The 288,358-nt window shown below is 38.0% G+C and overlaps 3 protein-coding genes and 1 long non-coding RNA gene across 11 annotated transcripts; 2 read left to right on the top strand and 2 right to left on the bottom strand.

The window, feature by feature from the left end:
- The first annotated feature begins 37,000 nt into the window (after window positions 1-37,000).
- On the top strand, window positions 37,001-56,205 carry POPDC3 (popeye domain containing 3). 2 transcript variants are annotated; one of them, XM_045499169.1, is made up of 4 exons: window positions 37,514-37,623; window positions 52,220-52,956; window positions 54,031-54,139; window positions 55,389-56,205. In XM_045499169.1, the coding sequence occupies exons 2-4, from the start codon at window positions 52,472-52,474 to the stop codon at window positions 55,674-55,676; spliced, it is 882 nt and encodes a 293-aa protein (XP_045355125.1). In that variant the 5' UTR covers window positions 37,514-37,623; window positions 52,220-52,471; the 3' UTR covers window positions 55,677-56,205. The 2 variants fall into 2 exon arrangements, with proteins under 2 accessions (XP_045355126.1, XP_045355125.1); XM_045499170.1 differs by lacking the exon at window positions 52,220-52,956 and having other exon boundaries at window positions 37,001-37,623.
- LOC123608786 lies at window positions 41,417-72,416 on the bottom strand. 3 transcript variants are annotated; one of them, XR_006717438.1, is made up of 5 exons: window positions 72,308-72,416; window positions 65,591-65,687; window positions 60,048-60,144; window positions 42,654-42,718; window positions 41,417-42,272 (listed from the first exon to the last, which is right to left on the bottom strand). It is a non-coding gene; the product is annotated as an uncharacterized LOC123608786 (long non-coding RNA). The 3 variants fall into 3 exon arrangements; XR_006717437.1 differs by lacking the exon at window positions 42,654-42,718; XR_006717439.1 differs by lacking the exons at window positions 41,417-42,272; window positions 42,654-42,718 and adding an exon at window positions 52,942-53,253.
- On the top strand, window positions 72,364-110,635 carry BVES (blood vessel epicardial substance). 4 transcript variants are annotated; one of them, XM_045499167.1, is made up of 8 exons: window positions 72,364-72,471; window positions 77,298-77,533; window positions 80,556-80,680; window positions 83,752-83,939; window positions 84,690-84,798; window positions 90,572-90,739; window positions 91,633-91,774; window positions 106,726-110,635. In XM_045499167.1, exons 2-8 carry the CDS (start codon window positions 77,308-77,310, stop codon window positions 106,848-106,850), a joined length of 1,083 nt encoding a protein of 360 aa, XP_045355123.1. In that variant the 5' UTR covers window positions 72,364-72,471; window positions 77,298-77,307; the 3' UTR covers window positions 106,851-110,635. The 4 variants fall into 4 exon arrangements, with proteins under 4 accessions (XP_045355123.1, XP_045355121.1, XP_045355124.1 ...); XM_045499165.1 differs by lacking the exon at window positions 72,364-72,471 and adding an exon at window positions 73,062-73,283; XM_045499168.1 differs by lacking the exons at window positions 72,364-72,471; window positions 106,726-110,635 and adding exons at window positions 73,062-73,283; window positions 95,604-96,337.
- A 19,085-nt stretch (window positions 110,636-129,720) lies between these two features.
- On the bottom strand, window positions 129,721-258,730 carry LIN28B (lin-28 homolog B). Of its 2 annotated transcripts, XM_045499162.1 has the most exons (5): window positions 258,509-258,730; window positions 249,713-249,761; window positions 241,987-242,174; window positions 188,239-188,423; window positions 129,721-130,585 (listed from the first exon to the last, which is right to left on the bottom strand). In XM_045499162.1, the coding sequence occupies exons 2-5, from the start codon at window positions 249,744-249,746 to the stop codon at window positions 130,216-130,218; spliced, it is 777 nt and encodes a 258-aa protein (XP_045355118.1). In that variant the 5' UTR covers window positions 249,747-249,761; window positions 258,509-258,730; the 3' UTR covers window positions 129,721-130,215. The 2 variants fall into 2 exon arrangements, with proteins under 2 accessions (XP_045355118.1, XP_045355119.1); XM_045499163.1 differs by lacking the exons at window positions 249,713-249,761; window positions 258,509-258,730 and adding an exon at window positions 243,004-243,299.
- Between the last annotated feature and the right edge of the window lie 29,628 nt (window positions 258,731-288,358).

The raw sequence follows: 288,358 nt of genomic DNA, 5'->3' as shown, positions 1-288,358 counted from the left end.
TCTCAAAAATAAATAAACATTAAAACAATTTAAAAAATTAAAAACCCTAATGGAAGCAGGCAGAGAAGTCTGCAGTCTGCTTTTTGTGGTGGGAGAAAGGGTCTTTCTTCTCCCAAAGACTTGTATGATCTGAAAGGTCTTATCACCTGTGCTCTTCATACTTGAGTGTCACCCCTCCTTTAACCTGACACCATAAACCTGACATATTTCAGCTAAAACATCCTATCCTTTCTACAAATACAACCTAAACTTTTTTTTAATTTTATTAATTTTGAGGGAGAGAGAGAGAGAGCACAATCAAGGGAGGGGTTGAGAAGGAAAGACAGAATCCCAAGCAGGCTCTGTGCCATCGCCATCAGCACAGAGCCCTACGTGGGGCTCAAACCCACGAACTGTGAGATCATGACCTGAACCAAGATCACGAGTTGGATGCTTAACCAACTGAGCCAACCAGGCATCCCCAACCTGCACTTTTTCAACACCACACCTTTCATTATATCCATCCTTTGACCATTGTTGAAAATTCCACACAAACTGCCATCTTGAAATGGATACAGAAGGGCTGGGAAGGGAGAAGCATTGCACAGATCAAGGATATGTCCACAAGGTGATGGCAAAATTCAAAATAAACTTTCTTCCATCAAGTTTTCCTTGAATATTTTCCAAACAGAAGTTTTTATTCCTCCCATGAGTTTCTAAAGCACTTGTTTTGTAATTTTTGCAAGCCAATTAGCACTTCCATCCTTTTCAAACTTAAATACATTGACATTGGACTAGGATTTAGGCAAAACCATAGGGTAAACATGAGACCTTTCCTAAGTTGTCAATTTTACTTAGGTATTTGAGAGATTAAACAAAAATTGAAAAAGTGTTTTGATGTTAAATGTGGCTATATATACATAAAAGTGATTACTTTGCATAATATTTTCAGATAAAATACTTAGCAGACAGCTTTAAATTTGATCCTAAGCTTCCCTAAGTTATACGTCTTGTATGAGGTGAAGAGGATGTAGATGGGCAGGTTTAACATGCCTCTGGTTTAGTAAGGTCTTGGTGAATCTGAAGGCGTTACACACACCTCCACTGCTATTACTATGTAGAGCTTGAAGTTTTTTTTAAATGGGTGTTACTTTTATAAGGAGACAAGAAGCCTACTGGAAGGAAAAGATTTTTCAAGGTCTTATTTTTTTTCAAGTCTCCAGGTTTGGAAAAATGTACTGGTATCCTGGGATGTTCCTAAGAAAGTCTAGGTGTCTAGGTGGCAGGGGAGAGCTACAAGTATCCTGGTGGACAGCTCTATAAAACAGGAGTGGCTTCTGCACTAAGTGTCAGAGGTTCTCCTTGAGATATCAGCTTGGTCTTTAGATCCCAACTAGTAAGACACCTTGGGAAAAAAAATAGCGGGTACACTAAAAGACATCACAAATTCTTCTGCCAGTGTCAACTCCAGACTACAGTCCTTGGTAAAATAAAAAGGGGAACACTGAAGGTCTGAGTGGGTCCTTTGTTACTCTCCTGCTGCAAGTTCTTTCTCTACTCTTGCTGTAGGAGAGTCGCCTATGTCTATTTAAAGTCTGATACATGGTCAAACTAAGGCATTGACTTGAAAAAGAAGAAGTAGAGGACTATGACAATAGTAGCAGAGACTTTTAAAAATTATGTTAACTGCACTTTCCAACCCAGTTCTTCCCCTTTGTCCTAAACACAACCAGCACCCCTGGTTATAATCTCTGTATATAGCTGCAGAAGTTCAATAATGATGACGATGATGATGAAAATAGATAACGTAGATATGTGTGTATGTACACACAAACATTGTGTTCTTATATGTTTCTCATTTAATATTAAGGAAAATTACAATTCTTCGGGGGCAAAACACCTCCTCCAGTATCTTTCTCCTAATGCTCCAGAGCATGTAAAGTAGGCTTCTACACACTGTGGGTGGATACTCAAGGAAATTTATGAACTAATTGATGAAGTTACTGCGGGGAATGTCATCATTTGCTTTGCTCTTCCAGGAAATAAGAACTTGATTTTTATGAATACCAATAAAAAGATGCTTCTCTAGGTTTCAAAACATTATTTTCTTCACTAACACATTCATATTCTCAAAACATAATTCTCTAAATTCAATGAGAAGTAACCAAAGGTAAAAGGTAAAAGGTTTATTGCATGAAACAATTTTTTTATGCAGGAATTCAATTTTGCTGTAAAAGCTATAAAAGACCTCAATCTGTGTCAACACTGAGATGGATACAATTTAGCATTTTTTTTGTGTGTTGATGCAGTCACTATCAGAATTCAAGGCATGCTTTAATTTCCTTGGAGTACAGAGAATGCAGGAATAGGGAGCGAGATGTGCCCTGCTGGAGAAGAAACAAATACATATATGTGCACATTTTACGCTGGGTTTTCAAGGAAAATTGTTGGTTTAGGTAGCAATGGTCTTTCATTGCAGGGCAACTCTATTCAGGCCAGTGTTCACAGAATCACAAGCTTGTGCCAAAACATTTTGTTTCATGAAGCACTTTGGACTTTGGTCATAATGAGGATCTGTGAATCTGACAAGGTCAGTAAAGGTTATCAATAAAGACCCAGAGTCTACAAATCAATCCTAGCCAACTGAGTTACAGGACTGCTATAATAATACAGGACTGAGTATAATAAGAGTACCAGCATCAGCAGAATTACAACCAACAAAGAAAAATAATGACTTTCTCAATCTGAGTTCAGAAAGTGGCCAGCTTATTAACAGGCAGCAACAGAACCAGCCGGCATGGACTGTGATTTCTAAGACTTCTCAGAAATACCCAGTTTGTTTTACTCTTTATTTCTTACTATGAGATTCACAGTATAAATTAATCTCATTTGAGTTTTTTCCTATCAACTTTCCCCCTTATTATTCCTATGCTGTTCATGTAATTCCAATTCCTAGCTGTAATAAGAAAAATAACTTATGTCCAATAAGTTATTATTTGTAATGATAACCAACCAAAGAGATGAAATGGAAATCAGCACTCACCAATATGCTATGCTCCTTTAATGAACATTTAAATATACATTGTAGATTTCATACTACATTGAAATTATTAAACTTGTCACATCTCTCTATTATTTCTTAGCAGATAAGAATAAACCAACGAATATGAAAAATCCATAACTAACATCATCATCAATGGGGAAAAACTGAGAGCCTTTCCCCTAAGGTCAGGAACAAGACAAGGGTGTCTACTCTCACCACTTCTATTCAACATAGTATTAGAAGTCCTAGGCACAGCAAACAGACAACAAAAGGAAATAAAAGGTATCCAAATCAGTAAGGAAGAACTAAAACTTCCACTATTTGCAAATGACATGATACCATGTATACAGAAAACCCAAAAGGCTTCATCAAAAAATGGCTAGAACTGATAAATGAATTCAGTAAAGTATCAGGATACAAAATCAATGCACATAAATCTGCATTGCATTTCTATATACCAATAATGAAACATCTGTATGAGAAATTAAGAAAAGAATCCCATTTACAGTTGTACCAAAAATAATAAGATACCTAGGAATAAACCTAACCAAAGAGATGAAAGACCTGTACTCTGAAAACTCTAAAACACTGATGAAAGAAATTGAAGACAACCCAAAGAAATGGAAAGATACTCCATGTTCATGGATTGGAAGAACAAATTTTGTTTAAATGTCTATACCACCCAAAGCAATCTACCCATGTAATGCAATCCCTATCAAAACAGCAACAGCATATTTCACAGAACTGGAAGAAACAATCCTAAAATTTGCATGGCGGTGCCTGTCTGGCTCAGTTGGGCCTTGATCTTAGGGTTGCGAGTCTGAGCCCCATGTTGGGTATAGAAATTACTTTAAAACAAAGTCTTTTTTAAAATGTTAAAATTTGTATGGAACTACAAAAGACCCTGAATAGCCAAGGCAATCTTGAAAAAGAAAAGCTAAGTTAAGGCATCACAATTCCGGACTTCAAGTTATATTACAAAGTTGTAGCAATCAAAACAGTATGGTACTAGCACAAAATTAGACACATAAATCAATGGAGCAGAGTAGAGGACACAGAAATGGACCCTCAACTCTATGGTCACCTGATCTTCGATGAAGCAGGAAAGAGTATCCAATGGAAATTCCAAAAAGACATTCATTTCAACAAATGAAGTTGGGAAAACTTGAGAGCTACAAGCAAAAGAATGAAACTGGACCACTGTCTTATACACAAAAATAAACTCAAAATGTATTAAAGACCTAAATGTGACATGTGAAACCATAAAAATCCTAACAGAAAGCACAGACGGTAATTTCGCTGACATTGGCCATAGCAACTTTTTTCTAGGCTAGATCCCCTGAGGTAAGGGAAACAAAAGCAAAAATAAACTATTGGAACTACATCAGAATAAAAACCTTCTGCACAGCAAAGGAAACAATCAACAAAACTAAAAGGCAGCCTATGGAATGGGAGAAGATATTTGCAAATGACATATCCAATAAAGGGTTAGTATCCAAAATACCCAAAGTACTTATAAAAACAACACCCAAAAAAACAAATAATCCAATTAAAAAATGAGCAGAAGACATGAACAGACATTTCTCCAAAAAAGACATACAGGTGGCCAAAAGACACATGAAAAGATGCTCAACATCATTCATCGCCAGGGAAATGCAAATCAAAACACCATGAGATATCCCCTCACACCTCTCAGAATGCCTAAAATCAAACCCAGAAAGACAAGTGTTGGTGGAGATGTAGAGAAAAAGGAATCCTCTTACACTGTTGGTAGGAATGTAAACTGGTGCAGCCACTCTGGAAAATAGTACAGGGGTTCTTCAAAAAGTTAAAAATAGAACTACCCCAGGATCCAACGATCACACTACTGGGTATTTACGTAAGGAATATAAAAACAGTAATTAAAAGGGATACATGCACCCCTATGTTTATATGCACCCCTATTATTTACAATAGCCAAGATATAGAAGCAGCCCAAGTGTCCACTGATTGATGAATGGGTCAAGAAGATGTGATATATATGTATATAAAAGAATGAAATCTTGCCATTTGCAACAACATGGATAGAGCTAGAGAATATTAATGCTAAGTGAAATAAGTCAATCAGACAAAGACAGACACCATATGATTTCACACATATGTGGAATTTAAGAAATGAAACAAAGGAGCAAAGAGAAAAAAAAGAGGGAGATGAATCAAGAAAGAGACTCAACTACAGAGAACAAATTGATGGTTACCAGAAGGAAGGTGAGTGGGTGATGGGTGAAATACGTGATGGGGATTAAGGAGTGCACTTGTCATGATGAGTACTGGGTGATTAAAATAAAAACTTTTAAAAAAAGAATAAACCAGTTATTTTAAAAATGTTTAATGTTTGGGGCACCTGGGTGGCTCTGTCGTTAAATGTCTTACTTTGGCTCAGGTCATGATCTCACAATTCATGAGTTCAAGCCGCGCATTGGGCTCTGTGCTGACAGCTCAGAGCCTGGAGCCTGCTTCGGATTCTGTGTTTCCCTCTCTCTCTGCCCCTCTGCCACTCATGCTCTGTCTCTCTCTCAAAAATAAATAAACATTTGAAAAAAATTTTTTTAATTTTAATGTTTATTTTTGAGAGAGAGAGAGGCAGAAACAGAGCATGAGCAGTGGAGCGGCTTGATTTCTACTTTATTAACAGTTAGTTGCTGAATTTTGATTAGATGCATCCAAGTGTCATCACTATGAAAATGTCCAGATGGTGGACTGACCATGATTTTGGTTAAACTAATACAAGAAAATGACATTTAAAATCCTAAAGAATTTGGTAAAGAATGAACATGGTATGATTATCAGGGTCAGTATTACATCTCCACTATTATGGTAGACATGGTTTAAACATGTCTCCTTTTTAGAAAAGTCATTCTTTATTTTCCTCTCAGATAAGATTTCTTTTATATTTAAGCAATTTTCATTCCTTTTTGAATATGGTGAATAAGGCACCATCTTAATATCACCTTCTGGCTTTTTATTCCCTGCCCTTTGCAAGCTGGCTCCTTAGGAACAGTGGGTTTTTTATATAATTACTATAAAGTTAAAACTGAATATTTAATATTTAAAATATTAAAATCGAATATTTTAGATCATGTACAATGTTTGAAGGTCTAAATAAATATTTGAAACATAAAACAAAACAAGAAATAAAACAGGGGCACCTGGCTGGCTCAGTCAGTAGAGCATGTGACTCCTAATCTCAGCATTGTAAATTTGAGTCCCATGTCAGGGGTAGAGATTACTTAAAAATAAAAAATTCTTAAACAAAAAATAGAGAAAAAAACATGAGGAAGAAAACATTCCAAATCCCAATCTCTGAGAAACTCTGATATATGTTTTCTATATTTGTCAATTAGTACAATGTTTAAAATATAGTTAGATAACAGGTGCACCTGTATGTAACTATCTAAACCAAGAGTGGGTTAAGTGTCCAACTCTTGGTTTCTGCTCAGGCCATGATCTCGAGGTTCGTGGGATCAAGCCCCGTGTCTGGCTCTGGGCTGTCACCACAAAGCCTGCTCGGGATTCTCTCTCTCCCTCTCTCTCTGTCCCTTCCTCTCTCTCTCTCTGAATAAATAAACTTTAAAAAATCTTGAAAAGAAAATATACTTAGATACAAAAAGAACTCTCAAACAAAAAAATTAGTACAAAAACATGAGCTAGAATATAGCCTTCTTGAATTTCTTCTCATGAAAATAAAGTTGAAAAGTAGTTTGTGCTACCAAATCACTAGTGCTATATATTGCAAAAATGAAGCAAGGCATTTTAATTGAGTAAGCAGCAGTGACTCAATGATAATGTGGTGAGCAAAGCAGATAGATTCCTGGCTCCCACTGGGCTCATATGTTGTAGCACAGAGGTCAGGGAGGTAGCAGCAGACAATTAAAATTTAAAAAAACATATTTTTATAATGTGATAAATGAATAAATGTTATGAAGAAACCTAAACCAGGGTCGGGCACAGAGGAAAGCAGGGGCCATTTCAGGTCTGGTGATCATGAGAGGGCTCTGTGAGGACAGACCTAAGAGTAAGGCAGGAGCTGTGCGAGGACATGGGAAAGAAAAGCGCAGATACAGGTAAAGGGAAGGGCAGAGGCCATTCATTTCTGCATGCAGCACACCTGATTCTCAGCAACTATGGTGCAATCGGATCTGCACTATGGATTCTCCAAATACAGCAAAACCTTGGTTTGCTAACATAATTCATTACAGAAACAAGCTTGTAATGCAAAGCACTCGTATATCAAAGCGAATTTCCCCATAAGAAATCATAGAAACTCGGATGATTCGTTCCACAACTCAAAAACATTCATATAAAAATGATTAAAATACTGTAATATAACATAAAATAATAAAGAAAATACAAAATATAAAGAAAAATAAACCTGCACTTACCTTTGAAAACCCTTGTGGCTGGTGTGAGGGAGATGAGGGGAGGTTTATTGTGTAGGATGACTTTCGCTATCACTGGCACAATCACTGCTATCTATTGGCTCAACGGAACCTTTTTCTTTTTGTGCAACTTTAACAAGGAACCTATCCAATGACCTAGAATGAAATCATACACCATGATTAAGTGGGATTTATTCCAGTGATGTAAGGATGGTTCACCATTTGCAAATCAATCAACGTGCTACATCACATTAACAAAATGAAAGGTAAAAATCATAAATATAGAAAAAGAATTTCATAAAACTCAACATCCATTTGTGATAAAACCCTCAACAAAATGGGTATAGAGGAAACGTACCTCAACAAAATAAAGGCTATATGTGACAAGCCCATGCCTAACATTATACTCAACAATGAAAAGCTTCTGGCTTAGAAAAGGAACAAGACAAGAATGCCTACTGTTGCCACTTTTATTCAACATACTATTGGAAGCTTTACCGAGAGCAAGTAGGCAAGAGAAAGAAACAAAAGTTACCCTAATCAGAAAGGAAGAAGTAAAACTGTCACTATTTGGGGCATCTGGGTGGCTCAGTCGGTTAAACATCTGACTTTGGCTCAGGTCATGATCTCGTGGTTCGTGAGTTCAAGCCCTGCCTCTGGCTCTGTGCTGATGGCTCAGAACCTGGAGCCTGCTTCGGATTCTGTGTCTCCCTCTCTCTCTCTGCCCCTCCCCCTACTTACACTCTGTCTCTCTCTCTCTCTCAAAAATAAATAAACATTAAAAAAAAAAAACTGTCGGGGCACCTGGGTGACTCAGTCGGTTATGTCTGACTTCAGCTCAGGTCATGATCTCACAGTTCGTGAGTTCGAGCCCCGTGTCAGGCTCTGTGCTGACAGCTTGGAGCCTGGAGCCTGCTTCGGATTCTGTGTCTCCCTCTCTCTCTTGGCCCCTCCCCAACTCATGCTCACACTCTGTCTCTGTCAAAAATAAATAAACTTAAAAATAAGTTTTTTTTTAAATACCTGTCACTATTTGCAGGTCACAGGATATTATATATAAAAAAAACTCTAGGGGCGCCTGGGTGGCGCAGTCGGTTAAGCGTCTGACTTCAGCCAGGTCACGATCTCGTGGTCCGTGAGTTCGAGCCCCGCGTCAGGCTCTGGGCTGATGGCTCAGAGCCTGGAGCCTGTTTCCGATTCTGTGTCTCCCTCTCTCTGCCCCTCCCCCGTTCATGCTCTGTCTCTCTCTGTCCCAAAAATAAATAAACGTTGAAAAAAAAAAACTCTAAAGATTCCACCAAAAAACTATTAGAACTAATAAATGAATTCATTAAAGTTGCAGGATACAAAATCAATATATAAAACTCTGTTGTATTTATACATTAATAACAAAATATTAGAAAGAGAAATTAAGAAAACAATCCCACTTACAACTGAATCAAAATGAATAAAATAACTAGGTACATATTTAACCTAAGAGGTGAAAGACCTCTATACACTGAAAACTATAAGACATTAATGAAAGAAACTGAAAAAGACACAAATAAATAGAAAGAAAATCTATGCTTATGAATTAGAAGAATGAATATGTTAAAATGTCCATACCACCCAAAGCAATGTACAAATATAGTGCAATTTCTATCAAAGTCCCAATGGCATTTTTCACAGAAATAGAATGTATAATCCTAAAATTTGTATGAAACTACAAAAGACCCTGAATATGATCTTGAAAAATCTTGGGAAAAAAAAAAGAACAAAGCTAGAGGCATCATGATTTCAAACTATCTTACAAGGTTATGGTAATAAAAACAGTATGGTATTGACCTAAAACCAGACAAGTGGTTCAGTGAAACAAAATAGAGAGCCCAGAAATAAGCCCACATACCTATGGTCAATTAATTTATAACAAAGGAGCCAAGAATATACTATTGTATTGGGAAAACTGGACTGCCACATACAAAAGAATTAAACTGGACCACTTTTTTATACCATACACAAAAATTAAGACCTGAAACCATAAAACTCCTAGAAGAAAGCAGAGGTAGTAAGCTCCTTGACATTCTTGGCAGTGACTTTTTGGATTTGTAACCAAAAGCAAAGGCAACAAAAGCAAAAATAAAACAGTGGGACTAGATCAAACTAAAAAATCAATAACAGAACTACCATATGATCCAGAAATTTCACTTCTGAGTATTTGTCTGAAGGCAATGAAAACACCAAAATATCTATGTTCCCCCATGTTTACTGCAGCATTATTTACAATAGCCAAGACATAGAAGCTACCTAAGTATGGATGTATACAGAAAATGTGGTGTATGTATACACACACAGGATTGTTTTTCCGTTACTGCTCAAGGTATCTTTCCACACTGCCATATATCATCACTCCAGTTTTATGGATGGAAAAACTCGCTTGTAGGAAGAGTAGACAGACATGAAATGTACATGTATATATACATACATATATACATACATATGCACACACATACACAATGGAATATCAGTCAGCCTTTAAGACAGAAGAAAATCCTGCCATTTGTGACCACAGAGATGGAGGGCATTACGCTAAGTGAAATAAATCAAAGAAAGGCAAATACCATATGATCTCACCCATATGTAGAACCTAAAAAAAAAACAAAAACCAAAACAAAAACGCCAAATTTATAGATATAAGAAGACAGATTGATGGTCACCAGAGGCAGAGGTGGAAAGGGTGGGAGAAATGGGTGAAACTGGTCAAAATGTACATACAAACTTCTGCTTATAAAATAATTGTCATGGGCATGTCTTGTACAGCATAATGACCATGGTTAATGAGACTGTATTGTATATGTGAAAGTTGCTAAAAGAGTAGATCTTAAAAGTTCTCATCACAAGAAAAAAATCTGTATCTATGTGTGTTAATAATATTAACTAGACTTATTATGGCAATCATTTCACAATATATACAAATATCAAATCATTATGCTGTACACCTGAACTTAATATAATCTTATGTGTCAATTATATCTCAATTCTTAAAAAAACTAAGGAAATTTGAATAAAATATATTGGTTTTCATTAATAATAGTATATCACATTGGCTCATTAATTCTGATAAATATACCATACTATCATAAGATGTTAACATTAAGGGAAACTAGGTGTGGGGTATATAGGAACTCTCTATACTATCTTTGCAACTTTTCTATAAACCTCAATCTATTCTAAAATAAGTTTATTTAAAAAGAAGTTGAAGAACGTTTGCTCTTCTGATGAGTTAAACTGGGGCTTGTGATCTCCAGCTTCTGACTGATAGGGATTCCCGCACTGGTCTTTATAAATGGAAAAGCACTGGGTTTTTTTTATTTGATCACTGTTTTTTAACTTTCGACCTTTAATTCTGAGTCTGTGGTCTGCTTTTCCTACAAGTCAGTTTCTCCATCTATAAAACTGGACAGATGATAGACAGCAGTATGGTAAGACACCTTGAGCAACACCAAAAAAGCAATCCTGTGTTTGGGTATGTTAACCTATAAAAATGGGTTCTTACCAACACAGCCAAACATCTCTAACAGTGACAGGCAAGTTGGCTGTCACTTATCTTCACGTGAAAGTCAAAATGGACCTGCTGGTGGATGGTTCCTTCAGAAGGCCTCATTCAACTCACCTTTAAAAAAAGGAACTACCCTACCATACTGGCAATTTCTGAGCCTTCTAGACAATGCTGGTACTTTATAAGACAGGCTAACAAGAAACTCTTGCAGAGCCCTGTCAGGGTTCTGACACTGGCTCATCTCTGAAGCATACAACATTTCATCTCAGATGTTGTCAGAAAAGGTGAGTGGAAATATTCATCAAGTGACAATGAGAAAAAAAAATGTTACACTAAAACTAAGAACTTTTTAAAAGAGTCTCTTTGGTTTTCTGCCCTGATGTAGCTTTACATATGGATTTATCTTTCATAAAAGAGAAAAGCACACAATCAATGACAGAAATGAAAAGTCATGCCGTCTACTTTTATCTCATTAGGAAACTATTTTCAGTGTTGTTTGTTTTGGCACCGCTAACATATGTTGAAATGGATTTGAATAATAAAGGTAAGATCTTTAGGAGACATACCTATTTTTATACTGAGGAATTTGGCTATCACACCAAGGTGTGTGTGTGTGTGTGTGTGTGTGTGTGTGTGTGTAATGAAGAGCAGTTATGACAGGGTCAGAAACCCATGAATTAACCTGAGATGATACATTGGTAAAAATAGAGAGACCTATATACATGTAAGCTTTCACTATTGGAGATGTTCACAACAAAATGGCCGGAAGTGTACACAAATGTCAGGAGGAATTAACACCATTTTCACCTGTAAGTTATCACTGTTTTGCTCTCTAGCGCCTAAACACTTTTCGTGTCTGGGGAACTCCCCTCCTTACAAGTTCAGGTCACAGGTGAAGGCCACCTCCCAGCATCCCAGCTAAAACTGCCAGATCATCACTCTCACGGCGTCATTTGCAGACACCTGCCCCAGACTTTGACAGGGGACACGGAGAAGCAGGAACAGTAGGGTATTTTCTCCAGCAGCGGCAAGAGGAGTATTAGGGGCACCCAGTGTGGAGGGGCTGAGGGGCTGCAGTGGCCTGACACCAGGGTCGCAGGGTTCTGTCCAATCCACACTCTGTGCAAGTCGATGTTCAGGGAGCCAGTGGAAGTGTCCTCACTGGAACGACTTTGTAGTATAATTTTAGGTAGCTAGGATACAGATGAATTGGGCTACCTAATTTCAACGGGGATACCAGAATCCAGCCCCCTTGGTGCTTCTGTGAGTTACCCCATATTCTCCCAATAAATTTCTTTTCTATTTAAGTCAAGGTGAGTTGGTTTATGTTTCTTGCAACAGCATCCTAACCGACAAGGGAACAGCTGCAGGCAATAGATTCCCAGAGAAATAGGGCTGAATCTGAGATTGATTACTTGGCCTGGTCAAGGTAAAAGGCAATAACAATTCAGCCATGATTGAAAGATTGGGGAGGGGGTGCTGGGCAACTGTGATGTCTCAGAAACTGCAGAGGTGAAACAATGCATTTCCCCGGTTCCCCCAGGGTCATGAGGGGGCACTCATGAAGTGCCCATTGAGTGGTACTGCCATAGATCAGTTTCTCAGCTTCAGCACTATTGACATTTGGGGCTGGATCATTCTTTGTTGTGAGGGCTGTCCCGTGTGTGCATTGTAGGGTGTTTGGGAGCATCCTGGCTCTGTCCACAAGATGCCAGTAGTACCCCTTCCCACAGCTGTGACAAATAAAAATGTCTCCTGACATTGCCAAATGTCCCTTCAGGGGCAAAATCGTCCCCAGCTGAAAACCACCATCATAAAAGAGCATGAAAAAGTGGATGAATTAAGGGACGTTGGGGTGGACAGCTTGCTAAAGGAGAGTGACAATCCATAATTCTTAAACTCTTAGTTCAAGGGATGGAGAGAAGACCAGGGATGCCATCTGAGTTTGTCAAAAACTCCTTTACCAGTTACAGCTGCCAGACTATGAGAGCCAAAGGCCAATCTCACACTTGAGCCTTGCTCTGCCATGTGGCTTCCACCCCAGCAAAGCCAGTAATGCCCAGAATGCTGCAAACAGGAAGCCATTTGGAACCCGAGGCAAGCTTCTTTTGAAGGAATTGCCTTCCCCGTTTCTGGGGGTGGGGGGAGCCTACAGACAGCCTTTAGCTGCCAGCCCTCTTTTGGAATTGCCTCAGCTGAAGAGGGTTTGCCTAAGGTCATGTCCCCTTCCAGGGGACGTCCACATCCCATGACTGATGACACAGGGCTATAGATGTCCAGCTCCCTCACATCCCTCACATCAATCCACACTTTGTGGATTTAGCCAAGGAAGCCTTGACTGAGACTGCACTGTAGTCAGAGGTTAGCTGCTAAACTGGGCTCTCTGGAGAAGGGGGAAGCCCTGATTTATAACATTTGCCAATTTCCAAGCACACAAGTTCCAACATACCACTTGTCACAGCCCAACTTCTCTGTCAGCCCCTTTCTGCTTTCTTCCCTTCTAATCTAGAGGTGGTGATGCCAAGACCACACCCTGTGTAAACTCTTGGACTCCAATCTCTGTCTCAGAGTCTACTTCCAAGGAAATTCAACCTGAAACAAATGGCAACTCAGGAAAGTGGTGGACCCCCAGGAGGGAGAATAAGCTCCCATCAGAGAAAAGAGTTCACTGTTCAAACCATCAAGAGCCTTGTTCATCACACTAAGTTTTTTGCACTTATTGGATAGGCAATGGGGAGATAGGGAAAGTTTTAACTAGGGCACTAACAAGATGTGATATATATTTGGGAAGGTTGTTCTGGAAGCAGAACACAGAATTAAGCGGAGTGGCAAAAGACTGTTACAATAATCCACTTGGGACAGTGACAATGGGGATGGAGAGGAAAGCCAACAATAAATTGGGATGATTTAATAACTAATTAGATGTGATGGTGGGAAAGGGAGAAAGGAGTCAGAGTAAGGTTACTACTAGTTTGGGAGACTAGTTGGACTAGATCATGGCAGGTAATTTTAGGAAGGGGATACATTTCCAGCATGTTGAAATAAAGGTATGCCCACATGGATCATCAGGATGGAGATATTCAGAAAGGGTATATATATATGCGATATAAACATATGTGTTATCTACTATAACATATCATATTACTTAATATTCATACACTGACTATCCTGAAACAAAGCTATATAAATACATACATTATAGCAGGATAAAAATAAATAAATGGATGAAAAACTCAGGTGAAAAGAATTAAGAGAGAGGTGAGGTTAATACACAAAAGTCAACAGACAGACCCTAAACAACAACTATAGATAGGCCACCAACTCTGCCCTGAACCTCCCAGTTGCAAAGTAGAGGGAAGTACAATTATGCATATATTTCATTGAGACCCTAGGTTAAAAGCAAGTAAGCGAGTCCAGAGAACCACCCATTCCCAGGTATTGAGATCCAATGGGAAGCATCTTCCAGGACTAACCATCAGTTGGAGGCTTATAAGTAGATATGGCGATGTGGGAGTCAGGGGGTGTGGGTGGTGGTGATAACTGTAGGCACAAGGAGAGTGTATAACAGAAGGAAAAGGTCCAAGGATGGATCCCTAGGAACACTGACATTTAAAAGAAAAGCTGGAGAACCAGGGAAATGGAAAGAACAGAGAAAGTTAAGCTCCCCAAGAAATCCCAGATGTACAAATTGTAGATACAGAGTTTGAGAATACTCACAAGTGTGTCTTATAATGTTACTGTTTATTTCAATGACAATAGAAACCTTAGTCTTGAAACATACCAATAATAGCCTTCAAACGTTTGCCTGGGGTGGGGGTGGGAGAACACAACAATCTCTTATCTTTTAGAAAATACAAATAAAAGCCACTGTCAAAACATAACCCAAAATGCAAAGGAATATTAGATTATATCAATGAGGTCATGGTTATTATGATATGACTAAAGTAATGTAACAGGCAGTAGCAGAATTTCTCTATGACTTTAATAATAGTTTCTAGCTTAATTCTAATTTTAAAGTAAAAATTATAGTTTATGTTCACTTCAGAAATAACTGAGTCTTCAGAAAAGATATACATTTTTGAACAAAAAGTTTCTCCTAACATACTGTTTTAAGACTATACAAGGGTTTTTTGTTTGGTTTGGTTTTTGGTTTTTGGTTGTTTTTTTGTTTTGGTTTGGGGGGGGGGAGGGTTGCCTTGCAAATCAATTTCTGTCTATATCCTACCATAACAAAAGAATCCCTAGATTTACCTGGGGATTAGCTGATAAATGAAATGAGGTAATCTCTGCCCTGAGGAAATTTGAGACCTGCCTGTTCTCAGAGAAGGAAAGTTCCAGAAAGTCAGCTCAAGAGGTCACTGCGGGTGCTGCTTTCCTTGAGGGGTTTGGGAAGAGATAAAATACTGCAACATGCAAAGAAATAATTAAATAGAAATTATGGAGTCCTTCTAATTAAAATAGTTTCTGATGTCTTCAATCAATGGAAATGTTGTGGAGAAAAATACACTATTTTATAACAGATTTTAAAAGGAAATAGAAAATAGGAGTAGACTGTGCATCTTGTATGAGAAAAGAATGAACAGATGTAAAACAGGCAACCAGATGAAGAGCCCATTGAAGAGAACTGGATGATTAATACACTACAAACAGGCTGGGACAGCGTGATTTATCTCCATCTCAGAATGGAAGCCTACGATGCAGAAAATGAGGTTAAGATGAAAAATGTAGGAATCTTGACAAACAACAGGACAAGAGATAATCTATGTTTAAAAGAAGGGCATAAATTAAAATGAAGAACCAAAATTCTTGTAAGGAATCCAGGAATCTACTGACAAGTCTTGGCGAGTAAACGGAGTTGGAATTTTTCTTTAGAGAACTTGGGATTTTTCTCTAGCCTGAGACATACCATAGATCTAGGATGAAATGACCCACTGCCTTTCTTAATAAAATGATGACACTTTATTGGTGGCAAAGATTTTACAGAGAGGGCCAGGGCAGGGCAGGGAAGCCACTTAGATCTTTCTTTGTGCTTCATGCAGAGGAATAATTTAGGGTTCCCAGAGAGATCACTGCACTCGGGTGATGAGTCATTGCAGAAATCAAATAAAAACAACCTAGAACCTCGCTTGAAATTTGACAGTATTCTAATATTATTAATAATCAAAATAAAAGATCAGTTACCACAGCTCTGACCTCTGATGTCCAAATGAGAAGAGTGTTCCAGAATTCAACGGTGTAACTTACTTGGGGAAAGCAGTGTTTTTCTATGCTTAAAAGGAAAAGTATCTCCACTTATCCTATTCCCACTTTCCAAGATCAAGGCCGCACGCTTTCTGGAAGAAGTCATTAAACAACTAAAATTTCATTATGGTAACAGTTTTTTAGCACAGCCCTTTTTTCTTTTTAAACCAGAGCAGTATCAGGTACTGATTCATGGCTTTTTATGTTTCATTTTGGATTTTTTTTTTGTAACGTAAATTTTATTAGGTGTATATATGGAATGTGCACACGTAAAAAGTGGACAGTTCAATTAATTTTCACAAATTGAACACATCTATGTAACAAGTTTATCTTTCAGATAAAGAACTAGAACATGGTCAGACCCACAGAAGTCCCCTTGTGCCCATCCCGGTCACTCACCTTCTCTCAAGGGTCACAATCACTTTGAACTGTAACACAATAAACTTGTTTTGTCTGTTTTTGAACTTCATAGAAAGAGAACCACACAACTTTATATACTATTATGTTGAGCTTCTCTCATTCAACCTTGCTGGATTCATTTCTATAGTTGCCTGTGGTTCCAGTTTGTTCATTTTCATTACTGTGCACAATTTATATATCTATCCTACCACTGATTGATAGGTATTTGTTGGGGTTTTTTCTTCCATTTTTTTTAAATTTTATTTTTTATTTTTTAAAATTTACATCCAAATTAGTTAGCATATAGTGCAACAATGATTTCAGGAGTAGATTCCTTAGTGCCCCTAACCCATTTAGAGCATCCCCCCTCCCACAACCCCTCCAGTAAACCTCAGTTTGTTCTCCATATTTATGAGTCTCTTCTGTTTTGTCCCCCTCCCTGTTTTTATATTATTTTTGTTTCCCTTCCCTTATGTTCATCTGTTTTGTCTCTTAAAGTCCTCATATGAGTGAAGTCATAGGATTTTTGTCTTTCTCTGACTAATTGCACTTAGCATAATACCCTCCAGTTCCATCCATGTAGTTGCAAATGGCAAGATTTCATTCTTTTTGATTGCTGAGTAATACTCCAGTGTGTGTGTGTGTGTGTGTGTGTGTGTGTGTGTGTGTGTGTGTGTATACCACATTTTCTTTATCCATTCATCCATCAATGGACATTTGGGCTGTTTCCATACTTTGGCTATTATTGATAGTGCTTCTATAAACATGGGGGTGCGTGTGTCCCTTCAAAACAGCACACCTGTATACCATGGATAAATGCCTAATAGTGCAATTGCTGGGTCGTAGGGTAGTTCTATTTTTAGGTTTTTGAGGAACCTCCATACTGTTTTCCAGAGTAGCTGCACCAGCTTGCATTCCCATTTTTCTTCCATTTTTGGTAGGAAAAACACTGCTATGAATTCTTCTATGTATCTTTTTGGGAAACATGAGGAGTCATTTTGGATTTATTGGCTATATTTTTTATGATTTTGAATGGAACTTAAAACTATATCCTTTTGGCACACTGGGTGGCTCAGTCAGTTAAGCATCCGACTTCGGCTCAGGTCATGATCTCACTTCTCATGAATTCAAGCCCCAGATCGGGCTCTGTGCTGACAGCTCAGAGCCTGAAGCCTGCTTTGGATTCTGTGTCTCCTTCTGTCCCTGCCCCTCCCCGACTCATGCTCTGTCTCTCTCTGTCTCTCAAAAATAAACAAATGTTAAAAAAAATTTTTTTTAACTATATCTTTCCTCTCTTCTCAGTGTGTATTCCTTTATGAGATGGTGGTTAATACTTGAGAACATCTACTCTATGTATTTTATTTAAAATGTTTCCCTGACAGTGTTTCCAGTGATTGTCTTAGGACATAGCAAAGCCTTCAGCTCCTTGAACATGTTACTTAGTGCATGTTACAGGAATTTGACAGTGATCAAAGAAGATGCTAGTACAGACTTCTATTAATGGACGTATGGCAGATGAGGTTCACGACCAATAAAAAGTACTGAATGACACTGCATTGTAATGCATTGACAAACTGGCTAGAATAGACTGAAAGGAACACTCAGGTCAAAAAACGAAAGGGGAGCATGAAGAGAGGAGGGAACACTGATGTAGCTTTCATCTTGCAGGTTTTTACTGAAGTGGGTAAACAGGAGCCTTGGTATGCACAGCCTTCTGGAGCTGGGGGGTGGGGACAGAGATAAAACCCAGGACCCAAACGGTATACCCTCATTGGAAGGATAAACTAGAAATATCCCCTGCCTCCCAGGAAATTGCAAAGATAACTGGCAATGAGTGGAAGAAGATGAAAAAAAAATGTAATAAAAAATAACTCCATTTAGGGCACCTGGGTGGCTCAGTCGGTTGAGTATCTGACTTTAGCTCAGGTCATGATCTTGCGGCTCATGAGCTTGAGCCCCACATCAGGCTCACTGCTTTCAGTGCAGAGCCCACTGCAGATCCTCTGTCCCCCTCTCTCCACCTCTCCCCTGCTTGCACTCTCTCCAAAAGTAAATAAATACTAAAAAAAAATAACTCCATATAGACCATAAAATAAGTCTCAACAAGTTTCAAAGGAATGGTACCAGACAAACTCATAGCTTAGAAACCAGCAACAAAATAATAACCAGGAATATCCTATATTTGAAAATAAAGAAATACACTTCTAAATAATTGCTCAAGGAAGAAATTATAACAAATTAGGCACCATTTAAAACTAAATAATAATGAAAATTCTATATATCAAAAATTTTGGCATGCAGCTAAAACAATGGAGAGATATATAACCCTTGCTGCATCTATTAGGAATGAAAAAAAGGCCACATATTAGTGAACGAAGAATTCAACTTAAAAATTTAGTGAATGTAGGGTGCCTGGGTGCCTCAGTCAGTTAAGCATCCAACTTCAGCTCAAGTCATGATCTCACAGCTTGTGGGTTTGAGCCCCACGTCAAGCTCTGTGCTGACAGCTCAGAGCCTGGAGCCTGCTTTGGATTCTGTCTCTCTCTCTCTCTCTCTCTCTCTGCTCCTCCCCCTCCTCATGCTCTGTCTCTCTCAAAAGTAAATAAAACATTTTTAAAAATTTTAAGAAATTAGTGAAAGAATAGCAAGATAAATCCAGAAAAAAAATATGGAGGTAAGAAATAATAGTGATAAAAGCAGAAATTAAAAATCAGAAAACAAATTAACAATAGTGAAAATTAACAAATACAGAAGTCGGTTCTTTAGTATGATTAATAAAATTGACAAACTTCTGCTAAGACTGATAAAGAAAAAAAGAGGCACAAATAAACAATAATAGGAATGAAAAAGGAGACATAACTATAGGTACTATAGACATAGACTATAGACATAACAAAAGAGTATCATGAGTGACTGTATACTAACAAATTTTAAAACTTAGGTAAAATATACAGATTCCTAGAAAATGAAAACTTACCAAGACTGACTCAAAATAAATGAAATATCTGAATCCTCCTAAGGAAATTGACTTGATGGTCAAAACCTTCCTATATGAGAGATAACAACAGGTTCTTTTTCAAAGCCTCCATATTTTGGAGCAGTTTGCCACACAGCATTAGGACACCACAACAATATCCATATCTGTGATAAAGGTCTCTAGGCAAATTGGAGCACAAACTAGACACTGATATTAAGGAATTATGATTAATTTTATTTAAAAAAATTTTTTAATGTGTATTTATTTTTGAGACAAAGAGAGAGCATGAGCAGGGGAGGGGCAGAGAGAGAGGGAGACACAGAATCCGAACCTGGCTCCAGGCTCTGAGCCATCAGCACAAAGCCCAACATGGGGCTCGAACTCATCAACCACGAGATCATGACCTGAGTCGAAGTCGGATGCTCAACCGACTGAGCCACCCAGGCTCCCGTTGGAATTATGATTAATTTTAGATCTGATTCTGGTATTATGTTCAAAGACAAGTCTTTATCTTTTAGAGGTACATTTTAAATTATTTATGGGGGAAATGATAGGAAGGAATTTCCTTTAAAGTAATGAAATAGGTGGGGGTCATAAGACTGGCCGTATACTGATAGCTGATGAAGGTAGATGGAGGTACAGGGGTTCATGATATCCTTCTCTTCATTTTTGTATACACTTGACATTTTTCATAGCAGAATTTTTTAAGTTCCCAGGGATGAAACCATAGCTTACATATATTTTTGTAAATATTATTTTGATCCATTGATTAGTTAATTAAAAGCATTTAACGTTTATTTATTTTTGGGACAGAGAGAGACAGAGCATGAACGGGAGGGGGGCAGAGAGACAGGGAGACACAGAATCGGAAACAGGCTCCAGGCTCTGAGCCATCAGCCCAGAGCCATCAGCCCAGAGCCCGACGCGGGGCTCGAACTCCCGGACCTCGAGATCGTGACCTGGCTGAAGTCAGACGCTTAACCGACTGCACCACCCAGGCGCCCAATTAAAAGCATTTAAAAGTGAACTCAGCATTGCCAACATAAATTTGATACAACTTCTTAGATAACTTGGATCCCTCTTATATATATGTTTTAGGGAAAATACATGGTAGTTTTATCTTTGTACACACTTCAAATACTTTTTAAACTAAAACATCTATAACTAATCATTTTCCTTGTGTGAAAAACGCCAAACCCCCCTATCTTCTTGCTCAGTCTGAATCTTTACATCCAAACTCAGCCTCTTTCTAGGAAACCAATACTAATAACAATTTCTGGTCTCAATTTCCCCACTATATACCCCCTAGAATGCATGCCACTCCCTTCAGAACAGGGACCTCTTTATAGCTACTTTGTGTGCATGGTCCTAGCAGAGTACCCAGCTCATGGTTCATGGTCAATAAATAGCAGGGTTCTGTACTCCATTTTGCCAGCTCCCACGTCCCTCACTGGATTATGGTAAGGCTGAAAACAGATTAAAATCAAAGCCTTGGGAACTGAATGTCTAATTGGTCTAGATCCTCTGCTCCAGGTAGAAAGTAGACAGTTCTCACCTTTTAAGAGAGGCTCCTTTGAATGGAGGGGGCAGTTCCTTCCCTCACTCACTCCACAACCACAAGCAAATGGAATGTTTCCTTGTCCCCTCATTCACTGGCTGCCTTCCCCAGCACGGGGTGGAGAGGCTAGAGCCAAAGGAGGGCAAAGCACACCCAGAAACATGGCTGTTCCTGTAGGGACACATACATTACTCGGAGCACATTTTGACATAAACTCTGTCACTTCAGTGAATTCAGATGGGGCATGGTGATCTCCTATGAGGGAGCCCCATCATGTCTAAAGGGCACAAAATAATGGGGGGTTTCCTGTGTGGGCTCACCCAACTTAAGGTATCTCTGTTTGTTTTGTTTTGTTGAGAGAGAGAGAGAGAGAGAGAGAGAGAATATGAGCAGGGATGAAGGGCAGAGGGAGAAAGAGAGAATCTACAGTCAGTGTGGAGCCCAACGCAGGGCTTGATCCCATGACCCTGGGATCATGGCCTGACCCAAAATCAAGAGTCAGATGCTCAACCTACTGAGCCACCCAGGTGCTCCTAAGGTATCTTCTTAGGTAGCTCAAGTACTAACCAGAAATCCTACAAATCTCAATTTCCCTCATTCCTTTGTTCTTGACATGGTAAAAAATTTTGAGAAAAGCTTTTATTTATTTTTTTAAATTTCTGCCTCTTTTGCCCTTCCATATTTAAGACAAAACAACATAATGGATTATTATGCTTCAGGAAGGCACAAAATAGTTTCAGTTAAATTCGAGATTGGTACTTAACATGTCAATTCAATATTTTAAATTGATTTCTGTGCAGATCAAGAAAGAAAAAAAGAGTTTTGGGGATGAATCCCAAAGGAGCTGAATAACCAGCCATTCTGTGTGGATTTTTTTTTTTTAAGCCACAATTGAGAGGTAGTCTACAGAATCCTGTTTTTTAGCTGTTGAGATGAATTCTCCTGACTTTTCCTTTGTCTGATCCAAACTTGTTTTTCTATATGGTATAAGCAGAATTAACTCAAGAGTTTCACACCCAGGACCATGTGAAGGATAATTTTACATTTGAGTATCTTCTTGAGGCCCTACTTCACTTGTTTCCTTCCTGCAGCTGTCACAAACTCTACCTGTCATACCCTCCTGTTGTGACTCTGGCCCAGTTCTCTTGTCCCTCCTAGAACATAACTGTACCTTTTAGTCAACCTTATTCCACAGGAACAAATAATGCACCCTCGTACCTAAGAATTAATATAGCTTCCCCAGAGCAGCTGTCCACTCTAGTCCCGAAGATCAACTGACTATTTATTTATTTGTTTGTTTATTTATTTATTTATTTATTTATTTATTTATTTATTTATTTATTTTTAAGTTTATTTATTGTGTGTGTGTGTGTGTGTGAGCGAGAGAGAGAGAGAGAGAGATAGAAAGAGAGCTTATGAGAGGGGCAGGGGCAAAGAGAGAGAGAGAGAGAAAAACTCAAGCAGGCTCTGCACTGCCAGCACAAAGCTGGATGCGGGACTCAAACCCGTGAACCGTGAGATCACGACCTGAGCAGAATAAGCCATCCAGGTACCTTTATTTTTTGTTTTGTTTTGAGAGAGAGAGAGACAGAGAGAGAGAGAGAGAGAGAGAGCACAGGGCAGGGGCAGAGGGAAAGAGAAGGAATCTCAAGCAAACTCCATGCCCAGCACAGAGCCTGATGCGGGGCTCGATCCCACAACCATGAGATCATGACCTGAGGCGAAATCAAGAGTCGAATGGTCAACCAACTGAGCCACCAGGCGCCCTGCAATGTACTCTTTAAGCCAATAATCCTAATTCATCAGGAGATTAATGCACCATATATATTTGATAAAATTTACCTTGCTGGAAGTCTTCTCTTCTAGGAATGTATCATAGGGCCACACGCATGTTGACAAGTTCTGTTTTCTTTTGCTCCATAAGAAAGTGGGGTTTCCTGAAAGACTGCAAAGAGGAACAACCTTCCTCACCACCCCTCACCACCCATCTTTGCTCTCTAAGTCTCCTGTGTCAGCTCAGTGCTAGCAGAGAAGTGCCACTGCCCGTCTGCACACCTGAAAACCAGATGTGACTCGTGTCTGCGTGCCTCCAAGATGGAGGGGAAATGGGAACAACGTTGAATTGTGGATCGGTTCACTTGTGCTTCCTTCTCTCAAACATCCATTTTGGTTAGTGAACATAATGAAGAAATTCATATGGCCTGAAATGGTGTGTGAATGTGCATATGTCTCTGGGTGTGTTATTTTGGTAATTTAGAAAAAAAAAATGTATGTGAAAGATGAACCAGGAAGAGCCTGGAACTGCTGTCCTCTAACTAGTTTCCCTGTTGCATTAAACGTCTATTACCATCATGTACTTGTTGTGGGCTGCGGGATTGAAAAGCAAAACATGCATAACACAGACTAATACAGCCCTTCCCCAGATTCCAGAGAACAGCTTGTGGCGATGCTCTGTTTCATCAAAGGAAGCCCTGCTTTGCTGCAAGAATGGCTTTTGCTCATTCTTCTAATGAATTAGTTGTATTAATATGCCAGAAAGAACAACAATCTGGGGACGATTTCTATAAAGCTCGATGTTTCATCCAAATGTGATTAACCTCGAGCCAAAAATTTTTGCCCCTGCAACTGTGAAATAACTCCGAGCCAGAGGCTGAGTTGATCAGAGCTAATCTTTTGTCCACATTTGAATAAAGGTGTCACCTGATTTCCCTTTCTGCATAATAGCGTTGGAGAGAACCATAAATAAACCTCTTGGTCTCTTGTTTTTTGTTTTTTGTTTTTTTTTTTCAGTTTGAAGGTATTTTTTAGTGAGAATCACACAATGGAATCTGCCAGATTAGAGATTAATTTAGAGATGCAGGATACTTAGAGGGGGGCATCACCAATTATGCAAACTTTGTAACAAAAGAAGTTTTAGATACATATTAGACACCGACCTTTAAAGTCACAGCTAGCAAGCCAGAAGCTATAAACATAGCCTGGCTTTTATCTATTCTTTGGGAAGCAGCAGAGGATTGCAGTAAAATATACACACATGGGCATCAGAATGATTCAAGGTTTTTACAATGCCGCCATCGCTTTAGGCTACATTGGGAACTGAAGCAATCTGCTGGAGACTCTCTATGCCCCAATTTCCCATCAACGAAGAAGGATCAAGATACCTACCAACCTCATTGAGAACCTGAATGAGATAGTTTAAGTAAAGCTCCTAGCACAAAGTTGAGTACCCACCAAGTGGTCGCTATTCTTACTAGCTGCTTATCTAATTCCATGCACATTGTAACTATGCTGGAAGTGATAATGAAGATTATGCAGCAAATTGGAGGAAACAATAAGAGTTTATCTCATTTGAATTAGCCGTAACTCAAAGTGTTAATATATGAATCTTCTCCATAATTCACACTGCCTTATCCATGTATGCTTAGTACATGATTAAAAAAAAACAAAAAAAAAAACAACCATTTAGTGCATCTGAGACAGCTGATGTCCAGGAAGCTTTCTGAACGCCTGATGATTTGACTACAGCAAGCTGACTCGGAAAGTGGCAAAACAACTCAGTGTTGGGTATGGAACATAGTTTCTATTCTAAATATCTTAATCCTTTAAACCTCAGTTTCTTCACCAGCCACAGTTTCAGATGCAGGGAGCCAGGAAGGCAATTGCTTGCCGCTTCCTGCTTCTCCACTAAGTGGTGGAGCTGGGATTAAAAGATGAATCTTTTTGACACCCAAGTATGTGCATTTAACTACTGTACTATGCTGCTTCCCCAGGTTAGGGATAAAGTCAGGGCTGTGTCAGAAGTTCCCAGCCAGCAACACTAATGTGGTACAGGGGCGAAAAGTGTGGCCTGCTAGAACCCACTGCCCAAGAGGGTTTGAATCCAGCCCTGCCACATGTGCTATAAAACCTTTGGAAAACTACTTAATCTCTGTGCCTGAGCTTCCTTCTCTGGAAAGTGAGGATGGAAACAATACTTGCTCATAAATTCATAGGAGGATTAAATACCCCAATATATGCAATCTGCTTAGAGTAGCACCTGTCCTATAATAGCAGTTGCCACCTGTTATTTATCTTGATGGACATATGGGAAAGATCCTAACTTTTGTTTCCTTCTTCGTTTGTTTGTTATTAGATCTCAGGGACATTGACTCATTTGCAACAAACTTTTTACTTTGTCCTAAAAATCTGGGGATATGCCTTTTATCTCTTATGCATTCACTACTTCAAACACGGCTCATATTTATTTTTTTTCTTCCTATTTCACAGGGATTTCTGGGGATTAAAGGAGATATTTCTAAATCAAGTTATCCCTCCTTGAAGACTGTAAGTGTTATCTTTGGGGCAATGGTTTCAAAATCACTAAGGCTTAAAAAAATGGGTCATCACAACTTTTTGTAAACTGCTGAGAACTGTGCAATTGTAAAGTAAGCTCTTTTCTTTAATGTTTGTTTGTTTGTTTGTTTAGACAGCACAGGCAGGGGAGGGGAGGAGAGAGAGAGAGGGAGAGAAAGAATCCCAAGAAGGCTCTGTGCTGTCAGCACAGAGCGATGTGGGCCTCAAACTCACAAACTGTGAGATCATGACCTGAGCCGAAATCAAGAGTCAGACGCTTAATTGAATGAGCCCCCCAGACACCCCTGTAAGGTAAGCTCTTAGCTGGGGAAGTTGGATCTTAGCATGGAGCTTGACTTTAAAGTCAGCATTTAAGGTGAAAAGATAAAGATAGTTAAAATTATTCTTGAACATATCTCAATATACAGGACAGTTCTGTTTTTGTTTTTGTTTTTCAGTAATTCCACTATAGTTTTTTTTCCCAGGCTCTAGAACAGATCACATTTCTTCTGTTGAAAAGCAGATAAAATAACTGGTTTGTATTTAAGTCAGTTTTGTATAAAAAACATGTACAACATAAACCAAGCACTTTACATATACTGTCTCATTTACTCCTCACAGTTAACCTTAGGAAGTATTAGTAATTCCTTTTTGCCTGTGAAAAACTGAGGCAAAGCAAAGTAAATGACTCGCCGATGGACACCAGCAGGTAAGACTGTGAAACAGAATTTTACTCTCAGTTCCCATGGATCCAGAAGCCCCTATTTTCCCTCTACATGTTCTCTCTGCCTAGAATCACTCTTGCATGGCAGTGAAGGAGACAAATTGTCCTTTACTCTGCTCAAGACTACTTAGCATCTCTTAGAGGAAACACTGCATTTGGATCTCCTCAACTTGAACTGAATACAAAGAAGCTGGAGGAAATCCAAAGACTAAGGAACTGGTTTGAAAAAAGTCCCAGGAGGGCTTCGGTTTAAGAGTGGAAAGATTTAGGAAGGGATAGAAAGGACATTACTGACTCCACTGGGTTTTAGAGACAAATAACTCATGCAGGGAAGCCGAGGAGGAATCAGCCGGGACATCTATGTAGCTTGGTGGCAGCCCTCCTTGAAGACAGGGCTGCATGGGGGCCTCCTGAGCTCTGTTCCATCTCATGGTTCTAGGAATCCACTGGGAGCATGACTAAGAGCTGTAGGAGAGTCTGAGAGGTTTTTGGCAGAGGCTAGCTACAGATATCACTCAGCCGATTCCTGGAATGCTGTTCTGAAGGGGAACCAGACATTACTGTCTTCCTCTCATTTAATGATGGAGAAATGAGACTCAGACACTCATTTCAAGGGAATGACTATTCTACAGGCAGCCCCACGGATACCAGCCTAATGTACTGGTTTCCTGTGCAGGGCTTCCAGAACATCAGTGAGAGTACCCACACCTACCCTCCAGTCCTGGACGAAGTATATAAGGCACACCTCATAAGCCCCTGTCTGAGGGAGGCCGCCAGGGCACAATCAGAGGAATGTTCCCCAGGGCTGGTCCCATCTACCTGAGGCCACCAGAGCAGCCCCTCACCTTTGTATAAATGGGCCTATAAAAGAGACCATTTACTCAAATTGCTGGACCACAATAAAGGCAGGATCCTTTCTTCTTCTTCTTTTTTTTTAAATGTTTATTTATTTTTGAATGAGAGAGAGAGAGAGAGAGAGAGAGAGAGACAGAACATGAGCAGGGGAGGGGCAGAGAGAGAGGGAGACACAGAATCCAAAGCAGGCTCCAGGCTCTGCACCGTCAGCACAGAGCCCGACGCGGGGCTTGAACCCACAAACCACGAGATGATGACCTGACCTGAAGTCAGATGCTTAACTGACTGAGCCACCCAGGCGCCCCAGGATACTTTCTTGTGGTCTTGTTCTTTCTAAAGGGTTCTTTTCCTTTTCATTGCTTTTTTTTTTTCAGATTATACATACAATATACTTAATACAAAAAAGAAAAAAAAGCAGAAAAGTGTACAAAATAAGATAAACACTATAAAGAAGACCATATATTTACTACATATATCTTTCTTTACAAAACTTAGATATATAACAGTTTGTGACATGGATAAGACCGGGAGTGGTAATGATGAACTAGCTGGTGTGCCAGATGCTGTGCTATGGGCTTGAGTTGCATCATCTCACTTAATGAAAGCAATCCTGGACAGAAAATCCTTGACACTTTCTCCAGGTCCAATCCAGTATGGCACTTTAAAGGAGTCAGATTTTTTTCCCCCTTTCTTTAGCAAAACAAAAGAAAAAGAAAAAAGAAAGAAAGGAAAAAAAGCGAAAAAAAAAAAAAAAAACTAATGATACACTACATCGAAATGAGCTAGATCAGTTTATCATCTTAATGACAGCCTCGGAGGTATGGTTAATATTAAAATCTAAGAACAGGGCGCCTGGGTGGCTCAGTTGGTTAAGCATCTGACTCTGGTTCAGGTCATGATCTCATGGTTCATGAGCTTGAGCCCTGCATCAGGTAAGCCCGTGCCCCACTTTGGGCAAGCACTGCTTCTCTCTCTCTCTCTCTCTCTCTCTCTCTCTCCCTCTCTCTCGTTCTGTCTCTCTCTCTGTGCCCCTTGCTCACTTGCACCCCCCCAAAAACAAACAAAACATAACACAACAAAACAAAACCTAAGAAGAAGAAACAAAAATTAACATGAATGATAAGCCCTGGATCTGTAAGGCCCCTCTAGCCTCTGCTAATCTGAAAATTCAACAATGGCCCACCACACCTAATCACCAGGCCAATGGAGAATTTATCAGTCTAATTTCAGAACTGTTTATAGAGTTTGTGCTTCAGTCCCACTTAATTTTGATGACCTTCTGGGAAGGTCTACTGTGCTTTATCATTCTGCAATTGTTAGTCATGTAATTGTGGTTTTTTTTAAGGTTTATTTATTTATTTTGAGAGAGAGAGTGCACACTGGGGAGGGAGTGGGAGAATCCTAAGCAGGCTCTGTGTGTTCCAAGGGGGCTCAATCTCATGAACCGTGAGATTGTGACCTGAGCTGAAATCAAGAGTGGGATGCCCTCGGATGGCCCACCCACGCACCCCATGGTTGTGTCATGATTAAACATGCCAATATAAACATTTTACTAAACTTTATGAAAGTATAATAAGAAAGACCCACACATCTAAACAATAAAGTTTTCATCTATAATTTCTAAACAGAATTGTGTATGGAATGTAGAAAAATACTGAAAAAGAATCCCCTCAAAATCTAAAGTCATTATAGAGGAATCCACATTTCCATCATCTTGTTTTCTCTTCACTCTAGTTGGTGGTGTTTTTATTTGTATTTATATTTTTCAGTGTTTTTCCATTTCTCTACTAACTCTTAACATTAATTCTCTCCTCTGGAACTCAGAGATAATTTGTAATTTAAAAATCCTTTGAGGCTACTGAATTTTAAAATGTGCTTTCTTAATTAAAACCATAGCAAAAAACAAGGCCTACCAGAGGGCTTACTGTGGTGAGACACTTATACATAATAATTTTTTCCCTTTGCATTGTGCCTCCATTCCCACTATCACCTATAAGGCAGAATTAGGCCCCACTCACTATTCCCATACTTTAAAGCAACTATATCAAGTGATTCAAGTCAGGTTTAAAAATATGGGGGGCGCCTGGGTGGCTCAGTTGGTTGGGTGTCCAGCTTTGGCTCAGGTCATAACCTTGTGGTTTGTGGGTTCAAGCCCCGCATCGGGCTTGCTGCTGTCAGCCTGTCAATGTGGAGCCCACTTCCGATCCTCTGTCCTCCTCTCTCTCTGCCTCTCCCCTGCGCTCTCAATCTCTCTCTCTCTCAAAAAAATAAAGAACATTAAAAAAAAAAAACTTTAATTAAAAAAAAAAAAGATGAGATGTAAGCAGAATATGTTTAAAGGCTAATTTACTTGCTTTCCTGAGTATATTTTCCTTGGAATTTGTATTTTGGAATGAGCTGCCAACCTCAAACTGGGGCCGTGCCATGACAGTGGACCAGAGAGCCATAGTGCGGGATTTGGGAGACAGCCCATTTGTGTCCAGAGCGGTGCCACAGTGTGGTACTTTATAAATATTTGTTGAATGAATGAATTTGCAACGGATATAGTGATTTGAGGAGCACAGACAGACGTGGACAACTCTGATCTCTACCCCCTACCATGAACCAAGCCAAGAAAACCTCAGTTCTTCCCAGGTCCCATAAATGGCAGTGCCACCCCAGTCATTTGCTCTTGGCCACAAAGACTGGCTGAGTGTGGGGATTTTGCCATGGAGCAGAATGAGACCTCTTCGCAAATGCTGACCTGGACCTCAACTGCTGACCTCATATTTTTTCTAAGAACCTCTCTGACACAAGGAAGAGAAATAGAGGTTGGACAGCAGCTAGCTATCCAATTTTCTGGGAAAGAACAATTGCTTATATGACCTAGACATTAAGATTTGTGTTCTAACTAGAGCTATTTATCGTCTTTACAGGATGCACAGAAGAACTTTCTTTTAGAATGGTTATAATACTTGAAAAAGTATTTAGTTGGTGGGGCACCTGGGTGGCTCAGTCAGTTAAGTGTCCGACTTAGCTCAGGTCATGATCTCACAGTTTGTGAGTTCGAGCCCCACATCAGGCTCTGTGCTGACAGCTCAGAGCCTGGAGCCTGCTTCCGATTCTGTGTCTCCCTCTCTCTGCCCCTACCCCACTCACACTCTGTCTTTCTCGCTCTCAAAAATAAATAAACATTAGAAAAAGTGTCTAGTTGGCAAATGAATATATCTGAACCAATTCAATTGATAAGGGAACATTTAAATACATTTCTTTATTATTATTTATTCTTCATGTATTGACTATTGTCATTTTCTCCCTTCTTTTCTTTACAATTGTTTTTAAATTTTTTGTTGAGATATAATTGAATACAATTAATTTTTTATTTGGTCAGTTGGAACAGGAATATCTTACAGTTGGTTCTCACCCATGCGTTCATAGATCAGTGTTTATGTTTCTTTAATCAGCTCCATAATGACAGTCTAGATCAAACTGTAACCTTTACAGCAATAAGTTTCACTTACCGTTTAAAAAGTAACTATTGTTCATTTATATCCTTAATTTCTTGATTTTAGGTCTTCTTCAGGAAAAAACTTACATAATGATAATGATGGCATATTCTTTTTTTTTTTTTTTTTCAACGTTTATTTATTTTTGGGACAGAGAGAGACAGAGCATGAACGGGGGAGGGGCAGAGAGAGAGGGAGACACAGAATCAGAAACAGGCTCCAGGCTCTGAGCCATCAGCCCAGAGCCTGACGCGGGGCTCGAACTCCCGGACCGCGAGATCGTGACCTGGCTCAAGTCGGACGCTTAACCGACTGCGCCACCCAGGCGCCCCAATGATGGCATATTCTTAATGAGACATAAGGATATATCCTGAAATGAGGAGTAAAACTTTGAAAATTGCCTGGGCCTCACTGGGACATGCAGAAGTTCACTGTTCATGTCTCAGGAAATATCTCAAGGTGGAAATTCTAAACTAACCAGAGCCTCTCCAGGTATCAGTGTTCAGTAAACTTGTAAGCCTCAAAGATCCCCAATCTCCTCCAAGCAGGTATTCCCACTATGAAACACAGAGCCTAAGGGCTTCTGGGTGGAAAAATGTTCAGACTTCTTTGACAAGATGTGACCTTTGCCTAAAAGCTGGAGTGTTCAAATCTCTCAAGGAACTGACTCCAGCAGCATGTTCAAACAGAGATGACTCACAAAGCTTTGGAAAAACAAAGGGGGAAAAAAGCCAAAAACAAACTAAAGAATAGGCTATACTCACCACACAGCACTTGTTTCAGACAGAAACAGAAAGGATTGAGGTTTCTTCTGGGTGCTGATGGAGATCTACTCAGGATGGCTCACTCTGCAGGAAACTCAAAACGTTTCCTATTCTCCTGACCAAATCCCCAGCCCAGCTCTTTCTGCCCTAGGGCCTCGTGGGCTCCTACTCACTTAAAAACATTTGCTACTTTCAGCTCTGGAAGCAGCTCTGACAGCCTTGACTTGGTCATGTGCACACAGAAGAGAAGCCTCGAGGACTTTCTATAAGAAGAGCACTGGAAGAGTAAGAAGGTGAAGTCTAGACATCTTTAAGAAGTGCTTTGAGCTAGGGGGCGCCTGGGTGGCTCAGTCAGTTACACGTCCCACTTGGGCTCAGGTCACGATCTCACGGTTCTGCACTGACAGCATGGAGCCTGCTTGGAATTCTCTCTGTCACTCCCCTGCTCATGCCCTCTCTCTCTCAAAACAAATAAAGAAACTTTTAAAAAATGAAACTGGACCCCTGCCTCACAATAGACACAAACATTTAGACAGTGGAAAGATTCCACGAAATGGGAAAAATTATTTGAAAATTATATATCTAATAGGCGTCATCTATTATCTGCAATATAGAAACAACTCTTACAACCCAACAACAAAAAGACAAACAACCCATTTAAAAATAAACAAAGGACGTGAATAGACATTTCTCCAAAGAAGGTGTGCAAGTGGCTAAAGACACATGAAAAGATGTTCAAAATCATTAGTCATTGGGGAATACATTTCAAAACAAGACACTACTTCCTACCTGCTAGGATAATTTAAAATTTTTTTTTAATGTTTTATTCATTTTTGAGACAGAGAGAGACAGAGCATGAACGGGGGAGGGGCAGAGAGAGAGGGAGACACAGAATTGGAAGCAGGCTCCAGGCTCTGAGCCATCAGCCCAGAGCCCGACGCGGGGCTCGAACTCACGGACCGCGAGATCGTGACCTGGCTGAAGTCGGACGCTTAACCGACTGCGCCACCCAGGTGCCCCCTTGCTAGGATAATTTAAAAAAAAAACAAAAAACAAAAAACAGGAAATAACCAGTGTTGTCAAGGATGTGGAGATATAAGAATGTTCAGACTTTGCTGGTGGAAATGTAAAATTGTTCAAGTGCTCTAGAAAACAGTTTGGCAATTCCTCAAAAAGTTAGACAAAAAAATTGCCATATGATCTAGCAATTCCTATCCTAGGTATAAATCCAAAAGGATTACAAACAGATATTCACAAACAAAATCTTATACACAAATGTTCGTAGGAACACTATTCTCCAGGGTCGAAAGGTGAAAATAACCTAAATATTCATCAGCTGGTAAGTGGATAAACAAATGGGGGCATATCTGTTCAGTGGGACATTATTCAGCCGTAAAGACGATCGAGTACTGATACGCTTGACAGCAGGGATGCACCCCAAAAGCATTATGCAAAGCGAAAGAAGCACACATACGATGTCCCATATTGTGGACTCCATTTGTAGGAACTATCAAGAATAGGTAAATCCCTAGAGGCAGAAAGCAGATTAGTGTCGCCAGGGGCTGGGAGAAGGGAGAAATGGGGAGTGACTGCTCTGTGGGTATGGGGTCCCCATACCCACTTCTTTGGGGATGATGAAGATATTTAGGAATGTGATAGAGGTGGTGGTTGTATACCATTGTTAAGTGTGCTAAGCGCCACTGAATTGTACACTTTAAAATGGTTAATTTTATGTAATGGGTACTTTACCCCAACTAAAACAGAGTATGGTGGCACAGTGAAACAGAATATGCTGCAGCCTTTGACAATGACTTTGTAAATGAACATTTGCGGACACATCTTTTCATGATCTTCATTAAGTAATAAATGAGATTACAAATTAAATTTATAAAATTTTTAAAAAGAAAGAGGAAACAAAAGAGCAAGAGAGAGAGAGAGAGAACAAGAGCCGGGGAAAATGAGAGAGGGAAAGAAAGAAAAGAAGGAGGAGGAAGAAAAGGATGAGAAAATAGAGGGGAGAAAAGAAATAGGAGAGCCAGAGCAAAAATCTTTAAGTCGGGTAATATCAAGTGTCAGCGGGGCTGTGCAGAAAAGAAAATGGACAAAGGAGCTCTCTCCGACATAGTTGGTAGGAGTGTAAGTTGCCGGGGCCACACTGGAGGATAATTTGCCAGTAGTTAATAAAATTAGAATGGACATAGTAATTTATAGCATGGTGACTGCAGTTAATAATACTTTATTGCATATTTGAAAGTTAAGACCGTAAAGCTTAAAAGTTCTCATCCTAAGAAAAAATTCTGTAACTGTGTATGGTGATGCTGTTAACTATAGTTATTGTGATGATCATTTCACAAAATAAACAAATATCAAATCGTCGTGCTGTACATCTGAAAGTAGCATCATGTTATATGCCAATTATACCTCAATACAAGAAATTGAAACATAAAATGATCGTACCCAGAATTCCACTTCTGGTATCTACCTTGGGCAGATCATCACTCATGTGACCAAGGAATCATGCACACATTATTTGCTTATAATAGCAACAAGGTAAACATTGTTAAAGGGATAGATACATTGTGATGTACTAATAATATGATAAAATCATGCAGTAGTTTTAAAGAATGATTATGTAGGAAAGGAAAAACAAGCTCCAATTACTTTGTCTAAGAAAGAGAGCTGACAAATGTAGTTTGATGCCACACAATATACATTAGTATATGATGTTCTATTAATGTATTACTTGTAAAATGAAAGATTCATAAAATAAAAAGCAAATAAGGGATATAGAGCATATAGAGAAAGAGAACTATGCACAATTATACGGGGATTAAAAAATGAAAGAATCATGGAAGAAAGAAGGCAGGAAAGATGAAAGGAATGAAGGAAGGAGGGAGGGAAGGAGGAAGGAAGGAGCAGGGCTGGTGAACAAGCCAGGCTGGATTCACATCTGGACTCAGGGGCAATTCACAAGCAAATGCACAAATCTCAGGGACTGAGGTTTAGAAGAGGAACAATTTGAGGTCAAGGAGGAGGAAAGAGGAAGACTCTGGAAGCCTCATATTAAAGCTTTCCCAGAGTAAGTAGATTAAATGAATCCTGGTTCAGTACTTAATCTGCTCCTAATTTCTTTATCACAGTATTCCTCACACTGCTGTTGCAACTCTGAGTTGCATGAGCTCAGTTGACTGTGGTTCTGTCCAGCCTCAGAGGCTTAGCCAAGAGAATATCCCAAAGGACCTGAAGGGATGAAACCTATAGATTGTGGACACATAATCTCTGAAGTAGAAATGCAGCTGGAAAGGGGCACCTGGGTGGCTCAGTCAGTTAAGCAACTGACTTCAGCTCAGGTCATGATCTCATGGTTTGTGGGTTCAAGCCCCGCGTCAGGCTCTGTGCTGACAGCTCAGGGCCTGGAGCCTGCTTCGGATTCTGTGTCTCCCTGTCTCTCTGTTCCTCCACTGCTCGTTCTCTGTCTCTCTCTGTTTCTCAAAAATAAATAAACGTTAAATTAAATTTTTTAAAATAAAAAAAAAATGCAGCTGGAAATCCTAGGGAGCCCTAGACCTGTGCTTGATCTATAGGGTATCATTTCATTGGAGTTTTTGTTTCAGAGAGACTCTGCAACGAAGATCCAGGCAGGGATATGTATGTGAAGGAATAATAAAGAGAAAAATCAGGATGCAAAAGAGCAGCAATATTTAACACAAAATTTTCCAAGGAAGGCACAATACCATGTGTACTAACATGCTGAATATCTAAACAACACATATAAGCTGTACTCGTTACCACAAACTGAATGGCTTAAAATAGCACACATTTATTAACTCACAATTTTGGCGGGTCAGGAGTCCAGGCACGACTTAACTGGATCCTCTGCTTAGGGTTTCACACAGCCACGGTTAAGGTATCCTCTGGTCTGCGCTCACATCTGGAGGCTTGACTGGGGAAGATTCTATTTACAAGGTTACTTAGATGGTTGACAGAATTCATTTCTTGGTGTTTGTAGAACTGAAGGCCTTGGCTTCTTGCTGGCTATTGGCTGGAGGCTGCTTTTAGCTCCTAAAGGCCACTTACAGTTCCTGCTACATGGACTTCCCCAACAAGGCCACTTATTTCATCAAGCCAGAGATGGCAGTCTCTACTGAGAGTCTTTTGTAATGTAAATGAGTCACAGGAGTGACATCCATCACCTGTGCTATAGTTATTGTTTACAAGTGAGTCACAGGTCCCAACTGCACTCAAAAGGAGGGGATCCCACAAAGGTGTGAAACCATTAGGTACGGGAATCATGGGGCCACCGTAGCATCTGTCATACAAGCACATCCTTGCTGCTTCTGAGTTTTTAAATCGAACATAATCCTTAAAAAATGTGATGTGCAACATTAAATAAGAAGTGAAGTCTAAGCCCAGCGTACATCTGGTATCAAAACGTGTGACCTTCTCATTTCCCCGGCCATATTTCAAATATATAAACATATTGGAAATCTTGGACTAGACCCAGTTCCAACTATTATTTCAACATTTCTGAGTAAATCTCTAGAATGAAGGTAAGAGCAAAGACATAGCAGTGGACTGCTTTCTAACTGTGTATAGTGTGTAGGAATATGGCTTTTTTTTTTTTTTTACCCTCAGTTTCAGCACAGTTAAAGGAGGTTAATTTTACAGTTTATATTAACTACTTTTGCAGTTATTCTGGGGACAGAAAGAGACATTGATTATTCAGCAAATGTTCGTTTCTGGAATGACTGTCCCCATTGTGGTTATACGAAGGGCAAGTGAGGGTGCCAAGAGAAGGGACCAGAAATCCCTATGCAAGTTATGTGTTTGGCTGGCCCCTCACGGACCACCCTATGGTTTGATCACCGACACAAAACAAAACTTCACTAATTTCATAGGAGGAAAAATACATTTGAGCTTTGCCTTAAACTGCATGCATTTGGTTTAATACTAATTTGAACTTTTTTAAAAAATCATTTGTATTTTTAAATTGTTCCTTCTATGGTTGTCTATGCTTTTCACCCATTTGCTTTTTTTTGAGAAGCCCACTGATTTGAATCAAGAAGCTAACCTTCCCTAGCTCCTGGGTGGCTCAGTCAGATGAGGGTTGGGCTCTGCCCTGACATGTGATAGCATAGAGCCTGCTCAGGATTGTGGCTTGCCCTCTCTCTCTCTGGCCCTCCTCAACTTGCAATCTCTCTCTCAAAATAAACTTAATTTTATTTTTTATTTAAAAAAAATTTTGGGGGGCGCCTGGGTGGCGCAGTCGGTTGGGCGTCCGACTTCAGCCAGGTCACGATCTCGCGGTCCGGGAGTTCGAGCCCCGCGTCAGGCTCTGGGCTGATGGCTCGGAGCCTGGAGCCTGTTTCCGATTCTGGGTCTCCCTCTCTCTCTGCCCCTCCCCCGTTCATGCTCTGTCTCTCTCTGTCCCAAAAAAAAATAAATAAACGTTGAAAAAAAAAATTTTTTTTTTTGATGTTATTTACTTTTGAGAGAGACAGAGAGAGAGAGCTCACAGCAGGGAGGGCGCAGAGAGAGAGAGGGAGACACAGAATCTGAAGCAGGCTCCAGGCTCTGAGCTGTCAGCACAGAGCCTGATGCAGGGCACGAACCCACAAACCCGTGAGATCATCACCTGAGTGCGTGAGATCATGACCTGAGCCCAAGTCCAAAGCTTAACCCAGGCGCCCCAAAATAAACTTAATTCTAAAAAAAGAAATTAACCTTTCTTTGTCTTATACACCCCAAATTTCCATCTCCACTGTGGTCATTTATCTCATCTTGTTTGTGGTGTGGGGGGTGAGGCGTGCGGGGAGGAGAGGGCACACAAAGAGTTGCTTTTCATCCCAGTCATCAATTCCAACGCTCTCTGCCTAGTAGAACAGCGAATGCTAGGCTTATTTTCTAACCGTGATCAGTCTCCACTTCGGGAAACCCGTCTTTGCAAACTTTGGTCCGCAGCGGCCGCCCGGTCTATCGGCAGTCCTACAAGCTGGTGGCCGCGCCGTCTGCTCCCGGGAAGCTCGGGCGCCCCGGCCCCAGCGCGCCGGCCGCCGCCGCCCCCGCCCTCCCCCTGCGCCCCGGGGCGCGCGCCCGTGCCCGGCCCCCGCCCGCGCCGCCGCGCCGCACCGGAATGGGCTGCGGTCACTGTGCGTCCCGGCGCGGGGCGGGCGGCGGCGGCCGGGTGGGCGGCGAGGAGCGCGCCAGCCGGGCGCTCGGGGCTTTGGCGCCGGCCAGCCGGGCCCAGCGTGCTCGGCTGGGAAACTTCTGAGGGCGCAAGGCCGGAGCTCGGCGCAGGGCCGGGGAAGGAAAGGTAAGGAGGGGAGCCACGGGCGCGTCGGCTGCCGCCTCCCGGGAGCTGTCCGCACCATCGCACCTTTCGCGCTTCACTGCAACTTTGCTGGCGCGGCTTCCACCCCGGCCCCGCCCCGGGGTGTGGGCTGTGTGGCCGCCGACCCCCGGGAGCGCTTTTGCTTCGCCGCGCTGTGTTCCGCGCCGCCCCTCCGCTCCCGGCCCCGCTCAAGCCAATTCGAGCCCGGGAGTTCGGGCGGCGCCGCTCGCAGCTCCGCCGGCTGAGGGTCCGCTGCTGCGGGCTCCGCGCGCGCCGGCCGCTGGGAACTCCTGTCGTCTGCCCTGGGGGCGAGTCTCTCCCCCGGATCTTCTGTTGGTCTCACTCTTGCCCCAGGCACCTTGGAGCCCAAGGAAAGAGACCGAATTTCCGAGGGAGAAAAGCTGGTCCAAGGGGATCCCTGACCGTCTTAGGCTTCACCTTGGGGAAGTCGTGCAGCGGTAGGGAGTTCCTGTCCCTCGTCTGCAAAGGGCCCGACTAGGGTCAGTGTTTTCACACTGAATTGGGAACACTGGAAAGCTGCCTCATCAAAGGTCACGCTGACCTGTTTTCTCTATTTGGGGATTCTCCTTGCAAAAAAAAAAAAAAAAAAAAAAAAAAAAAAAAAGGAGGGGGGTAACAAAACCACTAAATTACCCCACCACCAAGGTCGTTTACAGAGGTATAATACATTTTGAGGGTCTGTATTTTAGAAAAAGATTAAAGGCACAGTAATGGGACAATGGCAAAAAAAAAAAAAAAAAAAAAAAAAAATTTTTTTTTTTTTTTTGGTTTTAGCCAGAAGACATTTGCAAAAAGTGAAAAAGTTCTACATGTGAATAATAAATGGAAAAGTAGAATTAGAAGCCCACTTTTGAACATAATTTTATTTAGTCAGCGGCAAGAATGGGAAGTCTCCCTTCCGGACTTTTTATTCTAACTCTTGTAGTTAGGTATTTTGAATTTGTAAGCTTGGACAGAGCAATTGCATCTTATGGCAGCCTTGAAAAATTCTTGGTCTCTGCTTATATTAAGGTTTGGTGGTGGCTGTTTTCTTTTCTGTTACCAGGGACTGGTGCATGCTCATGTCCCTTGTGTGACAGTACACTACAGTAACTTGGCATTGTTCTTTGTGGCAAAAGAAAACCAAACAAGGACTATGTGAAAGAAGACATAAATAAAACAGAAATTGGCTCTCTTTCCACATGTGCAAAATGAAGAGGTCTGGCTGATCCCAGATGATCTTTAAGGCTTCCTTCTCTCAAAACTGGAGAGTTAAGGATACACATACAAATTGCAATCTAGAGTAAGACAGTTTTCTGTCCTAAAATTTTATACACATAAACTGGGAGGCACTGGATACTTGAGTTTCTGCAGTCTCCACAGTGTCTCAAAATAGCTGAATCATTGTGCATCCTGTGCTTCTAAACGGTGACATTCTATGCCATTAAATAAAAATGTGTCATGGAAAACCAAACTCTTATGCTTCTTATGGCAAGACTGACTAATAGCATTGACCCACTGGAGCATTCACATCTGCTTATCTTAAAATAGTCAAGCTCAAGAGTGGTTGGGATGGTTATGAAGTGTTTGCTGTAATGTATGAGTGTAACAACACGTAAGCAACATGGCAGGTAAGAAGTTTCAAAACTGGTTTGGAAATCTCCATGGTAGATCTGCAAGCCTGCAAATTGCAGTTGAAATTGTTTTTCCCAATTGTGGTTGTTGGTCAACAGTGATTATGAGCTATAGAGAGTAAGAGTTTACAAGAGTATATTGAATCATTAATTTGACTTTTTAAAGGAAAAGGGGAAATGTTTCTCTCTTTTATCTAAGTAGTTATAGGAAAATGTCTTAAAGTAAAAGTTTTAACAGGTATTTTTAAAAATTAAATAAAAAAACAAAAGTTGCTGACTTAAAGCCCCTGCATCAATACTGGATCCTCCTCCAACCCAAAGAATACAGGGATTGATTCACACAGACCCAAAGTGAGATATTCTCATTTTGTGTTCTTCAACAGAATCATAATCTCTGGTGACTCTCATACACACTATGAAATGGGTTCTAGAAAGACAATCAACTGGTTGAGCCTATGCAAAAATCTTCATTGCTCTGAGCCTCATTTTTCACTCCCAGCAATGCTGATAAAACTACTAAAGTTGTACAGTTTTTGTGACTCCTTAAAGGGTCAGTAAATGGAAGACCTAGTGCCTGGCACATAGTATGAGCACAATTAATCGTCATTTTCCCTGTCTCCCTTAGTAGGTGTTGTGTTTATGGACTGAGCAAACTATAGTATGAAACAGTAGTTACAGTTTTTGCTTTTAATTTCAAACACTCTGTGTAGCAAAATCTTGATAATTGTTGAATCTGAGTAATGGGTGTATTGAGATTTATTATATAGTATTTTCTCTGTTTTTATATATGTTTAAAATTATTCATCAGAAAAAAAATTTAAGTATGGATCTGGGAAAAAACACATAAAATACATTTCTAATCTTGCATTTCATTTTAAATTGCAATTTTAAAATTATTTTGTATGGACTGGAAGGGTAAACACAATTATATATAAGGAGTGAGTGGGTGGAGAATGGTACCTGAGAATAGTCATGGTGATCTTCAGTTTTTTGTAAAATTTTTTTTATTATAAAAAAGATTTGTTGAAAGACAGTGATGTTTTTTACTTCTGGTTGTTGGGTTCCTGGGTTTTAATTATTCGGGATTTTTGTATTTAAAAATTTTCAAATTAATACAAAATCACCTTATTTTACGAAATTGTTATAAAGAATGAAGACAATCCAGATATATACAAAGACAAAAGTAAAGTAGTATCCCACCATCCAGAAATCATCATCTTTGACATTAAGATGGTTCTATGTCTTTATTTTCATTTATACAAATAGAAGGATATGGATCATGTATTAATTAATATATATGTATTAATGTGTTACGTGCTACTCCAGGGACACATAACAATGTTCTAGGGTTTGTTTGCCTGTTTGTTTGTTTTCAATCTTTGGTGGATATTCTAAAAAACAAGCTTGTTTGCATTTGATTTTTAAGACTTTAGACGATCTCCTAAAATGTAGTACAGTATTTATTTAAAAATTTAGTATGCAACAACTGACTTTAAATGAGTTTTAAGTAGCCTAAGTTTATTTGCATATCAGAGATATTTTTAGCTATTTAAGATAGATCTCATAATTTAGAGTAGGCTTAAATTGTAGCAACATTTGAATTTCACTAAAATGCAAGCTCCGGGAGGGCAGGGATTTATTGAATTATTGCATATTCCTAATATTTTCCTGGCCATTTGAAAGTTGATAACACAATTATGTTTGTTTTGAAAATAAGCATCAATGCCAATGCAATTGAAATCACAGGGAACAATGTGAGTATAGCACACATTTTGTGCTTGCTCATGCATCATTTACTCAGCCAGAATACCAGGTGGACGCATTAAGCTATATATAGCCAGTTGACCTAAGCTAGGTAGGAGTACACAAAACACAAATACACATATACCTGAAACATCTACCAGCTACCTTGGTTCACCACACATTATCCTGTGTTTTGCTATTCCTTTGCACCTGTGAACTTTTCTGTATAAAAACACATTCCTTGGGGCGCCTGGGTGGCTCAGTTGGTTAAGCATCTGACTTCGGCTCAGGTCATGATCTCACAGTTTGTGGGTTTGAGCCCCACGTCGGGCCCTGTGCTGACCGTTCAGAGCCTGGAGCCTGCTTCGGATTCTGTGTCTCCCTCTCTCTCTGCCCCTCCCGCACTCGCACTCTGTCTCTATCTCTCAAAAATGAATAAACGTTAAAAAAAATTAAAACAAAAAAACAAAAAAAAAACCCACTCCTTTAGCATACCAAGCATGTCTAAGCCTCTTGATTCATAATGTCAAATAGTGCATGCAAAAGGAAAGTTTCCATATTGAAGAGAAACTTGAAATAATCAAACATTCTGAAAGAATCAAGAGAATTTGTATATTTCCCGAGCAGCAGAAATAAGGGAATAATCCACATTGCTTATCCACAGGCAGTGCCGCAAAAAGAGAAACCTCTATGGTTGGAATAACTTCAAGTATTACAAAGCCAATAACAAGGCTGAAAGAAAGAGAAGAAATGGAAAGATTGAGGAGCATGTGGATTGAGGACCAAACAGGGAACCGTCTCCCACAGTCAAAGAGAAAGCTCCTGCCTCCATGCAAACACCTTGAAAGGAAATCACCATACCCTGCACACGTGCTCCTTTTCGCACTAGTAGTGGGTGGTTTGGTTTCAAACATCACTGACCCTGGTGTGTGGTCCACCTGCTTATTTAGCCAGAAAAAAATGACCATAGCCATTTAGCTGGGTCACATGAACTTGATAGGCGTGTTTGCCAGGAGGAAACATGAGGACCTGAACTAAATAAACATAAGAAAAGTGAGTTCATTTGTTGCATATAAGTCACTTGGAAGAAAGGGAAGGGGAAGTGTCTACCTTTGATTCATATCAAGGGGAGACTGTTTCATGGATCCATGGGTCCGGCTTGTCTTGTGCTTTCATCAGGAATCTCCGGTGAACTTCTGCCTGACTTGGTAGCAGCTGCTCAGAAAGGGATGGCCTGCTCGTGCCATTTCTAGCCTGTGGAGAAGTCAGAAGAGCTTGAAGCAGAGCATGGAGATTGTTGTTGTTGTTGTTGTTGTTGTTGTTGTTTTAATGTTTATTTTGAGAAACAGAGCATGTGTGTGAGAGTGGGGGGAGGGGCAGAGAGAGAGGGGAGAGAGAATCCCAAGCAGGCTGTGTCCTGTCAGCACGGATCTCGGTGCAGGGCTTGATCTCACAAACCAAGAAATCATGACCTGAGCTGATATCAAGAGTCGGATGCTTAACTGACAGAGCCACCCAGGCGCCCCGGGGATTGTTTATTACAAGCGACCAAATGACATACGTGAGAAGAATCGGTTTACTGTTGTTTCTTCAAATCAACAGTTATAGGACACAGTGATTCAACATAGGACCCACCTTCCCATCCATCTGTGTTGCTCAAAAATTGTAATTTCTTAAGAAGATATGTAAGTTCATTGAATCTAGAACAGAAGGGAGAAACCAAGAATGTTTGATTTGTTCCAGTAAGTCCAGATACTTAGACTCCAAACTGTACATGAAGCAGTGTGTCACAGTAGCTAAAAGGGCAAAATGTTGCATTATTTGCATCTGTCTGCCTGGGAGTGAATCTGGGCTGCATCACTTGTGTATCCTTAGGCAACTTACTTAACTTCCCTGTACCTCAGTTTTCTCATCAGTAAAATGGGAACAATAAAGCTGTACACTTCAAAAAGTCATGGGGATTCATAATATTCATAATATTTTAATATTTTAAATATTTTAATATTTTAAATTATAATATTCATAATATTTTAAAATTCTTAGAAATGTGTCTGGCACATAGTAAGTGTTCAGTTAACTGTTAGATGCTGGTGATAGTAGTAGTAATAGTAGTAAATGAGGTTAAAGAAGATGGCAACTAAATACTGCATTAATTTCCCATTGCTCAACTCCTCTGAACTTGGCGGAGTCACACAATTAGAAGAATTACAGAGCTCTCTGAATGTAGTCTGTCTTTGAGTGTGACTCTCCAGATATGTCTGAGACCTCAAGTATTTGCCCTGTCTGTAGACATCAAGTCCATATGTATGGCTCAAGTTGACCAAGAACTGACGAAGCTGGAAGTCACCCAAGGAAACGTGGTATTCCAGGAATTCTAGAGGTTGTGAACGAATGACATAATGATTCTGGAAATTTATAGTGTTGGGGCTATCTGATTCCATGAAGGGAGAACCTATAATATAGTCCTGGGAACCACAGTGAATAAATGTAATTCCCAGGGCATCTCTCAGTGTCTTGTTTTCCACACCCTATTCTTTAAAAGTATTACTGTTCTTATCTGATTGTCCAGACTTAAATCTAGCCAGGATTGAGTGTCTTCCGCTCCGTTGATCTGTATTCCAACTCCATCATAAAATGTAGATTATTAGATTAATGAAAAGCCTTGTGCATAGTGAGTACTCATAATTGTGTGTGTGTTTTTTTGTTTTCTACTGTTTTGTAACAAAGTACCACAAACTAGCGGCTGAAAACACCACAAATCCATTATCACACAGTTTGGGTTGGGTTTTTTTTAGATTTTATTTTATTGTTTTTTAATTTTTTTAATGTTATTTTTGAGAGAGAGAGAGAGAGAGAGAGAGAGAGACAGTGCGAGTGGGAGAGGGGCAGAGAGAGAGGGAGACAGAATCCGAAGTAGGCTCCAGGCTCTGAGCTGTCAGCACAGAGCCTGATGCAGGGCTCGAACCCACAAACTGCAAGATCATGACCTGAGCCAAAGTCGGATGCTTAACCAGCTGAGCTACCCTGGGCGCTCAATATCACACAGGTTTTGTGGATCAGGAGTCCAGGCATGGCTGAACTGGATCCTCTGCTCAGGGCATTGAAAGCCTACAACCCTGGTTTCAGGCACACTGCACTCCCCTTTAGAGTCTGGGGTCCTCTTCCAAGCTTTTCAGATGGTTGGCAGAATTAAGCCCCTTGCAGTTGTAAGACTGACATACCCATTTTCTTGGTAACTGTTAGTTGGGGACTTCTTTCAGCTTACAGAGCCTGCCAACCATCCCTTGTCTTGTTGCTCCCGTAAGCAGTTCACAACATGGTGTTTGCTTTCTTCCAGGCCAGTAGGAACATGTATCTCTAATTTTCAGTCCCTCTCCAGTTCTACAGTCTTATGTAGCTTAATATAATCACAGGTGACTATTCCAGCATCATTTACTGTATCATGTTATATAATCAAGAAAGCATCTGTCCCATCTCATGTTCTGCCACACTCAAGGATAAAGGATTATAGCATGTGTGCACCAATGAGATAGGAATCTTGAGCGCCATCTTACAATTCTGCCTATGTGATAAAGTGAGAAATCAGACGCAGATGGAGTTAATCAATGGACTTTAGATAAGACGTGAGAAGCCGAGAAGTCCAGCATAGACTGTAGGCATGTTTTCTAATTTTCTCAAGTCTCAAGAGAAGCCAACCTCTCATTGGTATGGAAGGTCAAAGGCATACTCTAGCCTAAGGAGCCTAATGGTGCATGAAGAAACTCATATGTTATATGAAAGCAAAGGCTGGTATGGACCCTATGAAATCCAGAAGGCCACAATTCAGTCTCCACTATGAAACTTAGGAGATTATCTGTCTGAGATTTCCAGTGAAAAATAAAACTGTGATAGAATTGCTTGGCAAGAGGGAAAAGTAGCGACTTCCTTGGTAGGATAAAGAGGCCAAGAGCTATAGTGGGGTTGGCCACCTATGTAGGCAGAAACCAGATGGTGATATCTATGCCATGGATAACATCTGATGACTGTAGCATATGAATATTGTAGCCAATATCATTTACATTTATATCAACTCTGTTCTTAATCTTAGATAATTCTTCCATATTTATGCACTTATATTATACATTATACATATGCACTGTTTGCACGGTGTCATGCCAAATCTTTTTCATTTCCTTTCTCTGTTACGTGAGAGGCTCTAGACCAGCACTGTCCAAGAGAAATATAATGTGAACCACATATGTAATTTAAAATTTTCTTTTTTAAAAAATTTTATTATTTATTTATTTGTTTGTGTGTTTATTTATTTTGAGAGATGGGGATAGAGAATGCATGCACACAAGCAGAAGAGGGGCAGAGAGAGAGAGAGGGAGAGAGAATCCCAAGCAGGCTCCACGCTGTCAGCACAGAGTCCAGTGCGGGTCTCATACCCACAAACCATGAGATCGTGAAATGAGCCAAAATCAATAGTGGGATGCTTAACCAACTGAGCCACATAGGCATCCCACAATATTAAATTTTCTAGTAGCAACATTGAAAAATAAGACAAGGGCGAAATTAACTTTGATGTTTTATTTAACCGAGCATTTCTAAAACATTATCATTTCAGCATATAATCAAGATCAAAGTTATTAATGACACATTCTTTATCTTTGCTCTAAGTCTTTGAAATCCATGTGTATGACACATTTCAATTCAGACCAGCCACGTGTGGCTAACAGCTACCACATTGGACAGCACACCTCTAGAGTTCTAAGCCCTCTGATCATGGGCATTTAATTTCAACTCTCAATTCTCTCTGCACTCACTTTCTAGATAATCTTGCCAACCCCAGTATTTCTTAAGTATTGTTCTGCGTAATAGTAAATGCTAAAGATCCCTCCATCTTCCCCCTTATCTTCTGCTGTGAACTATGTTGCTAGACCAAGAGTATTAGGTTACTTGAGGATAAAACCGTGTTCCCCTTTCCTCTAATTTCTTTCTGAACTTTGGTATCTCTTACAATTCCAAAGGGTCTTCAACCCTTCTTTGTTCCTCTGTCTCAATAGAAACACTTCTTCCTGTCACTTCTTCCTCATAGTATAATATATGCTTTCCTTTCTTTCTAGTCTAACAAATAAATCATTGATTCAGGTATTGGTTAGATCTCACCTGGGCTTCCTGTTTGTTCCAAAACTGTATTCCGAACACGGCTTTTATACCCAAGCATTTTTTGTCCTTATCAGTCCATGAACATTTATTGAGGACTTGCTGTGTTCTAGATAGAGGGAAATTCCATATATATTTCTATATATATATGTATATACACATACATACATACACACACACACATAAAATAACCAAACATTAAAGCTGATATTTTAAAATGTTTGGGGTGTCTGGGTAGCCAGTTAAGTGTCCGTCCAACTCTTGATTTCAGCTTAGGTCACGTTGTCTCAGTTTGTGAGTTCGAGCTGTGCCTTGTCAGCGCACAGCCTGCTTAGGATTCTCTCTCTCTCTTCCTCTGCCCCTCTCCTGCCCGTGTTAGTGTGCACACACTCTCTCTCAAAATAAATAAACTTAAATAAATAAAATAAAATACTATGTTCACTTCTTTTAGAAAATTACTTGACCATGTACCCTGACTAAAAGAATAAACAAATTATTATGCTTTAAAAAGAAAATACAGGGGTGCCTGGGTGGCGCAGTCGGTTAAGCGTCCGACTTCAGCCAGGTCACGATCTCGCGGTCCGTGAGTTCGAGCCCTGCATCGGGCTCTGGGCTGATGGCTCGGAGCCTGGAGCCTGTTTCCGATTCTGTGTCTCCCTCTCTCTCTGCCCCTCCCCCGTTCATGCTCTGTCTCTCTCTGTCCCAAAAATAAATAAACGTTGAAAAAAAAAATTTAAAAAGGAAATACATATCATGGTCAATATAACATGTGATGGAAACCATGCTGACAGGTAATAAAGGCCATAAACATTCAGAGCTAGAAGGTGCACTTCAGGCCACCCTGTTAAGGAAAGGCTACTGCAGAATATCCACCAGCCTGGAGCCCTCTTGGAATGATGAGTGCTGAGGAAGGAAAATGCCTCCTCACCTGAGCAAAGCATGCAAATGAGAACACAGAAGGAGAAAATGTACCTTTACAGCAAATTAAAATTAGATCCTTTGCTCCACAGGATGTTCTGGTGTCTCTCACTCAACCCCCTTGATAGTTCTTCACCCTGGTTGTACATCAGAAAATGCCAGTGCCTGGGCCCCAGCACAGGCTGTAAGTAATTAAGTAAGCAATTTGAGAGTGGGGCCTCTCTCACAACCCTGGTGTTAAGATCTACAGTCTTAATTCAGTTCTACCACTCAGCTCTGTATTTTAACTCATGCTAGAAAGTCTCCCATTCCTTATCATCTAGAGTCATGTTATTTTAGAGCTAAAAGGGACCTCACATTATTTTGTCCAACTCTTTCATTTTACCAACGAGGAAACAGGTCTAGAAAGATTACAGTCACACAGCTATTTAGGGGCACAGCTAAGACTAGAACCTTTCTTTTAAGTAATAATGCTAACTGAACACACTAGACACAGAATGGTGCCCTAACACCAGGACTACCACCCTGGGCAGACAGTGAGGGATCAAAAACACACAAAGTAATCAGCATAGAAGCACAGCCAGGAATGAACAAAGCTGAGGTCCTGCAAACAAGCAAGAATAATTCAGAAATCATTCAGGAACAATGTAGAATAAAGGTAGAATGTAGAATAAACTTTAGTGTGCATAAAAATCAACTGGGAGCTTATTAGAAAGGTGTATTTCCAGGTCCTTCCCAGCTCAGTGATTCTGGCATGGGGCCAGGGAAGGGATAGTCTACCAGGCCACCCAGGTGATTCTGATGTAAGTGGTTTGAGGATATCTGCTGGGAAGCCCGAAACACTAATCGTAGGTAGAAGATTATTGTTGGCTTCCAGAGACTGGCTTCTTGGCCATGGGAGAGTAAAGACTCAAGGGTGGGCTGGTTATGGGACTACATCTACCAGCAGTAGGAGGTCAGGACACAGATAGAGAAGAATAAGAGATCGCCCCTGCAGGAATGAGTAAATTTAGAATTTAAAATGTAAAGTTGGGTAGCAGCCAAAAGTAACATTTGTATGTCTGTCTTCAATTGTAATCCTCTGGGTGAAAGAAAGTTTTTAAAAACTATATTCTGCGAATGGCTCAGCTCTGTAAAATATAAGCAACAAGTACAGTGATTCCATGTCTATATTATTTTAAAATTTGCCACGAAGTTTTAATATAGATTTTCTCATTTGAATCTTCTAGCACCCGTCAGAGTAGACAGAATAGGTGATATTACCTCTGTTTTACTAATGAATAAACATGCCTGGGTTCACCTAGGTGGCAAGGAGGAAACTAATGCCTATGTTTTCTAAATCCTGGTGCTGTGGAAGCAGAATAATAAATGTGGTGTAGACTGTGAGCTTCAGAATCAGGCAGAACTGGGTGGAATTTTAGTACCAATATTAGCAGTGTGACCTTGAACAATTTACTTACCTTCTCTAAGTCTTAATTTCCTCATCTGTAAGATTGAGATATAATACCTTTCTCATGGGCTTGTTGTGAAGATTAAATGAGATAGTTTTTAAGTATATCTGGCACATAAGTCCTGAGTAAATGTACCTCCTTGAGGAGAAGTAGAGAAAACCAGCTTTAAGTAAATTATGATTTTGCATATGAAACACATGCCAAAGTTAGGACCTCTTCCAATTAATTGGTAGAATATTGATGGAATTTTTATCTTCTGAGTTGCCTAGCAACCAACACTAACTCAATACCACTAGCTATGAGAGTTGTTGTTTTTAATCAGATTAAGTATTCAGCTGCTCTAAAGGAACTCAATTTGTAGGAAGACGAAAGGATTCCCCTATGAATCTGGAGCTGTGCCAGACATTTAAATAAGTAGTGTCCCAATTCCTTAGTGATTCTGTACTGAACTGTCTTGGATGTTGAGATATTCCCTGCTTCTTTTCCCCTGGGTGGCAGAAGATGTTACAACATTCATTAAATTGGATAGAGAGTAGGAACGGAGAAGGCAGAGTCCTTGCACCCTGAAACCAGCGTATTCAATCAACATTCATTGCATGCCAGGAGTCAGAAATACAAAACCATTTGTCTTTGCCCCTTAAGAATTTCAGAGTCTAGGAGAGGCGGTCAGTCAATGTTGAATAACAGAGCAAATTATTTCATGAGCGGCTTTCTATGTCTATTTCCCTGGCTCTACCCTAAACATTATGGATTGAGCAGTGCGAGTGGATATGGAAGATCTTAAATATTCACTGTTAGAATTATTATTTTCCTGGCAAACCCGTCCTGACGGAATATCCCACTGTCTCCCAACACATTCATGTCAGGTTCACAGCCTTAAAAGGCTGCACTTCCTGGTGGAGAGCGCAGGGAGCTGAGTGGAGAGGGTCTTCTCCTTTGCTGCTGTGACTTACTGCCTCTTTTGCCTGAAGCCAGTTACTCAGACAATCCTGTGGCCTGCTTTTTCCATTTGTAAGCAGGGCATGATGATTTAGATTCTGCTTCTCTCGTGGCAACAAGTGTGATGCAATGAGATAATAAATGTATGAGTTCTGAACAGATACGTGCAATTTCTGAGCTAGTCTTAATCATTTGGCACCAAGCTTATGTCACATTTCAGGTAGCACCCTTGTACCTTCCATTAAATTTCCTTATTCCTTTATAACTCAGGGCCATACGATTTAAAGAGTAGAAAAGTGGCAGGTTGGAATTGCTGTGTTTATTTGCACTTAATGTTGCCTCCATCATTTTGTATGTCCGTGCGCTAGCTTTTGCAGGGAAGATGGGCTTTTTTTGCCTGAGAAATCCATCTTGCCCCTCTGGCATTTCGGCGTTTATTTACCCAAAAACATGACTTAAGGCCTCCAGGCCTTTCAAGCAGGCAGCTGGTTGATGAATCATGTTCGGCGTTCCTATAGTACTGCTGGCACATGTCAGAGGAACACTCATGCCCGTCACCTGCCCCTGTCAGTTCTTTCTCTTCTAATAAAATACATCTGTGTTGGTGACTGAATAAAAACACCATGTGGAGAAAGGCTGGGTGTGGAGTAATTTAATCAGGGCAAGTCAGCACTCTGAGTTGAGCGATACAGTGTCAAGGATAGGAGGATGGTTTGGTAGCAGCTTTTGGAAACAGGAGCCACTGGAAAGGGCCGGAAGCGTGGTGCTTGTGATCATAATGGGTCACGGTCCTGGAATGCAGGTGGCCCAATCTATCCCCCAAGTCAGGGTCTTCAGGGCACAAGATTCCCATAAGATCCTTTCGGAATTGCCACAAGGGTTTTGCATGGCCTTTTTCTATTAGCATCATTTTAACATTTTTGTTGAGGATTATAAATTTTTAAGGAAGTTCAAACCGAAGTTCAGAGCCCTGCCAGCAGTGCTTTTTAACATTGGCTTTAGTGGCTACGTTTGGTATCCTGAGGAACTGATTAATTTAAAACACCCTCATTTTAAAAGTAAAACAGCAGGGAGACTGACATTTGCAGTCTGGTATTTTGCCGTTATCACTGCTCATTGTGTTTAAAAATTTGTTTTCTTTGTTGTGAATATCCAGTAGTATATATAATTTTGTGTTGTGTTTAAAGAGGAGAAATTAAACATGTTCAGGGTGCTGGTCTGCCCCGAACCTCATCATCTCACAGAGTGACAGGGGGAGGCAGTAATTAGGGGCCACGGGATGTTTAAAGTGCCTTGGAAAGTAGCTTAAGTAAAAATAACAGTGTAAGTTATAGGTTTGTTGTTTTGTTGGTTTTTCTTTTTGTAATGATTCACCTGGCAGTGTTCTTAAAGTCATTATTTGCTGAGAAAAGGATCACTGTCCAAGATGAAAAACCAACAACAGCGGCTCCTTTATTTCTATCTCCAGTCCTGTTGGTGATCATACTTACTGTTCCCTTTTTTACTTCAGCTAAGTCATTTTCACGTCTATGTGTTTTGTTTTGTTTTTTCCTACGAGACAAGATCTGTGCTATCTGATACTTCATTAACAGGTGTTCTGGAGATAATCTAGCCCCAAAATAAAAACACTAAATATAGCACTCAAGTTCAAGCCTTCTGAATGCTATTATGACTTAAAAATTCAATCTGATGAATGCTTCACACCGAAACTATTTATTGTTAAGAAACCTGGTGGTAAATGATGCACATCCTACAGCTCTATCATCCTGGTTAAATCCCTCCTGACTCAGATCACACATTAGCATTCTTACCATATGGCTCAAAGGGTAGAGAATATATGCGCAGAGGAACAAGTCGGTAACATTTTTTGACCATCTGGTAAATAAATGTGTAAGTAGCAGGAATTTTAATATTTATTTAGTTACATGGACTCAACCTTTGACCTGAGACAGGCTCTAACACAGTAAAGTAGAACTGAATTTACATTTCTCAAATATTTTTTATCTAACTCATTAAACATATTCATAGTCTACTATTATGCTCTTAAAATCCAACACCTAATCATGTGTTCCTTATGTTTATTGTTTTATCAGGGCTCCTTACAGTGCCTAACTTAAAATATCTTTCATGAGAGGCCACATGTTTGGATCCAGCATACAGGCTTCTGTGCTGAAGTTCTGCTCTACCCCAACCATTGTGCGACCTGGATAAATTACTTGACCTCTCTGAGCCTTGAATTCTTCATTTGTAAAGAGAAAATACCATTGTCAAACAGTTATCCCTCAAAGGGTGGGCCATGAAATGCCATGGGTTGATATATCAAAATCATGTGGGGGGCATTGTCAAAATACCAACACATAGGCCTCACCCTCAGAGATTCTGACTCAATATGCCTGGAAACAGCCTAGAATCTGTATTTTTAGTCACTGTCATAAGTGATTCTGAGGTACACCGAACTATTATTATGAAGACTGGTTGATTATAGCACCTAGTTTCCTAGGAAAATATGTGGGTAGCTAATTCTAACAAATACTAAAATTCTGTAAATAATTTGTTATTATTATTATTATTATTAAGCATAACCCTAAATATATAAATTTTATATCCTAGAAACTTAACATTTGACAGCATTCATGCTTAAAATATTCCAACTTCACAGAAAATAGGATGTCAGTTTGAATGCTGGTGATTCATTAAATATACCTCTCGATTTTTGTGTAATTAGATCCTTCCTTTTTTCTTGTCCAGGAAACCACAAAACATTTGTGGACTAGATCTAAATCAGGAGCCCAAATGAACTTAAAGAAGCTAGCATGGGATTTTTAGTTTCTCAAGATCCATACACACAAAACCCTTAATCACTACAACTCCATTGCCCAGGCTTTCGCGGGTTTTCTAAACACTTTGCGAAACTCTGATGATGGAAAAGTGAAGGACTTAATTACTTGCTTCGATATCATTCGACGTCCACGGAAAAGTGAACCAGACAGTAGTACCGCCATGGAAAGAAATTCAAGCTTATGGAAGAACCTAATAGATGAGCACCCAGTCTGCAGCACCTGGAAGGAAGAGGCCGAAGGAGCCATTTATCATCTCGCCAGTATTTTATTTGTAGTAGGTTTCATGGGTGGCAGTGGATTCTTTGGGCTCCTTTACGTCTTCAGTTTGCTGGGTTTGGGTTTTCTCTGCTCTGCCGTCTGGGCTTGGGTCGACGTCTGTGCAGCCGACATATTTTCCTGGAATTTTGTACTGTTCGTCATCTGCTTCATGCAGTTTGTCCACATTGCCTATCAAGTTCGCAGCATAACTTTTTCTCGCGAATTCCAGCTATTGTACAGCTCCCTTTTCCAGCCTCTGGGGACCTCTTTGCCTGTCTTCAGAACAATTGCTCTGAGCTCTGAAGTGGTTACTTTGGAAAAGGAACACTGTTACGCCATGCAGGGGAAAACCTCCATTGATAAGCTCTCCCTTCTTGTTTCGGGAAGGTTTGTACTCTTGCTGCTTGCTCTATCTCAGTTATTTCCTCTGTTAGTTACGAGCTGGTGTTTCTTTCTGCTGCACTTTTCCATCTCAACAGAGGATAATATGTGGCACTGGGAGGTACGAGAAACCCCATGACACATACGTAGGCATTTAGAGTGCATGCTGTTATTTACTTGAAGCAGGATATAATCTAGAGCCTTAATATTTCTTCTTAGAAATAAGATGAACAAATGGGTTTGTCTGCATGTGCTGTTTGTTTCCAAGGTAATCACAGAGGGTCAGGAAGAGGATGATGCCAGCTTGAATGAACAGAATACTTACGTTGGCATGCAAAGTACTTTAAATAGTCTCTGATAGGGTGCTTTTTTAGGTAATATAGAACATTTAAGCTTTATAATGATCGATGTTTTTCGGAGAATTCTAGAATTGCCCACTTGTTACAAGCAGGGGGTGCACCATATATATGTATGTGTGTGTGTGTGTGTACATATATATATATATACACACACACACATACATATATATGTATACATACATATATATACACATACATATATATACATACATATATATACATACATATATATACACATATATATTATATTTATATTTGTATGTAAATTTTGAAAACAAAGTTTGGGGGAGGAAACAATAATGTGATGATTCATGTCTTTAAGAAGTGTAAACATTTAGTTTACAGAGTCGTTTATTTACAGTAGTACTCCTTTATGTTCTTCAGTGTTCTACTAAATTTAAAATCTGACTGAGCACATTGAAACTTTTTCTGGAAGTATAACGTATGCACACAGAGGGGCCCATGTCATCAAGGTACACCATGACATAGTTTCTGATGAATTTCACCAATATTCCAGAATCCTAACTGTGTGAGGAATATCAGTCCATGAATCTTACAGATTTTGTCACTTACTAGCATGCATGAGTTTAAGATTCATCCTACGAAATTTTAAAAGCCAAAAAGGTTATGAGAGATTTGAAATACTGCACTCTGCACTTGCCCCCAATCATGTGCTTGCTTTCTCCTTCTCTCATAAGTGATGTTCTTTGTGTTTGGGTAGGATCCGAGTGACCGTTGACGGCGAATTTCTGCATTACATTTTCCCCTTCCAGTTCCTGGATTCTCCCGAGTGGGACTCCCTGAGACCCACAGAGGAAGGCATTTTTCAGGTAAGGGATAACTGGGCCCCACAGTGAACACTGCCTCTCCCAAACAACGTTTGTTTAAAAACAGGCAAACAAACAAAACAGCAGGTGACAGAGCAATAATTTATACCCAACTCTGGAATGTACTTTGCAGGATACACGACTTCCCGGTTCTCTTTGACCCTTGCTGATGACTGTCCCTGTACAGGTCCAGTGACACGAAGAAGAATGGGCATTGTGTATGACAGAAAGGAGTCTATGAAAGATATTCTTAAATTTTCTTCTGCTTAACTGCATATATGGGGATTAAAATATGATTAATTGAGATTTGACTGTAAACACTGCCATTTTGACGGTTGAGAAAAACACCAAGCATTTTAAAGTCTGCCCTTATTACAAAGTAAATGATGCTTAAAATTTTAAATGCTAATAGATTTCAGTTATTCTCCAGCAAAAAAGAAAAGAGAAAAAAAATGGCAACCTTACTGTCACTACTCTGCTACTGTGTCTGGTACTTTTGAAAGGTAATCATTTCAATGGATTCTACCTATTATGGTGTATTGATTAATACATGCAACATACATGTGTGTATACAAATATAAAATCATATACATATGCAGAATAGGTAAACACATTGTGCTTTGTACTGCAGAAACAATTAGAGTTAAATGTCTGCAGTTTGGGGGGCTGACTTGGAAATACTTCTCTAACCATTAGCCAACTTTATTAGTTTTTCACATCAGGTAGCTCTCACTTTAGTAAAAGGCAGGTTTTAAAATAGTTAAATTGGGGGCGCCTGGGTGGCGCAGTCGGTTAAGCGTCCGACTTCAGCCCGGTCACGATCTCGCGGTCCGTGAGTTCGAGCCCAGCGTCAGGCTCTGGGCTGATGGCTCAGAGCCTGGAGCCTGTTTCTGATTCTGTGTCTCCCTCTCTCTCTGCCCCTCCCCCATTCATGCTCTGTCTCTCTCTGTCCCAAAAATAAATAAACGTTGAAAAAAAAAATTTTTTTTAAATAGTTAAATTGGAAACGGGCACAACATTGTGATTGTTTGCATTATAAATTATATGTGCATATATATATATGTACATATATATGTAGTATAAATATATATAGTAGTTTTTCTCTGTTTTTACCATATATTGTGGGTCAGTGAACTTTTTTAACCTAAAAAATCAGCCAGTGAAATTAATTTAAAACTGGGGCAAAAAAGAAGTGGCAGAACTTGTCTTGCTTCCTAATCTTTGTCTTCTCTGTGGCCTTACGTTTTCGTAGGTGACCCTCACAGCAGAGACTGATTGTCGATATGTGTCTTGGAGGAGAAAGAAATTATATTTGCTCTTCGCTCAGCATCGTTACATCTCCCGCCTGTTTTCAGTTTTAATTGGAAGTGACATTGCAGATAAACTCTATGCCTTGAATGACAGAGTATATACAGGGAAAACATACCACTACGATATTCGGTTACCCAACTTCTATCAAATGTCAAGTCCAAAACTACCCAAATCACCCCTGACAGAACATTTCCGGAACTCCAGACCGTATTGTGATAAATTACTTTGAAGTGTGAAGTTTTTTAATTATAAAAAGACTCTCTTCATCATTCCCCAAATGAAATACAGCGAATTGTGCTCACCAGTATTTTTATAACTCAGACTCTGAGGCAAGGTGCCGCTGCCAGCTGCTTTATTCATCTCAACTTTTGCGTTGCGAATAAAGTTTACAAATTTCTCTGTGTTTCTTATTGGAATAAATGGGGGGGGGATGAATAACTATGGGAAGTTTGTCCTTTTCTGTGTCAGAACTGGGAAATGAAATTTTGCGTTCTCGAATATTTCCTCAGATTTATTCAGATCTTATGTCTTGCCCTATTGAGTTAGGCACTGCTTCTCAAGAAGCTGCCAGAACATACTCTCAGCATGAGAGCAGGTTGCCACCGTCCACATCAGTGTTTCCAGAATTCACTTTTTGCTACAGCCTCTGAGGAAAGCAAGATGTAGTCTTGTGGTGGGCAGCAATTATTTATTTTAAATGTAAAGTTATTTAATATGAGTGGAGAGTATAATAAACGCAAGAGATGATAGCATGTCAATCTTGAAGTCTACTTTATTGCTGCAGTAATCTATCAGCTTCGTCTTTACAATAACATATTTTTAAAAAGGCATTTCATGAAAAACAAAGCTCCATGATAATTACTGAGTAAAAAGAATACCCATGAACAAATAGTAAAAGCGTTCTGTGGTATTTCAATTTCACATGCTTAGCTGAACGAGCAGGAGTAAGTGGTTTGGCTGGATAGTGAGGGACTCACAGTGAATGCTCTGTTCACCACACAAACATGGGAGTCTGCCAGGGCACATGAGAGGCTCAGTCGGTTGACCGGCTCTTGATTTTGGCTCAGGTTGTGACAATTCAGGTCATGATTCCAGGATCTTGGGATCAAGCCCTACCTCAAGCTGAGCATGTAGTCTGCTTAAGGTTCTCTCCTCTCTTTGCCTCTGCCCCTCTCCCCTGCTCTCTCTCCCTCTCTCTAAGTAAAAACAACAACAACAACGAAAACTATACGGGAGTCTGCCCTACAGCAGTCCCTTCAGCATTGTAAAGAGAGCTAACAGATCCTCAGTCACAAATCTGATCCTTATCTTTGGAAAACTCATTTTCTGGAGATCATGTGCAGGCCATGTTGTTAGGTAGAAAGATAAATCATCATGCATTTAACAAATACGTATTGAGCACCTACAATGGCTCTAGGTGCTGACCTTGGCACTAGGGATGTATCAAGTAACAGAGATTCCATCCCTCATAGAACTTTCATTCTTGGGGTAAGAGAACCAGATAGTAAAATAAAACAGAAAAGGCTGGAGTCAGAGTGTCCTAAAGATAAATTAGGGAAGGTGGGTGGGAAGGAGCACTGTAATTTTAATAGGATGGTCAAAGAAGGCCTGAATGAGAAGGTAACGTTTGAACAAAGACCTGAAAAAAAGCAGAGGAACAATCCATGCAGACATCTGGGGAATGAGCAATCTGCGGGAAACAGAAGAGCAAACGAGGAGACCCTTACACATGAGCAGGAGCAGCTAGATGGCCAGGATGGCTACAGCGGAATGAGCACTAGGGAGAGAAGGCAAAGAGGTAATTGGGCAAGTCACAGTAAAGACTTTGACTTTTATTCTGAAAGTGACCAGATGTCCCTGGGGAATTTTAACTAGAAGCATGGTGTGATCTGCCCTATTCAATAGAATTGCATTGGCTAGCCTAGTGAGACTAGCCTGGGGGAAAGGGGGACAAGAGCGGACTTGAAAGGGGAGATCAAAGTTAAGCGCAAGATGCCTACTACGAGACACTGATGTAGAATAAATAGTTGGATGAGTCTAGAGTTCTAGAGAAAGGTCTAGGCTAGAGATAAAGATTTGGGGAGTATGTCACCTACAGATGACATTTAAAGCCATGAAAGTAGATGAGATGGCCAAGGGACTAAGTGTAGATTCAGAAGAAAAAATGTTGGAGGACCTTTCCTTGAGTGCTCCATTGTTCAGAGGACAGGGATATGGAGAAGAAACAGCAAAAGACACGAGAAGGAGCAGCTACTGAGGTAGGAAGAAAATCAGGAGCGTTGGGGGCCTGGAAGCCAAGTGAAGACAGTGTTCAAGGAGAAGGGAGCAGTGAACTGTCTCAAATGTGGCTGACAGGTCAGGTGATATGAAGGCTGAGAATAAACCCCGGGGTTGAGCAGCATGGAGGTCACTGGTGAACATGACAGGAACAATTTCAGTGGAGTGATTGGGAACAAACACTCGACTAAAGTAGGTTGAGGGGAAATGAGAGGCAAGAAGTGGGAAGAGCAAGTATAAGTAAGCTTTTCAAGCTGTTTTGATGTGACAGAAAGTAGAAACTTCCTGAGCAGGAAGTGGGGTCAAGAAAGAGGACGTTTTGGGGCGCCTGGGTGGCGCAGTCGGTTAAGCGTCCGACTTCAGCCAGGTCACGATCTCGCAGTCCGTGAGTTCGAGCCCCGCGTCGGGCTCTGGGCTGATGGCTCAGAGCCTGGAGCCTGTTTCCGATTCTGTGTCTCCCTCTCTCTCTGCCCCTCCCCCGTTCATGCTCTGTCTCTCTCTGTCCCAAAAATAAATAAACGTTAAAAAAAATTTTTTTTAAAGAAAGAGGACGTTTTGTTGTTGTTGTTTTGAACATAAGAGAAATAATAGTATATTTGTAAGCTGATGGGCCTGGTCCAGAAAAGAGGGGTAAATTGCTGGAGGGATGACCTTGAACAGGTGAGTGATAATAGGATCCAGTGACCTTAAATAGGAACATGGACAATCAACCATTAGGAAGGAGAGCAGGCAGAAAATAAGTGGGAGCACAGTTGCTGGCAAGTGAGAGATGTACTGGGAGCTTGTGAAAGTTCTCTCATAATTACTTCTACGTTCTCAGTGACCTAGGAGGCAAAGTCAGCAAGGAGGGTGAGGGAAGAAGTATTTGGGGTTATGTAAAGTACATTACTTTTCTGTATATTAGCATCTGCCTTAAGTATGATGATGTGACAAGGTCTGAATCATTAGTCTGGATGAGCTACTGAGCTCATTAAGTTCAGCATGAGCTGAAAGAATAGTCAGGGGGGTTCTGCCTCCCAGACATGCACAGCCATCATGGGCAGCCATCACACAAGCAAACACAATGGCCGCCCTCTGCCAGGTACAACTGAAGGCTCTCAAGTATTAAAGTCCAGAGCTCCCCAAGGAGAATCCACACCTTAAGTTAGTACCAGCTAGATAACTTAGCAGGGGTTAATTATCAGAATGCTATCTAACCATGAAAGTCCACTGGGAACAAAGCCACACAGAAACGGGATGTAAATTTTTGGCTCAAATCGTGTTGGTGAAGGGAGAAGAAGAATTTACAAATGAGTTATCCAGAAATCTAACCATGTTTAGGATGAGGAGAAAGGAATACAAACAGAACAGGATAAAGGGATGTTGAAAGAGGAGGTACAGAGATGAACCTCACCATCTTCACACTTGTGTGTCAGGCTGGAACCAGCCCTCCTCGGTAGGAACAGATAACCTATTATCCAATATCTTGGTTTGCACTCTGTTGTTCTCACTTCAGCAACAACAAAATATCAAAAACTCTACAGTAACCTCTATGTAGATACTCCACATGTTTGGTTTGGAAAGTCTAGCAAGCACATTTTACTATCTCAAAATCCTCTGATCAGCAAAGATGGAAAGAAGAAGCCAGAGATATCAAAAAAAAAAAAAAAAAAAAAAAAAAAAAAAAGTACCCCTGAAGTGCAATATCACAGTGCATTTAAATTTTAATTTCTATTAAAAATTGGGCTCATTGTAATCTCAGCCTAATTGTTTCCAGCCTTAAATTCCTTTGATTCATTTATCACTGGTAAAAGTACAATAAGATGAGGAACTGGTTGTTTTCTTATGTTAAAAATGCTTTATGGCTTTGTACATGAGATTTGTATATGTATAGTATTAAGAATTTTAAGACCGAGAAAGTAGACCAGTGAACCAAGTGCAGGGCTTTTGCAAGTCTGACGCCCTCTGCGTGCCCATGAAGCTTGCCCTAGGCAGGGGTTGTCCCTGTGACCTAAAGGAATTAGGGTGGCTGGGATTTTCTGTCCTAAATTTTGTGGTCAGGAAGGACCCTGAGAAGTAGCCTGAGGGGGTAAAGAAGTGGCTTAAAATGAGCCCACGAACACCTTCATCTCAGTCGCCAAAAAGTTCCCAGTTTGTACAGCCTTCACTTCAACTGGATATTTGGAGGCTTCTCGTTATCCCCGAGAGCTCCTTGTCTGAACTTGATTTGACCTCTGTACAAAAGCACCCATATGATTTGCCCCGGACTCTGCACCCCCTAGGAACTCATGGTGCTGTAATTAATCTACCATAAAGCATAGTATGATGCGCTCTCAGCACTTACTGGTTGAAGAATTTTCTCTCTTCTTCAACAAAGGAGCAGAAGGCAATTCAGTTGCTCTCTGCTCATCTGGATAAGCTCTGGATGTCATTTTGTTACACTGCACAGAAGCAGAAGGACAGAATTGATTTGACAGAATAGTTACGAAGTGGAATCCCCCAGCTAAGCTGGCAAGAGCCATAAGAAAAACATACCAAGCAGACAGTACAAATTATAAGAGAAATACATTATACATCATATACTTGAGACTCCTGGTTTGACCAAGGGCATAAATATACATGTGGTATTGGATTGTACCAACTGGGTTCCACACTGTTATACTACATATGGTTACAGAAGAAATTATGTTTCTGAAATGGTGTTCCCAAATTAATATTTTTTAGGAAATGACAGCTTACTAAACTGTGGGCCATCAGTGGGCCCAATTCCATTATTTTTCTTCATTCCAACAAAATTTCAATATGTATATAACAATAAAAACTACAAATAAACACCAGTATCCTATAGATAATAAAATATAGGTTTAATTTGATAGAACTGCATATTATTTCAGGTTCAAAAAAATCTTACAATAATGAAAACATGTGGCAAGACCAAAATATTACTTTAGCTCCTACAGTCATCTCACTGTGAGTATTACCATCATTCTAATGCTGGATTGTGCATTTGCATATAACATCAGCATGGTTTCGACGTAATTTGAAGCTTTATTATTATGCTAAATTTGACTACTTTTAAAATCTGCTAGCAATTAAAGATTGACAGGGAATTTTTTTCCTCCCTGAAGAACTGATCATTTGTGTCTTGAAGTATAATTTTTCCCATTACTCTATTTCAATTCAGCCATTAGTGATTTTAATAAATGTAACTATATTTATTGGATTCCAAAACTATTTGTTTTTACATAATTTGATGGTAGGATTTTAGCTCCACTTGATATAACACAAGATATTTTGAACCCTCTAACTTGTGATTGCCACTTTCATTAAATATAAAATTATCTCCCAAATTATACAATTACAAAACAATATCTTACATTGGTTTAACACTTCATAGTTTACACAGCATGCCTACATATGATTTCCTTTGCTTGTTTCTTGGGAGAATCCCACTTTACGGATAAAGAGCAGAGAGGCTGAATCACAGTAAATGGTGACACTCAACTTAAGCCAGTTCTTCCAAATCAGTGTCCTTGCATTTGTCATGCTACACTGACCAATGGCGCTGAGTGATTTGAAGATAACTAAAATGCCCCCAATCTGAACTGAAAGAAAAGTCAAAGCCAAAATGCTAGTTACACATCTGCTGTATTTGTTGGTGATAGTCCAGGGAATGTTACCTAAACATGAACCTTTCTTCTTCAGAAACATCAGCAACTAGCTTGAGCTAAATGTGGTTTACAAGTAAAATGTGTAATTAAATATAACTCTATTAAAATGGCTATATGTTTATGTAATGAAAGAGCATGGCCAACATTCTTTGATGCAGTTTAAAATAAATTCTTTGCAATTTTGAATCTGTCCAATATCACTTCAGATATTTCCACATCTCATTTGAGATCTCACCAGAAATTTACTGAGAGGGCTTGATGCACCAGCTCCCCAACTTACAGGTAAATTCCTTTAGTGTCCCCTTGTAGTGCTGTTTCACTCTCTCTTTTCTAAGATGGAATAAAACTTTATGTACAGTGAAACTCTGTAAAATGAAGCATCTTCAAATAGTAGCCAGTATGGTCCCCAAGATACAAAAGATATTTTCTGGTGGACGTATCTGAAGAACAGGGTATAACTATGGGCTATAAATTGGTTCATCTGAGATAAAAGTTTAGCCAATGGATGAGCACAATATCTATTTTTCTGAGAAAAAAGAATTTTCTTTACAAACTCCCCCACTGGTCTAGATCTGTTTAGGAACCATGCCTGCACATGGTGGTTGCTTTGTAAATATTTGTTGAGTAGAGGGAAAGTAATTGCATCTGTCCCTGAATCCATATCTGAATTTTAACACTGACTCCCCGTGCCAACTGGACTTCAACTATGCAATTCCATCAACAGTTTTCTCAAGAAATAAAATTAAAGACCTGTGATATCATTTTTTTCCTACATGTCATTTTTTTCTGCATGATACAGAACTATCATATCTTTACATGATTTCAAAGCCACATTCTTCCTGCTGATATTGTTGAAGGGAGTTTGAGCCATGCACGGTTATTAGTTTTCAGGTTCCAAGATCACTCTATGGGTTGAAAATCTGCAAGCTGATTTAGCTTAGAGACTCTTGGTGTTAGAAACATGCAAAGGATTATTGTGTCCCCTGAGAGTAATTCCATTAAATAAGATAACAGTTTCTGTATTTCACGTTTCTCAAAAATAGAGTTTGTATAGTTTGAGCTCCTCTGACCACACTTGAAGCCAGTTTCCAAACTTTTATTCTAATTATACTTTTCCTGTGCAAAAACCATTAAGTGTTCATTAAATTATTTTTAATGAATAAAATATGCAGCAGATATAAAATGAGAAAACACTGATCAGACATGTGCAAAACATACCTTTATTTTATTTATTTATTTTTTTAATGTTTATATATTTTTGAGAGAGAGACCGAAAGCCAGCAGAGGAAGGGTAGAGAGAAGGAGACACAGAATCCTAAGCAGGCTCCAGTCTCTGACCTGTCAGCACGGAGTCCCATGCAGGGCTTGAACTCATGAATGGTGAGATCATGACCTGAGCCAAAGTCAGACGCTCAACCAAGTGAGCCACCCAAGAGCTCCAACACAGCTTTCTTTTAGCCTATTATTGACTTCATCCTGTTCTCATACCCTCTTCCCCGTGATGGCAGAAAATTCTTGATCCTGACCCTTAAAAGTAGTTTCTTCCCATTTTAAACATTTAAAATACTTCCATCGGCCTTTCTGCTTCTCTCATTGCTCTACGTGCAGAAGCAAGTTTACAAGGCACCCCGGCAGAGCAGGAGCGTGTTTAGCCTCTCTCTGCCTTCTGAGTCCTCTGTGGATGGACTGCAATGTTGCTTCGCCCCTTGGTCTCTAGGACTCTGGGCTGATGGCCCCAAGAGTATGGCTGGTCCTGCCCCTGCCTCTGACATTGATGTCTCTGCCTTCTTCCTCCACTGCACCGACCCCAGGCAATTTTCACCATTAAACCATTCAGTGTTTCTAAATGAATGAATGAATACATCTCAGGGTTAAGCCACCATCTCTTTCCCTCCTTCCAAACCTATCTTTTCCAACTTGTTCCTGTTCCATCATAAAGCAGCTAGACGGGAAGGCGGAGGAGAGAAAGGTGGTGGAGGGGGGAGTATGAGGGTGGGCAGGGGAATGAAGTGTCATTATTATGGCAGAGAGGTCACCATAATTCTAATAAAGTGATCTAGTCTAGTAGAACATTAAGCGTCATTTTGTGGTTATTTATGCCTTTTATTAGAAAAATAATGTGACCATATTATAAATAAATTGGAATGGGAAAAAAAGACAATAATTCCACGACTCCAACACAACACCTATTAACATATTGGTATATATTTCTTCTGTTATTTTCCCCATTCATAATAACTTGTTATAAAACAAAATTAATAAAATTTTAATGTTTATTTTTGAGAGAGAGAAAGAGCACAAGCAGGAGAGGGGCAGAGAAAGGAAAACAGAATCTGAAGCAGGCTCCAGGCTCTGAATTGTCAGCACAGAGCCTGATGTGGGGCTCAAACTCACAAACCACGAGATCATGACCCATGCTGAAGTTGGACGCCTTAACCAACTGAGCCATCCAAGTGCTCCAAATATCAACATTTTTAAATAGTCTTTCCTCTATTGGAGAATAATAGTACTTGAAACAAATGCACTCAATTATTCCATCAACCAATAATTACTGCGTTCCAAGTACATGGAAATCACGTGCTGAGTACAATGGAGATGTGAAAGATTAATCAGACACACTTCGTACCCTCCAGAAATTTACAACTTAGAAGAAGAAATGACTTGTACATAGATAGGCAAAAGATAGCAAGCAACAAAAGCCATAACAGAGATAGAGACTAACTGCTCTGGAGAATAACGTTTCTGTAATTTCACTTTGAAACACATGAGAATCACATACCCACACATTAATCATTAATAATGTAAGTACCAAATTCCAAGGCATTTTTAATGATTTCATCATATGGCATCTTCTAATGGTCATTAATAGCAATATTTTCTACTAGATTTTTTTCCCTATTCAACATAAATTTTCTAGGTACTGAAGTTTTATTTGTTGATTAAAACAGTTATATGAAGTAATCTGCAAGATTTCCTGAGTCACTTTGAGATGCTTTGTTGCTTTTAGATGCCATTTTCTGAGCTTATAATATATTCATTATACTTCTCTTCAGAGAGCTTGAAACAGTGCCGTTGATGTAAAAAAAAATATTAAGAAATCCCTTTGTGGTGGCATGCATTACAACCGCATAAGAATAGTTTTGTACATGGTGTGTAAACCAAATTGGTGTTCTGTCAGAAAATGTGCTTATCCAAAGTATTTCTATCCTTCCCATACTTCAGAGGCACAGTGACTCTAAAATCCTTACCTTGTCAAAGCACGACATTTTCTCCCATGGAAGTGTGTGAGGGTCTCTATAGATTTCAAGTCAAATACCATCATAATCATTTCGTGTGGTTCTAGATTGTACCAAATATCTTTGATCTTGGACTAAACATACATTTCATGTTGTTTGCCATTTTTTATGCCAAATGATAAAAACTGCTGGTAGTGGGCTCACAAATATTTTATTAGGTTTTATATATGCATGAAACTCAGGAAGTGTCTTATTTTCATGAATTGATGACAACAATTTAAGTAGTAGTAATAATAATAATTTGCATTTATATGATTCTTTTCTCCCGAGAACTCTGAGTGCTTTTGCACATCAATTAATGCCGGATGGCAGGGTCATTATTCCCAACTTTATTTTATTATTCCATCTTCATAATGTGTTGCTCTGGGTTTTGTTTCTAGCTGATGTCAATTACCAGGCTGGCTATTATTGGACCTCACATTTGCCTCCAAAACTAGCCCTTTTTGAGGATTAATCACATAACAGAATGATACTGCGCAGTAGAAACTCTATAACTGAAATTCCACTTTCACCAGATATAGATTAAAAGTCAGGCATGGCTTCACTGTCCATCAAAATCTTACCTATACCACGAGTGACATTGTTATCAAGAGTTGCCAGAAGTTATTTTTTTAAGGTTTTTTTTTTTTTTTTAACATTTATTTATTTTTGAGAGACAGAGCGTGAGCAGGGGAGGGACAGAGAGAGAGGGAGACACAGACTCCAAAGCAGGCTCCAGGCTCTGAGGTGTCAGCACAGAGCCGAAGTGGGGCTCGAACTCATGAACCATGAGATCATGACCTGAGCCGAAGTCAGACGCTTAACCGAGTGAGCCGCCCAGGCACCCCCAGAAATTATTTTTCTATCATTAGCAACTTTTCCTTTATAACCACCAAATGCCTCTCATAAAGAAGTTATTTACACACCACAAAAAACAGTACCTTTCAAAGTGTCCTCTTCAGAGTTGTGTTTCTCCTCTCTAAAAGTAGAGGTGCTGAACTGGGAATTCAGAGACAAGGTTCAATGGTCTGTGAATTTCTAGAAAGTCCCAAAAGGGAAAGAACAAAACACAAGAGCGGTCGTCACGGTGGTTGGAACCAGTCTTCTGAAACTGCTCTTCTGGGGTATCTGCCCAGGCCCAAGGCCCAGTTTTGTTTTCAGAAGCCAACCTGGGCCCCGGTTTGAGGCTTCTTTGGGAATCGATTGTGAATTCAGAACTACTTCTCTGATCATTTTTTCACACTTTTTAAAAAACTATGATTCTGTTACACTTAGCTCCTTATAATAAATTCATTCTCTTTGAAATAACTTCCCAAAAGATTAGGAAATCCTATGACATGTTTCATCTAGGGCCTTTATTTGTTGCTGTTAATATTTAAAGCAAATAATTCACAAATGCAACTCTTCTAGTTTAAAAGGAAAGTGACATGAGGAAGAATAGACAGAAGGAATGTAGGCCTCTGGTTTTTGACATTACAGTCACTGTATGCATGTTTCTGCCAACCCCACGATGGTAAATTACTGTAACTTAGCTCTGCCAAGTGCCCGGTGTCTAGAATCTATACTACTGCATATTTCATGAGTTTGCTTTTGAAGCCAATATCTCATTTCTGGCTACTCCAGGGAAACCCCAAACCACTGGCAATTTTAGCATGTGCCAAAGTCTTGCAGTTTACAAATTTTGTTTGAAACATCAGTCTTGTATGTGTGCTATATTCCATCTACTTAAAACAGGCAAAAATATAAAACTACCTCTTAGCTATTTCATGTGTTCATGGGATATTTCAATTATTTCATCAGGCTAGGGAATTTCGATGATTGAAATTCTAATAATTTTTATTGAACCTATTCCATGTGCAGAGCACTATCAGGGGGATAGGAAAAAATGTACAATTAAGCTACCAAAAACTTGACGTCAGACATTTTTCAAAAACATGGTCTCTAAAGGTCAAGATAATCCTGTCAACTAAGAATCATTTTCCTGGGTTTATAGGCAAGTATTGAGGCTCAGAAAAGTTTAATAAATGATTTGAATTCACCCAGCTTATTAAATATAAAACCATGGTTCAAATCCAGCTGCTGGTTCCAAAATTCCAATCCCTGCCCCCACCGCTTTTGACTGCCTTCACAATTCACTGTCTTCTTAAAGTTCTGGGTCACTTTTCATTTAGGAGTTTTACTTTTGGGGTAAAAGCTCATTTTTTGATGAATCGAATGTGATCCAACTTCTTTTTATGGAACTTCTCCATGAATTTAGAAATACTTAGACACTGTTTAAACCATTTCTTAAGACTGTGAGCTTTGGCATGCAACAATGCAACAATAATATGAAAGATCATATCCCTTCGCTTTGACATGTTTTTTGTTTTGTATTTAGCCAGGATATAAAACACCTGTTCAGTGCATAACCAGTTTGGTTATTAATTTTGAACAAATTAATCAACTGAGTCAGTTTAAAAAGTAAAAAAAAAAAAAAAATACCCATTAAAATGACTACAATAAAAAACTGTGACAATACCAAATGCTAGCAAGAATGTGAAACAGCAAGATCTCTCACTCATTGCTGGTGGGAATGGAAAATGGCACAGCCACTTTGGAATGGCAGTTTGGCAATTTCATATAAAGCTAACATAGTCTTACTGTGCAATCTAGCAATTGCACTCCTTGATATCTACCAAAATGAGTTGTAAACTTGTCCACTCAAAAACCTGCACACAAATGTTTATAGCAGACTTATTAATAATTTAAAATGTTTTTAAGTTTATTTATTTATTTAGAGAGAGAGCGAGTGAGCATGAGCAGGGGAAGGTCAGAGACAGAGGGAGAGACAGAGGCTCTGTCAGTGCAGAGCCCAATGCTGGGCTTGGACTCATGAACCATGAGATCATGACCTGAACCGAAATCAAAAGTCAGACACTTGATCCACTGAGCCACCCAGGTGCCCTGATTTTATTCATAATTGCCAAAATCTGAAAGAAACCATATACTCATAAAATGGTAAATGGATAAACTGTGGTACATCCATCCTATGGAATATAATTCAGTGACTTTAAAAATGAGCTATTAAGACTAAAAAAAACCATGGAGGAACCTTAAATGCATATATCTTAGTGAAAGAAGCCAGTCTGAAAAGTCAATATTCTGTATGATGCCAGCTATACGACATTTTGGAAAAAGCAAAACTATAGAGACAGTAAAGAATACCAAAGGTTGCCAGGAGTTAGGGAGGGGAGGAAAGAGAGCAATGAATAGTTAGAGCACAGGAGAGCAGTGAAACTATTTGGTATGATACTGTAATGGTGGGTTCATGACATTACTAAAGGAAAGTCTATTTCTTCTACTCAACACTAGACACCAAGTGTGTGGGGGGGGGTGGGGGATGGGTGTTCCCCACACCAACCATTTCTCCAACTCTCCAGACATCAAAAGTGTGTCCTATAATTCAATTCTGACACTGACTACCCAGAGTTAGTGCAGTTCCCACAGGTTAAGGTCTCAGTTCCACAAGAATATCTCTTTATTCCAGATGCCAATCACAAGCAGTGAGCCCCAGGGTCACAAATCTATTTGGTGTGGCTATAAATTGGGGTTCCCATGACCTTGTCCTCAAGTTTGATAATCTGCTATAATGACTCACAGAATGCAGGGAAACACATTTACTGGTATATTATAAAGGATATAATAAAATATATAAATGAACAACCAGATGAGGACTTATACAGGGTAAGGTCCAGAAGGTTCCTGAGTGCAGGAGCTTTTGTCCCTGTGGGATTATGGTACATCACCCTTCCAGTATGTGGATGTGCTCACCAACCTGGAAGTTCTCCAAACACCTTAGTTTAGGGATTTTTATGGAGGCTTCATCATGTAGGCAAGATCAATCATTCATTCAGTCTCCAGTCCCTCTCCCTTTCCCAGGGGATGGAGGGTGGGGTTGAAGTTCTAAGCTTTTAATCAAGGCTTGGGTCTTGCTGGTGACCAGGTCCCATCCAGAAGCTATGCAGGAGTCTACCCAGAGTCATTTCATTAGAACAAAAGATGCTCCTCTCACCCGGGATATTCCAAGGGATCTAGGAGCTCTGTATAAGATGGTCTTATCATCCCCATCCCTCAGGAAATCACAAAGGTTTCAGAAGTGCTATGTCAGGAATTGAGGGTCAAAGACTAAACATTAGAACAAAAGATGCCCCTAAAACCCCTAGGTCTCAGGATTTTACATATAAAGGTTTTAGAAGCTTTGTATGAGGAACTAGGAAAAAAACCCCAAATACATATTTCTTATTATGTCACAGATGGATACATGATATCATACACTTGGCAAAACCCGCAGGACTATACAACAATCGTAATGTAAAGTTTGTTAATAGTAATGTATCAATATTGGTTCTCTAATTGTGACAAATGTATCACACTAATGCAAGATGTTAATAACAGGAGAAACTGTGAGCAAGGGAGAAAGGGATATATAGAAAATTTCTATACCACCTGCTCAATCACCTGTGTAAAACTAAAACTGCTCTAACAAAACAAAGCCTATTAATTATTAAAAGTTTTTTATTAATTTTTTTAAAGAAATAAATTTTAAAAGTCAATCAGGTTGGTTGTCAAACTGATCAATGAAAAGGTTAATGCAACATTTCATGAGAGGAACTTAGGTATAGAAGGAATACAATTGAGTCTTTGTTTAATAATCCATGTTTGATCAGAACTGTCTGCCTCGAGACCTGACAGAAGGAGCAATGGTCTCCATACAATAAGAAAGTCTACACTGATGTCAACCATGGCAGACATGGATATGAAAGATAAGGCTATGCACTTCTAAAACCAGTGACTCCCTCAGGTCTTGTTTTATTTTCACAAAACTTATTCTGTCTGAATTTTGATATCTCATCGAGGCTTTGTCCAAATAGTAAAAGCAGACTAGGATGCCCACAGAGAAATAAAGGGAGAAACAATTATGTCAATTTAAGCTGTGTTAGCCAGAGTTTTGGCAGAGGAGACAGTATACATATACATATACATATACTTACGCCTTGTGTGCTTTTCCTTCTATACTTCTGTGCAAGTTACTTCCTTGCATCATATCAGTTTTCAAATAGTGCTCAGAATCTTTCAATCTGACCTTTCTCCACAGCATGAAGACACCAGGGAGCCTAAAAGGCATTCGCCAAACCAACTTTTGTGCCTAGAATTCTTATTTTAAATTCTATAGAACTAGTATTCATATGTTAGTGATAAGAAACTTACACGCAGGGGCACCTGGGTGGCTCAGTCGGTTAAGCAGCCGACTTTGGCTGAGGTCATGATCTCACTGTTCATGAGTTCAAGCCCGGCATGGGGCTCTGTGCTGACAGCTGAGAGCCTGGACCCTGCTTCGGATTCTGTGTCTCCCTCTCTGTACCTCCCCTGCTTGTGCTATCTCTCTCAAAAATAAACATTGAAAATTTTTTAAAGAAACTTAAGTATAAAATCATGTTTTAATCCTTAGATGGGTTATAGTGAGGGTCTTAGGTTTCGTTCAGTCTCCTCTTTCTGTGGAACACATACTCAGAAAAAACAGACTCTATCAAATGCCAGCTCTCAAGTCTTATGATTTTGAATCCACCACTCTTTTCATAAAAATATACAATATTTATATGATCTAAATGCCTTACAGGCATTTTATTGTGCAAGGTAAGGAATGAGTGTGCCCTATAGCAGATGACTCCATAACCATACCTGGAGTCTGGCCTTCCCATCTGCAAAAGGCAGAACGTGGGCTCTACTATTTTAATAAATATGTTTTTAAAGTATTATAAAAGTACCATATAATAGTCATTGAGGAAAATTTAGCAGAAGGAGAAGCAGGAGGAGGAGTGGGAGGAGTTGGAAGAAGAAGAAGGAGAGAGGAAGGAAGGGAAGAAAGGAGAAAAACAATGAAAAATCACTTACAACCTCACTACTGTGAGGTAAGGAATGTAAGCATTTTAGGGTTTATCATCATGGATGCCTTGTAATATTCTACATACTCTTGTAACTTAGCCTTTTTCTATCCAACATCTTTCCATGGGAAGCAGTGTAGCTAGATATAGAAGGTGGCAGAAACTTGTAGCTATTGAACAAAAGTGTGATTGCTCTGGAACTAGTCTGCCCGGTTCATATCCTGGCTCAGCTTCTCCTTAGCTGTGTGACTCTGTGCAAACCACTCTGCCTCTCTGTTACCTCAGTTTCCCATCTATAAAATGGAGATCATAATAGCAACTATTTCTTCAGAGGGTCCATTAATGAGGATACAATGGCTTAATATACCTAAACCACTTATAACAGTGCCTGGCACAAAAGTATGCTCTTTATCAAGAGAGAATAGTAAGGTCTTTCAATAAAGAAATAGAAAGTAACTATTTTAGGCTTTGCAGAGTCATATAGTTTCTGTTGCAACTCCTTAATGCTGCCTTAGTAGCACAAAAGCAGCCATAAATGAATGAGGATGGGTGGTTTCCGATTAAACTCCACGGACACTGACTTTGAATTCCACATAATTTTCACACATCATGATATATTTTTCTTTTAATTTTGCCTCGACTGTTAAAAATGTAAAAGTCATCTTATCTCATGGGCTGTCCAAAACTGGACAGTGGGCTGGGCATTTAGACCACAGTTTGCCAACCTCTGTTCTATGTAACTAGCTGACATTATTATATTTCTAATATTTCTACAAAAAATTTTTAAGTAGTCTCCATACCCAACATGGGGCTCAAACTCATGATCTCAAGATCAAGAATTTCAGGCTCTACTGACTGAGCCAGCCAGTCACCCCTCTACAAATTATTATTATTATTATTATTATTATTATTATTATTAGGCTGCTGAGAACAAGATTGTTTGGATGTTCTATAATTTACTTAGTTCCATATGATTAGAGTTTAGGTTATTCCCAGTGTTCTTTGTTATAAGCCATCCTCCAATGCATATCCATGCAGAATCTTTGTGCACAATTATTATTGTATCTACACCTTAAAACGTATTCAGTCGTAGCTATGAAATGGCTGGCAGAGCATCTAGAAAGAAACAGACTCTGAGGAAGTAGCCTTGAAAATTAATCTTGTATAGTTATAACAAATTTCAGACCTGTTAGAGGAGCTTTATCAGTATAACGTATATTCATATAGGTAGAACTCACTGTGTACCACATACCATTCTGAGCTTTCTACATATATTAAGTCATTTAGTCCTCAAAGCCCCCGATGAGATACAGGTGCAATCATCACTGTCATCATCATCATCACCATCCCCATGGTGCAAAAAAAGGAAACTGAAGCACAGAAAAGTTAAGCAACTTTCCAAGATCACACAGCCAGCTGGTGGTAGAGGCGTTTCAAACCCCGCCTGTCCAGCACTGGGCCCCACGTTCTTGGACACTATGTTGCCCTGCCTCGTCACTGGAGAGATTTGGCAAGTGTGAACCTCCAGGTACTTACCTTATAACGTACCTGTGTTCTTTTTCATATTTAGATCATGTCTGGCACGCATGAATGGCCTCCTACTCTAATAATCGGCACAAATTCTGTCCCAACATGGGACACCTGGGGTGGAAACTGAAGGTCCACCTAACGGTCCTCTTTTGTCTTCCACCCCCTCCCCCATGCCAACTCTTCATTAATTTGCCCTGCATTTCTTACCCCAAATGGTTGTCCTCTATGAACAGTAAAGATTGATTGGAGCATACTTTCATATCTTGTTTTCCAGTTTATGGTCCCAAGTCTACCAACTTCTCTTGTCAAATTCGGGTGGAGCTCCGCTTTGAGCGGAGAGCCCTGCACCGCCATGGGAGTGCAAATTTCGGGTAAGTACCCTCTTTTCTTTGAAACCAAACGTGGCTTGTGTCAAAAGTCTCTCCCGCGTGGTCCCCGCAGCAACAAGGCTGGCTTGCTCCGGCCCGGGTCCCGGAGGGCGGTGTCCTGCGTCCATGTGAGCCAACCCGCCAGCCTCCACCGCGAGGCTCAGACGCGGAGTTGCGCGCTCTCCCGGCCCTTCCTGCCGGTGCTGAGATGCGAGCGAGTGTCCCAGAAAGGAGTTATGCGTGTGGGTCGTTCGACCTGGAGGGGAAGGAAATTCTAGTTCTCATTTTTATCCTGATTTCTCTCCCTGCTGGGATCCTACTGCTCGAGTTCACGAGTTATCCCCAAGGAGAAGAGCCACCAACGCCGCTGGTCCTAAGATGCTGACCGCCCCCCGCCCTCCTCTACAGTGATGCCCAAACAAGGACAGAATCGAGAAGTAGAGAGGAAACGGGGAAAGAAATAAGCGGGTGTTTCAAACTGAGCACGGCAGTGCAGACGCGGCGGTGGAACTGGAGCAGCCCGGCGGGGAGTCGCGCCGAGGCCCCGGGCTCCGCCCGCCGGGGGGCGCCGGGGCGGCGGGCGCGTGCGCGGTGCGGCCCCAGCCCGGGCAGCCACCGTCGCGATGCCTATTTTAGTCAAAGCCGCTGCCGGCGCGGGGACCCGGCACCGGCCAAGGAGGCTCCGGACCCGCGATCAGCCGAGGCTGTCGCCTCGGGCGCCCGTCGAGCCGCCGTGTCGCCGTCCCCCGCGCCCTGCCGCTGTCGCCCCAAACTTTGGCCAGCGCCGCCCAGGTTCGGTGCCAGGGACTAGCCAGGTAAGGAGCGGGAGGCGTAGCTGCCGCCGGCTCCCCCCGCGCGCCCGGATATTTGCAGCCTCGGGCTCCCGGGGCTAAATCGGGAAGCGAAAGTTGGATCCCTGCTCCACTGGGAGCAACTTTGTGAGCCCCCGCGGCGCTAGGGTTTTCCAGCCTGGCCGCCGGGAGCCCCGCCCTCTCCCTGGCCGGGCCCTCGTGGGGTTCCCTGGTCTCGGAAACGGCCCTTCTCCCCCGTCTGGGGTTCACGCCACAGACCCTCAGGTGCCAGCTGCTGCAACATGGGTCTGGCAGCGCCAGCGTCCCCTGGCGCACGAGCCCCTTCCGGTGCCGGTTCCCGCGCTCTGGCCCGGGCAAACCCTTGGTGAGCTGGGCATCACCGCTCCCCGCTGGACTTCCGGGGCTCCGGGCCCCTAACCCACTACGACTCGTCCTCGCCCGCTGTAGGGCCGCCGCTCTCACGCGGAGGCTGCGGGCAGCCAGGCGCACCGTGTGGCCTGCCCTGGCCGGGCGCTGGGAGTGCCAGGTGGGGCGCGGTGGTCACTGAACACCCCGCGTGGCCCCGGAGTTCGGGTCAAGGAGAAGAGTGGACACTGAGCGAGGTGAGCGGGTTCCCTGGGGAGAACCGATGGCTGGGGAACCCGTGAATCTCGCCACCCACCAGCGCCCTCGTTTCTGAGGCTTTGGGGAACGTGTTATTGGCCAGACACGTCCCAGAAACTGCTTGCCTTAACCCAAGAATATGTGCGAAAAGACCCTTGGCTGCGTAATGCCCTTTGCCATTCCGAAAATGTGCAAAGGTTCGGTTCGATTTACAGAATGGATTAAATCTGCCAGCACGACTTTTGTTCATTGCTGCTATCTTTTTCATTTTTGTAGTTTGGTGAAGGATTAATGTTAGTTTCACCATTTAGCTGTTTAATACTGCAGACACGTAGCTATTGAAAATCAATAGAACAACAGGACTTTACCAGAGCAGGTAATTAAGAGAATTAGACTCTGAAGAACTAATAGAAGAAAGAAGACTTCTCTTGACTCAGTCAAAATTTATCTGAACGTTTACCAATTTACCAGTCTAGCCTTCCTCCTTAGACTCATCGTCTGTAGAAGGCTAGTTCAGTGTTAACGACTTAAATCCATTAAAAGTGATCAAAAGAAGCTGAAACCAGTAAGGTCTAATCAATATTATTGACAACAGGTAACTGGCATTTCAAAATTGATGTAAAGATAAATGCACAAATAAATAATAAATTATATAATAAATGTATTATACAATGTTATTCTATAAGCTATAATACATACAGAAAATTTAAAAATACACATTTTAAATAAGGTGTGGAGCATCAAAATATGTTGTCGGGTGATCCCACCTTTTAAAAATTCCTGTTCTTTTTCTGATTCTTGCATCAGTGGATCATAGTTTTCCTATTATTGCTCTTGGAGCAGAAGTTGGTACTTTTATTGCCACCTGAAGAACTTTTAAAAGCCTGAAATTGAGCTAGTTGGCATTACAGGTATAATTGGGTGGATATGAGGGGGAATATGTCTTAACTAACTTATTATATAAATGTGTATTAGAGCCTCAGGCTATTAAAACTTGAAAGTGTTTCAAATCCATATAGTCCAGCCGCCTCTGTTCCCAGGAAGAGGCAGACCCAAGCAGCGGAAATGACTTTCCCCTGACTTCTGTGGCTCCCCAGGGCTTTTGGTATAGAACCTGACTCTCTTAGTCCCAGGAACACTGGACACTTTCCTGTCTTTACTTCTAAGGTTTGGGGAGACTGAAAATGATTTCTAAAAGTGTTTGTCATGTTTGTGTCCCTTCTGTATGGCTTTCAGCTCTGGCATTCTCTACAGAATCTAGGCCTTGGGTATACATAGATGAATATGACAACACCCCTGCCTCATAGAGAGCACAGCGTAGTTAGAAAAGCAAATAGGACAATGGAGGTGGAAGCCATAGAAATGTACTTATTAGGGGCGCCTGGGTGGCTTAGTTGGTTGAGCATCTGACTTTGGCTCAGGTCATGATCTCACAGTTTGTGGGTTCCAGCCCCATGTCAGGGTCTGTGCTGACAGCTCAGAGCCTGGAGCCTGCTTTGGATTCTGTGTCTCCCTCTCTCTCTGCCCCTCCCCCGCTTGTGCTCTGTCTCTCAGTCTCTCAAAAATGAAAAAACATTAAAAAAAAAAAAAAGAAATGTGGTTATTAGTTTAGGTAATGCTAATGCATAAGCAGACCTTGACACTAGCTTATGAGTGATAGAGGACCTTTAATTTCATTCTCCCTCCTGCAGAAATTATAGGATTAATTCTGATTTGGTCTTAAAAGCAAACATCATATAAATGGAATTATTCAAATAATCATGCCCCCAATAGGCTTATATTTTTGTTGATTCAAACATTTGGAAAGTAGTTGGATTTTTGTGGTTTCTTTCCTTTTTGCAGAAAGTCAACATCTAAGTCAACTATTTCTCTTATATTTTTGAACTATGTCAGAATTGTATGAAGAGATCTTTAATTGGCTTGATCATTTCATTCATAGTTTGTAATGCATGTATGTTTTTTTATCATCTTAACGAATGTAGAATTCCTTCAGATTTGTCTAGTAACATCCTTTCAGAATGCCCAACCTATACCAATTAATTATTCTACCACCTAAAACCTGTACTTTGGTATGATAAAAAAAAATGATTGGAAATGTATGGCTAATTATATGACCTTATTTTGGAAAGAAATACTTATCATTAGAATGAAAGTTAAAGATATTTTTGGTTCCCATTTGGAATTCTATTTCTTTTTAAAATATTTTTTTTAATTTTTTTTAACGTTTATTTATTTTTGAGACAGAGAGAGACAGAGCATGAACGGGGGAGGGTCAGAGAGAGGGAGACACAGAATCTGAAACAGGCTCCAGGCTCTGAGCAGTCAGCACAGAGCCCGACGCGGGGCTCGAACTCACAGACTGTGAGATCGTGACCTGAGCCGAAGTCGGCCACTCAACCGACTGAGCCACCCAGGCGCCCCTGGAATTCTATTTCTGAAACAGGATAATTAATATAATTTGTAAACCTACATGGTTTTTGTCAGGGACCGATTTGTATAACTAATAATAGATAAAGTTTTTTAAGTACCAGAGAAGGAGGACAGGTAATTTAGTCAGGAAATAGTGCCACTTTGTGTTAAGGTTTATGTAAGCATGTGTAAAATGTATACTCTTTGAAATGTATTTGCTATAGATTTTTACATTAAATAGTTGAAAGAATGTTCATTACCTCTCCTACATAGAAGTAAACCAGAAGTTTACTACTTTTTAATTTGTGATGTGCTATCAAGTAGAGTTTTTATGGGAAAGAAAGTAGAGACTTAAACTGGATGATGAAAGGAGTAAATGTTATATCTGTGTATGTATAAGTGATTAGTAATGTATTTATTATGTGCATATAGGATAATATGGAATGTATATGTGTATGATATAATGACTTAATGACAGTTAAAAATAGAGCCTCCTCAATATCCTAAGCCTTCAAATAAAAGATATGACAGTGTTAATTTTTTGGAAACTATTTAAAAAATCAGTTTTTCCATTTACTTTTTCTGTGTTCAGAATCAGTGTCATAGTGAGAATGTGATAGAAAACTTTGTAATTGCTATGGTTTATGAATATTGGTGATCACCTTTTAGACAAATTAATTCCTCATTCCTCTCTCCCCACCATGTATGTCTATATACAGATATACATATCAGTGAATAGTTGTGCACTCTGCTAAATATTTTATATATTTCATTTCATCTTAGTAGAAAGTTAAATGAGTATTATTATCATCGTTTAACAGATAAAGAAATGGATACAGTTAGTGTGTGACTGGTGGGGTTCAAACCTGGCTTCAATTCATAAGTACCAAAGAAGTCTATTTACAATATTTAGTTCACAGAAATAATTTTGATATAATACCTATAGGGGTAGTAAGATACAGCTGCCATTTTTATGATTGTCCTTTTGTTTCTTTGTTTTCACAGAGTTTTCAAGATGAATTATACCGAGTCAAGCCCATTGACAGAATCAACTGCAATAGGTTTTACACCTGAGTTAGAAAGTGTCATACCCGTGCCTTCCAATGAGACCATATGTGAAAACTGGAGAGAGATACATCATCTAGTTTTTCATGTAGCAAATATTTTTTTCACAATTGGGCTGGTTATTCCAACTAGTCTTCATCTTCATATGATACTTCTTAGGGGGATGTTAACTATAGGTAAGATACCTGACTGAGATGTATTTAAGTTCTCTATAACTGGCATCAGATGGGCTCAGTGTTGGGGACTTCAGACTGTTCCTTGTCAGGTCTGTAGCATACCAGAAATATAAATCTTTGTCAGCAAATAAGCAGTACGTGTATCAGGTAACTTGCAAGGTAGGCCTTTACATGCCATATCTTTCCATATTTATTTTATATAAGACCATGTATGTTTTCTATGTTGTTAGATTTTCCAGGTATCAAAAAACCCATTTGTATATAGAAGTGTGGACTTTGGAACAGACTGTGTAATTCAAATCCTGATTCCACCACTTGCTAATTGTGTAACTAGGGCAGGTGTTTAAACCTTTCTACTCCTCAGTTTCCCATGTGCCAAATAAGGGTAAAAATAATACTACCCCCTAGAGTTGTTGGAAGAATTAAACGAGTGTGTGTGTGTGTTTGTGTGTGTGTGTGTAAGAGTGTGTGTGTGTGTGTGTGTGTGTGTGTGTGCGATATTTGACTTATAACAGGCCTGGGACATAGTAAGTACTATCCAGTCATAAGCACTATTATTTGGATAGGCTTTTACTTATTACCTGTAATGCAACACTGGAAACAAAAGCAGTTTCCTAGACACAATAGTTCAAATAAAACTTTTGAGGGAGCTCCAATAATCCTGGTGAAGTAGGTTAAACAGATTCACATCAAAATACCAGAACAATTGAATTTATTATTTTAGGCAGTGATTTTTGACAAATTACTCTCTATGTGATTATTTCCTTGATGATTCTTTTATTCAGATGCATTTTTGAGCACCTGTAATGTGTCAGGTAAAGACTGAAGAAGGCAGTGTCCATTTTTGAAAAAAGATACTTTTGTGGGGCGGGAGACACAGATGGACAGTCACGTGTGAGGTGTTGGAGGCTGTGATGCACATGTGCACCCAGTGCCAGGGAGAAACGGAGAGGGTGACAGCTTCAGCAGGAAGGTGGACCAAGGTCACGCTGTGGAGATGACATTGGAGCTGGCTTTTGGAAGATGAACAGGATTTCTCTGAGTGTGAGTGTGTGTGGTATCCAGGAAAAGGCACAGAAGAGAGGGAAGTTCATCATATCTAGGGGGAGTGGAGAGTAGCTCATTATGCCTGAAATACGTGAAAAATTACAAGGAATGGTCAAAGTAAAGCCTAGAAGCAAGAGACAGGCTTCCAGTTATGGAATGGATAAGTTATGGGAATAAAAGGCACAGCATAGGGAATATAATCAGTGATACTGTAATAATGCTGTGTGGCAACAGATGGCAGCTACACTTATGGTGAGCACAGCATAACATATATAGGTGTAAACATGTTGAACCACTGTGTTATACGCCTGAAACTAATGTAACATTATGTGTCAGCTACACTCAAAATAGGTAGATGATAGACAGATAGATAGATAGATAGATAGATAGATAAAATAACAGGCTGGAAGGGAAGCCAGAAGGTGGCCTGTGGGCTTCTGTGGCTGTAACCTCTGAGCAAAGCAGGGATTGCAGCAGGCATTGCAGAGTGTTGAATGAAAAACAAAACCAAACCACACCCTGCAAAAAAGGCAAAAGCTAATTATAAATTTTAAGACACAGTTCTAGAGGTGGGACGGGCCAAGGAGATCATCTAGTTCGACACTTAATAAACAAAGAGACCTGGAGAAGTTAACTGACTCATCCAAAATTAAGATGGAGAGAACGTGGCTAACCCAGGACTGTAATTCAGATCCTCATGTTCCCAGTCAGCTGAAGCATTATGCTTCCCTGTCTTCTTTAAGTAATAGTATTTTAAAATTCAACAACATTTGCTATGAAATATTTTTTAAAGAACTTATGAAGTTTTATATTTTGGCCTATTCAGGTGTCCCAAATCATTATGATGAAATAAAAATTGCAAATGATCAACTTTTTAATGCGGGTGTTTAGCTTTTATGTGCGTATATGTTGTTGATATATTTGTACCATATTGATCGTTTTATTTCAAATTATATATTGACTCTCCCACCATCCATCGATCAAAAGAAAATGGGTATTTTTCCTAAATTAAGGGAATTGATAAGAAAAAGCAAGATTTCCACAGGTGAATGGAAAATCATCAAGTGAAAATTTACATGGTTAAATATTTGGTAAAATATTCAGGCTCACCAATAATCACGGAAATGCAAAATCAAATAAAATATGTAATTCCTCACTATCAAATGAAGAGACTTCAAATTTTGTAATATTGTCAACTTAATAGTAGCATTCCTAACGAGTAGGATTGCAAATGTCTATATACCTTTGAGAAGCAATTCTTTAGTCTCATCAAAAGCTGTGAAGTTCATTTCCTTGACTTACTGTTAGGTAATCCACCCTAAGAAAATAGTAAACAAAACAAAACAAAAAAACACATTAATTTTTAATGTATAAAATTGTTTTGTTAATGTATAAAATTATATTTTATGTATAAAATGTATAAAAATGTATAAAATGTATAAAATTATAAAATTATAATTATAGTTATAATTTGGCGATGTATCAAAAATTACACCCCCAAAATCTCATCTATTTACCAGCTGGAAAATGTTTAGATAAATTAGGATTTAGTCAGTTACAGTCGTTGAAAACTATATGTATATGAAGAGTTTTAACAAAATAGGAAAATTACCACAGTAAGCAAAATAAGTTAAAGAGTGGGTTTTAAAATTTTATGGACGGTAGGTTTGCCATCAGGTAAAAATGTATCAACACTGTAAAGAAGTATAAAATATCGACAGTGGTTTTTTTTAAGTAGTAGAATTATGGGGGTTTTCCCCTTTAAAAAATATTTGCTGTATAAATTTTCCACAATAGAGCACATTTTCCTTTTGTGGTAACAAGACAAAAAACAAAATGGAAGTTAATGTGATGTTTGGCTTAGGTAGTTCTAAAATGTGCTTGATTATTTTTGTATACAGAGGATAAAAAATTTATTAAGCTACATACTGATGCTATGCCAATCATCTAACGTGTTAATTTTGTTATTCAACAGGATGTACCCTTTATATTGTCTGGGCCACTCTCTACCGATGTGCCTTGGATATCATGATCTGGAACTCTGTGTTCCTGGGTGTCAACATTTTGCATCTGTCATATCTTTTGTACAAGAAAAGACCGGTAATGACTAAAATTAATTAATTAGGAAGATATTTTATTTTATTTTATTTTTAAAATTGATTTAGTTACTTTGAGAGAGAGAGAAAATGACTACACATGTGATGGAGGGGGGCAGAGAGAGAGAGAGGGAGAGAGAGAATCCCAAGCAGGCTCTACACTGACAGCTGGGCTCAGTCTCTCAAACTTTGGTCTCATAAACTATCAGATCATGACCTGAGCTGAAACCAAAGGCCAGACGCTTAACCAATTGAGCCACCCAGGCACCTCTTAAGGAAGGGATTTTAAAGCCAAAAAGCTTTTAAAATGCTTTGTTCAGACTTAAGAATGTACATCTAACATCTTTGGTCCCTTTAATATCATTTCTCTGATTTTGTTTATATATAAAGTGAAATATTTGAATACCATGAAATTTGTTTTACATAGGAGTTTTTTAAATTCTTTAAATCATTAAGGCAGTTTAGACATCAGAGAACATGTCCATATTCTCCGTCATTTTAGTCCTATAACTTCATTATTTCTTTTGTCTATTGACACTCAAATGTCACCTGGAAATACCTTTGCCTAGTTGTAAAATCAATTATAGGCAACTGCCTTGAAAATACTAATGATTTACAAATAGTTCGTGCTATTTTTTATTTATTTTTTTTTTTAAGTGTATTTATTTATTTTGAGACAGAGGGAGAGTAAGAGAATTCCAGGCAGGCTCCACACTGTCAGCACAGAGCCCAATGTGGGGCTTGACCTCACGGAACTGTGAGATCATGACCTGAGCTGAGATCAGGAGTCAGATGCTTAACTGACTGAGCCACCTAGGCACCCCTCATGCTATTTTTTTTTTTAAATATGGTGACTTTATTTTTTTTCGTTACCCCAAAATACTCATTTAAGGAAATTGCCATTTGGGGAGGGTGATGCCAAAACACTATATTTAGCTTTAGTATTTAACTTTTTTTTCCCCAATTCTGATTTATCTTGTGTTTCCTTGGTCATTCTAAGACAAAGAGATGTAAATAGAATTAAGAAAACATCATGGCTCCTAGAAATCACTCCATACGTGTTTACTAAGTATTCAAATTACACATAATTATCCAGTAAGGTAAAAGATGCAGCACTTGTACATGTTCGAAGCCAGACATGTACACAGAAAACTATTCCAAAACAAGACATTTCACAGGAAATTATAATTTGAATGATACAGATGCTGTATGTAATAGGCATTCTACTAGACTGTAACCTCATCGTCATTGTGACCCAGTCTGTTTTGCTTACCATATTAGGTTTCTCTAAGTTATCCTGTGTAATACACAATCTGAAAATCTCAGTGACAAGTCACAGTGACAGGTGTTTTGTTTTGTTTTGTTTTTTCCTCACGCACCTTATACGTGGACTCTGGCAGTTGTGTATCAGTTGTGATTCTGCTCTGTGGCTTCATCTCAGAGTCTCTGCTGAAGCACCAGATTCCGTTTAGATATACATTCTCATAGCAGAGAGAAAAGTATGAGAGAACAAAAGAGAAACACCCGGTGTCTCTTAAAACCTCTGCTCAGAAGGAGCATATGTCACCTTTGCTCACATTTCATTGGCTAAAGCAAATGACGTGGCCAAGCGTGATAATGTGGGAATAGGTTGGGGTAAGGGGATGGATAATCCTTTTACAGGGGATGGGAGCAGCACATAGTTGGGAACAATAACATCATCTGCCACCTTACTGTTGTATTCCATGTGTCTGTCAACCATGATTGTCGCATAACAAGTGCTCAAAAAAATATTTGATGAGTGAGTGCTTTCACAAGAATTAAGAAGGCTTCATGCAGGAATTGGGACTTGAGCTAACACTTGCAGAATGACCAGATGCTGAATATGAGTCAATAGATTTGTTTCGTTCATATGTTCATTGCTATACCACGTTGGCTACCATGTATCCTGAAAGTGGGACGTATTTGTGACTAAGTTATCTTAAACACTCGTTACTAGATCTCTGAAGTGGAGGAGGTAGATGGTAGTAATAATGAAGGTTGTAATTTCTGAATATCAGAACTTGTTGGAATCCCAAGTTCTGAACATGAGGTAGTAGCATCAAGTAACACATTCACACAGTATCTGTGCTTTTGTGTCTTCTCAGATTATAAACTTATTTTTTTTTAAATGTAAATGCTGTTTCTTTGTTGAAATGGAACACGACAAGAGCATCGCAAAGACTATAGTGACATCTGAGTGGCTCTCATCAGCCAGGTCTATAAGCCCCGTGTTGTGTCTGCCGTAGATTTCTTGGGGATGGATGATCATTTGAACCCCAAAGTTCATTCACATGCTTTACAGTTTTCCCAGACTAATGCTGGGCCCAAATATGGGGTGTGATCTGGGTCTTGACTGACAGCAAGGTGACTGAGCCGTTTTGCTCTTCCCTTTTTTTCTCTAGTAGTCGGAGTTAATTGGCGGGTTCTCCATTCTACAAAGTATTTTAGCTTAGGATGAAATTGCTACACTGAAACCCTTTTACTGTCTTCACTTTGCTTCAGAATAAATAAATCAGAAGCAATGATTGCAGCTGTGAATATTTGTTCTCCTATGCTGATGCATTAAATAATACATATAGATAAAATGCTTACTGTATGTATTTTCATAAATTTTTTTTCTGTGTTGGTTCCTATTTAGTGTGTTTCTCTTTTTTTGCTATAATATTTAAAAGTTCATGTAATTTCTTTCTGTGAAACAGCTGTTATAAAGACAAAAAGGTTTTGTGTTATTTACAGGAAGTGCTAAGATTGGGAAGGTACATGTTGTGATAACATGCAAAACATCCCCAGCCGCTTTCCAGCGCCTAGGAGGAGATGTGATCAATAGTGCAAATCTTTTCCATATGCTCTTGGAGTTGTTTAACTGCAAAAGTGCCCTTTTAGCATCTAAACTTATGTCACCACTTAGTCTCTGTATAAGATTCCATGTGCTGAAATACAGGGCCCTGGTGTTTGTTGAAGACGTGTTTACTCTCAAAACCGTACTGAGACTGCAGAAGCCAATGTTTCAGTGTTGCTGCGTTACTACAGCATGTGGTCATTGCTGCGTTTCAGGTAAAGATTGAAAAGGAACTCAGTGGCATCTACCGCCGATTGTTCGAACCACTCCGTGTGCCTCCAGATTTGTTCAGAAGGTTAACTGGCCAGTTTTGTATGATCCAAACCTTAAAAAAGGGCCAGGCTTATGCTGCAGAGGATAAAACCTCCGTTGATGACCGTCTGAGTATTCTTCTGAAGGGGAAGTAAGTGCTCTATGGAAATTGAAATGTCCAGTTTGCCCTAAGTCTTCTCATGTCCCCTGGGAAGGGAATGACTAGAGAGGAATGATACCAGCTAATGGAGGAAACGGTCACAGAGTTTGTTGGTGCTGAAATTCCATTTTACAACTGCGTTTTAGAATACTACAGAGCAACGTGTTAGAGTTACATAGAATTGACTACTCCAGTTCTTGTTGATGTTAAGATTTTCAGTTGTGAATATTCTGAACCCCGACTGACCCTTTTTTAAAGTTAACGAATCAAAATTGACGTAGGCTTAAGTTGGGCATTAAACTTCCAAAAGCTTGTGCATGTTTCAGAGGTGATTTGATAATTTTTTGAATATCACAAAAATATAACTTCTAGAAATATCAGTCTTCTGGGGAGAGAGCCAGTGTGTATTTTTCTGGCATAATTATTAATACCAATCCTTTCCTTCTCAAAAGTATCTGAGTGTGAGTGATAAATTTATGGCCACTCCAGCTAAACAAGCAGTAGTAACCATTGGAAGGCATGTGTGTGTTCAGTACTGGAACCTGTCCTTTTTTTTTTTTTTTTTTTCTTGTTGATGAAATTTATTTTGAAGTAAATATTTATGCTTTTCAGAAAGTGCTTTTAATTGTGTCTGTCATCTTTGGAGTCTTTAAAACTTTAGTACAAAATACTATAAGATTAAGGATCATTATGTTATTTATGAAATATTATGCATTTATTAACATGAATTTCTGTTATCAGAATGAAGGTTTCCTATCGAGGACATTTTCTGCATAACATTTACCCCTGTGCCTTTATAGATTCACCAGAATTTAGATCAACTCAGATGCACAAAGGCGAAAAATTCCAGGTATGTGTTGGCATGATTTTTAAGAAGATTGGAGCTAGTTCATGTCTCATTCAAAATCCGAAGGATATGAATAGAAAAGTGATTAATTGAAAATAAGAGATTATCATATGGTATATATAGCATGATCCCATTTTTGTAGAACTTAAACAAAATAGTGCCTATACATGCATTAAGAGCTCTAGAAAGATATATCTTACTTTGGGCATAGTGTTAACACTGTTATTTCTGGGTTGTGAGTTTGACTACTTTTTTATTTTCTTCCTTTTTGTTTCTTTGAATTTTTATAACTTTTCATAGAAAACATCGAGTGCTTTGATTATGAGAAAAAAGGAAAATATCAGTTGTGGATAATCAGTGTTTCCAAAACATGTAATTGGTTAAAATTTTATTGGGAAAAAAGAGAAACTGGCTTTGCCCTAGAGATATCCTGTTAATCCTTATGAAATAACCTAGTCGCTTTACAATTTCATATTTAATGAATATTTTAGGGACAAAGGATGAAGTTCTTCATAGTTAAAAATTGTTCCATTATGTGGCAGTTTGTTTTCATCCTTTCTGTAAGCGTCCAGCCCTCCTATTTTATTCCCCTCTTGATTGATAGGAAAGTAACCAGGAAAATGAGTGAGAGTATCCTTTGATCTTAGCCTCTAGATAAATTGCGGAATAGGGATGCTTATGAGCAAGAGGGTGAATCTATATAGGTAGGAAATGGAATAGAAGGGATGTTATCACCTGAGGGAGGAAATGTCAGTGTTTCTTGATGACCAGTATTATTTTTGAGTTTCATTTTGAGACTCCATACAATTTGGGAGGACACATGGAGATAAAAGGGAAAATTTACAGACATACAGTTTACTTTAGTTTATATACAATTGTCTCAGCCCTGCCCCGCTCTCATTCTGCCTGAGTAACAGGTCTGCATAACCACACAACTTGGTACGGTTATGTGTATTTACTGCAAGGTCTCATATAAGTTCATTAAGTGGGTGTAGTACTGTTCCCAAACTAACTGAGCTTAAGATACAGAAGTAGAAAGCTAATGCTATATCGTGGCTTCCCGAATTTACACTCTCACCTTGTGTTTGTGAGGGTCAGCTGTGCACTGAGACTTAAATGTTCTTACTGTATCTTTAATCACCACCATCTACAAATGAATGCAGGGCCACTTATTTCTTCTCTCCTTCTTTCCTCTGCCCTTATTACATTTCTTCTTCCAAAGCCCACTTATCTGTGTATTTATCTGTTTCATCCATTTCTCTGTGTATAGTAGCAAGTGGTATTACACAGTGACTCAGTCTCATTATACCCTGAAGAGACTGGGATTTGGTGAGGGGGTGGAAACTGAAACCCATTTGTTTCTAGAAGCAAATGCTCCCTGAGAATCCAGGGATATGAACGTGTACTATCTTTTCCACTGGACTTCAAGTTATATTTTAATTAAGTTAACAAAAAAAGGAATTCTAATCCCTAGCTACAGTTTCTTCTTGGGGACCAGGGACTAGGATTTGCTAGCTGAGAAATGTTCCTGATAATTGCTGTGAAGGTTCCAAAATATGACCAAAACCGAGGTACTGTAGCTGGTAAAGGATGTTATTCAGCCTCTCCAACACCAGTCATCTCTTGTCTGCATGGAATGTGGTGTGGCATTTTCTGATTGGTCAGTGGAAAGAAATTACTGTAGCATCATGGAAACTGTGCCCTGTACAATTGGAGCAGACTCCATCATAAGAAGCCCTCGGGAGAGATTGTGTTTTGATTGTTTACGAAATGTTCCCTTTGGCAGATACTCAAGAGTAAATATAGCTGCTGCACGTCTGTGTAGGAGTATATAGTGCTTCTTTGTGAAGCAAGTTCCCAGAGGAACTTTGCTGCAACCTCTCACTACCTGTGCCCATAGCAGAGGACATTTGAGAGTGTCAGTGGTCAGCTTCTCCATCTACGTGGTTTTTTTCTGCTAATCTCATTTTTCTTTAAATCTGAACCATTAAAAGTATCCTGACAAAGGTGCTACTTCCCTCAAATTTGTATTTCTTAAAATGCATCGTTGGTAGGGGTACTACCAAAGTACCTTTCACTAAGGTGAAAGGGGAAAAGAAAGGCAAGTGGACCCAATGTCTGTCTCTTGAGATTGCACAGAAAAATGTTATTTGGGTACACGTGTGACTCTTGTGACAGACACAGTGACAGGGATGAGAAACAGGTTCTGAACTCACAGGTACTCAACAGATGCTTACAGCCATTATGTACTTACACACCAAAGTTGCTGCTTAGAACTATTGATATAATCTTGGGTATCTTTCTTGTAAGAGGTAGAGGTCGTCTTTGGTGTTTGGTTTCTTTCTCTTTGTGCAGTTGCTTTATATCAAGTGAGCTTTACCATTTTTACATTTATCTTTTGTGTTCTGTGTCCCACTATTGCTTTGCTGTAGTCGGTTGCACGTCCTGTGCTGGGAAGCCTGAAAATCAAAGCTTTATTGACTTGAAGGGAAGGAGGATGTCTTGGAGATCCAAGCCTTTGTGAAATAAAGGAACACTAAATTTTTACCTGTATTTAAATCAAATCTTACCTTATTGTATTAAGTAAATCTTTTGGTTAAGCTGTGAAGCAATTTGCTCTACGAGCTTTGACTCTACTGTATTTTGGTGCTCATGAGAACTCTGAGCATTGGCTGAACAGACCAGTCCTAGGACATTTTCATGTTCCTGATGTGTGAAATGTGATACAATACATGAAGAATATAACACATTCTCCCCTGAGAATATTCATCCATCATATTGTCTGACTGCGGTTTCCAATTGTGGCACATTCGGCAATTCCCTCAGACACCCCTGTTCTTGTGTAATGTGAGGGTGTACAGTCTAAAGTGAGGGACAGGCCTAGTGCCTTGAAATAATCAGGGCAAACCCAACTGAAAACACTTAGTCCAATTCTCTCCCTGAAAGCAATCCCTTTGTATCTTCCATTGCCCTGTTTGCTTTTATTTCTTCACAAGAACTGAAGCATGGCACTGCTGAGGTGCCCTAATGACTTAAGAAGCAAATTTATTTTACGGAAGCTTTAAAAAATCTTATATTGCTTTATAGAATTCCTCATTAAAATATGTTTTACTTGGCTCTTGTGACAGGAAATCATTAAACACAAATGTCTATTTGGCAGAAATGAAGCATCAGCCATCATGTAAAATGACCTCAGTCAATGTACTAACTACCCACATCCAATTAAATGCCTTTGCTTACAGATCTGTAAGTCACTCATACATTCTCTAGGTATAGTTTATTATTTGAATAGTGTTATTAAGTCTAAATTTAATAACAATGTAAACAGGTTCACAGTATTTTTCAACCATCAGTAAGAAATGTATTTGCTAAGCAAATGATAGTATCAGACGTGTCATTGCCTCAGTGGGAACTTGAGGTTATCGGAATGGTTGAGAAGAAGTTAAATGTATTAAACATCACCTAGGTACAATTCCTTTGTCTTCTCTTGGATGACTTCCAACTCCTCTTTTAACTTCTACCCCCACTGCACATGAATTATGTTTTCCAAAGTCCGGATGACCTCTTTGCCAAACGAAGGCACCTCCAACTCCTAACCCTTTCTCCAGTGCTCAGTTGCAGGGCTGTGCTACAGTGAGTACCATTGTCCACCCTTCTCTAATTACTCCTGTGGAATATTATTTAGTTGCCCTCCATTTATTTACCCATCTCTTAGAGTTTCTGGGAACTCCTCAGTACTGGCTTGACCTTATACTTCTCTTATAACTCTTTTTTTTTTTTTGTCACATATCTTTACATATCATTAGCTTCCTCCACTACAGTGTAGGCTTCATGACATTGTGTTCAACTGTTGTTTGTATGAGGAACTCTTGATGGGCTCTGAGCCGACCCTGTGGCCACTTAACAAAATTACTTTCAATGTGATTGTGTTCATAAATATTGGACACATTGGATAGGGTGTAGTCTGGTGGGAAAATCACGTCAGGTCTGGAAGTCAGAAGTACTCACTTCATCACTAGGTAACGTGCTCGTGAATAAGTTTTTTGGGTCTTCTCATCTGGCATCTGAAAAATGAAGAAGAATGTTACTTGCTTATCCGAAAGACAATTTTGAGGATCCACTTATAGATGTAAAAGCACCTAAATGTTTAAAAGTACAATGCACGTATAAAGTGAGTGGTATTATGTGTGACTGTCATTCCCTGGAGATTCTCTACCACTTTCCCCAGTTGTGTGTTTGTCAAAACACTTAGTGTCACCTGAGGGTATCATATTTCTTTATTTATTTCCCAGGGCAAAGATCTTGTCTTTCTTGTTCACATTGTAATGTCAGTGCCTTTAACAGTGTCTAGCATAAAGTAAGTACGTAATGCACATTGAAAGAAAGTAGAATTTAGTGTCTCACAGAGTCATAGAGTTGGTAATGCATTTCTTCAATCCAAATGTATTGGGTTTTTGGAGATTCCTGCTTTTAATATAATAAATAAATGCAAATTTTTTTTCTAGGAATATTGACCCATTTTTTAAAGTAGCTAAACCCTCCAATTTGCTAAAGGTCAAATTTCAGCTATTAGTATTAGTTGAGAAGCTGGGTTTTCCATTTTCTATCTTAGTAGACATAAATACCACCTCACCACAAAAATATGCTTAATTTTATGACAAACCAAGGGGAAATTGGAAATATTTGCTCTGATGCTCAGGTATGATTTCATGTCAATTCAAAAACCCTTTATTAATTGTCCTGGACAGGCATTGGGTTTAATGTTGAGGATATAAAAATAGTGGTTGCCTTCAACACTATTTGTGTTCATTTGTTAATTTCTTCATATAATAAATGTATACTGAGCACCACTCTGTGTTGGACGCTGAGCATTCAGACATGAAGATGCATAGTCCCTGCCCTCAGAGTGCCTGGCGGAGACAGATGTGTCCACAGATGAGTGTGGGTTCGGTGATATGAGTGCCCCATGAAGCTCAGAGGAGGAGTACTAACTGATGGAAGGGGACTGCCATGGGGGGATGGGCTTCCTGACACTGAGTTGTGAGGGCTTAACCCCTCACTCTGGAGAAAGGATTTATTTAAAGAAACTTGAGCTGTATGTAGTGCAGTTACAGCGTTTCCCACTTTGCTGTGGAACAATGCTCAAGAACAAGGTATGGTTTCCCGATACCCTGGAGCTAGCCCTGAAAGGTCACACTCGAGAATTACCTCTGACAGAAGGACCCAGAGAAGAACCCTCAGTAGCCATATTCTGCAGTAACAACCTGGACCCTAAAACCAATTCACAGGACTCTGTTTTCTCATTCACTAGTATTTGTTTGCAAAGTTGGCTAGGCGGGATATCTTTCATCTGTAACTTGCCTCACGAATCTTAGCTCAGTTCTCTTGCTTGAAGCCGTATTCTTAAACCTCTGTTGTAATCATCGGTATGGAAAGAAATATTTAACCATAAATTATATATCTAGTTGTAACATTAGTCTAGTATGCTCTGTGGCAGTGCTTTTGACACCAGACCTCACAGAACAGCACAACAATGAAATGGAGAATTTGCTTTTCGTCTGCAGAATTCTTGGTTTTTTAACGATTTTAAACGTGATTTTATAGTAGTTATAGAAGCTTGTGTGTATAGATCTTATTTTAATTTAACTAATATGATAAATCATTCCTTTAATAATATCCACTAAATTATTCTACTCTTCCTTTCCCCAAAATTATTATAGTCGTAATTCATATACACAGATGTACTTTTTTCTTTCTGTGTTTGTTTCTTGGGCAGGTCACCATCATTGCAGATGATAACTGCAGATTTTTATGCTGGTCAAGAGAAAGATTAACTTACTTTCTGGAATCAGAACCATTTCTATATGAAATATTTAGGTATCTCATAGGAAAAGACATTACCAATAAGCTCTACTCATTGAATGATCCTACCTTAAATGATAAAGTAAGTGGTTTTCTAAGGTGTACTTCACTTTATGCAGCATATATTTTTTCTGAATTTTCATTAATTAATTATGAGTGAAGTGGGGATGCTTGTAATTTAGAGACCCTTCAGGGGAATCATTTTTCAAGAGCGTGGAAATATTTTGTAATTATTATATTTGCCATTACCTGGTGAGGTGTCTCTAAATGTCAGGGACCTCCATTTGTGGTGATGTGGTGCTGATCTCTCATAAAGGGTCAATCAGTCTCAGGAAGATGGTAAGCGAGTTGGAGGGAGGGATGTGGGGTAGAGTGAGCCAGGGAAGGCAGGGCAGCAGGCAGGTTGCAGACTGAGAAACACTCACAAACTTGGGTGAACAGGAAGTTCACCTTTTAACCCTGGTGTCTTCTGGTCTTATATATCCTCCTGGGCAACCCCCTTTCCAGAAGGCTTAGAAGTGACAAGAGAAGGATGAGAGGGGCGTGTGGCAATCCAGTTAGGAATTTCAGAGCTGAGTGGATCTTCAACAATTTGCAATTTGATCTTCATTTCCCCACAATTGCTTAGAAGGAAATTAAAATGATGACAGAAGAGACATTGCAGAATGTTGTTTCTGTGATAAGTAGTGTTCTCCAGGAACTACGCATATGGGTGTGTGCTCTCTTAAAGTCATCTTGTCTAGGCCCTTTATCAAATTAGGTTGGTGCTTATTGTTTTCCAGTTTAATAAATAAGCTATTAAGTATGTTAAATTTTTGTAATGTATGTAATAGCTTATAAAGGTCATAGCTAACATTTTTTGGCCACTTACTATATACCAGGTAGTTTTATTTCAAGGAAAAATAAATGCTGTTTACAGGGAATGTATGACCTAAGTCCCATAGGTCTCTGAAACCTTAAAACTTTGTTTTGTAGAAGGCCAAAAAGTTGGAACACCAGCTCAGCCTGTGCACACAGATCTCCATGCTAGAAATGAGGAACAGTATAGCCAGCTCCAGTGACAGTGAAGATGGCTTACACCAGTTTCTTCGGGGCACCTCCAGCATGTCCTCTCTCCGTAAGTTACCTCAAACTGATAATACTCCAGGACTCTGCTGGATGTCATTGGAAATAGACAAATGACAACTTTGGTCAGAAAAATAACTTTGCAAGTAACTATTTGGCAATCTGTCAATAAAAACAATAATTTTGTCTTGCTTTTCCTTTTCCATATCGCACATCAGCTAAAATCCAACTTTAGAACTCTTAGTCCTGTTTTCAGAAATTGTTCACTTGTTTTGCCATGCACCCTTCTTAAATACGGGTTCACTGGAATGATGTGAAAGAGTCCATATGGTTTGCTGGATATTCGGCTATTTTGTTTTCATGATTTTCATGTAAGTGAACGCCTAGACCCAGCAATGTGTTACAGATGATAGGAAGTAGCTGTTGGATGTTTTGCTGCTGACTGGTTATCAGTGTGAGCACCAAGAGTTAACAGGTGATCGGGTTATGGAATATTCCTGAGGATGAAGGAGACCATTCATGACCCCTGTGAGTTACCTCATTCACATACCCACCCACCTTGGCAAGTTTTCCAAGACTGGAAACATTAAAAATGTTTTAACACATTTTAAGTAAGTAACATTTTAAGACACAGGTGTTGAAGATTAATAAGTAAAATGAGAGAAACTATTTTAAGAATTAAGTGCTTAAAATTAATGCTTAAAATTATTGTAAGGATTATCCCAAAACTGATAGTATAAGAACTTTGAACAAATTCATTTGTACTTTTTGTTTAAGTTTATTTTTTTTAATTTTTTATTTATTTTTGAAAGAATGCAAGCAGGGGAGGGGCAGAGCGAAGGGGACAAAGGATCCGAAGCGGGCTCTGCACCGAAGGCAGCGAGCCTGATGTGGGGCTTGAACTCACAAACCATGAGATCATGACCTGAGCTGAAGTCCGAGGCTCAACTGACTGAGCCACCCAGACACCCCGAAGTTTACTTTTATTTTGAGAGAGAGTGCACGCATGAGTAGGGGAGGGGCAGAGAGCGAGGGAGAGAGAATCCCAAGCATGCCCTGGGCACTTAGTGCAGAACCCTATGCGGGGCTAGAACTCACAAACTATGAGATCATGACCTAAGCCAAAACCAAGAGCTGGACGCTTAACCGACTGAGCCACCCAGGTGCCTCGTGAACAAATTCATTTCAAGTAGCAACAAGTTAACAGATTCTCCCACTGCATAAACTAAAGAACTATTAATATTTCCAGTTGTGTGTTAATCCAAAGTAACTTTTAAGGAGATACAGGTACACATCCAACAATCCCTAAATGTTTATGTAAACTATCTTGTAACTTTGGATGCTTTAGATAAATTGGGTTAAGGATTTGAAGTATTGCATGGTCAGAAGAGGCTGGAATTGACAAAGCCATGTAGGCCTAAGCTTCCAAAGCAAAGTCTAGGCACAGAAAGGAGATTTCAGGAGTAACACAAGTGGGAAACGGGAGATGGTTTTATCTTATTCTAGTAACTTTTGCAAGTACTGACTGAGGCTGACCAAATTCTGCAATCTGCCAGCATATCAAATGCATTATCTGGCTTGTTGAAACAGTTAGGCGGTCAGTAAGCATTTTCAAATGGACCCGTCTTAATTACGTGTATAGTGATTACTATAGTATGAAATGTCAGCAGAAAGGGAATTAAATAATAATAATTAATAAATTTTTGTTTTTCTGTAGTATTTTATTGTATAATCTAAATCTTTGGGGAGTAAAATAACATTTTATAAAATGTTTATCTAGAGTATGTTGTTTAAATAGAATTAAAACGTGTTTGAGGTTAACATTTGTATTGTTTGTGCCACCAGAAATCTATATTCCAGGTGGATTGATCACTCATGTTGTACGTACAGACCTGGGTTCAAATCTCACTGTAGTAATTATTAGTTGTGAAACTTGGAGTCTCCACGTCACATGACCTTTCCAACCTGACATGAGCCATCATATCTCATCACAGGCTTGGTTCTGGCCACAGCTCCTGGTCTGTTGCCTTCCCTTTTCTCATGATTCTAGTGAATCATGAGTTTAATCCAAACAACCATTCCCTGGGGTGCCTCGGTGGCTCAGTCGGTTAGGTGTCCGACTTCAGCTCAGGTCATGATCTTATACTCCGTGAGTTCAAGCCCCACGTCAGGTTCTGTGCTGACAGCTCGGAGCCTGGAGCCTGCTTCGGATTCTGTGACTCCTTCTCTCTCTGCCCCTCTGCCTCTCACTCTGTCTCTCTTTCAAAAATAAATAAACATCAAAAAAAAAATTAAAAAAACAACAACAACAACAACAACAACCATTCCCTGCATGGATCATTGGTACTTCTGTGTTTGTACAGAAGTGTGCTCTCCTTGATTGCAGCATTGCATTTTACTTCTCAGGCCACTTGTCTAGTTATTTTTCATTGTATTAGAAATAATGTACAACCTGGGGCACCTGGGTGGCTCAGTTGGTTAAGCATCTAACTCTTGATTTTGGCTCAGGTCATGATCTCGTGGTTCCTGGGATTGAGCCCTGTGCCAGCTCTGTGCTGACAGCATGGAGCCTGCTTGAGAGTCTCTCTCTCTCCCTTGCTCTCACTCTCCTGCTTGTGAACACATACACACATACTCTCTCTCTCAAAATAAATAAGCATTAAAAAAAAGAAATATGTACAACCTGCTTAAGTTGCTTATTTATTTTAGCCTCATATTTATTACGCAGAATCTTGCATATTGATACAAATGTATGTAGCTACATTTGTGAGCACATTTTTGAACATGAGTGTATGTGAATTGCACAACAAAGCCACACTCATACCTAATTTCCTTTGACCAACCCTTGTTCTGAGTTTCCTGGCTTCACTTCCCGCACTTTAATGAAAGACATTAGTACTCGACCACATCATTGATACTATGAATTATTTAATTCATCCTAGCATGTAATTCATCAAAAACTAGTTTCTGCTTCTTAGGTTTTAGCTCAGAATTCCTGAAGTGTGAGTGTTTTGTTTTTTGGGTTTTTGTTGTTGTTGTTTTGTTTTGTTTTGGCCTTCTTTTTGCCAGACCCATCAATATGCCATCTACTCTTCCATATTACAGATTACATTTTATGTAAAACAAAGAACACAGTACCAATCTCATAAGACTATTAGGCTGAAATAACAAAATTTTCCACTTTTTGAGCATGTGGTAGATGTTCATGAACGTGAGGCCCCTAAAACAAATGATTACGCTCTTATCCTTCCGGGTTTCTGCCGTGCACAAGGGGCGTTTATGGCAGCTTCTCAGCAGTCCTGGCTGCTTCGTGAATGCTGAGGGGAGAAGGGAGCAAACGTTTGTGGACAAGAGTAGCTATTATTTTTTCAGGTACTCTCTGTACATACTCACATGTAGTCTTCACTGTAATCCTGCATAGAGACGTATACTAGCTTTTGCTAGAAGACACAGCACTAACAATTTCCCAAATCTCTGGCTATAATGAAGGGACTGCTTTCTCCCTCAGGTGCTGCTCCAGACCCGTGTCCTCCTCACTCTGGGACGCCACAGAGCAACTGCTGTTTGGGTCATTGCCACTCAGGGCAGAGGGTTTGTTTTGTCTTGTTTTGATTGTCCTGTAGAACATTGATTCTGAAATGTAAATGTGAATGTGAATCACTTGGAGATTTTATTAGAGGTTCTGATGCAGCAGACTGGGGTGGGGCCTGGCATCCCCATGTTTAACAGGAGCCCCAGCGATGCTGATGTGGCTGGTCTCTGAACTACTCACTACTTCAAGTAGTGAGGAGTAGGACTCCCTCCCCACAGCCTGTAATTTTGCTGATTGCCTTCCTGTGGTGGTGATTAAGATGTTTCTTGTATTTCCCATCTACTGGTAGGTGGATCTGCAGGCCGGCATAGATTCCTGTGAAGGCATGAAACAAAATTGCAGCTGATCCCATTTCTTACGCTGCGCTCTATTTTTACACATGTCACATGATGCTAAGTCCAGAGCAAGATCTCGACTCTGCCACACAGATTCTGCCTTCCACTTCAAATGATCCTTTAAAGACAAGAAAGTGAAGTAATGAGATAGTCTGAGAAAAAATGCTTCTTACCTGTTCATTCAGTAGCCCGTAATCCAATTAACTTGTTTTCACTTTCCTGTTGCTTCATTTACTTGTCTCATGATTGGGGAAAAGAAGGACAGGAAAGAACAAGACGTCCAGGACATGTGGGAAGGATTTCATGCCCTCAGGTGGATAGAAGCTCTCTTCTCTCTGCTCATGGATCAAGTGCTCCTCAGCGTGCCTCGCCATCTTCTCTTCCTTATGAGGCTTAGCTCCCTACGTGGTGTAGAAAACACGTACACACAGATCGATTGTACTGGGCAGGTCCATCGCTGATGAGCGACGCCGAGCACAGGCATCGTCATGGCAACAGGAGAGCATATTATGCTTCCTTAAAAGTTGTAGAACTTTGTTTTTGTTAATTGGGGTTAAATAACCTATTGTTTGGTTTGTGTGTTTGTTTTGTAAATTCTGAGGCAGTATAGACAATGCAGTCTGTTGGAACTTGTCTTTGAAAGGTTTTGTTAGTTTAAACCGTGTATTTTTTTCAGAAGTTATAGTTTTAATAATGTAATATAATTTTATAAATTTAGGAGTTTTAAAGATACTACAACATATTTAGAGAGATATTTCTTACTGAGAACAAGTCTTTTCAGACTGTTTTGTTGTTATCAATAGCAACACGGTGTCCTGGACAATCTACTAATTTCATAAGACCTACTTGCACAAATTTGCTTTGAGTTAGCTTGCATCTGGTTAATGTTCTTATCTGCAAAGACTAGCAGCATATCTGACATGATGAGTTTCTTTCGGCTATCTTACCCATTCATTTACCCGGAAAGTTACAAAAAACTGATACAGAATTCTTAGTTTCAAGGCTGGTCTCATGAAATAACCTGTTCAACTCAATTTGTGTTCCATTCCCCTTGTGAACAGCTCTGCACATATAAACAACAAGCTTTCCATGAATTTTATGGAGAGGTAGAGAGGAGATATGATCAGGCAGTAGGAATACCCAGGGAACAGTTTGCAGATCCACTGAGAGGGCTAGAGAAAAGCAGTGCCCCCACTCTGTACATAAGTAAAGAGCAGCTTAGGAAAGTTAAGTAACCAGCTCAAGGTCACTGGGCTAGCCCCAAAACAAAGACCTGTTGAATTTTTTGTAAGTTCTTGTTTTGCCTTTTACCGTACAAATATCCATATCCATTTGGGAGAGATAATCTGTTTAGGGGTACTCACCCACTGCTGTGGCAGCCGCCACATCCTGACCACGTTCATACATGCTCTCATCTCATCTTCACAACCGCCCAATCAGGTTGGTGTGGTGTTTTCCCCTCTTAGGGTTGAGAAATTGGACACTTCTCTCTGGCTTCTTGGTCCCCCAGCCAGTAGGGACCATGCTCTGTGACTCCTGAACTCCTGTCATCACCAATCCATTCGCTGCCCTCTATCCTCACACAGTGTTTTCTCATCTGTAAAATGACAGCCAAGCGATTTTATACAATTGCACATTTTTCAGCTTTTAGTAAAAAATTAAAAATTGACAAGTTAATATACACACACAGATAACAAATAGTAAAATTTTTTTTTAATTTTTTTAACGTTTATTTATTTTTGAGACAGAGAGACACAGCATGAATGGGGGAGGGTCAGAGAGAGAGGGAGACACAGAATCGGAAACAGGCTCCAGGCTCTGAGTTGTCAGCACAGAGCCCGACACGGGGCTCGAACTCACGGACTGCGAGATCATGACCTGAGCCGAAGTCGGACACCCAACCGACTGAGCCACCCAGACGCCCCAACAAATAGTAAAATTTAAAAAAATGTTGCAAAGAAAAGAACTGCCTCCCTTCAACCTATTTGCTCTCTAGGAGCAATCACATTGGAACAATATTTGTCCAAAATGCTAAATAATGCCCTATTATTTATTGATTTATCCACTTAAACTTTATCTACTAATCTAACTTAGCTTATTTTTTTTAATGTTTTTTAACTTTTTAAAAAAATTTTTTGAGAGACAGAGAGAAACAGAGCACAAGCAGAGGAGGGGCAGAGAGAGACGGAGACACAGAGTCCGAAGCGGGCTCCAGGCTCTGAGCTGTCAGCATAGAGCCCGACAGGGAGCTCTGACTCACAAACTGCGAGATTATGACCCGAGTCCAAGTCGGGCACTCAACCGACTGAGCCACCCAGGCACCCCTAACTGAGCTCACTTTTAACTTCCCTTTGCCCATCTGCCCAATATGGTTATATCACTAGTTTTTATTCTTTTATTATATATACCTTTGTAACAGTAAATGATACACTTAAACCTCCATTTTGTTTTCTCTCTGAAGCATTTTTAGAGGTGAGGACATTAGCATCTCTACCCTTTCTTATTCTTTCCCCTTCTACCTTTACATTGTTGTGAATCTCTTCCTTAACTTCTGAACACTAAAAATTTCTAAAACTTCCTTAACTTCTAAATATAACAAATATATTCTGTTATCTATTTTTTTAAAATATTTTTGTCATAAAATATACATGACATCAAATTTACCATCTTAACCATTCTAAGGTCTTCCTTGCTTTCTCTGTGATTTCTTTTGCAAGGTTTAAGCAAATAAACAGTGTTGACTTTATTATGCTTTATTTAGAACCAAATAGTGGGCTATGACTACATTTCTTTCTTTTTGGTTTCAATCTCATGATTTCTGTTCAAAGGAGACTGTTTCTAATAACAAGTTCAAATGGATTCTCCTTTCCCACACAGCATATAAATCGATCACAGTTTACTTCATACTTTGACCTTCCTTTTTTCCCCCCCCCCCCCGAAGATTTTGTATTGCCTTGCTTTGGGGGCCATTTTATTCACCATATCCCTAGTATCTTCTAGCTTCTTGCTTATTCTGTCTTTGAGTTAAAATCCAATTTACTTCTTAAAGTCTGAGTAGGTGTTTCACATTTGAACCATGCCTTTTCATGCTGCTTTCTGTCTTTATAGATATTTCTAGTTTCCTTTCTTTTTCCTCATTCTTGTATTTTTTTTTCTTATATCTCTATTCTCTCAGTACATCAATTCTGTGTACCTTTTTCTCAGACACCTTCCTCACAGAACCTCCCAATCTCATTTTGGACTGGTTGTTCCCTGGGTCTATGCGCAGGTGCCATCCTGGAACTGCCTTTCCTGTTCTGAGTTTATCCACTATCACCATGATGTTACAGCTTTCTCTTTGTGAGCAAGAAGGGGCTACAGGACTTCCACTGTTCCCTGGCTGCTCACAACGTGCAGCTCAAGGCCCTGACCACCCATGTGAGTAGTTAGAAATTGATCTGGGAATGATCACTTGGGCCAGAGAAAACCTCATGGAAACCTCCTTTGATCTATCTGCCATAATTTGTACACTTCTTTGCTTGAGTTTTCAGTGCTGGTGTTGAGTTTCTGTAAGGGAAATTCGGTATGAAAGCCATACTAACCTTCATCATTATTGTTCAGAAAGTTTCAATCCAAACACAATCCTTCAATTTAAAAAAATACTATGATATACTTAAGCAAGACAAGAAACAGGATGATAATTCTCTCTAGCAAAGAAACCATTAAATCCTTCCCTATCCCCATTCATCAAAAATTGTATAATCTAATTAAAATTCTAAACCCTTTGTAAGGTTTTTAATTACTTACTAAAGCAGTTGGCCAGATGGTTAAACATAATAAAAATAAGAACACTGAAAGGAACGAGGAAAATGTCATGAAAGTTAACAGAAGAAAGGGAAAAAAAGTCGTATAACATTATATTAGATAGTTTACAAAAGTGTTCTCTCTTTTTAAAAACTCTTTCTTTTTTTTTTTTTTTTTAATTTTTTTTTCAACGTTTATTTATTTTTGGGACAGAGAGAGACAGAGCATGAACGGGGGAGGGCAGAGAGAGAGGGAGACACAGAATCGGAAACAGGCTCCAGGCTCTGAGCCATCAGCCCAGAGCCTGACGCGGGGCTCGAACTCACGGACCGCGAGATAGTGACCTGGCTGAAGTCGGACGCCCAACCGACTGCGCCACCCAGGCACCCCTTAAAAACTCTTTCTTAAGCAGAGAGAAAAGTCACTTGACAAATTTCATATCATGATATTATTCTGTTTATTTGAAAAGCAAACTTGAGATTGCTTATTCATTCTCTGAAACAGGTGTGACCTTCACTCTGAATTTAAGAACAACAAATATGTCTGTTTACTTTGACTTGCTAAGAGGTTCCCTCAGGTCCTCATGTAATTAGAAGTACACCGAAGTAGAATAAGCTTAATAAGGACAGAATTCTGTCAAAAGGAATTTCTCTTACCTAAGTTTTCACTTCTCTGGATACCAGAATTTGACTGATTGTTACATAAGATCTCCCTGGTCCTGATGTAAAAAGGCTTCCTGTGTTACTTTGGGAATGTTAGACAGGAAAGGGTCTGGTGGGGCAGGCTAAGCCCCATGACGTGCTTATACTTGCAGGATACACAGTGGACCTCAGTGCAAACTCCTGTCCTCCTCAACTAGGATCTGGCCCTGGCTGCTATCTGAACAGGTCTGCTGAGGAAAGACTGCCTCCCAGATCCAAATCTTCCACAAGTGTTGTCACCCGCCGTGATCTGGCATGAGTGCAAGGGGCCACTCTTTGGTTCAGGGCTCTTCTAAACCTCCATCTTCTACATTTGCTCAAAGCCCCTATTTTTGAGTTTGAGTTTTTCTTTCTTCTGCTCAGGATTGCTGCCTGATGTTGCCGTTCTCTCTCTCAGCTGAACACATTGAAAGTGGTGCACAGCTCAGAGGAAGTTCTGCTCCACAGACTGTGCCTTCTCGGTGCGCTGGGATCTACGGAAGGGGTGTAGAAGTCTTTTTGACAGAAGATTTTTTTTGCCACTGGGTGCAATAGGAAACATCCCCAAGCAACAGCAACTCTTGACATAACTGTTTAACAATTTCACACCAGATAAATCTGGATTGCAACTCAGTCTGAGACTATTTGTTTTACATAGTTTTATAATAAATTGTGTTAACTGGCACCCAGAGCCAAGTAGAAGATGATTATAGCTAATAGCAGAAAATAATGCTAATTATCTCTTCTTAATTATAAAAAAATCCAAAGGATGTAGTTAACCACTTCTGTCTCCCAGCTGTAAAAGTGGTTTTAACGGAAGAAGGATAAAAATCAGTTTTCTGGAAAATTTATGGATATGGAATGATTTGCCTGTCTAGAATTTGAAATAAATTGAAAAGTAAAGCATTGTACAGAGGTCACGTACCTCATAGTAATGTCCTTGAGGGGCAAAAGTAATTTGAAAAAGCACTTAAGTGAAGATAAGCTCCATTTCTTCCTCTCTCCTCTCCCCACATTCTTACCTCTAGGTAAGGTTGGGCCTTCTGGGCAAATTTCTGATGATACATCAGTGCATAAAGTTAATGAAAAACCAAGCAAACTTGTAGAAAGAATTTATTAATGTTCAACTTGTGATATGTTAAGATAGTTCCCTTGAAGCAGAATACCACCCCCCCCCCCTCGTTTTTGTTTTTGTTTTTTTTTTTAATAGTTTTTAGGGGTTTTGTTGTTGTTCACACTCCAGATTGGATTTGAACTTATTAGTGGACAAAGAAATTCTTTCTAGCAGCATAGTAATGGTGACTGAGTCTTTCCACTGAACCAGCAGGTCTCCTGCCAAGGTCAGAGAGCATCAGGTCTAGGGCAGGTGAGCTCCTTGCTCCCTAAAGCCTGCCTTTCTCCTGGCCGTGACAGTGACACATCTGCAGTTAGACCGGGTGAACATCACCCTTGGCCCTCAGTGGTACAGGAGGCTCAGGCTAACTGGGGTTGGGACAAAGCATGGGCACTCTCTCTGCGACCCTGATTCCTATTGAGGGTTCAGGCGTCCGGCTGGCACTTGGTAGCTTGCAGCAGCTACAAGGCAGGCTGAATTCCTGTTGCCTTCCCAGGCACCTGCCGGTGATGGGAGAGCGCCAGGGCACCGTGGTTGGTGCTGGGACCAGAGGGGCTGTGGGCACCAACCCAGCCACCAAGCCTGAAATGAGAGTCTGTGAAAAGAATGTGAGCAGGGCTGTTAGGGCCACCTGGTTTATCCTGCCAGAATCTGATTGTGCCGAGGGGTTCACTTGCTGGTGAGGAAGGTGTTCATCCACAGCAGCCTCCCCACTCTTCTTTCTCGGGCTGTCCGGGTTGTCTTCACTTTCCCTTTTGAGTATAAAGTAGAAAAATAGCATGGATGTGGTGAGCATGAATTGCTCTGAAAAGCGCACTGAGTTCCTGAGAAATAAGATAATATCGAGTCAGAGATCCCAACCGATCCATTTTTATTTCCCTAACATTTAACCCAGCCTCTAGTGCCTTGTCATCACTCAGGGGCTCTTTTTGCTGATTGTATGAAAACTCTGTGGCAGGTGATGATACCACCAAGCCTATTGATGTTTACCTGAGGGGATGGTGCTCTTGCCCGTGCTGTGAGCACTGTTGAATCAAGCTATATACACTGTTGCCCATGCTACAAGCACGTGCTATAACCTGGGCTATAAGCACTGTTGTTGAGTCAATTATATGAAAATGATTTGCCTCAGGGATCCTGACACAGAATATAGTCATTCATAGTGTGGTTTTACTGTAGCAGGAGACCAGTCTGCGCTTGAGGAATGCTGGTGGTTCCCCACTGGTGTAGTGGAAAATTGACCCATCAATCATTAAAGGTGATGGCCGTGTATCTTTCCCTCATCCTCAGGATCAGCCTTCTGAAGGCCCCATGTGGAGTTTCACATCCTAAGTAATTATTCTCCTGTACTAAGTAATCATCAAGGACCTGGCTATGTGTGGGGTACTTCTGCAGGAGGGAAGACGTCTACAGCCCTCAACACGCTTGTTTTCCAGTAAGGGATAGAGGCACGTACTTGTGATCACAAAGAAATACAGAATGTGGAAGGGCTGTGGGTCTCTAGATAATAGACTCTCCCCACACAAGGAATTACAGAAGACTCCAGAGGAAGGAGATGGGGTCTGACCTTGATCGTGAGGGATGGATAGGAATTTGACAGGTAGGGATGGAAGTGAAGAGGCCATTCCAGGTAGGGAGAAGAGCAGGAGGAGAACATGGAAAGGGTGGGTTGGATTTGGGGAGCAGAGAGTTTGCCAGAGCTTGGACTGGAAGGGGAAGGAGGCCCAACTTGGACACATTTCATTGTCACCCCAGGACTGTGGGTGACTCCGGCATTACTGTCTTTTTAATGCTATGTAGTAAGCACCCCAGCTCTTCCTTGGCTGAGGCAAATGTAGTGGGGACCAAATAAAGTCTTTCACAGAGAAGTTGAAAGTTCTCAGAAGGTTTTCACCAGGTCATTTCCAGTTGTGTTGGGTCCCCTCTTTATTCTCTCTCAGTAGGAAAATGTACCGGTTGGTGATGGAGCTGAGAGGGCAGAGAATGTTTTGGCCCACACGTAGATAGCAGCCACAGGATGCTATAGAATGTCACCCCTGGTTTGATAGATGGGCTTAAAAACCAGATCAATTAGTCCTACTTCCCCAGTCAAAACACACGGGGTGTGTTTCTGTTATGTGTGTTATACAGTTACATTCGCATGCTCTACATTATTGATTTGGTTAATACTCTTAGATGTGCCATCTTGCTGTTTGTTCTGAGAGGTTTTTTAAGTTTATTTATTTATTTTGAGAGAGAGAGAAAGAGTGACAAGAATGAGACCGTAGGAAGAAGCTGCCTTATTATGGGAGTAGTACCAGTCAGAATCTTGGTTTCTTGTTAAAAAATTTTTTTTTGTTTTAATTAAATGGGGCACCTGGGCGGCTCAGTCGGTTGAGCATCCGACTTGGGCTCAGGTCATGATGTTGTGTTTTTGAGTTCAAGCCCCGCGTTGGGCTCTGTGCTGACGGCTCAGAGCCTGGAGCCTGCTTCAGATACTGTCTCCCTCTTTCTCTACCCCTACCCCACTCGTGCTCTCTTTCTCTCTGTCTCTCAAAAATGAATAAGTGTTTAAAAAAATTTTTTTTAAAGAGGTATTGGTTTCTATCTTTTTAAAATTTTTCTTAAGTTTATTTATTTGGGAGAGACAGAGACATTGGGAGTGGGGGAGGGGCAGAGAAAGATGGAGAAAGAATCCCAAATAGCTCTGTGCTATCAGCACAGAGCCCATCACAGTGCTGAACTCAAGAATCATGAGATCATGATCTGAGCAGAAATCAGGAGTTAGATGCTTAACCAACTAAACCACCCAGGCACCCCTGCTCTGAGAGTTTTTATCTGATTGTGGAAACTCAGCCTAAGCTAATGTTTTATGAGGCTTGATCATTACTTAAAGCTAGACATATGATGAAGGCCATGGCCAGTTTTTTTAAGACAATTTTACTGCCCTCGGCACAGTTTAGATTGAGAAACACAAACCCCTATTTGAGTACAAGAGCCACTTCTTTTCATTTGCCATTCCTAGAGGCAATAATGAATTTTAGCAAGTTTTCTAATTACCTTAGGCCATTCTCCTCCAAAGACCATATTAATCACTCATTTTATTGACTTACAAATGGACAAAGTGATTATTACATCCCAGGCACTGATGTAAGAACTATACAAGTTGTTATATACAAGTTAAAATACTATATTACTATTACTATTACTTGTATATATACTACACAAGTTAATATACTATATTAAGCCATTTAGTCCTCTTAACAACCATATGAAGTAGATTAATAACATTATTCCTATTGTACAGATGGGGAAATTGAGGGACCGAGAAGTGAAGTAACTTGCCCAAGCTCACACTTGAAGCTCAGACATTCATTGCCATCTGAGTATACATGCCATTTAAAGCTCATGTTTGGTGGTTGTGTTGTCCTCTGCATGAAAAAGGATAAAAAGAGCTTGCCTGGGAGATTCTGCCGGCCTTGCTCTATGACAGAGTTGTGTTCTGGAACATTTTAATAGAGGCTTATTTTCTACAGTGTATGTCAGCAGTTGGCTTTCAAAAGACTCCATATTTTTATTATTTTTAAAGATTTTATTTTTAAATAATCTCTACACCCAACGTGAGGCTCAAATCCACAACCGTGAGATCAAGAGTCGTACACGCTACTGACTGAGCTAGGTGCTCAGAAAACTTAGTATTTTAATTGACTGTAAATGCTTGAAAATGAAGTTTCCATGTATGTCCAACAAACACATTAGCCAAACCAAAGTCCAGCCCAGTGTAATTAATATCTTTTTTATGTTGGATGATGTGGCTGTTGGGAGTGGCATCTCCCCAGTGCATGACTGGGACTATGCAGTTAATAATAAACATCCAGTGGCATTCTCTGTGTGCCCAGCACCGTGCTGAGCACATCACATGATTATTTTGTTTCATCCCCCAACAACGCCATGAGGCAGGTTCTGGGAATATCCCCTTCTACGGATAATGGAAACTGAGGCCTAGAGAGGCTTAGCAATGGAGTGCAGGTCACACGTCTAGGAAGGAGCAGAGCAGAGCTTTGAACCCAGATGTGTTTTCTGATCCTTGGGCCTTGACCACTATGCATGCTGCCTGCCCCTGTGCTGTGTGGCTCTGATGGCCCCGCCCCTCCTCCTCGGCCCTGCTGTCTGCTGCTGACTCTTGCCAGGGATTAACAGCTGATCTTGATAAATTTCTTACAGCAGTTTTTCCTGTTTTAGCAAGTTTCCATTATCCTCCCTTGCTCTATACCAGCTATTTGGAAAGTCAGGTTTCACCCATTGGTCTTCCATTTTCAACCTCACAGCCCGCCAGAGTTCAGCATTGGCTAATTGACAGAATATTGTTCCATCCATTCCATCCCGTTAGAGGACAGCAAGAGGGCCACACGAGTGTGGGTAGGGCCGATGAGACCCTGACGCAACAAATCCTGACATTGAATTTGGAAACTGTGTGGAAGGGAGTTTATGCTGTCCTGGGAGTTGTCCATTAAGCACCTTGATAAGTCTATGTACCTATTTGTAGTAACTTCTACTCTTACTCTGAAACCGTATTTTTTTCTGCATCAATCATGGTGTCTCATATGTGGTAAATGCTCAATGAACATTTGACAAATGCATGGACAAATGAGGGACTGACTATTGTTTTTATATATATATATATATTTATTTTGAGAGAGAGAGAGACAGGTCGTGAGTGGGGGAGGGGCAGACAGAGAGAGAAAGAATCTGAAACAGACTTCAGGCTTTGAGTTGTCAGCACAGAACTGGGCGCAGGGCTCGAACTCATGGACCTCGAGATCACCACCGGAGCTGAAGTCGGATGCTTAACTGACTGAGCCACCTAGGCACTCCTGAGTTGTTTGTTACTTAGCTCCTTTGATGTAAGGGCATCCTACAAGGCTTTAGGGATGCCCCTGCCCCATCTGCTACTTGAGATTGTATTTTCTTCTATCCGCTTCCCCTGTCCCTGTCACCCTCTCCTCTCATCTACTTTCCTCCTCTCCCTCTCCCATATCAGTCCAGGAAGTGACTGGGAAGGTGGTAGCAAGAACTATTGTTTTAGGTGGTGCTCTAGATGGTGTTAGCTTCCATAGCTTCAGGATGGAACTATTCTTTATGGAAATTAGGAGTTATATCAGCTTTTGAGGAACTCAAGTCACCATGTATGATATTAATGCAGAAACATGCATTCTGAGTCCTAATCAGACATTAGGGCAGCCCACTGGAAACTGTGTGTGTTTGAGAAGCTCATATCATCCAAGCATGTGTAGTGGAATCCATTCCACGCGTGTTCTCATGACTGAGAATCATTTCTTGACCTCGTTGTTGTATTGAAATATTGAATCGCAAATACAGTCTGTAGAGAAGTTGCATTCCCGGTGCCAACTATAGATTCCCAGAAATTTTACTTTCCATTTGGAGATAATAACTGACACATCACACCAACATCAGGGCAGGCTGTCCATTAAGTGGTTTTTCTCTCTGTGTCTTTGACAGATGTGCCGTCCCCACACCAGCGGGGCTCTGCCAAGATGAAACCAATAGAAGAAGGGGTGGAAGATGACGATGAGGTCTTTGAGCCCGCGTCTCCAAATACATTCAAAATCCATCAGTTGCCTTGATCAGACAGCGGGGCCAAGTTACCAAGATGGAAACTGTCTTGAAGAGATCCTGAAAAATACCAGCACTTCTTCATGACTCATTGATCACTCTGCTTGAGCACTGGTGGTCTGTGGGTAGGAAAGTAAGGAAAGGTCAAAACCTGCAAAGGTTATTTTCGCTCTCCTTTTTATTGATCAGCTTTTTAAGCAGTTGTTTTACTGAGCCTTCTGACTAAACCTAGTTCTATTTTGAGATATATATTTTCACAGTATTTTCTAGATATATTGTTGTTCTGACTTAGCACTCTGTCAATGCAAATGCCTTTTCACTTACTTTCTCCAAGTTGTGGTTCATTTTCCTCACGTTTTTTTCTCCACTGTGGCAATGGGGTTGTCTATTTGATAGTTTTAACGAAAGTATAAGTTTGAAACCGAGGTTGAGATGGCATTAGAAAGCAGGGATTCTCAGGCCTTGTTCAATTGATTTTTTAGCTGGAAATTTTTAAAGAAAGATGTGATTTGACTGGCGTTTTTTATGTGTTTCGTTTTTGTTTTTCCCCCTCCCAAGTCAGACACATCACTCCACTAGATCCCCTTACTTATTTGAGCATTGTGTAGATAGCTTCATAATGAACAAAACTCTTCAGACTTTGCACATTACCCTTATATCATGCTATTTATAATCGGGTCTGAAACCAAAAGCTGGAAAGATAGCAGATGGAAGGATTCTGAGCTCAGTTTGACCTAGGGCCAAACTCGACTTACCTGTGATTTGGGGCCATCTTGTCCCACACACCCTGGTGTGGGGAATGCTTTTCTCGGGGTAGGGAGTCAAGTGGCCAAGCAAATGTTAAAGAGTGAGGTGATTGAAGGAGCAATTTTTATTCTTTGGTCAGTATTCTGAGGTTTCAGACTGTTCCTCCAGAGCAATCGATGTCTTTTTAAAATGTTTGCCAGATACCCAGTGCCAGGGTTCCAAATGTGAACACAGCTTTGGGGGCAGACAGTTCCCCATCAGCCAGGCGACGGGCACCCAACCTAGATGTTGCAGTGAGGGCTTTGATTCCAGATCTCTCTTTTCTACTAGAATCATGTTTCAGGAAACAGTGGCATTTATGGTGGGAGATGAGAAGTTTGCTGAAATCATCGGTCAAACAGGGCAATGTGAGTGTGGCACTCAGTTGGGTGAAGCCCATTGATTGGCTATGCTATGTCATACATCATGTTGATTTTATTTTATCCACCAGAACCAACTTGAGTCAGTCCCCTGTTATATTAAATAGCTAAGAAAAATTGCAAATGAAATTATTTTCAAGTGAGCTGAGCCAAAAACAACATCTCTTGCCAAGAGGTGATTTCTGTTAGAGAAGGTAGATAAGCTAGTCTGGGGTCACCTCATTTTCCTAAATCCATTTTTTTGAGGCTAATTGTTTTAGTAATTTCACTGGAGTTAAATTTACATGCTCGGCTACTCACTAAGAAGATTTCCACAGACTGGGAATTTGGCTCCTAACGTCTTTATCAAATGTTGATTTATTAACATCACAGTAGAAAGGCTGATTTCACTTTCCTATTAGAGTGGCCTCGTCAGTTTTCTACATTATGAATTTATTTTGGGGAACAGAAGCACAGATGAACGACTTAGCCTTGGCTTTAAGATTGTAAAGATTCATTCGGGTGAAGTCTTTTTACGGTGCCCGAGATCACATGTGTGGATAACTATAGTGTAATGGCGTTAGAACTGCTTTCCTCTAACTGTTAGAGTAAGGTCATGTAGACCATTTAGTTTATACACGCCTAAGACTCATTTACAAAATCACTCTATAGAGTAATTAGAAATTACATCCTTCCCTGAATAGAAAGTAATTTTAGATTCTGCTGAGGCCGTGTTTTTAATGTTCTTGTGGATTCACAGAACCTGGGGTTTCCCTAGCCTGACCCATCTTCAGGTATATCTCACTTGGTCAAGCTCAGACATTGGAAAGGGTCATCTCTCATGATCAACCTGCATGTGTTTAGAGGTTTTTTTTTTTTCCTGTGAAGCTGGGAACAAACATTTTTAAAGGCACACTGAAAAAATTAGATGATGTGAATTCATTTGCTGTTTTTATTAAAATCCATGTGGGAGCGTGCACATACATCCGTGTTATTGAAAACAAAGATTGTAATCTCAAGCTTAGGAATCTGAAAAGGCCACTTAGCCTGAATGGGAAACATGAAACTGTTTTTAAATACACACCTCTCGAGACAGTGAGACTTGGGGAAAAGGAGACGCAAGCCACTGAGGAGCCCTCCCACATAGACTTGATAGCAAAGAAGCAAGATAAGAAAACAGAACAGTTTTAAGTGTAAGATCTCCTATGGATGACTTTGAATTCATTTGTACAAGTGAACAAGCGTATCTTTGTATAAGGCATAAATACATAGACAAAAAAACATGTTTGCTGCCAAAAACACCACTAAGATGCTTCCTGTGTTTTTTGGTGTCCGCTTAGCTGTGTGACCAAGGTTCAGAAAATGATCTGCAAAAATTGTTCTATATATAACCCCAAATCTACTATGTTTAATTGTAGCATCGAGTCCACTGTATGAATCAGGAGTGTAACATTTATACCAGAACATATGTGTCATTTGTAATGTTTTGAAAGCCCTCATATTTCTATTTATAAAATAATAGCAGAGATACTAGATAGAAACTCAATGATGTTTATGTATCTTAAATTAGTAATAATGGGTGCTATATAATGGTCAGTTACCAACTGTTGCTTTCTGAGATCTTTTCCACTTCTCCCTCTATCTAGTTCAGTTGTCCTTTTGTCATTGGACACCTTTGTGCTTTGCTGCTAATATCGCACGCACTGGCAGATGCCACCTTCTTCATGTTTGGCTCTCCTTCCACACGTCTGAAGCTTTTCTGATTTTATAACTCGGAACTGCTAATTCCTGCCTTCTGGGTCCTGTCATGGCCCCAAAGACGGGGCTTCTTGGATGCCAGAAAAAGTCTTCGGGGAGAGTTGTAACCTACACATTCTGCCTTGTCCCTGGTGCACCCAGGCAATGACTTCAGCCTCCAGGGAAGCCTGTGATGCCGGTGCATGTGTGGTAGTGCCCAGCAAGCACTCGGCACGCAGGTCAGTCCCTGCATGCCCGCGTCCTGCCCGGTGCCCTCCTCCCTGCAGACCCCACAGTGCAGCCTCAAGGGGTCGCAGTTATTTATTTCTTTTATCCATTTCTTTGGACATTTCTAAAGCCTCTCTGCAGAAACCTCTGACCTTGCCATGCCTCGGTTTCCCCTCCCTTCCTTTTTTCCAACCCTGGTCTCCCAATTTCTGTTTCTCATGATTCCCAACCAGAGTGATTAGAAATTCTCACCTGTTCGATTCAAATTCCCGAGGACTTGAAAGGATAGAATACTGTGTAGGGAACTCAAGGTTGCAGTGTGGTCACGGCTTCAGTTTTGCTCCAGTTATGATACGTTTTCTCACTGACAGCCTTCCTTCGATTCTCATAGAAGCCCCAAATACCTTGTGTGTGACGATATATTGTATCCTTTTAAAAACCTGCTTTTAAGTACTATTTACAGGTTATTCTGTTATACTTGCAACCTAGTTTTAAAGTACACGAGAATTTTATTAATACTTTATACAGACACGTTTATAGGAAACTCGCTCTTTCTGTTTTTAGGTGCCATTTACATTGATGCCATTTACTTTATAATCTATTTACATTTTGTCCGAATAGAGCCTTCTGGTTTGAAATATCTTCATATACTGTCATTTGATCAAATAAATTTCTTACTTAGAAAATATGCATGTTTTTTATTTCATTCCTCTTACATATAGCTGGTTTGCTCTGACTCCATGCCTACGGGCGAGGATTGGTTCAGTTACCTTCAGGTCGTGGGATTTGCTCTGGTTTAGGAATCTGAGCAGATGTACAAAGGGGATGGTCTTGGGTCAATTCCACTTCAAAGCTTTGCCATCTTGGCTCCCTTTGGCCACAAAAAGAGGCGGCATGACAGTGTTGACTAGATGCAGCAATTGAGAAGCCTTCAGAGTTTCGCTATAGGGATATACAGATTTCAACATTTTCCTCCCCTTTATTTGAACATTCTCTTCTAGTTTCATAAGGTTTAACAACAGGAGTCAGATGAAGAAGGCAGAAAATCACCCCTGGATCTATTGTGTGGTGGGCAAGAGAGACCAGTCTTCTTATTCTGTTTTTTTACTGTTATTACTTTAATATTTATTTATTTTTGAGAGAGAGAGAGAGAGAGAGAGAAAGAGCATGATTGGGGGAGGGACAGAGAGAGAGGGAGACACATATTCCAAAGCAGGCTCCAGGCTCCCAGCTGTCAGCACAGAGCCCGACAAAGGGCTCAAACTCATGAACTGTGAGATCATGATCTGAGGAGAAGTTGGACGCTTAACTGACTGAACCACCCACGTGCCCCACCAGTTTTCCTATTCTTGAAGGAACCTACATTTTCTTCCCTCGTCTGTCCTAGGAATTGGAATGGGAATTTGAGAGCCCATCTCTTGGCCCTTCGTAGTAGGTCCTTGGCACCCAAAAACTTGTCCTGATCAGCCCCAAGACCAGATCCAAATGGAAGGGGCATCTTATACTGCCATAAAAGGAATGAATTCTGCTGCTCAATAAGCCATGTCACCTAAACCTAAAGTCAGGTGCCGAGCCCCGAACTTCTGCTGAGCTAAGTTTGGGGCAACTTTCCCTTTCCTAAGTCTGTGATGTGGCACCTAAGAGTTTCCATCTGTGTCCACTTAGGGGTTTCCTGTGGACAAATGTGGCTATAGCGCATTATGAGGTAAACTTGACAGGACTTGGGTATGGATTTGTGGGAGCAGATGTGGTGAGGGAGAGGGCTTCTCAAAGATCTATGCCTCCAGTTGCTACTGCGATTCCCTGTCTAGGGACATAGCATGGCACTGGGTTTGAGAGAAGGACTAAGTATACTTTTGTCATGCTGAGTTTGAGGGGCCTCAGCAAGTAGGTAGTTGGTTAAGTCAGTCTGGAACTCAGTGGAGGGCTCTGGGCTGGAGACACAAATTTCTGAATCAAAGATAGCACGGTGAGCTTGACAGCTTCCCAATACATAAAGATTTTTCTGATAAGGTGTGTGTGTGTGTGTGTGTGTGTGTGATGAATGGGACTTTTTGATCTTCTATTTTGAAAAGATGTATTAATATTTAGAAATCTGTGTAATTCACTAAGCCAGTATTTTCTTTTTCTTCTTAATGTTTATTTTTGAGAAAGAGAGCGAGAGAAAGGGGGCGGCGCAGAGAAAGAGAGAGGGAGACAGATAATGCAAGGCAGGCTCCATGCTGACTGCAGAGAGCCTGATGCAGGGCTCAAACTCACAAACCGTGATCTCACGACCTGAGCCAAAGTGAAGCGCTTAACCAACTCAGCCACCCAGGTGCCCTTAAACCCAATATTTTCTAAGTGACCATGCAGGATGTTGCAAAATGTGTAGAGATAAGATCCATTCCAAGTGCAATCTCAACCACTGTAACAGCAGAAAGGGGTCGTTGGTACGGTTTCAGATTCTGTATTACAACTAACCTTTAAGAAACTGTCACTTTTTGGGGTGCTTAGGTGGCTCAGTTGGTTGAACATCTGACCTGGGCTCAGGTCGTGATGTCACAGTTCACAAGTTCGAGCCCTCCAGTGGGCTTGCTGCCATCAGCACTGAAGCTGTTGGTGCAAAGCCCACTTCAGATCCTCTGTCCCTCCCCCTTCTCTGTCCCTCCCTCCCTTGTGCTCTCCCTTTCTCTCAAAAATACATAAATATTTTTTAAAAAAGATCACTTGTTGAGTATCAAGAATATCCACAAGTATCTCTAAAGGATATTAAAATACTCCTCCATGAGGCCAGACTGTCTTCATGTAATGAAGCAAAATGATGCAAAAGCAGGTGTGAAAATCCAGCTCTGTGTTCCAGTAAGTCAGACTTTTAAGAGATTTGCAAAAGTGTAAAACAATGCTCTTCTTGGTTTTTTTTTTTGTTTTGCTTTGTTGTGTAAAATAGCTGTTTTTCAAGAAAAATGTTTATAATAACATGTAATGAGGTTTTTGTTATTTTTATTTTTTAAATTTTTTAATGTTTATTTTTGAGACAGACAGAGTGTGAGGGGGGAAGGGGCAGAGAGAAAGGGAGACACAGAATCCCAAGCAGGCTCCAGGCTCTGAGCTGTCAGCACAGGGCCTGACATGGGGCTCAAACTCACAGACCGCGAGATCATGACCTGAGCCGAAGAAGTCGGATGCTCAACCGACTGAGCCACCCAGGCGCCCCTATTATTATGTTTAAATACAACAACAAGCATCACCATCCTCTGAGTGCCTCCACACCTGGCCTCTGTGGCTGTCCCCTAGCTCCTGCATTAGAGCCCCAATGTCTTTCTCTGGGGCCTCGCTTTTGCCAGTCAATCTTTGTGTTAACCACCAGAGTAACTTGAAAATTTGCAAACAGAAACGAGCACTTTCTTATGGAGCCTCCTTGTGTGCAGAGAAAAGCCTGCATTCCTGGTGGGGCCACCAAGCCCTTCCAGGTCCAATCCCTCCTCCCCTGCACACTAGCCAGGCTGGTGACTCTGCACCCTTCTTCGAGCTCAGCACACACTGGCTCGTCCGCCCAAAATGACCACCATTCCTGCGTGGGCAGTGCCCTGGGGATAAACTGTCACTCTCCATAGAAAGGCTCCACAGCTGACATGGGAGCAGGCAGGATCCAAGGACATGTGCTTGCCCCGGGCACGTTCCTAGTTCCACCTAACAACTAGGAAAAGTAATGTCTTTCCAAGGCCTCTACTCCTAGGCCTTGTTCTCATTCCACTTTGGGGCCATTTTCACAGTGCCGACATTGCCTCGATCAGTGTCCTCCTGGTCACTGCCCCCCTGGATCTTGGAGATTAGACACTACATTAATCTTTCCTTGCTGTTTACTAGGGACGAAGGTATCCCTACTGACTTGAAAGCTGTCCTGGCCTCCTCCTTCCTCTTGTCATGAGAAAATTCCCCTCCTTCGACTTTTAGCTAAGGCTTTCTATGCTTCTTCCCCTATTTGCTTGTCTTGGCTGCATGAGACACTGTAGGACTTGCATCACTGGGCTAGCTCCAGGGCCTTCTCCGGAGAAGAAACACTGTGGCTTGGGATTTTATGCTGACTCCTTGCGTGACAGGCCAACAGAACAAAATGTGATTTGAACCAAGCTATGCTACCTCACATCTGATAAATGGAAGTCCCACAACTATAAAACGGTTCTTATAAGGAAGGCAGCCTTGAGGCGAAAATGATTATAGCCATTTACTTCCTGCTATCCACCCACAGATGATGAAAACTTATAGACCGACTCGCGTCTGTTAGTAGTTACATATAAATATGTCATTTTTGCAGAGGCTGACTGGGGGGAACACAGTGCCTTTGAAGGAGCTCAGGCAGGGGACAAACCTCAGGCTCAAATCTCCAAAGGGCCAGCCACACTGCACATAAAACAGAATTACCAGATACTCATCTGCTCTGAATTCATTTCTCTTAAAATGGCTTCTGTTACCTTGGGCCCCTAGCTAAACTTTTTCAATGTGCTTCTCACTGTTTTTGTTATTCTCATCTGATCTCTCTTAATGCTTCTCCTTATTAGTACTGATATGTTTTGTTGGTAAGAATAATTATAATACTTTACATTTTTTTGTACATTATACAGGAAACATATTTTTTTAAGAAAAATTATAAACCGGGGGCACCTGTGTGGCTCATTCGGTTAAGCACAGACTTCGGCTTAGGTCATGATCTCACGGTTCATGGGCTTGAGCCCGTGTCAGGCTCTGTGCTGACAGCTCAGAGCCTGGAGCCTGCTTCGGATTCTGGGTCTTCTTCTGTCTCTGCCCCTCCCCCACTTGTGTTCTCTCTCTCTCTCATCAAAAATAAATACATGTAAAAAAATTAAAAATAAAATTAATTTAAAAAACCGATATTGACCTTCAAAATAATCTATCCTAAGGAAAAAATCTATCCTTTATGTGAAAATGTGGGTCTTAGTTACATGTTATGCCAAACAGATTTCTTATCTCTGTTGTCACCTCAACCTCCCTTTTAGCTCAAAGGAGCTCGAAAGCACTGGCCCGAGTCATGCGCTTTCTCCTTGGACGTGGATTTGAAGTCAGACAGAAGCAGTTCTGAACATTGTCTCTGACCATGTGATCTTAGGCAAGTTGTCAAGCTTTTTAAGTCTGCCCTGTCTTCACATGTACACTAGACCTTTCCCCAGCAGGTAGTTGGTGCTCAGTAAATGTTCTCCTCCCTTTTCCTTCTTTCCTTTGGTTGTCAAGTCTAATCCTTAAGGTTTCTGGAATCTTAGCAACCACAGAGCCAGGGGTCAGTGCCAGCAGGACCTGAGGGACAAGCAGGGCAGAGAACAGTTACCACGGCCCCTTCTGCTTACAGCAGAAATAATGAACGCCCGAGAGCCCAGCATTTACAGGCTGCAGTCTCCCTGGACACATTTGGCTGGGGCAAGAGAAGAGTCCATCCGGACTTGAGAAAGTAGCCCTAGAAAGCAGTAGGCAGGGGAAGAAGGTTGTAGGCACCTCTCTAGGGTGGCTTGTATGTGGAAGACACCAGTGTGAGGTTAAATGGTGCTCTCCATGAGGTTCTACTCCAAGAGAAGGAAGAATATGTTGAGCTGCGTCCACGCTTACCATGTTAGTTTTTTAAGTTTATTTTATTACTTGAGAGAGAGAGAGAGAGAGTAGAGCATGAGCAGGGGAGGGGCAAAGACAGAAGGAGAGAGAATCCCACACAAGCTCATGTGCTGTCAGCACGGAACCCAATGTGGGGCTCAAACTCACGAACCATGAGATCATGACCTGAGCTGAATGAGATGCTTAACTGACTGAGTCACCCAGACACCCCCACTTAACACATTATTTTGAAATAATGATCTTGTTTGTCTCTCCATGGTGACCATCGAAGAACTGTGAGCAGGTGGGATGGATATGCGTGAAACACAGTATGGCCAAGTTTTGACAATAGGAAGAGTGGAAAGAAGTTTATCTAGACCCCAGAGAGAGAGAAGGAAGAGTACTCAAATGCTCAGGAGACTTCTATTCTTGTTGCCGTTTGATTGCTAGGACATTGGGCAGGTCACGTCACCTATTTGGATCTCAGTTTCATCTGTAAAATGAGGTTAAACCAGGTGAGGACTCTTCTAGCTCTGTTGTCCATAATTTCAAGTGTGTGTCCTCCTTCAAGGCTGACGTGGTATCTCCTTGCTACATGTGTCCTGCATCATCCAGCTGAGTTAGGACTCTTTTTCTGGTTGGGATGATTTGGGGGGTTAGGCAACATCTCAGCAGCAGCCTGACCGTCTGGGTGTCCTTCCTATCCAGGGCAGTCCCATCCCTGCCCTGTCATTCACAAATGCTGTGTTGGTTTGAAATCATGGTAGCATTATCCGTGCCCACAACTGTGTTGGGCCCTTTCATCAGCAAGCATTTAATGTTTTCTTTTATACTATTGAAAGGGGTTCTTGAAAGTTCTCATCAAAGCTGGCAGCTTGCTGAAAAACCCCTTCTTAGCCCTTCTCGGATGGTGGTGATCGAGATTTTCCTCCAAAGGGGACAGAACTGTAGAATTTCAGAGCAGATAGAGTATGTACATTTCAACTAGACCAGAAGTTCTCACACTTCAGCGGGCACCAGAGCCATCCGGAGTCTCCTTAAAGTCCCCACCAATCAAACCAGTGTTTGGCTCCCATCTAGGGAAGGGCCCAGAAGGCTACAATTCTAGCAAGTTCCCCGATGGTGTGGATGCTGCCATTATGACAACCACGCTTAGATGTCCCCTTAACTAGTACAAATCTTTTATTAGCAGATAAGGAGACTATGCCTAGGAAAATTGAGCCCAAGAAAAACTAAAATCCAAGTATTCTCATTCACGACCCAGTGGCTTCCAGTAAAACACAACCTGTTTTTTCCCCCCTCTAGGCCAATAGTTTTCAAGCTTTTATTTAAAAAATCACTTAGGGAACCAGTTTGAATACTCCAGGAGCTCTTCGGGACTCAGTATACCCAGAATAGTGGTTCTTAACTCTGCTGCACATTGGCATCGGAGATTCTGACGTAATTCCTCTGGGTGTTCTCAAAAGCTCTGCAGATGACTCGGTGGGTAGTAAATGGGAGAATCTCCAGTTTGGAGGAAGGTCCAGGCGTCGCAGGTGATTTGGGTACAGCCACAGGCTGGTCCAGATATTGTAGGCAAACGCTTTCCTGGTCTGGCTTTCTGCTTTGGCAAACATAAAGGAGTAGCAGTGGCTAGTTTGTGGTTTCAGGAATGAATGGTAGATGTGGGTGGCATAGATGGAGACATTCAGACCAAAGCAAATGTAGGCAGTCTGGATGGTGGGTCGTTTTATTTTTTCCGTGTATATCAACCTTCATTTTTAAAACACTCATTCTTTTTTTGCCACACACAGCTACACATTTATTTTCTTATAATGAGACCTTTTAAGACTGACCCTCTTAAGAGTACCTGGGTGGCTCAGTCAGTTAAGGGGCCGACTTTGGTTCAGGTCATGATCTCATGGTTCATGGGTTTCAGCCCCGCATCAGGGTATAAAATGACAGTGCAGGCTTGCTTGGGATTCTCTCCCTCTCTCTCTGCCCCTGACCCCTCTCCCTCTCTCTCAAAATAAATAAATACACTTAAAAAAAAAAAAGATTGACCCTATTAGCAACTTACAAATATACAGCACATATCAACTACACTCACCATGTTGTACATTACACCTTCAGGACTTATTTATTTTATAACTGGCACTTTGTACCCTTTGAATACTGTTGTTGTGTGATTTTGATCCTTTAAACTCCCTTGGTCACTTTCTTTGGTTCCCTGTAGCTTCCTGAATAACAGAGTCACAAGGAAGCTTCCTGCCTGGTTCTGATGTGCAGGATGAGAGAACGCTTTGAATTCTGAGGTGTTTCTTCTAGCTCCAAGCCTGATCATGTGATCTGAGCATTTACTCCTTTGCAATGTAGGAATATTAATATCTGCACTCTTTACCTTAGAATGGCTTTGTCAGAACCCAATACTTAAAGCACTGTGGAAACTATAAAGCACTATAAAAATGAAAGCGATTATTATATTAACCAGTGACACATACGTGGAAGCTTAAGAGGAAATATCTCTTCACTAAAATATACCTGGAAATTCTCTTGGAACTTGTATCTAATTTGTCCTTGCTTCTAGGTGCAAATATTCAAATCCAAAACCCAGAACACCTGAGTGTGATCATGTGAGCATTTTAACAAGATAAGTTTCTTCTCAGATAATGGGGGAACAGACCTGTTAAAATGTCTCAGAAGGACAACATCCAAGTTTTAAGGAATAAAATCCTAACTAAAAATTTTAGAAGTCTTGTATTTCTTATAGCTTGGAAGGTGGGTGAGGAACTTATGGGTTAGTAATATAGTGTGTATTTTTAATGCAGTATGGGTGCTTACAGTTTTGGAATTTCTTATGACAAAAGGGCCTAGAAATGCTTAAAAGATTTTGTCCTAGACAAGTTACCAGTATCAATATACCTTCATCATCATGAACTCTACATTGGCAGGCTTTGTCTTCTGCATAAAAGCCCATAAGTTCATCGCTTATAACTGCATATTTTTTCTGGGAGAAATTTTCCTAGGTAAGTTTATCAAGCATATGAAATATTGAGAAATCCAGTAATTGCTATGAAGCAATGTAAAACTGTTTCAGAAAGCTAGTTAAGAGTGCCCTCTGGTGGTAGTGTGAAGCAACTGACATGCATCATGGTTGGTCTTTAATCACAGAATCATTGAACTACATACAGTTCAGTGGTTTCTTAAAGTTCGACTTTCATCCTTTACACTTCCACAGACCCATTGTACCATGGACTACATTAGGACATGCTGTTTAGATTGTGCTGAGTTATGTGGGTTATCTTTTACACCCTAGTGAAAATTTTAGTTGGCATAGTGCTTCATTAAAAAATAATTTTTAATTAAGAAGAAGCACTGTATGGGGCATCTGGGTAGCTCAGTCACTTGAGCATCAGACTCTTGATTTTGGCTCAGGTCATGATCCCACAGTTGTGAGATTGAGAGCCTCGAGTCCACTTCAACACTGAGCCTGCTTGAGATTCTCTCTCTCTCCTTCTGCCCTTCTCTCCAGCTCACATTTTCTCTGTCTCTAAAAAAGAAGGAGGAGGAGAAGAAGAAGAAGAAGAAGAAGAAGCACTATAGGTTTTTTTTTAATGTTTATTATTATTTATTTTGAGAAAGAGTGAGCGACTGAAGGAGGGGCAGAGAGAGAGCGAGAGAGAGAATCCCAAGCAGGTTCCATGCTGTCAACGCAGAGCCTGATGCATTGACATGGATCTCATGAACGGTGAGATCATGACATGAGTGGAAATCAAGAGTCAAACGCTTAATTGACCGAGCCACCTAGGTGCCCCACACTGTAGGTTGTTAACATTGCACTTTCTTTTTTTTTTTTTTTTTTAAATTTTTTTTTTTTCAACGTTTATTTATTTTTGGGACAGAGAGAGACAGAGCATGAACGGGGGAGGGGCAGAGAGAGAGGGAGACACAGAATCGGAAACAGGCTCCAGGCTCTGAGCCATCAGCCCAGAGCCCGACGCGGGGCTCAAACTCACAGACAGCGAGATCGTGACCTGGCTGAAGTCGGACGCTTAACCGACTGCGCCACCCAGGCGCCCCAGCATTGCACTTTCAAATGAGATTTCTTAAATAATTAGATCTTGGCCCACAGTTTATTATTGCTTGTTTTGTTTTGGTTTTGGGTAGGGTTGGGTTTGTGTGGGAACATTAGACACTGTGATGGGATCTAATGGAGTACGTGGAATCTTAGGCAGATTTTGGGACTAAACTACTTGGGATAATCTGTAGTAATTTTAGATGAGGACAGAATATGGGGCCAAATGATATTCTGGGGTGTCTTCCAACCACTTGGTTCTATGTTAAATTTTCCCCAGCAATCTGATATGTTTCATCAGTTTATAAATGTTGTACAGTATTTATAAACAAAAAGAAAATGCCAACATAGGGGAACAGAGAGGCCCGTGGGACACCTCCAGAATGCTTCAACAGTTCCTCATATTTCAGCCCCTCCTTTGTATTTTCCAAATATTCTACCTTGAGAAAGTATATTATGATCACAATTAGATTATGTTGTTTTTTTTTTTTTTTTTTAATTTTTTTTTCAACATTTATTCACTTTTGGGACAGAGAGAGACAGAGCATGAACGGGGGAGGGGCAGAGAGAGAGGGAGACACAGAACCGGAAACAGGCTCCAGGCTCTGAGCCATCAGCCCAGAGCCCGACGCGGGGCTCGAACTCACGGACCGCGAGATCGTGACCTGGCTGAAGTCGGACGCTCAACCGACTGCGCCACCCAGGCGCCCCTAGATTATGTTGTTTTAAATGGATTGCTTTGGGTGAGTGGCAAAAGCAACTTTACCACAGGAGTAGCTAAATTTGTATCTGGGCTAGCTGATGTAAATTATTTGTACAGAATTACTTTCACAAAGAAATAAGAGAATTTGAAGAGCCAATGTAGAGATCACTGCAATGACCTGAATATGGGACATGGTTATCTAAGTGAAACAAGTGATAAATAGAACTTGAACTATCTGACATGCTAATAGTGAGGGCACACTTCTAGAAGAAAACATGATTAGGGGCGCCTGGGTGGCGCAGTCGGTTAAGCGTCCGACTTCAGCCAGGTCGCGATCTCGCGGTCCGTGAGTTCGAGCCCCGCGTCGGGCTCTGGGCTGATGGCTCAGAGCCTGGAGCCTGTTTCCGATTCTGTGTCTCCCTCTCTCTCTGCCCCTCCCCCGTTCATGCTCTGTCTCTCTCTGTCCCAAAAATAAATAAACGTTGGAAAAAATTAAAAAAAAAAAAAAAAAAAAAAAAAAAGAAGAAGAAAACATGATTAGAAAGACCACATATCAATAATACATCTATTTGAACCAATTCAAATGTAAACATGGTTTGATTCTTAAGCTGTCTTTGCTTTTACTGGCTTTGCAGCATTGCGGCTGCCATCATACTTAGGTGGGAGTCCAGTTTTCTTGACAAAAGAGCAAAATTAACTATGTCATTTAGGGTCTTAGCAAAACCCCCAAGGCTGGAGTTGGTACAACCCTGGGATCATGTCCAGAGCTGAAATCAAGGCACTCAACCAAATGAGCCATCCAGGTGCCCCCAAAAACGTTGATTAATTTTAGAAGCAAAGTACACACATGTATCCCAGATAAGAAACTTTGAAAGTGGATATTTTAAGAAACACACAACCTCATGGGGCGCCTGGGTGGCGCAGTCGGTTGGGCGACCGACTTCAGCCAGGTCACGATCTCGCGGTCCGTGAGTTCGAGCCCCGCATCGGGCTCTGGGCTGATGGCTCAGAGCCTGGAGCCTGTTTCCGATTCTGTGTCTCCCTCTCTCTCTGCCCCTCCCCCGTTCATGCTCTGTCTCTGTCTCAAAAATAAATAAAACATTAAAAAAAATAAAAAAAAATAAAAAAAGAAACACACAACCTCAGAAATATTCACTATTTTCCAGAGACTTGAAACAACTTCAGAAAGTGTGTGTGTGTGTGTGTGTGTGTGTGTGTGTGTGTGTGTTGGGTGTGGGGGGGGATTATAAAGGGCAACATATGCTAATTTCTAAATTGAAGATGACAGAAATTGTATGAATAGCAGGAAAAGGTTTTCGTTTAAATTTCAGTTGTTTCTAGTAAGTAAAGCAGACAAGAGAACCCATAGTTTTTGAGAGGAAAAAACATCAATTTCATGAAAATAACAAGAAAACAGGACCAGAATCTATCACAAAATGATAGACTGTAATAGGAACAGCTTGTATAAGATGCAAAAACGGGTAGGTAGTACAAGTGTAGAATTCTGTGTATACATAAGGAAAGCCTACGATTGATTCTGGGACCTTCTATTGTTCTGAATGGACCTTACATTGGTTCTTTATTACAAAAAAGAAAAGGAAGCATACTGGACTCCCTATATTTTGTCAGTCTCCTATCTATCAGTGAAGCACTATATTCTTTTCCCCAGTAACTTCCTGGAGAGGACAAATGTAGTGAACCAGGCTTCTCCAAACCAGCACGTGGGTGCTCCAGCATGAAGTGCTCGTGTGTTTCTAAGCATTTATAAATATTCAGATCACCTGAAGCCCAAGCTTCTCAACAATGGTCTAGGGAGCTCTATTGTCATACCAAAATTATCTTTGTGCTCCCCCCTCCCTAAAATCTAGAGCCCTCCAAAATGGCAACCAAAAGAAATGGTGAGAGCTCCTGTCCCCCATGTTCCTTCATGGAAGTAGTTCCATTCTTAGGCTATCTTCTAGAAGCTTCCATCTCTCTCCTCATGGGATTCCCTCTGCCTTCAAATGTGCACTTGGTATCCTTAAGGGTAAATGACAGATCATGAGAAGATGCTATTAAGGTATGAAGGCAAAGAGCTGCTTTTCCCTGGTATTAGAATCAGTCTATCTTGTCTTTCCGCCTCTCTGTTTTATTATCAGATTCACTACGTTTCAAACCCACAATGAGGTGTGAAAGACATCCACCTTCAAGGATAAAAACAAAGAGCAGAAGTCCAACAGGGCTTCTAGCTACCATTTTAGCGAGAAAGTTGGGAGGCAAGGCTGTGTAACGTTGTAATAATTTTGTTAAGGAAACAACTTTGTAATAATTTTGTCAACACCTGTAGATTTTCCACATTCATTATTTCTGCTATATTGTCAATTTCCCCATTATAAAATAAGACAGTAAACAAAAAAGCCTATTTTTATCTTGAAAAATTCTTTGTTAGATATTTGTTTTTATTTTTGAGAAAGAGAGCACAGGCAGGGGAGGGGCAGAGAGAGAGGGGGGACAGAGGATCTGAAGCGGGCTCCATACTGACAGCAGAGAGCCCAATGTGGGGCTCCAACTCATGAACCACGAGATCATGACGTTAGCCAAAGTGGGACACTCAACCAACCAAGCCACCCAGGCAGGCGCCCCTATCTTGAAAAATTCTTAATTTTTACCTTTCCTAGTTGCTGCATTGCATTTATTGTCCTCTTCATTTCCATTTAAAAGAAATGGTATCAACTGTGTTGCTATTTTTTTTAAAGAGCACTGTAATTGGGTTTCACCTATATTGCCCCGTTACAATTTCTCTGTTCATAAATCTGGATACTTTCTATTGACTTGTCTTCAATCGTTTGTCCTGTTGCTTTCAACTTGTTGTTACACCCATCTGTTGAATTCTTATTTTCAGTTACTATAATTTTTGGTTCTAAAATCTGTTTGACTTTTTATCTTCTCTATTTATTTACCAGTTATTTTTAAAGTCCCTGTATACTTGCAGTCGCCGAATTACCTGTGTGTTTTGATGTCTGTTGTTTTCCTGTTTCTAGCCAAATGGTCCTGTTTATTTGCATGCTTCATACTTTTTAATTGAAAGTTAGACTTTCTAGATGAAAATCTGTAGAGGCTCTGGATGCTATATTCTTCCAAGGAGGGTTGTTTTCTTTTGGTAGGTAGGTAATGTACCAACTGTCACCTTGGTCCATGCAGGGTTAATTTTAGGCTTTGTTAGGGCTGGTCTACTTCAATTTTGCCCTTTCCCTAGTGTAGGAACTGTACTCTTAGGACATGACCATTATTCCTAGGGGTTAGCCCTTCTGAAATCCGGACACCAAGCCTAGGTGTTACCAAAGCCCATTTAACTCCGAGGCTTGAAATTCAATCTCTCTTTCTCTAGCACTAGTTGGTGAGAACACCTTTAACTTCATTAGCTTCCCAGCCAGGGGCTGGACTAGGGTGAGACAAGGGAGGTGCTTAGGGCTAGGTACCACTCTATCATAAGCACCTCTTTAAATTTTACTCTGGGCGCCTCTTGCCTCCTCCTAGTTGTGGCCTTGATCTCAGCTGTGGTTTTCTGTGGAGTCTTTTTTACTCAATGACTTGAAAAGACTCTATAGAAAGATCACTTCTTTGTGATCCCTCCTCTCTGGGATTTGTCTCTCAATTTTCTGTTTTGACAGTCCTGAATTTGTTTCCTCAGCTCAGAAAGACGGCCACTTCCTTTTGGGTTTTTATCATTCTGTGGCACCTCAGGTAGCTGGAGGTGCCCTGTGGGGAAAAGCTGAGGGTAAAAGGGGTACTCACCTCCTGTGCTTTTCCTTTCTTTCAAAGTTGGATGTCTGAAAGGTTCCTGGATGCTTTGGTTGACCTCTAATGCATTCATACAATTGTTTTGGTTTTTTTGTTTGTTTCTTTTTTTAATAATTTGTCCCACCACATTCATCTCTTTACTGGTTGATTGAACATGAACTGCTCGTCTTGACTCCAGTCTTCTGTTTATGCTGTTTCTTCTGTGTTGGACTCTCTTCCTTCACCACCCAAACCAGGCCCCTCCTTCTTGCTCCCCCTGGATCTCACTCCCTCCAACTACACATGCAATTTATGATCAGAAGAAACATTGTTTTAGAACAGTTTTTGATATAACACATTTAACGATGTTCATGTGTAAAGTTACACATTAATGATGTAAACGTGTAAAGTTCCTCATCATTTATTTCCTAACTTTATTTTAAAAACCTCTGTATTTTTTATTGGAAAGAAATCAGAAGAAAATTAAGAAAAAATATTAATGGTTATTTCCAGGTGATGAGATTATGTACTATTTTAATTATCTTTCAAGGAGGCTCTCCATATTCTTTATGGTAAAGTACAACTCTACTTTTGTAGCAAAGATTCACTTGTAAATAAGAATTACCCATGAAAGTAAATAATTACCAACGACACATTTATACAATCACTCTCTCATGAACATTCATGATAGAAACCCTCACATCCTGAAATCACTGCTGCACCAACAAGGTGAAATAACACTGCTGAACTGGATATTTAAAAATGGTTAAGATGGGGGGCGCCTGGGTGGCTCAGTCGGTTTAGCATCTGACTTTGGCTCTGGGCAATGATCTCATGGTTTGTGGGTTCAAACCCCGCATCGGGCTCTGTGCTGACAGCTCAGAGTCTGGAGCCTGCTTCGGATTCTGTGTCTCCCCCTCTCTCTGCCCCTCTCATGCTCCTGCTCTGTCTCTCTCTGTCTCTTGATAATAAATGTTAAAAAAAAATGATTAAGATGGTAAATTATGTATTTTATTACCATAGGGGGGAAAAAAGAGTCATAGTAGGACCCCCCGCCCACTCGCCCCCCACACACACAAAGAAAAAGTGAAGCATCCAGGTGTAGAACGGAAATGAAAATGAGTTTAATTGTCAGACGGGGTCAATTTATAGAACACAATAGTTTTATCAAATTGTTTTCATAATGTGCCAATACTATATACATAGTTTGATAATCTGCATTCACATTTTAGATACTTGGTCCTGGTATAACCTGGCTTTGATTGTCTTCTTTAAATACTTTAAACTTATTGAGGAAAAATTCTAAGATGGTTTCTACAAGGGTTTGAGCATTTTTGTTTTTTAGACCACTTTTCACAACCACATGAAGTATGTATCTTGACTCACAAGCCTGCATCACCCATGTTCGCTAACACAGGAGGATTCCTTATGATGACAGGACCTACCTCTCTTCATTCAGATTGAATTTATTCACCACCTGTATTGTCATAAGTTCCATTTCTATAATCACCGATATCTGAAGATAAGTTAAAGCTATGTATGTTCAGGTTGGTGTAAACACTAGTTAACTGGCCTTTTATCCATTCTTTTAATTGAATGATCATAGAAATCATGAAAAATCTCCCAAACTCATCATAAATGCCAATGTTATATGTTTTATTTTTTAATCAAGTAATTTTTAAACCTTAAAATATCCATAATTGACAGAGTAAGACATCAGGCATGAAATGAGAATATAAAGTCCGTGGTCTGCAGAAAGGCAAACAGTATTCTAGTCCATCAAGATGATTACATGAGTGAAATGCCATTCCAAACATCTACTCCTTTTTTGTCCTTTAAACACACATAGTTCAAGTGTTTGTTATTTTCACTTGTAAACAACATGAGCCAAAATGGACAATGAGGTAATCTAAATACTACACATGATAAGTTAAAAACACTAGGTAAAACACCATATTAAAGACATACAGAAATCAGTGTTCACTTTGGTCTCTAGGATGGTTAGAGTTGTTAATACCAAAAAGCAACACATACTAATTAAAGCCAGCTTGGTGGTGGGTGCCAGTGGTTGACAGACACTAAGTAATTCAAGAGGTAGTCAACACCATCATTTTCAAGCTGGTGACACTCACAAGTGTTAAGCCACAGATGTATTAAATAGCGCAATAGTTTCTCACAGTACAGTACTTTACCATAACTTCGCAGCTTTGTTCCAAATATAAAATTTAAAAACGATTCATAGGTCAACCTCTCACACTCTAACTGGACATCTATGACACAGATCACACAACCACCACATCTTAAAAGAGGCTGCTGACAGCTAGGTTAAGACAGAACTTGACGCTCTTCACGAGTTGTTCTTTTCTAAAACAAATAAATCTCATTAGGACATCTAGGAAATTAAAAGTCAGTTGCACTTGTACACACTTTCCCAAACTGTATAACCAAAGGGGAAATACACATATATATTTTATGATAAACATTTCTTAGAGAAAACAGATAAATTAATTTAAATTAACTTTAAGACTTAATGAGATTTCCCATGTCCTGTATAATTCATCTTACAGTGAATGTTACAAAGTCTATTAACACTTATGGGCTTCTATTCACAAACTAAATACAACTAGCAGTAACTTGGGGCCACACTGGTGCAAAACAAAACTGAGCCAGAATATTTCAAAATATTGGCATTAAAAATCCTACGTTTGTAGATGGAACGATGTTAAATACTTTGATGTTTCTTGATCTTTTTCCCTACATTGCACGCCAGACTTCCAAGTTATAAGCAGGTAAAAATCTTTTAAAATTTTTCCGTTGTAAAAATACATCCAAAGTCTTCCAGTAAAGACTAGAAATGCAAGTATAAAAAGGTTTCTACTATAATCTGCCATGTAGCAATGAATAGCTCCCAGGGCTAAGAGACTGGTAAGTGCATCTTTCTTAGGAATTACAATTGTGTTGACATGGGGGTGAGGTCAAGGGGCAACTAAATTACAGTCCTCCTGCTCAACCTATTAGTAACTCCTGTAAACTGATGCTTCACACAGACCCTTCTCCTCAGTAGCTAGAAATGGCATTGCACGTTTACTCTATGTTCACTCCTTGGCAAGCCAGTGCTAGTTTGTTATGTGCCTAGGGCAGTAATGCTGAAATAAGCTTGGCCTTAGGGCAGCACAGACACAGAAATGGAGATTGGCATCCTTTACACTTTTGCCCAGCATGAATACACTCATACACCAACCTCTCCTCCTGCTACCCCTTCCCACCCCGACCTCTGGGCAAAGCAGCTATGTCCAAGATTGCTTCTGTGTTTTCTGTATTTTTGCTTAAGTGGAAGGGTGCCCATAAGTCTTTAAATTAAATACATGATAACTTCAAGGAAATGCCCGGAGACGTTGCTAATAACTAAATGAGATGCTTCATTATTCACAAGTGTTTGTCAGAAACATGTAGTTGTGAATAATATCTATAACACAGATTAAAAGGTTCTGTACCAGAGAATTATCAGCCACTGTAAGGCTGGAGCAGCATAAAGGTGTGCTATGCATCAACTATGAGGTAGCCTTTTGCTGTAAACAGAGTATTTCACCCATGTGAATGGACACTGTGCTCACATCAGTGATATTCACATATGCAAGGAGTTTGGAATTCTGCTTTAGAGCATGGGAAATAAAAATAGGAAAGCTGATATCTGATATTTGAAAATTTTGATCTATGTCAAACTCAGAGGTAGTTATTACTAGCATCAGTACATAATACTTATATAAAGGTCTAAGTTATTTGGTTTGTTTTGAGTAAGCAGGACTGTAGACCATTCTGTAAAGAAACAACAACAACATTATATGGTATGTTCCCTGAGCAAAGTTCTTTGTCCTGAGTATGTTATGTAATAGTGATAATATTTTTATATAAAAAATAAACCCCAGCTTTTAACCATAACATAGGTTTGGTATGTGCTCTTAGTTCAGTCTGGTAAGATGCTTAAAATGACTTTAAATTGCACCCATAAGGTCCAGTTATAAAATGCTTTTTTTTTAAATCTTGATCTCAGCTCTGAACTTTTTATATGTAAACAGGGAATGTCCAATTCTCAAGTCCATAATTTCCTATTTCTATAAGGTCAAGGAACTTTGGTTTGAATTTTCAAAGTGACTTATCATGTTTTGCATTCTTCCTGTTAACCTGCTTATTATGCCTGCTAAAAATTAAGCAATGCCACTTTGATTTGTCTACATAATTTAAATAAGCTTACAATCCTCACATAAGGCAAGGAAGTACTTCTCTACAGCTATATACCACATTCAATATCGTCAAAGGTAAGCTTTGCATCACAGCACACGGACATATAAACCACGGAGAATCTCACAAACACTGTCACGGAATTCAAGCTGAGCTATAAAGGACCGTCAACCCAGCCTGTGGCATTTTCTCCTGATGCTGGCTTGCTGAAGCAGCAGGAAATGCCTACGTCCCCCCAGGCCAGGATAGGTTGGGGAGGGGGCAGAGCTGCTCAGCAGAACAGGTCTCAATGGACTCATGCTATTCTCTTTTTTTGATTATCTGAGCTTACACCAACAGGCTCACACAAAACGTTGTTTATTGCCCATGTTAAAGCATTATAATGAATTGGTACCTTCTTGGAGATGTTTCAGAAAGTTAGCCATAACATATAGAACCAGGAGGACACCAACATTTTTTTTTTTAATGACTGAAACCTAAAGGGACTGATACTAGGACTGGTCCCCAGCCAGTTTATTAATTACCTAACTGGGGACCAACCTGAGAAGCGTCTCTATCCCCATTCCTGAACGTCCGCCCTGAACCCGCCGTGCAGGTGACTCCAGCATGAGCAATGGAGGGAACCTCCGTAAAATCAATGCCACCGTGTGAAAATCCTTGCAGCTCTCCCTAGGAGAGGCTCCGCACTCCGCCCCAGGAACGCCACTCTAGTTGCCTGCCACCCCACGCTGCTGTAGGGCAACCGTAGTGGGCAATTGTGAACATCCACTTACTTTTCGTTCTCAACCCCAGGATTATATTCTTACCTGTGCTGTCTGGTTTTAGAGACAAGTTAGATAATTCTCTAGGGGGAATAAAAAAAGCCACCAAAAAAAAAAAAAAAAAAAAAACAAAAAACAAAAAAAAAACAACACCGCACGACTGGAGTTTTCCTCCAAGGTCTTCAGTAGTAAACGAGGAGGCCCCCCTGTTCGACGCGATGGTTCGGACTGACTCCGTCAAGGGAAGCTGCTGTTGCCACAATCCCTTAAAAACTTCACGACATGTGAAAGATGATAATGAGCTGGTATCAAAACATCATGGAAAACAATCAAGTCACTACATTTGTACATTGCCCTCCCCCTTCATTTTTCTTAGTAGGCATCTAATTTACAGTCAAAACACGTGAATTTAAAACATCGAAATATCGGCACAGTAATTACACATTCATTGTCTTTTCTGGAGTTATGGATCCCAGATTCAAAAGAGCTTATGGCAGTCGGAGGCATATGGAGTTAAGGTACTGCCTTCAAAGGGCGTTGGGGTAGGGGAGACCCTCTATAGACATCAGGAAAGAGAGGCAATCCCATACTTGGGAGAACTGATGACTTAAAACCTTTAGTACCATATGATTGGCAGCTCTGAGATCTGAAGTAGCCTTTGGTTCACACAAAAGGTAACAGTCATGTGTTTATTTTCATGTAATATAAAGGGAGTGGTATTTGAAGAAAAATCTCCAGGGATTATCTCTGAAACCATCTAAAATGCTTCATATGGGTTTGTAATTCTTGGGGATGTCCAATTCTGTGAGGGAGGGTGTGTGCTTGTATCTCTATACACACATATATAAAGACGAACCCGCTTTATATATATGTCTACATTCCTACAGAAAATCCTCCTACACACACACACATACGGACTCAGGCTCTCTCCCTCTCACACATGCACATATAGATATACATAGTATTTCATTCTCTGAGTCACATAAAACATGACACCCTGCTCAAATGTAATTTGCTTAGAGTGATTTGTCTGTTTAAAAAAATTCACAGTTCCTCAACAGTAGTTAAAAATCCCAAATCAGCTGCTGCTGTGAAATACTGTTCCCCTGTACTTGCATGAGGTAGACTTCCCAACTGGGGAAAGAAATCGGTAACATTTCAGAAGGAGGGTTATGTCTTTTTTCTTTTTTGAACGGAAGGCCCCTTTTTGCTTGGTTCTTCCGGCACTGCAGAGGACTTCGCCAGGGAAGTTTCTTGAGATGACCTGCCTGGCCATTCTGCTATCTCGAACCTCGCCTCCTGAGGAAACGGCGGTGACACGCAGCCATGCCCTCCCCCCAGCTCTCGAGGAAAAGTCGAAGTGCATGGCTGTGATTCTGCTTCCTGTCTTCCCTGAGAACTGGCAGGCGGCTGCGCAACAGTTTTATGTGGGCAGTTGGCCACCATGTGCGCGATGCTCTGACAGTAATGGCACTTCTTTGGCTGAGGAGGTAGACTACATTCCTTAGCATGATGATCAAGGCCGCCACAGTTGTAGCATCTGCAACAAGAACAAGGAAAACGTCTTAGAAGCAGGGAGCACGGGTCATAAAACACATTGTACAATTTTTAAAAATGCCAAAATACACTATCAATGAGATCAGCCTCTTTTAACATGTCCTTATTAATGAGTATGGAATGGCTATTTTTAATGCCAGTTGCTTTCAAGACTGTCTTTGGCAAAATGCTCTAACAGAGTTATAAAGCTAATTGTGCTACACATAATAGTCAATGAAAAACAAGAGTACTAAAACATGAAAGACTAGTCACACTTCCATACAGAAATGACTTTTTTTTTTTTTTAGGTTTGAGAGGTCATTTTAAAAGAACAGTTGTAGTCCACTAGAGGGCAGCCAATGGTCAACAAAAAATGACCAGCTAGCTTTAAAAAGAAGTCCATTAAAAAATAAAGCTGTTAACATAATAATATGCACTGCAATGCACTCAGCAATTGAGAAAATTATAGACCAAATTAAATTTTGTTAGTTTAACATTTCTTTGGGTGTTAATTATGTTGACTGTGGAAATCAGCTGAACTGGAAGAATTTTTTCCTTTGTACATATTAAGTAATGTGGTGAAATCTGATATGTAAGAAGTCAGATGTCTATAGTGAGTGATATCTAGCAAATTATGAAGTGATATTAGAGCAATATAGTAAGTATCTGAATCAGAAGAAGCTATAGAAGAAAGCTTCTAAACACTTAGATTGTCTCCCTCTCAAAAATAAATAAACATTAAAAAAAATTAAAAGCTGAACAAGTCAATTATTTGAGAGATATATATTTGCTCAGCTTTCGTCAGATTTTCTTTGAATATTTTACATTCAAAAAATATAAAGAACATAATATTGTACATTTATAAAGGTTTTTAATCCACTTGTTGAGTATAGAATTTGCTTGTTTTGTCTCCAAATGAAATGTTTTAAGAGCTTTCTATTTTAAATTTATTTTTAAATACATTTATGACCCCATAATTCTTAATATGAAGCACAAACAATAGGTCACAAAATTTTTTAAAAAGATAGCAAATAAGTGGTAACTGTGAGCATCAACTTAAGACTATACTGACAATAAAATAATTATAATTGATTACGTTGTGTGGGGGGGGAACAAAAGGAGAGCAAGCTTAACAACTTATACTACCATATATTTCAAAGACAAACTAAGCTACTACTAACCTACTGAGCACTAGTATTCTATTTTCTGAGACAAGTCACAGAGGGTGTTTTTTATTTGGTTAGTTTTTTACCTGGCAAATACTAGGATAACTATGGCCTGTTTCTTCAGTTACCAATATTACCTTTCAGATTTTAGAATAATGGATTCACAAGATGGGCTTTTATTCTTTGCAATAATTAACAAGTATTTATCCCAAGGAAAAGGAGTGCATCATATTTTCAAAAATTTAAGGGAAGAACCAAGAAACCACTTTTTCTGATTATTTCTTGTGCAATTATACACCTTAATATAATAAATTAATAAAACAAATATTATGATCCAGATGCAAATTGTTTTAGCCATGTGCTCTAAGAGATAATGGAAAAATTAAAGAATAATAATAATATTACTAATGAATGACTGAAGTTCAGGTCCCCCAAATAACACACTAAAAATGGTATCTTTGAAATATATAACCATATCACTTATAATAATGTTTTCCCACAGAGTTCTCTTTTCTACGGATAAGTGAATTCTTAAATTAAATTAAATCTGCCCTTCTATTAAATATCTTCTTTTGAATTAAATGCACTTCCTTGAGAATAACATCCACTCAGGAACTCATTGCAGAAGAGGAGAAAATAGGTTAAAGCCTTCAGTAATAGAACATGCTTTCCTGCGGACACATCAATTTCATCAGTCACTGTGGTATGCACTGTGTTATCCAATGCAGGGAACCATTCTGCCCATGCATTTACCAAGAGCTAATGTCAGGATTCCACTTTTACAAATGGGGTCTTCCATCATATTCTGTATGTGTATTTACCATTACCTTCAGGTTTTAGAAGTTATTTTTAAGGATACTATATAATTTGGGTTTCCTTGCATTTTGATCTGCTCAGTTAATTCACTCTCCTAGCTTTTCAGTATGTGCTATCATTAGGCCAGACTGTCTTCTACACTGAAAAGATTTGCATTCAGTGTATATGTGCTTAGTCTTAAAAGGGGAGGAGTGGTATTTATTCTCCTCTTCTATTTAATCATTCAATGTCAATCACTCTTACTAAGAGGGCAGATCACACCCCATTATGAAACCCCGTCCTTCCCTAGGGACTGACACCAAAATGGAAATGTTCAGCTACCTTTTAGCACACAAATGATACCACACCACACTCTCCACACAAGCTCTACATGGTACTTGTGTCCTTTGTTCACTGTCCACACCTCTCCAAATCAGCTTGCTTTTGTTAGTTTGAATGAATTTTACATTTGATGTGAGAATGAAAATGGCATGTGTGCCCTTGTATGGCTACATGCTTAATATAAAGACCTAGATCCACAAGCAAAAGACTATATATGAAGAAAACTATAATCACACTTCATTATACATTCTGATAGCCAACCATAAAAAGTAAAATCATTCATGGTTAAGTATTTTATAAAACTATGAACCAATGGCACATTGGGCATTTTCTCACATATTGAACATAAAGTAAAATAAAAATGTTCAGATTAGCCTTAAAACTTTATCAAGTTCTTATAAAATTATAAATACTTTAATTCTACTGAGCTAGCACATTCTACAAATATTACCTCTTACTTAAGATGCTTTTTAAGATGGAAAATAACAATCAAATTGAAGCCAATTTTTTAAAAGACTATCAAAATAAGATTAAAATTTTTAAATGAAACGAGAATGCCAACAATAGACATAGCAGGATAGAAGCACCTACAATGGCAAAATAAATAAAAGGAAATCCTTTAGGGCTTTACAAATATTTTATTACATTATGGAATAAGTAATTAGGTGGATCTTAATAAATTAAGCTCAAAAAACTACATTAGTTAATAAGTTAATCGAAACATATGCAAAGTATTGAGGATTTCAAAATAAAAATTAGAACTCGGAAATCAGAATTGATTTATTTTTTTAAAATGTTTTAGGGGCGCCTGGGTGGCGCAGTCGGTTAAGCGTCCGACTTCAGCCAGGTCACGATCTCGCGGTCCGTGAGTTCGAGCCCCGCGTCGGGCTCTGGGCTGATGGCTCAGAGCCTGGAGCCTGTTTCCGATTCTGTGTCTCCCTCTCTCTCTGCCCCTCCCCCGTTCATGCTCTGTCTCTCTCTGTCCCAAAAATAAATAAAAAAACGTTGAAAAAAAAATTTTAAATGTTTTGCTTATTTTTGAGAGAGTATAAGCGGGGAAGGGGCAGAGAGAGAGGAAGACACAGAATCTGAAGCAGGCTCCAGGCTCTGAGCCGTCAGCACAGAGCCCGATGTGGGGCTTGAACTCGTGAACCGCAAGATCATGACCTGAGCTGAAGTCAGACATTTAACCAACTGAGCCACCCAGGCGCCCCTGAAATCAGAATTTAGATCTGCTATGACCCTTAGAAAAATTCTCATTTTTGGGATCTAACCACAGAATAACTTGATTATATTTTCAAATGATAATGGTTAACAATGGTTATAGAACTGAACCCGACTGAAAACTAGATTAGAATATAGACATTAATTTTTAAATGATACCTCAATGACTTAGATGAAATAATTCACCAATCGTATGTTCCCCCTGGATCCCAAAAGTGATAAAAAGTTGGGCAGAGGGGTGACACCACACACAGAGAGCCAGCTTTGCCTAAAAGTGTAATTTGAAAAATATAACTTAGGCACTTCTAAGTATTTCAAAACGCTAATTTAATAAGACTTTATATGGAGGGGTGCCTGGGTGGTTCAGTCGGTTAAGTGTCTGACTCTTGATTCTGGTGCAGGTCATGATCTCAGGGTTTGAGATCAAGACCCACATCAGGCTCTGTGCTGACAGTGCAAAGCCTGCTTGGGATTCTCGCTCTCCCTCTCTCTCTGCCCCTTCCCTGCTCTCTCCTCCTAAATAAACTAACTAACTAACTAACTAACTAACTAACTAACTAACTAACAGAATTTATATGGAAAAATAAATCTACATTTTGGGGGGTTGGAAGGGGCAATAAAGATAAGGATACAGTGATCTGTAAGCTTCTCAGAAACAAATACTGAAAAACAGTAAGTACAGTGGTATCAAGGAGAGAGAACAGAGTGGAAAAAAAAGTGCAAGGTATAGGGCAGGAAGAAGGGGTGAACGCAGAAAAGAGGACATACAAATCCCTGGAAAAGAATTATGCGGAAAACGATCAATACAATTTCCAAATGGGAGACCAGAGAAGTCACAGATTAGAAAGAATTCCAGAAACTAACTTGCAGAAAGGATAACTGACTCTTTGAAGAGATTGCTTGTCACTGTTTATCCTGATACAGTCCAACTAAAATCCGAAAATGATACCAATGACATTCAAGTCTACAGTTTTCTCTATTAATACGACTGAATACTTGATACCTAATCCAACTGTGTGCTGACCAACCCAAACACCTGGGATTACTCAATACCAGTCTGACAGTAGGAGGGAGGTGGATAGGAGAAATGCCATCAAAGAACTCAAGAGAGCTAAAGAAAAGGCATGTAGTTTTGTTGGAAGCAATCTGCCCACCCTGTATCTCCTGAGGGTAAGAGACACAGATTTCTTCCAGAAGGCCCAATTTGTTTTGATACAGGCGTCCACACGTTCTTAACTTATACTGGGTATAGTTTAATCACTTCACAGGATCTGCCCCAACATACCAAGAGGAGAGTTAGAAAACTTTGATGAATCACAGAGTCAGAAAGGCCTTTCTATAGAGCACACATTTTCTGACCTCTATTAAAGCATCTGTTCTTTACATGAATCTGTTTCTTTGTATTTCATTCTTATATCTAGACTGTTAAGACTATAAGCCAATTAAGCAGTAAAACATTTTAGTAAGGTTAATTTTTATATATTTTTCTTAAGTACAGTGGGTAAAAACATTGAGATTATAAAAAGTAGTGGTTAGTGGTGATTTGTGATTTTTAAAAAGATTCTTCTGGAACAAATACATATTGAACACCAGAAAAAAAAAATTATTTGTATCTTCTGAAATACAGAAGCCAGTATCCCCCTAAATTACCTTAATTCATGCTAAAAATAAGCATTTGTTTTTTAAAAATTTTTTAAATGTTTATTTATTTTTGAGAAAGAGAGACAGAGTGTAAGTAAGGGAGGGGCAGAGAGAGAGACACACACACACAGAATCCGAAGCAGGCTTCAGGCTCCGAGCTGTCAGCACAGAGCCGGATGCGGAGCCCGAACTCACAAACTGTGAGATCATGATCTGAGCTGAAGTCTGGCACTTAACCGACTGAGCCACCCAGGTACCTCTAACTCGTGCTAAAAATAAAATGATCTATACAGAGTAGGATTGAACATACTGTTAACAGAATTAAAATAACAATAGAAATAAGAATGAGGTTCAATTCACTAAAATCTTACTATGTTCCCGAGACACTGTGCAACAGGTTTCAAATGTATTATATAATTCAATCCTCCCCCAAACCCTATGAGGTACTACAACATCTACATCGTATAGATGTGTGTGTGTGCGCGCGCACGCGCACACACACACACACACACACACACACAGATTTGAAGTAGATTATTTCTTGAGATTTAGGTTACTGCTCTATCTCTATGATTGGGGGGGGGGGGGGATATGAACATCCTTCTTTGAATGGTCCCATCTATACAATGAAGATTGGAACTAATCCAGTCCAGACTCTTCAATGCCAATGCCCAGTTTTATTTCTATGCCTCTTGTACTGCATAGGTTGAAAAGTTTTATCTAACACATTAATAAATAATTTTTCCATTTTCTTTAACCATAGGTTTAAGGCTGTGAAGTCAGAACTTCAGGATGACCTGTTATAATCAGAGCTATCAAACCAACTCACTAAAATTCCAGTCAAAATAAAGACCCTGACATTTTAGTTATCCCATGAAGTCATATTACAACGTGAATGATTTGTTTAGGCCTTGAAATAAATACTGGAATGAGATTCTATTGGTTGCAGTGAATGTAAATTGAGAGGGCCTCTTTTGTAGAGCAATTTGACTGACAGTACATTTCAAATGTTAATGCACATACCCTCTCACCCAACAGTGCTAACTCTTTAAAAATTTGCTCACAGAAATATTTTACTATATTGGAAATATACTGTAGGGTCATCTGGGGGGCTCAGTCTGTTGAGTGTCCAACTTCGGCTCAGGTCATGATCTTGCAGTTCGTGAGTTCGAGTCCCACATTGGGTTTGCTGCTGTCAGCCTGCCAGTGCACAGCCTGCTTTGGATACTCTGTCCTCCTTTCTTGGCCCCTCCCCCACTTGTGCTGTCTCAAAAATAAATAAACATTGCAGAAAAAGAAATGTATTCTAATATAGTGCTGCCCATATAGGTAAAAAATAGAAAAATTAAATGATAAGAATACTAACAATAATAATAAATGCTTATAAGTCAAAACCAGGTAGTCTGCTATGGTCAATGCTCTCTACCACTGAGCTGTAAATATGTGAAAATAAAAAGAAATTAGAAGCCACATACACTGAGAAACACCACAGTTATTAAAAGAAATGAAGTAAAACAATATTATTTTTAACTGAGGTAGATCTGTATGTATTCACATGGAAATATCTCAAGATAAATTAAGTAAAAATAGCACCGCAAGATAACACACAAATATAGTATAATACTACTTATGCTTCAAAAACACTGTACATGGTTATAAGTAATTGTATGCATTTTTTTAAATGCATGGAAAAACTACTAGAAGGATAAACCATAAATTAACAGGGGTTACATCTGAGGAGAAGACAGGTAATGTGAAGGGGGACTTTCATTTCTATATTAATTTTCATACAGTTTCCTTTCTTTTTTTAATTTTTTTTAAACGTTTATTTATTTTTGAGACAGAGAGAGACAGAGCATGAACAGGGGAGGGGCAGAGAGAGAGGGAGACACAGAATCTGAAGCAGGCTCCAGGCTCTGAGCTGTCAGCACAGAGCCCGACGCGGGGCTAGAACTCACGGACCGTGAGATCATGACCTGAGCCAAAGTCAGACGCTTAACCAACCAAGCCACCCAGGTGCCCCATACAGTTTCTTTTTTAAACAATAATAAAGAATTTATATATTATTTGTGTAATTAGAAAAAGAGCAATTATAAACTTCCATCTCCATTTTGTAATTTGACCTTCATTATTAGTGCTCATCATCCAACAGTGAACTTGTATACCAGCAGTCCTAGAACCATCTCAGAAGCTTTTAAAAAATATCTATGCCCAGGCACTACTCCAGACCAATTAAATTATAATATCTGAGGGTGGAGGCCCTGGCCTTGGTACTTTTTGAAATCTTCTCAGGTGATAGACAGCTGAAAGAAAACTGGCTACTTACACCACCCTAAGGGTCGGTTTTCAGTATTATTTTTAAAAAGCAAAATTTAGTCAGTGTAATTGCCATTCAGTTCTTTCTGGTGCACAGTAAATGGCAGGTGTCTGGATGGCTCTATGTTGCCTGCTTCTAGTGAGAGTAAGAGTGCGTCTGCTGTGGCACAGAACTAATGGGAATTCAAAACTCTAAAACTTCTGCCAGTGGAGGGGTGCCAGGCTGGCTCAGTTGGAAGAGCAGGTCTCCTGATCTCAGGGTTGAGTTTGAGCCCACGTTGGGTGTACAGATTACTACAAAAAATAAACTAAAATAAAAAAACCGCTGGCAGTAGAAATAAATACTCTAGGCATCCTCGGAACCTCAGTTTCCAGAACATTTAACTAAACTGATCTGGGGTTTGCACTGAGTTTAGAGGGCAGTTTTTACTTACCAACTACTGTTCTATCCTCTTTTATCACCTGGTTCTATGATGGGAAGTTATCTAGATACCTTGCCTATTTAGTGAGTTCAACTGTTTGTGATACCTATGTAATCATTTTCATAAATTGAAATGAAAAACAAAGAAAGCACTTAAGACTATCTGTTATGTGCAGGAGAAAAATATCAGAAAAATAATATTAAAAAGGAAATCCAGACCAAAGAATATAAGTTTCCAGAATGAAAAGGAGACAAATTTCCCAGGGCAACAAATTTTTAAAAAATTTCAATTATATCTCAGAGAACTAGGGATAAGATTATGACAATGTTTTATTAAAGAAAATTTCATCAACAGTAATGAAAATTGGATGATCTTTAGTCTCAAAGACTAACACTGGAAACAAGAAGAAAATAAAAACTTACCTTCATCATTTGGGAGGAAATCACTTCCAACATAGAAAAAAAAGCAGCACAACACTGTACTAGATAGTAGTGAAGTGTATGTAAATAGCTGAATGGTAAGATTTATATATTTACATATTTTATGCTGTTTGATGTCTTCCGACTGCTTTTCAGACTGGCTGCCATGTTTGTTAGTTTTGGGACACTCACTCTGATTAATGCCATGGTCTGTTGTCTATATCATAATGCCTGCCAAAAATGCACCAAAGTACCTTGAAAACCAGCTAAAATACAGTAATAGCTCTATTTGCCAACCTTTCATCATCTTATGAAAATGACAAGATGGAAAATGTGGGGGGCAGGTATGTGATGAATGTCAAGCAAAGTAGGGACAGAACACGTAGCAGTTTTAAGAGAGAGAAGGACATGGAAGGGGAAGGAAATCATAGGAGAAATAGGCACAAAGGAAGCCTTTTTCATGTAAGGGCACTTCAATCAGGTATAATTATAAGCCAGACACTTTGGTATTTCATTCCATTATGTGCAGAAGTACTTGGTAGATTTTGTGGCAATCCCACAGAACAATAATCATTTGTTCAGAGTCTGCTACTTTGTACCATAGCTTGAGAAGGAGCATAATAATGAATTCCAGGTCATATGTTAAATCTGTATTTGAAATACAAACGCTATCTCTCTTGTGGGTAACAAACAACATTCCAGACAGGTAATCTGTTCTGGCTAATGGAAAAGTTGAAAAAACAAGGAGAAAGATGTACTTAAACACAGAGAACTTAATGCTTTCCAATTTCTTGGGAGTAAAAGCGTCTGTTATGAAATAGGACCCAATCCTCACATGCAGTGGACATTCTGCCAACACTGCTTTTATGATCCAACCCAAGTAAGGAAAGTGTCCTGCTCAGGACCTCTCTCTCTCTCTGTCTCTCACAATCTTTCTCTCTCTCGCTCTCTCACACACACACTCACACACTCACACACGTGCACATGCCACAAGCAGTTCTATAGTGGCAGCGTTGCTAACTCTCCAAACGGCAGATTAAATTCATCCTTGTTAGAACCAAGGTCAGTTTATCTACCATATTTGATCACAGTAACCTTTAGGTATGGAGTATGTTTAGGTTACTGCTGGTATCATATATAAAGGAAAAGAAAGACATTCAATATTTAACCAGAAATGGTCAAAATTGGGTGTCTGCTTAGATGGGAGAATCAGGTTATAATATGCAATCTGAAAATGCTGGTTCATTTATCTATTAAAGCAGTCTTCCTGAAAAGTTAAAACCCCAGGGCTGCTTGCTTTTCACTAGACCATTTCACATCACTAGCATCAGAGGTGTGACAGCTGCTGTAAATAAGCATGGGTTCGGCCTGGACGAATACGATTCCACTACTGTTTTTGTGTCAACTTTTATAAATGTTTTTTTCTTGCACATAGCATGATTTCTTTCTTTGGCTCTGTAAACCAGCCTTATTTTTATGCTGATGTTATTTTACAAGTCATTCTGAAGTGATACCTTTCTCTTTATGTGTATGTTGAATTTTTTTTTTTTTTTTACTATTAAACATGTTGCCAGAAGCACAAGCAATTCTAAGAGTAGTTTCATCATGATTACTTGATATGGGAAGCAGTAATTTGTTATCTAGAGAAATGGATGTAAACATCAAAACAATACACAAAAGAATTCAAATACACAATAAAAATACCTTAAGGTATATAAACAAAGACTACAAAATAAAAGTGACTAGCTCATGTTTTGTCAAAGTTCTCTCTGTTAAAATATAGAAGGAAGAGACAGCATGAGAAATTTCAAAGGAAAGAGAGATGTACAGAGGTCAAGAATCAATTTCAGTGACATGAGTGATGAACTACACAGGACAAGGTTAGATAACAGTTTCAGATTTATGCTGGGGGTTTGCAAGCTGGAGGCAATAAGAGGGCTAGATTAGAAAATGCTTAGTTTTAGTCAAGTGAGTTTTTATTATGTAGCCAAATGGGTTATTGAAAGCTTTGAAGTTTCTGAGACTGAGTTACCTTTGGTGCAAGTATCGATGTTTATTTGTTTGTTTGTTTGTTTGTTTTGGTGCAAGTATCTATGTATTTGAGTTTCTAGGAAGATAAGAGAGTTTAAACACTTTCCAATTGTTGTGTTAATAAATTAACATTAACAATGAGTTACTGCTATATTACTGAATTAGTAAGAACTACATGTAAACTTCCCATTTTGACAATGTTTATATGGGTAGCATTAAACGTATTTATAGAGGGCCTGTTGTTCTAGAGCACGTTGCTTGGTGTGATCTGACCGAAATGTATCCTCAAGATTAATTCATGTGCAGGAGGCAAAAGTAGACTGTGCTAAACCATGTCCATCTCTATAACTACTTGGGAATCAAGAGTTAAAACTATTCTGCTGAAATCACCAATGAAAGGCTTCTAATGATCAATAAGTTTGATCTCCTGTTCCAGCACCAGCTACTGCTGAGGAAAATGATGAGGTACAGATGCGAAGTAGATGCTCTCTGTCCACTTCCCCTCCAGCCCAATTGGTTTTCCTGTGACTATCTACCTTTTATTTCCTTTTGCAAAGAACCAGCAGTTCTTCAAGTGTTCACCATGTAGGTAGGTAGGTGAAAACTGAATAAGGAAAATTGCTACTGTTTAGATAACCTCTAAAAATGGTGATATTACATCCTCTCTGTAGAAGTCTCATCCTGAAAATTAAAACTTAATGTAAAGCCATGTAAGGTATCCTTGGCCTCATGGCGACTTCTTTTTTCCTCCTTACTGGTTGCAGCATTCTTCATGTTACCCAGCGGTTTACATGACTAAAGCTTGATGGTCAAGCTGTTAGGGCATCTATAAGATCTTTTCTCTGGTCACTGATCCCTTAAGGAATCTTGTTTCCCTATGGAACATTTAAAGTCTGTGACCCTGTGAACACATAGCCATGGTTATAAAAGAAATGGCTGTCGGGGTGCCTGGGTGGCTCATTGGGTTAAGCATCTGACTTTGGCTCAGGTCATGATCTCTCAGGTCATGATCTCGAGTCCCGAGCAAAGGGTGAGCTTGAGCCTCACATCGCTGTTCTGTTCTTTAGATTCTCCTTTGAAGAGGTTATTACAATTGCCTGCTTTCCTCATTTAATTGTATTAAACAAAATCTTTAACCCTTGTTCATTTCATATCTGTATCAGAGTCGTGATATTACCATTTTTGAAAATTATCCTTTAATTCTTATACAGTAAACATACAACCACAGAAGCCACTGGTTGAGATGCAAAGATCATTACGACATCATTTTGACTTTATTCATTAAGCACCTAAGACCTAGAAAAAAGAGAAAATAAATGCACAACTAACTTTAGTCCTCAGGGTTACTGAGTCCAATATTAGTTGTTGTGTTTATTTTCAGTGATCTTATTTTTCCTATACCTTGAAGCATTTTGCTCTTTCATAATTCCGGGAATTTCAACTTCGCTAAAAAGAAGCTTAAAGTAATACAAAAATTTAAATTTTCGGGGCGCCTGGGTGGCGCAGTCGGTTAAGCGTCCGACTTCAGCCAGGTCACGATCTCGCGGTCTGTGAGTTCGAACCCCGCGTCGGGCTCTGGGCTGATGGCTCAGAGCCTGGAGCCTGTTTCCGATTCTGTGTCTCCCTCTCTCTCTGCCCCTCCCCCATTCATGCTCTGTCTCTCTCTGTCCCAAAAATAAATAAACGTTGAAAAAAAAAATTAAAAAAAAAAAATTTAAATTTTCCCAAAGAATACATATAAATGGGAAACAGGTACCTGAAAAGGTGCTCCACATTGCTAATTATCAGGGAAATCCAAATCAAAACAACAATGAGTTATCACCTCACACCTGTTAGAATGGCTGTACCAAAAAGATAAAGGATAAAGCAAGTATTAGCAAGAATGTGGAGGAAAGGAAATCCTTGTGCACTGCTGGGGGGCGGGGATGTAAACTGGTGCAGCCACTGTGGAACACGGCATGGAGATTCCTCAAAAAAATAAAAACAGAACTACCGTATGATCCAGTAATTCCACTTCTGGGTATATACCCAATGGAAATGAAATCACTATCTCAAAGAGACATCTGCACCCCCATGTTCACTGAAGATTATTCACAATAGCCAAGACATAGGAATGAACTAAACGTTCACTGGTGGATGGATAAACAAAATGTGGTGTGTGTGTATACACACACACACACACACACACACACACACACACACACACAGAAAGACAAATATTGTATCATCTCACTTATGTGGAATTAAAAAAAAAAAGTCAAACTCCTAGAAACAGAGAATAGGAAAGTGGTTGCTGAGGCTGGGGGCAGGGAGAAGTGGGGAAAATGTGGTAAAAGTGTACAAACTTTCAGCTATAAGATGAATAGGGTCCGAGGACCTCATGGATAATATGGTGACTATAGTTGATAACACTGTATTGTATAACTGAAATTTCCTAAGAGAGTAGGACTTAAATGTCCTTGCCAAAAAAAGAAAAAGCAAGATAAATATGTGAGGTGATGAATGTGGTAGTTAACTGAACAGGTAGAACCTTCCACAATGCATACGTATATCAAATCATCATGATGTACTGTAAATATTTTATAATTTTATCTGTTAATTAGACCACAGTAAAGCTGGCAGGTGGGGAGAAAAAATATTTCCCATACAGGCCTTCATGCCACCTTAATGCTTTTTCTCTTATCTTATATTTTATATAATTTCCCCCTCAGCTTGCTGACTTTTCAACTCACTATGGTGGAAAACACTGAAACAAAGGTCAGGAATCTTTTGCTCTTCTTCTTAGCTCCAATACTAACTAACTTTCTATCTCCCTTGCAAGATGATGTTAGTATTTGAATTCTCTTGATTCTCTCCCAATTTGAACAAAGATCTTGAAATCTCTCTACCCTATAATGAGCAACTCAGCCTGGTTTTATAACTTTCACCAAGGAATATTCACCAGCCCGGTAGTGAGCAGGCAAATGGGAGTCTGAAGAGACCCAAATTTATCTAGAGTTGCTATTGGTAAGGTGGATGCTGGTAAAAGATAGAAGGAGGATGGGGTAACTTAGTTTGCTCGTAAAAACATCATTGAAATGAGCTGGTCCAAGCTGGGAGGAGAGGCAACTGAGACCAGAAGGAACTCAGATAATGGGGGGAAAAAAAGGGGGGGACAGAGGACTTCTGAAATCCAGACTCAATAGCCCCAATCTTCTCTAATTTCATAAACCTAGTATCAATTAAGCGACATGTTCATCTGGAATCAAGATTATATATATCATCACTTCACTGCCTCAAAACTGTTTGCACAGAACTTAATCAGTTTAACTGATTCTGCACTGCCTCCATAATATTCTATTAATTATGCAACTTAACAATTATCTGATAACTGGGAAATAACCATTTTGAATGTAAGGCTTTCACTGAAAAAATTCTTTAAATAATGTATATAATACATCCAGAAGGATGATAAAATATTGAAATAAATCATCAGTATTTCATCATCTTTCAGCTTTCTTACCGCATTGCCCAAACTCAGAAGACAGAATTTTTGTAGTCTTTTTCTTTTTAACCTTTCACTGAACACCATTGAGAATTCAGAATTTTTCATCTTCTGTCCATAATAGCAAAGAGAAGAAAATGACAAAAGATGTTTTACAACTGTTAGACGAGTAAGAACACAAATACAAAAAAAAAAAAAAAAAAAAAACCCAAAAACCAGACAGCAGTACTCCAGATGAATAATGAAGGTGAAATTAACTATATAAACTAAATCTCAGATTATGAGCTATTATACAAGCTAATACCCTACGTATATTTTCTCAAATTGAAGAAGAGCTGAGTGAACAGTATATTTCCATGGACAACAATAAAATTTGTTGTTCAGTTAGTCATTCTACAGGGAGGAGGGCGTCATCCTGCAAAATTTTTTTGACCAGAAATTTCTGTTAAAAGTATTCTTTCACCTCTTATCAAGTCTGTACTAGGAAATTTACTTGCTATGGTTCATAAGTGGGCAAATGCTGAAGGCACTGACTGAAAGGAGATAAATAGCATAGAAATGAAAAAAGATTGATCATTCTAATCAATATCTAAAATGAAGATGTTTTGCTATTACAGTCTGAAAAAAACGACCATCCTCTCTTCAACAAAACTAGGAGCCAGGAAAGTTTTCAAAGCATTGCATTTTGAGGATATAAGTGCAAGAACCAGAGGTAATATAAAGCTGGAATCTCTTAGAAATACATTTGAAGTCTGAATCAATATTTATAAGATGAGTGTGTTCCAGGCTTATCCATTAGCAATTACTTGTATTAAAAGGAAATTGCCTATTTTGGATACGTATATCTTCACACCAAAAAAAATATGAAATAAAGGGTTTTCCTGTAATTTTTAATACTGCTGTTTTTCACAACATCCCTTTACTTTTGTATCTGTAAATTATTTGTAAAATGACTTCAAAATGTGTTTTTAAAAGGGCTTCTTGGACTCAGATGGTAAATGGTAATGACTATTCTTCCTGGTGTGCTGATGTCTAATAACATGTAGAATTTGATAAATGGTGTAAGAGAAAGTGTTATGTCTTTTCAAGAGAAGATATAATCACAGTCTTTGAGAATAGGAATGGTTTCATAAAGAAGTTGGCCTGGCTAAACAAGCTAGGTAAAATTTATTGAAAATGAGTAAGGTTTATACAGATGAAAGAAAAACACGCCAGAATGTATGTGGCATGAGTAAGAAGACAGAAGTGGGTAACTAGAAGATACGTTTAGGAAAGCAAGTTGGGTAACTTGGAAAATAAAATGGAAACCAAGATTATTGAGAATATTAAATATATTTTATAATTTACCATTTTAAAACCCTGTCATCTTATAGGTGAAAAAATTGAGTTTTGAAGTTGATACATACATTGCTCATGACCGCAAACCTAATAATGGAGAGCCCAAGATTTCAGCCTACAACTGCAGTGATCCATGATAAATCACTTAATCTCTCTGAGTTTCCTCATCCGTAAATAAGTTTCATCATCCAGGAATCCTTTTTAAAGATGATAATAATTCCCACTTACTTCATGTGATTGCCTCTGGTCTTGAATGAGATAAATATTTTAAGATACTCTGCAAACTACAAAGCTGTATATAAATAGTAGGTACAATCTCTTTCCCTAATCTTGGATATTCTATATCCAAAGCACTTCCACCCCACTCATGGTAAGATAATTAATGGTAAAAGAGCTGAAGTTCTCATGAATTAGGGGGCGGAGGAGGAAGAGCAAAAATAAGTAACAGGAAAAGCTTAAAGTACTTTCTGCTTTCCAAAACGGTAAAGAGAATAAAGTAAACAGCCTAGTAATGGTATTTTGCATATTTATACAATCTCTATAATTAAGTTATATTTAACACTCCTTGTTTCGCTGGGATTTTCTTTACCATCTCCTACTCTTGCATTTTGATGAAATACTCGTAAATTCATTTACTTTGTTGCAGATGCCACACGTTTTCTGTATGTAGGTCACTTAAAAATGTTCAGTGTTTTTCTGCATTATATTTTGGAGTCCTTAAAAATCATATCTCAGAATAACTTTGTTTTAATAATCTCTTATCAGAAAACTTTATAAAAAAAGAAAATTATATAAATATGTTAATCTGTGTATCATACAGTTTCATGTATGGAGAATTTGCTCACTATTCCTGTATTCTATAAACTATTCTTTCATCTGGCTTTCAGGATACTCTATTTTGTTGTTTTACCCCCTAGTTTTTTGACATTATTTTCCTATCTTATTCTCAGTAACTTCCTGGATTCACCAAGCTTGTCTACCCTCTCCCCTTTGAAAATCTGATCCATTTCTCTTAACAAATTATTTTCTGAATGCTGATCACCCACAAATTATTCCCACTTGTTGTCTTCCTGTAATCTAAAACTCAACTCATCTCTTCAAGGCCATTTCGACCCTACTTTCTGGTCTCTTCCAATATTGATGGATTTTCCTATAAGTTCGATCATTCATCACTGCATTTATAGTGATTACTATTACATTATTTCACTGGTTCAAAAAAGGGAAAAGGTAGCTCAGTCGGCTCAGTCAGTTAAGCATCAGACTTCGGCTCAGGTCATGATCTCATGGTTTGTGGGTTCGAGCCCCACATCAGGCTCTGTGCTGACTGCCTGAAGCCTGCTTAGGATTCTCTGTCGCCCCCTCTCTGCCCCTCGCCGGGGTGTGTGCACGAATGCTCTTTCTCAAAAATAAATAAATAAACAAACATTTTTTAAGGGAAATTATTAAAATCTTCAATGTCTTGGAGTGCCTGGGTGGCTCAGTCAGTTTAGTGGTCAACTCTTGATTTCAGCTCAGGTCATGTTCTCACGGTTGATGGGATGGAGCGCCCACATCAGGCTCTGCCCCGACAGCACGGAGCCTGCTTGGGATCCTTTCTCTCCCTCTCGCTCAGCCCCTTCCCTGCTCACACGCGCTCATGCATACTCTCTCAAAATAAATAAATAAACAAATAAAAATAAACAAAATCTTCACTGTCTTTTTGTCCTTTAAAAGTAAAATGGAAACATAAAGCTTACTCTCTTAAGCCCTATGAACAGTGTCCTCAACTTCTTATCCATTTGGAGATAGGCCCCAGGTCTCCGTCTTTATGCCACAACAAACACTGGTCATGCTGATACCTCAGGTATATCCATCAGTGCACGTGGCCTACTCAATCACCAACCAGTGATAACCATATTAGTGTTACCTCAATTAATATAAATGAAAAAAAAATTTATAAAATCAGTCACCCTGTATAATTTTTTTAATTATTATTTTTAGAGAGAGGGTGTGCCAGCAGGGGAAAGGGGCAGAGAGAGAGAGGGAGAAAGAATCTTAAGCAGGCTCCACATTCAGGGCAGAGACCGACACAGGGCTCAAACCCACGGCTCTGTGATCATGACCCGAGCCGAAATCAAGAGTCAGATGCTCAACTGACTGAGCCACCCAGGTGCCCCACGCTGTATTATTATTTTTTTTAAATGTGTAATAGAAGAATTGGGGCGCCTGGGTGGCGCAGTCGGTTAAGCGTCCGACTTCAGCCAGGTCACGATCTCGCGGTCCGTGAGTTCGAGCCCCGCATCGGGCTCTGGGCTGATGGCTCAGAGCCTGGAGCCTGTTTCCGATTCTGTGTCTCCCTCTCTCTCTCTGACCCTCCCCGTTCATGCTCTGTCTCTCTCTGTCCCAAAAATAAATAAACGTTGAAAAAAAAAAAAATTTAAAAAAAAAAAAAAATGTGTAATAGAAGAATAAAAGCAGTGAAAAGGGAAACTGTTGGAGCCCAAGGGTGAAAAGTAGAGTATTTAGTACCAAAAGGCCAGTATCATTAAAGTGAGAGAGGTGTTTTGTGATTAGAAATAAAAGCATGAATTCTCATGTAACATATTTTTTGTACTGAATATTATTGTCATGGACTCTAGGCAATATTACAGAGTAACAGGCACTCACTGAGCTATCACATAACCCTATGGCAGAAGCCACATCTACTGGGCAAAAATCACCAAAATCAACTCAATTTCCCTTTATCTAGTCATCTTCTGAAAGGTCTTTTTTACTTTCTGGCTAAGTGTGAGTAATCACTATTTAGGGAGTTTTCAAAGAAGTAGTTAATGGAGAAAACTAAAAGTTAACTATACTCTGATGCGCATCTTTGGAGACACTAGTCTGGAACTTGGAAGGCACAGATCTGAAAGGCATGACTGAAAGGACAGTTGTTAAAGCCAGGGGGTGAAGGTCAGCCAACACACTGTGAAGAGTGAGAGAGGAATGCAGACAAAGTTTTCAGAAATACTTCTATTTAATAACGTTCAGGTGGAAGAAACAGTTAGGCATCTAAGAAGGAATGGTCAGAGAGGTAGTAGGAAAGCAAGAAAAGAGGCATTGCCCTAGTTAAAAAAGAAGATGCGGGGCACCTGGGTGGCTCAGTTGGTTGAGCTTCCAGCTCTTGATTTTGTCTCAGATCATGATCTCACAGTTGTGACTTTGAGCCCTGTGTTGGCTCTGTACTGACAGTGTGGAGCCTGCTTGGGATTTTCTCTCCCTTTCTCTGCCCCTCCCATGTTCATGTGCTCGCTCGCTCGCTCTCTCTCTCTCTCTCAAGAATACATTTTTTTAAAAAACTTAAAAAAAAAAAAGATGATGCATTTTGCAGTTTGGTATTGGAGAAAGTGTCTGACAGTGATTAAATAAGATGTATTAAAATAGGTTGATGGATTAAGCAAGCCGGAGGTATGAAGAAGCCTCAGGTAAAACATACATTGCATACAAAAGAATTAAGGAATGTAACTGAACTGCAGTGTCAGTATCAAACTTAACTTCCTCAAAGTCCAACATGCATATCTTAGGAAATAGGTCTTCTGAGGAGTTTCACTTCCTCAGAAAGCCCTTTCCAAAGCTGTACATGTCATATTCTTTTGAAAATCACCAGAGTCCAATAGAAAAGCACTCAAAAGTCACAAACAGGAAATTCACAAATATAGAAAGAAAACTGACAAACATTTTCCAATACTCAAAATTAGCAAAAACAAAAAATAAAAATTCAGTCATACAAAAGAACAAAATCAATGAGTTATATGCCTTTCAAAGTAGCATATAAAAATACTCTGACCATACCACTGAAAACAACTAAAAATACTAGATAAAGTATTTTTAAAACATCTTTTGAAATGCATTACTGATCAGGCAACAAAGTAAGGAATGCTTAGAAATAAAAAATGAAGTGAAAGCAGGAAACTAGGGCAGTAAGTGGAGCACTGAAACAGCCTCTCACCCTGGAGGCACCAGAGAACACTGTCAACCTTAAGCTTTGACCCTGTAAGGAGGTGGTCAGAGGGAGCACAGGGGTCAGGAAACAAAGTCCAGGACCTGTCTGGACACTGGGAGTCTTATTGGAGGATCCTGTCCCACAGAGCTGGTAACCCCTCAAATTGCACTCACAGTGTAAAGATAAATGAAAATAAACTTGCCCAGAAGACGGGGATGGCATGGAAACTTTTCTACCCCCAACATGGTGCTGAGAGGAAGAGAAAACAAATCTCCCTTGAGAACTGATAACTATAACCCAGACTGTATATAGTGTCACAGTTCAAGTGGGCATATAGCATACACTGAGAATTTATTATAAAATGGTTCCCAGTTGTAACAGTGCCTCCAGGAACATGAGAAAGCAAACAAAAAAATCTCTAGAAAAAATGCAACTTTTAAGCCAGGAGCAAAAGAATTCTTACATATAAAAGTCCATGAGGGGCGCCTGGGTGGCTCAGTTAGTTGAACGACCGACTTCAGCTCAGGTCATGATTTCAGTTTGTGAGTTCGAGCCCCACGTCGGGCTCTGTGCTGACGTCTCGGAGCCTGGAGCCTGCTTCGGATTCTGTGTCTCCCCCTCTCTCTGCCCCTCCCCTGCTCATGCTCTGTCTCTCTCTCTCTGTCTGTCTCTCTGTCTCTCTCTCTCCATAACAAATAAACATTAAAAAAATTAAAAAAAGAAGTCCATGAAATATGACTGGTTAAAAAAATTGTAGAAGACAAAAGAGGGGCGCCTGGGTGGCTCAGTCAGTTGAGCATCCAGCTTTGGCACAGGTCATGATCTTGCAGTTTGTGTCTTTGAACCCAGTGTCAGGCTCTGTGCTGACAGCTTGGACTCTGGAGCCTGCTTCAGATTCTGTGTCTCCCTCGCTCTCTGCCCCTCTCCTGCTTGCGCTCTGTCTCTCAAAAATAAGTAAACGTTAAAGAAAAAAATTAAGAAAAAAAAAAAGACAAAAGAAAATAGGGCACCATGAACTACAGACAGTAGAGTCAGACCCAAAGACTTCAGAAATTGGGTTGATCAGATTCAGACTGTAAAATAAATAAGTTTTGATATGTTTAAAGCAATGGTTCTTAACATTCAGGCCACGTCTACATTTTATAATAAATATTTTTAATGTCCTACTTGTAGGCTGAAAGAAATTTAAAATAATATAATCTACATATACACACATGAATGCATATATAATATATATCCTTTATAATATATAAAAAAGTAATTTATAGTAAAATAATATTTTATCATATTAATAAATATTTATTATAATATTTATCACTACCATCTACTTGTAATAATATAATACATATTATAATGTATATAATACATAATATAATAAATATTAATAACATTAATATTTTATATCTATTAAAATAACATATTTTAACAAAAAATGCAGAAACCAAACCACACTGGAAGACACTGCTTGCAATTGTCTATAGTAAATAAATTTGGATATAAGAAAAGCCATTCCATACAAATCCATGAAAATAAAAAAGAAGAGGTACAAGGAAATAATAGAATAAAAATTAGTGTGAGTATACCAATATACACTAAGAAAAAGGAAAGGCACCTTAATTAAAGTAGCATAACACGTCAAAACATAAACACTGACCATCTAAAAATGAGAAAATACAACATTCTTCAAATGATCTAGACCTCACTTATAAGTGTAGTGTCTTATTAATTCCCCATGTTGTAACATAGTAGATGGTAGTGATGAAGTGCAGTAGAAAACATACCATGTACCTTTTATTTTTACCACAGGCTGAGATATAAATGGAATTATCAAGCATATAAAAAAAGACCATGGAGGGGCACCTGGGTGGCTCAGTCAGTTGACCGTCGACTCTTGGTTTCAGCTCAGGTCATGATTTCACAGCTCATGAGATTGAGCCCCTGTATGCACTGACAGCATGGAACCTGCTTGGGATTCTCTCTCTGTCCCTCAGTTGCTCATACTCTCTCTCAAAATAAATAAATAAATACATACATACATACATACATACATACAAAAAAACTTTGGAGACCATATCTTTTAATAGGTGATGAGAAAAATAGCTGATGAGATTGGAAAACAAAATATAAAAAAGACATTATGAAGCAATCGTTTCTGGAAACAGTATCACAGTAAGGCTGAAAAAACAACTTGTAACCCACAAATAAATAATTTCTACCTGCAATTTTTGTTTTTTAACAATATTTATTCATTTATTTTCAGAGAGAGCATGAGTGAGGGAGGGGCGGGAGGGGGGCAATCCTAAGCAGGCTCCATGCTCAGCACGGAGCCTCACATGGGGCTCAATCTCATGACTGTGAGAACATGACCTGAGCCAAAATCAAGAGTCAGATGCTTAACTGACTGAGCTACCCAGGTGCCCCTGTGATTTTTCAATATAGATATTTCACCTCCATATTATATAAAAAAATTAAGAATACATAGGTTTAGTATGCTTCTGACCATGACAGACTTATCGTTACTAGACTTGCTCTTCAGTAAGCAACGATTAAACTGGAAAAGATTCATGAGGCAATAGGCAGTGGATGGGACAACAGTCAGTGGAAAACTGTGATGTTTTACAGAAGGAAAACATTTAAAGTAAGTGCCATGTCTGACCCACTTTCGGCCTGTGTAGGCTTTCAGGACAAAGGGTCAAGGAGATGGAACCTAAGCACAGCATGGTGGTGTCGGTGAGCCCAAGAGATATAGATCTGAGCTCATGGTTTATGAAGCAGTTGGAATTCATGGCACAGACTTCTAGGCAGAAGAGGGCTATGTAAAAAAGCACCTCCTACTGCCATACACAGAGTGAGACCACAAAGCATAGCAGACAGAGGCTGTTGTTTGTTGTCTACCCAAGGTCACATGGTACTGACAGTTACAGAGTTCTACCCACACTCTAGAGTGGAGAGGCCATGCTGGACTCTAAACCCAGCACCTTGGGCATTCAGTTGAGAACCCAATAAGCTCATGCCCTAGAAATTAAGGACCATGCCCTAGAGGAAGGGCTGAACCTTAAATCAAAATGGATTTACACTAACCTAGAATAAAAACAAGGCTGGAAGAATAAATATCTACCAGTAATTCAACTGCCTGCCAGATAACACTCAACGCATTGTAAAGTAGATAATAACCCAGACTCCCTACAACTTATCAGCCCCAATACTCTGCATACAGTACAAAAACTTATTACACATGTAAAAAAACAGGAAAACACAACCCACGTTCAAGGAAAAAAGTAATCTTCAACAGAAAAAACCCTGAAAAGATCCAAATGTTAGAAATAGAAGAGTTCAAAACAGCTATGATAAATATGTTCAACTACATAAAAGAGAAGGACATGATGAATGAAAAATGGGGAATCTTGGCAGGAAAAACTAAACACTATAAAAATAAGCCAACTGAAAATTCTAGAACAGAAAGCTATATCTAAAATGAAAATTGCACTGATTAGATAACAGCATCATGGAAACTGCAGAACAAGAGTCCATAAATTTAAAGACAGATTACAAAAAACATAATTCAAACTGATTACAGACAAAATAAAGGAAAAAATATGAACAGAGCCTCTGTGACGGTGGGGTGATAGGAAATGGTGTGTTAAAAATGAATTAGAGTCTCAGAAGGAGAAGAGACGATGGGGTAAAAATATACAACATGGAACAAAGAAATTAATGACATTTAATGTCTTCTCAGAAATAATGGAAGCCAGGTGATAAATGACCAACATCTTCAAAGTAGTAAAAACAAACAAACAAACAAACAAAAGGTAAACAAAAAAAAAAACCCTTTCAATTGAAAATTCTGAACCTATCAAAAATATCCATCAAAAATGTGGGTAAGATAGCACACTGGTGCTATGTGGTGATCTCACAGCTGCCTTCCAAAAATGAGGGTGAAATAAAGATATCTGAGAGAACCCGTGGCCAGCAGCCTTCCACAAGAAGAAATGCTATAAAAACAAAATTTCTTCAGGCTCAAGGAAATGTTACCACACAGAAACTTCCATCTACAAAAAGAAGTAAAGAGGACTAGAGATGGGTGATATGTACGTCAACATAAAATGCTATTTTCCACTCTTAAGTACTTCTAAGATACATATCAAGGTGAAGCAAAATTAATAACACTAACTCATGGGATCTATAAGTTATGTTGAAGTAAATGTAGAATGCAATAGTGACAAAAGATGACCCTGGGGTAAATGAAATTATACTTTTGTTAGGTTCTTACATTTTATAGCACATGAAACATCATTAACCAATAAGGCAGAAAACAAAGAATAGAGGGGGGGAAATGAGAAAAACAGAAAACAAATAGCAAAGTGGTAGGCTCTGTATCTAAATGTATCAATAATTAAATACAAATAGACTCAGTTCTCCAATTAAAAAGTAGAGATTGTCAGGTTTGATTAAAAAAAAAAAAGATCTAATTATATCCTGACTATAGGAGACACACTATATACAGAGTCATAAATATGTTGGAATTACAAGGAAACATAAAGTACTCCCTGCGCACGATAATCATAAGAAAGTTTGTGCTGCTATATTAGTATCAGACAAAAGATACTTCAAGATGAAATATATTTAGAAGAAGCGGGAAATTTTGTAAACATGGAGGGTCAATCCATCAGGAAGCATAATATTCCCACTGTGAATGCAACTTATCTGCTAAGCAACAGAGTTTCAGAACAGGAAGCAAATACTGTCAGAACTCAAAGGAAAGAAAGAAACTCACAATTACAGTTGGATTTTAACATCCCTTTCTCAGTAATTGATACAACATGTAGACACACATATCAGTAAACCTATAGAAGGTTTCAGCAACACTATTACTAAAAGACATTATAGATGAGTGCACTCAATAGATACAGAATATGCATTGTTTTCAAGTGCACAGTGAACGCTGTCCACAATAGCATAATGGACATAAAAGAAGTCTCCATGAATTTCAAATACTGAAATTCTATAAAATATGTTTTCTGGTTTCAGTGTAATTAAATTTAGAAATAAATAAGACATACAGAAAATCCAAAATATTGTAGATATTATATGACACATTTTTAAATAACACAGATCAAAGAAGAAATCATAACAGGAATGAAATTGAAAACAAAATACGTTGAAATTTCTGCAATGCAGTTAAAGCAGCACCCAGAGGGAAGTTTAAGGCTTTAAATGTTTAAATTAGAAAAGTTTAAAAAGTCAATAATCTAAATTTTTACCTTAAGAAGCTTTCTAGAAAAAGAGCAAAATAAACCTAAAGTAAGTCATATGAATTAAATAACTGAGTAGATATCAATGACATAGAAAACAAACAATACAGAAACAACAAAGCCAAAAGTTAATTTAAAAAGATAAATAAAATTAATGAACTCCTAATAAGACTGATCAAGAAACAAATTATCAATATCAGGGATGAAAGAAGGAAAATTACTACGTGTCTTACAGATATTAAAAGGATATAAACTAATATTATAAATAAATAATTTTATGCAAAAAACATTTCACAACTTAGATAAAAAAGGACGATTCTTTGAAAAAACACAACATAAGAAAACAAAACCTGAATTGCCTTTTTATTTTTTTAAATGTTTATTTATTTTGAGAGCGAGAGATAGAGAGCAAGTGAGGGAGGGGCAGAGAGAGAGAGAGAGAGGAAGAGAGAGAATCCCAAGCAGGCTCCTCACTGTCAGCACAGAGACTCATGCAGGGCTTGAACCCACGAACTGTTAGATCATGACCTAAGCCAAAATCAAGAGTGGGATGTTTAACCGAGTGAGCTACCTAAGCACCCTTGAATTGCCTTCTAAGACGGTTAATGTTATGTGTCAACCTGGCTAGGACATGGTATCCAGTTCTTAGTCAAACAGCAGTCTAGATGTTTCTGTGAAGGCCATTTTTAGATGTGACTAACATTTAGTTCAAGAGACTTTGTGTAAAGCAGATTGCCTTCATAATGTGGATGGGACTGATCCAATCAGTTGAAGGTCTTAAGGGAAAAAGACTGAGGTTCCTGAGGAAAAGAATTCTGCCTGCAGACTGCCTTTGGATTTAAGCTACAACATCAACTCTTCCCCAAGTGTCCAGCCTCCTGGCCTGTCCTGCAAATCTGAACTTGCCATCTCCACAACAGCAGAAGCCAATTACATAATAATATATATAGCACATATGTAGTGTATACACTATAACATAATATACTATACTGTATACAATATGTGCTAGGGTGAGTAGGGGAGGGGCACAGAGAGAGAAAGAATTCTAGGCATGTTCCTTGATGTCTGTGCAGAGCCAGACTCGGGGCTCAATCTCACAAACCATGACATCATGACCTGAGCCAAAATAAAAAACATAACTGATGAAGCCACCCACGCACCCTTAAATTTTAGTATAGATTACACTGGTTCTGTTTCCCTGGAGATGTCTATAATACCTTTCATCTATTAAAGAAACTGAATTTGTAAAAAAAAAAAAAAAAAAAAAAAAAAAATCACAAAGAAAGCTTCAAGCCCAGTGCTTTCACTGGTAAATTCTATCTAACATCTAAAGAAAAAAAAAAGTTAAACAAATGATACAATCTTACAAAACCTTTGTCAGTATGAAGACAGAAATTATTAATAAGATCTAAATAATCTAATACCAAAACTTGACAAATATAAGAAAATAAAACTATGCACCAGTATCCTGCATGAACACGAACATGCAAATCATTAGTAAAATATTTGCAAAAAGATTCCAGCAATATAAAAAAAGAATTGTGTATTATTACCAACTGGTGTTTATCCCAGAAATACATAATGGTTGGTATTACCACCAGAAAAGTCAATTAATTCACCATATTAATAGAATAAAAGGAGATAAAATCATCTGGTCCTTTCAGTATCTCCAGACAAAAGCATTTGACAAAATCCAACACTCATTCATGATTATAAACTCTCAGAAATTAGAAATAGAAGAAAACTTCCTTAACCTGACAAAGGACTACCATCATGAAAAAAGTGAAATACTGATTACCTTCCCCTAAAGACTGTGGAGGCAAGGATATCCACTCTTACCATTTCTAAATAATATGTTACTGAGGTCCCTAGCCAGTGCAGCAGGCCAAAACAATAAAGAAAGGAAAGAAATAAAAGGCATAAAGATGGAAAAGGAGAAGGAAAACTATCTTTATTTTCAAACATGATTGTTAATACGTAAAGTCATAAAGGATCTACAGAAGATAATAGAATTAACAGGTAAATATAGTAGTCAAGCAATCAACTATATTTTATATACTAGCAGCAAACAATCAACAAAATTTTAAAAGATTATATACAGGGGCACCTGGGTGGCTCAGTGGGTTAAGCATCCAACTCTTGATTTCAGTTCAGGTCATGCGTGAGATCGAGCCCTGCAGCCCTGAGATGGGCTTCATGTGAGCCTGCTTAAGATTCTCTCTCTCCCTCTCCATCTGCCCCTCTCCTTCTGCCCCCTTCCCTTGGCCCCTCTCCCACTGTCACATCCTCGGTGCATACTCTCTCTCAAGATTAAGAAAAAAAAAGATTATATATTATAGCATCTAAATAAATACTCAAGAATACATTTTTAAAAGGTACGGAAGACTTTTTATACTAAAAACGACAAAATATTGCTGAGAAAAAGAAAAAACCTAAATAAATAGTTACATATCAGGTTAACAAATATGAAGACTCAAAATCGTTAAGAAGGAAATTCTCACCAAATTATTCTATAGGTTAAATGCAACCCCAATCAAATTTCCAGTTGACAAGTTCATTTATAATTTATATAAAAATGCAAAGGAACTTGAATATCCAAGGCAATTTTGAATCAGCTGGAGGACTGATATTACACGATTTCAAGACTTAATGTAAAGTTACAGTAGGGTTTTTCAATCTCTGCACTATGACATTTTAGGCTGGATAATTCTTGTAGAGGCTGCCACCTGCATTATAAGATTTTTAGCAATATCTCTAGTCTCTACTTGCTAGATGCTGGTAGCAATAACCCTCCGTCAGTTGTAACAACCAAAGATGTCTCCAGACATTGCCAAATACCCCTATAGTGCAATATCACCCCCAGCTGAGACACAATAAATAAGACAGTGTGGTACTGGTATTATGAGAGACAAGGTATTTAAATATAAGAGAAAGAATCCATAAACATGCCACCTTATATGGCCAACTGACTTTCAACAAAGATGCCAAGGCAAATGAATGAAACAAAGAAAGACTTCATCAAAAAGGCATTGGAAAAATTAGATAAACTTATGGAGGAAAAATAAACCTCATCCTCTACTTAATACCACATACCAAAATAAATTAATTTATAAGCACAGTTGTAAACATAAAAAGTAAAACTACAGAACTTTTTTTTTTTTCAACGTTTATTTATTTTTGGGACAGAGAGAGACAGAGCATGAACGGGGGAGGGGCAGAGAGAGAGGGAGACACAGAATCGGAAACAGGCTCCAGGCTCTGAGCCATCAGCCCAGAGCCTGACGCGGGGCTCGAACTCACGGACCGCAAGATCGTGACCTGGCTGAAGTCGGACGCTTAACTGATTGCGCCACCCAGGCGCCCCAAAACTACAGAACTTTTAAAAGATGATACGAGAATCTTCATAACCTTGAAGTAGGCAAACATTTCTTAGAATATACTAAGCACCATCAAAAAATTGATAAATTAGACTACACTAAAATTAAAAAGCTTTTGCTCATCAAAAGACTGGTATGAAGAGGAAAAAGATAAAGCTCAGAGAAAATATTCTCAGTATGTTATCTGTCAATGAAATTGTATCTACAATAAAGAATTCTCATAATTCAGTTATAAAACAGCTACTCAATGGAAAAAAAAAAAGATGAAGTAGAAATTAAGACAGTCACAGATAAAAACTGAAAAAAAAAGTACATGCATAAATACATATTGTTTGAACTGATTTTACCCAGTCCCTTTATTTCTGTCTGTATTATTTCTCTCTACTAAAGCCCTAATTTGAAAGTTGCCAAAAATAAATAAATAAAATTAAATTAAATTAAAATTAAATAAAATAAAAAATAAAACAGCTACTCAATTTAAAAAACAAACAGGCAAAAGAAGAAATACAAATGGCTTAAAGTGCATGAAAAAATGTTCATTCATTATTATGGGAATGAAAATTAAAACCAAAACGAGATACTACTTGCTATAAAAATAAGTAGGAAGACTAAAAGCACTGAAATTTTAAATACTGAAAAGGATGTGGAACAATCTGTACTCATAAACATTTGTTTTAAAACAACTGGTTGTTTCTTACAAAATTTCAAAAACTACTCTAACATTCAGCAATTCCATTTTTATGTAATTACTCAAGAGAAATAAAAATACATGTCCATAAAGACTTTTATAAGAATGTTAATGGCCCCTTAACTCATAACAATACACAGTTAATGAGCCAAATGTCTATCAACAGGTAAAGGAATATATAAATTGTGGTAAATTCATATAAAAACTACATTCTAACTAAAATTAATATGACTTAATAATATACACTACATTAATCTCATAATCAAATGTTTTATAAAACAAGACATAAAACTATATTGCATTATTAAATCAATGTAGGTTGGGTTCAGGCAAAAGTAATCAATGGGGACAGAAATCAAGAGTAGTTACATATAGGGGCCCCTGGGTGGCGCAGTCGGTTAAGCGTCCGACTTCAGCCAGGTCACGATCTCGCGGTCCGTGAGTTCGAGCCCCGCGTCAGGCTCTGGGCTGATGGCTCAGAGCCTGGAGCCTGTTTCCGATTCTGTGTGTCTCCCTCTCTCTCTGACCCTCCCCTGTTCATGCTCTGTCTCTCTCTGTCCCAAAAATAAATAAACGTTGAAAAAAAAAGTTTAAAAAAAAAAAAAAAAAGAGTAGTTACATATAGAAAGCATAGACTTACTGGAAAGAGGAACACAGTACTTCATGGAATGATAAAAATATTCTATATATTGATGGTTGTATTTGTTATATGGATGTATAATTTATCAAAACTCATAAAATTATACATTTCTGATGTGCATTTCATTATGTAAAAATTACTTCAATTATAAAATAAAAACATGTAAAATGGCAATAATATGCAGTATTTTTAGTAATATGGAGTATTTTAAAACAGGTCTTGCTCATGGTATATGCTAACTTGACAATATTTGCATGTAAATCTGTAAAAGAAGTCTCAAATCTGCTCTGCAACATATTTACATATGCCAACTACAAATGCACACTGCTACTGATGTGCTACATTGGTCACTTAAATACTAACAGTGGCATAGCTATTAGTGACATGATTTTCTGAATGGTAAACAATTTTGGGGAAAAAATTTAGTATGTATATTAGAACAGACCAAAAAGTATTTGTACTTAAATGTAAAATAGAATGTAGTTTGATGCTCAGATATTTCTAAACAAGTTTTTCACCAATATGAGTGCTGCCATGAATATTCAAAAGTTAAAATGTAGACAGGACAATGTGTGAGTTTTGTGATACTGTGTCATACACTGAAATTATCTAGCATTCCTACACAACAGTAACTATCCTTTCCTAACACTGATCATCATTTGTAGGGGAAATGACCAAAATCTCCCCCCAAAATTTCCAAACACCTTCTTTGTGATGGTACCATGATGGTTGAGAAACATTGATTTAAAGAAATAGCAACAAGGGCTTGAAAATATGGTCAGGAGACAAAGACTAAGACATCACCAAGCAGATTTTTTTTAAAAAAATTAATAAAATACCTAGAATTAGAAGAAATAAGTAATTGAAACTAAAAACTCAATAACTTAAAAAGCAGGCCAGAAGTAGCTGAAGAGAACATTAGGTAGGAACTTCTGCTTACAACAGTATGACCAATCAGGCACCTAAAGAACATCAGGTACCTAAAACATACATTTTCACGCATTGCTGGGTTGCAAAAAATAAGGGCATTAGCCCCTCAAATAAACCTAGAGGCAAAATTAGAGGAAGGAGCAGTGAACAAGAAGAAACAGGAGAGGCAGGGGTGTCCCAACGGTGAATGACAATATTAGTACTGTAACAAGTGACTAGACTGCATCATGGTGGCAGCAGCATCTAAACTCACTTCCACATCAAGTCAGAATTCCTTCATATTAGTTACAGGGATCCTTGATATTAGTGCTATGGAAACCCCCAGTTCCAGGCAATTCCTTCAAAAGGAAAGTTTTCTCAATTTAGAACAGCACTATTTCCATAGCTTATAATCAAATATGTATAAGCTCATAATCAAAGATCACAAGACACTAAGAAATAAACTACCATGAGGTAAGGATCAGCAGAAACAACAAACTATGGATTCAGACTTCCAAAACCTTTATTTGATATTCAAAAACAAACCATAAAACAGAGACAAAGGTTTTACAGAAATAAAAGATGAAGAAAAAAATGAATAACCAACAAGAGACCAGCAAAATACTGAGGCACATTTGAAAATATGAAATTCCATATAACTATTAGATATTAAAATGATATTGTTGGGATTTAAAACTCAGTGGAATTACTAAATAGCAACTTAGATACAGCTAAAGGTAGGATTAGTAAACTGGAAAATAAATCTAAAGAAATTACATGAAATAGAATAGACTGATAAGATTAAAAACATGAAAGGTTAAAAAGGTTGCTGTATTACTATTCAGCAAGAATGTCCAACATACATCATATATATATATATATATATATATATATATATATATATATATATATATATGTGTGTGTGTGTGTGTGTGTGTGTGTGTGGCTGTGAGAGAGAGAGAGAGAGAGAGAGAACCAAAGACAGAGAAAGAGAGAAACAGAGAGAAAGAGACTAGAGAAAATAAAAGAGAGACATTATTTGAAGAGATGATAGCTGAAAATTTTCCAGAAGGGATAAAAAAAACTTGAACATACATATAGAGAGGGGTTATTACATATACCAAGAAGGATAAATAAAAATGGACAAAAAGATTTTACAAGGAGCTAGATAGAAAAAATCACTTGAAAAGAAAAAAATTAAACTGATGGCAGACATATTAAACTGCAAACAAGGATCTTAAACTGGAAGCCAAGGATCATAATAATATCTTGAAATACTTAAGAGAAAATATCTGTTAACTAGAAATGCATATCCTGTGAAACTAGCTTTTTGGAACAAGAGTAGAGTCAAGAGTTATTCAGATAAAAACAATAGAATTTGCCACAAACACATGTTTTTACAGAAAATTTGAGAAGATATATATTGGGGAAAAAGAAAATGATTGCAGAATGAAGATCAGAGATGGAAGAGTAGTGAATATACAGTCTGGTAAGCATGTAAGCAACAATGATGGATACTACTACTACTACTAATTTATAAAGTTAAGAATCAAAACTTTTTGAAGCATAGCCTACACATTTGCATGAGGTTCCTAGGCCTTCCAGTATTCTATGTATTATGGTTTGATGGAAAAGAATCAAAGGCAGAAGTAATACTAAAAATATTTAAGTTATTACACCAAATAAAAAAAAAGGTTTTTTTTTTTTATAAAAGAACTGTACATTTTGGCAAACACATACTTATGCAAACACACACACAGATAGAAAACTACATATGAAAGTTTTCATGTTGGTACTCTGATAAAAGTATGATCTTTTCCCTTTTTCACCTTGTGTATATCTCTAGGTTTTATATAATGTTATGTATTGCCTGGAAAAGTTTGTTTAAAAAACAAACTGAAAAAGAAGCAAGGGCATAAGAGTATGTTATAGAATGCCATCCTTCATGTAAAAAGAATATACATTTGTAATCAGCTAGCTGCATACAAACTGGGGGTTAGAGAAAGGAATGTGTTTATAAATAGGAATACACGCTAAATAGGAATAAATGCTAACTTAAGATGTCTGGGTATTGTGAGCATACAAAACAGAGCTACTATTTTTTATTTTTTTTAATTTTTTAATGTTTGTTTATTTTTGAGGGGGGGGGGGGAGGAGAGGCAGAGAGAGAGGGAGACATAGAATCCAAAGCAGGCTTCAGGCTCTGAGATGTCAACAAAGAGCCTAATACAGGGCTTGAACTCATGAACCGTGAGATCATGACCTCAGCTGAAGTCAGTAGCCCAACTGACTGAACCATCCAGGTGCCCTGAGCTACTATTTTTTAAATGAAGTATTATGTATACTACATACATGATTTGAGAAAATTTAAATATTAACACCAAAAATCTGAAAGATGAAGGATTTGGAAAAGTCATCTAATCCAGTGACCTTTTAAATGATAATATTTTGTTTTGATTTCAATCTCTCCTTTTCCCCTCAAATTAAGAATAAAAGACTGCATAGAATATAAATAAAAATGAATATTAAAGTGACTTTTCTTGCTAAATAAAGAAGTAGTCATTTAATCTTACTCTCTCGCCTATAAGCACTAGAAACACCCCTTTATTAAAGTCACCACTCCATCCTGCCAAACCAAATGGCTGCTTTTTTTTATCTGGTCTTCTCAGCAGTGTAGTGAACACAGTTAATCACTCTATCTTTCAGACAAGGCTTTCAAGGAATCACTCTCCTCATTTTCCTCCCTTCTACCCACTCTTTCCTTGCTGTACCTTTTAATCTTCTAAATTTTTCTGTCCTCAAAGTGCTCTCATCTATCCCCATGGCTTTTAATATTGTCAATACATTGATAGCTCCCAAATTTAGATTTCTAGTTCCTACCATTACTTTGAACTTCAAATACCCATTTGGGTACCCCAAAACAAATACGCATTTGACATCTCTGCTCTAGAGACAGCTCAAAAGTAGTATGTCCGAAACAGTGCTCCTGACTCTCCGACTTTGCCTACCCCCAACCTCACCTCAGTAAACTGTACCCAACTGCTCACACCAGAAATTGGGAGTCACCCTAATCCTTTTCTTTCCCTCGGGCTAGAAAGCCAGTCAAACAGAAGTTCTTGTTGGCCCATTCAAATTATGTCTGGAATCAACAACTTCTTCCCAAGTCCACCTCCCTGTCCCAGCCATTACCACCTCGCACCTGTCTGCATTATTTTAACAGCCTCTGAACTGGTCTTTCTGCTTCTGCTCTTTCCTCACCAAGGTGTGTTTTTCAAACTTCATAAAGAACATGGCCTCTATGGCTACATATAATCCAGCCCCTGACAATTTGTCAACCCTCATCTTGCACTTCTCCCATTAGTTGCTTAATTCCATACCTACCAGCCTACAGCCCCTCCAAACAAGCTAAATTCATTACTGCCTTATTATGCATACATAGGTCCATCCTTTTGAATAGAAATCACTTTCTCCAGAACTATACAAGGCTTGCTCTATCTCTTTATTCAGGTCTCTGCTCAGATGGCAACTCCACAGGCATTTCCTGACCACTTGACCTAAGTGGTCCTATAGTTAACCTCTGGCACCTCACCCTGCTATATTTTTCTTCACGGCAGTTACTACTACCTGACTTTACATTATGCATTTATTCGTGTTATGTTTGTCTTTCTGCCTCACGCTCTAAAATGTTTGCTCCAGAATGGCAAAATCCTTATAGGTCTCATTTTCTGCTATATGCTCATTGCCTGGAACAGTGTTTGGCACACAATGGGTAAGCAACAAAAGTTGGTGGAATTAATGATTGTACAGATGAGAAAACTGAGGCACAGGGAAAGATAATTGCCCAAGGTCACAGCTACTTCATTCAAGAAAAATTTACTGAGGACTTATTATGTACCACACTAGGTGTTTGGAGCTAGATATACGATGATAAATAAGGAAGACCAGATCCTGTCCTCATGGATTTCACATGTCAAGAAAAACCTCAGATCATAGGTCTCATGGCCTACTGTTTTGTTTTGTTTTGTTTTTTAATACAAATACTTCTTTGAAACTTTAAAAAAACTCCTTTGGGAGAACGGAACAGAGCTAGAACACAACATTCCTTAACAATTCAATTACCACTTGGTGTCCTCTGGATACCTATTTCTTTTGTTAATAAATGCACTTTTCCTTTTTTTTAATTGAGGTATAATTGACATACATAATATTAGCTTCAAGCATACAAAATAATGATTCAATATTTGTGTATATATTGCAAAATGATCACTACAAGTCTAGTTAACATGTGTCACCATACATAGTTACAGAGCTTTTTTCTTGTGCTAAGAACTTTTAAGATTTACTCTCTCAGCAACTTTCCAATACAACTACGCTTGATTTTCTCTTAGGTATATTTACTTAGCCTCAGTGAGCCTCATATACCTTTTACAGCATCATTTGTAAAATAGTCTTAAATATTTTATAGCATGCCTTTAATTTCCTAATAAAATAAAGTGCCAAAATCAACATTTCTTAGGTATTTTGGTGATGTGACTTAAACAAGAAAAAAATTAAAAAAATTAATGAGGTCTATAACTGGCCTGACAATATAAAATATAAAGTAATTTTAAAACACTTCAGTTAATATCAATTAAAATTACTAACTATAAAAATGCCATTTCAGAAAACAGAAAAATATACATGTATACACACACATACACATATATATTTTAAAAGTGGCATTAGATTGTACATCATATATTGCTCATTTGACAAAAAAGACATGATCAGGTTTATAGTTCTGAGTTCTGGCCAGCTTTTTTGCTCAGCACTCCACCAACTGGACTTTCAAAAGCAGCCTGGCCATGCACTACAGAACATCAGACACTTCCTTCCTGAGCCCAAAAATGGGTAGTTTTTTAGCCTTGTCCAAGTGCATGCAGACATAACAGTTTTTTTTAATTTTTAAAGAAAATATAATTTTTAAAAACCACATTTAGAGTTTTTGAGAATTAAATAGGCCCACTGATATAAAATATACACAGAATAGACAAACAGTTCCTTCAGGTATTCCTATAATTCTCAGTCTGTGATGAAATTATTTATTTGCTTTTTCTATTACTACTCTTACGAGTCTAACTTTTAGACTATTCAAAATACATATACCTGTAGCATTATTTTTCCCTTCCTTGACAATACTTTTCTAATATATCATAGATCTAAATTTTGCTTATTACCTACTTATAAGATATTAAATACCAGAGATAAATTCTTTAATAAATAAGGATAGAAACTAAAAACTGTTGTTGTTAAAATAATTTGCAATGACTACATTAATTCACCTCTTAACAGCATGAAAAAATAGATCACACTATATGAAGTAACAGCTTACAAATATGATTAGATTTATGGCTTCATAAATTTCTACCTATAGTACTGTACTCAGATTTATGAACTATAAAACTGGGATTACTGTACCATAGGAATTCCATGAATAAAATAACTTGAATTTCTATCAAAATACCAATGGAATTCTTTTGATATTTATGAGAAGACCTGACAAAGTGATTTTTAAATTCATCCAGAAAAATAAGTGAGAGTAGCTACAAGAATATTTTAAAATGGTAGTAAAGGGAGATTTGCTTTCTAGGTACAAAAATGTATTACAAACATATAAAAATTAAAACAACTGGTGGAAGAAGAGGCAGGACAAACTATGCAAAATTAGAGAGTCCTGAAACATACATACTAGAATTATTATATAGAAGAAATCACTATATAAGAAAAGAGACTTCACAAATCATTGGAAAGAGCTCAAATAGACAGCATATGAGAAAATTCAGAATAAAGCTTCATGTTATAAAAAGTTATAAATTAAATTTCAGACGGATTTAGGAGTTAAAAGAAATAAGCCAGAAAAAAAAACCCATATAGATCAATATTTATAAGATCACCAGAAGTGTAAGAAACAAAGGCAGAAACAAAATGAAAGAACTCACCAAATGAAAATAACAATAAAATTGGATATGCCTAAAATTATCATACATGAAGTAAAATTATTTGTAGGTGAAAATATTTTACACCTTGGAAACCATAAATGCATTAAAAATTAAAATTAACAAAAGAAGTTAGTAAGGTGGCTACTTAAAAAACTATATAAAATCAATCCTATTTAAAATAAGATTATAAAAGTAACAGAAATCCCATTTTCAAACACACACACAGATAACATACCTCAGAACAGACTTCATACATGTATTTAGATTTACTTAACTTTTCTTTTATATCAACAATGTATAGTTTTCATTTTCTCCATTTAGGTAATGTATATCTCTTATTAAGCTTTATCCTTAAGTCCTTTCATTTTTTTTGTTCCTTTGGTAAATGAAATATATTCTTCAGTGAACAGAGGAAGATACAGAGAGATTCTTTCCTTGGCCATCCATCCCTCCATCCTCCTATCTCCCTTAGCAGAAGGGTCATGGTTTGGTAAGTTCGTTTACTGCCAGCTCAGAAGAGCAGAAACTATACCTTCCACAGTTCAGAGATTTGCCTCCGCCCAAGAAACACTAAAATCCAGGTCTGTATTCTTGCTAAGTGAAGAAAAACTATGATGGGAGAGAAACACACACACACCAGTAACTCATAAGGACAATGTAACTTAAGGAAGAAAGATGCACTTTTGGAAAATGTGGCTCCCACTGATATTCTCTGAAGAGAATTTTAACATAAACCAATTAGATTAGAACAGGAAACAAAAAAGCTCTCTGGAACTAAAAACAGGATTTCAAATTTTAAACCTGAATAGAAAAAACAGTGACGGGAGATAGTCACACCTGAGAACTCAATATTCTGGAAGTTCAAGAAGAACAATCTTACGGGGGAGATGGGAGCTGTTGATAGAGGAAACAAAGATCAATTTTGAAGCACACTTGAATAACAGGAGTTCCAGAAGGAGAAAAGGAGGCAAGTAAAGAAGAAACACATAGGGGCACCAGGGTGGCTCAGTCAGTTAAGCATCTGACTTCGGTTCTGGTCCTGATCTCACGGTTTGTGGATTTGAGCCCCATATTGGGCCCTCTGCTGTCAGCACAAAGTCTGTTTTGGATTCTCACTCTCTGTCCCTCCCCCATTCGTGCTCTCTCTCATTCTCTCAAAATAAATAAACTTAAAAAAAAAGAAGAAACATGTAAACAAGTAATGGAAGATAACGAAATGACTATTTAGTACAGGTGACATTGTTTTTGTAGCAAGACTTTCTCAGTGAAGGAACAAGTTGATTTACATTATGTCACAAGTTCCTTATGTTGCTGGAAAACAGAGTTTGCATACTGGCTCTTTTGGTGTAGCACTGTTTTATGAACAAAAATGGTCTTTGCCTGACCTCATCCAATCTCTCTTTTTCATAATAACACCTCGATTTTCTTTCAAAAGTATTCTTTCACATATTTTTAACCTTTGTCATTTGGATAGGGTTCACCTCACCCCTCAGCTCAAGGGGTGGGCAAATGACTCAAGCCTAGCAAATCAGAGAGTTCTATTCTAGTTTACATCAATAAAATCAATCCTAAACCTTTGTTAGAATTGCTCGCAATTCTATCCCCCTTGGCACTTGGATTGAGCACTAAAATCTAGATATATCTGTAACTATTCTAATTCCTGGAATTATAAATTAGTGAGTCAGTAAATTTCCTTTTCTCCTCCTTAAGCCAGTGGTTCTCAAACTTCAGAGTCCAACAAAATTATCTGGTGGGTTTGTACAAAACAAAACAAAAAAACAAAATTGCTGGGATCCCTATCCTGGGATAAGTCTGGATGAGGCCTAAGAATTTGCATTCTGAACAAGATTCCCTGTGATGCTGACACTGCTCCAGGGACCACGCTGGAGAATAATTGCCTTAAGCCATTATGAGTTGGTTCATATTACTTACACCTGAAAGATTAGTAACCACTATTATCTCCAGTCAGATGAAAAACAATAACCCTTGAAGCAAAGTGAAAATTTAAACTGGAAGTTTAAATTATCTAGAAAATAATGAAAATAATTAGAAATTTATACCAAAACCTGTGCAACAACATGGTTAAGTTTTTCTTAAAGGAAAGGGTCTAAAACCATTATTTATAAGAACAAAGACTGAAAATAGGCTAAATACTCAACTTTAGAAAATAGAAGCAAATTAACAAAGATAGAAGATTTTATACAGTAAGATCTGAAAGTATAAAAATAGAACAACAAAAGCAGCAGAAAACACAGATATAATAAAAGCTAATTATTTGAAAAGGCTAACCTATGAGAAACGTAAATAGGAAGAAAGAGGAAATAAAAATGTAAAATGCTAGAGATTATTAAGGTTCACTTGCATATATGGAAGAAACTAAAAGAATATGAGAATCTTATTGCAACTTTATGGCAATAAATGAGAAACCTAATGAAGTAAGTAATTTCCCAGAAAAATATATCAAATATGACTCAACAGAAAGCAGAAAAACCTAATAGATAAGATAAGGCTCTGGAAATGTACAAAACGACAAGGGCTTAAATGGTCTGTAGCCTAGTTCCATTATCACTTTGCAAAGCTGTGGGTTCCAAATTATTCTGACCATGCATACTTACCAGTAAAATATTTTTAAACCCTCATCCTAATATATTTATTTGCATTTATAAATTTGATGTGCACTAGTGTACATTATAAGACAAAAAGTATAAAGTAAATAAATATAAAAACAAGTTGTGATATTTTTTCCATGTATGAAGAAACTGATCTACTGTCTTATCTACTTTGGAGTCTACACTTTCCACTTTGGAGCTCATTATTTTAATTGTTGTCTTTATTAAATTACTCCACATAGAGACAGAAAACTCCCTAATACATAAAGCCAGAATAACCATGCTAATAAAACACGAAGAAGAAAACACATTAAAGAGTCTGGCCAATAAAGTTATGAAACTAGATACATTAGAGCATACCATGACTAAGAAGGGTTTTGCCCACCCCCAAGCATATGAGAATGGCTCAACTTCATAACATCTACAGATGTAATTCATTTTATCAATAAAATAAAGTCAAAAATACAAGTTATGTCAATAGATGCTGAAAACTTTTGACACAGTCCAGCAGCCATTTGCAAGAAGCAATTAAACATGATGATTATTCACTGAAAAGCAATAGCAAACACATTAAATTTGAAATGTTAAAGTCATTTTCATTAAATTAGAAGACAGGATGCTTTCTGACACCAGCGCTATTCAACGTTGTCTAGGAAATTCTAGTCCAATGTCTAAGAGAAGAAAATGAAATAATAGGTATAAATATTTTAGAAGAGTCAAAGCAGTCTATCCCCAATACCCATAACTTTTCTCTATACTAGAAAGAATTAAAACTAGAGGAAAAAAATTCATTAGCACCAAAAATTATAATACTAAAGAATAAACATCAAAAGGAAGGTATGGAATCTTGCTGAAGGACAGAAAATAGCTTGAAAAAAAAAAAAAGGTTCAACACAGCTTACACGCTCCTCCAATCCTATTCTCTTCTCTGCTTCCCCAGAGTAAGCACTATTGTGAACAAGGGTTTATCATGTTTTTATATTTTTATCATACATAAAGATCCTTAGATAATATATAATATCACTTGATAGTTTTTAAAATTTTCTTTAACATTTATTCATTTTTGAGAGAAAGAGAGAGAGAGAGAGAGAGAGAGAGAGAGAAAATGAGCTGGGGTGGGGGGGCGAGGGGCAGAGAGAGAGGGAGACACAGAATCCAAAGCAGGCTCCAGGCTTCGAGCTGTCAGCACAGAGCCTGACGCGGGACTCTAACTGATGAACGGTGAGATCATGATTAGACCCTGAAGTTGGACACTCAGCCAACTGAGCCACCTAGGTGCCCCTCACCTGATACTTTTTAAAAATCAGTAAAGATGAAATATTGCATAAATCACTCTGCAACTTGCTTTATTATTCAACAGTATAGTAGGCCTTTTAAAAAGAAAGTTATCCAGATTGATAAAGGTAATTCAAATTTGTTTAACTCAGTACCACCTAATATGCTATAATTTAAACATTCTCTTGTTAATAGACATTTAGATTGTTTCCAGTTTTTTAGCTATTACAAATGATGCTCCAATAAACATTTTTGTAAAATTCTTTGTGTGCATGTGACCATGACTCACACTGAGAAAACATTCTGCATTATGATTCAATACTCACACACAAACGTGCACAGTAGGACCCAAAAGTTTATGAAACAACAATTACCTTTACTACATGCAATGCACTCTGATTTTTATTCTATAATATTTCATTAAAAATAATAATGCTGGTATAACCCACCAAATTAATATCAAAAACTACTAGTGGGCCCCAACCCACTAGTAAAAACTATTATAGTAATAGTAAAAAACACTATGCTCGGAAATCCACCTAGAAGTGGAATCAAAGGATATAAACAATTTTGATTCTACCAGATATTGCCAGTTTGCTCTCTAAACTGTTGTTATCAATTGGGGCACCTGGGTGGCTTAGTCAATTAAGTGTCTAACTTTGATTCGGGTCATGATCTCACAGTTTGCAGGTTCAATCTTCACGTCGGGCTCTGTGCTGACAGCTCAGAGCCTGGAGCCTGCTTTGGATTCTGTGTCTCCCTCTCTCTCTGCTCCTACCCTGCTCACACTCTTTCTCTAAAAAATAAACAAACATGGGACGCGTGGGTGGCTCAGTCGGTTAAGTGTCCGACTTTGGCTCAGGTCATGATCTCATGGTTTGTGAGTTGGAGCCCTGCGTCAGGCCCTGTGCTGACAGCTCAGAGCCTGGAGCCTGCTTCGGATTCTGTGTCTCCTTCTCTCTTAACCCCTCCCCAACTTGTGCTCTATCTCTCAAAAATAAATGTAATAAAATAAGAATAAAATAAATAAATAAATATTTAAAAAATTTAACATGTTGTATCAAGTAAGAGTCCTGACCAGTACCGTATAACATTCTTCATAATAATGTCAGACTTTGAAATTTCTGCTAATTTAGCGGAAGCGAAGAGGTGTCCCATTTAAATTAGTAATGCTAAGCATCTTATTGGTCTACTGAATATTTTAGTTTCATAAATTATTGTTTATTTGCTCATTTCCTATTGAGTTTTTACTTCTTTTTTATTTGTAGTCTTTTATATATTTTGGATATTAATTCTTTATCAACTACAGGCATTGCAAATATCTTTCCCCACTCTATATCTATTTTCTAACTTTGTTTATATTGTGGTGCTGGACGGACTATTGTATGTCAATTTGGTCATGGCTCTTTCTCTAGATGGTTCTGGGTTAGAGTTAACCAAAAAGAGAAACTTGTACAAAATGTGGAAGGCTGAAATGAAACAGAAGCCATTATTCTTGGAGGGTCACTGTGGTTAGACACAGTTAACAGACAGACATAGATCTGCCCAGTGGGTCCCAGCTCATTCTCTCTGGTGTTCTATGCCCAGCTTCTTTTCCTGATGTTGGCCCTGTAGGGGCAAGCTGCCTGCCACCATCATCTGTAAACCCAGAGAGGTTCTAACTACAGAGGCAGCAGTTTCCATAGATCTCCTCAGAGGCTCCCTCTTCTCAGGTCCCCTGCAATACCAGATGTGCTTGGCTTTTTGGAATTCCCTACAAGGTCTGATTTGTCGGTCTACTCCGGGGTTTGTGAAGAGTGGTTAGTGACTATGACTATTTCTCTAATCGACGGACTCACTCTTCCCTTCCCTAGCAACTCCCATATTTAAGATCTAAATCCCCAATTTCCATAAGACTTAGAGTTCTATCTTCCTGAATGAAACCTTTGCCAGGTTTAAGTTTTAAATTCTGAAATAGTTAATTTAATCTTCTCTTATGGTCTGTGCTTTCTGTACATTTTTTTTTTCCAAACCCAAGGTCACAATGATATTCTCCTATATTTCCTTCTAATAAAGTTGTAAAGTTTTGTTTTATACTCTTAGGTCTTTAAACATGGTATGAGGTAGGGGTCCATTTTTACTTTTTCTCTATGGACTGATACAATCCCAGCACCATTTCTAATACTTTTATTATTTTCTAAGATCTGAAATGCCATCTCTGCCATATATCAAAGGTCTCTTTGTCTTTCACTGGGCCATTGCTTCACTTAATTACCATACACTTACCTGGTTGTTATATAACAAACATTGATATCTGGTAGAAAGAGCCCTAACACTTTGGTTCTCATCTACAAAACTATGTGGTTATATTGGCCCTATCAACTTCCAAATCAGTTTTGGAATCAAGGTTATTGGAATTCTGAATGGAATTACATTGAATTTGTAGATTACTTCATGGTGAATTCCTTCTTTAAAATGTTGAGCCTTTCCATTCATTAACAAAATACCTTTCTCCACTTATTTGGGTCTGCTTTTACATCTCTCAGTATAAGTTTATCATTTTCTTCATAGAAGTCTGCCATATTGTGTTAGATTTATTCCTTAGTATAGTATAATATGGTTAATGTTCCAGTTGTAAAATAAACCTTTTTTGGAATTATAGTAAGTTTCTGGGGTACAGAATTGTTTTTGCATTCTTGATATTCAGTTGTTCTTAGTTCAGTTTTCTTGTACTGAACTTGTAACTAGCAATATTGTCAAATTTGTTTATTCCAACTATTCATTTATTCCAACTATTCCACTAACTTATCTGTAGATAATTATGGATATAAAACCCTACTGTTATATATAACAAAGCATTTCATTTCTTCTTTTTCAATCCTTAGATTTTCAGTTTTGTTTCCTTTTCTTATTGCATTGGTAGTACCTCCAGTACTTTCAATAATAAACCCAAGAGGGGACTCTAAATGGGCTACTAAAACTGAGGGGACTAAAAGCAAATGCTCAAATCAGGGAATATAGTCCTGAGTCAGCCAAATAGGAAAAAGCAGGAAGTGACTTAATAGCAGTTTCATACAATGGTCCTGTTAAAAAACTGCTATCATATAAGTTTTTATTTGTGACCATGTAGAATGGCTAATGAGGAGGCAGGCCCAGGTTCAAATTTAAAGAGACCAGGTTCAAATTTGGCATTCAGCAATTAGGCTCCTCTGTGACCATATCCTGCTTTCCCAATTCATGAGTAGAGCTAGGAAACAGTTGTCCTTAATATGTGATCCTTGAAAAACTGAGAGTTTTAAAAGTAATTATAAAAATTATAAATAATATCTGTAGCCTTCATGGATGGGCTAAATAAACTTTTTAGCATTTCTAGGGATTCTGAACATTTTCTATCACCTCTAAGAGTCAACAAATAACTCTTTCTTTCCCTAAAGGAAGGAAAACACTTGATTTTGTTCCTTATTAATTCATATGTAAAATAATCATACAATAGACAAGACTAAATTTAAAGAAAAATTTTAGAGGCCAAAATTCTGGGTTATTTGAATTGAGATTTTCTTTTAAGAGAAGATGATCACAAGAGCTTTTTACCTTTACAAAGCATTTTCTAAATTTAATATTTATTCTCTGCTTATATCCAAAGGCCTTACACTTTAAAAATGGTCCTTCATCATGTGAAAATGTATCTATTAAAAGTATTACTTTAAATAAAACCAATTATGAATCTGATTTTTCTAAATTAGAACCTGACTTACTAAATTACTACTTTTTACTGATAAGTGCAAGCAGATTAAAATGTACATATTATAAATTATTATGTAAATAAGGTAATCTTATTTACACCAACAAAAGAAAATCTCATTGGAGTATGAATACAATTCAAGTTATAACTCTTGATCTGTTTATCTCAACCAAATTTCAAACAATTAAAATTCCAGTATAAATTTGAAAGAACCTTGCTCTTCAAACTTAGCAGAACGAAATTTGACTTATACTTCCTTATTAATGGAGAATAAAGAAAGGCTAGCTCAAGGCTGCTAACAATTTTGTAATTACCTGGATTGTTACTTAGGCTTGAGGCTTAACACTAGTATTTCAAGTAGAGGGATTTAGCAAGTGTAAAGGATGGAAATTTTTTTGTTGATTAGTCTTCATCTTAATTAGTCCTTATTGGGTTCACACAGAAACAGAGTGTGGACACCATAGCAGATATAAACATGAGGACTTATGTTTTAAGTTTAAAAGTGTTATTCTGAACAATGTCATATGTTCATTAAAAATATACAGTTAGTAGTAAAGGCTAAATTAATTTCCTTTTTTGAAAGGATCTCCAAATTTTGAAATATTAGGCAATTCTTGCAACTCTCTGTATTGAAACCATACTATGAATATTTGATCTCACTTCACCAAGACCACAGTCTAAAGGAGCAAAGTTACATAAAGTTACTTTTAAACCCACAATTCCTACTTGAAATATTGTTTAAGTTGCTTCTGGAATGAATACCCTTTTCTGCATCATTTACTGTTCATTTTGCTGAAAATAAAACAGCAATCGGAAAATCGACCTAAAATTGTGATTATCTGCCACTTAGATTCTGACCATTCTCATCAGACATCTTGGGAGACCTATGCAGCACCAAATGAAGCTCAGCCCCACACAATGTCTTGTGCAGGGTGATGAGAATGGCATATTGTCTGCCCAGTCTGAACAGAGGTCACAGCAGGGAGAGCATCTGCTAAGATAATGTGAATGAAGGAAACAACTACAATTGCCTCATTAAGAGATCTCTGGCAAAATGATCACAAGAAGAAAGGACTTGAGAAACCAACCTAAAATTAAGTCTACAATAAGAAAATTTGGGGTGGAATAAAAAATGCTAAAGAATTAAGGAAACTCAGGTATTCCATTGGTTTTACCAATGGCAACTTCAATGCAACAGTTCAGTTATTCAGCTCCAGCCCTTGCCAGTCATTAGTAGGAAGCAGAAGATACAAATCCACAGCTGTCCAGGGTACAAAAAAATGTGAAATAAAGGGTGATGGAGAATTTCTTACAAGGGACCAAAACATAGGAACTAAAATTTAAAGTCTACATTTTGAAATTACAGTGAAACACATACAATTAAAGAAACATTTAAGAGGGAAAAGTGAAATATAAAAGAGCAAAGTCTAAGAAAGACAAAGGAGAAACTGTTTCTGTGTAATCAATTTACTTTCTTCTATTTTCTACCTTTACCTTTTAAAAATAGATTTTTCTTAAAAGTCAATAGTATAAATCACAATCTCAGTCACTTTGAAATTATCAGCCAACATAGGTGCACATGTATTTTATTCAACATTGGTGATAAACTAAAATTATTTCAGAGTAAAAACTAAAGTAAACGTTATTACAATTTGAATTTAATTAAGTATCCAAACTGGACAGACACAAGACTAAAATGTATTGAAACTGACAAATTGTTTTTGTATTTTTGGATATTTTGAGGTAGGTAAAGCATGAACTTAATTTGTACTATACAGTTAATTTTATTGTATAAATAGAATCTTCAATTATGGCTATTAAAATTTTCTGATTCCAACAAAAAACAGTAAAATTAGCTTGTTACACCCATAAGCCAGGTTTAAAATAAGCAAACTATTTGATGACTTTGATGTTTTGCACCCAAAATGTGCTGGCTAATTTTTCCATTCCATTTACCATTCCAGTCTTTAAACTGCCTTAATCTCCTGCCCTCAGATGTTGACCTTGTAAGAATAGGGGTCATAGGTCAGAATAGACAGACCTCAAAGGATCTGGACTATCAATTCATGCCTGAGAGATTTCTCTTCCACAATAGGAACCTACTAAACAGCAAATTCCTAAATCTAATCACACAAGTATCAGGGTGAAACAGTTATTTATTGGAATTTGTTGATTTATAGTTTTCAAACATCTCTAGCATCTAAAAGGCATTTTCCTTTTTCTTTTGGGAGCAAATTCTGGGATATAATAAGTATGAAAAAAATCACTGAAGAACTTTTAATGCAAAACAGATACCCTTAATAAAATGGCATCATAAACTTAAGCAGATTTATTATTTTCAGGGATGCTAGGTATGTAGATTTCCAAATGAATAAAAACACAGCACTATAATTCCTAACTATAAAGTACCTGAAAAACTTTAAGTTATACCACAAAGATAATGAGAGGAAGACATCATACTGCTGAGGTGGATGGGGGGTAGAAGAGGGTTAGTTTTGAGCTCACTTGCTCTAAAGGTGAATGAGGGCATTAAATATTTTTTCTTTTTAATAAACAAATGAAAATATACAGTCCTTCAATGAGAAAAGCCTTAGTAGAGTAAAAAAAAAAAAAATCTTATGGTTTCCAAAACCTTTTTGCAAATTTAAGGAATTTAAAACCAAAAAATTCTGGCCCTGTAAAAATAACTTTACTATCATACATTTTCACTTTTATTATTTTTTTAAAGCAAGTTAGCTCTTCCAAGCTGAGAATAAATTAGACATATATAATGAGTTTCTGTTTATATTCACTTGGCCTTTCTGACCATAAATGGTAAATGCATCATAATGTGCCATTCTAATACTGGACTATAAAGAATGTCAAATTTCATAATCAGTTTTTAAGTCTACATGAAGAGCATCTTAAAAATGATAAGTTAACAAGTCTTTTTAATATGATCAAATGAAAGGAATTTCCCACACTTCCGTGCCAAAAGCAGTAATACTGAACATCATAACAATTAACCTTCTTTCTAAACAAAATATATTAAAACTTCAACTCATGTAGAAAATAAAAAAGCTTAATCAAGTGTCAATGCAGTGATGCATATAAAATATTGCTTGAAGTGGAATGAAAACAATAGAACATTGGCATTATTTTCTGTTATTTTAAAAATTTCAGGTCAACATTTTTGAAAAGAACTGCATTATTATGAACAGCACTTCTTGGACTGTGTGGCTGGGTCAAAGATGTGGAAGGTTAAGGAGAACAAAGAAAATAGTCACTACCCTAGAAAAAACTTAGAATGAAAAAGGAGGTAAAAACAGAAACCATAAACAATAAAAAAATGAAGCTATATGTATACATCCAATATATATATCTACCATGTATGTATATGCACTTCAAATGTTTTTAAAACTTAAATGTATTTTTATTCCTTAATTATATAAGTGACTAAGATCATTTCAACTTTATAAAAAGATTTCCAGACCATCTGTTTCAGTCCACATCATTTTTACTAATATTTGTAATTTACTAATACACTAATCATTTGTTAATATAAACTAAAATTTTATCACATGAAATATTTAATTGTATATTATAGTTTGACATGATTATTCCATATAAATACTAAAAACAAACAGTGGTAAATAAAATAATCCTTCTATTATCTTCCCCCAAAATTTCATTCTGTTAGAAGTTACTTCTTTTACTTCAAAGTAAATTGTGGTCTTATAAAAAATAAAGAGTTACCAGATTTTGAGAAGAAAAATGGAGTTTTAAAATTTTATATTAACCACCTTCATTTCATTCTAAAGAGAGCTTTTTAGGGGTCATTAAATCTCTCCTCTTTTGATAATATACACTAAAAAATAAACAGCAAAAATAAATCAGAAATTATTTCATGTGAATTTTTTAAAAAACATTTAAATGTGGAGGACTTAAAATAAGACAAGATAACACACTGCTACTGAACTGAACACTGGTAACTGTATGCTAAATTCAGCAGAATTTTAAGACAGAATGAAAAAAAAAAATCCCACTTTCTTTTATAAATAGTTTATGTAAAATCAAGACAAAATCCTTAGAATTATTTTATATTTCTTGCCACAAAGACATAAATCCTCACAAATATGGTTCTATTATATATATATATATATATATATATATATATATATATATATATATATTAAAATTGAACAAATACTTTCTTTTGAGTGATGGAACCCAATTTTGAATTTGTTACATATATTAAATCCATGTAATAAAAACTTTATAGAGTTGTAATTTTTCAACCTGAAAGGACAGAAATTAGATTAAACTTTGTAATTTAATTTAAAAACATTCCAAGAGAAAAAAGATATTTTTCTGAACAGATGGTGTTTGAGCAATTCATATTATTCATACACAAAAAATGAGCCTGGGTCTAAACCTCTACCCCATACAAAAATTAATTCTACATAGATTGATATGTAAATATAAAACACTAAACTATATAAAACTATAAGAAAAAAACATGGAGAAAAAAATCTTTGTGACCTAGGATTATGCAATAATTTCTTAAACATAACATCAAATAAACATGACATAAAATAAAAGATTATAACTGTTATTATCAAAATGTAAAACTTTAGCTCTGTGACAGATATTTAAGACATTGGAAAAATAAGCCAAAAACTCAGAAAAAAAAAATCTGTGAGTTATATATCTGACAAAGGACTAGTATCCACAATTTATACAAAGAGCTCTCAAAATGCAACAAGAAAACAATCCAGTAAAAATGGGCAAAAGGTATGAACAGTCACTTCACCAAAGAAGATATAAAGAGACACAAAAATATTTAAAAATGTCAGTATCAGTAGTATTTAGGGAAATGAAAGTTAAAACCATGCTAAGATGTTGCTATGCATCTTTTAGAATGGTTAAATTTTTAAAATTCTGACAATACTAAATGCTGACAAAGATGTAGAGTAGTTGGAATTCCTATTATTCATATTATCTTTGGTGGGAATTCCAAAGAGTTCAACCACTCTGAAAAAAAAAAAAAATTGGGCAGTTTCTTAGATCAGAGTGTAAATAAATGAAATAGAAACCAAAAAGACAACAGAAAGATCAGTGAAACCAAGAGCCAGTTCTTTGGAAAGATAAAACAGAAAAACCTTTAGCTAGACTTACTATGGAAAAAAGAGAGGGCTCAAATAAACGAAATTACAAATTAAAGAGGAGACATTATAACTGATACCGCAGAAATACAAAGTCTCAAAAAAGACTACTATGAACAATTATACATCAACATATTGGACAACCTAGAAGAAATGGATGAATTCCTAGAAACACACAACCTACCAAGACTGAATTATGAAGAAACAGAAAATCTGAGTACACGAATTACTACTAAAGAGTAATACAAAATCTCCTAACAAAGAAAAGTTGAGGACTACATAGTTTCACTGGTAATTGTACCAAACAATTAAAGAAGACTTAATACCAATCCATCTCGAACACTTAAAATACAGAAGAGAAGGAAATACTTCTAAACTCATTTTATCAGGCCAGCATTACCCTGATACTGAAACTAGACAAGAATCCTGTAAGAAAATTATAGGTCAATATCCTTGAGGAACATAAATGCAAAGTCCTCAACAAAATATTAAAAAACTGAATTCAACAATACATTAAAAGGATCATATTCACTTCAACTGGGATTTATTCCAGAATTACAAGGATGTTCAAATCCACAAATCAATAAATATATCACAGTAACAAAATGGAGGACAAACATCATATGACCATCTGAATAGATGCAGAAGAAACATGTGACACAATTCAACATCCATTCATAATGTGAACTTTCAATAAAGTGGGTATAGAGGAAACACACTAATATAATAAGGGCCACAAATGACAAGCCCACAGCTTAGAACTAATTATAGAATGGTGAAAAGCTGGAAGTTTTTCCTCTGAGATCAGAAATAATACAAGGATGCCCACTCTTGCCACTTTTATTCAACATAGTAATAGAAGCCCTGACCAAAGCAATTACACAAGAAAAAAAAATAACTAAAAGGCTTTCAAATTGGAAAGAAAGAAGTATCTCCATTTGTAGATGGCATGATACACACACACACACACACACACAATTCAGCCTAAAAAGATCCTACCAAAACATAGTTACCACTAATAAATGAATTCAGTAGAGTTGCAAAATACAAAATCAATATACAAATATCAGTTGGGTTCTTATACACTAACAGTAAACTATCAGAAAGAGAAATTAAGAAAACAGTCTCATTTACATTGCATCAAAAAGAATAAAATATTTAGGAGGTGATAATGAAATACGTTAACCAGGAAGGTGAAGGATCTATACACTGAAACTACAAGAAATTAATGGAAAAATGTGAGGAAACACAAATAAATGAAAAGCTTTCTGTGCTCACAGACCGGAAGAATTAATATTGTTAAAACGTTCATACCACTCAAAGTGATCTACAGATTCAGTGGAATCCCTATCAAATTCCAATGGCATTTTTCACTGGCATAGTACATACTAACCTAAAATTTGAATGGAACCACAAAAGACACTGAATAGCCAAAGCAACCTGAAGGAATAACAAAGCTGATGGCATCACACTCTCTGATTTCAAACTGTATTAACAAAGAGTAGTAATCAAACAATATGGTACTGGCATCAAAACAGACCCATAGGTCAATGAAACAGAACAGAAAGATCAGAAATCAACCCACATGTATATGGAAAATTATGACAAAGGAGCCAAGAATATATACAATGAGAAAGGACAGTCTCTTCAGTAAATGGTGTTGGGAAAACTGGGCAGTTACATGCAAAAAAAAACCAAAACTGGACCACTATCTTACACCATATGTAAAAACTAACTCAAAATAGATTCAACACTTGAATGGGAGACCTGAAAGCACAGAACTCTTCAAAGAAAACATAAGGTGTGAGCTTCCTGACATCAGTCTTGGCAATGATTTTTTGGGTTTGACCGAAAGAGCAAAACAAACAAATGAAACTAAATCAAAATAAAACACTTCTACACAGCAAAAGAAACCATTAACAAAATGAAAAGGCAACCTATAGAATGGGAGAAAATATTTGCAAATCATGTATCTGATGAAGGGTTAATATTCAAAGTATATAAACAACTCATACAACTCATTAGCAAACAAACAGTCTGATTAAAAATAGGCAGAGGAACTGAATAGATATTTTTCCAAAGAAAACTATATGATGGACAACAGGTACATGAAAAGGTGCTCAACATCACTAAACATCAGGGAAATTCAAATCAAAAGCACAGTAAGATATCACTTCACATCTGTTAGAATGGCTATTATAAAAAGACGAGAAATAACACGCATTGGTGAAGATGTGGAGAAAAGGGAATGCTTGTGCACTGTTGACAGAAGGGAAGGGAGACCACATCTACAGCAGACCCTTATCACTGCTGCTCCTTATTTTCACTTGCATTGTGTTGTCCTATATTTATCACAGTTCCTTTTGAACAGCTTTTTAAGTATTTGGGAAGTTTACATTGCTATCTTCTTCCTCCTGGTTCTCTGCACCCAACTGTCCCACTGTTGGTGGGAATGTAAATCATTTCAGGCAAAATGGAAAACAATATGGAGATTTCTCAAAAATTTAAAAATAGAATTACCATATGATCCAGCAATTCCACATCTGGGTATATATCCAAAGGAAATTAAATCATTATCTTGAAGAGATATCTACCCCCCACCATGTACTCTGCAGCATTATTTACAATAAATAGCTGAGACACAGAAACAACCTAAGAATCTACTGACGAATAGATAATGAAACTGTGAGATACACACACACAAATATTAATCAGCCATAAAAAGATGGAAATCCAGTCATTTGGGACAACTTGAATGGATCCTGAAAGCATTTGCTAGGTGAAATAAATCAGCTAGAGAAAGATAAATACCATATCATCTTACTTATCTTAGAATCTAAAGAAACCAAACATACAGAAACAGAGAGATTGGTGGTTGCCAGAGGTGGGGGTTGGGAGCTGGGGGGAATAAGTTAAAGTGATCAAAAGGTACAGACTTCTAGTTGTAAGACAAATAAGTTCTAAGGTTTCATGTACAGCACATGGTCTAAAGTTAATAACACGTATCATGTATTTGAAAGTTGCTAAGAGTAATGTTGAAAATCTTATCACAAGAAAAAAATTCTAATTATGTGAAGTGATGGGTATTAATTTAAACTTAGTGTGGTAATCATTTACATATATGAAATCATTATATTGAACACCTTAAGCTAATACAATGTTGTATGTCAATTATATCTCAATCGAACTGGGGGAGGGGAGGTACAATTCCACTTCTATTCATGAAAAGGAAAAACTATAGTGACAGAGAATAGGTCAGTGGTTGCCAAGAGTTTTAGGTGGAGGAGTGACTACAAAAGACAGAGTTAAAAAAGACAAAGGGAAATTCTGAGGATGAGGAAATGTTGTGAATCCAGACTATGATGGTAGCTACATGAACACGTGTGAAAATTCACAGAAGTATACATCAAAAGAAAAAAGTTAATTTTACTATATCACAATCTTAAAAATAAAATAAAAACAACTCTTCAACCAAACAAAAAACCCAGAAATATACCAATGCTTACTTCTTAAAATAGAAATTTACTGGGGACACCTGGGTGGCTCTTTCGGTTAGGCGACCGACTTCAGCTCAGGTCATGATCTCATGGTTCATGAGTTTGAGCCCCACATCAGGCTCTGCACTCACAGTGTGGTGACTGCTTGGGATTCTCTCTCTCTCCCTCTCTCTCTGTCCCTCCGGAACTCACGATTTCTCTCTCTCTCAAAATACTTAAAAAAAATAGAAATTAACTGGAATTCTGGCTGTCTAGTACTTTAGCAAACCAAAGCAATTATTTAATACCATTATTTTAAATACTCTGTAGGCTAGGAGTTGAAAGTATTTTATGCCAATAAGTAAGAAATACTCAAAAAATGATAGGATGTGTCAAAAGGACACAGAAACCAGCTGGAAGGGGCTCCTAGTGAGAGAATCTGGGAAATTTGAGCATTAAAATATATAACACAATTTATTGAAAAAAAAACCCCAGAAATTCATGATCCATATTGAAATAATAAATGAAAATGGAAAGTTTGATAAAGAATGGGATATTTACATGGCCTAAAAGTATCTCACCACAAATTGCTGATTAATCACAAAAGAAAAAGTCTGGGTGGACATCTTAATCATTTCATGTCAGCACCATTTCACACACTGGATTTTTTTAAATACCTCTTTCCCTGACTTCTGAGATAAAACCCTCTCTTGGTTTTCTTCCTATTTCTCTCCTTCTAACTTAGTGCCCTTTGCTATTCCTCCTATAATTCCTGATCCCTAAATGCTGGAGTGCCCTAGGGCTCACTCTGATGGTGATCTCATTCAGTCTTAAGGCTGCAAATATTGTCGATTTGCTGAATATTGCCAAGTTTTTATCTCTAGCCCTGGAACTCCAAACTCATGCATCTACCTGCTTAATGTATGATTTCCACTTGGATGTCTACAATAAATCTCTAACTAAATATATCTGAGATCATACTTCTGATTTCGTGCTCCTTCCCTAGTCTTCTCCCTCTTGGTAAATAAATGGTCCCTCCATCCTTCTGGTTGCTTAGGTCAAACAGATCTTGGAGTCATCCCGAATGTTTTACTTTGTCTCACGGTCCACCTCTGAACCACAGTGAATCCTGTTGTCTGTCTGTACGTTCACAATGTCAGGGTTTTTGTCCCCACCTCTACTACTACCATCCCAATCTGAACCACCATTATGTCTTTTCTGCATAAATGGAACTGCCTCCTTAGTGATCTCACAGCTTCCATCCTTGCCCCTCCACTTTGTGCTGTCATCACAACTGCCAGAATGACACTTTTAAGGAGATAAATCAGCTCATGTTACTTTTCAACTTGAAGTTTTCCAATGACTTCCCATTTTCCTTCGAATCAAAGTCCTTACAATGGTTGACAGTCTTACAGGAATCTCCTGCTATCTTCCTTCTCTAGTCTTGACCTCTACTACTCTCCCTCTCTTCCTGAGTCCAATCTAGCACATGTGTAAAACGTTCCAGAACTATAGTTAAACTTTTTATCTAAAAGACATGATAAGGGGTGCCTGGGTGGCTCAGTTGGTTAAGCATTCGACTTTGGCTTAGGTCATCATCTCACGGTTCATGGGTTCGAGCCCTGTGTCAGGCTCTGTGCTGACAGCTCAGGGTATGGAGCCTGCTTGGGGTTCTGTGTCTCCCTCTCTCTCTGCTCACGCTCTCTCTCTCTCTCACTCTCAAAAATAAACATTTAAAAAATAAAAAATAAATGCAAAGAAGACATGGAAAAATAAAGGACTTTGTTTTATTTTTCTTTACTTGACTTGTATGTGTGTATATATATATATACTATCTCTCTCTTCAGGGGCAGAAAAACTACTTTAACAGGTAAGTGTACCAGTATACACATTTTCATGGACTTTTTTTTATATATATAAAAAATAAGCTCCTAAAAATGCAGATGAAAACTGAATTTATTCTCTTACTGATGGCTTTTCAAACCAGGGTAAAATATGGACACGCAATAATAAGTGCTATTGAGATAACTAGCTATGAACTTGGAGAAAAGGAAAGCTAGATCCTAATAGTCCTCTTCAAAAACAAATTATACACAAAGAGAAGAAATAGTTAAATGTAAAAGATAAATTAATAAAAATTATATAAGAAAATATAGATAGAAAAAAGAAAATACAGATAGATATAGTATATTATTAATTTTGTAATTTGTAAAGGCAAATAGCAATCAAGTTGGACAGCATCAAGGGCACAGTGACAGACTTGTCTGTATACAAATCCAAAACTTTAAAACTGTTTTTAAAAGTTACTATAATTAAATCTAAATTATATTTCACAAGCTGAAAAGATATTTATCTGTTTGCAAAAATGGTTAACATCAGAAATATACAAAGAGAATGTGAGAAAATTGAAAATACATATTGGTCTCTGCTGCTGGTTCCTAGCAGGATCTCTTAAAATGTTTATCATTTCCTAAGTGAGAAGACCACTAGAATCATCTCTTGTTCTAACATCTCCTTTGTTCTAACATAGGACCATCTCTTATTTTAACAGGAGTCTTTGACCCCTCTTCCTGACACGGGACTCCTAAAACTCTTATAATTTCCTTGGGTGACTGGGGTGTATTTCATTCTAATGAGGCAACTCTGGGTGGCTTCTGGATGAGAGCTGGTCACCAGAAAGACCAAACCATGATTGGAAGCTTGGATTTTTCAGCCCTGCTCTCCATTCTCTTAAGAAGGGAGAAAGGCTGAAAATGAAGTTAATGATTAATCATGCCTATGTGAGGAATTCTCCATAAAATCCCAGTAGTGAGGAGTTCAGAGAGCTTCCAGATGGACCAACACATTCACAACGGAAGGGTGACGCACCCCAACTCCACCTAGACAGAAGCTCCTGTACTCAGGACCTCCCAGACCTCAATCTATGTTTCCTTCATCTGGCTGTTATTCTGTATCCTTTATCATATCCTTTAATAAACTGGTAAATGTAAGTGTTTCCCTCAGATCTGTGAGCCACTCTAGCAAATTAATCAAACCTGAGGAGGGAGTTGTGAGAACCTCTGATTTACAGCCAAACAGAAGTTGTGGGTAACCTCCAGACCCACTTCTTGGAATGACATCTTGTGGGACTTAGCCCTTAACCTGGGATCTGACTCTATCTCCTGGTAGATGTGTCAGAATTGAGTTAAACTGTAGGACACCCAGCTGGTGTTGTGGAGAACTGTTTGGTGTGGGGTAAAATCGCCACACACTTGGTGTCAGAAATGGAATGCCGTGTGAAAGTAAAGGAGACACACGAGAGAAAAACATAGTAGGGAAGAACTGGGTTTTTCATAGTAGGAAAGAAGAAAATTGAGTTCTTTCCTAAAAAGTGAACTTACAAATCAATAAGAGCAAATAAACACCTCAATAGGAACATGAGAAAAGGACACGAAACATATAATTCATAGAAGTAAAAACTGAAAAAATAAAAATATATTTAACCTCTAATATAATCAAAGGATGCAAAGAAAAAAAATGAGCTGTTACCTCTTAACCTAAACCATTGGAAAATATTTTTTAAATGACATCATTCAGGGGCACCTGGCTGGCTCAATTGGTAAGGCATGTGACTCTTTATCTCAGGGTTGGGAGTTTGAGCCCACATTGTGTGTAGAGTTTACTTCAAAAATAATAAAATCTTAACATAAAATAAAATGACATCATTCAATGAGTAGTCTCATTTTTTTTAATGTTTATTTATTTATTTTGAGAGAGAGAGAGAGCACAAGCGTGGGCAAGTGGTAGAGAAAGGGTGAAAGAGAGAATCCCAAGCAGGCTCTACACTGTCAGTGCAGAGCCTGACACAGGGCTCCATCCCATGAACCATGACCATGACCTGAGCTGATATCAAGAGTCAGACGCATAACTGACTGAGCCACCCAGGCACCCCGGGCAGTCTCATTTTTGAAGGGGTTGTATGTTGGCCCTAATCATTTCTGGAGAGCAACCTGGAAATAGATAATAAAAAAAATCTTTAATGTTTATTTATTTATTTTGAGAGAGAGAGCACACACGAGTGGGGGAGGGAAGAGAGAGAGTACAAGCAAGAGAGGGAAAGAGAGAATCCCAAACAGGTTCCCTGCTATCAGCACAGAGCCAACTTGGGACAAATTCTCACAAACCATGAGGTCACGACCTGAGCCGAAATCAAGAGACACTCAACCAACTAAGCCACCCAGGCACCCCTAGATATCAAAAATTTTCAAATGCACTGTTTTTGATCCAATTTTTTCACTATTAGGTATTTATCCTAAGGATATAATCAGACAATTTTTCAAAAATGTACACATAAGGATTCCCACTGTAATGCTACTGATGAGGTCAAAGCATTCAAAACAGCTTAAATTTAACAAATTAGTTTATTAGCCTTGTTTAAACTCTGGTACATTCATTTCTTTTAATTTTTTTTTAATGTATATTTATTTTTGAGAGACAGAGACAGAGTGCAAGCAGGAGAGGGGCAGACAGAGGAGACACGGAATTGGAAACAGGCTCCAGGCTCTGATCTGTCAGCACAGAGTCCAACATGGGGCTCGAACTCACCTGCTGTGAGATCATGACCTAAGCTGAAGTCAGATGCTTATAAATTCTGGTACATTCAAAAAATAAATAAATTATGGGGCGCCTGGGTGGCTCACTTGGTTAAGCATCTGACTTCGGCTAAGGTCATGATCTCACAGTTTGTGGGTTCGAGCCCCGCGTCAGGCTCTGTGCTAACAGCAAGGAGCCTGGAGCCTGCTTCGAATTCTGTGTCCCCCTTTCTCTTTGCCCCTCCCCCACTCACACACTCTCTCTCTCTCTCTCTCTCTCTCTCTCTCTCTCTCAAAAATAAACCAACATTAAAAATAAATACATAAATAATAATAAATAAATAAATTCTGGTACATTCACACAGTGGGAATTTATGCAGGTATTTATGACTGATAGGAAATGCTACATGATATACTGTTAAGTGATTTAAAAAATGCAAGTTTCAAAAATACTGCATATATATTATGATTCCCACCTCTGGTTAGGATTTCAAATGACTTTTTTCCTGATTTCTTTACAATTTTTTTATATTTTTTATATATGAGTTATCTCTTAAAAACAGATGAAACAATAAATGTATTTTCCTTTGAGAAAACAGGTGAGGTGTTACGATGTACCGAGGCACAACACTATCTGTTGGGAACCTTGACTCCTCCTTTGTGATCTCAGAACAGTCTGGTGGAAATAGTGCACACAGAGAGTTCAAATTGCAAGGTAGCCTATATTCCTGATAAAGTTTATTCAACTACACAATAATAGCATTTTATTTACTTTGGTTAGAATATATAAAGCCCAATAACATAGAAAATACAAATAAATTTTCAGAATTTTTTTCCAAATACAATAAACTCATAAACTAACAAAGTAAAATGATTACCTATCTCCCTTTGGTTTTCTTTTTTGTAGTGTCTTCCCTTTGGGTCTTCTTTCGCTTCCTAAACAAGGGCTCCCACCAGGTCCAGTTACCCGTATTGATTCAAGGCCTTTGGAAGATTTTTTAAATGTGAATTCCACTGGTTCTCCTTCTTTTAGGCTTCTAAATCCTTCCATGAATAATTTGCTCTGTAAAGAGCAGGGGAGGGAGACAGAGAGAAAGAGAGATCATGATTATCAATGTTTTATAAATTTTCTCTATGATTTTCAAATTCACAGAGCAAGATATTCACTATTAGCCATTACAAAGTATGAAATCTTTTTTTAAGTTCAATAAAAGTTACACCATTTTAAGGTTTCCTGTTGCAATGCTGGCAATGGGAGATAAACTAAGACCATTTTTTAAGGCAATTTGGTGATACTTACAAAAATTTTAATGTGCATATTCTTTGACCCAGCAATTCCACTTCAAGGACTCTCCTACAGACATACTCACACACAAAGGTTCAAAAACAAAAGAAGAAGACCTATATCAAAATTCACTGCAGCACTGTCCGTTAAAAAAAAATTACAACTACCCTAATGTCCACCAATGGGAAACCAATTTTACAGATTAGAGTGTAGCTATATAATATTATTGAGCCATGAAAAGATCTAAATGTCTCGCCATCTGCAACACGGATGGACCTAGAGGGTATTATCCTAAGTGAAGTAAGTCAGACAGAAAAGACAAAACTGTATAATTTCACTTATATGTGCAGTCTAAAAAACCAAACAAATAAAGCAGAAACAGATTCATAAATACATAGAACTGATGGCTGGGGGGAAATGGGTGAAGGGCAGTGGGAGGAACAGTCTTCCAGTTACAAAAGAATACCATAATACCACCTACGTAAATAAGTTTTTAAAACATGCATGTTTACTTATATAGAGAGGAGGTTCTTTTCTTCAGTTCTTTTTTTTCGGAAAGTGGGAAAGCTTGTTGGTATACACATTATTGTACGTTTTTGTTTTTTATAATTTGAAAGGAGATAGATTTTTATAGTTTGAAATATAGTGGATTTTTGTGGAGGGGAAAAAGTTTCCCTATTGCAAAAGTGTAACCTTGGTTACAAATATTAATTGGCTTTTTCGATCTCTTTTCATCAAAGTCAATGTGCCAATTCAAAATAACCAAAAATAATTAAATCATTAGTTTTATGTTTTCAAACGCTTTTGTGTGTATTTTATGGGTCTAATTTGGAATATCATGTAGTTTTCAAAGACTTTTATGAATTTGGGGGCAAAAGGAAGCAAAACTAAATATGATGGGAGCCCTTGGGTCAAGTCCATTTCTTTAAGTAAACAGCTACACAGCTTTGAAAGAGCCATTTCATCTCTTTTCTTTTTATCCGTAAATTTAAGCGATTTGAGTTTCCCCACGTGTATTCTAAGGAACAATGAATGGTTCCAAGAAAGACTCCATGAAAACAGGATTTTGTGGTCAAATAAGTTTGTAAAATGCTCTACCTTGTTTCTCCTTAGATGAATCACATTAGCATATATTAAAGTCTCCGAGATTCCATACCCCTCCTCTCCACTCCCTAAATAAAAATTTTGTTTGACTGTGTTTATTTAACCCAGCAATTTCCTGACTGAATTGATCTCAGAGCCGTTTCTTTATGACTACAGTTGACAAGCACACTTAGGGAAATACCGGACCAGAAAGTCTTTACCCCTCCTGAGTCCATGACTCTAAAGGCAGCTAAATAATTACATACAACCAAACAATTACATGGAACAAATAAAAACAACACTTCAAAATTCAAGGCAAAGGGAGACTATTCATGGTGAAAGTGATAGGACACATGAAAACACGGTTTTTAACCAGTCATCTGATGCTTCAAATTCCTTCATGTGGAAGTCTGCAATTTGGCATCACCTTTATTGCTGTCTGATGTCATGCAGAAGTTAAGGGGGAAAACTCACAACTGCCTACACTCCTTAAAATAACAAAAAAAAAAATTTACTGTTTTTAAAGCTTTATTTAGTATTTTCAAATCTTCCCTTCCCCCCCCCCAAGCTTTCTCCTCACTAATCATAAATAGTTCTTTTGATTTCATTTCCTTTTTCACTCCCCAGTCAAGAAAGTCCAGATTATCAAATCAGATGAAGTGGAGCATACACAGGTCAACTATAGCAATTAAGAGAATAAAAGAACAGCAGTTTTAACTAGAGCTATCATATGCTCATGTTTTGTTGATGTAATATAAATTCTATCGCTTATTTCCTCACAGTTCTTAGTATGTGGGTGTATTTCACCTTCTATTATTACAATTTTTGATAGGTATCATTTATAAGTGAATTGTTTCTCCAAATTTACGGTAAAATTCTACTCTAGTAGACCACTAAGTTCTGGCTATTCTTCATGGTATTCTTAAAGAATAACTTTTTTAACTCTATCTTACATTACTCCTTCCCAAAATTAGTATATAAGGCAATTTAGACTCATAATAATAGACAAATAATTGACTATCTCCTACCTGGGTAATTGTAATTGTTTCTTCATTGGCATTTCAGCATCAAGTCTCCTCCTTACTCCATAACATCTTCCATATCTACATATTCTCTCAGAATAAATCTTAGCCTATTAGTCTCCTGTCTCAAAATCCTACAATACCTCTCCCAGACTGTAGACTGAGACCATCCATAATCTTACCTCTAGTTATACTATATATTGTATGATTCCAATTATATGACTTTGTATAAAGTTAAAACTATGGAGATAGTAAAGAGATCAGTGGTTTCCAGGGATTGGGTGGAGCAGAGGGTGAAGAGAGAGAAATAGGTAGAACACATAGGAATTTTAGGGCAGTGAAAATAGTCCACATGATACCATAACAATGGATAGAGGTCATTACACATTTGACCAAACCCACAGAACACCAAGAGTGAACCATAATATAAACAAAGGACTTTGGGGTAATTATGATGGATTATCGATTCATCGATTGCAACAAATATACCACTCTACCAGAGGATGTTGATAATGGGTCTCAAACCCCACCCCAACCCCAGCTCCAAGAGGAGGGAGACAGAATCCAAAGTAGGCTCCAGGCCCTGAGCTGTCAGCACAGAGGCCGACGCGGGGCTCAAACTCATGAACTGCGAGATCACAACCTGAGCCAGAGTCAGACACTTAACCGACTGAACCACTGACGCACCCCTAGAGATTGAGTTTAATTGCCAATCTTCAATGTAAGTTTTGTAAGTCAATGTAGGTTTTGTAATGAAACTTCCATAAAAACCAAAAAGGTGAGGTTTGGAGAGCTTCTAAGTTGGTAAACATGTGGAGATACTGCAGAATCATGTGCCTAGAAGGGCATGGGAGCTCTGTGCCCTTCCCACATATCTTGCCTTATGCATCTCTTCCACCTAGCTGTTCCTAGGTTATATCCTTTTATAATAAAGCAGTGACCTAGTAAACAAAATGTTTCTCTGTGTTCTGTGTGTAGCTCTAGCAAATTACTCAAACCCATGGAGAAGGTTGTTGGAACCTCGAATCTATAGCCATTAGGTCAGAAGCACATGGGACAAGGTGGGACTTACAAGTAATGTCTGAAGCGGGGTGATGGGGAGCAGTCTTGTACTAAGTCTGTGGGATCTGTATTTAACCTGTGGGATCTGATAATAATTCCAGGCAGATAGTGTCAGAAATGAGTGCAATTGTAGAATACTTAGATGGTATTGGAGAATTGTTTGGTGGTATGAGAAAAAAATCCACAAATTTGCATTGGAGTCAGTATCCTCTGGACTTTGGTAGAAAGCACAGTACTACAAACTCAGAGACAAAGGATGTTTATTATTCAGAGCAGTAGTAGAAACAGGTAATCAGCATTTTTTGTGCTGGTTCCACAAGCCCTTATTCCCACAGGGTGATAGGAATAAGGTCAAATGAAACCTACACACAGTGTGTTGCATTACAAGAGAGGAACACTGACCTTAGGGAAGCTGAATTTTTCATAATGGGCAGTAAGTATGCTTGCCCTTTACTCTGCAAGGAAACACTATCTCTGTGTTCCAGGGTTGTTTGCTATACAAACATCCTTGAAAAGGTATCCCAGAACAAAGGAGAGCCATTGCCTCACTCACAAGACATGCAGCAATCTGAGAAAATTAGGGAAAATTGTCTTCCAACAATACTGAGTGAAAGCAGCTTTATACAAAAAGAGTACAGACCGTGTATTCCATTTGTTTGAATTTCTAGAACACACGAATCTAACCTATGGTAGGAAAACATTAGAATAGTTGTTGCGTGGGGGTAGGTGTGTAGACTGAGGCGAGACATGCAGGAATCTTACTGGAATGATAATATTCAAGGTCTTGAGAGTGGTTCCGATAAAAAAGTGGAGACATTGTTAAAGTTACTGAAAGGTGCACTTACAATTTGTGCATTTCATCATCTATCAATTTTACCTCAAAAAAAGATATTGAATTCTAGTTAATGATATGCATGCTGAAGGATTTAAGGAGGGAGTGTATTGATATCTGTAACTTCTTTTGAAATGCATCAAAAAAAAATGGATTAATGGATCCACAGAGAGAGAATCGGGCAAAGTAATGTGAAAAAACAAGCACAGGAAAATTATTATACAATCTAGATATTGAATATAATGGTGTTCACGGCTAAAATTCTATCAACTTCTTTGCATGTTTCAAATTTTTCATTTAAAAATATTGTAAAAATATATCTTTGACAGAGAGACACTATGGGTAAGAGATATCTTGGCATACTTACATTTTTTAAAAAAGTAATAAACTGAAATTGAAGTTATCATTATTTATAAAAGTATCTATCTAGTAAAGACCAATGTGTATATGGCACTATATTGGACATTACCAACAAATCTCAAAAAATTAAATGTGCTAGTGACTTACAATCAGACATTTTATATTACTTATATAATTGGAAAGGAGGGAAAAGGTGAATGGTGGCGGAGCAGACAGAAAGACAGAGAGAGTTGAATAAGAAGTAATAAATGAACATGAATGGAATTAAGAAAAATGAATAAAGTTCTTATATTCATCTACAAAGAGAATCTGCAGAATTAATTTCAGACTGTATACTCTGGACTGCTGGGACGATGCTTGAATTAGGCAGCAGGCAGGGGATTTAGAGAACAACATATGGGAGCAGAGATCATGAAACTAAAGCAACAATTGATATTCAGATCCTGCTCTCCTTTTAAGAGTATTTTCTGAAGAGTTATACTTGATCCTTTCCTCCCAGGCAATTTCTACCTTCTGCTTGGGGCTGATTTAGCTTTGAGAACAGAATGATATTCACCTTTGTTGTAATGATTGGTGATGGGGATAAGTCCAGGGAACATGAACTAATGGGAAGTGTGCCCACTTTCCCTTTTAGAAATGAGCAAAAAATTAGGAACCTCTCATACCGCACATATAATAAAGATTCCAAGCTTATCTTTTTGACTTTATCCAATGAAAAAAAAAATCACCAAAAACTCAGCTTTCCACAACTAAAGCTGCTTGCCCCCATCTGAAGCCTGACAAAAGAGTGATGTTTAAACTAGATTTTTTTTTTTACGAATTTAAAGAACTCTGGAGTTCAGAGAAATGCTTCAAGGATTCTGAAATTTATACAAATTTCTATTTTAAGAATATTTTTAAAGTACCTTAAAATCTGTAATATAAAACACGTATATTATACTGCAAAGTCAGTCAGCAGAAACCCTAACATGTTACCCTACATGTGGACGTGCAGGTTTCAGAAATTTCTACAGGTATCTTTCACTGTATTAAAATCTGTGCTTTTGAATTACAGTACAATACTACAGTTCTGTATTGCTCTTTCATTAAAGATTCAGGCTTGCTCATGGCCACTTACAAAAAAAAAATCAAACAAGGGCAATTACTACTAGGGCACATGTGACATACACAAATGTGGCAAGACCCAGGCACATAATATAATTATCAGTTCTTTAATAACAAGTGAACACATAATATGCTTTATTATAATACTTTGAGAATCATTCACTGAATTATCAGTAGATGTATGAAATGAAAACAACTACCTCTAAAGCTAGAGTTTTCCATTCACTTATTTCATTTTTTTAAATTTTTTTCAATGTTTATTTATTTTTGAGAGAGAGAGACAGAGAGACAGAGCATGAGCAGGTGAGGGGCAGAGACAGAGAGGGAGATACAGAATTCAAAGCAGGCTCCAGACTCTGAGCTGTCAGCAAAGAGCCCGACATGGGGCTTGAACTCACAGACCACAAGATGATGACCTGAGCCGAAGTCAGTCGCTTAACTGACTGAGCCACCCAGGCGCCCCTAGACTTTTCCATTTCTTGACTAAAAGCAGGACAGTTTAGACAATGTGCTGAGTCATTAAATTCAGGGTAAAACAAGTTCCATTATACTAACAATAATGAATTCTTCACTTGTTTCTACTATGTAGCCCAAAACTTCTGCATAAAATCATCATACAAGAGCAAGCAAATACTATGGCATTACTTCCTGTTGTGGTTCTTTTTGAAAATAAAAATGTTTCAGGGGCTCGTGGGTGGCTAGGTTGGCTAAGCGCCTGACTCCTGGTTTTGGCTCAGGTCATGATCCCACAGTTCTGTGAGTTCAAGCCCCCCAGTGGGTTCTGCACTGACAGCATGGAGCTTGTTTGGGATTTTCTCTCTCTCCTTCTCTTTCTGCCCCTCCCCCCAAAACAAATAAATAAATTTTAAAAAAATGTTTCAAACATTCATGTATTTCAAATAATGAAATTAAGCAAGGTATCTGCATGATTGCTGACATGAGTCAATGTCACTTTCAAATACAAAGAATTAAAATTAAAATTTACTTAGTGGGTAGGAATATAAAATTATATCATTTAAAATTAACCTACTAGGGTTGCCTGGGTGGCTCAGTCAGTGAAGGTCTGAGTTCGACTAAGGTCATGGATCTCGTGGTTCATCAATTCTAGCCCTGCATCCAGCTCTGTGCTCACAGCACAGAGCCTGCTTGGGATTCTCTCTCTCCCTCTCTCCCTGCCACTCCCCCACTTGCTTGTTCTCTCAAAATAAATAAACTCTAAAAAGTTAAATTAAATTAACCTACTAAATTGAATATGAAGGAAAAGAGGTATGGATAGAGAAAAAGTTTAGATTTAGCAACACAGTTTTTATAGTGTTATTAGGCTTACAAAATTAATGTCAACAATAAAACTAAAACTAATGAACATAAAGCACAAAATAAAATAAATGAAACTGAATTATTTTATTTTTTTTGAGAGACAGAGCACGTGAACGGGAGAGGGAGAGAGAGAGAGACAGACACACAGACAGAAAGAGAGAGAGAGAGAGAGAGAGAGAGAGAGAGAGAAAATCCCAAGCTGGCTCCATGCCAAGTGTGGAACCCAACATGTGGCCCCATCTCACAACTGTGAAATCAAGACCTGAGCCCGAATCAAGAGTTGGCCACTTAACCAACTGAGCCACCCAGGCACCTGTAAGTGTAACTGAAATTTTATCTGACAAAAGGGTACTGACATTTTGAAGTATTTTTTTAATGACAACATAGAATAACTTAAAAAAACTTTTAAGATATATTTAAAAATATGCATGTTCATTTTCAACCAAGAATACCATTTAAGAGAGCTGAGGTATCTGGCCATCTAAAACCTCCCAATTAGACATTTATAAATTCAGGTATGCAAGTACTTTTTAAATATTGCCAGTGATTCAACACAGAAACAAAAATGTCTTAGAATTCTGTCAAGCTATTGAGCCTTTTTGTAAAAAAGAAACTGCTATGGATAAAACCAGCTCCCATCTTTTATGGAATATTGTTTTTATTTTCACTATGTTTATCGAACATAGTAATTTTCAACAACTTGTGAGGGGTGAGTGGCAGTGTTTAGGTCATAGAGCCATAGGTGTTGAAGCTGAAGGGCACTTGGACATCTCATTCTTGGAAGATACAAATATTATAAAATAGCAAGAGGATAAAGGAATTATAGAACATGCATAAGTGGAATGCCACTGTGGTCACCATTACAGATGCTACGAATATTCTGGTTTCCCTCTCCTCCAAGGCAAATGGTAGGCCTGCACTTTACTCTGCATTTTAAATTAGACATGGCCACGTGACTTGCTTTGGCAAACGAAAATGTGAGTATCAATGGCATGGACACTTTTTTGTAGAAGCTTTTAGAGATAGTACACAATCTGCCCTATTCTCTTTTCCTGCCTCAACAATTCTACAAGCAAGTTTCATAAGGGAGCCTCCATTTGTCTGAGTCCTGATATGAGGATCATGAGCAGAAGGCACTGTGGACCACATTGTACATGTAGTCTGAGAGAGAGAAAACTTCCCCTGTGTATGCTGCTGAAAATTTTAGATTGTTTTTGCCAAAACAGAACCTAAAATGTCCTGGGTGGAACAGACAAAAAAAATCTAGAAGTGAGTTGTGGCCATACCCAACACTTAAAATATCTGGCATTTTCTTACAGGTTGGTATGTGGAAGGAAAATTATGCTGGATGGCAAACCCTAGTTAGTAAAACTGTCACATAACAAAACATCTCAGTCTCTCTTAAAAATGTGCAGCCAAAAATCACCAGAAACTTCCACACTGAAGAAAAGAGCCAAAACAAGCAAACAAAAAAGAGCCTTGAGGAAATAAGATGATGTAGAGAGAAGAAATCATTAGAAACTGCAATTAACATCCTCTGATACATAAAAGATTATACTGCATCCATAAAACCATTTTGGATTCTCCTGAAAACAAGAAAGAGCTCTTCAAAATTGAATACAGTATTAGAAAAAATTCAATAGGAGTGTTAGAAAATTGATTGCAAATTCCAAAAAGAGCACAAAGGCAAAAATGGTAATAATAAAAGTGGAAGGCTTAAAATAAAATACAGCATCCACTAGTAGGAGTTAAAGAAAGAAAGAATTAAGAAAGGAAAAGACTATCTTTATTGAGAACAGTTCCAAGAAGAGGACACAAATTTTCACATTGAAAAGATCAACTCATTTAAAAAATTACTTTAAAAACCATCACACATCACTGTAAAGCCTCAGAACAACTGAAGTTTGGTGGGGGAAAGGGACCTACCTAAAAGCTTCTGAGGAGAAAGAAAAACAGGCAGACTCTTATAAAAAGAAGTAAGAATCAAGACAGAATCTGACTTTTCAACAGGAACAATGAACACTGGAAGATAATAGAAAAAAAATATTTTCAAATCTGATGAAAAAGCATTTCTTTTTTTTTTCAGTTTTTTTTTTTTAATATTTATTTTTGAGAGAGAGACAGAGTGTGAGCAGGGCAGGCACAGAGAAAGAGGCAGACACAGAACCCAAAGCAGGCTCCAGGCTCCAAGCTGTGAGCACAGAGCCCAACGCGGGGCTCAAACCCACGAACTGGAGATCATGACCTGAGCCGAAGTCGGACACCTAACTGACTGAGCCACCCAGGCGCCCCTGAAAAAGCATTTCTATATGAATTCTATATCTAGCCAAACTATCCCAGAGTCTTGAAAACTTTACCTCCTTAGTACCTCTTTTCTTAAGAAGCATCTATAGGAAGCATTTAAGAAGGTACTCCATCAAAACAGGGAGAACCAAGAAAGATGAAGATATGAGATCCAGAAATAGTAAAGAAGCAAAGAAAATTCCCAAGATGAGAGTAAAGGAATGCATGGGTACAACAGTTCTCCAGCAGGCCTGTACAGAACAACAGAAGTTTACACTAGACCAAGACCATGGTAAGCTCTAGGAGAGATCCATCAAGGGGAAAAAAAAAAAAAAAGAATTTGGCAGATGTTCTGGGATGTTTGAAGCTACTGAGGAACCTTCCAGTTCTGCTGAAATTCTGAAGACATGTTAATAATATGTACATAGAATATTAAGCAAAAAATAAAGAAATAAAAGGCAATTATCAACTATAAAAGCTGTTTTAAAAAAAATTAAAGAAATCACAATATACTGTCATTCCTCTGTAAACATATATGTAGCTACAATAAAGTACCAAATATTAATTTAACCAAAAATTGTGAACTTTCTTTTTAAGAATAAGAAAAGAGAGAGGGGGAAACAAACCACAAGAGACTCTTGATAGAAAGCAAACTAGAGGTGCCTGGGTGGCTCAGTCGGTTGAGCATCTGACGTAAACTCAGATCATCATCTCACAGCTCGAAAGTTCGAGCCCCATGTCAGGCTCTGTGCTGACAGCCAGAGCCTGGAGCCTGCTTCAGATTCTGTGTCTCCCTCTTTGTCTGCCCCTAACCTGTCTCTGTCTCTCTCAAAAATAAACAAACATTAAAAAAAATTAAGTAATAATAAAAAAAAGAAAGCAAACTATGGATTGATGGAGGGAGGTGGGTGGGAGATGGGCTAGATGGGTGATGGGTACTAAGGAGGGCACTTGTAAGAGCACTGGGTGTTGTATGTAAGTGATTGAATCACTGAATTCTACTCCTGAAACCAATATTGTACTGTATGTCAACTAAAATTGAAATTTAAAAAAGGAAGAAAAAAGGAAAGAAGTGATGTAAAAGATACAAATTTTTACCTTATTTTTAGTTTTTAAAGTTTTTTAAATTTTATTTTGAGAGAGAGAGAGCGGGAATGAGTAAGGGAGGGTCAGAAAGGGAAGGAGAGAGAGAAACCCAAGCAGCCCGACTCAGGGCTTGATTCCAGGAACTGTGAGATCATGATCTGAGCCAAAATCAAGAGTTAGACACCTAACTGACTGAGCCACCCAGGTGCCCTTAAAGTTTTTTATTTTAATTCCGGTTAGTTAACATACAGTGTTATATTGGTTTCAGGGGAATACTATAGTAATTGAAGACTTCCATACATCACCCTGTGCTCATCACAATAGATATACTCCTTAATCCCCATCACCTATTTAACTCCCCCCCCTACCAGCCTCCCCCCTGATAATCATCCATTTGTTCTCTATTAGTTAAGAATCTGTTTCTTGGTTTGCCTCTTTCTCTCTTTTTTCCCCTTTCCCATTTGCTTTGTTTAAATTCTACACATGAATGAAATCATACAGTATCTGTCTTTCTGACTGACTTTTTTCACTTATCATAATACTCTTGCTCCATCCATGTTGTTGCAAATGGCAAGATTTCATTCTTTTTTACAGCTCAGTAATATTACACTGTATATATAAACCATATCCTCTTTACACATTCATTAGTCGATGGACACTTGGGTTGTTTCCATTGTTTGGCTGTTGTAGATAATATTACTATAAACATCAGGGTACGTGTATGCCTTTGAATTAGTATATTTGTATTCTTTGGGAAAATACCTAGTAGTTTTATTTTGGCTTCCAAATATAAAAAAGAAAGAGATAGGAAGAAAGGGGCACAGGTTTGCTTTTCTTTTTTTCCTTCTAAGCCTTATGGAACTATTTGGGTTTTTTAAACTATTACTTTAATAAAACTAAACTTAAAAAACAGAATCAAAGAAAGAGAAAGAGAGAGAGAGAGAGAGAGAGAGAGAGAGAGAAAGAGATCTAAACTCACTATTTCTATTGCCTCCTGATCCATTTATTCCTTAGTCCTTGGTAAAGTGACCTTCGTACCAAATTTTAAAGAAGTGTTCTAAGGTCACCCTTTGACCTTCTTTGGTGCAAATCCAGTGGACTCTTCAATCTTATCATATTTATCAGCTTTATAACACTTGACATTAAACACTCCCACACTGTTCTTGGCAGCTGGGACCCTAAGCCTAATATTCTTCTTTATGCCTCTATTCACTCCCCACTCAGTTACATCCATAAGCTCGTCTTCCTTATTTTTTAAATTACTGATGTTCCGTAATGTCCCATTTTGGCCTTTTCACTGCACCTGTTTTCCCTGGGATATTTTCTACATTCCCTTAGTTTCAACTACTACTTATATAACTTCCCTTATGTTATCTCCAGCCCAGACTTCTCTACTGGGCTCTAGTCTCATATATCTAACTGCATCCTACATATTTTCATATACAACTCTTCTTCATTATGTCTAAAAGCGAACTAAGCCATATCTTCTCCTACTAACAGTAAACACATACAGTGCTTACATGCCAGAAGTTATTCTAAGCATTTTACACCCATTAACTCATGTGTAAGTGAAACTAATGAAGTAGGTGAAGGGGGTTAAAGATACCAACTTCTAGTTATTCAATAAATAAGTCACAGAGATGAAAAGTACAGCACAGAGAATATAGTCAATAATATTATAATAATGTTGTATGGTGACTATATTTACCGTGGTGAGCACTGAATTATGTATGGAATTGTGAAAACACAGGGCACCTGGGTGGCTCATTTGGTTAAGTGTCGGACTCTTGATTTTGGCTCAGGTCATGATCCCAGGGTTCTGAGATAGAGCGTTGTGCCGGGCTCTGCACAGAATGTGCAGTCTGCTTGGGATTCTCTCTTTCTCCCTCTCTCTCTGCCCCTCCCCCACTTGTACTTTTTCTCTCTCTCAAAATAAGTAAACATTAAAAAAATTGTTGAGGGGCGCCTGGGTGGCTCAGTCGGTTGAGCGTCCGACTTCGGCTCAGGTCATGATCTCTCTCGGTCTGTGAGTTTGAGCCCCGCGTCAGGCTCTGTGCTGACAGCTCGGAGCCTAGAGCCCGCTTCAGATTCTATGTCTCCCTCTCTCTCTGCCCCTCCCCTGCTCATGCTCTGTCTCTGTCAAAAATAAATAAACATGAAAAAAATTAAAAAAAAATTGTTGAATCACTATGTTGTACACTTGAAATACAACAATGCATGTCAGCTATACTTCAATAGCAATTTTTTAATGAAGCTAATAAAAGAAAACACAAGAGACTAAGTAACACACCCATGGCCACAAAGCTAGTAAATGGGAAAGCCTGGACTTAAAACCAGACAGTTTGGCTTAGGGGTGTAGCCCCTTAAATACAGTATATTATCTCACTGGTCAGTTCTTCCTAATGTATTCCTTACCCAATGAAAAGTCACCATCATCCATTCTGTTACGTAAGACAGAAACCTCCATCTTCCTCAAACCCACATCAACCAGCAACCAATTAATACTGACTTTACTTCCTTAACACGTATAGAATCTGTTCCCTTCCTTCCATTTTCCTAATACAATTCTTCATCATTTCTCACCTAAACTGGAAAAAAATAGCTTCCTATGGGTCTCTTTGCTTTTAATCAATTCTCCACATTCCCACTAGAGTGAACATCTGAAAGTAGATTTGCTCCTTCTCTCCCCATATGTTCATATTACCCTTCTCGTAAATACAGGCTTCAAAGTTTCAATGTGATCCCACAGTGCTCAGCATGAAGTTTAAACTCTGAATCCTTCATTTGCTGGCCTTGCCTATATTCCCAGGCTTAATTCTTACCATCCTCTTCTACTCCTTCTCTGTGCTTTAGCTGTACACCTCAAATACTAGGGGGTCTCTGCGCATACTACTCCCCCTAGAACACCCTTCTCTACTCTCTTCTCTACCTTCTCTACCATGGCCAGGTCTCAGTTAAATAATGTCCTCTTCTGTTTTTATGATATGTGGTATATGTCTATGATAAACTTTACCACCCATGACTGTAATAAGGTGTCTATCCCTCTGAATTGGCTGCAAGCTCTTAAAAGATCATGGTAACACATCAATTCATCCATCCAATAGGAAACTGTGGCAGACAGGTTACATAACTCACTCAATGCCACCCAACTAGTGATTGGAGAAATGTTATCTAAATTCAGATCTGTGTGACTCCAAAGCTAATCATGGTTTTTATGCAGAAGGAATGAACATGATGAAAGCAATATTTATGATAGGCTATTACAACTTAAGACCAACAGAATCTTTCTCATATTCCTGGGTAGCAGATTAGTGATATCTACAGCTAAATGCTCTGTCTTAAAGTAATTCTGAATAAGGGCAGGACTCTCTTAGCAGCTTCATGACACTTTTTTTTTTCCTTTTCTTTATCTCTTCCATTCAAAACCATAGGTCTTTTATAAAAGTTGTATCTGAGAAAACAAAGTACTCATAATTAACTATTACAAGAGACTTTTAAAAATATTTTATTTAAATCTGCAACTTAGAGATGAAGAAACTGAATCCCAAATAAACTTTGGATAATTAAATGCCCAAAGTCTTAAGACCACCAAAGTAAAAATAAACAAATGAGACTACATCAAACTAAAAAGCTTCTGCACAGCAAAAAAAAACCACAAGCAAACAAACAACAAACAAAAAGCCATTTCAACAAAATGAAATGGCAATCTACTGAATGGGAGGAAACATTTAAAAATCATGTATCTGATAAGGGGCTAATATCCAAAGTATACAGAGAATTCACACAACTCAACTGCAAAAAACAATCTGATTAAAAAATGGACAGAGGACCTGAATAGACATTTTTCCAAGAAGACCTACAGATGGCCAACAGATACATGAAAACATGCTCAACATCACCTATCATCAGGGAAATGCAAATCAATACAACAATGAGGTATCACCTCACATCTGTCAGAATGGCTGTATCAAAAAGATAAGAGATAACAAGTTTTGGTGAGGATGTGGAAAAAAGGGAACCCGTACACACTGTTAGGGAGAATGTAAATAGGTACAACCACTATGGAAAATAGTATGGAGGTTCCTCAAAAATTTTAAAATACATCTACCATATGATCCAGAAATTCTACTTCTGGGTATTTATCAGAAAAAATGAAAACACTAATCTGAAAATATATACGCACCCTCATGTTTACTGCAACATTATTTACAGCAGCCAAGATATGGAAACAAACTAAGAGTTCACTGACAAATGAACGTTTAAAGAAAATGTGTACACACACAATGGAGTATTACTGAACTATAAAAAAAGAATGAAATTTTGCCATTTGCAACAGCATGGATGGACCCTGAGGGCATTATGCTAAGTAAAAGAAGTCAGATAATAAAAGACAAATATAATCTCACTTATCTATGGAATCTGAAAAACAAACAAAACTCTAAGCTCACAGATACAGAGAACAGACTAATAGTTCCTAAAGGCAGGGGTAGGGATGGGTGAAATGAATGAAGGGGATCAAAAGGTATTTCCAGGGGCATCTGGATGGCTCAGTCGGTAGAACACGCAACTCTTGATTTCGGGGTCATGAGTTCAAGCCCCACACTGGGCACAGACCTCACTTAATTAAAAAAAAAAAAAGTATTTCCAGTTATAAATAACCAGTTATAAAATTTGCAGTTGTAAAATATATTTCCAGTTATAAAATAAATAAGTCTGGGAGGGAAAATAGTCTTACAACTAGTTAGTGGCAAAGCTGGGACAAGATCATGTTTCTTATATTGAAAGTGAATGTTCTTGGGGCGCCTGGGTGGCGCAGTCGGTTAAGCGTCCGACTTCAGCCAGGTCACGATCTCGCGGTCTGTGAGTTCGAGCCCCGCGTCGGGCTCTGGGCTGATGGCTCAGAGCCTGGAGCCTGTTTCCGATTCTGTGTCTCCCTCTCTCTGACCCTCCCCTGTTCATGCTCTGTCTCTCTCTGTCCCAAAAAAATAAATAAACGTTGAAAAAAAAAAAAATTAAAAAAAAAAAAAAAAGAAAGTGAATGTTCTTTTTCACTACATAATGCTATTTCCCAGAAGCCCAACTTAAAAGTATTTTACAGATTAAGACAGTAAATCTCTATTACTGATTAACCTGAATGAAGCTTTCCTCATAGTAAAGTTAGCTAACCTGCAAATCTATTGTCATTGTAACATATTGTCAAAGTTGTAAGAACAACCTCTGACCAACTTGAAAAAAACACAGTTCTTTCTCTTCAATAAACTTACACTTTAAAAGACATGGATAAAACATCAATGACCTCCTCAAAAGACATATACATCTCCTCTAGAGGAGTACAGAACAATAGAATTTTATGCAATGATAGAAATGTTCTACATTTGAACTGTCTACAATGGTAGCTACTAAGTAGCCACATGCAAATAATGAGCACTTACATTATTGTTAGTGCAACTGAGGAACCAAATATTTTATTTAATTTTTATTAATTTAAATTTCAATAGCCACACAGGCTAGTGACTACCATCTTGGATACACAGTCTTAGAGTTATATCATAAACATCTGAGAAGTACTTTGCAAAGAAGGTGTGGAAATAGATTACATCTCTCTACTGTTCAGTCATATTAATGTAAAATAACTAGCATAGAGTAATGACTCCGACATATCACATTATTTTGAAATGTTTTTTTTTTAACTCCATGACCACCTTCATCTTCCAATCTATGTATCAGAGAGCAGGATATTATATGCCAGGGGAGAAAACCTTCATGGCTAGTGCAAGGTTGGGCAAAGAATGAACAAACCCTTGTCCTCTAAAAAAAAAAATCAGAGAATCTCTTCAAGTGCCCAGCCCGCTCCAATGATCACAGAAGGGTCACAAAGCCCCAGGGGATCTTTCCAGGCATGAAACAAGTTCCACAACTCAGCTCTAATTCTTTCACTGGATAAATCACTGGATACATGTAAGGCAAAGTCCCACCTACACCTATTATTATAAAAAATAGTAATTTTTACATTACTACAAATTGTACCAAATAACCAAAAAGAAAAGAAACACATGTACTTTTAGGAAAGGGTTTCATTAATTTATGACAACATATGGATTTATGTGCTATATATAGATATTCTAATATTTAAATACTTGTCTAAAAAACTGTCTTCCAGTTAGGGATATGGATTATTTTAATATCAAAAATGTGGAAAGGGGATAATTTTACTCATAGGGATATTATAGTATTTCCCTAATTAGGTCATTAGGCCATCATCTTTCAGTAATGCTGTTTTAATTTCTATATTTTCATTAGTATACTTCCTTATACTTATTTTCTCCTGTATTCTCCATCCATTTGTTCAGCATATTTCATTGCCCTTGTTAATAATTCTTCCTTTCTCTTTCACATGTCCCTTTTCTCTTAGAATCCTGAAAAATTTTTTTCTGACACTGATCAAACCTAACCAATATTTTTTGTAAATGAACTATCTGCTGTTGAAAAAAAGCACATATATAGGGATTATTGGTTTCTAAATGCACTCAGTTTCCTCCCAGCTTTTCCACCTACCTCTGTGAAGGCCCACAGGGTCACAGATAAGAGAATATGTGGATAGCTCAACACATCAGTTACTACCATAAATAAGTCAAGCATAAATCTTGCTGACAGTGGGAAGTCTGGACCAGGAAATAATACCAAAAGAAACACCATCCTCAAGTATAAAAACCTGTGATTTGTGTAGGTTCCAAGGGCAAATGACTTATATGTTTTCCAGAGGCAGAGCACGTAGATACTATACATAATCTTATGTGCGTGGGGCTCAGCTTGCTTAAAAACAAACACAGTAACTCAGGACCAGGGCTACCACAGACAGGTTTCTAAAATGTTTTAATAAGGATGAGCATCTGATCAACTTAGAAGATCCTCTTGTTTCCTGTCTGCATATGATGGTGGCAATGAGTGAAGTAACAGCAAGTCAAAGGCTACTAATAAGATGAGATAAAAAAAAAAACTGGAAATACCAACAAAATGCAAAATATATACAAACATGTCAATATACCTATGTATGTTGTTACATCTACCACTTATAAACTATTTCTGAAATCTATGGGAATTAGTAATATGAGCTGGGGTTTAATAAGATGGAATTCTTTGAAAACAAGAGGTGATACATACATCAAGGTAGACTGAATCAGCAACATGACTTTGGTCACATTATTTAAGCTCTCCGTATATATTAATAATACCTAAATAGGGTTGTTATAATAATCAGATGAGTTAATGTACGTCAACTGCTTAGAACGGCAGTTGGCATGTAGTAAATCTTAGACCACACCAACATTAAAAGGGGACTTTGCATGTAAATGTGATAGCATTTTAAAAGTATTTATGGGGCGCCTGGGTGGCTCAGTTGGTTAAGCGTCTGACTTCAACTCAGGTCATGATCTCACGGTTTGGAGTCTGAGTCCCACATGGGGCTCTGTGCTGGTAGCATGGAGCCTGCTTGGGATTCTCTCTCTCTCTCTCTCTCTCTCTCTCTCTCTCTCTCTCTCTATCCCTTTCCCACTCACGCTTTTTCTCTCTCAAAGTAAACTTTAAAAAATAAAATAAAAATATTTATAAGTAGTGACTATTGCTTTTCTCCTACCTCATCACACACAGCACCTGTACATTTTATGAAATACAAATAAGCAAAACAGAGGGTAGATATTGAGCTGTGAGCTGTTTCAGTGGTGTCTCCAGGAGTCAGCACCATGGCAGAAGACATCAAGAAGTACTGGACTGACCCTTTTAGACACGTGCCTCCCCAACCAGAACCAGACCAGGAACTGCTGGCAGAACTTTGTGGACTTCCACCACTGTGAAAATACAATGGTTGCTAAAGGGGGTGATGTCTCCATGTGTGAATGGTACCACCATGTATGCAAGTCCCTCTGCCCCATATTCTAGGTGTCAGCCTAGGATGACCTCTCAGCAGAAGGCACACTTGCTAGGAAGGTGTGAACTGGCTCTACCCCACCTCTCCTTGTCCTCCACCCTTCTCCCAGGGTACCTGATGATCCCCACCCTGGGATCCTGAATCACAATTTAACTTATAATAACAACTACTTGTTGCAAATATGTTTTAAAAAGAAAATGAGGGGCGCTGGGGTGGTCCAGCTGCTTAAGGGTCTGACTCTTGGTTTCGGCTCAGGTTATGATCTCATTGTTTGTGAGACGGAGCCCTGTGTCAAGCTCTGTGCTGACAGTGCAGAGCCTGTTTGGTATTCTCTCTTTCTCCTTCTCTCTCTTTGCCTCTCCCTTGCTCACGTACACTTGCACACACTCTCTCTTTCTCAAAATAAACATTAAAAAAAAAAAAAAAGAAACACAGGAAGTTAAAAAACAAAACAAAGCAGAGGCGCCTGGCTGGCTCAATCTTTTTGAGCGGTCGACTCTTGATTTTGGCTCAGGTCAAGATCCCAGGGTTGTGGAATTGAGCCCCAAGTCGGGCTCCACCTTGAGTGGGGGGCCTGCTTAGGAGGAGAACCTGCTTAGGATTCTCTCTCTCTCTTTCTCTCTCTCCCTCTGTCCCTTTCCCCTGCTCCTCATAATCTTGTTCTAAAATAAAAATAAAGAAAAAACAAAACAAAACCGAGGGTAAAAATCACCTGAAAACTATCACTGTTGCTATTTTTTTTTACAATTTTGTTGCAATTATTATCATAAACTTCCATTTTTCTCATATGCATAGATGATGGAGATAAAATTTTTCTTAAACATTGGGACCCAACTATACCCATTATTTTATACTCTACTATTTTTCACTTGGCAAGATAACTGCCATTGCACTGTTTGCCATTGTACTGAACACGTTAAGGCTATGTTTTTAGCAGCCAACTATACCACCTCCTACCCTTTTCTCCAGGCAAACTCTCATTTGAAACTTCTATATTAAAAAAACGACACGGGGCGCCTGGGTGGCGCAGTCGGTTAAGCGTCCGACTTCAGCCAGGTCACGATCTCGCGGTCCGTGAGTTCGAGCCCCACGTCGGGCTCTGGGCTGATGGCTCGGAGCCTGGAGCCTGTTTCCGATTCTGTGTCTCCCTCTCTCTCTGCCCCTCCCCTGTTCATGCTCTGTCTCTCTCTGTCCAAAAAATAAATAAACGCTGAAAAAAAAAAATTTTTTTTTAAATAAAAAATAAAAAAAAAAAAAAAAAAAAAAAAAACGACACAAAGCTGCTCTGGTTGAGCAGAATGGAGCTATGCTCAGCCTCCTCCTCTCCCAGTGGTCCTCAAAGAAATTCCAAGGAAATCAAGGATACTTCTGAATACAGTTTAACAATCTGAGTTTAAAAACATCACTTAAAAAAAATTGGCAACACTACATGGATGTTTATAATTTAATCACTTAATGATAAACATTTAGTTGTTTCCAATTGTTTGGTTTTACAAAAAGTGCTATGATAAAACTCTTTGTGTGTATCCATCTCTATTTACAGGCTTTTGACGTGTATTGCCAAATTATACTGTAGAAACTTGTATCAGTATATACCTCTGCCAGCGGAGACTATTTCTCTGCAACTTCCACAACATCAGGTATTATTATTAAAATAATATTAATAATAACTTGCTTTAAACTGCTTTAAAGTTCTATTTCTTTAATTTCTGTATTTATACTTTTGTGAATTTCTATGTTCCTGTCCTTTGCCCATTTTCAACAAAGATGCTTGTTTTTCTTACTAATTCACAAGACTTCTTTATGCTGCAAGGACATTAACCTTTTGTCTATGCATTTTAAATAATTTTCTTACTTTGCACTATGCCTTCCAATTTCCTAACAAGTTTTTATAAGTGATCTAAGCCTGATTAATGATACAAATAGTTAATATGAAAAGATCTGTACATATTTAATTTATACATACTATACTCACTTTAAATATCTGAAACTCTGATGTGTAGTAAATAAACTGTACTTCATAAAATTAAAATATATTTGGAATAAAAGATTTCACTCATTAAATAACCATCATTACTTTTATAAGTAATAGGTAATCTATATATAAAATTGACTTTAAGTGTCAACATCAGTAATGATTAATGATATTGGATTCTAAGAGGAAATGAACAAGCAAGAACAAATTAATTTTTTATACACGTAGTTGATACATGACACAGCTGGTGTAAGTCTGGAGAGAAAAAAGCAGTTAAATGTAAATGGTGAAGGTCAAAAATTTTTAAGTCACAAATAACTACTTTATTATTATCTATATTTTAAGTTAATTAAGCTATTATGCTCACAATAAATTTAGAAAAAGTAAAGCATCTTAAGATAAATTATTTGGGTTTATGTTCATTATTAATTATGTCCCCGGTTAAAATTTAACATCGAAAAATCTAAATAAAATGATAGAATGTTGATGAATTTCACATCTCTTTTTTAGCTGCACTTTATGCTTTAAGACTGAAAAGTACTCTTAGGATTTCAATTATATGCTAAAGTCCACTGCAATGAACTTCAAGCATTTCTAGGTTTGTTTTTTTTTTATGGAGTTTTATAACATGAAACATTTCTTAAAATCACAGGCTATGAATTAGTTATATTAATTTTAATATTCTGCTATAGTATGATTTGACTTATATTATAAATTATACCTAAAACTATTCTATATGTGGTTAAACAAATTCAGTGGATAATAAAGATACTTAAATTTTACAGTATAAAAGGTTTAAAAAATCTTTCAACCATCAGGCTTCTCCAATAATAGAACCTTTCTCTTCTTAGTTTATTATGGTGTATAAATAAGACAGTATTTTCAAAAGCATTTAAAGAAGACAACCTTATCAAATAGGCACAAGGGAATAAATTAAGGATGAAAGGCTAGTGGTCCTTCTGATGCAACACCAGCACTAATGGGGATGCCAGGCATCTTAAACCCAGAAGTATCAGCCTTCTCTAATTCAGACTAATTTTTACAGGATGTGAAGCCAGCCGTATCCAGATTATAAATTCTGATTTCCGTATGAGCATGAACATCTTACCACTAGCAAATTCTACCCTCATTCTCTTCTTTTTTTTTTTTTAACTCTTCTAAGATTTTCTTTTTAAGTAATCTCTACACCCAACATGGGGCTCAAAATTACAACCCCAAGATCAAGAGTTGCATGCTCTAGTGACTGAGCCAGGCAGGCATGCCTCATTTTCTAGCACTGTCAACACATGTCAAAACTTTCAACCTAAAAATACCTTATCATTTTAACAATCAGGTATATTTTGCAACTTTCAGGATATCTTGTAGAAATAGTGTTGGTGGGCGTTACAAACTTTTGTTATTTTATTATAATACATCATCCAACTGAAAACCTATGCATATAGATATAGTTTGATTTTGTCAGTTTCAGGGATTCAAAATTTGTTATTCTTCTCTTCCTTTACTCCATTTCATCAGTAACAGATGCTTGTTAACTTTTTCTCCCAAATGTCTGTTATTTCCTATATATATTACTGCTTTTCCCTTTCTGAGAAAATGGATGGCCTCAAAGACAACTATTGAAATGATCCTCTTCAAACAAGGTAAAAACACAGAGTAAAGTGTCTGATGGTATATTAAGAAAATATTTTTTTAAGTTCAGAATATAAAAAAAAGTAATTATAACAATGTAAAAAGTATATGGACAAGTACTTTTAAGGAAAATAGTTACTCTGGGTTATAGGCAAGTTAAAATGTTCATTAAAATTATTTTTCGGGGTGCCTGAGTGGCTCAGTCAGTTAAGCATCTGACTCTTGGTTTCGGCTCAGGTCATGATCTCATGGTTTGTGGGTTCCAGCCCTGCATTAGGCTCTCTGCTGACAGTGCAGAGCCTACTTGGGATTCTCTCTCTCCCTCTCCCTCTCCCCCTCCCCTGCTTGAGCTCTTTCTCTCTCTCAAAATAAATAAATAATCATTAAAAATAAAATACAATAAAATCATTTTTAGAGAGGTGGCTGGATGGTTCAGGTGGTAGAACACATGAATTTTAATCTTATGGTCAGGAGTTTGAGACCCATGTTAGGTGCTGAGCTTAATTAAAATTTTAAAAAAATTTAAGAATTAAAAAAAATCATTTTTAGATATTTAATAATTTTAAAAGGAGATTGTATTGTCTACAAACACTAATTTCATCATACCATAATCTGGGTCAGGAATCTACCTAAACTATATGCAAAGTTGATCATGTAGAGACCATTCACCAGGTTTGTCTCTCCTTACATTTCCACCCTTCCCAAGCTCCCTTAATTACCATCCTTATTGTATCCCAACTACAAACTTACTAGGTCACTTCCTAACAACACCCAACAGTTGTCTCTGCCACGAAGGCTTCGCTGAATTCTCTTACTGCTGTTACAGACTACGAAAAGCGAAAAGTAGCTCCTGACAACCAGGGGTTGGTCCCTCACTATCAGTCAGGTATTGTGTTGCTGGGAGTTGACTTGGCACTCAGAGCTATGCCAGGGTGTTCATAACATAACTTATATTTGGAACATAAACAATTTCGGAGAACCCAACATCATACAAGGCCACTCTGACTTTATCTGAACAGAGACAAAAACAGCACTGCCCAAACCAAGAAATGGTCAAACACTCCCCTTTTCTGGCTAATACGTCTACTTCCTTACCAATTCTAGTTTTAGCCCCACTATGTTCTTCCTGCCTTCTAGATAAGAATTATTAAGACACGCAATCACAGAATTACTCCTGCTTTTTGATAGCGCAAATCCCTGCTTTTGTGACCTTCCCCAAATCATTTAACATAAACCCAAGTCCTGGAAGTCCTAACACCTTCTCACTGAGATGCTTCAAGGTTCCACATGTGCCATGTCCCCAGTGCCAAAAGTTAATAAACCCAATTTTGTTTGGTTCAGGTATGTTCCTGATGCCATTTTGTACATATGTTTATTATTAATAATACTATTAGCTCTTACGTGGTTTCATTTTTATTTCAATCTTATTCAAAACACATATCTTTTTTTAAAGGTATATTTATTTATTTTGCGAAAGAGAGAGAGAGACAAAATCCCAAGCAGGCTTGGTGCTACCAGCCCAGAGCCCAACATGGGGCTCAAACCAACAAACCTCGAGATCATGACCTGAGCTGAGATCAAGAGTTAGATGCTGAACCGACCGAGCTACCCAGGCGCCCCTCAAAACACGTATCTAAAAAGTCTCTTTTTATGATCCAACACCAAGCTATTTTTAGCTTCAGCATATACTCCTACAGTTCATATTACATTTCGTGCATTTAACTTATGTTAATTAACTTAATAACTTAATGTTAGTAGGTTAATTTTTCCATCACAAGTATATATACATTTACTCCTTAATTTCATAAAAAAGGTAAGTTCCTTAAGAGTACAGTCATTGTGATGAGCATTGAATAATGTATAAGATTTTTGAATCATTTTATTGTACAACTGAAACTAATAAAACACTTTTGTCAAAACTACTTCAATAATAAAAAAATGGTAAGTTCCTTGTGGATCCAAATATTTATATCTTTTTATCACTATAAAGAAGGCTGCAGATTGTCACTAATTCCTTTTATTTACTAGTATTTTCCAAATTCTGTCCCTGGATCCTTTTCAACACTTATTTCCTTCTTTTTTTAACTTTTTTTTTAATGTTTTATTTTTATTTTTGAGACAGAGGGTGAGACAAGAGTGTGAGCAGGGGAGGGGCAGAGACAGAGAGTGAGAGAGACAGAGAATCTGAAGCAGGCTCCAGGCTCTGAGCTGTCAGCACAGAGCCCAACGCGGGGCTCAAACTCACAAACTGTGAGATAATTACCTGAGCCGAAGTCAGAATCGTAACCAACTGAGCCACCCAGGCACCCTGATATTTTTTTAATGTTTATTTATTTTGAAAGACAGAGTGCGAGCAGGGGAGGGGCAGAGAAAGAGGGAAACAGAATCTGAAGCAGGCTCCAGGCTCTAAGCTGTCAGCACAGAGCCCGATGTGGGGCTTGAACCCACGAATCATGAGATCATGACCTGAGCTGAAGTAGGACACTTAACTGACTGAGCCACCCAGGTGCCCCCTTATTTCCTTCTTTATGATGCTCTCCAACCTCCCTTTCACAACCACATACATCTGGTGACTTCTATCTAAGTCTATAACTATAATCCAGACTTCTCTTCTAAAACTCACATGAGTATCAAACTGGATGGTCACAGGGCCCTCACGTTCCCCCTTTCTAAAACAAAGCTCAGTATCTTGTCCCCCAAAACTCAGCAGTCCTTCTCTTGCTATAACTTCCACCCTTGTGTCTCTCCCAACCACTCAAGCACCCAGGTTAGAAATCTAGTAGCAATTCACATACTTCCTCCTCTCACCTTCCACAACTAGCAGTTTACCAAGTTTTGAACATTTCTGATGTTTTTCTTGACATCTCTCATCTTCCAGTTTATATCTAGTATTATTATCTTAGTGAAGACCCTCCTCACCCCTCCAGAACTGCTGTTCTTTTATCTGTGTCAAATCCATCCTCAATATAACACTGCAGCAGAAACCATCTAGAGTAAAAATCTGCTCAAGTTAGTTCCCTGCTTTAAACCCTTCAATGACTTAAAATCCATTAAAATTCTTCAGTGGCTCCCCATCATCACTAAGTTCAAGGCCAAACCTTCGGCCTCTCCCCCACCTCACCCTTCAGTCATACTCAATGATCTGAAGTGTCTTAAAAAATGCCAGGCTTTGGGTATAATGCTCCCTCTGTTGAGAATCACTTCCTCTAGATGTCTGACAAACACTCTTCTCTCATTAGGCTCAGCTTAATATTCACCTCATATAAAATATTTCTAACACTTTGACAAGTCAAGCATATTCTCCTGATTCCAATGTACAAGCTTTCCTGACAGCATCTACATCATTTTAATATACTTCTGTATTTAATTTTTTTCTCCTATTCTGAGCTGCAAGGTCCTTGAAGACACAGCCCATGACTTCATACAACTCTGTATCCAAAGTAACTAACACTATGCCTGGCACAAAACAGAACTAAGTAAACAAGTTAAATAACTGATTTGCTAATTCACAGCAAAAGAAAATTTTTATTTTGCCACCAATCTTCACCTAAAAGTAAGGTTAAAAACAAAAAGTGTTCTATTAAGCACTGGTATAGTTTTTAATGACAAAAACTTCTTTGTAAAATCCTACAAGAAAGAGTAACTTTTCAAACTAATCAGTTTATTGCTTTCAGAATTGCTATTTATGCTAATGCTCACAAGAAATAAGATTTAAGATCCTACCTTTTAAATCCTGATATAAACAACTTAAACAATGACTACTTACTCAATAGTAAAAGTAGTCTTCATAATGCTAATGTAAACACATAAAATCAGGGACTTAAACTGGAAGAAAATATGTTAAAGCTTTAAAAACAAAACAAAAAAACATGGCTTTATAATCTCAGAGTACATACAAACTGATATAACCAGTGTAGAAAATAACTTAGCATTTCTTAAAGTTGAAAGTACATGTCTTCTGACTCAAAAATTCTATTTCTAGCTTATGTCCTCTAGGAAAACTCTTGCATATGTGTACTTTAAAGTCTTGTAAGAGAAATCAGTGCAACATTGTTTACAATAGCAAACACATTGAAAAATCACTTGACTGGGGCACCTGGGTGGCTCAGTTCACTCAACATCCAACTTCGGCTCAGTCATGATCTCTCGGTTTATGAGTTTGAGCCCCACATCAGGCTCTTTGCTGTCAGCCCAGAGTGCACTTCAGATCCTGTTTCCTCTCTCTTTGCCCCTCCCCCGCTCATGCTCTCTCTCAAAAATAAACATTTGAAAAAAAAAGAAAGAAACAGAAATTAATTAATAATAGAATACAGCATATTCAGGGGTGCCTGGGTGGCTCAGTCGGTTAAGCGTCTGGCTTCGGCTCAGGTCGTTATCTTAGGGTTCGTGGGTTAGTGCCCCACGCTGGGCTCTGTGCTGACAGCTCGGAGCCTGGAGCCTCCTTCAGATTCTGTGTCTCTGTCTCTCTCTGCCCCTCCCTGGCTCACACTGTGTCTCTCTCTCTCTCAAAAATAAATAAACATAAAAAAAAAAAAAGAACACAGCATACTCATATAATGGAATGTCACACGACATCACTATGGATACATGAATATCCATATATGAATATGGAAATTGCACCTATATACAATAACATAATCTTAAAATATTAACTGCAAAAATCAAGTTTGAAGTAGTAAAAATGATAATAAACAATGTTTTAATTAATTCTTAACTTACTTTTAATCCATATAAATGGGGAAACTATAGTGTGACTACACTCATTAGAAAGGTAAAATTTTATATTTTTTAAAGTTTATTTTTTTTTTAGTAATTTCTACACAATGTATGGTTCAAACTCATGATCCTGAGATCAAGAGTTGTACACTCTTCTGACTGAGCCAGCCAGGTGACCTCAGGTAAAAATTTCTTAAAGTAAAAATTAACCTCACAACTACCAAACTGAAATTATTTCTTATAAAATAAAAATGAAGAAACTAAGTTAGCACTGTCCAACAGACCTTCCATGATAATGGAAATGTTCTATATCTATACTGCTCAATTAAGATAGCTTCCAACCACATGTAGCTACTGAGCATTTGCAATATGTCTATTGTAGTAGAGAAACTACATTTTCAATTTTAATTAATTTAAAGAGCTATACTTTATGAGTAGTTACCATACTGGACAGCATAGCACTAAATATTTCTTTGTAGAAACACAACACAATGCATACTCTAAAATATCTAGTTTTAGCACCTTAATGAGTTGTTGATCTTCTTTGAGTATAAGTCTGTGTTATTTTGTAAAGTTCTTTTCCTTTTCTACTCCCACCATTATATCAACCTCAGATGTTGGGTGGGCAGGTACTTTGGTTATAAAAAAGACCTTTTAAGTACTACATTGAAACTATACAACTATTAAAAGCATACAATTAAACTTCCCTTCACCCACTAAAAATTCAATTGGAGGGGCGCCTGGGTGGCGCAGTCGGTTAAGCGTCTGACTTCAGCCAGGTCACGATCTCGCGGTCTGTGAGTTCGAGCCCCACGTCGGGCTCTGGGCTGATGGCTCAGAGCCTGGAGCCTGTTTCCGATTCTGTGTCTCCCTCTCTCTCTGCCCCTCCCCCGTTCATGCTCTGTCTCTCTCTGTCCCAAAAATAAATAAACGTTGAAAAAAAAAAAGTTAAAAAAAAAAAATTCAATTGGAAAGGCTCTGCTATCACAGATGAGAATACGAACTCTGGCAATTACTAGTTCTGACTTCAGTCAAATTTATTTAACCTTCTGAGCTTCAATCTTCTCATTTTAATTTTTTAAAAATATTTATTTATTTTTGAGAGAGAGTGTGAGAAGGGGAGGCACAGAGATAGAGGGAGATGCACAATCCGAAGCAGGCTCCAGGCTCGGAGCTGTCAGCACAGAGCCTGACGTGGGGCTCAAACTCATGAACTGTTAGATGATGACCTGAGCCGAAGTTGGATGCCCAACGACTGAGCCATCCAGATGCCCCCAATCTTGTCATTTTAAAATGAAATAATATCTAATCCAGATAAACATAAAGATGAAGTGAAACAGAATAACAAACTTGTGTTATACAGTATCTGACCCTTATTAGACACTTGCTAAGTGTGACGTGCCTTTCCTGTGCCCTCCCCTTCTTCCACCTAAATAACAGGCCTTTACTTTCTCCAAAACAACCACACTATGTAATTTTGCTCTCACTTCTGAATAAAAGGACATCTTCCTCTTTTCATTTTTTTTTCAAAGAGTTGTTCTCTGAATAATTTAGAAAAAACATAGCATCATGTAACCTGAGCATCAGAAAAATACTCTATGCTATAGATTACACCATTATAACCTACAGCAGTTTAACATATTAAAAATATTGTCAATATAATTTATAAATACATGTCAAGTCATCACATACATGTAACACTGTGAAATTAACTCAGCAATGTTTTATAGATCACTACAGTGTAAATATTGGGAGTAGCTAAGAAAGGAAGGCGTTCAGCTTTTTTCTAATCATGATTAAGAAAAAAACAGAAAAAATTAAAACTTACCGTATCAGTAACAAAACTAGTATCATATTTAATAAATTAAGTTTTATAGCACTTAACATCCCATAATGATGTCATTAGTTATGCTTCAAAGGACTTTTTATGGCTATTATTCTATTTAGCGCTAAGCAAAATGTCTGGCACATAGATGTCCAGTAAGTATTAGATGAATGGTTCCATTGAATGGCCATACCATAATTCAACCATAGGCCGACTTTCATACATTTTTGTTCATATTTGCATTATCAAGGACACAGTCAATTTTGCCATAAATTTTTGTTTAACTGTTTCCTTCATAAGCCAGGTTTTTCAATAAAGAATTTTTATTTACTATGAGCTTCAACCTTTTCCCTCTACCTTGATGAAACTCCCTCTTCTTGAGTAAACATTAGTTGGACTGTTCTGGCACAAGGCTTTACATTTGTACATTTGTATTAGGTATTTCATTTTAGTAATGTTTAGGTATCTTTGCACTTATCTTCTTAACCAACATTTAGGTAATGTTCAAAATAAGTTGTCTCTTTAGTTTATTTTACTAATTACTACTTGGATTTAAGAATTAAATACAGGGGCGCCTGGGTGGCTCTGAAGTCGGTTGAGTGACCAACTTCAGCTCAGGTCATGATCCTGTAGTTTGTGGGTTGAAACCCTGCATTGGGCTTGGTGCTGACAGCTCAGAGCCTGGAGCCTGCTTCTGATTCTGTGTCTCCCTCTCTCTCTGTCCCTCTTCTCATGCTCTGTCTCTTTCTCTCAAAAATAAATGAACGTTAAAAAATTTAAAACTAAAAATAAAGTCCTCAAGACTAACGCTAACCTACTATTTCTACAAAACACAAAAGTATCCTAGTGATCACTGGTACTTATTCACTAAATGAAAATTAGTTTCATTTGCATGTTACTACACTACTCAGAGGACAGTGGTGTCCAAACCGATGTGTAGGAACTCAAATGACATTTTATAAAACACTACTTTACAGAAATGTAAAAAATAAGAACAATGGTATTGCTTGTAAGTTGTCTTCCTTAGGGGTTTTTTTATTCAGAGATAGATGGCATCCCATTGGGGCACCTGAATGGGTCAGTTGGTTAAGTGTCTGACCCTTGATTTCAGCTCGGGTCATGATCTCATGGTTCACAAGATGGAGCCTCACTTTGGGTTCTGCGCTGACAGCAAGAAGCCTGCTTGGGATTCCTTCTCTACGTCCTTCTCTACCCCTCCCCTGTTTGTGCTCTCGCAATCCTCTTCCTCTCTCTCTCTCTCACAAAATAAATAAACTTAAAAAAAGAGTCTGTTCTTTAAATAGATAACACAGATGATTAGTAATTACAAATAAATATCCTTCTGTGGCAAAACGGGCAACACAGCAGTGTGCTGAGGCTGGCTTGCACCAGCCCAAGAGAACAGACTGTTAAATCTGTTAAGAATTCCAGGAGATAGCTGTTAAAAACAGCCATTATTAAATATTAAGTTGTAGGGGCACCTGGGTGGCTCCGTTGGTTGAGTATCTGACTTTGGCTCAGGTGGTGCTCTCACTGTGAGTTCAAGCCTGGTGTTGGGCTTGCTGTTGTCTGTGCAGTGCCCACTTGAGATCCTCCCTCCCCCTCTCTCTCTGCCCCTCCCTGCTTGCACTCTCTCAAAAATAAACATTAAAAAATTTAAATTGTAAAAATATACAATTATATGAAAATAATAACAAACTGAAAACTCATTACTTCCTAAATATTTTGCCACATTTTATATTACCCTGAGGTTATTTACATTTATTCAATCTGCACAGTGGAATTACTCCATAATGGTGTGTCAGTGTACATTTCTTCCTAACTTCACACTCACTGACATCACACTGATAGCTTGAAACTAGCCACGGTGTAAGTAATTACACCACGGAAATCGGCAAACGCTACAAACCAGAGATTTATTTTTTATTTCATTGACTGTCTAGATACTTAGGAAAGTGATGAAGAAACTGTTAATAAATGCAGATAAAATGTAACAGTGTATTAGGTCTATAGCTGTTTCATTGTAAATATCATAAAAACTGAGGAGATCTCTTACAGTGTTCAAAAACTGTAATACAATTCAGCAAAGAAGTTGCTTATAATAGTTCTGACATACATCTTTGTCGTTTAACTTGTGTGTTGTTATAGCTTTAACATTCATATAAAAACTACACTTGTTCATCAATTGCAATCAGAGTTTGGCTACACACATAAGAGTTCTGGAAAAATAATCAATAAAAGCATTCTGTGAGAAACAAGTGACTGCATGGAATTTATAATAAAGAACATTGTATATGTGTTATCATTCATAAATTGTTATCTAAATCTTTTATGTCAGTAAAATGCGTAACACACACAGGATGATTTTTAGAAAGCTAGTCACTAAACATTTACCAAATCATCCACATTTTTTGAAATGTTTGCTGGTCCACAAATTACCAAAATTACAATCACTGATACAGAAACAGCATTTATACTTTTAAATAATTTTTTTTCTCTACTTGTAGAATAAAAGACTACGTCCTCAGTAGGAAGAATTTTAGGTAGTTGTAAGCAGTGAGACATTTTCAAGTTGAGAGCAGGGTAAAAGTGGTGATAATCTAATAACGGTGTTGGTGTGGTCAAAAGAGCAGTACTGTCTGTAAGCTATTCGTTACTGGACCACAACAAGTATGTAACCTGAGGAAAATATCTGCAGCAGATCAGAAATTTTAAAAATTAAAAAAAAAAAAAAAAAAAGCTTGGAACCACCACTCTAGGCCTCCAACATTTGCAAGGAAATTACACTTGACATTGTCCTGCTGGGTAACTGGGATAAGCTACCTTCAAGCAAACTTGGCTGCTACTCAAAAACAACAAAAACAAAAAACAAGAAAAAACAAGAAAACAAAAACAAACAAACAACAAAAAAACCCCAGCCACATACCAGAGGCCAGAGGCTATTCCCAGAAGCTGCCCCCTAAAAGGCTACTGTGTATCACTAATTTTTTTCTTTTCCATCTGACACAGAATCTACCCTGGCCAAATTTCAGCTTCCCAATACCACCACAACCACCATTTACCAATTTTGAGCTATCTTCTGCTTCCTCTAAATTGCCCAGATGCGTGGTTGATGTTTTCTAAATACTTCCCTGATTAGAACTCATCTGTTATTTTTTATTTTTTTCTTTTTCTTTTTTTAATTTTTTTTAACGTTTTTATTTATTTTTGAGACAGGGAGAGACAGAGCATGAACAGGGGAGGGTCAGAGAGAGGGAGACACAGAATCTGAAACAGGCTCCAGGCTCTGAGCTGTCAGCACAGAGCCCGACGCGGGGCTCGAACTCACGGACCGCGAGATCATGACCTGAGCCGAAGTCGGCCACTTAACCGACTGAGCCACCCAGGCGCCCCTCATCTGTTATTTTTTATATGATGATGAACCACAACCACCCACCTCATGCTTTACTAGATGTCTTGAATATTATTTGTCTTTGGTTTTATAAAATAAAAATATATTACTAAAAATGTTTAGCAGATGTTTAAAAGATCTTTAATCTCTTTTAACATAATGATAAATTATGAGCTAAAGAGTAAAGATGTTAATATTGATCAATACACAGATTGCTGGCCATCAGCCAAGAGTTTCTCAGCGCTTGTCCGCATGGAACCACGTCCCATGAGACTGATGGCATACTACTGTATAATAAGGCATTGAAAATAATACCTTAAATGAAGAAACAGGCTGTATTCGTATAACCAAGAATGTTTCAAACTTACTGAAGGACTTTTTTTTTCTGTTCAAGGAACACTTACTAATACACCATCGAACAACTTATTTGCAAAATGTGCTTTGGGGCATTAGCCATCATTCAACCTCACCACTGAACCTAAGGCCATTCAAATTAACTCCTTCCTATGATAATCCTATTATCTAGTATCACTATGTGCAAACACCTTCACATAATTCCTAAGGGATATTCCAAATACATGTTGTCCACTTTGTTAATTTTCTCTTTAGATCTTATAACCTTATTTTCAAGCTAACTTGGCTGCTCAAACTTGTCCATGACTTGAAGACACATTCTTTTAATTCTGTTTCTTAATATAATAGTACTTGACATGCTTAAAGAAATATCCCTATTAAAGAGCATTATAGTCACTCTCCCTGTTTTTTCTGGATTTCACTGTATTTCATTCTATGATAGCATGATTTCCTTTTAAGCATTTTGGAATTGCTTGGCATTGGTTTTTGTAGGAAAGTCAACAAGAGCTAGGAAAGAAATGCACTCATAAGATTTGTAGTTATTGTCTTTTGAATAGGAACCAGCTTTATAAATTAAATTGTGCACATATTGGAATTAGTAGGGATTATTGAGGATATATGAACTATGTGAAATTAGCTCTTCATTGTCCATTACAAATGAGGTAACTGAAAGCCAAGAATTAAGAGTTTATAACAAAAATAAAGTGACAGAGAAAGACGAGCATATGTAAGCTAGGCAGCAATGGGCAAACGATTGAAATTTCAAGCTCTTTTTCTTTTGTTAAAAGCAGCTTCTCCGGTAAAGAAAAATGGATTAATCAGAAAAACGGACAAGGATCACAGGAACCTGGTCAATTTCTCTTAACAGCCAGCTCCACTTGTTAAAGACTCTGAAGCAGAAAGACACTGATTGTCAATTTCCTACAGAAGCTCTTTACACTGGGAAGAGAGAGTGGGGGTGGAAGTTGAAAAAGAGAAGAAAAAAAATACACACACATACAGTGGAAAGAGGAGCAAAATGAGTGCAAGATCTTAAAAATAGCAGTGTTTTAGAAAAGATAAAAAATAACACAAAGGAAACAGGCAGAGGTGAGTTTATAGTGTGGAAGGATATGTCTGCATCCTTTGTGATGCTGTATTTTTGCTAGCTAAAATAAGATGTTTCAGAACCTCTTGTGGTGTCCAACCTCAATTCTAATTAGCATTATCTTAAGAATGGGCTAAGCACCCAGGAGACAAGAGAAAATCTGTAACATGGAATATGTAACAGAAAATGATAGCAACAGGTATACCTTTTAATATATGGCAGGACTACAATGAATATCAGATTAGGGATGTCTGTTCATTGTGGTTGTGTTGAGAAAATGAGTAGGATGGTCAACAGTTTAAGTGGACATGATACAAAAGGTCAGTGCAGCCTTGAGTACAGAGAGGAAATTTCTGTGTAGAGAGAACACACATGGGTGACAACTGGTAAGTACGTGGATGACCAGATAATGAGTCAATCACTCTTGAGAAAACATTTAAAGGGGGTATAAAGGCTGTTTCCTTTCGTATTAAATGAAAATTTTTCCTTTAAGAAAGGTTTTTTATTTTCTATAATGAAAGACACCACCTAAAGCACACTTGCCACTTAAATTTAGGTCAGCATATGACCTGTGCATAAAAAGGAATATATACATTTGTGCATCTCTGAAACCAATTTGGGAATTTAAGGTTGAGGGGGGCTCCTGGGAACTCCCTGCCATATGAAATTTTTAAACTCAAAGGGCTGTTTCTCCCATTTAACACCTGCATTTTCCCTGCCCAGAATGCTTTTCCTCCTTGCTGTGTGGCCAAACATCTTCCTTTTTGAAAGAAATAAAACTTCACCTTCTCTCAACTGCAAATGGCACAGACAAGACAGTTGATATGCTCTGCTTATACATACAGATTCATCAAAACTTGCATAAATCTATAAATTATAGTAACAATTATTTCATGGCATTTTATTTTTATTTTTTTTTTCCAACGTTTATTTATTTTTGGGACAGAGAGAGACAGAGCATGAACAGGGGAGGGGCAGAGAGAGAGGGAGACACAGAATCGGAAACAGGCTCCAGGCTCTGAGCCATCAGCCCAGAGCCTGACACGGGGCTCGAACTCACGGACCGCGAGATCGTGACCTGGCTGAAGTCGGACGCTTAACCGACTGCGCCACCCAGGCGCCCCTCATGGCATTTTATTAAATTTAAGACAACTATAAGTAATTTTAAGTAACATATTTTAGAAGTAAAGATCATCTCTAAATATAGTTAGCAGAACTAAATTCCGTATCAGGTAAAAAAAAAATATTAATTTGCCTATAAAGCTGAAAAACTAGCTGAAGATTTAATGATGACCTAAAATGTTAAACAAAATAAAAACACCTACCAATCCTTTCTATATTTTGCACAAGAAAATAAAAACAAGGGTGCCTGGGTGGCTCAGTCAGTTAAGCATCCAATTTCAGCTCAGGTCATGATCTCATGGTTCATGAGTTCAAGCCCCAGGTCGGGCTCTGTGCTGACAGCTCAGAGCCTGGAGCCTGTTTCAGATTATGTATCTCCCTCTCTCTCTGCCTGTCCCCTGCTTGTGCTCTGCCTCTCTCGCTCGCTCATAAATAAATCTTTTTTTTAATGAAGAAAAAAAAGAAAAACATATTAATGTAATTGTTATTGTTTTCCCTAACTTTTCCCAAATGACAAAACTTTCCAAAGGATTTAAATTTAAAAAAATTTTTTTAAATCACATATTCAGATTTGTAAAATTATGAGTGCATTAAAGTAAGAAATAATGTAAGTTGTTAGGTTTACTCTTATTTCCAAAAATTTACACTTCATCAATAAATATTATTTAGAATCTGTCACTCAAATGCATAGTGTTATAGGTTTATACTTTCTTTTCTCAATTTCCAAATTAATTTGTAAATCCCTATTTTTCCTATTATTAGTTTTAAACTCCTCTAATTTATAACTGGCAATAATTTGACAAAGGGAATTGAAAATTATTTTCCCTTTTTTAAAAAAAACTTTTAGACAAAGAGCATAAAAAAGTAAATGATTCAAAACTAGAATTTAGGGTACAAAAAGGAGAAAAAAGTAAAAAAGAATTAAAGTTAAAAAACTAAAAGTCAAGCAGAAATAAGTGACTTTTATTACTGTCTTTATATTCTTCTTTTTCTAAATTTCCTATACTCAATATGTACTATATCTATAATCAGAACAATGCAATACATTAACATTCTAAAACTTAAAAGGTTAAAATGTTTCAAAATTAGCTTTTAGTCCATTATGTTACTTAAATATGAACTTGGTGGTAATTTCTCATCCCAAACGTCCAGGCTTTCTAAAATAATTTTGGACTATATTTCTGTTTAAGAAAAGATGGTCTAAGATATTAATTATGAAGCACTATATATTTGATAAAGCACTTATCAAAGTTGTTAAATTAGAGGTCGTTAAATGGGGTAATTTTGCCCTCCAGGGGCCATGCAGCAATGTTGTACACATTTCTGGTTGTCGCTACTGGGGAAGTGTGCTGCTGGCATCTAGTGGGTTGAGGTCAAAGATATTGCTACCTGTCCTACAGAGCATAGGATAGCCCCTCACAGCAAAGAATTATCTGGCCCAAAAGGTCCAACCTGACCCAATGTGCCGAGGTTGAGAAATTCTGCTATGGATCATTAACCTCTGTATCTCCTCAACATATAGTACCACTATATGTACCCCAGAGTATAATTTTTAGAATGTTCTAGAATTGAGACTTAGATTTATCTCATTGATTTTCTTTTCTCTTTCCCCCCCAAACAAAACACATTCTTTTACTTTTTTCCTTATGTTCCAGTTTTCCTGAAATTGATTTCCAGAGTCTAAATATTACCGTGAGATTTTTTAAAAGTTGAAGATGCTGGATTTTGTACCTGACGTGGTTAGTCTGTGTTCCTATTTTTTACAGTGAGATAGAAGATAGAAAAGAGAGGGGGGAGTGGAAGCTGGTGTGAGGGCAGGTATTTTCATTTTGGTTTGCTCACTGCTGTAGCTCACATATGAGGTATTCAATAATTTTGTTGAATAAACTGATGGAGCTAAGTCTTGATTAGACTGCCTACCACTAGATTCCCTTTGAGGACTGATCTACCTGCAGAAGCTCACCAGTGGAAGATCCTAACATCAAGTCATTTCAGATGCCTGCCTTTAATGCCAACGCTTCTTTATCTGATTTGCCTAACGTTCAGGTCCATGTTCTTCTAGGTAGGAACACAAGAGCAGCCTTATCAAGACTCTGATCGAGATCTCCAATATGGATGACAGGAAGTTGTGTGGCATTTTAAGATTATTTTAAAAACTACTGATTGGACATGAAGGATAAAGAAGAATCATGAGTTAGAAATGACACCAAATTCTCATATCTGAGTAACCCAATTTGGTGGAAAGTGGGAGATGGGAAAGGGTGAGAGGCATGTCCTCCACATCAGAACTCAGTACCTATAAAAGGAAATGTAACCGGTGCAAGTTCCACACAAGGGAAAAGAACAGAGGCAGAGAGAAGGTAGAGTCATAGAAATAAAAGAACAGTCAGTCTTTTAATTGTAAAATGGAAGTAACTGCTCCTCTCCTGACTGAAGAAGCCAAGTTAGGTCTCATCTCTGCTCCTGGACTTGAAACAGTTCAGAGGAGAATGCCAAGTGCTTAGACTGATAAGAGCTACCTTAGAGATGGAGTCGTCTTTCCCAGGGACACAGAAAGATCGAGGTGAATACGTGAACAAAAGATTCAGGGTTCTGATCAGAAGAAAGGAAGGAACTGCTGCTGGCTATGCAACCAACCGTTTCCACAACAAAAACCATAGATCTTTTTCACACAAGCAGATAGCAAGAGAGATTAGCCCCATCCTGCACTTGAGGAACTGACTTGCATTCATTATACTTTTTACTTCTGTTATTAACTAAGATATAGATAACTATACTTTTCTCCATTAAGTTTCATAGTGTATGGTTAGTCTCATTTATTTGCTAAGTTTGGGCTCTGCCATCCCTTTATACCAGATATCCTTTTCTGCATTATATCAGAATATATATATACATATATGTGTGTGTGTATATATATATATATATACACACATATATATATACACACATATATATACACATATATGTACATATATATGTACATATATACATATATATGTATATGTATATATACATATATATACACACACATATATATACATACACACACAATTTTATAAGTTAAGAAAACACACCAACAACACACATATATATATACACACATATATATATACATATATACATATATATGTACATATATATGTACATATATACATATATATGTACATACATACATATATATATATATATACACATACACACAATTTTATAAGTTAAAAAAACACACCAACAAACAAAAAGTTAAGAAACAAAGACAAAAAGAGAACAGTCAGGATACCCATTATTCTCCTTTCAGGCATGAGACTAGACACTCAGAATACATTAACTCAGAGCCTTGCAACGCTATAAAATTAGTATTGCTACCTGATTTTTATAGATAGAAAATCTGAGGTAAGGTAATGTGACAAAATTCAAACAGCTGGCCAGAACGGGAGCTGGGATTCAAACCCAGGTCTATGTCACTCCAAGGTCTCCACGATTTGCATTTCGTATCATTTCATCTCTCTAATGATATTGCCACTTAAAACATTTATTGAATATCCAAGTCAGTGTTCTCTGGACTTAAGAAGAGAATTAGGTCAGTCCTTCCCCTCCAATAAACTGCACGCACTTTATAGACTTAGCAATAAACTATGGTAATAAATATAGCACAGAAGCCACCATCTTTTCTGCTAAAGGCTGGAATGGAGAAACCCAAAAGTGTTCTGCATTTACCATATATAACTCAGCGTAGAACCAACATGTAAGTGACATAAAAAGCAAACTGACAATAAATTGAACACTAGGTTTTCTTTCAAATGAGGTGAGCTTGCATATCTCTTTCGGACAATATGAATTCAGCTAGCTCCCTATAAGCCGAACCACTTTTTTTTTTTTTTTTTCAAATAAACCATATCTTCTTATCCAATGGAAGACGGGAGGAAGATGTCCCTAATATAATGTGTTTTCATTACTCAAGAAATTTTTTTGAGTAATAATTATATGAAAAGCATGCACCTATGTATTGTAGGGAATACAAAATTTGGTAAAACAATTCCACTTAGAACACTTAGAACTTACAATTTAGTAGGACAATATATAACAGACGATCATCAGTGCAAGTGACCCCATTATTTATAAAGAGTTTTGGAGTTTATAAGGAACTCAGCAATACTAGCTAGAATAAGGAAAGGCCTCAGGACAGAAGGACCTGAATCTGGGGCTGGAATCTGAAAGATGGTCAGGCTTTCCGAAAGCAAATGCAGGAGGAATTTAGGGAAAAGACAGTATTATCTGCGCAAAGGGGAAAAGATAAAGAAATGCAGGGTATGTTTACAGTGACAGATTCTAACTGGCAAATCAGACAATTTAAATAAGAAGTATGATAAGAAAAATTTGTAAGTAGAATCAATCAGATCATGAAGACCTTGGAGGCTAAAAAGCCTAAAGTTTATTCGGAAAACTAACAGCCAATGAAGCTTCAGAGAATAAGTACTTTAAAGAAATTCACAAACAGCTCTGACCGGGGAAGGATAACTGCCTGATCACACAGTGGCTGAGGTCATGATCTCACAGTTCATGAGTTTGAGCTCCACATTGGGCTCTGTGCTGATGGCGTGGAGCCTGCTTGGGATTTTCTGTGTCTCTCTCTCTCTCTCTCTCTCTCTCTCTGCCCTCTCCTGCTTGCTCTCTCTCTTTCAAAAAATGAATAAACTTAAAAAAAAAAAAAGCACATTAATATAAAATTTAAGCAGACACAAAATGTTGTTGGAACCCAGAGATTTAAGAGCACTGCTCTAGGAATCATACTGCTGGTTCAACTGCATGACATTAGGCTATCTGCCATTCTAAAATCATTTCTTCATCTGTAAAAATGAGACAATTAATAGTAACTCTTTTTTCAGAGTCAAAATTTAATGGATACAAAATGCTTAGTACAGTACTTGGCACATGCAAGCACTCTATAAAAGTTACATGATAACTACTGTTACCATTCTGTGCCATTGTTACTGAGGTATGATTACCAGCATTGCTACAGTATTCTTGTGTTGACAGAACAGAAGCCTGGGTTGAGGGGAGCACTGGTGCATACCAGTGGTTTTGGATGACTGGGACATAGGATCAAATGGTGGCAAATGGTGTAGTGTATCCCCCTAGGCATACGGTAGTGGGAATTTATCAGTAATATCAAGCAACTAAAAAACAAAACAAAACAAACATAAATGTCTGTTTATCTGGAGAAGGGTTGGACCAATAGAAAGAAATATGTAAGTGCATTCTAACTGTATTTTTAAAGTTATTCTATCCAAAAGATTGCTTAAAGTTACCATTTTTATATTACCTTAAATAACTTGCTATTATATTTTTGTATTTGCACTTTAAGTACATAATATTTAAAATTTTCAAATTATCTTTGGTTCATTCCTTAAAAACTATGTATTATTTACTTTTATTGTCTATTGATACAAATTATGAGTTGGTTTTTTTTTAAGTACTTATTTATTTCAGCAATGTCTACACCCAATGTGGGGCTCGAACTCATGGCCCCGAGATTCAGAGTTGCAGACTCCTCTGATTGAGTAAGCCAGGCGTCCCTAAATTATGACTTCTAAAATCCTCATTAGGCTAATTGTGAGATTCCATTACCATTCTGCCTAAGTTTTTCAAACCAGGGTCAACAAGGAGAAGAGACTTAAATGCATATGGAGCTAAGTAAGGGATTACCCTGTAAGATGGAAACGTGCTAGCAGAAATACCTACAGTACAATGGAAGAAACTTGGGCCCTTCAGCAATCTTACAGTTTATAGTGTTTACCCCACTGACTGCATTTTTTACTCCCCTTGGGAAAAAAAGAGTTTTGTGAACAACCTAATGAAATAAATAATTACAACACTTCTAGATCTATCAGTATCAATTTATTTTCACTGTTAGCCTATTATATGATTCAGTTTGTGGATTCAAAAGTCTTCCTCTAGGCAAAAGTATGTTACACACAAAAAATATTATCTTCAGGTGACAAGTGAGGTAGAGTAAAACATTTCATGTACACTTTCTTTGGAAATTTAGGAAAATACTACAAATATCATTAACTGTTTAGAAATGTTAATATTGCCTAACCATCCATTGCTTTTGTTTATAACTCATCCTCCTCAGTGTTAGGAAAATTACTGGCAATAGCCATTGGGTAAAGTATAAAGGATTTAACCAAGGCTAAGTAAAGACAGAAAAGTGAAGGACTAGGTTAGACTTTGCTAATGCCTAAACAGACAAAGTAGACTTCCTTTTGAGTAACTACAGTAATATCCATCTGTACCAAAACCAAATTTTAAATTGACTTGGAATAAATTCGAAAAACCTCTTATTATCTATAATTAACCTTTTCTCAACCATTCTCCTCTCCAAGGGATGATACTTCTGCTAAAGACAGACACTTTGTGCTGAGTGATTGCTTTTTCCTGGTATCTCTAAGAGCTAGGGCCTCAGGCTTCCTTCCCGAATAGGCGAGAGGAGGGGGAGGGGGGGAAAAACAAGGGAAGAAGGAGACTAAAGAGAGTCCACTTAGGGCCTTCATAATTCCTAGTGGCAGATCAAATGATGTGTTAGGGCAGAGAATAATTTGGGAACAACATAGTGCTTTAATAATTTCAGTAATTTCTTTTCTCAATTTACAGCTAAAATTTTTAAAAATAAGTCAAAATAATGAACTCTATAGTACTAAAATCTCACTCTGAAAACATTTTCCTATGTTTTATGAGATTTTCCAAAAATCATTTGGATTCTGTAAATTTGGGTAATTGAATATATATCAAACACTAAATATCACGAGAAATTCTGAATTACTTTTATACAGATTAATGGTTTAATAGTGACCAGATACTTTTAAAAGTGAAGGCAGAAAGGATGGAAAAGTGGTCAATACCTAACAAGACAATTTCCCAAACATTATTTGTTAACATTAAAAAAAATCAAAATGTCTTTCCAAAAATAAATACCTAACACTAAGATAAAGAATATGTACTGAAACAAATGCCCATATTTACTTGGCCCTATGAAGTTTATTTTCAGAGAAAGAAAATCCAGAATCATATAGTCACAGTAACCCACATGAAAACAAGTAACAATACCCCAAATGGCATTAATCCCACAAATGAGCTTTATTTTGAACAAACATGAAGTCACTTAATGCCACATAAAATCATTTTAAAAGTTACTTTTCTCTGCACAAGTTAAAAAAAAATTATTGCAGAAAAAAACCCAGAAAGTTATAAAAGGAAAATGCTCGACTTTTTGCCTTCTAATACCAAATTTTGTTTGGGGAGGGGGGAAGCATGTAGTACACACACAAAAAAACCCAGTAGCAATTTTTTAAACATAGGTTTTGTTTATTTTTTATTTTAAACTTACAGTGTCACTAAGACACTAAATGGATTATTTCAACAATAAATATCAATACTAGATTTAAATACTTAATAATAGCCTTGGTGTTTTATGAATAGCTTGCTACCCAAATGTAAATGAGGGAAGATCACAGATAGAAAGGCACCCTAAACTTTTCCCCAAAGCAAAATTGTAGTGACAGTTGAAACATTAAATAAATGTCAATAAATATTTACATGAATTAATTAGACAGAAACTGAAATATTCAATTGCAAAGCACATGCAAAATAAATCACTTGCTATAAATTTTAATGTCACTAAAGCATGGACCAACACATTAATTACAGACTTCATACCAGATCCCTGTTATTGAAAAGCTGATAACCTACCATTATTAATAGAAACTTAAGAGGATTTTCTATATCTCTACAAATTTTTCATATTTTCACATCTAATTAAACAAGTCATCCTGGATTGATAACAGAATCATTGGATTAAATATCACTGTCCTTTAAGATCTATGACACTATAAAAATGTAAGAAACAATGCTTTTTTTATGGAAGGACAGCCTGGAACATTTTATTGAAATAAAATATTTTAAATAAAAACGCATCCTAGATTTTAAAATAGTATTCTTCTCAAAAGTCTTTTAAAAGTATTAACGTGCTTAGAAATATGTGCCAAAGAACACTATATTTTAAAAATCTTTGAGATGATACTCTTTTAAAACTACCATTGCCTCCAACATTTTACTTATTATTTGGTGGCAGCTATACTATTTACTAAAAGATAATTTAAATATCTAAAAAGTTTAAGGACAAACAAAAATAACTTTAAAGATTAACTATTTAATGTTTCATACTAAATCATAACATCATGACTAAATCACCAAATTAGAACTAAATATCAACATTTATCCTCATATTATCTAACTTCATAGTAAAACATTTGTCTATTGATATTAATAGCCTAAGAGCTCGATAGCATTTTCTCCCAAACAGCCAGCTATACTGCTTATTATTAGCAAGAGATTAAATGGAAGAGGAACAAGAGAAAATATATCCAATTCATTTCTTCTTACATTTACATGCAGTCCTATAACACATTTCTTTCTTCTTTTCCTACCAGCAATTTTTCCTTGATAAATCATCTCAAACACCACCCCTGTTTTCTTTACACTGTGAGTTCTGAGGATAAGCTACAATTCAGAAACCCCAAATGATGCCAAAAGATAACAGAAAAATAAGTACACTAAGGAACTACCACAATGTAGATAAAAAGATGAGTATTATTTTAAAAATCTATTTAATATCTTTTTTTGGCTTCCTAAAAAAAACAGCAGCATGAATGTCAAATGAAGTATAGCTGTTCAAAAACAAATATTTTAATGCATAAAACACATGAATTCAATAATATTTCAACAAATATTTCATACAAACATAAAACTTTTGATATCTTACTCATTTTGAGATTCACTTCCATCCTATCTGTAACTAACCAAAAGGGAAGTCACATGACTTACACAATGAAAGAGAAAGAACAGTTTTCTTTCCTTTCCTTTCTACAGGAAGAAACAAAAGCTTGGTATTAGCTATCCAAGGCCAATGGGTGGGGCCTGCAAGCCAAAAAGCTGTAATGGATTGAGGTTAATCTTAATGGGGGCCCACTTTAACCTTCTGAAAGCATCAAAAATGTGAAAATTGCAACCAAAGCTTACAGAAAATAACAGGCACTTAATGTAACTTAGTTTCCACAACTAGAAAATTCTACAGGGACATAATTCAGTTTATAAACAATGTTGCTGCTTTTGTTGGGGTAAAATCACCTAACTGTGATTCCCTACACAGATACACACACCATCCCCCCACTGGCACACAGATACTTCGCAAGCTTCTTGAATAAATAGGAGTATCCAATGTCCAGGGTGATGGGTGGTCCTGAGGTCCTGAACTAGAGCTGTATACTTTTAAGGGATGCTGAGATAAGAACAAAGTGTTTTGTGTTTGTTTAAACCTGACTCTATATTTAAAGTCTTCACACCATTATTGATAAAGTTAACAAACTTGTACTATAGTTGATTCGAGCAAATTTTAAATGTCAGTATAAATGCTAGAAATTAGGCACATGAAAACAAAATAAATATTTTGGGATTTTTTTTTATAGATCTGATTGAAATTAACTAATCAATTTACTTAAAGATAATCACTACATTTCAAAGGCATAAAATCCCAACCTGATGGAATATCATATCATCACACTCGTTCCTGACGGCGTGCTTTTACAATATCTTATGAAAGAATATATATTTAAATAACATTATACACACCAAATAAGCTGCAATGCAGTGAAAAACTTCTAAATTAGTGAAATCAACCCACGTAGAGTCACAATCAAGCATCAACTATTATGCCCATTTTTATACTCCAGGCTTTATTATAAGTCTGATAGAAAGAGATTTTTTACAGAGCAGAAAGGCAGGATTTACAAGTGGCCCAAGGAAAAGATAAGCAATGAATAGTTCTGACCCCAGCTTCTCTGGCTTGATCAAGTGGGTCTGCAACCTGAGCCAAAGGGCGCAAATTCCTCACCATTCAAAATCCTTCAATGGCATGGGGGAGGAAACAGTGAAAGGGACAAACGTGCAAGTCCAACTGTCCTTAGATTTAGTATTCAACTAAAAATTTTAATTAGAGAGTTAAATAAATGAACTCAATACTCTGATTAAATTTCTGACTCATAGTTTAACCAGTCCCAAAAAGAGAAGGTTTTTTTTTTCACTTGTTAAAGTTGAAAAAAATTTATTCATTTATCTTTGTAAATGTATGGCTTACATAGAACTGTGTTAGGTATGTGTTTCTAATATCATTTAATCTATTTAAGGACGTTGTTGAAGGTGGAATTAGTCTCCAAGTATAAGCGTTTCCATACTATAAGCAAATCGATGTATTATTAAAATCCTACTTTGGAAAAACACTTGATAGAATTCATTCCAAGCTCCACAATATATCACTGATTCACTAAGTATTTAAAGCAATAGATAAACCTGTGTTGCCAGACTTCTGTTACAGACTGAACTAAGGATAAAGAATTCAACTGAATGAAGAAAATGTTAGGATAACAGAATTTAAGCGTATAGTATCTGGGAACATTCTAGCTACTATCATTAATGGCCTACGCAACTGTTTACAAAGCTTAAGGAAATAAACAGTCATGAAGAAATCGTGGCCAGAGTAAAATTAATTTGAATTTTACATACATAGCACAATAAAACTTAACAAAAATCTTAAGGTTATTAGCAAATTACACTTAAAAGACTTTGAAATAAATGACAACTTTGAGATTAACAAAGTAAATGAAAGTGGGCTTTTTTTTAAAAAAAAGTACACTGTTATAACAAAAGGGTAAAGCAGCTGGTAAAAGTTAAGTGTATTATTAAAAGCACAATAAAATGATTCTAAGCATTGGTAAAGATAGTTTTTACATATGAAATCTGAAAACTATGTATTTTAAGACTGATGAAAAATCGCTGTATTTAGCTCAAAATCTGAAAAGTAACATTTATTGTTTTATCAGAGTTTTCCCCCCAAATTAAATGGACAGACATTGTGTAACTAGATTTATAAAAAGAAAGTGAATAGTCAATGGAAAAAAATGATCCACTGCTTTTGTACCTCATATAAAAAGAATGAGAATTGGAAAGATCACATTAAAGATTCTGCGAAGAAGAAAATAAAAAGAATATATAGCAAACTGGAGAGCAGAACTCTTTTTTTTTTTTTTAAGTTTATTTATTTATTTTGAGAGACAGAGACAGTGTGAGCATGGGAAGGGCAGAGAGAGAGAGTCAGAGTCCCAAGGAAGATCCACACTGTCAGTGCAGAGCCCCAGCGTGGGGCTCCAACTCTGGAAACTGTGAGGTCATGACCTGAACCAAAATCAAGAGTTGGAAGCTTAACTGACTGAGCCACCCAGGTGCCCTGGAGAGCAGAACTCTCAAATCTATCATCCAAAAGTGCTTTTACACCTACTATGTGATCAATAACAAAACAGTTGAATAGATATCGAGCCAGGAACTTTCTAGAGTAACCATTTTCTTACAAGTCCGTACTTTTATACAATAAACCATCTTGTCAATTTACACCTCTAAGAATGTTTACTCAGTTGAGATATAAATTCATTAAATTTCTGAAAAGAAATATGAGTATCAATAAACCTAATTATGCTCTTTAGGTAAACAATGAGTTTATGCTGCATAAAAAAGTACCATAAGGATAAATGAAATTAAGACTGAAGATCATTGAAATGCATACTAATTAATCTCACTTTCACAAACACAGAAACTACTAGTAAAAAGGTAATTTGCATAATTAAGATAAGTTCAGGCTGTATTTGATAACTGAATTGTAGCTTAGGTCTAAGGTAACAAAAAGAGCCAGGTGACTTAACCAGTTACTATGACCTATCAATAATCATACAGAATAACTGAACCTCTTGTCTTCCAGGGTGACTACAAATGGACAAAAGGTAACTTTTTGGGGGTGATGAAATGACTGTGATGGTGGTTACATAATTTGTCAAAACTCATCTCACTGTATACTTAAATTTGGTGAATTTTATTCTATATATTATACTTCAATAAGCAGACAAGACAAAAAAATAAAATAAATGACATGAGCTTATTACCTTTCAAAAATTCAGATAATTTTTATGATGAGGGTATAAATAAAAATGCAGTGCTCAAAATAAAGATTAAAACGAAAACCCGGTATTGTTACAATTTTTAAATTATTTTCATGTGTACTACCTCAATGAACCCTTACCCTAACCCACAAAAATAGGGAGAAAAAATATTATTGAACACATTTCACCCATGGGAACACTGAAGCTCAGAGGAAGTGACTAGTCAGAAGTAAGAAAACCACCAAGTGGCAGAGCCAGATCTAAACCTTCGTTTCTGATGCTTTATCCCTTACTCTACCACACTACCTCTTCTTAGTAATGCTAACTATGTACAACAAACATCACTGAGCCTTTACTCTCTGCCAGGCTCAGTGTTAAATGCTCTACATGTGTAATAACATTTAATCCTCATAATAACCCTATACTAAAGTGGTCACCGTTTTGTCCCCTCCCTTTACAGGACCCTGAGACACTGACAAGGTTACTCACTTTCCCTACAAACAATAAACTGGGATTTCAACAGTGATCTTTTTGACTAGAAGCTCTGCCACTGTATAGTACCTCACAAGAACTAAATAATTAGTATTAGAGCAAAAAGTATTAAATTATTGCAGCAGGTCTACTTAAAACAGTATTTTTTCCCTCAGCTTACACTGAAGAATACACAACTGGATATATACAACTAAATACTCAGGTAAAATCTCATGATAAAACTATTAAAACAATCTATGTAACAAAGTCATTCCCACATCTCAATTTATATCCTGGTATTTTCAACAATATTACACAATATTTTATGCCATAAAATTATAATAAAATGCTTTGTAGTTCACTGCAATGGAGATTAAGCTACTAACATTATACAACACATTTTGCCCAATTTTAAAGAGAGCACATAAAAGAAAGTACCAATTTAATTTTCTACTATGAATATATGCCACTGAAAATAACCTATCTGTGATTTTGTTGTGACAAGGACTTGTTTACATTTTAGTTCGTTAAACACACTTGCCAGGCAAATTATATGACAGTATCTCTATGCTTCACAACATCCTGAAAAGTCAGGTATTAATTACTCCAATTTGCCACTGATTGTGGAAAGAAAGATAAGACTAAATCTATGAGTCTTATGTTAGACAGCATCTCCAAACAGTCAAATATTTAGATACTGGGCAGGAGGCTGTAATCTTCAGATAATTTTCCAATTTGTTGCTAGATGGAAAGTAAGATTAATCTTGATGTATCAAAATGCAATATAACAAATATTTTTGTTACTCTTTTAATAGAAGCACTCATTAAAAGACAATTTTTAAATGTACCTTACTGATCCGCAATGTATTTTCTTAAATATATTACTGTGAACTTTTCAGTATCAGAAGATGTTATAATCAAATTATTTTAGAGAAAAATGTAAACCATTTATGTTTCTATGGACTGTTTATGTTACAATGCCATAACCTATAATAACTATATACTAAACTATATACTGAATTTCTTGTTACTTAAAATTCAGGGAGAAATATCTCAAGATATAAAGAACTGATAATAAGAAAGTATTTTATTTCACATGTAGTTCCAAATCAAGTCCAAAGAATATCATACCTTAAAGTAATACATTTCCAGTTTAATTAATCAGAAATATCCTCACTTTATTTGCTTAGGTTATACTTGGATTAGAAATAAAAACACAGCACACCATATTTTTAACTCCAAACTTTTAGGTTAATCACAATACCAAAAGAACTACTCAGTTAAGATAAACAAAAAAACCATCTGCAATATCTATGTAATTTCTGAACAGAAAGAATTCTGGCAAATTTAAATAATAAGGGTTCCTTGCTGCCCCAAAACAACAAAATTTACAACAATAAACTCACTTTTTATCTACCATGTTGAATGCAGGCAAAAAAGAAGTTGTTAACTTTTTATGAAAACCAAGCATTCTAAGATCAGTTAAAGGTAGGTTAAAGTTGTCATGCCACATACTTATAAGTTGTTTCTCTCTTACGTATTTGTTTAAGAAACAATCCTTTGATTTATTGCCTTCATTTTTTGTGAAGTCTTTTAAAAAAGAAGAATCAAAAATGAGGAAAATATCTAAGACTTACAACAATGATCTTTATTCATTTTTATTGAAGTATAGTTGATATTCATCAATACTATTTAACATGAAGACTGTCTTAAATGTGCCCAATTCATACTTCATGTTTAAACTGAATTAGAATAAAAGTATCTTTTTAGAAGTAAACAAAAAAAGGTCTTGAAAATGGACCAGTATTTGAAAATCAGAAGTATCCAATATCTGTAAAGACAATAAAAGTCATAAAATTTGGATTTAAATGCCTTCAAATATGATTTTATGATTAAATAGCTTTATTTCATTTGGGATTCTTCCAAATTGGTCAACTGGGCAAATCATCTTGAAAACCTGGTAGCATTAGGAACCATTTTCAAATATGAAATTATACATAACTCGCTAACAAATGAGCTCTGTTATATGATATTTTTTTAATTTCCAAGATTTTACTTTGTCTAAATAATTTTTGAAACTGACATTTTCAAGAGTCCCGAGAATAATAATAATCACATCTATCCTACATGTGAAAAATGTTTTCATGCCAAACTACGATAAAAACAAAGATGACTAATAAGTTGGTGATGAAATACTACGAAAAATCCTTAAACATGAACACACTGGAGTAAATGTTTTCATAAATTGTATAATTAATTAATCACTGAGACATGAACTCTATTCTACATCAACTGAACTGCATATATTTCAAATGTTCATATATTTAAAAACGATTAATCTCCAAACATTTTTATACCCTATACTATTAATAAAAATGCTTTAAATTTATCTGTTACAGTAATTATTCTTATTTCTTCTGTTTCCATTACTTTGAGATGTTTTCTGAACAAAGTAATAAAAGGAACATAAAATACATAAAATCGCCGTAATATGGACAAGTGTGTTTTCCATTAAGATCAAACTACAAACCAGAAATAAAGAGCATAAGATGAAAATATCAACATATTTGAAAGGTAAATTAAGAATTCCAACCAAATTATTAATAAGTATTTAAGCCTATCAAGTAATGGTAGGTGAATTAGTCATTTTGAAATTACTCCCTTTGAGAAGAAATTCTTACATAAGTAGTGAAATAGATGAAATACATTTATGTTAAAAATTCTGTATACCATAACTGATGGCAAAGAATTCCAAATATATAACTAACAAACAAAGAAAATGTTATGCAAGTGAGCTGAAGAGAGGGCAGTAAGGAGAACGGATTCTATCCCTCCCCTGAACAAAATAAAGTTTATCTCATTGAGAGAGAGAATATTTATTTGGAAATAAGTATCAAAATTTATGTAAAGAAAACGTAAATTATAATAAACATCAACAGGGAGTTACTGGGTAACACTGCCCCTCTCCAAAAGGATCTCATTTTAATTACCACGTGACTTATCTAAAATATTATCACATATTTAAGTCCTATCAAAGTTTATAACATTTCAAAAAGTTACAAGAGAACTTTCCAAGTAATTTAAACATGTTATCCCACAATCTAACTGTGGATGCAATTTTTTTAACTGTTAATAATAAACTAATAGAAGTTATTAATTATTAACACTTACACACTAACTGTACATTGATGACATCACCTTACTAGTAACCTAGACTTACAATCTGTATTAACCATGTATGCATATTCTTACTTCAACTGAAAGACTAATCTCTGTGTTTTGCACTGGATTCTAAAGTAAGAAATTCCTACAAATATACCCTAGTTACAAATAAGTCATCATGAAAACTGTCAAATTTTAAATATTAAATATTTTAAGGAACAACTCGAAAGCAATAAGCTCTAAGGAAATTCACAAAATATTTACACATTCTTGTAAGTTTTTACAAATATTATTAAACACTATCAGGTTTCCATATTAATGTGTCAGAATACATATAATTATTACCAATCCATAATCATATGACCATTTAAATCACAATATTAGGAAGTCAAATAAGACTGACATTTTAAACCACCAATGGTCACACACCATCCTCAAACAGCAGAGTCCTCACTGCATTTATCAACAATTAAGGACAGGGAAGGTACATTAGCTAAGTCATATGTTTATTTTTGAGAAGTTGGTGACATTACAGAGACTAGAAGAAAGTTTGACTGTATTCTTGCAAACATACTTTAAGTAGAATTATGTAACTAAGAATGTACAGCTCTATTTTAAAAGTACACATGCATATCTTCATTTCATAGCAACTGAACAATATATACGCATATCTTCTCTTCATTTCATAGCAACTAAATTGTTTTTGATGTGCAGTTCTTTGCAGTCAGGATTTTTTTGCTATTCCTATTTAATTATATGTTTTTTATATATTTATTTATTATTGAAGTATCTGTAGTTAATATCTTTTCAAGAGAAAAAAATCCTGGGAGCCTTGGCATAAATTTTTAAATATTATATTAAACTAAAATTATTTTTTTATTTCCCCAAATATATACTATTAAAAATGTTTTATAATACTTAAAAAAATCCAATGACACGTGTACTTCTGAATACTCAAAAAGAAATTGCATGTATTTAAAATAATGATATTGTACAGTTAAACATTTAAAATTCCTAATTATCTACAATGCTTATTCTTTCATAACAAACTAGCACATAGACATAACAGGGAAAAAATTAATTTGAATGATACATTAATGTGGTATGCTTTCAAAAATTCTCATACAGTAAAAATGGCAATAAAAGAATGATTTTAAAAGTATTTTTAAAACTGTTGTAAAATGGTCCTGAATTGCAACCTGATTGTGTAAGTGATGCTGACAAGATACCTGCACAGATCATTTATGACCATCTAATTGTTACTTGAAATTGCCTGGCTACAATCTGTAGGATTCTGCCTTTTTCAGAACAATTATTCATATGATTTATATGCAATTTGTTTAAGTCCCAATAGAAGACAGAAATTCCTCCCAAAGCCTAAAATCAAGAAGAAAAAAATAAAGCAATAATTTTCCCTAGTAAAAAAGTGAAACATATTTCAAAAAACGAATACTGTAGCCATCAAAAAAACTCCCTAAAGTATCACTTTCTAATTTCAAATTTAAAGAATATCACTGCTCTTTTTTTACATCACAAAAATGCTAATACTTAAGTTTTATCAACTTTTTTACATACTTCTTCCCAAGAATGTATCTAGATATATCCTTCTGAAAAATACATTTTATCTCCCCATTTTAATACGTTTTTGAGTAAATACATGACTTGTAACAGAGGATTAAAGCAATTGAATGTTAATAATCTATAGTTGTACTCTAGAAACTGTTTACAATCTATAAATAAAACTTTTCCCACAATAGGGTATTTCATAATTCAGTGGACATACATATGTTTACCAACATATAATCATTAAATACCTTAAATTTGGATGTCTTGTGGTTCTCAACATTAATATTGGTTAATAAAATGTCTAGCATTTGAAAGTATTAAAAGGAAAACATAGAAAACCAAATTATAACAAGGTGTGATCAAAGAAGAAAAGGGCTATTTTTTTTCATTCATCTATAAAACAAATTTATGAGATCGTAAAGAACAATTTAACAACCTAAAGAAGGTTCAAAGTGGGGAAAGCCAGAGCCTGAGAGAAAATGAATTTGTCAATGATTTCAAGTCATTCAGTCTAGGGAGGGAAAAAGCTGAAAATGTAGGTTCATTTTACAATATAAAGTAGGAGGCATAAAATCCAGTAGCCTGTCTATGGACTACTATTTACATATTTAAACCCTGTTTCAATTCACAGATTATGCTGATCCTTCCACATGTAAACAGCCAATAATGATGGCCAGGCCTTTAGGAAAGGAAAACATACACCACACAGCAAGGTCAGGAAGCTACCAACCACCACAGGACAACAGATCAAAACAGAATGGTTTCATATGTTCCTATTGTTTATATACTTAATTTTAAGATGATATTCCTTGGGGATAAAGGAGGTTGTAAACATTACCAGGAAAGGGCAATACAGTATCAAATAAAATATATAATTTTCATGCAAGTATACTATTTTCTCCATGTATCTGTCAGGCAACCTGTGGTACTGAATGCCATTCATTCAATTTTTAATACTTAAATGTCAAGCCAAAACAAACCTCTTTGGTCTTAAATCCCTTTACTCCTAAGGATTCATTACAGAGAATTAACGTCTTTCAATGCAATAATCAAACCTGCAAATTATAAATGTATTTTTTTTTTACTATGATGAGATTAAGCAATAGAGAGGAGTAAAAATGGAAGAGGTATTAATTTACTTGTTTCTGGGTAAATTTTTGAAAATGATAAGCAATGACATTCTGTTTGGTATTTAAGCATCTTAAAAAAATTACAACACAATATAAGCAATGGTGGAAATTTACCCAAAGTGGCAGACTAGCACATTTTAGACACACAAGCTAGAGCCACAGCTGGCCACATGCTTTTTTGAGTTCAGTTTCTTAAAGAGACAGTCTCCTTGGACCTATGCCCTAAAAGGGAGCACATTTCTAAATGTCTGACTACCAACCAACCTATCCTTGGGCATTTCATCAAATCCATGGTAGACCAATAGTGTTCTATCTTATTTTACTGTGAAATCAAATTATTTTTATTTAAACCTACAAATGACTACCAGGGAGGCAGAAATATAATAGGGGAAGCTGGTGTGACTAAAGGTGTCTAAAAGGTGTTCTACAATAGCAAAAGTTTGTTTGTTTGCTTTTTTAAACTTAAGTGATCCCTGCTTCTTCATTAATTTCCCCATTCATTCACTAGGCACAGACGACGAAGTATACTGTAACCGATAACACCGGAAGCTACACTACAGCAATTTCGCTGTCGAATGAAGAGGAGAACTTGCTAATAAAGTCAACCAGCAGCCAAGCGGTGAAATTTCAAAGATTTCATTTTCTGTTTAGGAAAAGATACCCAGTAAGGGGACCATACACATACCGGATTAACTCCTGACTGCAAGGAAGATTTTGTCTTTCAGCGTATGACCACTGACAAAACTACTGACCAAATCCTGCACATGGTAAAAGGAGAAGAGGGGGAAAAAGTTTGGCTTACTTGGTGCACAAACACATCGACTGGAATATCCAAGGGGCTTCCCTCTCGGTTTATCATGGAGATGAATCCAAATCCCATTCGCACATTGAACCACTTACAGTGGCCAGTTCCGTGCAAAACCTGGGATTCCTCCTCTGCCTGCTCCGGCAGCTTCCCGGGCCCTTCACCACCACCTTTGCCTGCCCCGCCTGAGTAGAACAGGACAAAAAAAAGTCAGTTAGTCTGTATTCCCAAACTGTTCGCTGAAAGAGAAAAAAACTGCTTGGGGGTGGGGGGTGGGGGAAGGAAACAGAAAGAAACTCCAATAAAGGTTGATTCTTTTCTTCTACAGAAAATATTTAAAATGAAAGGGTTAAAAGGGGAAGCGGGGGAGGAGGGAGCCACACTGCTCTATCGATCACATCAACTTCCACTTTTCTGTACATACGTGTACTTTTTCATTTAACTCCATTTTTTTTCGGCCACATATTACGATTACAGCATGCGATACTTTACTTGCATATTGCTGATTTAACACTCGTCCCATTTACAAAAAGAAAATTTCGGCGTAACTATTCTCTCCGGCGGGCACGAGGAGAAAAGAGAAATCGTGAAGATGGTTAGAGCTAGTTAATACACATGCAGCGGCAGTGAATCCAGGGTTATTTGCAATGTGCATTCCCCTCCCCCCAATAACTTTCAATTAAAGTTGGGGTGGAATGGGGGAGGGGGCAGGTGTATAAAAGTTTTCTCGGGCTCACTAACTGAAACTGCGCTTAATCACACTCAAACAATTCAAACAATAGCCCCCTGAAAGCTTTTCAAGTTGTGAATCAGTGTGGGCGGTACAAAACATTTTTGGAGATCTATAACAATAGGTTGCAGAAAGCCCCATTGCGCGATGGGGAGTGGGGGTAATGCCCAGTATTGGGGTAAAAGGGGAAGGGAGGACGGGCAAAGAAGGGTGGGAAAGGGGGAGGGGGGGGGAGAGAAAGGAAGAGAGAAAATCACAGTAAAACAATAGAAAAGAAAATTAACCTTCGGCCATGTTGCCCCACGGGCCCTCTGCTCCAAACTCGTGAGATGAAAACTTTCCCTTTGGAACGGAGTGATCTTCTGAATCAATCTAACATCTTGATTTTGTGCGATCACAAATTTAGCTCGCATGGTCTAATGTGCTTTCCCTCTTTTGATTTTTTTCTCTTCTCTCTCCAGTTTCTGGCCCCCTGAGCCACGTGACTTTGTCAATTACATGCTTTCTTGCTACTAATTTCACCTCGGATCCTTAAGGGGCTGGCAAGAGGAAGAGATAACCAATCGCCATTTCATCTATGCTGACATCAAAATAATTTATGAATGAACATGAAAAACTCAAACATGTTATCTTAAAGACAATTTGGGACGCTTCTTTGCGATAAATCAGAATGCTGATTTCGTGCTTTTACTTAGACACAATGGAGGGTCCTTGTGAATCGTCGATTTAGAAAAAACGGCACGGTCATATATGTGCACACGCGTGCCTTACATACAAGCCTGTCTAAATAATCTCATTTAGGGGGAAAAAGCCCTCTAAATAAAGCAACCAATGTTAACGCTTTTTCTCCCCTAAGAAGTCAGCTGTTCCGTAACAGTCAACCTGCTTGGGCCAAAGAAATTCGTATTTAACTCAATTCTGAGAGGAAAATGTGTAATTTACAAAGGACCTAATTAAACCTAATTACATCTCCATGAAACTTGAGATAATAGTAACATACACCTACAACAAGACCAAAGCACACATTTCCCTGATCGTGCCCCGAAATTTTTTTAGATTTAAAATTAGATCTTCCTGGAAAAATCGCTAGCACTTTCATGTACTCAATTTATGTTTTGGTTCATCATTTCGGAACATTTTGAACGGGGAATTGTACTTCACAGGTTTCTCCGCCATCTCTTTCCGGGGGAGGAGATGTGATTAATGACTTCCTAAATAACAGCCCAGTTTTCCAGCCTAACATAGAGTGAACCTCAATCAGTGGCGATTGTTCCCCAAGAGCAAGACGACGTAGGGCAGGGAGGGGGAGGGGAGCGCCAGCACAGGCTGCAGCAGAGCCAGAGAAGGGGGGGGAGAGAAAAAAAGCGGGCACGGGCGGGGGGAGGGGAGAAGAAAGGGGACAAGTGGAGTAGAAAAGGTAAATTCGTATCATACTGATTGGACCCTGACATTTAAAAAGTCCACCGCCAATGGACAGAAGAGTCGAAGAAGCGAAAATTTAATAACGGATTAGGCTCCTTCCATCCTTTCTCTGGCTGGCCCCAGTTTCAAAACGCTTACCCTTTACCTTTCAAATTGATTCAAACGATTGTTGATGACTGGACGCTGACGCCAATATCACCGCCCTCATCGAATACTACAGTAAATATTATAGATCCACTAGAAATGCCTTACTTCCTTTAAAATACAAAACATACCCCGTCTCTGAAACATTAAAATGCACCACCACTCTTTCCCCCACCCCACCCCCCATTTTCTTAAACAAGCAGTTTACGGAGAAACTGTACAGATACCACTTCCCTTCGGCAAAGCTACCGGGTTGACCCTCCCCCACCTTACCCGCAATCCCCCTCCCCGATCTCCGAACATGCCCACACTCCTCTAACTCTAATACTGTTTCACACAAACTAAAATGTGGGGATTCTGAATCTAAAAGCTTTGAAAATCCACAGAATGCACCTATTTTTATACCTCCTCCCCACAGTAAACAACTAAATATAAATTCTAATTAGTGCAGAACAAATAAACGGGTGTGTGTAAATATGTTCTTTTCAGCTGTTTGTGGTAAAAGGCATCAATCAAGATTGATCAATTTGGAAAGATTTTTCGTGTTTATTTCTTTTGTTTCTCAGGAAAGGAGGCAAAGCTTTCTCATTTTATTTACTTTGGGGAGAATAACCACCTTCCAGTTGGTTGGGGAAGAAAGCAAAAGTGTAAAAATCCAAATGATTTTGCAAGAGTAACAAAAGCTCCAAGCTCTCAAAAAAAATTATTTGCTAACAAAACATTTTTAGGCACTATTTTAATAGTAGAAATCAACTGATTACACTGACCTATAATGAAGTAACTTTAATGATGGCATTTCAGGGGAAACATTTCACATAATAGGAAATAGAAAAAATTTAAAATAAGTTTTATATATTTTGAACAAAATAAGTTTTGTTATATTTTGAACAAAAGAATTACTTTTAAAATTCAACATCTAGTAACAGAAAAATAATCTAAAAAAGTACTCATGTAAATTGAAGGGAGGTGTTATTATTTATATGAAAGTAATTATAAAATTCACAGAGTAGTATAGTTTGGTTTTGCCACCAACACACATTTATGGTAAACAATATTTTATCTGTTGTTTATTTTTAATTAGAAAATAGTTTAATTAGAAAATCAGAAACAACATATAGGTGGATTCTGAGTTCTTGTTTATGCTTAAATTTGATGTAACTCAAAACTATCAATATATAAATATATACAAAAAGTGTGAAATACCATAACTGAACTACACTGAATGGTATGGTTATGAGATTCACAGTCTTGCCTGATTGGCGGCCTCCAGTATTAGTGGAATTAAGGTAGGGTTCACTGGACTGGTCACTGGTGTCAGAGGTTATCGACTCATTCATTTCCTGAGAGGGACATCAGCCTTTCAAGTTGTGTAGAAGGCTTTTTCCAACTGGGAACTCAGAGAAATCCTCTAACATTCATTCACAAGGAATTTAAGTCAAATACATTTACATACCTGGGGGAGGGAGGTGGGTAGAAAAGACAAGAGGAAGAGAAGGGAGAGGAGGGGAGGAAATTGACAAGGGAGACAGTCACACACAGAAAAATACTACTATTTTGGGGATATGGCACTGTCATTTCAATAGATTCGTCTTTTCTGCCCACCCCCCCCCCATCTTTTGAGCCTAAGATCCTTTTTATAAAACTGACCATAATCTCTTTAAGCTCTTAGAGTGCTTCTTTCACATAAAATAGTCCTATGAATCTCCTAGAATGCTTTCCAACTTGTCACCTTCCTGAAGTCTTCTGGTTTTAATTTTTTTCTCATTTCCTACTTGTTTTTAGTGCCAGAAAGACCTGTGCTTGACTCAAAACGCATGCTTTATATTTGTGAAAGCCAAATGTTTAGTAGTTTGATTTACCATAGTTCTTTCAAAATGTTTTAAGAATGAGTTCAGGTACCTACAAAGAATCATCAACGCACTGGGGAGAAAAATTAAGGAATTAACCTATCACATGCCCGTTGGTCATGACAAAGATTTCTTCGTTTAAAAAACGAAGTACACATTTCATCGACCGCTTTCTTTTCCTTTCTTTTTTCTTTTACCTCTAAGAGTACAATGCAAGGAGCCCAAAGAGGTGCCTGAGCCAACGTCGTTGTCAACTATAAGCAATGAGTGACTTCAGTGACTTCTAGTACAGCAGAAACAATGCTTTGGTTCTTCTTAAAACTAGGAGGAGGGGCAGTGGCACTGCGGTGAGCGACTCCACCCGCGCTCTCCTCCAGGCAAATGGGGCTGGGGTCTGCAGCCCCTGCGCCGCCTTCGCCTTCGCAGCCGAGCGCCTTCCCGCCCAGCTAGCCTCCCAGGGTCGCCAAGACCCCCAGGCCAGCGGATCCGCCCTTTCCCTCCACCTCCCGCCCCAGCAACTTCCTCTCCCCTTACCCTCCCTTCCCCAGTCACCTTTCCCTTATTCATCACATCACCATCCCCCCTCTAGAAGTCAAACCTTCCAAAGAAGGCTGGTGATTTCTCATTAGTGAAGGGCGTTTAGATTTGTCCTTTCGCCCCAAGAACACCAAACAAAAGAAGCCCTTGCCTTCACTATTTTGAAGGCAACACCTGGCACAATCCACTACTTTTACTGCATTTCCAGATGTATAAAATTTATAACTTGGTCCCTTATCTGTGACAGGTCAGAGTCTCCCCTAAGAGAAGTGAGGTCAAGGGGGAGAGGGAACCAGGCCCCCAGGGACTGACCACCACCGCCACCCTCACTCCCCCAACAGGCCAAACCTAAAATGGAGCTGTCTTCAGACAGACCCCTGGCGCCGTCCTTTCGGGAAGCCAGGAAAACGTGGCAATGCGCCTTTAGAGGATCGGGAAAAGAATTCCGCGGGGAAGGAGGTGGAGCGGCGACCGCGGAGGATTTTAGGGAAGCGGCTCTCTGGCCCCGGGGTGAGGTTTCCTGCTCAAAAACTGCGGACCCACACGTCGGGCAAAGTGTTGCCCATCCCTCCCACCCGCTGCGTTTCAGCAAACCACTGGCATTGCTGGCAAATAACTTTTCCTCAAATTCTTATAATACGGAGTCAAATGAAAGAGTACTCGCCTGGGTGCGCTGGTCTTATAGTAGAGGCACTTCAGAATTGGGGGGGTATTTTGTTTTTGTTTCCAAAAAGCAAAATTCCGTTCTCATTTAATTTCCTTATCTGGAAGCAAAATGCTCTGGCTTAAACACAATTGTTCCAATTTGAGAACTTTTATACAGCTGTAAAACTCTCTTAAACTTTTGCCTTAAATATCTTAACACATTTCCCCAGGTATAATTAAATTATGGAAAAACAGGAACCGATTAGCATAAATTTTAAGTTTTCCAGACAAATTACCTTCATGTTTCAAAAACAAGCAACTTTCTTTCTTTTTGGTCAGTTATGTTTCAGCAAAGTATTCAAAGCAATACAATTAAATTCAGAAAGGGGCATTATTGTAAGACCACCATTTTGTAGAAAGTTTCGTTTAAAAAAAAAAAAAACGAATAGAAAAAAAAAGCCCTACTCGTTAACATACTTCTCTCCCAACGAAAAGGAGAAATTTAATTTTTTTGTTACTCCTAACAAATATTTTCTGAAACGTGCTCAATATTTCCTTATATGATTTCAAATGGAACAGCAACTGGGTTAGAAAAACCATTCAGTAATAAGCATTACATTATTTTGCCCAAAACAGCACAAAAAGAAGTTTCATGTTTTATTTTAAAAATAAGTTCATATTTTTCACCTGTACAACTTAAACATGTAGTCTCCATAATATAAAGATACTTTTGCAGTGAATATTCTGTCTGTAGAAATGATACTAAATAACATAAACATACAATTCCTTCCCTGTCTCCCAAAGCAATGAATCAAAGTTTATTCTTTAAAACTTAATCTCATTAAAACAAATAATCAGCTGAAATAAGAGTGTGGACTGTTTCCAAGTTATTTCTCTTAATATCATCACTTTGGGCTTATCTAAGAGAAGAGCACAGGGAGATGGAAAATGAGAAGGAAAAGAAGACCAGGAGTAAAAGATTAGGCAAGTGAGAAGACATCTTCAGGTTTAAAGATGCCTGTGTGGGAAGTAAATCTGTGGAGAAGAAAACATCTAACTGGAGGCCACAGGCACCTGGCTGGCTCGGTCGGTTAGAACAGTTACAGCATGCAACTCTTGATCTTAAGGTTGTGAGTTTGAGCCCCACATTGGGTGTAGAGAGAATACTTGAAATAAATACAATTTTTAAAAAAAGAGGAGGGAAAAAAAAAAAAACTGAGGCAAGTTCTGGTCCCATATTAATGACTTTATGACCTTAGGCCAGTCATTGAGCTTCTCTGAGTCTCAGCTTCCTCATCTGCAAAGTGAGACCAACCAGTCAATGTTCAAATCTTTCAGTTTCCATGTAATATCTGGAAATAACCTTTCTTTTGGTCAAAGTGGAATCTCTCCCTGGCCAGCCCTTTTTTAATCACAAGGAAACACAGACATGAAACTTTACTGCAGTCACTTAACACATTGGTGTTAACATTATTTCCCAACAGAAAAGAAAAAGGTCTCTGGACTGCCTCCCATCTGCCCCTGGAGAAAAAAACATAATCAATAGTCAGGGGCAACTGGGTGGTAAAATAAAGTATTGTAGTAACTTTCCAGAATCTTCTTTTTCATGATACTCATTAAGAGCATCATCTCCATGTCAAAGGATTCACTCTAGAAAAAAGCAAAGTGTTTGTCAAATGGCAAAGCCTCTCAGTGGCTTCCTCATTAAAAATTTGATCCCTACTAATTCCTCTTGCTACCTACAGTCCTATATTTAATAAGCTTAATAACAGAATAACATCTTTTCATTTGTACTTATTAATGCTCACAAACTTTGTCATATTATAGCTCTTAAATGTGTTTTCAAAACAGTATTAATCAAGACTAGATCCAAGACACTAAATTCATCAGAGCAGAAGCTAAAATACTAGATTATCAAATAGAATTGTTACTGAAAAGTATTGTAAATTTCCAGTTAATTTCAGTAGTACAAGAAAATATATACCAAAAGTATAGGTTTTACAGTACACCTAAGTAAACAAAAGGATATATGTTTTTTACAGTGTAGGTTTAAATTACTGAAAGTTCAAGTGATTTATTTTTGCAGTATAATGAGGAACAAATTTGGTACATGCTCATGAGAAGCAAAATACATGGAGCTTCCTAAATTAAGAAAATTCCCTGAAAAATGTTTAACAATCAGAAGGAAAAGGAGTTAGACTACTTCATCCATGCCATTCTGGTGGGAATATCAGTTTATAGATGAAATCATCTGAAGTACAGTAGGATATGCTACCCATCTTGCCAAAGTGGAGAATTGATGCGGGCTGTCAAGTTTTCTTATATGTCTCCAGTAATCTTTTTAAAACATTAGTCAAGTTAAATATTTAATTGGGGGGAAAAAAAAGTACAGACTAACCTGGGGCTGATGAAACCTGGTTGAATGACCTCATCGTCTTCTGAAGAACCTAAAATCAGAGAGCTCAAGTAAGTACTATATCAATTGCCTATTTAATTGCCTCTTCTTCAGTTTAACGGCTTATTAGAAAGCAATAAAATGCCTAGGTGTTTGGCTCTGTGAAGTGACCTGTAAACTTTTTTTTTTTTTTTTAACAATTTAAGACTCACCTAGCAAAATCATATAACCAATTGGCATAAACTCGACTTTCATTCCTATTAAAGGACATTTGTTTAAAAAAACATTTTACACAAGACCATTAAGATTACTCTTAATTGTTCATGAGCCAATTTCATGAACAATACAGTTTAAAAAAATTTTAAAGCTTAATCTTACACTGTAATTCCAAAATCCCATTTTTTAAAACCACAGTTAAAAATCAACCTAACACACAATATTTTATTGATGAACTTAACTGACATTTCTCTTCAGATAGATTTTAGAAGATAAATTGTGTGATTCTAATTGTGGTTCTATACCACTCATATTGGGTCCATTACATTCAAATGCTTTGTGAGAAAAAAATTAATAGTAGTACACTTAATTAAGTATATTTAATTAACAGTATCTAACATGTATGAACCTACATTTTAAAAAGCAAAAACAGTTCTTGTTTCAAAACTATGAATAAGTACTGATGTTTCTAATATATCTGTGGGCAGATGTCATGACACAATAAAACTTGCAATAAAGAGGTTGCCCAGTAATGAAGTATAGCAATTAGAAGAGAAACTCCTGCTGGCAACTGAATTATTTTTATCCTGGGTTCAGAATTATTGAGGTTTGGAAAAATAGATTAGTTTGAACATGCATCCACTCACCTGCTACCACCCAGGGTTGTCTTTCTTCCCTTAACTAAGTTTTACACGCTCAATCTACTGTATCAACTCACGAAAAATAAAACATAATGTGTAAATTCTTTGAGGTGCAATCTAATTGTCTTCTCAAAATGAAATGGAGACTTTTCCAAGTGTAAAGTTCTACTGAATGGTGACCCAAGATTCTTCCTACAAAGGATGACAATCCCACTGAGTACGATTTGAAAAGAATAGAGGAATATTGTCAACAAAAGGCACGTGAACCTCTATACATTAAATCCTTCATTTATCCTGTGTTTACAACTAGAAGACAATGACAGACCCTAAAGTTAACAAAATTCATTAAAACTTATTGAAATAGAGCTGTCCTTTATATTGAGTCTATATTGTTTTATTTTGTACATTTGGTTGATGTGGACATGCATTTAAACATTAGATATAAACTTCAGCAAAACCCTAGCTCATGTTTTCCTATTCTAGTAGCCCCAGCCTATGCTTAATCCTCTCTATCTGCTTATAGTTATGGAGAAGTTCAAACCAACACAAAAACGGTCAATAGGGATCTGCCAAAAATTTTTTTCAAATAATTCATATAAATTATTATAAGCAGTAGACTCAAAAAAGTGAAAATCAAATGGTGTAAGAAAGTTAGCTACTAAATGACACTATAAATTTGAGTGATAAAGATGTTCAGATTTTTCACTATCCAAACTTACCATATGATGTTTTTTGGTTACTGACAATTTTAATATTATCATCCCTTTCAAATAAAAAGATAGAATTATTTGATAGACATTAATGTATTTCATTGATGCTAAGTAACGGTTTAAAACTTTCCAAAAGCAAGACTAAGTAAAGAAAGTAGAACTAAGTTTAAATATGGTTATTAAAATCTATCTACCCAATGATTACTGAATAACTATTTTAGGAATGAGATAGGTAAATATTATATGTTCATATCTTTACTATAGGTGACTGTATTTTGACATGAAGTAATGATAAAGAATAAAAAATAAGCCTTTAAATGCATGGATACTCCAAAAACAGCTTTTTGTAATTTTATACATGGGTATTTTCATTTGATACCATAATTTTTAGTAAATTTTAGAAAACAAAAATCTAATTAAAACTGTGATATCGTAAAGTAAGGTTTTCTGCCCCTTCACTAGAACAATCCCTATTCATCATTTAAATCTCCGCTTAGATATCCTTTTCTTATTGTTCCATACCGAGTATAATGCCTCTCCATATAAAACCATACCAAAATTATGACTGTAATAACCCATGAAAATGGTCCCTATCCCAACTTGATGCTCTATGGTGGTGGGGGGTGGAGGGGATTGCATATATTTATCTCATCATTGTGATCTTAGCATTCTTTAGTGCTCAATACATAGTTTTTAATGAACCAATGACTTAATGAATTTCTGAACACTGGTTGACTATTCCTAGGATGCCTTTTATGAATTAAGTGGACTTGTATACAAAATTTTCTTAAAACCGTATTTTTATAAAAGAGAATGTGATAGGCAATTAATTATTTGACTGCTGCAAGTGTAAATGTACATGTAAAGTGATTTCAATGATTTTATTTTCAATGTACACGATTATAAAATTACTTAACTTATAAACTCTATTCACTACACTCTTAGATTTCATATTTCCTCCTGTTAAAATATGTAACCATATTCTTCTCAACTACTTTCCATATTGCTGTTAGTCCACTATTGTAACTATTCAATGTAAAATAAAGTGTTTACTATTCTGCATTATACGCTGTCATTTCTTTAAAAATTGCCAAGTTCTTAAGCCCATAGAATTGAGTAGTAATAAATAAAAATAAAATGCTACTACATGTTACTCAGAACTTTATTTCAATTCAATTTACATGTTAGCTTTATCTCTAAAAAACAAGTTACTTTAAGGTGGCAAAAAGTAATTTAGCAATAAAAAACATTCACTATCATAAAAGGAAAATTATGTCATTATTCTCATTACTACAATTTCTCAACATTTAAAAAGATATTTAAATAACAAATTGTTTCTCCTATTAGTATTTTCTAAAATAATGTAAATGTAGAGTACATTATAGTTTACTAAATTAAATACTCACTTTATAGTTTACAACACAAATTAGTCTATTTACAATATGTCTCAATTATCATTGAACTAAATACATCTTTTGGAAAGCAAAATAGGCAACAATATGACTTTTCTTTCTTAGAATATATGAGAGAAAAGGTTTCAAATGACTACTTAAGATCATATAGCAAACACAGTACACAAATATCAGAGTAAAATCTAAAGCAAGATACTTATTACATTTGCTATAACTTAAATACAATATATACACATATGAAATAAAATATTAGATGTAGAAGTTCAACATTGAAGTGAATGTGTGTGCTTTATGAAAATGTTTTCTTACTCTGTCCTCTAAAGGAACATTAATATATATTAAAACCCTTCATTATAATTATTTTTTGCAAATTAAGTCAATAGACTAAATTCAAATGCTGCCTAAGCAAAATCAGAAGAAATCATTTTGTAATTTAACTGAAAATCCTACTCTAATGATAGATAAAACCGAAAATGCTATATTCTTAACTACATGTAGAGACAGAGAAGTTAAAGAAAACAATCTACTTTAAAGTAAAACAAATATTTACATGTGACTTTATACAGTTGAAAAACCATAGGTATTGGAATGTTAACACAGGAAACTTTGCATTTACTAGAATATTTAGAACGTTATCTTGAGAGAATGAAAAAATTTATATTACTTTAGGAAAAACATTTTATATTGTATTTTTATATTTATGAAGTAATTTATAATACATCATTTTTTTATTTATAATACATTATGTGAACCCTTAACATGAGAGGTTAATATTTATAATACAGCTGAAACACAGAGATGAATTTAACTTTCTCAACCACTTTACAAATTACAATTTTATTGGTTTCACATAAGATATGAGAAATTCTAACATTCTCTTCAAATACAATACAGTAAAAAAATTCTATTCCAGAAAATTAAAAAATTTCAATGAATAATAATTTAAGTCAACTGGCAAACTGTCAAGATTGTTTAAAGGCACTGATGTAGGCACAAATGTTATTTGGTAAACAATTCTTTAACTTGAACATGAATGTAGTAACACAATTAAGGCACAGCAGTTAGTTTTGCAATTGCAAACTGTATTTTTCACCATAAGAAACAACAGTTTTACATAATAAAGCTCATAGGTGAGTCCCTGTTGAGGTTGCACTGAATAAAAGAAAATGAAAACAACAGTGGTTTGAAGAAGTCAAAATAATGGCAAAATTCCTGTCTTCTCGAAGCTAATCACATACACTTTGAAGGCCCACCAAAACTGTAAGATGAAAACTTCAGAGTAGCTTCTTGATATGATAAACAAAAATGACTCTAAATAAAGCTGAATACCACTAGTTAATTACAGTGTTAACAAGACAATTTTATTTGATAATACATTCTGAGTTTTAATATACAACATTAATATGTTAAAAATTTATATCACAAGAGATTAACAACTAAATGAGAACTTTTGGTGCATTTGAAATACTTTCAATAAACATTTTAATGTAATAAAGATTGAGAAATGTTTTAGAGGCTGCTCACCCTTACATCACTGCCAGTGATCTAATAGTGTAATAAATGTAATACTAAATAAAAATAATAGGATTGAAATTAGCAGAGGAGATTTACCAAGAGACTAATGAAAAAAGATAAAATTTATAATTTTTTCAAAATTTTAAAATTGTAAAAAAAAGTGTGTTTTCAGCCTATACAGTATACTAAATATTTTTGTTGAAACACAGAGTGTGAAAAAATGTTACATAAAAGAATTGTTCAAAAAATATAAAAGTAGCCTTTTGGCTCTTGCATTCACAAATAAGAAATAGTGATTTGAAATATGTAACAAATTTAAAACATGTTTTTCCGCCATTAGAACTGGTCACTCAACACTAAGTCCTTTTTTCTATATAATTAAGCTTTTGTTCGGCCATGAAAAAACTAGAAACTGATTACTTGAAAATGAGCTGCATGCCCTTTGTCCTGGTTTGTCACCTTTGACCCTTAATTTGATGATCCTGCATATTGACCCATTCTATTTTTAGGAAAATAATGTCAAAGTTCTATGCCTAAAATAGTACTTTTCACTGAAATATTAAATGTATTACAACATTTTCCTTTCCAGGTAATTTCTACAATGGTTTCACACCAGTGTTCATTTCATATAATGTAGAATACAGTAATATTATAAGCAATCACACCCTGGTGCTCATTCTGCTTCAAACAATAGAAAATTTCTTCAAAGTGCTAAATCAAGATCATTATCATTTCAAATTTTATATTTTCTCTTTACCTAGAAATTGCTTATATTATTATTGTTTCCAAGAATATATTTTATGAGTGATTTCTACCTTTATTAATTCCAATAACATGTTTTGATGTTGATTTTGATAGTGCCAGAATATAAACCTGAATAAAAATGGTAAATATCAAGTTCCTACTCAAAGTTACAGTGGTATCAACTATAAGTGTAGTTTTGGAGAGAAATCATTGGCTGCTTAAATTGGTTTTAAAATCTTGCCTTCATCTGCAAGTGGCAGCTTTCAAAGAAAGGGAAAACCTCTAGCATTGATCCCATTGATTTTACTGACATTATTCAAAATCAATTTTATACAGTAAATTAATATGCTTTAGAAATAACACTTCTCTATCACAATTTCTGGCTCATTTCAATTGCAGCTGAGTAAAGAGAATACATAAAAAAGTATATGTGAAATATAATATATATATTTCCTACAGTGATGATGCTACTTAAACCTTTACATAATTTCTGTGTACAGGTTTCAGTCAGATTTAGCAGTGACCAATATGGCTGTCTTGGTTCAGCACTATGGTCAGCGACTTTATAGAGAGTCATTGTGTCCAAGAACTACAACACAGTATACACGTACACAGCAGGCAAGTTTCTCAAACCAACGTGATTCTACATTTCATATATTCCTAGATATGTTCAAATGAATCAATCCTAAGTTTTTTAATGCAAAGAATTTTCATTGTTCTCAGTGGCAAGCTAAAAATTATTTTTTCTCTTGTGGTTCATCAACAACAGTACTTATTTGTAAAGAAAATACAGTTCTTTTTAAAAGGCAAGAAAATTAAGTACAGGTTCTAAGCATTTAAACATTAAAACTTTGGGCATTTGTGGACTTACAGAATTTTAAGAGGAAATAAGATTCCATTACAAATTATCAAATAAGAAAACTCCTTCGGTGACCCAAATTTTGCAGTGTCTCTTCCATAATCAATAGCTTGAAATACTTCTAAATTGTTCCATGTGTGAATCTCCACTTCCCATTTTTTTAAAAATCAACTCAACTATGGATCAAGATAAATGTTTATAGATCATTTTCTGACTGGGGCTTTCTAATATAGTCACCAAATTTGGTAGTTATGAACAGCACTTTAATCATTTTAAAGAGACATCAATCTTAAACCTGAGGACTGTTATGCATATATGTTTAATGTAGTAACAAATTTTTTTCCCTTTAATCATGGTTTGTAAATTTCGATAGCAGTGTGTTATAAATACCAAAAAGAGTTACATGATCAGATAGTAGACTATCAGACAGGTGAGATCTGTTTAATCTTCTCTTTCTTCAGAGTGAATAGGGGGAAAAACACTTTAAATAAATCCACTGCGTTTACTAAAATCCTGGTGTTTTCTGGAATTTACATGTGCAACACACTTTAAAATAAGGCATTCTGAAGACTGACTTTGAATACTGCCACATTAACACTCAATCTGTTTCACTTACAAAGTATAGTTAACTGTATTTTCCCTCATAACAGGTTTTTTAATTTAAATCCTGATTAATTTCACAATAAATTTTTCATTGTTTCTGAAAGATGTTTGGCACAGACATACAATAAGATACAACAACTGGACAAGGATTAATAAGAACTGATCCTTGAATCATTAGGTTTCAGATCTGTTAATAGAGAAGCACCTGTACACAGTTCTTATAACCAACATTCATTACAAGCTGATCCAGATACTTAAGTGCTTGACATTTTCCTATCAAGCAATGATTAGCTGATCCTATTTATAAAATAGAAAAGTCCAATAAAGCATTTTGTTCATTTGTAGTATCCCTCCCAAGTACTAGAAAGAGGCCTGTGTGATTTTAATTCCTGAAGGTGTTTAGTAAATCTAGGCATGCTGTATTGTCCTATTTCATACTTTCAGAGATAAAGAATTTGGGAAGCAAGACTTCTCCCCAAATGGACAAGGGTCTAATTATTAATCTACATGGAATATTATTATATGTTCTGTTTTTAACTTATAGTATGACTCCTCTATCAAATACGTGCAAGTCCACTGCAGAAAAAAAAGGGCATAAATTTCATCACAAATATTTTGAAAATTACATAAACTGGCATACATTTCCAAGAATTTAATTTTAAATTGTAATGTTTCCCTGAAATCTTTTATAAAATTGTGATGTACCATAATTTATGGTTGGACTTAAAAATTTGTTTTAACAACAAATGAATTTCAAAAAGCATTTTTGCGTCATCACCTAGGTAAAACTCTGGTAATAATGTGGACAAAGAAGGCAAAGAGGAGGATTTTTTTTTCTTTGATCAGAGTAAAATTTCCTAAAAGTCACATTTTCCAACAACATTGTAAAGTGTTTTAAATTCATTGTAATATTAGTTTCCACGTATAATTTTAACTTCCACAATGTTTGTGACTAAGAAATAAAAAAAACAATAAAACAAATATAATTCATTTTTCCCTTGCGTTAACAACTGTAGATGTAAAAATCTTCAATGGAGAACTGTAATAATACCTGGTAACCTTAAAAACCTATGGATGAAAACAAATCCACAGAAAGAACAGAAAGGAACTCAAGGAAACACAGGAACCTAAGATTTCAGTCTGTGTTACATGAAACAATTCAAAATGGCGGACTATTACTTACATTTAAGAAATTTCCGCAATGAGGACACTAAATACATACTGTAAGATGTTACTCGAAAACATTCAATGTTTACTAACGTGCAATTAAAAAAAAAAAAGTTTTGGAGTACAAATCCTCGTAATGCACCCGCTTCCGATGTTCCAGTCAGCAGTCGGTTAATGCTCCTGCGAATGCATCGCTTCGTTTTTTTCTTTTCAAAAGCAACCTAAATCCAAGTGCGTTTTTCTCCGTTCTCCTCAAACTCTTAGTTTTAATTCATGAATTTACACCACCGATACCGAAGCAAAAAGGATCCCCGACGCCTGCCCGCTACAAAGCAGCTCCGCTGGCGGAGTGCGGGAAGGGCAGGTGCGGACGCCCTCTGCTGGTGCGGCCCCGCGTGTCCGAGGCGCCAGCTCCGGCCGCGCGAACCGACCGCCGGGACCGCAGCCGGCGCCGTACCATTGCGACCCCGAGTCGCCCGCTCCCCCTCCCCGCCCGGCCCTCCCGCTTCCAGCCGGCTCCGACCGCCGGGCGGCGACCGCGGCGGAGAGGCCGGGCGACAACGCTGGCTACGCAGCGCCCGCACCGAGCGCCGACCCAGCGGCACCGAGCGGGGAGAGAAAGGTGTGAACCCGGAAGTACATCGACCGCCCGCATCTCAGTGGTAACACTGGGGCAATAAATCAGGGCCGGCGAAGGAAGGACGCGGCTTCTGCTCCCGCACGACAACTTGCTGCGAGACCTGTCACTTCCCCACCTTGCCCTGTCCTTTCCCCTCCCTGGCGCTCGCGCCTCCTCCTTTCTTCCTGCTCCTCGGCACCTAGCTCCCCTCGACGTTGCTCACGTGCCAGACCCGGGGCCGCGAGCGGCGTCCGCACCCGCGCGCAACCCCGGCCACACTCGCGCTCGCCCGGCCGCGGGGCGCGCTGCTTACCTCCGGGGCCTCATGGTCGCGTCGCTAGCCCGGGTGTGAGCGGGGTAGAGGGTGTGAGTACGTGTGTGGCGTTCAGTCCGGGGGGACGGGGCGGAGGAAGGGGCCTGGAGTCTGTCACTTCCTGAGGGAGCGCGGCGACCGGAGACCCGGGACGCGCGCGGCGGGGCCGGGAGGGGTCAGCACATTGTGAGCCGGAGGCGGGGCGGGGGGGGTGGGGGGGCGCAGGGGGGACGCGGCGCGGAGGGGCCGGAGAGCAAAGGCGGCGCTCGGCTGCCGGGCGCGGAATCTGCTGTCGCCGCCGCTCCGCCGCCGCAGCCCGGCGGGTGGCGGGGCTTGGGAAGGAGGGGGCCGGGCTGGGGGTGGAGGGGGGCCGCGGGGCGCGGCGGCGGCGGCAGGCTGCTCGGCTCGAGCTCTGCGTCAGGCGGCGGCACGCGCACACCTGCCCGCCGCCTCTCCCGGCCGCGTCATTGGCTGCCCGCGCCGAGCGCGCGAGATTGAACTTTCCATTCATTCTCGGGCCCGGCGTGCGTGCACCACGGTGGTGGAGCTTTCCTCGCGGGCCTCGGGGGACGCGCGCCACCTCCTACCGTCTCGAGGGCGCGTCCCCGCTCGGGGTGTGGGCGCGCCGGTCGCCGCCGCCTGCTGCTCCCATGAAGGCTTCCAGTGACTGGGCCTGTCACTCTGATCCCACAGCGCGCAGCGTCTGATCCTGGAAGAGCCTTAGCTGGCGGTCCCTGGGGTGCGCCTGGTGGGAGGCGGGAGCGAAACCGTAAGAAGGTATCAAATCGTGTCCTCAGCCGGGGTTGTTTTCCGCTTTATTAACAAACGCTCTGGAGGTTCCACATAATAGCAAATTACTAACTGTGCAGTTCCAAGTGGTCATTGTATGTATCTGAGGATCCACTGAGTGTCCTACATAGTGTCAGAAGTTTGGGGAACCTATTGTCAACTACTCCGTATTGTACTTTACGGAAAGAGTAATTACTCAACCTCAAATTGAATGCAAACATTAATTATCTCACAAAGTACCAAAAGATCTGTGGTCCTAAATACTGACATATGCATTTTGTTGTATCTTCCCAAAACGTCACTGCCTTCTCTCCTACTGTTTTCTACTTCATGACTTCACAGTGCTTTCTTGGCAAAGTTTCTCTTCATACTCTCAGAACCAAATAGTCCTGGTCGACCACTGTCTGACACGTAGCCTCTGATCTGTGATCTGGTCTGATCCTATATAGACTACAGACAGTCCCTGACTTACATGATTTAACTTAACCATTTTTTTTTTTTTTTTTTTTTTTACTTTAAAATGATGCGAAAGCAATAGGGGTTCAGTAGAAACCTTTCTTCAAAACTTTGAATTTTGATCTTTTCCAGTGCTAGGGTTATGTTACAGGTTCTCTCTCCTGATGCTGGGCAGCAGCAAGCCGGTTCATCAGTCAGGGATAACCAAGGTCTAGAAAAAATGTTTCTGGCTTGGAGATGATGTAAGTGCAGACAAATTGAGCAGAAGCAAAAGCCCATTGTGACACCCCCCCCCCCCAAGAATTTTGCAGAATGACTACTTTTGGCAAATTCCCTAAATGGCTGCCTGACTTTCCATTGAGTCTGTGTAGAATGTGACTGACTTTAAAGATGCTTTTTCATTAGCAAGTACAGAAAGTATTTCTTACATTACTGACTAGTACAGAGGATTCTTTTAGATACAATTCTTAGTTATAACCATTGTATCAATCAATTGCAATGGATTTGTTATAATGCTGTATACTTTACACTATATTCCAAATATAACTTAGTGGAAAAGGATGTAGACATTGATCACTAGAAATGCAAAACACTGTTTAATTGTATATCACCATCTGAAATATGATATACTTTGACTTAACAGCATTATGGCAATTTTTAATTTATAAATAGAGCTTCCAAATGATGCATTTGTAGAATGGGCTTTATTTTCTTTTAATAACTGTGTTTTTTAGGTGCTTTATTAGACTTTAGGTATATTTATGTAATACCTGTGTGAAGTCCTGAGAAGAATTGTAAATAAAATAAAAATTAAAACTTTAAAACAAGGGTACATAGGTGGCTCAGTGGGTTAAGCTTCCGACTCCTGATTTCAGCTCAGGTCATGATCTCATGGTTTGTGAATTTTAGGGCTTTGTGCTGACGTGAGGAGCCTACTTGGGATTCTCTTTCTCTCTGCCCCTGTCCCCAGTTCGTGCACACACACACACACACACTCTCAAATAAATAAACATTTAAAAAATAAACTTGTTATGGAAAAAACACATTAAAACATAACCTAGAGTTGGTATCCCAGACAAATCCAGAGGTAATTTTTTTTTGGATTTCAAATTATTTATCATCATGGCATCATGCTGCTGTCACAAAAATGAAAAATGGGACATTATATTATTTAATGTATAATTTCATATCAGGTGCCAGGAAGGGGAGATAATTAACTTTGATAAACTAAGCACTTGCTAAAGAATATCTTAGTATGATTAAGAAAGGATAAAAAGCTACAAGAGAAAGGTAAAGGCAAATGAATGCATTAGTTTTGTATCACCCTTGACGATATCTTTCTGAAAATATGTTTTTCGGCGCACCTGGGTGGTTCAGTCAACTTTGACTCAGGTCATGATCTTACGGTTCGTAGGTTCAAGCCCAACATCAGGCTCTGTGCTAACAGCTTGGAGCCTGGAGCCTGCTTCAGATTCTGTGTCTCCTTCTCTCTCTGCCCCTACCCCACTCATGCTGTGTCTCTGTCTCTCTCAACAGTGAATAAAAATTTAAAAAAATAAAAATGAACAAATAAATAAATAAATAAAAATAAAAATATATTTTTCTACCTGAGGCCATGTTGATAAGTTGCTTTACTCTTACAATTATATCTGATAATTACTCCCTGAGAGAACAGGCTCTTACTATTCTATCTCCAATGCTTGCAATAGTGCCTGGCACATAGCGGGTGTGAAAAGAAATGTTTTTATTTTTATTGTTTTATTGAAGTATAATTAACATACAGCATTATATTAGTTTCAGAAAAAAAATTAATTTTTAGTGTTTATTTTTAAGTAACGTCTATATCTATTGGGCTCAAACTCACAACCCTGAGATCAAGAGTAGCACACTCTACCAACTGAACTGGCCAAGTGCTCCAGAAAAAAATGTTGGTTTTTAATTAGTGCATAAGAATGCACCCCTTTACATTTTCAAGCAAATAATTAGCAAGACGTTTAGAAAATAACAGAATGCTGGGGCGCTTGGGTGGCGCAGTCGGTTAAGCGTCCGACTTCAGCCAGGTCACGATTTCGCGGTCCGTGAGTTCGAGCCCCGCGTCAGGCTCTGGGCTGATGGCTCAGAGCCTGGAGCCTGTTTCCCATTCTGTGTTTCCTCTCTCTCTGCCCCTCCCCCGTTCATGCTCTGTCTCTCTCTGTCCCAAAAATAAAAAAATAAACGTTGAAAGAAAATAACAGAATGCAGTTTGAGTGTGTTATGTCTCATCCCCGCCTCTTTAAATGACTGGATGTTGGATGTGGAGATTGCTTTAAATAATCTTTAAAAAATAAAATAAATGACTGGAGTATATGAAAGTAAATCCCAGGTATCATGTCCTTTTGCTTATGAATTACAAGTGCTGAATGTTGTAATACTGAAAACTAGGTTCTTTACATGTTTGTTCTCTTGTTCTAAAACAATTTTTAAAATAGTTTAAGAATATTAAACTATAGGAAAGGGGCTCCTGGGTGGCCCTGAAAGGATAAGCTTCAGACTTCAGCTTAGATCATGATCTGGCAGTTGTTGAGTTCAAGCCCCCCACATCAGGCTCTGTGCTGACAGCTCAGAGCCTGGAACCTGCCTTGGATTCTGTGTCTCCCTCTCTCTTTCTGCCCCTCCCCCACTTGTTCTCTCTCTCTCTCTCAAAAATAATAAATTCATAAACTTTATTTTAAAAAAGTTTGAAAAACATTTTTAATAAAAACAGTGAAGTATGCCAAATTATTGATGCTACTTCTATGGAAAGCACTCTTAAATTTTTTCCAATTTTTTGAAAACTCATTGTTAAAAAAATGACAGCCTGCCCACCCAAATGAAAGAGTGTGGATCAGTGAAGGAAATTTGGCAAAATCTTGGTAACTGTTGATCTTGGTAATAGGTATAAGGTAGTTCATCATACTAGTCTAATTTTATCTATTTGAACATTTTCTCTTTTTTTTTAGAATTAAAAAAAATTTTTTTTAATTTATTTTAAGAGAGAGATAGCAAGCAGGGCAGAGGCAGAGAGAGAGGGAGACAGAGAATCCTAAGCAGGCTCCATGCTGTCAGCACAGAGCCCGATGCAGGGCTTGAACTCACAAACTGTGAGATCATGACCTAAGAGCTGAAACCAAGGGTTGGATGCTTAACCTACTGAGCCATCCAGGCGCCCCTGAACATTTTCATATTTTTAATGTTCTTTTAATCATTAGCATTTATTAAATTGTATGAGTTACCTAAAAAATTAGATAAATATCTAAAATTTTTTGAAAAATTACATATCACTAAAAAATTGTTGATGTCTAATATACCTGGCTTTGAGCGACTCTACATAATTCTAGGCTTTAAGGCAGTTGGCTAGAAATAATCAGTAAACTGTCCTTTGAATTGGTAGTCTTGTCAAGTAAACCAACCAGGAAAAAAGGAATGCTTGGCAGAAAGGCTATTTATTATTACAATTCTCGGGCGTACCCAACATTTAATTTTATTATTTATTTATTTATTTATTTATTTATTTATTTATTTATTTTAGAGCATGAGCAGGGGAGAGAAGTGGGGGCCAGGGGGAGAGAATATCTCAGGCAGGCTCCATGCTCAGCTCCAAGCCCTACATGGGGCTTGATCCCACACCCTGGGACCTTGACCTGAGATGAAATCAAGAGTTGGGAGTTGAACCACCTAGGCGCCTGGACCCCAACTTTTTAAAATCAAACTTCCTCATCTGTTTCCAACTTCTGAGAGAATCATTGCTCATTTTTAAAGTTTAATTACGGGGCGCCTGGGTGGTGCAGTCGGTTAAGCGTCCGACTTCAGCCAGGTCACGATCTCGCGGTCCGGGAGTTCGAGCCCCACGTCGGGCTCTGGGCTGATGGCTCAGAGCCTGGAGCCTGTTACCGATTCTGTGTCTCCCTCTCTCTCTGCCCCTCCCCCGTTGATGCTCTCTCTCTGTCCCAAAAATAAATAAACGTTAAAAAAAAAATTAAAGTTTAATTATATTTTAAATTGTTAGAGCCATGGTTTTTGTATTGCACCACTTTAGTAAAAAACAATTTGGACCACATACCTCCAATATGTTTATTTATTTATAGATTGTATGCATATACATTTGTAAATAATATGGCGTGTACATTATTAAACATATATAGAGTAGAAATTTAAACCAATGGGATAAAAACCAATTGTAATTATGTATCTCCCATTCCCTATTGGATTATCTTGTGTGCTCATCCCACTTGGAGACCATTGGATTTGGTGGTCTGGATGCCAGGTAGGCTGGATGCCAGGACAGTGCACAACTGTAATCCTACCCCACTATCGCTTAAGGGCACAATGAAAACCAAAAAAGGGCAGATTAATAGGAAATTCATCCCTATTCTGGAAAAATAAAATCCAAGACTTGATGGTATATCAGTAGTGTCATTTCCCTCTATTATAATTTAATTGTGATTTAGCCCCGTGAGGATAGGTGTTTTTGCTTGCTTTTATACATTGGAGTATAAAATAAATAATAACAATAAATTTATATAAATGTATAACAATAAATAGCTATAGAATAGACTGAAAAAATGAATATTTGTGCTACTTTCATCCAGTTCTCTCCAATTCTGCCTTGAGGCAGAAAAGAATTTATTAGATCTAGCCACAATAAAGTCAGAAATCTAGGGTCTTGTAATATTTAGAATGGCATCTGCATTTTCACCTTATATGGTAAAACATATGAGTTTGTAAATGTTTGGCTGATTAAATATTGGTCTTGGAGTGAACCTAAATGAAACAAAATCCTCTAAATGGATTAAATTATCTCAGAACAAAGATTAATCAAGGATACGGCATTCATACATTTATACTGGGACATATTTAGAATATATCTGAAGGGCGCCTGGGTGGCTCAGTCGGTTAAGCATCTGACTTCTGTTCAGGTCATCATCTCCTGGTTTGTGAGTTCGAGCCCCGTGTCAGCTCTTGCTGTTAGCTCAGTCGGAGCCTGGAGCCTGCTTTGGATTCTGTGTCTCCCTCTCTGCCGTTCTCTCTCTCTCTCTCTCTCTGTCAAAAATAAATAAACATTAAAAAATTATATATATATGTATATATATGTGTATATATATATATATATATATATATATATGAATATATGTAAAAGCAACTCTTTATACAAAATTGGAACCTAAGTAAAAGTCCACTTCTGGGTGACTGGGTGGCTCAGTGGGTTAAGCATCTGACTTTGGCTCAGATCAGGATCTCACAGTTTGTGGATTTGAGCCCCCCGAGGGTCTCTGTGCTGACAGCTCAGAGCCTGGAGCCTGTTTCAGATTCTGTGTCTCCCAATCTCTCTGCCCCTACCATGCTTCTGTTTGCTCCTTCAAAAATAAATAAACATTAAAAAAATTTTTAAAAATACTTAGTCCACTTCAGTTCCAGGGGCTGGATGCTAGGCCTCATAGAATAAGTGTGGGAGAAGCATTTACCTCTGACTGCTGCCTTTAGTTTACGCTCTTTCTCCCAATAAGAATCACCTACCCAACCCAAAGAGATACAAGAAATGGTAAGTGTTTGAAATTTTAAGCCACTACATTTTGGGGTGGCTTATTACACAGCAAAACTGGTATCAAATTCTTATCCTCGGATCCTTTGCTAGCTTCTGTCATATGATGTCTCCAGGTTGTGGAAACCCACTCATCCACACCTTCTAGAGAAGTGCAGCAGAGCATTTTTGCATGGCCTCTTTCTTATTCTTCCATTTTCATCCAGACCCACCCGCTCACTGATGAGAACTAATGTGGTGAATAAACTTTGTGTGCATATAATCATAGGCTAGTATTTTTATGTGGCTTCTCACACAAGTTTTCCTATCTTGATTTCTAACCAGGACTTTTGGGGAAGAATTTCCAGGGCAGGCAAATTTGTTCTGAGTCACTTGGAGGAGTAGGGAGTGGTATTTGGGGAGCGTAGATGGAGAATACTTTGCTAGTCTTCAAATCATGCCCATCTTCTTTACCTAAAATTATTACTGACTCACTGACCATTTAATAAAAAGGTTGAAGAATGACATACACATAAGGATAAATTCAGGGTCCTCCATCTTTTTACATTGTTCCCTTCAGTAGTGCTACTCAGAACTTGGTCTACATATAAATTATAAGAGATACTGAGGCAATATGATTCAAGGTTCTGTTGTATGATCATTGTTTAATCTGCAAAAGGATTACCTGGAATCATCTGCTTTTAGTTTTGTCAGAAACGCAATATACAAGACAATACATTTAAAACGTTTTTTGGTGTTTTTTTTAAGTTTATTTGTTTATTTTGAGAGAGACAGAGAAAGTGTGAGTGGGGGAGGGGCAGAGAAAGGGGGAGAAAGAGAGAATCCTGAGCAGGCTGGGCACTGTCAACACACAGCCCGTGCAGGGCTCAAACTCACGAAACTGTGAGATCCTGGCCTGAACTGAAATCAAGAGTCAGATGCTTAACTGACAGAGCCACCTAGGTGACTGCGTTTAAAATAATTTTTGTAGGGGTGCCTGGGTGGCTCAGTCTGTTAAGCATCTGATTTCAGCTCAGGTCATGATCTCACGGTTCAAGAGTTCAAGCCCCACATTGAGCTCTGCAGTATGTGCAGAGTCTGCTTGGAATCCCTCCCCTCTATCTCTGCCTACCCTTGCCAATGCCTTCTCTCTCGCTCTCCAAATAAATAAATAAATAAATAAAATAATTTTTGTAGTGCTTTTCTTTTTTTTTAAACTAGAGAGCCCTCCCCCCACATCAGGTTTGTAGGTGGTGATAGCCATGAAGAAGATGTCTCTGCTACCTTTTAGAGCACACTTTCAAATTTTAGATACTGGGTTTCTCTCCCAACAAAAATTCCCAAAGAGTTTAAGGATTGCCCATTAAAAATAGATTTATTGAGAAAAGAAAGACATTGGTTTTATTTCATTGCAACATATTTTAAAATGTCAAAAAAGAAAAATGGAGGATGCCTCAAAACTTTACAGATTCACAAATACCTTTTCTTGTTACTTAGCTTTAACATAGATTGTATTAAATGGTTGATTAACAAAAAAAAATCATTATAGTTGGAGCACCTGGCTGACTTAGTCAGTAGAGCATGTGACTGGATCTCTGGGGTACTGAGTTTAAGCCCCATGTTGGGGGTAGAGTTTACTTAAAAAAAATCATTATAGAGTTGATGGGTAAAGAACTCCCAACTGGTGGTCTTCCCAGGGTCACTTTCTCTATTAGTTTTACTTTAATAACTGAAATTGCTGTACTTTTAGCCCTACAGATCAAGTCATGGGAAGATAGTGTTAAAGTCCAAGTGATATTTCAGGTTTAAAATAGGGACAAACAAGTTAGCTCACATTATGGGACAATATTAAAATATTGTGACAGCCATCTTGATTTTCATTTATTAGAGCATAGTGTAATGGATGTTAACCTGGGGCAGGTGGTAGACCAGTTTTAAACAGTCAGTAAAGCTATCCAGAAATAAATCTAGCTGAACACCAGAATGCATTTATTGTGGTCATATTGAGTAGGGGGAAATTATAGTCAACATTTTTCCTTCTTGTATAGTGGAAAACAATTTCTAAAACAGAAAGGAAGGGATTTGGGGTGAAGAATTAACATGTGTCAAATCCTTACTAAGTTCCAGACTTTGTTGTAAGCATTTATGTACATTACCTCACTTGTATCTCATAAGAAACCCATGAAGTGAGCATAATCATTTCCATTTATAGAGGAGGATTCTAAAGCTATTTACTTCATGTTTCTCAAAGAGTGTTCCACAGGTCACTCACATCAAAATTGCCTGAAGAGCTTAGTAGAGGTTTAAATTCCTGGACCTCAATTCAAATTCCACTGAATCATAATTTCTGGGATACTTTCACAAGAACCAATGAACAAAAACGACAACTAAAACAAAACAAACAATATCAAAACACCAATGAACTAAATAAATTATACTAACTTTGAAAAATGCTTGAAAGTTTTCTTTTTTGATAGGTGGGTGTTAAAATCATCAGTTAATCTACCTTTGTTCATGATAAAGTTCTTTAGTGACCAATATCTGTATATTTATAGTTATGTTTCTGTGTTATCAATGGTCAAATACTAATTTTTTGTCTGTGAATAAAGGCAGCATTATAAAGAGGAAAGAGATCAACATTCTAGACTTTAGTCTACTCAGTCTCTTCAATTGACTGTCAGGAATACCACCAAAAGCAATTACTAGTACCATTCTTATCACTTACAGTTATTTTAAAAATATATTCTTCTTTGTTTTTATTTTGCTTTTCTTATTTCAGTTTCTCTTTTTAAAATAAAGTTATATAATTTTATTTTTTATTTTTAGAATTTTTAAAAATTTTAATTCCAGTTAGTTAATATAATCTTTTCTACTTTCTTATTGATGTGCCTTGAGTTTATCGCTATTTTATGGTGGCTTGGTAAGGCATTTAGCAATACTCCATTCTCCTTTTCCCAGTTCTGAACCAGTTATGATATGTACAGAGAAAGAAGACAGATGGAGATTAAAACAAAAAAGCTAGATTGAAAACTAAGGCTTAGGTCAACGACCAAGCAGACTTCCTAATACTTCTCACCAAATCTAGACCTTGGAATCACCCACTGACTTGGAATCACTACTTCAAATGTCAAGCCCAGGGAGCCATAACAAAGACAAGTAGTAGCCTTGAGCCATGTTTTAAGTCAGGTATGGGTGTTAGTACTTTTGTATTGGGACATATTTAGAATACACACAAATATATATGAAGGCAAGTTTCTCTACAAAATGGGGACCTAATAAAATTTAGTCAACTTTAGCTCCAGAAACTAGATGCTAGGCCTGGTAGAATAAGTGTGGGAGAAACATTTACTTCTGACTACTGCCTTTAGTCTATGCCTTCTCTCCCTGTGAAAATATGCAGAAATAAAATGTTGCCATACAGATTTCCTACTAGGTTCACCTAGCTTGAAAGTTCACCTTGGTTGAAGAGATTCAAAAAATCATATAGAATCATGATTAAGTGAATTGATTATGCTAAATCATCCAATAGGAATTAATATATGGTTCAAGAAGTCACATAGTGACTATTAGAATGCAGATGTCCAGACTCAATGCGCATCCTCCGGGACTCTTTGAATTGGGGTTTTGAGAAATACAGACTCAGGATATCTCTGCTGCCTCCTGGTATATTTGATGGTATCATATTAAGCAAGTATGGGGTTTCCCACCAAATTAGAAGGCTGTTGTGACTTTTTTTTTTTTTTGAAGCCATGTAGCAGAGTTTTGGTTAGAGAAGCATGACACAGTCTATGGCAAAGATAATGTGGGTGGTTGCAATAGAAACCATGAAAAGGGTCAATCACTTTCAGACAGAGCCTCCCAAAATGGTATACAGAGATGAATACGACCATCCCAACCTCACAAAGTTTGTAACTTGGTAGATAAAGGAGATGGGAACAACTTACTTCAATGCTAGAAATAAGAAGAGAGACAATAGCCAACACTTATTGAGTGCTTACTGTATTCCAGGCACTGTTGATCAACACCGTTGATCTTTTCCACAGAATCGTGATGTCGGTACTAATATAATGCTCATTTTATAAGTGCATAAATTGAGATTTGGTTGGGGGGATATTAAATACTTTACTCATGGACATACAGAAATTAGGTCCTTAAACTAGGATATAAACTCGGGAAAAATAATAGGCAAAGTAATATGAACATAAAACCCAGTAGATCAGATGGAAAGAGAGGCTTACATGGGGAGATGCTTATGTGTGGTTACTACCAGTTCCCTTTTCTCAATAGACATTACCTTGCCGTGAATACCATAAGCCCACTCATTGAATTTTTTTTTTAATAACCATAGTGAGCTTATCACGAATTTGGGGGAAGGAAGTGGCAGGAGTCACATTTTGTGATTTGTCGTTTGAGTCCATATTTTTCCTGTTAATCTTCTGGTCTGAAGACAGACAGGAAGGAGAGGGTTTGCGGGCAAGCTTCAGAACAGAATGAAGCCAAATCTGACAAGTGAGAGAAGTACCAAGTATTCAGGTCTCAGAGATTATGGTGGATTCAGGGATAGATAGCTAGGGCAATTAGAATATGCAAGTAATTAGCCAGAGCTAATTAGTTAACAACAGACTTCCCCTAAGCTCTGAAAACCTAGTTACAAAGCAGTTGAAACAGCTAAAGTAAGGCTTTAGATGTTGAAACTGTTCCCAAAGTAGAACACACAAATCGAAACAGCAGGCATAACTGAGCAGTTTCAAAATACCGTAAGTAGAAGATTTACATTTTTCTTAAAGGTAGCAAAGAAAACCAAAGATTAAGGAGTCGTTGATAGAAGTTCAGATTTACTCTGAAAGGGATGTGACTTGTATCTTAAAAAATGTTTCTTTTATACCACTTTTTATGTATTTCATCACTTTATATAATGAATAGCTAACTCATTTATAATATCTCAATAAAAGTTTATATGTTTATATATAAGCATTTACTTTTCAAATTTACAGAGCTAACTTCTGGAGCTCAAAGGATTGTCATAATTTTTTTTTTTTTTTTTTTTTTTTTTTTTGAGAGAGAAACAGCACAAGTGGGGGAGGGGCAGAGAAAGGGAGACACAGAATCCAAAGCAGGCTCCAGGCTCCAAGTTGTCAGCACAGAGCCCAATGCAGGGCTCAAATCCAGGAACTGTGGAATCATGACCTGAACCCAAGTCGCCTTTCAACTGACTGAGCCACGCAGGTGCCCCAGGACTGTCATAAATAGATTACAGCTAGGAGACTGTGCTTCTGAGTCCTGATGGGACAGCCCAATGCTATCTTATCTGAGGAACCATTAGAAATACCTGTTGGATGGGAGATGGAAGGATATGGAAAGTGACATTGGTTGTTAATCTACCCAATGTGAACTTTGAAGCAGGTTACAAAATTGCCATTTTGCTTAGAATCCCAAAAGCCCTTGAAGAAAGTTTTGGGACTGAAAGCTAGGGCGCTGTGCTAATGAAATTAGGACAAAGAAGGGAGATGAAATCCATCCAGCTGGATGGAAATAGGGTTTAATGCATTGGGAGGGGAAACAATTCACTGCAGAGCAAAAGATCTTCTTGTTGATCATCAAGGAAAGGGTATTCTTTTCAGTCTATTTTTTTTCTGTTATTCAGATTTGGTGAATTTATCTGTTCTCAAGTTTACTGCTTCTATCCTATCATCTGCATTATTACAACTAAGTCCATCTCGTGATTTATTGATTTTGGTTTCTGTATTTTTCAGTTTTCTCTTTTCCGTTTTTTTTTTTTAATTTTTTTTTCAACGTTTATTTATTTTTGGGACAGAGAGAGACAGAGCATGAACGGGGGAGGGGCAGAGAGAGAGGGAGACACAGAATCGGAAACAGGCTCCAGGCTCTGAGCCATCAGCCCAGAGCCCGACGCGGGGCTCGAACTCCCGGACCGCGAGATCGTGACCTGGCTGAAGTCGGACGCTTAACCGACTGCGCCACCCAGGTGCCCCCTCTTTTCCGTTTTTTAAACATCTGTTTCTTTACTGAGATTTTCTACATTTTCATTTGTTTCAAGAGAATTCATATTTGCTTGTTGAAACATTTTTATGATGGCTACTCTACAATCCATGTCGGATAACTTCAACATGTGATTCATCTCAGCGTTGGTGTCATTTCATTGTCTTTTCTCATTCAAGGTGTGGTTTTCCTGGCTGTAAGTATGGCAGGTGATTTTCTATTGTATACTAGACACTTGGGCTGTTGTGTTAGGAAATTCTAGGTCCTATATACATTTTCTATTTTAGCAGGCAGTCATTCTGTTTAGGTTTAACATGCAGGTCATGGTCTACTTGTAGACTGTGGTTCCAATGACAGTTTAATTTTTGGAGCCTTTGCTGTGTTATTTTGGTCTGCTTGCTTCCTTTGGTGCCACTTGGGTCTCCCCTGGTCTCTGCTGTTGCCACCTATGGGGATAAAAGGCACTTACCCAGTCCAAGCCACCCATGCCTCTAGGTGGGAAAAGGAAGCCTTCAGCCCACAGTGATGAAGAGTAGTTCCCCAGGGCCACTTGTCAGAAGAACTTCCCCTCTGTCCCCTTTGTCAGTGCCACTTGGCCTGCCTGGTGTTATTTGCAGGACTTCTGTTTGATCCAGGGGAGAAATAAGCCTACCTGGGCCATGTTCTGCTACTAGGTTAGGCACAAGGTCTGGGTTGCTTTCTTTTGCTGGGTGAGGAGGGTAATTAAGATACTTAGCCACTGTGTTCCTCTAGTCTTGGCTCCCTAGCCAGTCTGCCTTTCCCTTCTCATCTTTCAAAGTCCTCCTATGATTGCCTCTTTTGTTATTTCCGGGGTTTATAGCTGTACTTAGCAGGAACAAGAAGAGAAGTCTATGCCATCTTGTCTGAAAAACAGGCCCACCAGAAAGGATATTTTTTTTTTATTTTTTTAACGTTTATTTATTTTTGAGACAGAGAGAGACAGAGCATGAATGGGGGAGGGCCAGAGAGAGAGGGAGACACAGAATCTGAAACAGGCTCCAGGCTCTGAGTTGTCAGCACAGAGCCCGACGCGGGGCTTGAACTCACGGACTGTGAGATCATGACCTGAGCCGAAGTCGGACACCCAACCGACTGAGCCACCCAGGCGCCCCCAGAAAGGATATTTTTAAAGGCAATGTTTTCATTTATGTACTCTCTAGCGAATCCTTGAGGGACTTGGACCATTCAATGAACAACTATTATTGACTTACTATGTGCCAGGAACGATCCTAGAAATACGGATAAGATTTGGTGCCTGCCCTCGTGAAGGGGACATTTCAGTAGGATGAGGAATCATTTCATAGTAAGAGTTGTATTTGGAGACCAAAAGAGTATCATTAAAAGAACAAAACACTTTATCACCTCTCTCTCTTCCACTGTGGGACGAAAACAACAAAGACCAGGAGAATATTGTGGCTGGAGATGCAAAGACATGTGCCAACATCAGGATGATAGGAAAAACAGTCCAGAAAGCATTTCTAAGTAACGGTATCCTGCGGTGTTTACCAAAGAAGAGCATGAGCCACATGGGCTAGTCAAAGGAATAGACTCTACCCAGTCCTGATAGTGGGTAGAGGCTCAGGCAAATTCTCATTGCCATGCCAAACCACATTGGGTAGAGATGTAGAGGATGGTATGATTATCCCAAGGGTTGTTCGGACAAAGATAAAACACACGAACATGAGACAACTGGGGCAGTGTTTCACACAAATAATAAGCAGGATTGGGACTAAAATATTATCTATGATATTAACTCATAAAACATTGTTTTTATGTAACCACCCACCTTGCTATAGTGATGCTTTATCTTCAAAACAGTGTGGGGCAGTTAGCTGCAAAATAAACAGCTGATACAGAGTGGTATGGAAGTGCTCAAATTCCTTAGTCTCCTAGGTTCCTGCAGGGTTCCCCAAGGGCTTGGAACATAGACACCCCTATTTAGCTGAATAGGTGACGTGGAAGGGTTTTAAATAACAATCAGTGCATTGTGAGGCAATTGTCTGGTTCAAATTATAATATCTGTGTGTGAGAGAACATCTATGATATAATCACTGTTTCATAAAAACACTTGGGAAGTTGTTTCAAGGGCTTATGGTTGATGCCTATGGCCTACTGAACTGAAACAGTTTTCGTGATAATTGGGAAAATCAGAGCACTTCTATATGCAAAAGCATTTCTAGCATCTTCAAATGTTTTAACATTTCTGAAGTAAGTCAGTTAATTCAATAAGAAGCTCTGGACCCCTTTTCCTTCAGTATTTTCTTCAAATTGATATTTAGATTATACTGAATACAATTTTCATTGCATTTCAATAAAATTAGTTCCCTTCCTCAGTCCATGTACTTGCTCTAGTATGTTTATTTTCATTTAGAAAAAAAAAAATCAATACTGCTATTTCTTTAATCATAATTTTATCTACTTTTTCTACGGAGTGTTTTCTTATTATTTACATGTAGCCATTCCATATTTAAATTTCCAGTGTTCTAAATTTTATTTGCTGCAATGTTAAAGCTGACTAATTTTTTAAACCTTTAATCTTAAAATTATGGAAACGAAATAAGTTTATTGAAAAAATTAGAACGTGATAGGGTACATAACGTAACATGTAGAATTCTCAGAGTTAAGAGTTTGGCATATTCTTTTCCATGGCATCAATAAAGCATTCCCGTACTTGAGGTCATACAATGTCATCAAAAGTAAGTTACGGTTGGGGCGCCTGGGTGGCTCGGTCGATTGAGCGGCCGACTTCGGCTCGGGTCATGATTTTGTGGTCCGTTGAGTTTGAGCCCCGCGTCAGGCTCTGTGCTGACAGTTCAGAGCCTGGAGCCTGTTTCGGATTCTGTGTCTCCCTCTCTCTGACCCAACCCCGTTCATGCTCTGTCTCTCTCTGTCTCAAGGATAAATAAACGTTAAAAAAAAAAAAAAGTTACGGTAATAAGGTACCCACTGTACCCCCGTTTTGAAGATGCAAAGCTAAAAGCATAGGAGGCAATAAGGCAAGGACCAGGTCTCCTGAAGCAATTTCTCCAATGCAGGGGTTCACTTGTAAAAGACCCTGTGGCCACGAGCATTTAAAAATTTATCTAATCTGGCTCCTTAATCAGGATAAGAGGGGATTCTATATTGGGAACCAAATTTGCAGCAGAGAAACAGAAACAATTGGATGGAGAAAAGGATAAGTTTACCTGCAAAAGAAAGAATGGGGAGAAAGAAAGAAAGAAAGAAGAAAGAAAGAAAGAAAGAAAGAAAGAAAGAAAGAAAGAAAGAAAGAAAGAAAGAAAGAAAAGAAAGAAAAGAGAAGGAAGGAAGGAAAGAAGAGCCAGGAGAAGCGGAGGGAGAAAGGAGGGAGCGAGGAAGGAAATGGGTAACAAACCATGAGGTGTCATGCTAACCTAATTTCATACCAAGTTCTGTAACTCACCCTTAAATTACAGAACAAACCAGTATCCAAGGACATCCCAGTGAATAAGGAAAATATTGTTCATAATTCGGCATAAATGTACACATGTGGCGTGGTTAACATAAACCGCTAACTGTGTCTACCTACTGCCACAGGTTTTTACACCCGCTCTGCCTTAGGCAGCTAGGGAACTGATGATAGGAAAATAGCATCAAAGTGAAACTTCACCTCACATTCTAAGGTAAGGATTCAAACGATCGCCAAATGAATAAGGAAAGGCATTAAGATAATTCTACCACACTTTATGACAAATAATAAGAAACACTCCCATGGGGGATGCCTGGGTGGCTCAGCCAGTTGAGTGTCCAGCTTCAGCTTAGGTCATGATCTCACGGTTCGGTTCGTGGGTTCGAACCCTGTGTCGGGCTCTGTGCTGACAGCTCAGAGTCTGGAGCCTGCTTTGGATTCTGTGTCTCCCTCTCTCTCTCTCTCTCTGCTCCTCCGCTGCTCCTATTCTCTTTGTCTCTCAAAAATACACATTAGAAAAAAAAAGGTACAAATAAATAAATAAATAAGAAATACATGGTACCTGTAGAGAAATGTTGGAACAGAAACAGAATGGAGCAGAAGATGTATATTACAGATGAAAAGCACACTTCAGAAGAACAAAATTTTTCATAATTGCTTTGATTCCCAAAGATTTTAAAGAAAATAATGAGCTCTGCAAAATAAGAAAAGACCATGTCAGATAACCCCAGCTCTATGTCTGACCCACCACATAATCTTGACTGAAACAAATAAACAAAATCACTTGTGTGTGTTTAAAAAAAATTTTATGTTCATTTTATTACTTATTTTTGAGAGAGAGTGTATGAGTGGCGGGGAGGAGCAGAGGGAGACACAGAATCTGAAGCAAGCTCCAGGCTCTGAGCTGTCAGCACGGAGCCCCACACAGGGCTTGAACTCATGAACCATGAAATCATGACCTGAGCTGAAGTCGGATGCTCAAACGACTGAGCCACCCAGGTGCCCTTGTGTGTGTTTTAATGTGTGTGTGTGTTTTAATGTAAGCTCTGGGCCCAATGCAGGGCTTGAACTCACAATCCTGAGACCAAGAGTCACACACTCCACAACTGACTGAGCCGGCCAGGCACCCCAGTAAACGAAAGCACTTTGGGACTTTTTTCTTTCTGTGTCTGTAAGATGTAAATGAAGGGGTGCCTGGGTGCTTAGCTCTGACTCTTGATTTCCTCTCAGGTCGTTATCTCTGTTTGTGAGTTGGAGCCCCCTATAGGGCTCCATGCTGTCATATGGAGCCTGCTTGGGATTCTCTCTCTCCCTCTATCTTTGCCCCTCTCTCAAAATAAATAAACTTTAAAAAATAAGGGGCGCCTGGGTGACTTGGTCCGTTAAGCGTCCGACTTCGGCTCAGGTCATGATCTCGCGGTCTGTGAGTTCGAGCCCCGCGTTGGGCTCTGTGCTGACAGCTCAGAGCCTGGAGCCTGTTTCAGATTCTGTGTCTCCCTCTCTCTCTGTCCCTCCCCTGTTCATGCTCTGTCTCTCTCTGTCTCAAAAATAAATAAATATTAAAAAAAAATTTTTTTTAATAAAAATAAAAATAATAAAATAAAATGAAAATAAATGATCAAGTCATGTAGGAAAAGACTCTCAATACACATTTAACTCACATAAACACAGTTAAGTTTAAATAACTCTGGCAATTATAGAAAGGAGGATATAAATCTTATAATTATTGAAAGAAAATCTTAGTGTATAAAAATCAACTGTAATAGTCTAGGGCAAAATTCTCAGAGCATGCAAACGAAACTTGGAAGTTGTGGGAAATGGAAAGCAGTATCGGTGCCTTATTTTACTTCTGTGTCATAAGACACAGCTACTAGAAATGCTAACTCCATGGTATGGTTCGATCATGTTTTTACTTTTAAATAAGGGTAAGAACAATTTTCACTTTCTTAAAGCTATGTACAGGTGGTACAAGAGACGGGCTATTCAATTAGATTCATGTATCACAGAACTTCAGATATGGAAGACATCTCTGAGAATACCTATGAAAGTATCTAATGGCCTAAAAAATTCTATTGTTTCATTTCAGACTCTGATCAAAATGATGCCAGTCAGCTGAGCCCAGTGTGTGCATTCCTCACTCAACCCCAGACAGCTTAATAATGGTTCATTAAGCAGCTAATTAGACTTACATTATTCTCAGCCACAGGCTCACAGACCCCGCCCTATGGACACACCTTTGGCCTGCTTCTTGCTCTTGGTGCATCTCACTTTGTATGCTATTCAGAAATAGCCCACGAGAGATTTTTGTGTCCTAGGAAAAAACCAAACCAAACAAACAAACAAACAAATGAAGGTTTGTTTTTTAAGTGGCCAGTCAGTGCACTGATTTTGATTTGTTGAATAGGCTTCAAAAGCAAAGGAAATTTAGTGATTGCATGGCTTAAATCTAAAAGGAGAAACTGAAAAAAGTTGATGGATGGTTGGCAAGAAGTGGCATAGAAGTGTATGTGCAGGACCATAACTAGTATGGTTTTGCGAAGAAGAACATTTTGCTCTCATGACCTGAAGAAAATCCCAGATACATAGGTTCAAAGTCCACTTATTCAGTTCTTGAGATGTTAGGGTATTTGCCTGTAGGGGATTCTTGCATGTAGAATCTCGTCCTGGTCTTTTTTTGGCAAAGTACCAGTTGGTGAACATCCAGGGTTTGCAAAATGATCACTTAAAATGCGATTTTTAGGGGAGCCTGGATGGCTTAGCTGGTTAAGCATCCAACTCTATTTTGGCCCAAGTCATGATCTCATGGTTCGTGAAATCAAGTCCCGAATCAGACTCTGCACTGACAGCTCAGAGCCTGCTTGGGATTCTCTATCTCCCAATCTCTCTCTGCCCCTCCCTGCTCATGTTCTCTCTCCAAATAAATAAATAAACAATTTTTAAAAATTAGATGTTAATTCTTGTTATAAGAATTGTCACTATAATTGAGATTGTTTTCTAAATGTGAGTTTATCTACTTCAAGCAAACATTTACCTGTTTTCCAATTATCTTGTATCATAAATCATAATCTTGAAAAGAAAAAAAAAATTAAACCGACATCAGAGACATTGGTGGGATTACAGTTCTTAAGTGCTGACATCTAGTGGTTGTTGCTGTTTGATAAAGTACTTCCCAGGTTCTTTTCTGTGGGTTCTGTCGTAATAAGTTTTTTAAAGTAGTTACTTGAAAACGTTAAATAATTTTATTTCTCCTTATAAAACTCTATGCCCTTCAAATACTTTGGTTATGAAAAATCATTCTCAAACCTTCAAATTAAATAGAATTTTCAAATATTTCCTCCCATGCAACTATGGCATTCAGAAGTGCTTTCCCATCAAAACATCTGCTACATGCAATGACTTTCAAGAGGATCATGGAGGAGAAGTGGGAGGTACTAGACTACAGGCAAGGAGTTTCCTAAACCTCTTGAAATGTAACTAGTTGTAAGTTTTTCTTTAATGTCTGCTTATGAATGTGAATAGCATCAGGGATGATCATAATGTTTAAATTAATTGGTATTTCCTGGAAGCCTAGCTCTCTTCCGGTGATCACAAATGATCAGAATGAAACGATACACTTATGGAATGAAATGAATGAAAACATACACATATTAGTTGTGTGCTATTCCCAGAGTAGCCCTAGGGATACAAGATTAATTTTTATGGACCCTAACAATGAGAAATTTTAAGGCAGAGAAGACAAATGTGTCAATGAGATAATTGCAGTTTAGTATGATAGGTAGACTTTTTGACTATGGTAGATTGAAAAGCAGAAAGGAGGAAATTACTAGAGAGGTGAAGAAAAAAACTCTAAAACAGAGTTTGGGGGTGCCCTGGGTGACTCAGTCGGTTAAGCACCCGACTCTTGATTTCAGCTCAGGTCATGATCTCCCCGTTCGTGAGATCAAGCCCCATGTTGGGCTCCATGTTGACAGTGTGGAGCCTGCTTGGGATTCTCTCTTTCCCTCTCTCTCTCTTTCTCTGCCCCTCCCCTGTTTGCACTCCCATGCACACATGTTCTCTCTCAAAATAAATAAACTTTAAAACAATTAAAAATATAAAACAGGTTTTGAAGACTGAATTAACCAGGTGACAAAAGAGAGGCATTTTACATTTATTCATTTGCTATTACTGAATATTTATTGAACACCTACTATATGCCTAGACACAGCATGTGCGAAGGCTAGAGTTGGAAATGGTACTTTATGTATGTTATTGCTGAAGCAGAAAATAGAAATTAAGGGAGAAGTAGGAAATGAAGGTGTGTAGTGGGAAAGACAAATCTGAGTTCAAATCTCATATCCACCACTCTTATTAGTATGTAAACTTAAGCAAATAACATAAACTCACTAAATATCATTTCTCCCATCCATACAATGCAGGAAAACAGTTTCACAGATTATTGAGAAAGTTAAATGAGCTAATAGATGTGCAACTTCCTCGCATGGAATCATAACAGATTCTATTTAGTGTATCCATCAGCTTTTGCTGCATACTTAGCAACCACAAAAATCTTTGTGGCCTACAAAAATTAGCATTCATTTTCACGCTCACTGGTCTGCAGGTCAAGGGCAGATTGGCTGTTGTAGGGTTGGCTGGGGAGCTCTGCTTCATGTTGTGGGTCCAGCCCACATATCTCATTCTGGGCTCAAGATATAGGGACAAAGGCTATCACTCTCTTATAGTGATGACAGAAGTGCAAGCCAAACCATGCAGGCTCTTTTCAAGCCTCTGCACATGTCACATTCATAACATCCCATTGGTCAAATGGTTAAATCTGACCACATGGTCAACTCGAAGGTCAAAGAGTAGGAAAGCACAAAATGCCTCCATGAAGCCATGACAGGTGTATGCTGTATAATACTACCAAGGGGAATAAGATTTGGGAGTGATGTATTTTGTTAGTTTTTTTTCTGGCTTTTGGTTTTTCATTTTATTGCAAAGCTTGCGTATCCTAAGGAGCTTGGACTTCATCCTGCAGGTACTGTGAAATATCTGATCAAATCTGTGATTTAAAAAAATTTTTTTAAGTTTATTTATTTATTTTGAGAGAGAGAAAGAACATTAGCAGAGGAGGGGCAGAGAGAGAGAGAGAGAGAGAGAGAGAGAGAGAGAGAGAGAATCCCAAGCAGGCTCCACACTGTTAATGCAGAGCCCAATGCAGGGCTCAAACCCACAAACCGTAAGATTATGACCTGAGCTGAAATCAAGAGTTGGACACTCAACCAACTGAGCCATCCAGGCACCCCTCAAATCTGTGATTTTTAGAAAGCTCATTCCCTTGATGCCATGGAGAGTGGAAGTAAAGAGGAACAAGACTAAAAGCAAAAATACCAGTTTCAGTAACTTCTTAAGTCTAGAGATGACAAAGGCCTGGGTTGAAAGTGTGCTTTAGGATGCATAGAGGCAGGAGACTCTTGAATAAAAAGAGTAGTATAGTACATGGAATCCTGAGTCTGAATCCAGAAGAATTTATTGGTTTTATTTTATGTGCTTTGTTTTTAAAAATTGTAAATAACTCTGACCAGAGTTGTTGTTCTTAAGGTCATGGAATTTAGATTTGATAAACTAGAAGTAATCTTAAATTGTATAAAATAGTGTCTTTGTCAATTGATGCAGAAAGTGAAGCTCAAGCAGAGATATGCTAGCCTATACCAGCTTGTTGAGAGCCAGTTGTTAAATTTGCAGGATTTTATAGGCAGGTAATTTACACTACCATTATTGAGTATTAAATTGCATAAACTTATAATGAAATAAATTATACCAAAAATGAAGGTAATCACTTTTGCTTCCAGCCAGGATGAAGTAGTAAGAAATGGATTTACTTGCCCACCTGAAAAAAATTTTTTTTAATACTTCAACAAAATACATGAAATAAGAGTTTTCTAGACACTGGACATTTGGTAACAAAAGACAGTGATCTCCATGAGATGAGAAACAACAAAGGAACCCTACAGTTGGCTCCAACTTACCTTCCTTGAGAAAGGTTCAAGGCCAGGAGCAAAGGGGGAGAATGTGGATAGAGCTGAGAGTCCAGGAAGACCAAGGCGGCTAGAGTTCTCCAGACAAACTACCAGAAAGGAGAGAGTTGCAGAGAGAAACTACTTCAGAACTCTTTAGGGTCCCTCCAAAGCATTCTGCACAGTACTTACCAACACATGCATTAAGGAAATCTCTTTAGGAATGAAAAATAACTATCTGGAAGGATTAGAGGAAATAGTATTCTGTGCTAATACGTGATCTGAAACAGTGCCTGTTCCCACCAGCTGGAAAAGCTCATAATTTGGGTGCAATACTCAGAAGGGTCTTGCCTCAGTAGTGGGGACTAATTAACTCTAGACTAAATGCTGCTGTGGCCCCACCTTAAAAAATGTGAAAATTGAGACCCAAAAGAAAATATTTTCCAGTAACAACTACATCTCAGAAATAGCTCAAGAAAACACAGAGGAGTATAAAAATATGCAGCACTATGGGGCGCCTGGGTGGCTCAGTCGGTTAAGCGTCCGACTTCAGCTCAGGTCACGATCTCGCGGTCCGTGAGTTTGAGCCCCGCGTCGGGCTCTGGGCTGATGGCTCAGAGCCTGGAGCCTGTTTCCGATTCTGTGTCTCCCTCTCTCTCTCTGCCCCTTCCCCGTTCATGCTCTGTCTCTCTCTGTCTCAAAAATAAATACACATTAAAAAAAAAATTAAAAAAAAATATGCAGCACTCAACAAAATAAAATTCACAATATCCGATCTAAGATTGTCAGGAGTGTAAAATAGCAGAAAAGCAGGAGCTACAAGAAGAAAAATCTGTCAATTAAAACTCAGAATAGATACAAAGGTTACAATTAACAGAAACTATTTATTTTAACTATTTTAACTATGTTCCATGTGTCCAACATTTAAGTAGAAACGTGGGAGATCTAAAAGAAGACGCATATAGGGACACCTGGGTGGCTCAGTCAGTTAAGCACCCAACTTTGGCTCAGGTCATGATCTTACAGCTGGTGAGTTCAAGCCCCACATCGGGCTCACAGAGCCTGCTTCAGATCCTCTGTCCCTCTCTCTCTGCCCCTCCCCAGCTTGTGCTCTCTCTCTAAATGAATGAATGAATGAAGACCCATATAGAATTTCTAGGGATGAAAACTACAGTGCCTGAGATGAAAAAAACTCAGGTTGGATTAACAGCTGACCCGACATTACAGAACATTGGTGAACTTCAATACATAACAATAGAAACTGTCCATAATGAAACCCAAAGAGTAAAAAGAATTCTTTTCTTTCTTTTTTTCCTTGCAGTAAATGTGTGGATGGGAATGTGACATGTGAATGGGGGTATGAAATGTCATGTTGGGAATATTTATATCATGGAAATTGGCAAATTCCAAAAAGCATGGCCATTCCTCTCCCCAACCCGCCCCCTCATCCGAAGAGCCTGTTAGGTAGAGAGACAGGTCTGAAACCAGGTGTCCTATTCCCAAATCCAGTGTTCCTTTCACCAAACCATGCCACCCATCTCACCAGCATAACTACAGACCTCTGAGAGACACACGGGGGAAGGTGGACTGAAGCAGAGACCGAAAGGGCCGTTTCCTTCTGCCTTCCAACCAGAGGAACAGTACTAATTAAGACTGTGGAACAAGTAAAACTAGGAACAATATAAACTCTCCAAGTTTGTACTTTCAAAAAAAAAAAAAAAAAAGACTGTGAAGCATAAGACAGTTTCCTTATTTCGTCTAATTTTTGCTTCTTCACTACCCCCTCAACTTCCTTTCCATCTCCTTTTCTCCTGATAAAGAAATGGGTCTGCTGTTAGTAATGTTGAGCAAAAGGAATAGATTATTTATGCTGGCACTCCAGCAATCAATGAAAACGTTTGTCCTCTGATGATAACATATGAATATGGTAACTATATTTCTGCCCCCCACGTCAGGCATACAGTTTGGAGATGAAATTTGTGCATTTCCATGTATGTGGTTTTTTTTTAATTTTTTAAAGTTTATTTATTTTGAGAGAGAGAAAGCAGAGAGAGAGAGCACGTGTGCATGGGAGTGGGGGAGGGAGAGAGAATCATGAACGAGCTCTGCACTGTCAGTGAAGCCCCATGCGGGGCTTGATCCTACGAACCATGAGATCATGACCTGAGCTGAAATCAAGAGTCAGATGCCCAAATCGACTGAGCTACCCAGGTGCCCCGCATTTCCATGATTTTTGAATACCATGGGAAGAATATTTGAAATCTGGATTTTACTGGAAAACACATATACACTAATTTTCAGTTGTCACCAGCCTGTGGGTACAAATGGACATAAATAAGTGATCAAACGAATTTCACATTAGTGCCCCTACCTGCTCTCAGAAGGCTTCCAGGCTCCTTCTGACTGCCCAGGGCATGTTTCACATTGGCTTGGGAAGCCCTCTTACATGCTCAGGAATTCTGGTCACCCGGTTAATGTGCTGCATGAATGAGGAAGCCCCTGAAAGTGGTGCCTTCCTTTGTTGCCCACATCCAATGTAATATTGAATCTGTTAAAAGTGCCATCTTTCATTGCTTTCAGAGCTGCCAAATATGATGCCAGGTCATGCTGTGCTGTGACAAAATGTGGAAAATGCCCCCTTCCTTGCTTATATCCGGCTGTGTTCCCTTGGCTCCTAGAGTATCATATAGTGTATTCCTTGGCATTTTTTTGTGGCTTCTCTTTCTGGAGTGTTCCACTAGGAATTAATGGAGCTGAGGGGAGCATGGATGGCTCAGTTGGTTAAATGTCTGACTCTTTATTTTGGCTCAGGTCATAATCTCCCAGTCTGTGGGTTTGAGCCCACATCGGACTCTGAACTGACAGTGCGGAGCCTGCTTGGGATTCTCTCTCTCTCTGCCCCTCCCCATATGTGCATTCTCTCTCTCTCTCTCTCTCTCTCTCTCTCTCTCTCTCTCTTTCTCTCTCTCCCTCTCTAAAATAAGTAAACTTAAAAAAAAAGGAATTAATAGATCTGAGCTCCAGGAAAAAACATGCAAAACACACAATATACTATTTTCTCCATCTTTGGCTTCTGGGGTGTGACTTGGGTGGCAGAGGGGGTGTGGTGGGGAGTAGACTGTGCAGATGTAAGAAATGGCAGGGGAGAAAAGAATAAAAGCAAGTTAAAATTAGGTCCAGACACGTCTAAATGCTGTTTTTTTTAATGGCTTAAATTTGTTTGTTTGTTTGTTTGTTTAGGTAATCTCTACACCCAATGTGGGGCTTGAGCTCACAACTCCAAGATCAAGAGTTGCATGCTTTTCCGACTGATACTGGTTTTGACTCAGTAAGGGCCCACTACATCCAATCATGTGAGTAACCTTCAATTTTTCCTATGGTGGTAAAAATTGGTCTTACTTAAACTCTCCAACCTGATTCTCATTACAGAGATGAGATATGAGGGCAGCACATAGAGAGATGGTCTGTGGTTGCCTAAGGAAATTAAAACAAGTGTTGAATAATATTGCCCAATAGCTTAGCTTTCTCTTTTTATTCAATCAATGATCTTTCTTATTCTACTACTGAATCTAGTGTTTTTATTTTTTATTTTGAAGATTGAGAAGGGTGCATTTGAAAGGCATAGAGAAGTACAAAATAAAGAACTCTGTCTTTTTCCTTCTTTTAGATAACTTTACTATTAATTGAGGCATAGATGCTAGCATGTGAAATCAATTTTATAAAGAGAAAAAATGAGGCACTGAGGGATTAAATGTCTTCTTTCACAAAGCCCCTTCAGGCAGAAATGATCTAAGAGTCTGTGTTTTTTAACTCGTAGAGCAGCAAAACCCCTGTGTTGGCTGCTTATCACCTTGCATTATCTACTCAAATCATAGTGTCCTATCTGCTGATAAATATCATGGAGGAACATCTTTATGTTACATTTTGGTATTTGTTTATGACTTCAGCCCATGTAGTTGTTGAGGGTTTTCGTGTTCTGAGCCTTTCTACGATGGATATTAGGGAAATAATGAAAGCCTTACAGAATGGGAGAATCTTTTGACAAATCATAAACCTTTAGGAACACAGTTTTGTTAGAGTGTGGTTTTATATCTCTTATAATTCTCCAGGATGTAATTATATTTACATCTCCTATAATTCTTGCAAAAGACTGGCAATCATATGCAAATTAAAGACTCCAAAGGTTTAAAACCATACTTTACGTTCTAAAACTGCAGAAGCAATTGGATGATTTAGTCAGGCAGGGGGTTTGTAGAGCTCGGTTCTAATATTAGACAAATCAGTTCACTCATCTCTAGCTGACCTATTTGTTCATCCATCCAAGTCATTACTCTAATCTCTCTATAGCTCCGTGTTCTGTAAGGTAATTAGCACATATGTGAATCATTTGTAGCAGGCAGTGTCACCTCCTTGACAGTAAATTTAATCTAAATACATACGTTTATTAAAAAAAAAAAAAAAAACTTCCTTCTTTAAGAGGAGCAGCTGATTAAGTGGAAATGGGTGTGATACACCTTGGCAACAGTTATCAAGCAAGTGTAGAACCCTCCTCATTCTATATATGAGTATTGCTGATGCTGGTAGGGTGCCTGGATGGCTTAGTCAGTTAAGCATCCAACTTTGGCTCAGGTTATGATCTCACAGTTCCTGAGTTCAAGTCCTGCATCTGGCTCTGTGCTGACAGCTTAGAGCCTGGAGCCTGCTTCGAATTCTGTGTCTCCGTCTCTCTCTGCCCCTCCTCTGCTCACGCTCTGTCTCTCTCTCAAGAATAAATACTTAAAAAAAAATTTTTAATGACACTGAAGGACTCTTTGCTACATGAGTGTGTATGTCCAGTACTTTATGGGCATGGGAGGCAATGATAGACAAAACTAGTTAACTAGATGGCTTGCAGTGACCATTCCTACTCATTCAATTATACTCTTTTAGTTCCCTTATATATCTTTTGAAATTATGTATGAAAAACAGTGTCCTGAAAAAGTAGTTCTATGAACTAGTGGAAATATATAAATGTGTTTTTATATATTTATTATATATACACATTTATGAATTCATTATTACATACATAAACATGCCCAGATATTTTTACAATTTATTTATTTATTTTTTGAGAGAGAGTGAGAGAATGTGCATGTGCAGGAGAGCATGAGTGGGGGAGGGGCCCGGAGAGAGGGAGAGAGGGAGAGAGGGAATCCCAAGCAGGCTACGTGCTGCCAGCAAGAGCCCTTCACAGGGCTTGAGCATACCCAACACCTGGTAATCACTGCTCTGTTCTGTTTCTTTTGAATTTGTCTTTTTTATATTCCACATAAGTGATATCATGCAGTACTTGTCTTTTTGAAAACCAGAATTTTTGCCTTCACATAAGCCATCATTTCAAACATCTGTAAGGCAGATCAGCTGACCTGAGCCAGAGATCAAGAGTCAGATGTTTAACCCACTAAGCTACCCAGGCACCCCAAAATGCACATACATTTTATCTATTTCTATTTCTATTTCTATTTATCTATTCCTGTTATGTATATATACACCCACCCCACCCCCATACTCACCCCCCCCCCACGACATATCACGTACAGGTATTTTCTACATAATATGGAGAGAAAGTTTTCTTTCAAACTGTGGCTTATATAGCTGATATGAGGAAGAAAATCAAGGAGGGTAGTGAATACTCCCCTTGAGTTTGTCAGAAGTCTCTTTCTTTCTTTTTTTTTAAGATTTTTTTTAAGTAATCTCTACACCTAACATGGGGCTCCAACTTAAAACCCTGAAATCAAGAGTTGCATGCTCTACTGACTGAACCAGCCAGGAGCCCCCAGAAGTCTTTCTTAGTAGTTTACTCTTATGAACATCATTGCTTGTGTGGAATGGACAAATCATATCATTTTCCAAGGGGTAAATTAATTTTAGTTGTCGAAACAAAATCATAGATGGTATGGCCATAGCCATTTGAAAAAAAAGAGTGTCACTTTTGTTTAGAAAGTTATTTATGTTTTTCAGATTTCATTGATGTGCCCTCATCCCACACCTTTCTTTAGGTCAGGCAACTCTAATCTTCTTCTGAACTTTTTCCTTGCAGGAGTTGGCCAACTATGTCCTATGGGTCAAATCTGGCTTATAGTCTGTTTAAACTAAGAATGTTTTTTACGGGGTGCCTGGATGGCTTAGTTGCTTCAGTGTCTGACTTTGGCTCATGTCATGATCTCATGGTTTGTGAATTCGAGCCCCCCATCGGGGTCTGTGCTGACAGGTCAGAGCCTGGAGCCTGCTTTGGATTCTGTGTGTCCCTCTCTCTGTCCCTCCCCTGCTCATGCTCTCTCTCTCTCTCTCTTTCAAAAATAAATAAACATTAAGAAAAAGAATGTTTTTTACATTTTTAAATTATTTTTTAAAAAGTTTAAAAAATGAAAGAGAATATATGATGGAGAAGAACATGTGGCCCACAAAGGCCTAAAAATATTTACTATCTGGGGGTGCCTGGGTGGCTCAGTCGGTTGAGCGTCCAACTTCGGCTCAGGTCATGATCTCACGGTTCGTGAGTTCAAGCCCCACATTGGGCTCTGGGCTGACAGCTCGGAGCCTGGAGCCCGCTTCAGATTCTGTGTCTCCCACTCTCTCTGTCTCTCCGCTGCTCATACTCTGTCTCTCTCTCTCAAAAGTAAAATAAAAAATTAAAAAAAATATTTACTATCTGGCCCTTTACAGAGAGAAGTTTGCTGACCCCTATTCTAGAAGTTGGCTCAAATCCGCTAATAGCATCTACAGAAGAAAAATCATTGTGGTCCAGGGATGGCCCTTAATCTTCCTAGATATTAGGCAAGACCTGAATGTGCTTTAAGCAGAAGTATAGTTCTCTGTTTATCTCTGAACAAAGAATAAGTCTCTTATCTGGGAAGGTATTCTATAACCAACAAAGCACAATTTTGGAAAAAGTACATATGGGGCACTGAAGAAGTTTAGGGATACCCATGTAGTCACATCGTACCAAATCTACTATAAAGGCCGATGAAGAGACTTAACTTAGTGCCCAATGACATTTGCGTCCATAATAATTATGCCAATCGTGCATCAAATTTAAGTGGGCATATGGCCCTCCATAACTTTGGCTTGTTTAATTGCCAAACTCTTGAACTTCTATTTAAAATTTCTTCCCACTAAGTTGGCACCATTATCAATCTCTGAGAAAGGAACCTCTGGTGTTAAGAATCTTACCTACTATACTCTTGGTTTGTTTTATCTAATGAGTCTGTCCTTTATTTAATATATTTAAAAAGACAGTATAAGGATTCTCTTACCCTTAAATAAGAGATGCTTTCTTCTTTAGTGGGAAAAAGTATTTATATACTGTGGTTAATTGTCTATTTCTCCCAATTGTGTCGGCACCCCTTTATCTGTTTTGGATAAAATCAAAACAAAATTTCTCAATTTATACACACATGTACATACATACATACATACATACATACATACACACACACACATGCAGACACACACACATCATTTTCTTTCTAAAGGACGTCCATATAAAGTCACTTTTTGTCTAGAGAGATTGAAAAAAAAATGTTAAAATGAAATACCTAATAAGAAGGTGGGTATAATCATGTCAGTATGCATCAATTTCCCCT

This window comes from Leopardus geoffroyi, chromosome B2 (assembly GCF_018350155.1).
Source record: "Leopardus geoffroyi isolate Oge1 chromosome B2, O.geoffroyi_Oge1_pat1.0, whole genome shotgun sequence".
Lineage (NCBI taxonomy): Eukaryota > Metazoa > Chordata > Mammalia > Carnivora > Felidae > Leopardus > Leopardus geoffroyi.
Note: the sequence above shows the minus strand (reverse complement) of the source record. Positions and strands in the feature narration are given on the sequence as shown.

Coding starts and splice junctions, on each gene's coding strand:
- BVES (XM_045499167.1), top strand. CDS start 77,308: ATGAATTATACCGAGTCAAGCCCATTGACAGAATCAACTGCAATAGGT. Junction 77,534..80,555: donor TAGGGGGATGTTAACTATAG/GTAAGATACCTG, acceptor GTTATTCAACAG/GATGTACCCTTTATATTGTC. Junction 84,799..90,571: donor ACAAAGGCGAAAAATTCCAG/GTATGTGTTGGC, acceptor TTTCTTGGGCAG/GTCACCATCATTGCAGATGA.
- LIN28B (XM_045499162.1), bottom strand. CDS start 249,746: ATGAGGTCATTCAACCAGGTTTCATCAGCCCCAG. Junction 242,175..249,712: donor CCAGGTTTCATCAGCCCCAG/GTTAGTCTGTAC, acceptor TGTTCTACTCAG/GCGGGGCAGGCAAAGGTGGT. Junction 130,586..188,238: donor AGAAAACCAAAGGGAGATAG/GTAATCATTTTA, acceptor TTCTTGTTGCAG/ATGCTACAACTGTGGCGGCC.
- POPDC3 (XM_045499169.1), top strand. CDS start 52,472: ATGGAAAGAAATTCAAGCTTATGGAAGAACCTAATAGATGAGCACCCA. Junction 52,957..54,030: donor TCCCTTCTTGTTTCGGGAAG/GTTTGTACTCTT, acceptor GTGTTTGGGTAG/GATCCGAGTGACCGTTGACG. Junction 54,140..55,388: donor CAGAGGAAGGCATTTTTCAG/GTAAGGGATAAC, acceptor ACGTTTTCGTAG/GTGACCCTCACAGCAGAGAC.